The 288,358-nt window shown below is 44.2% G+C and overlaps 2 protein-coding genes and 2 long non-coding RNA genes across 14 annotated transcripts; all 4 read left to right on the forward strand.

Annotated features, from left to right (window-relative positions):
- Positions 1–14,864: 14,864 nt before the first annotated feature.
- Positions 14,865–73,989, forward strand: LOC133480018 (cytochrome b5 reductase 4). Of its 5 annotated transcripts, none has more exons than XR_009789147.1 (16): positions 14,865–15,328; positions 15,434–15,587; positions 16,060–16,160; positions 16,342–16,426; positions 24,827–24,905; positions 25,030–25,087; positions 26,270–26,363; positions 27,701–27,733; positions 34,521–34,643; positions 39,149–39,289; positions 43,164–43,307; positions 46,269–46,419; positions 51,668–51,754; positions 57,505–57,666; positions 63,149–63,273; positions 73,876–73,989. XR_009789147.1 is itself a non-coding variant. In XM_061777647.1 (15 exons), the coding sequence occupies exons 1-15, from the start codon at positions 15,245–15,247 to the stop codon at positions 63,201–63,203; spliced, it is 1,551 nt and encodes a 516-aa protein (XP_061633631.1). In that variant the 5' UTR covers positions 14,865–15,244; the 3' UTR covers positions 63,204–66,072. The 5 variants fall into 5 exon arrangements, 2 of the variants coding, with proteins under 2 accessions (XP_061633631.1, XP_061633632.1); XR_009789146.1 differs by lacking the exon at positions 73,876–73,989 and adding an exon at positions 57,761–57,893 and having other exon boundaries at positions 63,149–66,072; XR_009789148.1 differs by lacking the exons at positions 63,149–63,273; positions 73,876–73,989 and adding an exon at positions 50,035–50,179 and having other exon boundaries at positions 57,505–57,641.
- On the forward strand, positions 16,796–20,512 carry LOC133480019 (uncharacterized). Its single transcript, XR_009789149.1, has 4 exons — positions 16,796–17,035; positions 17,159–17,224; positions 17,307–17,349; positions 20,152–20,512. It is a non-coding gene; the product is annotated as an uncharacterized LOC133480019 (long non-coding RNA).
- Positions 73,886–146,169, forward strand: ano10a (anoctamin 10a). Of its 7 annotated transcripts, none has more exons than XM_061777641.1 (15): positions 73,886–74,035; positions 84,357–84,503; positions 87,176–87,373; positions 100,437–100,571; positions 104,509–104,628; positions 112,207–112,391; positions 112,590–112,974; positions 122,776–122,831; positions 122,904–122,978; positions 129,297–129,452; positions 129,542–129,733; positions 130,711–130,839; positions 132,650–132,745; positions 138,397–138,513; positions 145,777–146,169. In XM_061777641.1, exons 2-15 carry the CDS (start codon positions 84,374–84,376, stop codon positions 145,822–145,824), a joined length of 2,022 nt encoding a protein of 673 aa, XP_061633625.1. In that variant the 5' UTR covers positions 73,886–74,035; positions 84,357–84,373; the 3' UTR covers positions 145,825–146,169. The 7 variants fall into 7 exon arrangements, 6 of the variants coding, with proteins under 6 accessions (XP_061633625.1, XP_061633624.1, XP_061633626.1 ...); XM_061777640.1 differs by lacking the exon at positions 73,886–74,035 and adding an exon at positions 74,435–74,592; XR_009789145.1 differs by lacking the exons at positions 73,886–74,035; positions 132,650–132,745; positions 145,777–146,169 and adding exons at positions 74,435–74,592; positions 131,048–131,223.
- An 8,665-nt stretch (positions 146,170–154,834) lies between these two features.
- Positions 154,835–180,846, forward strand: LOC133479481 (uncharacterized). Its single transcript, XR_009788963.1, has 3 exons — positions 154,835–154,975; positions 180,492–180,623; positions 180,724–180,846. It is a non-coding gene; the product is annotated as an uncharacterized LOC133479481 (long non-coding RNA).
- The last annotated feature ends 107,512 nt before the right edge of the window (positions 180,847–288,358 follow it).

Consider the following 288,358-nt stretch of genomic DNA (forward strand, 5'->3'; position numbering starts at 1 on the left):
GAGTCATTTGAAGTGAGCACCAGCCATTTCCCGTCGAATTTTCTCTTCCCTGTTTGTAAACTAATACAAGTTGAATGATAAGAGTACGTAGTTTGTCACCGCTGTGTTTCAGGCCATGGACACTGCAGGGCTGTGCAACCAATTGCTCTACAAACAAGGATCAGGTTGCAAGTAAAAGGGGGGGGTGGGAGTTCAGCATCGACGGCAGAGGTGTGTGACGCTCGGAAATGGACCATACTTTGGACACATTCAATGGTGGAATGGTCAAATTAGATCACTCTAAATCAAGATTTGAAGTTCTTTGGCCTTCATTTGGCTCACGTCTCGAACAAATGCAAAAACAGCCCCTCTCTGAAGTTCAAGGAGTGCAGGCTACGATCTAATGCTCTTTTTATGGACCCTTTAATCTCTTTGTTCACAATTCCATGCACAGCTTGATCCTCGGTGTTATATTCACAAGCCTCCACTGCTAACTCCAGTGAATCCTGAAACAGAACACCCTCTTCTCCTTCCTGCTGCTTGTGCATGTTTTTTGTTTTTTTTTAAATCAGAAAGGAAGAGAAAAGCAATAAGATGCATCTCACAGACTTGAAATGCTGCACTAGCTCCTGAAGTATTTTTACATGGGAGATGAGGTGATGAATCCAGAGTGACTACATTTCATTGTTATGAACATAGCAACAACTCAGCATCTGATTCATTGCATTTGTGCATGTGCAAAGCAATTTCAACATTGGAGGCAAAGTCCAGGGCATCCTAAGACGTCCTGTTTGTTGTGGAAATCTCTGTTTGACCATGTGAGATGAAGAAATAAAGTTTCTGATTTCGACAAGTCTAAAAAGAAATCTGTATTATCTGTAGTACCTTTCACATTTTAACCAGTACGGTATCAATTCCCAGTACTGGGGAATCGATACCGATACTCAACGGGACCAATTTTCCGAGTGGATCGCCACGCTAAAGAAGACGTCGATTGGAACGGGGACAGAGCCATTGGATAAGGTTGACCGCGACTGTTGGTTGAAGTTGCCACAGTTTGGTAGTGAACCGCAGCTTGTTGTTGTTGAACATGCATAATGTGACACTATCATCATCATATGATCATATTCATCCAGGCTGCCTGTTGAAGTTTCGAAGCCACTCCAATCTGTGCAGTCTAAACAGTCTTGAAGTTCCATCATTGATCCACTTCTTCACTGTTTTCACCACAGGCTTCGCATATTTAAGTTTGGGCCTGTATGTTGGTAGTCAGTGAATGAAACAGTGATCAGACGAACCCAAAGTTGCACAGGTACAATGCTTTGTTTCAATTTCCAAATAGGCGCTTACATTGAGCATCTGGACCAAACCCATGTACATGCCAAGAACCATCTCTTTGACATTTTTTTTACTGATCTTTCTCCTTTCTGTGCACTGAACAGGTTCCTCTTATATGCAACCAGCTGTGTCATTTCATCAGTACCGGAACAAACTGTTTGAAATACTGTACATGTAAGGTGTAAACTCAGATCTTTCTTCAATTGCTTTATCAGTGCTCTCAAAAAATGGAACATCTTGGAGGGTCAAATTTGATTTGATCTTTCTCCACCTGTACACCTCCCTTTTTACTTTTTTCTTTGCAGATTTCTTTGTTCTTTTGGCCTGTGTCACTTTTGGACCTCCTTCTTCATGTTGCACCAAGAAAGAAAAAAGATAATGACGATTAAGGGATTGACCACTAAATATACTGCTCTAAATTGAACTCACATTTTCTGCATTATTTTACTACATACTAAAATGCAAAATATATATATATATATAAGTAATTATAACTTGCTTTAAAAGAGTAAGTGTTCATGTTGAAATACTGCTAAAATATAAAAGAAAATCTCACAGCAAAATATTTTCTTTGAGTTGGGAACTACTGATGCAGGCCATCTTGGATTGTCACGTGTACTTTGCCCCAAATGTTGTTGTGAAAAAGTGAATCACCAGGGGTGAGAAGACAAGTATCAGATTGTACACAAGAAAGCTTTGCGTAAGATTTTTACCATATGTTGATGCAATTGGTCTTTGAAATGCTTGTAGCAAATTTGACACATATGGCATTATTTAAGAAACACGTTTTAGGAATGTGGGAGGAAGCCAGAGTACCCGGGGTAAATCCGCAGCCTCAGAACTGTGGCAGATGTGCTAAGCACTATCCCATAATGCCGCCTGAATCATGTTCAAACTGTGCATCATGTATCAGTAGCTCCCAATAATATTAAATGCACTTTTGAAGAATGAACCCTTTGTTTCATTCTTGATGAACCTTTTGGCCGAATGTATTTTAATGTCTGGATGGTGGTATTTTGAGAGCTACATATTTTTGTTAGGTGGTACTAAATCGAAATAAGAAATCTAAATTAAGCACTTGGGCCTGCAGTGTAAATCAAGCTATAGATATGGGATATACTGTAGATGTCCTGCCTCCCTACCCCCAAGCAGAGGTGGAACCAAGTCATTGCTTTGCAAGTCGTAAGTAAGTCTCAGGTCTTCGCCCTCAAGGGCCAAGTTAAGTCCCAAGTCGAGACAGACAAGTCCCGAGACAAATTCAAAGTCTAGGTGCAAGTCCGAGACTTTGAACTTGACTTCGAATTGACTCTTGACTTGCCTGTCTTGACTTGGGACCTGACTCGGGACTTGCCTGACTCAACTTGGGACTTGAGGGCAAAGACTTGAGACTGACTTGTGACTTGATTCCACCTCTGCCCCCAAGTATCATTTTTTTGAATAATCGTTGTATTGTGATGTAATTGTTGGCAAAATCTTGTGATATCTCCACACCTGATTATATGAATACCCGAACACACACACACACACACACGGCGAGACAGGCCACCAGCATTGAGCTCTTCACGTCATCGTGTCTGTCGTCACATTCAAAAACTGGATCCCGTGAAGCTGCTCATATCTGGGAACTACTACCAGGACTGGTGGAGGCCATTGTGCAACATCACAATGTGCCGGTTTGATGGGGTGTCCATCACTCAATGTTTGACCAACAAGGTGGTCCACGTGTACGGCGACGCCACCATGCACCGTGGTACACATACCTCGTCACTGTGCTTCCAGGTGAGGGCTTCCATCTCATAGCGTTGTGGCGGTTTGGCTCAGCTGGTGGCCTGCTCTGTGCTGAAGTCAATCCAGATTTTTGTGTAAAAATAAATAAAGAAAGAAATCAAGTAAAACAATACAAACTCTAAAATGTACAAATACAAGAAGTAAAAAAAAAAAAAAAGACAAATAATTTTCATCAATTACTGTGTGTACCTTTGTTGTTTTTGTTAGTTTGGGAAATTTCTGTTTCTCCGTGTGAGATGAAGTAACTCATTTAGAGAAATCGAGTCAACAGAGTGCAATAAAGCCCAATATCTCACATGGCATAGCAGTCTATTGAAAGTTGCAGTCCATTGCAGTTGACTGAGACATTCGGAATCTGAATATTCAAGGCCAATACTGATAAGAAAACCCTCTACGCATCTTGCTATCTTGATACAAAGAAAATGTTTGCACAGCAACCTCTTGCAGTTGCTACCTTTTCACTGCATGCCCATTAGACATTTGATTGAGACAGTTTATTGCGGCTTTGACTTTCACCACAGAAGGAAGCAAGCCGGAGTGTAGGTCAAGCTACATAAGAGAGGATTCCGAAGGCCGCTCCCGTCGATTCACCTTGCACTCACTTATTGCGACAAATAACTCATGAATATGCGAATTGCTTTGGTATCCCCTCACTCACACTCTCGTCCGATAGACTTATAATTTACATAGTCACTCCCACCACACTTCATTTGTACAGCCGGGTTCACGACCCTTGTCCTGCATGCTTCTCCTGTCCTTCCATCATTGGGTGTTGCACTACGGCCCCATACAACACTCATATTTAATGTTTCATTGTTCTAGATATATAAGGATTTACTTCTCTCATCTTGTTTACAGTTAGTGCTTTTTCTTTTGTCTTCCTTTCTCACTCCCCTCATGAAACTTTGTTCTGTTCTGTTCCCGGGGGATCCCGAGGCGTTCAAAAAGCCATCCGGGAGACATACGTAGTCCCTCCGGCGTGTCCCCGGGGTCTTCTCCTGGTGGGACGTGCCTGGAAAATCTCCCCAGCGAGACATCCAGTGGGCATCCTAACCAGTTGCCAGAGCCACCTCATCTGGCTCCTCTCGATGCGGAGGAGCAGAGGCTCTACTTTGAGCCCCTCCCGGATGACCGAGCTTCTCACCCTCATTAAAAATACAATTTCAGTACAATCACATTATTGTATTTTCAAGTTAAGGGACTTACATTTAACCCACCCTGCAAAACACACAACACACCAGTCAGGATGTGCATTTCAGACCTGGTCTGTCAGTGGGGACTTCATTTACCTATTCCTGTCAACAGATATGAGCTACTCAGCTGTTTCATATTACGTCTGTCATTTGTCCGTGGATCGTGCTTCTGCACAGTAAAAAGTGGATTCAAGGTGTTAAGGGGGTCAAAATGGGGAGAGGGTAAACGCGGCGAACAGAAGTCCGCCATTAGACTGCCTGTCTGCATTACTGCGCTGACAAGGTTAAAAGCCTGTAGTCATATGGATTGACCTGCCGATATGCTGCATGTAATTACTGTGCAAATTAAATATTGCAGGATTTTTTTGTGAGGGTAACAGAAAAAGTGACGGACTTTCTAGTAGTCTTTGACTGTGTGTGTGTGTGTGTGTGTGTGTGTGTGTCTATCTGTGCAGCCTGGTAACAAATGGCCCCCGGATCATACAAACGTTTGTAAATAACTGTCATGCAAATGAGTCTTCTCCATACCCCCAAAATTTCCATCAGACGAGCAACAAGAAGGAAACTCATTTGCTTACTTGTATACTGTTTAGGCTTTGAAACTTTCCTTTCCAGACTTCCATGCACTTTGTTTCCCCAAACTACAAGAATTCAGTCTGTCAAACAAACAATTTCATCCCACGACAAACCATTGGTCATACAATTTGGAATCGGTAAGGTTGTTCTTACAGATTAAAAGACTGTACAAGATGTTCCCCCATTAAAACAACTACTTGGGCAGCAGAGAGTAATGATTAGCACGTCTGTTTCGCAGGCCCGAGGTTTCTGGATTCGAGTCTGTGCTCAGGTAGTGTTTGCATGTGTGTTTTCTCGCAACACTTCCTCCTCCATAAACATGTACCGGAGGTTAATTGAAGACTCTAACTGGTCGCTTGCCTGTATATACCTTGCGATTGACTGGCGGATCTACTAAGTTAAGACCATGGGCTCTATTTTCGTAGCAGAGCACAAAAACTGGCATATCTTGATTTTTGTGCAAGCGCAAGGCTCACTGCACGTGTTGGACAACCTCTTCATCAAACTCCGCATGATCATTTTTTTTCCTCCACCATATTATGAGGAAAAGAGTGCTTCCCTCCTTAAAAGGCAGAAGATCATGACAGAAATGTCTTCCCTGCTCTTCTCTCTGAGGCAAACCTCTATACCAGGGGCGTCAAACGAATATTTGTCGTTCTGATTTCCCACAGAAGAGTGAAATGTTTCATCACCAAATCATATTATTACGAGAACACAACAAATTGAGGGATAACTAGTTTTGAAATCAGAAGACAAGGATAATAGTTTGTTCAAGTATTGTTGAAGTTACTGTAGATGAAGGGTTTGGTAACAGAAAAATGCAATATCTCAACATTATCGTTTATCACGATGACAATTTGGGTACAGATTTGAGCAAAAATCCCGGAGGTGGACGAGCATGATTTGCTTTGGCGGGCCGCATCTGGCCCCCGGGCCTTGAGTTTGACACCGGCTCTATACACTATATACAGTCATTTCTCCACTTTAATTGAGGGTGATTCATCCTGCGGACATAGATAGACGGGGTGGCGAAAAGAGGAAAATGAAAGATTTCAATGAGTGACGGGGACCTTAGAAAATCATATTTTTCAATTTGCAGCATTTAAGTGATATTTCTTTCGCATCCCCGCAGGTGAATACTGCGTAGCTAATATGGATACGTGGAAGTGAGCAGGCCAGAATGAATTCGCCATTGTTACTGATATGACAGCCCCGCAGTCCGCACCCATTTTGGGTGGGCGCGTCCAGCCGCGGTGTAATGGGATAATCTCCGCGACAGCTCCGCTCTTTGTTCCTCTTCAAAGGATCATCAAAAAGGAAATATCAACCCGATCTTTTACGACCAAGATTAACATCCTCAGACATAACACAGAGACCAGCATCCGCATTTTATTGTCGAGACCCAACAGCCGGGTGGAGTAGCGATTCTTTTTGTTTTTTGAATTGGGCGCCCTTGGCTCATTTGGTAGAGCTGGCGGTGGTTTGAATCCCAGCTCCGATTGTACGCTGTCTAAGTGTCCTTGTGCAAGACACTGAACCCTAAATTGCCTCCGGGTCAACATTGGAAATGAGAAACTGCTTAAAGAAATGAATGACTCAATTCATAATTGATGACCACCCCCATTGTTTGATATCCTTTTCAAATCAGATTATGATTGTAACACCAAAATACATATTTTATTTTCCGAATTTTGGACGAATGAATCACCCTGACAAGAAAAGTTGATTCATGTATTAGTTTCTGTCAATAGGAACAACAAGGTCAGACGACTGCTAAATAAGAAACTTTGGCTAATCAGCGTTGTTCAAGCACATGTTAGGTGGCGCTCACAAACCCCAATTGTATTGTCAGCTCTCCCCTTGATCACTTGTTCATTCCTGCATGTGGACGCATGTAGGAATGAATAACATGTGTTATATGCATTTCCATACATAGCGGGTGAACACAATACCCCTGGACTGCCAGGCAGGAACAGACAACGTGACACTGTGAGACTCAGACTGATGCGGGAACAAGCAGAGAGCGGATTAAGCAAAAATCCTGCATCCGATTCCGATGTGTTGCTGGAACGGTGACGGCGGTAAGGCAGGTGGACGACAACAATGAGCTCTTTCAAACGTTTGGAAACTGCCATTTACATGTGTGCTTGCACTAATCTACATATATACTGTGTGTGTCTATATATGTATGTATTTATTTGATTTCAACTTCATTTATGCCCTGAAAGGCAATTGAGAAGAGAGTCTCAATTCCAATTGCAACCTGGCTGCAGACAGTACATGCCGGCGTTCCCTCGCTATATTGCGGCTCGCCGATTACGCAATCAGCGCATTGTGATTTGGATTTGTTTTTTTGTAATTCGCCATATCGCTGGATTTTGAGTGGAGGATGTCATTTTTTTGGTGTGGTAAAATAAACGCTTCCAGGCCATAAACATTAAAACAGTAAACAAAAACAAAAACAACAACAATAAAAACATTGGTATTACAAAAAATGAAATGTACATAATACTACTGTGCATTGCTGTATGTTAAGTGTTTAATGTGTTTAAGAATATAGAAAGTGTTTATAAGAGCCTGGCGAGGTTAATCCAAGTTTAAAATATGTATAGATAATCCCCCCAAATAATTTGTTCAAACCTTCAAGCGTTTCCCCTCTTCCACCGACAGATTAGGTTTGGACTATATGGTATTGCAGGAACGTGCGTTCCAGGAAGGTCTCAAAAAAGATGAAATGAAATTCTTTTCAATTTGAGTTCTTCGGTTTGTGTTTCTGATGATGATTTTGGGTGTGAATCCGCACACACACATCGCACGTCACTGTCGTCTAATATCAATTCAAGTTCGAATTTCTCAGTGCTTGTTTAGCATTTATGATTGACAAATCACTTTGCTCACTTTCATTCAAGTACTTTTTGTCACATAAAAGTATATATATCTGCCTTTAAAAAGGACTTTTTTTTTTTTTTTTTTAATCTTTAGGTTCGAAGAAAGAGTGGTGAATCTGGATGAATCTGGATTTCTTTGACTTTTCCTATTCCTGAAAAAAGCATTTCAGCTGCTGGGTGCTTTCCTTAGTTTACCGCATTGTGCCAATGATGGAAGCTTCATGATTTCATATATGTAAATATGTATACCTACTGTATATGAATTACAATATACGGCTATTGGCTGAAACGCAGGACTAAAACTGAACGATAGCACCCGTACTTTTCAATTCTATTTCAAGCAGGCAGACCACACAATTTGAGTTTGTTTCAGGGGAGGGAAAGGATTCCAAATGTTTTGACCTTCTACTCTGCAACATCGTTATTTCATGGCGGACAAAATGTGAATCCTGCCGCAGAAAAAAAAGGAAATCTGCATCCATGTCTGATTTATGGACGTCAGCTGATTCCCACATGGACCTCACAGAAAAGAAAGAAAGAAGAAACAAATGTTCAAGAGGTACACAACGGGTCTTAAATACCTATTATTATCATTATTATGATATAAATATGATATATTATTATTTTACTTTAGTTAGATGTAAAAACAAAAAAAAGTACATTTCATCTCATCACTTGCAACACGTGATATTTGTCATCAAATCATATTGATTGATTATTTTGTTTAGCCTTGAGGATTGTTGTGTATTCAAAGTTGAAGATTGTATGTATGATACATGTAATTTTTCTGACAGCAACGCTTTGAAGCAATCACTCAAGTAATTCCATTTGCTTGAGCTTAATCCAGCCATGAATGGAGAGCGGGAGCAACCACGTTTGCTCAGGGCTAAGCAAAGATTCTTGACAATTCTGTCAAATCCCAAAAAACAAAACAAATGTCCGATAGAGCCGCCTGAAGCGAGGACGGCCCAAGTGACGAAGTTGCTCATTAAGGTTGAAACAAAAAGAAATAATAAAACTCCGCTTCCACACATGAATGGTTCAAGTCTCAAACGATTGGACAAATAAGAGTCAAATTGAAAGTCTCTGGAGAGAGAGCTCTTTGTACCATTCCACTTTACATGAGCATAAAATGAATTGTATCGAAACTAATCACGATTAAGGAAGAAGACTTTAGCCCGGGAAGGGGAAAGGTTGCGGGGGGGGTGGTATGTTGGAGAGCTCAAAGAAAAAAACACTGACTTCAGCTTGTTAAGAAAGTCATGAAAATTCAGTGCTCATTTCCTCCATTGATCTCCCGCTGAGAGCGAAACCAAAATGTTTGGCTTGTTTCAGCCAATTAAGCTGTGGAAGAGCCAATTGTGAAAGAGATATTGAGCGTCTCTTTGCTGAAAGTGCTTATTGTCTCGCCGCTTGCAGAGGGATCAATGGCAGCCGCTGTGATCGGATTAGCCAGCTAATCGATTCTGCCCACTAATAAATTAACAAGGTAACGTGCTTAGGAAGAGATGGCCCTGTCGAACAAATGCAAAACTCCACCACCCTTCCCCGATAAAGGTGACACGTACCAGAGGTGTGGACTCGAGTCACGTGACTCGGACTCGGACTCGAGTCAGTCCCGAATCACGAATTTGATGACTTGAGACTCGACTTGACAATATGTTAAAAAACTTGAACAGCAACGACTCGTGACTTGAACCCATTGACTTGTAAAGTCTTTGAGATGAAGCCCCGTGAAGCATCGATACTTTCAGTCATGTACCGACACTTCAGGAGGAATCATTTACTCCGCCATCATCCCGGTCCCCAAGAAACCTGCAATCTCGGGTCTGAATGATTACAGGGCTGTCGCCTTGACATATGTGGTCATGAAGTCCTTAGAACGCCTCGTGGTGGGCCACCTCAAGAGCGTCACAGGTCCCCTGCTGGTCCCCCGGCAGTTTGCCTACTGAGCAAACAGGTCTGCGGATGATGCAGTCAACATGGGCCTGCACTTCATCCGAGAACACCTCGACAGCGCGGAGACCTATGTGAGGATCCTGTTTGTGGACTTCAGCTCTGCGTTCCACACCATCATCCCTGAACTCCTTTCCTCCAAGTTTCTCCAGCTCAGCGTCTCGCCTGCCATCTGCCAGGGAATTTACAGCTTCCTGATGGGCAGGACACAGCATGGGAGGCTGGGGGAGGCCACCTGATCCACACGCAGCATCAGCACTGGGGCGTCCCAAGGTTGCGTCCTCTCTCCGCTGCTCTTCTCTCTCGACACGAACGACTGCATCTCAACGCACCCGGCTGTCAAACTCCTGAAGTTTGCAGATGACACCGCTGTCGTCGGCCTCATCAAAGACGGTGACGAGTCTGCCTATCGACAGGAAGCGGAGCGGCCGGAGCTGCGGTGCGGCCGACGCAACCTGCAGCTGAACACGCTCAAGACTGTAGAGATATCTTTGCCTTTCACCCTTTCCAAACTGAGATGACTTCATTTCTTATTTCTTTGGATCATGGCATTTTGTTGCAGCTTTTTGAGGTTTTGGGACATTTTGTCAAATTGAACAGGTCTGGAGGTAATCAGGCTTGGGTGTGGTCAGTGAAAATTAATTCAGGATTTAACACAGTAGGGGGGCATTCTTTTTTTTTTTTTACACATGGCCAGGTAGCTTTGAATATTTGTTTCCTTAATAAATAAAATCCCCATTTAAAAACAACATTTGATGTTGACTTGAGTCGTATTTGTCTAATATTTACATTATTTTGATGATCTTAATTCTTAAAGTGGGAAAACTATGCAAAAATCTAAGAATTTGAGAAGCGGGCCAAACCTTTTTCACGGAACTGTAGACAGACGTAGCGCATGTTTCTCCCGGCAGCCAGGAAGCATACACACAATGTATTTAGCCTTTGTGTGTCAGTGCGTCTGAGGCTTATCTTTAGCCACACTCGTGCTCCATACATTTGAACGCATGAAAAGCAAAATTCTGTCAGAGATTGGTTATTCATCACAGGGTACATCTAGACTACCTACTGTAAAGTTGCTTTTTTGCAGCTTCCATAACAATAAGAGGCTTCTTACCATTCCCACCGGCCTACAATAGAGACTGATGTAAATTTGCTTTGCCTGTATTTAAATGATAACAGCTATGGAATTCGGTTGCCTGGGGTGTAACTCTATACTGATGATGCCTTAATGTTTTGAGTAAACTATTCAAGAAATGCTCTCAAATCATTTCGTATGAATAGAATAGTCTAAAGTTCTTCTTGAAGTCATGTCCTCCATTTTGCTGCCCTCCAAGGCCCTGTAAAAACGAATTCTGAGTTGATGCTCCAACTAAGAATGATCATTAAACTTACCAGACAAACTAACTTGTTACGAGACAACATGTCATGACGTCCGTCTGTCCGTGTATCCATCCATCGAACCATTTTCTTCCTCTTCTATAGGGTCAGGGTCGCGGGGGCAGCAGCTGACTTGCCCCTCCCCAGCACTTGATGGGGGATCCCAAAGCGTTCCCAAGCCTGCCGGGAGACATAGTCCCTCCAGCATCCCCGGGGCCTCCTCCCGGTAGGACGTTTGGAACAGGGAGGCATCCGGGGGCCATCCTAACCAGATGCCCGACCCACCTCATCTGGCCCCTCTCAATGCGGAGGAGCAACGGCTCCACTCTGAGCCCCTCCCGGATGGCCGACTATCTCTAAGGGAGAGCCCGGGCATCAACAATCAAGAACCGATTGGAACATTCTGGTTCTCCCGGAATCATTCAAATTTAAAAAAAAAAAAAGGCATGCTTGTGCCCAAAAAAAAGGGCAAAACGGGTTTCTTAACTTTGTTCAAATAAATGACCAGTTGCCTCAGTGCAACACTTGGGATAAGATTACATTGTGCAACGGAGGCTTTCTCAAGGTGTAGAAAAAAAACATGATTTTTTTTTGTCAGTGTGCGTATCCTCTCCTGTGTATTAAAATAATAAATTGAGGAATCAAAAAGGAGTCAAAGTTTTTGATATCCTCTTTGATATGCAGATGTGCTTCTATTTGACAAATACCACACATAGAACATTTACGCATGAAGCTTTTATGTCAGAGGGCTGAGTGTAGGTTACTGTATGAGCACATTTGTTCTGAGTCATAAAGATACATGGTATTAACCTTGTGGGGTGATCACAGTCAGCCACACGTCCTCCCATCCCCCCTGAGAGAGCAGCGACACCCATGATCGCAGCCATTCTCTCCTCGAACGGGGTGAGGCCCTCCGCGCCGGTTCTTCTGCCTTTTTTTGGCCACACTTTGGCGGTGGGCAGCCGCCGTCCTCCGCTTCACATCCACCTTCATGACTTTTTTCGTTCAGCGTGTGCGCGCTATTCTGTCTCCACAGCATCGACAGCCGCACACGCGCTGTCCCATTCGCTCCTCTTTCGCGCGTTGTTGACGCCGGAGGACAGCGTGCCAAAGAGGATTTTCTTGCGTGCCTCCACTTCATTGAGAAACTTCATATTCAGAAAACATATTTCTCTTCATTTCCTTGCTCATTTTCCTTTTTTTCCGATCATGCAGAGATCGGCATCTCAGGTGCAGGGTTCATGTGAATATGATTTGCATATTTAAATGTGGGCGTGGACAGGGAGGAGTCGGCTACTCCGACATGTGCGCTCATTTCCACGTTGATTGGGATGTACGAAGGAAATGTGCTTGGAGGAGGGCCTCTTCTTCAAGTTTCCAACGAACTAATGATTTCCAACCTTTATGGCGCCAAGGCACATATTTTACAATTGAAAAATCTCACGGCACACCAACAAACAAGAATGTCACAAAAAGTGACAGTAATACACAGTAATTGCTGCGTGTACTTCCTGCCGTCTAATAGAAGAGCATTCATTTGTTCTGTCTGTCACTATGCCTTACTGGCATAAAGAGACATTATTTCTTGTAAATAATATACATTTTTTAATAATGACGTCCATTTTTTACATTTCCCACGGCACACGTGAGGAGCGCTCACGGCACACTGCTTGAGAAACACTGGGCTAGGGCAACAGCATTGACATTGTCGTGCGTGTCCTTGAGTAAGTAGTAACACAGTAGTATCACTTCACCGTGGACTTTAATACTGTTACAAATCCTGATACTACTTTTACTCAAGAAGTTCTTTATACCACCATTTCTACTTGTACTTTTAGTACCACTACAACTGCTTGTACAACTATACTATGGTGTCTATTAATCATCTGGTATTTGGCTATCAAGCTGCTAGCTTGCATTTGTGTTTTGCTAGTAGCCAAAGCGGTTACTGAAGCGCTCATAGAATGGAAGCGCTCAACAAGATTTAATTAGGAAAAAAGAGCTCAAAACTATTCTTACCAATGTAACATTACTCCTAGTTTCCTTGACGCGATTGTACGGTGTTGTGTGCAACCGTATGCAACATAATGCGCGAGAATTCTGATTTTAGTTTTCATGCTGCCCACAAAAATGGAATGCACGGACACTTTGCCCCCACTAGCGTAGCCGCCCCCTTGGCACACAGCTCTAAGGGGCGTGAAAGGGCAATTCTAGGATCAGAGGTTTGGCGGTGCTTGGATTCATTTTAGGTGAAGCACCCGACTAACCGTACCCAAGGCAAAATGGATTGGATGTGACCGGACTAGTCTGACAAGACTATGGTTTGGAGAAATTAGAGGTGGGTAAGCAGTCTGGCCTGGGGCACAGTGGTTGTGGGTTCAAGCCTTGGGCAGGACAATGCTGGATGACCACCAACAAATAATCACACTCCAGTTTATGCTTTATGTTTCATGAATATTTAGATTTTTCCTTGATCATATTAGTTGAAATATACATACAGCTGAGTGTCTGTTATAATTTGGGGCAGCATTTAATACCGAAGTTATTGAATTACACTAGGCTCATATACCAAAGTTTGTAAACATTAGGTCATTTTCTTGCATTTGCATTTGGCCACATCAAGGAAATAAAGTTTTGTTGGCTCTACAATGTTTGCATTCCACGTTACAAATCACTCCAAATTAGTTATTAAGAGTCATAGTGTCGTTCATATTTGAGCTGAAATGAATTCCACTTGAAACATAAACGCATACGCAAGCATGGACTACGTTGTGATACGAATAATTCAGCCCTGGAGATGATTGACTTGTGACATGCGTCTATGACGTGACATCATCTTGAATTGCTGTTTCCACAAAATGACATCTGTCTCCAAATATTTGTCCCCTCGCTCCTTCGCTTGTCGACCATGGCTCGACTATGGACACAGAGGATCGAGGACCAGGGAGTTTACTGATGAAGAAATGAGATCCAGCCAAGCGGTCCAATTGAAAGGACACAAGGAGTCACGTCCGACAAAGGGAAAATTGGTGGATTGCTCGGAATATGGGAAAGGTCACGGGGGTCATTTTGGGAATTTAATAGCACGAGACAGGTTTCTTACATTTTAGGATGAGTGCCACAGTCACTTCATGGAGGAAGATATAGCACAAGCTATTTTATTCAAAGTTTTTCAGTCAGTTGCTAGAGTAGCAAAACAAGGTGGTCAAGTCTGGCACTTGAAGGGGTTCAAGGGAATGAGAGGGCTTTGGAGAAAAAGAAAGTAACTGTAGAAATGATATTAGAAAAGCAGAGGCCAAAAGTTGAATATGTTGTCAAATCAATCAACTATGGCAGGAAAGATGGGATAGAGAAGGGAAAGGGAGACATTTGTGCAAGATTAAAAAGTATATTAAAGTCGATAGCGTAAGTAGTGCGCAGAGGAGGGAGGAAACAATATTTGAACAAGGTTAAGGTTGGGTTACTGTGGTTTAAATAAAACTGTAAAGATGATAGGAAAACATAAGTCAAGGTTATGTGAGGAGTGCCAGGAAGAGGAGTCTCTGGGATACGTATAAGTTACAATACGTTACAATAAGTTACAATATTGCTCGGATTTTTAAGGGGCACGGGACTTAAAAATAAAATGATTGACTTCTATTTATATAATTTCATATCTATGGAATCCAGATCTGTCTGTTCCAAAGTTGGAACAGACAGAAGGAGGCGCTAATGCGCCATCAAGTTTGACTATCAACCGGCGTTACAAGAAAAGAAGAGGTCTCATTTCCGTCGTGGTATGATGACGTTTCACTGTTGGTGGTGTTGCAACATGAGACGAATAATGTAGTTTTACTAAAAAATGGCTAATTCACTTGGGCGTTGTGGTTAATCGGCGGATTTTGCACGTCGCTCATAACAGACTGAGCGAGCTGTAAAATGATGTTGTTGACACGTTTTATTTTGTGAATATTAGTAGCTTGTTACCTATTTCATCGTAGCTCAGTTGCATCGCGCGATAGTGTCGACAGAGATGTGTCAGAACTGAGGCAATTTTGCGAGTCACATATTTTGCTCTCGGCAAGGTTGAGCGCGTTTTGGTTCATTTGTTATTTGCCGAGGTCGAGACCTTTTCTTCGAATGTTGAGGTAACCGCGAGGCATTCGCAACATGTTGAACATTCCAACTCAGTCGTTCCCTTCGCCGAGCTCCCAGCAGCGGGTCGCCCGGCCCGGCCAGTCGGGCAGGGCCAAGGTAACAAGGACACATCTAATGAAACGTTTGGATTGTAAACGTTTGTTGGAAATAATGCATCGAGTTTACGCGTCCTCAAGTATATGCCTGTCCTTTACAATGAAGGTTGCCTTGAAACCAGGCCACAGTCTAATGGACTGGATTCGGTTCTCCAAAAGTGGAAAAGATCTCACCGGCTTGAGGGGGCGTCGGATTGAAGTTACCCAAGAGGAATTGCAGAAACACAACACCAGGAATGACTGCTGGACTTGTATACGAGGTAAGCTGCCACAGGCTGCCACGAGAGAGATGTCAACTCACTTGAGGACTCTTGGGGCTAAAATTGTGACTGAAAGGACCTTTGGTTGAATGACTTTGACTAACAGGCACTCAAAGCCGACGTGCCGTGGCATTGAGCACGGCACCCGACACGAATCGAACTTCTCCCCGTGTGCTAGAACGTTGCCCGCTGCTGTGGTGGCACACTATCAGTAACATACACATTTTCTATGTTTGGTTTAATGCTAATGCTAGTGCCAGCTTTCCCAAAACACATGCCAAAATGTGTTCATGGAAATGTAAGAGTCTCACTGCAACATCATCTGTCCGTCAAATGTTCTCGCTCTTAATCTTTTGAGCTTAACATGGTCAACTGGTAACTATGCATTCCAGGCTGACTTCGTGTGAGAGGCGGTGTACGCCCTCGACTGCCGGCAGACCGATGTGCGATAAATGAGCCTTTCTGCTTGTAGGTATGGTGTATAATGTCACTCCCTATATGGACTACCACCCTGGTGGAGAAGATGAGCTGATGAAAGCAGCAGGCATAGATGGCACTGACCTCTTCGATCAGGTGTGGATGTTTTATGCTGAGTGTTAACGTTTCTATTTAAACTGGCACTGCATTTTACATTATACACAACCAATACCTGCAAATTGTGCTTCCCATTTGTACTTGGGCCTTGACTTTGACTTAGGAGTTTTAAACTGTTGCAAATAAGTAAAGACTCAACAAAGTGACTGTTTGTCCACAGGTCCATCGGTGGGTAAACTATGAGTCCATGTTGAAAGAGTGTCTGGTGGGCAGGATGGCGACGAAGCCCACCACAGCAATTAAAGGTATTTGACTCATTCCGTCCGAAGACGTCATTCAGAATCCATCTATTCGCTCCCAGTGCCGTCTAAAGACATCAATGGCATTTTTCTTTGACGGGGATGGGCGGGGGAGGGTCTGTGCGGTTTGCGTGATCGTCAAGCCTCTGGATAACTGCAACGAGGAATGTCACCCTGTAGAGGTGAACGTCCGTTCCTCAGAGGAAGAAGAAGCAGGGGGCGGGCCGGCGGGGTGCAAGAGACAAGGAGAAGAGACAAACATATTGGCGGAAAAGAGAGAAGACAAAATAAAAGAAATCTCAAAAATAAAACAATGCTTTCGGTACTATAAAGTTACTGCGCCAAGGCAGGAAAAATATTCCTGTGACTGACGGAATCATGCGGCGAATCAATAAAGGATGACGCTCCGAGCCGATCGCTTTGTTGCAAAGCGATCGTCCAAAATGCCGGCCCATACGTACGGCGGGATGCTCTCGGCCGCTCGCCAGCTGATCGTCTGCCGACCAGGATTTGAATAAATGGGATCCAGAATCGTCAGATGAGTGAAGTCCCCTGGATAGCCTCGAAGCAGCCAAGCTTCATCCCGAGCTTCCTCCGACGAAGATGAAGACTAAGGTAACTTGTTTGCAGCTAGCGTTAGCTATATTTAGTGAGCCAAAAAAACAGAATTTAGTCCCACTAGTTCACATTACAATGTAACATCTGTCTCCAGTACTGATTAGAGTTTTCCATTCACAGCTCGTCCATCTTGCAGGAATTCAAGACCCGCGAGTCGAACTTCTTTTCGGACTGCGAGGAAGAAAAGTAATTTTTTTTTTAACCCTTGCAGAAAACGTCATCAATAAAAAGTATTCTCTAATAATCATAGATTTTTTTAAACTTCCAGGTTATGCATCCAGCAGACGTTCGACTCCCATTCCAATACGCAGGTAATTGAAAGATTTTTTTTGTGTCCACGACAGCAATTTCAACAATGTCCATCCATCCATCCATTTTTCTACCGCTTATCCGGGTCGGGACGCGGGGGAAGTAGCTTGAGCAGGGACGCCCAGACTTCCCTCTCCCCAGCCACTTCATCCAGCTCTTCCGGGCGGATCCCGAGGCGTTCCCAGGCCAGCCGGAGGACGTAGTCTCTCCAGCGTGTCCTGGGTCGTCCCCGTGGTCTCCTCCCGGTGGGACGTGCCCGGAACACCTCACCAGGGAGGCGTCCGGGAGGCATCCGAATCAGATGCCCCAGCCACCTCATCTGCCTCCTCTCAATGCGGAGGAGCGCAGCGACTCGACTCTGAGATCCTCCCGGATGACCGAGCTTCTCACCCTATCTCTAAGGGAGAGCCCGGACACCCTGCGGAGGAAACTCATTTCGGCCGATTGTATCCGGGATCTTGTTCTTTCGGTCACGACCCACAGCTCTTGACCATAGGTGAGGGTAGGAACGTAGATCGACCGGTAAATCGAGAGCTACGCCTTTCGGCTTAGCTCCTTCTTTACCACAACGGACCGATACAAAGTCCGCATCACTGCAGACGCTGCACCGATCCGCCTGTCGATCTCCCGTTCCATTCTTCCCTCACTCGTGAACAACAAGACCCCAAGATACTTGAACTGCTCCACTTGGGACAGGATCTCATCCCCGACCTGGAGAGGGCATGCCACTCTTTTCTGACTGAGGACCATGGTCTCAGATTTGGAGGTGCTAATTCTCATCCCAGCCGCTTCGCACTCGGCTGCGAACTGCTCCAGTGAGAGTTGGAGGTCACGGCTTGATGAAGCCAACAGAACCACATCATCAGCAAAAAGCAGAGATGCGTTACTGAGGCCACCAAACCGGACCCCGTCTACGCTTCGTCTGCGCCTAGAAATTCTGTCTATAAAGTTATGAAAAGAATCGGTGACAAAGGGCAGCCTTGGCGGAGTCCAACCCTCACCGGAAACGAGTCCGACTTATTGCCGGATATGCGGACCAAACTCTGACTCCGGTCGTACAGGGACCGAACAGCCCGTATCAGGGGGTTCGCTACCCCATACTCCCGAAGCACCCCCACAGGACCCCCCGAGGGACACGGTCGAACGCCTTCTCCAAGTCCACAAAACAGTCTTTCTCCATGGCCTCACCAAACTCCTCCCATACCAGAGTTTTTGCTTCAGCGACCACCAGAGCTGCATTCCGCTTGGCTAGCCGGTACCCATCAGCTGCCTCAGGAGTCCCACAGGCCGAAAAGGCCCGATAGGACTCCTTTTTCAGCTTGACGGCATCCCTCACCGTTGGTGTCCACCAACGGGTTCGGGGATTGCCGCCACGACAGGCACTGACCACCTTACGGCCACAGCTCTGTTCGGCCGCCTCAGCAATGGAGACGCGGAACAAGGTCCACTTGGACTCGATGTCCCCCGCCTCCCCCGGAACATGAGCAAAGTTCTGTCGGAGGTGGGAGTTGAAACTCCTTCTGACAGGGGATTCTGCCAGACGTTCCCAGCAGACCCTCACAATACGTTTGGGCCTGCCACGTCGGACCGGCATCTTCCCCCACCATCGGAGCCAACTCACCACCAGGTGGTGATCAGTTGACAGCTCCGCCCCTCTCTTCACCCGAGTGTCCAAGACATGCGGCCGCAAGTCCGATGACACGACCAGAAAGTCGATCATCGAACTGCGACCTAGGGTGTCCTGGTGCCAAGTGCACGTGTGGACACCCTTATGCTTGAACATGGTGTTCGTTATGGACAATCTGTGACGAGCACAGAAGTCCAATAACAGAACACCGCTCTGGTTCTGATCGGGGGGGCCGTTCCTCCCAATCACGCCCTTCCAGGTCTCACTGTCATTGCCCACATGAGCATTGAAGTCCCCCAACAGAACAATGGAGTCCCCAGCGGGAGCGCTCTCCAGCACCCCCTCCAAGGACTCCAAAAAGGGTGGGTACTCTGAATTGCTGTTTGGTGCATAGGCACAAACAACAGTCAGGACCCGTCCCCCCACCCGTAGGCGGAGGGAGGCTACCCTCTCGTCCACCGGGGTGAACCCCAACGTACAGGCGCCGAGCCGGGGGGCAATAAGTATACCCACACCTGCTCGGCGCCTCTCACCGTGGGCAACTCCTGAGTGGAAGAGAGTCCAACCCCTCTCCAGAGGACTGGTACCAGAGGCCTAGCTGTGCGTGGAGGCGAGTCCGACTATATCTAGTCGGAACTTCTCGACCTCACACACCAGCCAGAGAGGTGACATTCCACGTCCCTAGAGCCAGCTTCTGTAGCCGGGGATCGGATCGCCAAGGTCCCTGCCTTCGGCCACCGCCCAGCTCACACTGCACCTGACCCCTATGGCCCCTCCCACAGGTGGTGAGCACATGGGAAGGGGGACCCACGTTACCCTTTCGGGCTGTGCCCGGCCGGGCCCCATGGGTGCAGGCCCGGCCACCAGGCGCTCGCCTTCGAGCCCCACCACCAGGCCTGGCTCCAGTGGGGGGCCCCGGTGACCCGCGTCCGGGCAAGGGAAAACAAAGTCCATTGTTTGTCGTCATCATTAGGGGTCTTTGTGCCGTGCTTTGTCTGGTCCCTCACCTAGGACCTGTTTGTCATGGGTGACCCTGCCAGGGGCATAAAGCCCCAGACAACTTAGCTCCTAGGATCACTGGGACACACAAACCCCTCCACCAAGACAAGGTGACGGCTCAAGGAGGGGATTTCAACAATGTATTTTATAGTAATAGTTATATTTCTAAACTGCACAGGTTCTGCTTCAAGCAGAAGTAGCGACTGGTTTCAAGGAGACCACCACACAAGGAGACAACCACACAAGATCCCATTCACTGCCACCAAAGAATAAAATCGAGATGTATATAAAACCTTGCAAGATTTTATGCACAAGGTAATAAAAACCTGGACCATTGAGCAAACTGTAGAGGAGGAGAGTTTGGAGGAAAAAAGTGCAATGTGGGAGCCCCATTTGTTCATGCATTTTTGTCGAATGTAAATTCTGTTCATAGTTATACTTTTTTCTGTCAAAAGTACTTTCTCGGTGTTGGTTTATGTTCAGATGTTTGAGATTTTCACTAAAGGAAAAAAAAAATACTGGTGTCTAAGTCATTGTTCTGCTTGATGTGTCTGCTTTCACAAAAAGGCTTTTTTGTCCGTTTTTTTCCTCCAGAAACGGATTTGGCTGAAAGTAGCTTATATTTCACTGCTAATTACGAAAGAACGGTATAAACTAGAGACAAACCTTTTCTGAGGAAAGAAAAGAATCCTATTTTTCTTTTGGTGTTTACAGTGGGTACGGAATGTATTCAGACGCCCTGACGTTTTGTACTCTTTGTTATATTGCAGCCATTTGCAAAAATCATTTAAGTTCATTTTTTTTCCTCATTAATGTACACACAGCACCTCACATTGACAGAAAAAAACGGAATTGTTGAAATCTTTGCAGATTTATTAAAAAAGAAAAACTGAAATGTCACACAGCCATAAGTATTCACACCCTTTGCTGTGACACTGGTCACTGGTGCTGTCCATTTCTTCTGGTCATGCTTGAGATGGTTCTACACCTTCATTGGAGTCCAATTGTGTTTGATGATACTGATTGGACTTGATTAGGAAAGCCACGCACCTGTCTATATAAGACCTTACAGCTCACAGTGCATGTCAGAGCAAATGAGAATCATGAGGTCAAAGGAACTGCCTGAAGAGTTCAGAGACAGAATTGTGACAAGGCACAGATCTGGTCAAGGTTACAAAAAAATTCTGCTGCACTGAAGGTTTCTAAGAGCACAGTGGCCTCCATAATCCTTAAATAGAAGGCGTTTGGGAGGACCAGAACCCTTCCTAGAGCTGGCCATCCGGCCAAACTGAGCAATCGGGGGAGAAGAGCCTTAGTGAGCGAGGTAAAGAAGAATCTGGCTGAGCTCCAGAGATGCAGTCGGGAGATGGAAGAAAGTTCTAGAAAGTCAACCGTCACTGCACCCCTCCACCAGTCGGGGCTTTATGGCCTAATGAGACCAAGATAGAAATTGTTGGCATTAATTCCAAGCGGTATGTGTGGAGAAAACCAGGCACTGCTCATCACCTGTCCAATACAGTCCCAACAGTGAAGCATGGTGGTGGCAGCATCATGCTGTGGGGGTGTTTTTCAGCTGCAGGGAAAGGGAGACTGGTTGCAATCGAAGGAAAGATGAATGCTGCCAAGTACAGGGATATCCTGGACGAAAACCTTCTCCAGAGTGCTCAGAACCTCAGACTGGGCCGAAGGTTCACCTTCCAACAAGACAATGACCCTAAGCACACAGCTAAAATACTCTGTGACTGTGCTTGAATGACCCAGCCAGAGCCCTGACTTAAACCCAATTGAGCATCTCTGGAGAGACCTGAAAATGGCAGCCCACCAATGTTCACCATCCAACCTGACAGAACTGGAGAGGATCTGCAAGGAGGAATGGCAGATGACCCCCAACTCCAGGTGTGAAAAACATTTTGCATCATTCTCAAAAAGACTCATAGCAGTATTTGCTCAAAAGGGTGGTTCTACTAAATACTGAGCAAAGGGTCTGGATACTTATGGCTGTGTGTGATATTTCAGTTTTTCTTTTTTAATAAATCTGCAAAAATTTCAACAATTCTGTTTTTTTCTGTCAAAATGGGGTGCTGGAAATTCATTCCTAATCAAGTCCAATCAATACAATCAGGAGAATCTGGACTCCAATGAAGGTGTAGAACCATCTCAAGGATGATCTGAATTTATGGACAGCACCTGAGTTAAATCTATACGTGTCACAGCAAATGATTTTCGCAAATGACTGCAATATAACGAAGCGTGACAAATTTTTAGGGGGTCTGAATACTTTCTGTACCCATTGTGTATATATGCAACTTCCCCATGAGGTGAAGCAACCACAGTGTCGTTTCGGTTTCCAATTCCAATGAAGTTGGGACGCAACTTTTTATGGCTGCAACACGTTCCAAAAAAGCTGGAACAGGGTCATGTTTTCCACTGTGTTACATCACCTTTTCTTTTAACAACATTCAATAAATGTTTGGGAATCTGGAGAAATCACTGCATGTAAGCACCAAGGCCGAAACCCAACATCGAATGCCCGTGACCTTCGATCCCTCAGGCGGCACTGCATCAAAAACAGACGTCAATGTGTAAAGGATATCACCACATGGGCTCAGGAACACTTCAGAAAACCAATGTCAGTAAATACAGTTCGGCGCTACATCCGTAAGTGCAACTTGAAACTCTACTATGCAAAGCAAAAGCTATTTATCAACAACACCCAGAAACGCCGCTGGCTTCTCTGTGCCTGAGCTCATCTTAGATGGACTGATGGAAAGCGGAAAAGTGTTCTGTGGTCCGACGAGTCCACATTTCAAGTGTTTTTTGGAAATTGTGGACGTCGTGTCCTCTGGGCCAAAGAGGAAAAGAACCATCCGGACTGTTATGGACGGAAAGTTCAAAGGCCAGGATCTGTGATGTTATGGAGCTGTGTTAGTGCCAATGGCATGGGTAGCTTAGACATCTGTGAAGGCACCATTAATGCTGAAAGGTACACACAGGTTTTGGAGAAACATGCTGCCATCCAAGCAACGTCTTTTTCATGGACGCCCCTGCTTATTTCAGCAAGACAATGCCAAACCACATTCTGCACGTGTTACAACAGCGTGGCTTTGTGGTAAAAGAGTGTGGGTACTAGACTGGCCTGCCTGCAGTCCAGACCTGTCTCCCATTGAAAATGTGTGGCGCATTATGAAGCGTAAAATAATAAAACGGAGACCCCAGACTGTTGAACAGCTGAAGCTGTACATCAAGCAAGAATGGGAAAGAATTTCACCTACAAAACTTCAACAATGAGTGTCCTCAGTTCCCAAACGTTTATTGAATGTTGTTAAAAGAAAAGGTGACGTAACACAGTGGTAAACATGAGCCTGTCCCGGCTTTTTTGGAACGTGTTGCAGCCAGAAAATTCCAAGTTAATGATTATTTGCTAAAAACAATCAAGTTGATCAGTTTGAACATTAAATATCTTGTCTTTGTTGTGTATTCAATTCAATATAGGTTGAACATGATTTGCAAATCATTGTATTCTGTATTTTATTCATGTTTAGCACAACGCCCCAACTTCTTTGGAATTGTGGTTGTATATCCATGATCTTATTGGACAATTTTAAGGAAACAATCATTTGCAGTATTCTAACGGATGCTGGTTGCTTCTACCGTAATCTCGAGAATTATATCCTTTCATACATAAGTTTTCTAGTGTTTTTTTTTTTTAATTAGGGTTTGCTGATTATGACCCTATCCCAGCTGACTTTGGCCTTGATGTGGGGTACACCATGGACTGGTTCCCAGTCAAATGCAGGATGACCAACAATCATTCACACTTGTGGACAACAGTCTTCAAGTAACCTATCATTCATTTTTGGGGGAATGTGGGAGGAAGCCGGAGAACCTTGCGAAAGCCCACTCAAGCAGGGGGAGAACATGCAAACTCCACACAGAAAGGCCTTAGTAGAGAGTCCGACCCAGAAACCTCTGAACTGCGGGGTAGACATGCTAACAACCGTGCTCACCAACTATCCATTTTAAATGTATTTGAATCCCTTAACACAACATTTTAACAAATTTTGCAATTTACTTGTTTCCTGCTAAAAAGATGCCTATCCACCAAATGCAAATTCACATTAACTACGCCAGGCCAGGGTATGAATCATTTTGTCTAGTCGTGGTGGACAAGTGAAGCCTCATGAAGCACTGAGGCTTTCCTAACAATTGTGCTGAAAAAGATTCCAAGCTTCAAGGCTTCAGTGACGGTGACATCTGGTGGACAATTGAAGCCATAGCAACTTGTAAAGCGCACGATTGAAGCACTGACACTGCTTCCCATGACGGCAATAAAAGCCATTCCAGTGTTTCGTTGGTTCATACCAAATAATGATTATATCGTCATTACAATAAAATATGCAGATGCTCTCCCCCATACTCTAAAACACATTCCAGATTAAGCCAAAGAATAAATGAAATGCCATGAGCCAATGCCACACAGTGAAAGACTATGAGCCAATGAAAACCTTCGAAACATTTTGAAGGAATGACGCGCGAAGCGAAAGAGCGAAGACGTTCGAAGGTCACGGGACACTTTTGTTTTGAAAGCTCCAAAGCCTCGGTATCATTTGCCCATCACTAGTTAACTGTTCCTGCCAGAAATGTTTGTGCGTTACTAACTTTATTCATAAAAGAATGTAAATGTCTGTTAACGCTGTTTAATAGGATGTTGTCGTGTGCCTTCACAATTTCAGTGCATCAAAGTATGTGATGGATCACAAGCAATTAACATTAATGAGCAGACAACATTTTTTGATACACATTTTATTTAATTGAACAATTTTGTTCCCCCCCCCCCCCCATTTTCTCCTTAGCAATGATGCCACCACCTCTACCAGTCTTCACCACCTCTAACCAAGTGTCTCCTCTTTCCGTCAAAGACTCTCGACCTCGGTATAAAAAGACGTTTGTAATATAATTAAAACCAATAACAATGTCAATTGATTTTTCTTTTTTCTTTTCTTACATTGTTTTTCTTTCCCCCCTCTGCTGTCTCATCTGTGTGTTGTCCTTGCAGGTACGACTGGTTCCAAACTGCAACAACACTGCATCTGGTTATTTATGCCCAAAGGAAGGTATAGCACTTATCTGCTACGTATGTCCACCTCTTTCATAGGACAAAAAAGTTCAACGAACACCTACGGAGTATCTCATGATAATTAAAAAAGCTTGAATAAATAAATACAAAGAAATTAATATACTATGTAAAATAAAACATTTACAGGTCTCTACACTAACTTTTACATTGGTAGTAGCACTGGACCATGCATGATGTATGTAGTCTAATGTAATTGGCATGCCGTAGCTTTGTATACAATAATGATTGACATTGACTCAAGTTATATCTGCAAAATATTTTACTGTGAATGAGGTTTGTCTGCAACAAGCAGTGGCTGACGAAACAGGTCATTTCTTTTATATAATTTTAAAAGAATGGAAACGTGTATGTTCAGATAAAAGCAAAGCATAACAAAAGGCATGCATGTTTACATGTATTCTGTATAGTTATTTTTTTAACTTTTTATCATACAAGCCCAATTCCAATGAAGTTGGGACGTTGTGTTAAACATAAATAAAAACAGAATACAATGATTTGCAAATCATGTTCAACCTATATTGAATTGAATACACTACAAAGACAAGATATTTAATGTTCAAACTGATAAACCTTATTGTTTTTAGCTATTAATCATTAACCTAGAATTTGATGGCCGCAACACGTTCCAAAAACGCTGGGACAGGCTCATGTTTACCACTGTGTTACATCACCTTTTCTTTCAACAACATTCAATAAACGTTTGGGAACTGAGGACACTCATTGTTGAAGTTTTGTAGGTGAAATTCTTTCCCATTCTTGCTTGATGTACAGCTTCAGCTGTTCAACAGTCTGGGGTCTCCGTTTTATTATTTTACGCTTCATAATGCGCCACACATTTTCAATGGGAGACAGGTCTGGACTGCAGGCAGGCCAGTCTAGTACCCACACTCTTTTACCACAAAGCCACGCTGTTGTAACACGTGCAGAATGTGCTTTGGCATTGTCTTGCTGAAATAAGTTCTTATTAAATGTCGGGGGCAAATATGTATGTGACAAAAAGATGATGACCAAATAAAACAGAAGCATGCAATTTAGAAAGGTCTAAGCCTGGGGTGGGTTTTTTTAGGTTACTTATGGGTGTGGTTTACCTTTAAAAACACTTTTTGTATTTATTTTTAATGTTTTTTTAAATAATGCAATTTTGTCATGTAACCCTTAGATACCCAACACGGGATGTACCGTTGTTGATCTTGAGGCTGGCGTACTACGAGTAGAAGTCCTGCTTGGAAAAATGTCGTACATGGTACATTTACGTGAGTTGAAATTGTACTTTGTTTTCATGCAAAAACACATTTTGTAGTTCTGTTAGTTGGTGGTACAGGATGTTATCAATGTGACAAATGTGTAATTGTTAGAACATGTATTTCTCGGTAAAGCCGTAGAAAACAAAGTCTGGAAAGTGACAGTAAAGGGCACCATATTTTTACCCATCATGACGTAATGTCACTGCAATTGAATGCAACAGAATTGACTATTTCCAAAGTTTACCATATGTAAGGGTTATTTTACTCAGAAACCTCACTATATATATATATATATATATATATATATATATATAGATATACACACACATACACGTGTGTGTGTCTATACAAGAAATATGGCGGGGAATATTTTACCAAAGTGAACCCAGTAAAAAAAACAAAAGAAATCTTTTGACACAAAATAAATACATTTGCCATCTCTTTAAAGTAATGATGCTAGATTTTCTTTAATTCAAATTTGATTCGGCTTTACCACCCACAGGTGTCATCTTTTCTCTTTTTTTGGCTGTCCGGGGTGAGTGGAAAAGCCTACAACCACACAATCAACCATTTTTCCCCAAATTGCCACAAATCCACTTATAGAGGCAAAAAACTGTCCGAGACTAATGCAACTCAGAGCCGGGAGGAGAGACAACATGGTGTCTGTAAACCATGTGACGTGGATTTTATAAGTCCCATATTTTACCAGACCTACTTTTCTTTGCTCTATTGGCTCTCTGCTCCCCCAGTAAACGTGAAATATGAATTCAAATAGTCCACGCATTCCTGAGCTCCACGTTTTTCTGCCGAGAAGCCTGAAATCAGGTCCTTCGAATTCCTCGAGCTTATGTCACTAGTGAAGATCTCCGCCTACCTCTCCAAACCTGAGCCAGCGCTGTCAATATAACAAACAAGTGTGCTCTCACAATAGTGAGGGTTGGGTCTTCAATACAAAGGCAACCAATCAGAGGAAAGGGGGTGGTTTTAGCCCAATATGGACAAAGCAGATACAAAACTGGGTCAAACAGAAGTACCTGTCAGAGAGGGCTTTTCTGGACACTAGAATGACAAAACAAAGGTGTTTTTTTAAAATGAAATGTACACTTTTATACTAAGTTCATGTTAGAAAGTCACTCTATGGAGGTCTATAGCTAGCCAAAATATGGTATCTTTAACCACTGCGTAGCAGTGCAGTGAATTCAAAGAGTGTCCAGAATTTGTGTTCTACGGCTTTGGTTCTACGTAAAGCTTCAAATGATTTTCCTCCCAAAGCATTTACATATTTTCCAAATATGCTCATTGTCCCAGAGATTTGTTGTGAAATCTTTGTCGTTATATTGTTTTAGGTCTTTCAGAAAATGTTGATGAAGACATTGCTGGTAAGATACCTTAAGTTGCTAATATATGTGAGCTTCTCAAGCACATTTAAAAGGTTCTCACATCTAACAAATGTTTGAATATTACAGGTAATAGAAACTGCTATAATTGTGTAGTCCCCACAACGGGGTCACTGTATCAAAGTGAGGAAAATAAATTGAAAGTTTCAACTGTTGCTAGTGATTCTGTACATCTGGACAGTATTCCACACTCCTCCAAAATGTGCCATACTACTCACCGATACCACATTATCAGCCTGACTTTTTTTTGCGTGTCGGAGCCATGTTAGCTGTGTAGAGATACTTAAGGTAAACATGGATGGCAGCCCTTTTAGGCGACTGCAAATGATGCTCTGCAAAATACTGTAGGTGATTAACTCTGCTCTGGCACCAACAGCGGTGGCTGCCGTTCGGCAAGCACAGACTTTGGCAAGGCGCTGAGCCAGCGGAGCTCCCGTCACGAAGTGGCAAAGGAGGCGAGCGTGTTAGGCAATGTGCTGTGGCGTGGCATGTCAAGGCAAGAGGAATAAGCAATGGTGTGATAAAGTACTGTAGTGTCTGCTTGGACAAAGAAACCAGGATGAGGAGTAGTTGATCACCAACCTCTTAATTGCAAAAACGAACGATTACTGTTGGCTGCAAAAATCCCAACAAAACATCCAACTGGTGTTTTTCTGAACCATCAAACTCAGAATCATCTTTCTTTTCCTAGTATGTCAAAAACACACAAGGAATTTGTCTCCGGTAGTTGGAGCTGCTCTAGTACGACAACAGTCAGTCAATTGACAGAGACATACTTGACTTTTGAGACATAAAAACATAAAAACACAGTCGCTGAGCAATAAAAGGTTACCGGTACAATTATGATGATTGTTTTTGGGTTTTTTTGACAGTTGGGCAAAATGTTGCCGAGTCTTCAAGCAATTAGAGCAGTTTGAAATGACGAATAGCACAATAGTCTGGTGCAGTGACCATTGTGCAAATGGCGCAAAAACTTCAAGAGGTTTATGCAGTTTAAAGTGACGAGTAGCGTGATAATCTGGGACAGTGACAATCGTGCAAATGGTGCAGCTAATTCTCAAGCACATGAGTGGCCAGTATTGGTCAACAACAGATACGCGAGTAGTGCAGGGTGGTACGACTACTACAGTGAGTGCACGAATAATTTTTGCATGCTCTTGTTTTAGTTATGGCAGCGTGCAAGTCCTCAAGGGTGGCTGGGGGGCTACCAAAAATCTTTTCAGCAGTTTTAATTCTCCGTTGCAGTCGGAGTTTATCCTTTTTTGTAGCGGCACCAAACCAGACTGTGATGGATGAACACAGGACTGGTTCGATGACTGCTGTGTAGATCTGCCTCAACAGCTCCTGTGGCAGACCGTGCTTCCTCAGAAGCCGCAGGAACTACATCCTCTGCTGGGTCTTTTTGAGGATGGAGTTGATGTTGATCTCCCACTTCAGGTCCTGAGAGACTGTAATTCCCAGGAACTTGAAGGTCTCGACGGTTGACACAGGGCAGTTGGACAGTTTGAGCGGCAGCTGCGGCGAAGGATGCCTCCTGAAGTCCACGATCATCTCTACAGTCTTGAGCGTGTTCAGCTCCAGGTTGTGTCGGCCGCACCGCAGCTCCAGCCGCTCCGCTTCCTGCCGATACGTAGACTCGTCACCGTCTTTGATGAGGCCGATGACTGTGGTGTCGTCTGCAAACTTCAGTTTGACAGCCGGGTGCGTCGGAGTGCAGTCGTTTGTGTCGACAGAGAAGAGCAGCGGAGCGAGAACACAACCTTGGGGCGCCCCGGTGCTGGTGGTGGGGGTGGATGAGGCGGTGTCCCCCGGCCTTACCTGCTGTGTCCTGACCGTCAGGAAGCTGTAAATCCACTGGCAGATGGCAGGCGAGACGCTGAGCTGGAGAAGCTTGGAGGAGAGGAGTTTGGGGATGATGGTGTAGAACGCAGAGCTGAAGTCCATGAACAGGATCATCGCGTAGGTCCCCGCGCCGTCGTGGTGTTCTAGGATGAAGTGCAGTCCCATGTTGACTGCGTCATCCGCAGACCTATTTGCTCGGTAGGCAAACATGAGGTCCAGCGGGGGACCTGTGATGCTCTTGAGGTGGTCTAGAACAAGGCATTCAAAGTGACCACAGATGTCAGGGCGACAGGCCTGTCATCATTCAGACCCGAGATTGCAGGTTTCTTGGGGACTGGGATGATGGTAAAGCGTTTGAAACAGGATGGTACTTAACACAGTTCCAAAGAGCTATTGAAGATCTGTGTGACGACTGGAGTGAGCTGGTCCGCGTAGACTTTGAGGCAGGATGGGGTCACAAGGTCTGGGCCCGCCGCTTTTTGCGCTTGGGAGTCAGAGGTGTGATGGTGGTCGGTGGTACGGCTGGGTGGGTGTGAAAGTTTCCTTTTCAAATCTGCAGTAGGTGTTCAAGTTGTCAGCGAGTCCTTTATTGTTCTCAGCTTGGGGGGGATGGACACTTATAATTGGTTAGCGATTGTAATGCATGCAAGACTGATTTAGAGTCGTTAGCGGTAAACTGTTTATCTAACTTTACTGCATAGTTTGTCTGTGCGATGTTAATTTCTTTCGTCAGCTGGTTTCTAGCGCAATTATACCGGGCTTTATCCCCACTTTGATATGCGTCCTCTTTAGCCTGGCAAAGTTGCTTAAGTTTGGCAGTGAACCTGCGAAATAACTTTACAAGTCTTCTTCTTTTCACAGAAACTGATATAGAATGTCAAAGTGTCCGTATAGTCATCCAGGCTGCCAGTTGAATTTTCAAAGACACTCCAGTCTGTGCAGTCTAAACAGCTTTGAAGTTCTATCTTTGCTTCGTTGGTCCACTTCTTCACTGTTTTGACCGTAGGCTTCGCGCATTTAAGTTTTTGCCTGTTTGTTGTTATTAAGTGAATTAAGCAGTGATCAGTCGAACCCAGAGATGTACAGCATGGTATGCGTTATTTAGCGTAGTATAGCAGTGGTCTAAAATGTTATTTTCCCTGGTAGGACAGTCGATGTGCTGCTTGTATTTAGGGAGTTTGTGATTTAGTTGAGCTTTGTTAAAGTCCCCAAGAATAATGAGGGGTGAGTCTGGGTCCTTTTTTTCAAATGTGTTTACTTGTTCAACGAGCGTTAGCAGTCCAGCATTTGTGTTAGCTTGAGGAGGGATCGAAACACCAGCGAGAATGAAAGATGCAAACTCACGCTGTGAGTAGAATGGCTTCCAGTTCAAAAATAGCAACTCCAAGCCTGGGCTACAGTGTGCGCTGAGCTCTGTGACGTAGGTACACCATTTTCCGTTGATATACAAGCATATCCCGCCACCTTTTGTTTTCCCCGATAACTCCGTGACGCGGTCTGCCCGGTGTAGTTGGAAGCATTACGGCACCGTCAGGGACGCGTTCGCAAAGCCATGCGTCCGTAAAGCAGAGGGCGGTGGAACGGCCAAAGTCTTTACTGGTCTTTGTCAGAAGATGAAGCTCGTCTATTTTATTGTGTAGAGAGCGTAGATTCGCGAGGTGGATCGACGGGAGCGCCATTCCAAATCCTCTCTTACGGCGCTTCACTTGGATGCCGGCACGCTTCCCCATTTGTCGCCTTCGCCTCCACGGATCGTACGCCACGGTGGAGAAAAACTGAGCGGATTTGCCAAAGTTGGTGAGAGAATGTCCTGGGTAGACTCCCTAATGTTTAGCAAGTGTTCCCTTGTGTAAGTGCGTCGCGTAATGTCCCTAAAGATGAACGAAAAACACAAAAACATAGACAATACTAGAGAGCACGTACCCGAGGCGACAACACGGGTAGGCGCCATCTTGAAAAAAGCAACAAATCCTGGATATTTTTAAACCTGCGGGACTGCACCTTTTGTAGATGCAGTCAGTCGTTGCCATATTCCAATATTTCCCCCCCCCCCTCACCGTTACGTGAATGTGGCCTGCTAATTAGCACAAAAGTGCTATTAACAAGACCAGCAACAAGATGCCTCCCTTTTCCACTGAACACTAACACAAACTGCTAGAGAAGATGGTGGTCCTGGAAACGAACATTTACCGCCTTTAAGTGTACGTGGAGAGTTTAGGTAAATGGAAAGTCGGGGAATGAAAACTCTCTCCCGATGTCTCAAAATGGTGACCGGGAGCATACTAACAGACAGCCAATTAACTCCACAAAGAGGACGGATGTGGACTGCGGAAACGGTATTGGATCATCCAGCAGTTCTCCCTGGAATTTACGGGGAGCAGAGCCAAAAGATCTGGGACAGTATCCAAAAGGGATAAATTACCAAGGAATCCGGCTGTCCTGCGTTGAGTGCCTTTTCAACCCCAAGAGACCGGCTGTGGACGGTCACTACAGCGAAGGGAAAAAAAGAGGAAGCAAGTCAGCGCAAAACATTGACATCAGACTAACAAACAGATTTTAGCCACTTTTACAAGACCCTGGCAAAGAATGCTCATCCCCCACCACTGAAAGGTATGAAACTAAATCATACAAGGAAAAAAATGGCACCCCAAACCTTAATAGTTGGTGATGGAGCTATCAAGGAAGTGAAACGTTTTTGCAGGGAGAAGAACACCAAAGTAGTGTGTTTTACCAACAATATGGTGTCTGTCAGCAGGCTTAGGCAATTAAATAGGTGGCTTGAAGAAGTGTGTACGGCTCTATCCATGAGCTTCATTGACAATTTCTGCATTTTTTGGGGGGATCGCAGACGTCTTTACAAGGCAGACCGTTTCTGTCTAAATAAACAAGGGGTGACGTTTCTGACTGACAACATTTTATACGATGTACATCATTCACCAGCGCGAAAGAGCGAAAACATTGGCCTTGTCGTCGTGCCTGAAGGACAAAAGGGGCAGGAGGAGTCTTCAGCTGTACCTAAATAATCGGAACAACAAGTGCTGATATGATGAGCAGGAGGAGTAACCGACAATCGGAGGAACGAATGAGATGAGACGGCACTCTCCCATACCCCTCCCCACCCCTCCATTGGAGCAAAGTCCAGCGCAAAACTCAATCTGAACTAGCCTAAATGTCCTGTCAGGCTGAAGGCCATTGTCAAATTTGGAATCCAACGCACACCATGCCAGTATCTTCCTTCCATCCCCCCTCGCCTGAAACCAACATCTACCAAGATGAGAAGGAGCCCCCCTTCACCCATGAAAAATCGGAACTCCAAATCTGACTGTTATTTGCGGGGTCATGGCGGCCAGAATAAGTCAGACCCCTGTGGAGATCAGGCATTTTTTTTATCCCTATAATTACAAATGACAGAACATCGGTTAAGGAAATGAGGCGCAAAGAAAGTCGAGCTACTAGCTTAGCGAGTATGAAATGTTACCAAAGAAATCACGGGCTCCAGTTATCTATGCAAAGTTAGCGATATACAAGATCAGGTCACCGGGTAACAAAGCAGTGTTGATTAAGGATATCATTATGACCTATGATCTGGACTTCTCAGTCCTTAATGAAACGTGGCTGACAAAGTAGCTGCTTCATGAACAAGTGTCGAATTGGGAAAGAAGGTGCTGCTATTTTTAAATCATTATTTTACTGTCAAGAAATTAAATTTGGTGCTTTTAGCTTTTTGAAAATCTTTTTTCAGTCCAGGGTTATTCAAAGGTTACTGTTTTATTAATTTATAGACCTTCAAGATATAATTTAAAATTTATGGAGGCATTTTAGGAAATGCTGTCAAGTTATCTGTACTGACTACGACCGTTTTGTCATAACGGGAAAGTTGAACATTCATGTTGACAATAGCACGGAAACAAATTCCAAAGACGCATTTGACCTCTCTCAACATATAAAAAGTCCAACTCGCACTCAAGGTCACGGTAGACCTGGCAATCTTGAAGGATGTTGGGATTTTAACATTGGACATTCAGGACTTGGCTATTTCCAATCATTTTTATGTGTTCTTTGAATTACAGATTCTCCCAAACGTTCAGGCAACCTCTGTGCATTTACAAAAAAAAAAAAGCTACATAGATGAGAGTACCAGCGCTAAGTTTATGGAGACCAGAGCTGTGTCAAAAGGGAACGCAGAGACAGTTGATGAACCTTTGGATAAGTTCACCTGGAAAATGTCAAATGTCATGGATGCCGTTGCTCCGATTAAAACTAAGACAACCTTAAACAGACCTAAAACACCATCGAGGAGCACTATGATGGTAAAGACCTCTAAATAAAAAAAATTTAAAAAATGAAGTTACATTTTTTTTTTTTTCAATCTCCACAACTGACTTTATGTTTCTTTTTTAATAAATCTGCAAAAATAGCATTTTCTTTCTGTCAATGTGGGGTGCTGTGTGTACATTAATGAGGAAAAAAAATGAACTTAAATGATTTTTGCAAATGGCTGCAATATAACATTGAGTGAAAAATGTAAGCGGGTTTGAATACTTTCCGTACCCACTGTATTTGAGTGAAACCTAGGCAAGAGGTGGACCTTGTAGAGTAATGTGTCGGCGAGTCTGCTTGTGAGTGTCTGGGGTGAGCTGTGGCCGACAGCAGCTCCTGCCTGAGTGTGCTCAAAAGTGTTTTTGTGCTGTACCGTTCTCCCAGCTTTCAATAAATGGCTGAAAAGTGTATTTTGGACTGTGGCTTTCCTTTCTCACGTGCGTGAATTAATTACATGTCGTAAGAATACTGTATAAACCCGAAAAAAATCTGCCAAATAGAGGGGTTGCGTACAATGAATCGCAATATATCGTGGGAAGATATGGCCTTAGCTTATTTTCTGGTTTTTGTTTTTAGTCTTACACTATACTCCCATTTCTGTCAACAGTTCACACTGCAGTCTCTGTGGGAAAGATCCAAGTGACCATCCACAAGCAGGCAGAAGGAAAATGGTCGAGCTTCGGTCAGCCTTTGGAATTCCACAATACATTTTTAAGCAAAAAAGACAGAGGTGAGCCAGACGTTTAGACGTTTTATCCAATTTCTATACCACTTGTCCTCAGTAGGGTGACGAGGGAGCTGGAGCCTACCCCAGCCGAATTTAGGTCAGAAGCGAGTTACACCCTGGACTGGTCTTCATTCAATCGCATGGCACATGTAGACAAGCCATCATTCTCACCCATGGACATCTTAGTCTGCAATGACCCTATAGTAGATATAAAACATCTACCCACCCCTTCTTCAAATGCCCAGGTTTTGTCATATTAAAAAAAGACCAAGTTGAATAATTTCCACCATTAATTGGACTTATAACCTTTACATCTAAATAAAAAAATAGTTTAGATAAGAGAAGTAAAAAGAAACAACTGAGCTGAATGGTGTAGTTGGACAAGAGTCCACAACCTCTGATATGGTTGATATAAAGTCAATACACCCATGTTCAAATGACAGTTTGAAAAAATGAGACAAACTAATTTCAAAGCTTTTTCAGCCATGAGTGGGACCTAGAAACTGTAAAACTATCCATTCATTTTGTGTACCGCTTATCCTCACTAGGTCGCGGGCGTGCCAGCGCCTATCCCGGTTATCTTTGGGCGAGAGGCGGGGTACACCCTGAACCGGTCGTCAGCCAATCTCAGGGCACATACTGTATCAACATATAACCATTCACACCTACGGGCGATTTAGAGTCTTGAATTAACCTACCATGCATGTCTTTGGGATGTGGGAGGAAACCGGAGTACCCGGAGAAAACCCACGCAGGCACGGGGAGAACATGCAAACTCCACACAGGCGTGGCCGGACTTGGACCCGGGTCCTCAGAACTGTGAGGCAGATGTGCTAGACAGTCGTCCACCGTGCCGCCCCTGTCCAACTAAATTGGGGGGAAAAAAATAAAAAAACTGGCACACATCTGTCACCATTTAAAGTGCCTCTGATTTACTCCAAATGTAGTTCAGCTGTTCTTGTAGGCTTTTCCTGACATTTCTGTAGTCACAGACTGTAGTTGCCAGGTTGGCGCAAAAGACACCAACCCCCCCCCCCCCCCCCCCCCTCCCCAAATCGTTGATTTAAAAAAATAATAATAATAACTGTCTTAATTAAAATGGAAATTTCCAACTCTAAACGACATGACTTGTCAAGTCATGTAGTTCAAGTCAAAGTTAAGTCTCTTGGTTACCAAGTCTAAAGTCGAGCAAGTCGCAAGTCATAAAACTGGCAACTTGAGTCATTTGAATTGAGTCCCCCCACCTCTGCATTAAATATACCATGGAACACAGTGAAGACAGTCATCATCAAGTTGAGAAAATATGGCACAACACCGACATGACCAAGAATTGGATGTCCAGTTACAAAGAATTAGATGTCCCTCCAACATTGGTGAAGAGATGAGGAGAAAACTGGTCAGGGAGCCTGCCAAGAGGCCAACAAGCAACATTGACAAAAACCTGTCAGTTGAACATGGGTGTCAGGGCTCGAAGTTTACCGATTCCCGATTGCACGTGGTAAATCCAAAATAGTCACGAGCAAGCTAGCAAAACATACAACATTCCCGATTGGGCAAGCGTATGACTTTTTTTTTTTTTTTTTTTTTTGTCGTATGTAGGGATGTTACAATATTCGTGTTATCGCGGAGTTAAAAGTGCCTCGATATCTTGATGGTCTTGTATCGGCATAAAATGAGCCGTTCTGCTTAAAAGGTAGTTTTGTGTCGTCTATTCGAAGCCAAGCCGCTTAGCCAGGCTGTAGAGCGCCTCACTTCCTCATTTGAGTGTAAACGCACCCAATTGGATGCGTAACCGATGTGACCATGTGTGTAAGTCTAAAGGAATACACTTGATTGGCTGACTGGCCCGCATGACCCCGCAGTGTTGAGAGGCGTGCATTAGCGTTGCAACTTCTAGGGCATACTATGCCTGTCAGAGCGTCGCTTCACAATCGACTGGCCTCTCTCCCAGCAAATGGAAACTCACGGGTCGGTATCGGTTATTGTGGGCCTCTGCTTCGCGAAGCCAGCGTCCTGGCTTGGATTAATAAAAACATACCAGAGAGGCTGCTCAGATCCATTGAGATGCGACATAGGGGAAAGGTAGAGGTGGCAAAGGCCAAACAAGGACTTGGAGGTGGGACTGCATCAGGGATCAGCCCTAAGCCCCTTCCTGTTTGCAGTGGTGATGGATAGGCTGACAGAGGGGGTTAGACTGGAATCCCCGTGGACCATGATGTTTGCAGATGACATTGTGATCTGCAAACTTGGAGTCAACCGTCCAATCCTGAGTGTGGTCAGGGAGTGAAGAAACGGGTCCAAGCAAGTTGGAACGGGTGGCGGAAGGTGTCAGGTGTGTTGTGTGACAGAAGAGTCTCTGCTAGGATGAAGGGCAAAGTTTATAAAACAGTGGTGAGGCCGGCCATGATGCACGGATTAGAGACAGTGGCACTGAAGAGAAAACAGGAAGCAGAGCTGGAGGTGGCGGAAATGAAGATGTTCAGGTTCTCTCTCGGAGTGACCGGGTTGGATAGGATTAGAAATGAGCTCATCAGAGGGACAGCCGAGGTTCGATGTTTTGGAGACAAAGTTCGAGAGAGCAGACTTGGATGGTTTGGACACGTCCAGTGGGAAGAGACGGTGAGTATATTGGTAGAAGGATGATGAGGATGGAGCTGCCAGGCAAGAGAGCGAGAGGAAGAGCAAAGAGAAGGTTGCTGGATGTCGTGAGGGAAGACATGAGGGCAAGCCAAAAGGAAAAGAAGAAGAAGAAAAAGAGAGGCTGATCAGAAGAATAAATCATTTTACAATATCACTAAGCGGAGGAAAATCAACTCTGCTGGAGTCCCCAAATACATTTTTGGATTGTGACTTGGCTGTTTCTAAACCTGTGTTTCCTTTCAGACGTTCTGACTTGAATTTTTGGAATCAAGCAAACAAATCACTGTTCGTAGCCAATCATTTTTAATGTTAGCTAGAATAACAGCAATTTCTAATGTTATACATTTAACAAAATATGACAAATTCTGTTAAAATAGAGAGCAGGCAATTTCTCACTGGACAGTTTTGTAATTGTGAGCAGAGCATGATTATTACTCTAGCAACCAAAGCGTTTTGTAGGTACTGTATACGAATGGAAATATTGGATGGACGGGGATAGACGTGTACAGTAATATATAATGCGATGATGTCTTTTTCACAAAAACCTGTGGGGAAACACACACAAAGTATTAAAGCCTATTGAGAAGGACTTAACGAGCTAGAAAAAGGGAATTTTGTCGATATTCCTGCTTTCACGTCTTTGCCCCACATGTACCGCGAACCTTCCCGTGAGTTTTTCCAGAAACATTTTAAATCTAGTCATTGAAACTTGAAAGCCTGTATAATCTATAATGTTAGCCACTGGTAACATCAAAATCATCACGAGAAAAGTAAACAAGAAAGAAAAACAAATATTACAAACAATTAGAAGTGAACACTGGAAGTTATCTTATTGGAATTCGTGTGTATGCTGATGCAGACGGACGTAATAGCTGATCTCCTAGCAGGCCGCGCCCGTCAGCTGAACTTTAAAAACTGCGGCGCGTTGGTAGACATTTATGCAAACAGATGAATTTGACTTGGAGCCAGTAGCTTAGTTTAGCTCGATGCTGAGGGGAAATGTTTCCATATCGATTTTGACTCGAATTCTCCGTTATCCACTGAAAACTCACCTCATGACTGTTCTTGTGCTGAGGCCAAAGCAATAAAAGCATGGCTTGGCCGTCATCTTCCGCTGTCTTGGTACCAAGGTACTATGCCAGGGATGGGCAGCCTAAATAATAGTGGGGGCAACCATTTTTTGTTAGCGCTACCATCGGGCCACTTGAGACCGCAATTTTCCTGCCCGAGTTTTCTCTTACCGTAGCTTTTCGACATTGCATCATTACTCTCACTTCCTGCTGATTTCATCATGGCGTCATCGCTGTTGTTCTCTGAGGGAGAAGATCTAGTGCTAAATGGTGTTATTACAACGTAAAACTGCTCTGTTATGTTAGAGGAAACTTATTGATATTTCTGAAAATATGAATCTTAATATTAAGCGGCACTCAAAGTGTGGGCGCGGCCACGTTTCCTCTATCACATTTAACATTTTCAAGAATTTTTTTTCCCCTAAAATGAATCGAGGGGCCCATCCCTTTACTATGCTGAAGTGAGTTGAGGAGCTTCAGTGAGACACACGTAGATCTTTCCTTGCATCGTGTGGCATTTTGGTGCCAATGAACTGTGTTGAAGTGAGTCAAAAGGCTTCATTTAGATAAATGTAGTGGTTTGCCACCATCTTGTGGCATTCATAGTCAATGATCAACCTTTTTAGGCAATGCTTGGTCCGTGTCACCCACCAATAGCAGAGATTCACTGTTCATAGTTGAACTTGAATAGCATGTTGTAAAATGCACATCTGCAATATCATGACAAATGGAATGTGTGTTCTTATTTTTCAAATCACATCAGCTCAAGTTGGACACGAAACACCTTTTTTTTTGCAGCTCTTTTCTTTCGGGATTGTGTGTTGGTGTCGAAGACTGAGGTGAACCATAACACATACGTCTTTCAATTACAACTTCCACGTGGGACCATCATGCATGTGCCTGCTGGGAGACACCTCTACCTCAAATCCCTCGTTCAAGGTACCCCCAAAAAATGGCAAAACAATGAATACTGTATCTCATCCTTCGATGTGTACAGCTTTACTGTTGTTTACATCTCAACATATATTTTTTTATGTGATGCCGCGACAAAAGGAAAAAATGGAATCAAGGCCTTAGAACCAGAAATTGAACTTTATTCTTCTCTGTCGTAGATACTCAGAAGTGACTTTCGGCTTTTCCCTGTCAGTAATACTAAGAAAATAATAATACAACGTAAGTCACCCGTATTTACTCTTACTATGAAGCGTCTCACCTCCAAAGCACAAGCCGTACTCTGCCTCTGCACATTTATCACTCCATCCAACGACCCCAGATTGTGAAGGAGGGGGTTATTCGCGATAAACTTTTGTTGGAGGTATTTATGAGTAGGTATAGTGATTCTGCACTGGGGAAAAACAATGTTAGCCCTTCCGATCGTCTTGCGAATTGATGCTATGGTAAATGGTAAATGGACTGCACTTATATTGCGCTTTATCGACACCATCACAGTGCCCAAAGCGCTTTACAAAGCCGCACATTCACCCACTCACTCACACACACACACACACATTCATACACTAATGGGAGGCTGCTGCCAGTCCCACTGGGAGCAAATTAGGGGTCAGTGTCTTGCCCAAGGACACTTCGACATGCGGACAATCGTAGCCGGGATTTGAACGGGTGGCCCTTTGGTCACTGGACAACCCGCTCCACCGCCCCTGCTTTGACCATTTGACATTTCACCTCGGAGAAAAATGAGCAGAAATATTGGGGTATGGGAAATGAAATGGTATTTGGTATCAATAGAAAAGCATGCTAATTATTGATATTATGCAAATTATCATGACATTATGGATGACGTCACTAGAGGTCAAAAGGGCACCAATTTTGATGGCAGGTGAAAATCTGGGGTACCTGCGCACACACTTTATTTCCGGCGACATGCAAGGGGCTCGAAAAAAAAGAAATCCAAAATGTAAAGGAGATAACAAGGAAGTTTTTACAATTTATAGACTTTATGTTGTAGATTACGCCTTCACCCCTAATGACAAAATCGGGATTTTCACAGAATTGGCCAAAATTGACACATTTCATTAAAAAAAACATTCTGGGGTTTACTACATAAACAACTTGAATGGTTGTTATAATTCCTAAAATAATGACCAGAATATCACACAAGTTCCCTTGACTACTACTTTCAACTACTACAATGAGTCACGCCAATTTATTCTGGTAGCTGTAGATCACATAACGACGGGTCACCACGACAGCCACAAGCAGTTGTGCACTTTGGAATCCCTGCTGTTTTTCACTGACACCTCACTCAGCAACGCCCTTTTTTTTTTTTACATTTTCAAGATGTCTTGACATAGTTTGGCTTTTGCTCTTCGGTCATTCTGACTGCTGCAAGATTTAGCAACGTGAAAGGATTCAGCGAGGGCACATTTAACTACCTTTGCACTTTCATCGTGAGACTTCTCTCTCCCCTGAAACCCAACTTCTGTGCAATCAAATTCCTGCAAGCTCTCAATTAAAACACATTCACTGCCATTGACGGCTTTAGAAGTCAAATATACATGTTAACTGAGTAGGCTGGCAGTGAATGAGTTTGAATCTCTTTGCTCTCCAAGTACTTTTCCAAGATCCACATTTTTAGAACATATCATATCGGGTTCAGCTGTTCTTTTCCTACGGGTTCAGCTGTTCTTTTCCTACGGAAGACCTTGAGCTAGCATTTGAGTGCTGGCCTAAGCAGTTCGGCGGGTCTTTTGGTAGGGCAGGTAGGCTATGCTGAGAATCATGTATCGATCAAAGATGGTTAGGCCACTAAGTTAAGGAATGTGGCAGAGCAGGAATGCACAAACAGGGGTTTTGGCATCTTAGCGTGGTTGATGACAATTGCCTGAGTTCCTTCAAATTTAGTTTGTTTAAGAATCCCAGGGTCAAATTTGAATTTCTGTTGCTCCATGGAGGCGTAATAACAAAAGCAGGTTTGTCACAGGTTTAACTCCGGCGAAGGCTGAAAGAGCGTACGGGGACCGGTCACTGATTGGTTGGCGCGCACAACCAGTCGAATAGGGAACAGTCGACGCTTTTAATATAACTTCGTCTTCGCTCAAAATGCCTTTCAGTATCTTGGTGTCAGCAGGGATTATAATAAAATCCATAAATTTCAGTCTCAAAAAGGTGGATGTGGAGAAAATTTGACGATCTAGTCTTGCAGCGTTGCCGCCAAGTTTCGTCTGGGAAGTGTCGTTGTCTCTTGCGATGTCAGAGCATGTCTCGCGATCCCCGTTTTATTTTTACTTGTTTGAAATTGTCTTACTGAAAATGTTTAGAAAAGAAAATTGTTTGCTGCTCAATGTGAATTTATGAAATAAAAGTTGATTGTCTAAAAAAAAAAAAAAGAAAACCAATTGGTCAGTCATTATTAAGAGAAATGTATTATTTTTTCATAATTGCTCTTTAAAGCAGAAGGAAAGGGAAACATCTTTTGGACAAGAATTTGTTGTATGTGCCCTCAACGAGTCCTAGTCCTCGAAACATACCCAAGAAGACTTGAGGCTGTGATTGCTGCCAAAGGTGCTTCAACAAAATATTAAGCCAAGGGTGTGAATACTTATGTACCTATTATGTTTAAATGTTTACATTTTCAATAGAATTTGCACAACTGTCTGCAAATATGTTTTTACTTCATCATGATCGGATATTTTATGTCGATTGTTTTAAAACTATACTCAAATCAGCTTCAGAATAAGTCTGTAAAATGCAAAATGTGGAAAAGGTGAAGGGGTGTGAATACTTTCTGGTGGCACTGTATGACTGCAAACACAGCTCCGACCTCTTCATCAAGTTTGCAGACAACACAACTGATGTGGGTCTCATCAGCAAGGGGGACGAGACACACTACAGGATTGAGGGGAGCCGCCTGGCCGGGTGGTGCACGGGCAACAATCTCAACCCTGAATGTGGAGAGAACCACGGAGATTGTTGTGGACTTCAGGAGAGTGCACTCCCAGCATGCTTCCCGGAATATCAACGGCGCCGCGGTGGAGAGGGGGCGCAACACCAAGTTCCTGGGATTGCACGTCACTGAGGACGTCTCCTCGACCAGCAACATCTAATCACTGGCAGACAAAGTTCATCGGCGTCTCTACTTCCTGCGCAAGCTGAGAAGAGCCAGAACCCCGACCCCGACACCCATTACATGCTCGTTCTACAGGGGAACCGTAGAGAGCATCCTTACCAGCTGCATCACAGTGTGGTACGGAGCCTGCACCGCATCCTGCCGCAAGACTCTCCATCACTTAGTGAGGGATCCTGAGAAGATCATTGGAACCTCTCTTCCCTCCCTGCATGACATTTACAGTACCCGCTTCACCAGCCTCTTCAGTCTGATGCCATCACGGAGGAGACTGTGGAGTCTGAGGGCCAGGACCAGCCAACTGAAAGACAATTTTATTGTGAGGAATCTGAACTCTCTGTCCGCTCTTGCCCCCTACCTCCTTTGACCTCTGCCCATCTGAACTCTGAACCCCCACGCACATGTACACACACACAGGCACACCTCCCCACACTGCCTTCTAATTTGTAAACGTCTTAGTGCCTTCGTACTCAGACTTTGACTATGTTGCACGTTTCCCATTCTTTGATATTTGTCCATGGAATTTATACTTTTTATACTGTATGTACCATTGTTTTATTGAGCTTCTTTATACTGTATAACTCCAGATTTGGGCATAGAGGATCTGCGTCATCTGGAAGGGATATTGTTGATTAAAACTGCCTCACATTGTTAATATCTGCTCTTACAGAGAAGGATCAACACCTTTCTTTCTACTTTCAAAATTCAACTTGTTCTTGCTTTATTCAGACATAGAGGTGGTGCGACCATACACCCCAGTCGACCAGAGTCTTTCAGTTGGGCCCAATCCCTCAGAAAAAACAAACCTCTACCTCATGATTAAGGTTTATCCTGATGGAGTACTGACTCAACATCTCAACAGCCTATACATAGGTAAGTCTTTGCCATTTCACAAACGTAAGAGTAAGTTATAAATTTACACTTAAAAAGTGTCATTTTAATGTTTTTAATTCAACAAACTAAGCGGTATTACAATTAAAACATCTATTGAAGTGTCTCCAGTCATAACACTGACGCTGATCTTAACCAGTAAAGCAAGCCAGGGCCCTGATATCAAATTTGCTTGTGTGAGGTGGTGGGGTTGTAACATACATTCAAAGCTAACTAACAGATTCATCATCCATGTGTCCTTGCTGAGATTTTATGTGTAAAAGTTAGGGGTGTCCAATAGCGTCCAAACTGTTCGGTCCACGTGCGACTCTTTTTCTTCCTCCCTCATTTACCAATGAGGCAAAGCAGTGTGTGTGTATACACTCCAGAGCAAAGCAGTAAGGTAGCCAAGATGGCAGCATGGACACATCATCTGCGTCATGCCCTTCCAGCGAGGCAGCGGCCAATCAGAATCATCTTTATTTGCCAAGTATGTCCAAAACACACAAGGAATTTGTCTCCGGAAGTTGGAGCCGCTCTAGTACAACAATAGACAGTCAATTGACAGAACACTTTGGAGACATAACGACATTGACAAAAAGTCCTCTCGCACTTAGAGCAGTTCCAATGACTAATATCGCAATAGTCCGGTGCAATGACCATTGTGCAAAGGGCGCCGAGACTTCAAGGAGTGCATGCGGTTTAAAGTGACGAGTAGTGCGATAATCTGGGACAATGTCGATTGTGCAAATGTTGCAGATACTCCTCAATCAGTGTGCAAATGGAGCAGATGCTGCTCTGTCACGAGTGGCCAGTATTGGTCAACAACAGATATGCAAATAGTGCAGCATGGCGAGACAACTCCAGTGAGTGCACGAGTAATACATAATTGGCCCGACAGAAATGTGACAATGAACTCAAGTCAAAACATTGCCAGCTTGTTGTAATGGAATTATAAGTTAGCTGTTTAAGAAGTTGATCGCAAGAGGGAAGAAGCTGTTGGAATGTCTACTAGTTCTAGTTTGGATTGATCGGTGGCGCCTACCTGAGGGAAGGAGCCGGAAGAGCCGGTGACCGGGGTGCGGAGGGTCCGAGAGGATTTTGCACGCCCTTGTCTTAGTTCTGGCAGCGTGCAAGTCCTCAAGGGTGGGTAGGGGGGTACCGACAATCCTTTCAGCAGTTTTGATTGTCCGTTACAGTCGGAGTTTGTCCTTTTTTGTAGCAGCACCAAACCAGACTGTGATGGAAGAACACAGGACTGATTCGATGACCGCTGTGTAGAACTGTCTCCGCAGCTCCGGTGGCAGGCCGTGCTTTCTCAGAAGCCGCAGGAAGTACATCCTCTGCTGGGCCTTTTTGAGGACGGAGTTGATGTTGGTCGCCCACTTCAGGTCCTGAGAGATTGTAATTCCCAAGAACTTGAAGGTCTCGACGGTTGACACAAGGCAGCTGGACACGTCTGTCGATATGCAGACTCGTCACCGTCCTTGATGAGGCCGATGACAGTGTTGTCATCTGCAAACTTCAGGAGTTTGACAGTCGGGTTCGCTGAGGTGCAGTCGTTCGTGTAGAGAGAGAAGAGCAGCGGAGAGAGGACACAACCTTGGGGCGCCCCAGTGCTGATGCTGCGTGTGGATGAGGTGGCCTCCCCCAGCCTGACCTGCTGTGTCCTGCCCGTCAGGAAGCTGTAAATCCACTGGCAGATGGCAGGTGAGACGCTGAGCTGGAGAAGCTTGGATGAAAGGAGTTCAGGGATGATGGTGTTGAACGCTGAGCTGAAGTCCACGAACAGGATCCTCGCGTAGGTCCCTGCACTGTCGAGGTGTTCTAGGATGAAGTGCAGTCCCATGTTGACTGCATCATCCGCAGACCTGTTCGCTCGGTAGGCAAACTGCAGGGGGTCCAGCAGGGGACCTGTGACACTCTTGAGGTGGTCCAGCACGAGACGTTCAAAGGACTTCATGACCACAGATGTCAAAGCGACAGGCCTGTAGTCATTCAGACCCGAGATTGTAGGTTTCTTGGGGACTGGAATGATGGTGGAGCGTTTGAAACAGGATGGAACTTCGCACATTTCCAGAGATCTATTGAAGATCTGAGTGAAGACTGGAGCGAGCTGGTCCGCGCAGACTTTGAGGCAGGATGGGGACACGTGGTCCCGGGCCTGCCGCTTTGTTAATCTTTTGTTGTTTGAAGATGCGTCTCACATCCTGTTCGTGGATGGTCAACGCAGAGGTCAGAGGTGTGATTGTGGTCGCGGGTGCGGCCGGGTTGGTGTGTGCTGTGAAAGTGTCCTTTTCAAATCTGCAGTAGAAGGTATTCAAGTCGTTGGCACTGTGTGCTATTGTTCTCAGCTTGGGGGGATCGTCGCTTGTAATTAGTCAGCGATTGGAATGCATGCCAGACTGATTTCGAGTCGTTTGCGCTAAACTGTTTTTCCAACTTTGCTCCATAGATCCTCTTTGCAATGTTAATTTCTTTAGTCAGCTGGTTTCTAGCTCGATTATACAGGGCCCTGTCCCCGCTCTCATATGCGTCCTCCTTAGCTTTCGTGTTGAGTGACGAGTTTCTATGCCAAGTGGAATTATATTTGATCTCCGAACGCCATTACACAGGCCACCTCGTAGTTATGGTATCCCTCGGAGGGCCTTTAATAACTGTGAAATGTAAACCCATATAAATGAACGATCCCCTCATAATGTTACATATACACAAAAAAATATGGTAACTAGTTTTGAAATCAGAAAAGAAGTAATTATAAGGGGAATTGGTAACAATCAGTAAAGCCTTGAGCACACTCGCGAACTATGAAAAGAGACTTACCTATTTGAAACATGACCCCGTCAATGGTCCTTCTCATTTATTTTTGTAAACGTCATTCATTTCATTCTGTTAATTCTCGTTTTTTTTTATCCTACAGTTTTAGTGATGTTCACTGTAACTTTGTTTCCTGTCACTATTTAGGTGACCATGTATCTGTTAGTGGTCCTGAGGGTACATTCAGTCTTCGCCCCCTCCGTGATGCCGCAGTTCTCTACCTTTTAGCAGCAGGCACGGGCTTCACTCCAATGTGTCGTCTCATTCGACTGGCCCTACAGGAGATAACCACTATCAGGTCAGTAAGAAAAATGCTCATGCGTGCATCGATGCATTTATCAATTCTTTAGCCGGGTGAAATGTTGAATCAAAACAGGTTTAGGCAAGGTATTGACTGATCGAGAATAGCAGTGCTTCTCTGAAAGTTGTTCAAAACTTGCCATATTTTGAGGACGAGCATATATTATTTCTTTAGATACAAATATATATTGTTTCAACTTAAAAGTATTACACTTAACACCTAAACGTTTTCATAAACTCATCATAGGGCTGGGTGTTACGGCAAAAAAAAAAAATGAAGTCACAATTAATTGTATATACTGTTTGATCTCGAGAATCACAATTTTTTTTTACATTGCCAGGTTTAAAAGCATCTTTACTGAACTCTGGAGAAGCTCGAGAGTAGGTCAACATTTTATTAACATATGTAATAAGCAAATTAAAGAAAAATGAAAAGATGAACATGGAAAAATGTTTCAACAATTTCTACCCAACAGTACACAAAATAATGAGTAACACAGTGAACGAGTTTATAGTCTTGACTGAGTGTTTTTGCAGGTATGAAACACCCAAAATCAACAAATTGCCCCCCTCAGGGTTAATGAAGATGCTTTAAGATGTCTCTAGTCGAAACGATTAATCCATTAAATCAAATTAAACAATGATTTTTGATTAGTTGTCGATTAATCGTTGCACCTCTAGTTAACATTATTGCTACTTGCAAATGTGCATCATAATCATACCAATTACATAGATACATGTTGGAAAACAGCATAAGATACACAAAACTGTTCAGATAAAAATTAGCAGGGCTGTATACTGATCAAGTGTCTTTTACTAACAACAATACTAGTCATGGCCATTATTTAAAACACTAAAGCCATCATTACATTACCATACAATGCAAGTAAGGCAAATGAAATCAAATAAACATGGAAAAATAAATAGAAATAGAAAGAACAATTTTCACTCAAGTGTAACAAATGCCCCTCCTTGAGCCGTCACCTTATCGTGGTGGAGGGGTTTGTGTGTCCCAATGATCCTAGGAGCTAATTTGTCTGGGGCTTTATGCCCCTGGCAGGGTCACCCATGGCAAACAGGTCCTAGGTGAGGGACCAGACAAAGCACGGCTCCAAAGACCCCTATAATGTTTGAAAATACAGGAAAACATTTTCCCTTGCCCGGAACGCGGGTCACCGGGGCTCCCCTCTGGAGCCAGGCCTGGAGGTGGGGCTTGAAGACGAGCGCCTGGTGGCGATCAGAACCCGAGTGGTGTTCTCCCATTGGACTTCTGTACTCATCACGGATTGTCCATAACGAACACCATGTTCTAGCATAAGAGTGTCCACAGCCACACGTGCACTTGGCACCAGGACACCCTAGGTCACGGTTCGATGATCGACTTTGTGGTCGTGTCATCGGACTTGCGGCCGCATGTCTTGGACACTCGGGTGAAGAGAGGAGCGGAGCTGTCAACCGATCACCACCTGGTGGTGAGTTGGCTCCGATGGTGGGGGAAGATGCCGGTCCAACCTGGCAGGCCCAAATGTATTGTGAGGGTCTGCTGGGAATGTCAGAAGGAGTTTCAACTCCCACCTCCGGCAGAACTTCACCCATCTCCCCGGGGGAGGCGGGGGACATTGAGTCCGAGTGGACTATCTTCCGCGCCTCCATTGCTGGGACGGCCGACCGGAGCTTTGGCCATAAGGTGGTCGGTGCCTGTCGTGGCGGCAATCCCAGAACACGTTGGTGGACACCAACGGTGAGGGATGCCGTCAAGCTGAAAAAGGAGTCCTATCGGGCAATGTTGGCCTCTGGGACTCCTGAGGCAGCTGATGGGTACTGGCTGGCCAAGTGGAGTGCAGCTTTGGTGTTCACTGAGGCAAAAACTCGGGCATGGGAGGAGTTTGGTGAGGCCATGGAGAACGACTTCTAGACGGCTTCGAGGAAATTCTGGTCCACCACCTGGCGTCTCAGGTGGGGGAAGCAGTGCACTATCAACACTGTGTATAGTGGGGATGGGCCACTGCTGACCTCGACTCGGGACGTTGTGAGTCGGTGGGGAGAATACTTCAAAGACGTCCTCAATTCTACTGACACGCCTTCCCATGAGGATGCACAGTCTGGGGACTCTGAGGTGGGTTTTCCTATCTATGGCGTTGCGGTCACTGAGGTGGTGAAAAAGCTCCTCGGTGGCAAGGCCCCGGGGGTGGATGAGATTCGTCCGGAGTTCCTAAAGGCTCTGGATGTTGTGGGGCTGTCCTGGTTGACACACCTCTTCAACAACGCGTGGACATCGGGGACAGTGCCTATGGATTGGCAAACTTGGGTGGTGGTCGGAGGGTGTATTCCAACTACATGTCAAGAGTTTGGTCCGCATTGCTGGCAGTAAGTCGGGCTGGGTTACCGTGAGGGTTGGACTCCGCCAAGGTTGCTCTTTGTCACCAAATCTGTTAACCATAACTTTTATGGACAGAATTTCGAGGCGCACCCAAGGTGTAGAGGGGGTCCGGTTTGGTGGCCTCAGTCTTGCATCTCTGCTTTTTGAAGATGATGTGGTTCTGTTGGGTTCATCAAGCCGGGATCTGCAACTCTTACTGAAGCGGTTTCCAGTCGAGTGTGAAGCACCTGGGATGAAAATTAGCACCTCCAAATGTGAGACCATGGTCCTCAGTTGGAAAAGGGTGAAGTGTCCTCTCCAGGTGAGGGATGAGATCCTGCCCCAAGTGGAGGAGTTCAAGTATCTTCTGCACCACTCCACCTGTCAACGGGAGATTGACAGGTGGAGTGGTGCAGTGATATAAAATTGGTCCGTTGTGTTGAAGAAGGAGCTACGCTGAAAGAAAAAGCTCTCAATTTACCGGTCCACGTTCCTACCCTCACCTATGGTCATTAGCTGTGGGTCGTGACCGAAAGAACAAGATCCCGGGTACAAGCGGCCGAAATAAGTTTACCTCCGCAGGGTGTCCGGGCTCTCCCTTAGAGATAGGGTGAGAAGCTCGGTCATCCGGGAGGGGCTCAAAGTAGAGCGGCTGCTCCTCCACATTGAGGATTGGGATGCCTCCTGGACGCCTCCCTGGTGAGGTATTCCGGGCACGTCCCCCCGCGAGGAGACCCTGGGGGCAACCCAGGACCAGCTGGACAGAGTGCGTCTCCCGGCCGGCCTGGGGAGATGGAAGTTTGGGCTTCCCTGCTAAAGCTACTGCTCCCGCCACCCAACTTCGGATAAGCAGAAGAAAATGGATGGATGGATGGATGGATGGAGTGCAACAAATGTAAAAAAAATTCGAGCGGCGCACTAGTTTGAAGTCCCACGTATTCTTCGGGGTATACAAGATACAAAAATAAACAAACTGCCCCCTCGGGGATAATGATGATACTTTGGATTGTAAGTTATTTTTTTCCAGTTATGATGATTTTAAAATCTTTAATAACAATACAGAATAGCTCGTTCTGTCATCTTACAAATCACATGACGATGACATGAGGAACTGCTGCTTTGCTTGCGTGTTGTGGCCTTACCGATAGTAATGACTGAACTGCTATTGCTACGTAGCATTAGCACGTACAAAACGGCAGTTATGTATGCAGGCAGCAAGCAGTGAGTGACAAGCTGCACTGACTCCGTTTTCAGGCCAGAGTCGGTGTGGGGAGGGGCCACTGGCTCCGTTGGAGGACGGCTGAATCGTGGCTGGCATCTCGCTATGGAGCAGGCCAAGCGAGGAGGCGCGTTTTCTGTTTACTCCCAAAACTTGCAAATGGAAGCGGAGCAGAAAAAGGTCAACTCTGATTGATTGTGTAAATACGCACAGAGCTGATCACTAATTGTGATCATTTAATCACCCAGCCCTAGCTCATCATCTGAATGAATGTCATATTAATTGGGGATTGGAATCATTTAAGTTGTTCTTTTTCTAGTGTGGCAAAGTTATACAATGTACATCGTCAATGATTCTTAATGTGTTAGCTTGATGAGGCTAAGCTTTATTGTAAATGCTCATGATTGACTACAGCTCGTAGTTTGTCTTTGCATGCATAAAAACCAATTTTGGGAGGCATTTCTAGATAATCTCTTCAAATATTTATTTGGACATGTCACCAATTTGCCAAGATATGGACGCAGACCCAAAGTGCCACCTTTGGAGAGAGGAAGTTGGCTTGGATGTTCAGGGACAACCCAGGAACCACCAAGACTCAAGCCAAAGAAATCACAGTGAAATGAGTTCGACATCAGCACCTCATTCTCAACTGGAAGGCTGGGCTGATTCGTTCAATCAATGTCAAATGCAATTTACTTGCAGTCCGGACGTGGAGGCTGTGAACATCAGTTACGAAATGCTTATTGAGTTGTGCTAAAAGGACAGGTGATGTAACACAGCGGTAACCATGTCCCCCCCGTCCCAGGCATCAAATTCATCCATCCATCCATCCATCCATCCATTTTCTGTACTGCTTTATCCTTACTAGGGCCGCGGGCGTGCTGGAGCCTATCCCAGCTAACTCTGGGCCTTGCCATACAACCAACTTAAACTAAGGTTTGCAGTTCAGCCAAAAAGAGTGGTCAAAATTATGCCAGAAACGAAGCTTGACATTTAACCTCATTTGAATGGCAATATATGGCCAGTAAACCGCCAGTGTACGTACGGGATCGAGACCAGGCCCTGCTGCGAATAGTGAAAATCCACGAGAAAGTGACGTCCAGCCAAAAATGTTTGTAATTGCTAGTAGATGCAGAAAACCTTTTTCCCCTATTAGACAAGGCTATGGTCTGACTAAATGAAGCCTCTCCCCTCACTTCAACATAGTTCCTTGGTCACAAGATGGTGCGAAAGCAGTCTTTGTATATTAAACATGGCTTGGCAAACAGGTGAGTTTTTCTGCACAAAACGGAGGATCGGGTCCCCCCAAAAATGTGCGCTTTAAGAAGATCATGTTTGACCAACGTGCTCAACACTGCATAAGAGAACAAAGAACCAAAGACACAAACACAGCAAGGAACAATACATACACATAGCTACAATAGCAGAATATGATCGATGTGAAACCGATATAACACACATTAAACAATAAGACACAAATACAAATTTAAGCCAACATCCTAAACTGAGGTAAAGAGAGGATTTCAAAACCCTAAACGTCTACGGTATAGTGGCAGCTCTTTCCACAACTTTGGGGCAGCAAGTGAAAAAGGTTCAAATAAATAAGTACATTCTTGTTCATGATGAGGGTATGAAAACTGAACCCAACTGTAATGTGGACGTCTCCAGGAAAACCCAATTGCTGCTTTTTAACCGACGGGAAGAGGACATTGTGTGGCGAAGGGAGCTGGATGAACTAACTGCTAATGATGAAAGGTACTGTAATGATTGTGTTACAAGGCTTCTATTAGCCTTTCCCAGTTTTTGTCACTGTCAAAAGGTGGAAAACTCACTTGAATGGTATAAATAAAGTGTTATGGTGCTCTTTTGTAAACTTCACCAAAAGTGAGCAATTTCCAAACAATGAATATCAACTAATCAATTAGTGATTGTTATCAATTAATAACAATTACCATCCATTTTCTATAACGCTTATCCTGTTCAAGGTTGCGGAGAGCTGGGAGCTACCACAGGGGACTTCAGGCTAAAGGGAGACTATGCCCTGGGCTGGTCGCCAGTCTATCACAGGCCACATCGCATAATGAGAGGAAGTTCACATTTGCATTCACACCCTCGCTGGCATTTCAGCCTCCTCCCACATTTCGAAAACATGCGTTGTAGGTTAATTGAAGACTCTTTACGATCCTCGTTTGTGAATGTGAGCGTGAATGGGGTTTTTTTTTTTTTTTTTGTGCCCTGCGATTGACTGGCAAACAGTACAGGGAGTACCCCACCTCTCGCCCAAGGCATAGGCAAAAACACACCCACAACCCAAATAAAATGCTTAGCCTGTGGAAAAGGTCATTTCAGACTAAATGGATCCAACATTGTCATGTTTAAATCATTCTTTACATGTTTGAAAAAGAGGATAAACACGAAAAACATGAATTGCTAATGTAAAACTATATACATTAATTTTCCCAAATTGTTCAGCCCTAGTTTTAGACTTGCGCGTTGCCCTTTGAACTGAATGAGCGAGCAATAGAGATGGTCTAAAAAAACGTTTTTTTATTTATTCATAGTCAGCGATGTGTCTAATGTAGTCAACGGTATTAGGAGTATACTTTGCTCCATATATTTCATTGTTTGAGTTCCAGATTAAAGTTATATTAATTTGTCTGTAATGATTTATTAAATTGCATTTGCAATATTGTATCTGCAAAACATTGTTAAAAAATCCAAAAAGTCATGTGATCACATTGAAAGAGGCACTGTTTCGTCAGTCATTTGGAATTGGTTCAGGTTTGTACCGGCAGACAATGAGCAACCAATAGTACTGCAAAGTATGTTGAAAGACTCTCGATACCAACGTGAGTAGCCCTCCCACTAAAAAAACAGACAACCTGAGCAGAAATATTCCTATGTATTTATTAAGGACCCCATAGGCCATCACGGAGTAGATCGCACTGAATACTGTCAAAGACATGCTGCCCGTTATGTTACAAAAGCAGTCATTTTTCCACACACTGATCCGCTTCAGCTGTTGTGATAAACCACATACAACCTCTACTACAGCTTATCCAAATTTCACAGTGTATCGCTTTTTACCCGACTGCCAATATCAGTCAACTAGTCAGCATTACGTCGACAATCGAAATCATCTACAATTTCTTTGTTTTTGTTTTTTGAAGCTTTGTTTTACTGGCCATGACGCACATTCGCAGTAGTGGTCGTCCGGATTACCACGTGACAAACCCAGAAGAACTACAGCTAACCGGCGCTAGCAACGGAGCCCGAAAGTTTGTGTCACGTGTTGAATTATACTGGACCCTGGAGCAGCTGTCGGCTGAGAGGTCGTGTTGAATAGTTTATTGAAAAAAGGGGAAGGGAGATGGTCCTTGGGATGTGCTGGCGGGTTGTTGAGGCAGAGAACGTGTGGCAGGTGGTGATGAGGACAGGCGGCTGGCTTGGTGGCGTGGTAGCTGAAATATACTTGGCGAGGAACACGGAGGGAACACTGAGGACAAGGGGAAACATGGAGGTCGGAAAGAGGACGAGGAATTATATAGCTTGCTTGTAACTGGGAAGGAACTGTACCGCAGGAGAACTTCAATACACTGGCGAGGATTTCCGGGGTCAGGCGGGCTTAAATGCGGGCGGTAACGAGGGTTGATTGGTGGCAGGTGTGCGGCCGAAGAAGTGCTGTTCAGAGAGAGGGCGAGAGGGCGCAAAGTGCCACCCAAGCGCCAACAACAATTCCTGCGAGACAGAACTCGCCTTTCGTTGCAGCATGACAGTGAAAAAAGAAGTACGTCAATTTGTGACAAAGAGGAGCAGTCATCTCTGCAAGCTATTTTGCTAGTGAACTGCTTATATTAGCGTCAACGGCAGTAAGGTACTTGAATCTGAGCACACAGATTATGTGTTTGATGTAACCTTATAACCACAGATATGAATAGAAGCTAGATATGCTTCATAAGGCCGTCTTCGCGATGTGCCTACGTGCCGGCCACATCGGCACATTCAGTGTACATTGAAAATGAATGAAAACTTGCTCATAGAACGTTTGAAAGCAAAGCAAATTCTTACCGATGAAAGGTTATTCTCAATTCCCTTGTTGTGATTTTACGTTTGTGCATAGTTTTTGGTTGCATTTTAAAGTACACTTAACATTTAGTGCAAGTGCAAAATGTTAAAGACCCACGAAAATTATTTTTGTCCTCAAAACGTGCAAAGAAAGAACAATATAATACTGAATTGTGTGTCAGATGTGGTGGGATCCGGCGGCCCAGCGCCAGCCCGCCAGCAGTGAGTGGCTGCCAGCAGTCCGCTGTAACGGTTAAGGCCGTCAACCTCACGGTTGCCGACCGTGAGGAGGAAGAGAAAAACAATCCAGGGGAACCGCTGTGGCCGCGTATGGTGCGCTCTTCGGCAGCCGCGGCGGCGGCATGATGCACGGCCAGCTGAATTGGAAGGAAAACGAGGGAAAATTGCCCTGGCTGCCGGTCATTACGCCGGGGCTCAGAGGTGTGCATTGCTGGGAATTCTCCTCTCTCAGCTTTCGAAGCTAAGAAGGCACGTACTTGATTGAAAGCTGAAAGTTCCAGGTGGCATTGATCTTCCAGTCGTCCTGTCCCTGCAGCGAGAAAACCGCCCCCACAACATGATGCTGCCACTACCATGCTTCACTGTTGGGACTGTATTGGACAGGTGTTGAGCAGTGCCTGGTTTTCTCCACACATAGCGCTTAGAATTAAGTCCAAAATATTCTACCTTGTTCTCATCAGACCAGAGAATCTTATTTTTCTCCATCTTGGAGTCCTTCAGGTGTTTTTTAGCAAACTCCATGCAAGCTTTCATGTGTCTTGCACTGAGGAGAGGCTTCCGTCGGGCCACTGGCGGAGGCCTGCAGTGATGGTTGAGTTTGTAGAACTTTCCACCATCTCCCGACTGCATCTCTGGAGCTCAGCCACAGTACTTCTTTACCTCTCTCACCAAGGCTCTTCTCCCCCGATTGCTCAGGTTGGCTGGACGGCCAGCTCCAGGTAGGGTCATCCCAAACGTCTTCCATTTCAGGATTACGGAGGCCACTTAACAACAGGTTAAATATGTCTGCTACTATACATTAAGCAAGCAATTGAGTATAAGACTGTATCGGCATGTCTGTTTAAGACATGTCATGACCTGTTAGGTCTCCACTTTGGCACCATCCGGTGGACGTTTTACGGTACAGCTGTTTTACCATAACTGAGCTTGTCCCCAATCTGTAATTTGAGACATAATTCATACTATCAATTATAGTCAATTAGACATAATTCGTACTATCAATTTTACATTAGTTTTTGCCACTACTCAACACCATCTTCTTGGGGCCAGGTCCGGGAACTAAGCGTCAGGTAAAAATCCCGAAAAGGATTCTAAGGCATCAACAGCAGAATCACCATCGACAGTCATTGCGGGCGATACTGGTTGAAGGGATGGCCGGGGTAGGTTCAGGCGTAGCTTCTGGCGCAGGTTTTGGGATGGAAGCTGGTTCGTCAGAAGGGAGCCCACTTGGAGTTTGCCAAAAGGCACCTTAAGGATTCTCAGACCTGCAGAAACAAAATTCTCTGGTCTGATGGAACTAAAATAGCACTTTTTGGCCTCAACTGCAAGAGACATCTGGAGAAGAGGCACTGCTCATCATCTGGCCAACACCATCCCTACTGTGAAGCATGGCTGTTTTCTGCTGCAGGACTGGGCGAGGAGTCGGCATAGAGGGCAAGATGACAACTGCCACAGAGTGCCCCTCTGCGGCCCACCGAAGCCTGTGCATTGCTCACGTATTTGACTGAAAGCTGAAAGCTTTGCTGTTCGTGTTTTTTGCGGACACATCCGCACGGTCTAAAAGTTGAGACAATGTCATTTCTTCACCATTTTGAAGCCTCATTTCATATACTTTTTTTTTTTAATTCATTCACATTTGGGAGAATTGTGAACATTTCTCTGTGCTGTATTAAATTCATAAGACATTTTTTTCTGGAGTTGTTGGAGGTTTCTGATGAGGATCCTACATTTAGTTCTTTGTCATTACAGCAGCATGAAATGAACTTCCCACAGCGAAATAATATAGGCTAGAAATAGCTCTCTATCCCCCCCATCAGAGGGATTTCAGTGAGAACAGCCTTATTTTTACCAATGTTTATATTATTATTATTATTACTATAATTCCAAAACTCTGCAACTTACCTAGGGCCTCACTTGTCAACGCTGCCTATGCACAAAATGGGGCCTGCGCTATGTGACCGATCAAAAACAAATCTTACACAGATGCCTCACTTATCAACTGAAAGATCTGTAGACAGGTTTCTGCGAAACGTTATGTTACCTCTCCAAAAATCAAATCAAAATAACGGGGAAAGCAACCTAGGCCGCTGCCTATGCACAAAACCGGGCCCGAAAGATGTCAACGCAAAGTTTGATGTGACCTATCGAAAAACCTCGACGCGAATATTTTGGAGAATATTTGAATAGAAGCCATCGCATCGACTTTTGAAAAAAAGTATTCCTTTACAGTCCTCCTTGTTGAAGTGCGCTCACTGCAGCAGTGACCTCCTGCCACTTATTTGTTGTGGCAAGTCCAAAGCCACCGTCCTTGCCGATAAAGCATGTTGACTTCCGTCTCCGGGAAGTTTCTTTTTTACCCAATTGTTTCTCATTTATAATCCCGAGGTGATTTTGCTGCAGGATCCACGTGCGCACTGAACTGTGACTTGTGTGCGTACCGCCGGGTTACGCCACCGCACTGACAAAAAAGCCCTTCATTTTATGATGGGTACCGTTGCACATGATTCAAATTCCCCCTCTTCTCCTCAAAAATAATAAAATGATATTAAATACATTCAAAGGGCTTTTTTTCAGTATAGTAGCAGTAACACTGTCGATGGGCAGCAATTGTTTTTTTTTTTGTTTTTTTCCCCCCCCATCAGGCAAATTCTCTACAGATGTGCTTGTGGACGAAAAACGCACGATTCGAAAGGATTTGGCCGTGCACCATTTTCCCGTACGTACGTAGACTTTTCCGAAGAATCCTAGGCGCTCTTTGACAAGTGAAGCCCCTGCTATGTCGCTGGAGTGGTAGATACTCTATGGTGGATTCTGTTGACATTTTCAGGGACAAAGGGTAATTTTCTTTGGCACCTTTTATTCATTTTATGTTTCTTTGACAGTTTCATTGTTACATACAAATAAATGCCAAAGGATATATATATTTGTGTTAATTGTCCAACATTGACAATATTTCATTAAAATGTATCAAGGGTTCTGTTTAAAGGGCCACTTTCTCCAAGTTTTGAATAGTCATTCTTATTTGTTTTTTTCCTTTCATTGAAGGGGAAGACATTATTAAAATCAGGAATCAGATTTTTCGGGGAAAAAAAGGTGGGATTATATTTTCCGGCCCTATCGTACAGCTCGAACAGCAACAACTACAATTGTGCACTGATAAGAAAGGACTCTCTTTTGACATCCTCATTTGACTCCATCAGGTTCCAGGTGGAGCACATCCTCTCGGAGCCGTGTGATAACTGGACCGGCAGGAAGGGCCGTGTGGACGATGCAGTAATCGAGGATTTTGTCAGTAGGCCGGAGGGGTCAAAGTGCTATGTTTGTGTATGTGGCCCCTCTCTCTTTACAGAGCAGGCAATCAGGTATGTAATACTTTAAAGCGAACCATCACAATTCTGAACATTGACTGTGATTACAGTGCTATGAAAAACATATTTGCCCCCTGCCTGATTTCAGATTTTCAGATTGTCACGCTGAAATGTTTCAGATCATCAAAGCAATTTTAAAATCTGAAAAACAACCCAAGTAAACTATGACTTTATTTATGGAGGAGGACAAAATCCAAACCTTTCTGGAGCTATATGAAAAGGTGATTGTCCCCTGAACAGAATAACTAGTTGCTTTTATAACCCCAATTCCAATGAAGTTGGGACGTTGTGTTAAACATAAATAAAAACAGAATACAATGACTGTGATTGGCTGGCGACCGGTTCAGGGTGTACACCCCCACCCGCCCGAAGACAGCTGGGATAGGCTCCGGCAGCCTGCGACCCTAGTGAGGATAAGCGGTCAAGCAAATTGATGGATGGATGGAGAATACAATGATTTTCAAATCATGTTCAACCTATATTGAATTGAATACACTACAAAGATAATATATTGAATGTTCAAACTGATCAACTTGATTGTTTTTAGCAAATAATCATTAACGTGAAATTTTCTGGCTGCAACATGTTCCAAAAAAGCTGGGACGGGTGGCAAAAAAGACTGAGAAAGTTGAGGACTGCTCATCAAACACGCGTTTGGAACATCCCGCAGGTGAACAGGCTCATTGGGAACAGGTGGGTGCCATGATTGCGTAGAAAAGGAGCTTCCCTGAATTCGCAAATAAAGATGGGGCGAGGTTCACCTCTTTGTGAACATGTGTGTGATAAAATAGTCAAACAGTTTAAAGGACAATGTTCCTCAACGTACAATTGCAAGGAATTTAGGGATTTCATCATCTACGCTCCATAATGTCATCAAAAGGTTCAGAGAATCTGGGGAAATCACTGCATGTAAGCGGCAAGGCCGAAAACCAACACTGAATGCCCGTGACCTTCGATCCCTCGGGCGGCACTGCATCAAAAACCGACATCGACGTGTAAAGGATATCACCACACGGGCTCAGGAACACTTCAGAAAACCAACGCAAAGTTCAAAACCCAGCATGTGTTAGTGCCAATGGCATGGGTAACTTACACATCTGCGAAGGCACCAATAATGGTGAAAGGTACCCACAGGTTTTGGAGAAACATATGCTGCCATCCAAGCAACGTCTTTTTCATGGACGCCCCTGCTTATTTCAGCAAGACAATGCCAAACCACATTCTGCACGTGTTACAACAGCGTGGCTTCGTAGTAAAAGAGTGCGGGTACTAGACTGGCCTGCCTGCAGTCCAGACCTATCTCCCATCGAAAATGTGTGGCGCATTATGAAGCGTAAAAATCCGACAACGGAGACCCCGGACTGTTGAACAGCTGAAGCTGTACATCAAGCAAGAATTGGGAAAGAATTCCACCTACAAAGCTTCAACAATGAGTGTCCTCAGTTCCCAAACGTTTATTGAATGTTGTTGAAAGAAAAGGTGATGTAACACAGTGGTAAACATGAGCCTGTCCCGGCTTTTTGGGAACGTGTTGCGGCCATCAAATTCTAAAATTCTTTATCAGTTTGAACATTAAATAGCTTGTCTTTGTAGTGTATTCAAGTCAATATAGGTTGAACATGATTTGCAAATCATTGTATTCTGTTTTTATTTCATTGGAATTCACTGTAGAGGAATTTTGCCGCACTCTTATTTGTAGAATGGTTTTAACTCCTACATAGCATTTCAATTGGAATTAAGTCCGGACTTTGAATTGGCCACTTTATAACGTTGATTTTGTTTTGTTGAGCCATTGAGTGGTGGACTTGCTGCTATGTTTCAGCTTGTTCCTGCTGCATAATGCAAGCGTGCTTGAGCTTGAGGTACACACTGATGGCCGGACATTTGACGGAAGAATTTTCTGGTCGATACCAGAATTCACAGGGTCCGAAACGGTGTAGCATTGTATAGCAAATTGCTGAGATTTGTGTAGCATTTTTTTGGTAGCCGTTTTGGGCAATCATTTGAGTGTTGGGGTTTAAGGACAGTTGGCTCCCGTGCTAGTTAATGTTCTCACCCCTCGTCCTCCCCCGGTGATAACGACACGTGGCATGGTGGCAATGATTAGGGACTTATAATGCGTTGGCACCGGTCGCAAAGAGAGCTTTCGCCTCTGGGGATCGGTAGCGGGGGCATAATAAAACGGCGTGCACCAAGCATTCATCGGTGGTCGGACCCAGAAAGCAGGGAGGTTGGGCGACCGTTCAATGTGGACGCGCCGTTTTTCTGGTTTTACAATGTGGAGTTTATTCGATCAAATTCATTTCATAAACTTGCTTCGTGTTACGGCCAGCGTTCAATGATTTCCAAAACAAAATACGGACATTCCCTAACATTCGACCAATCAGCGATCGCTGGTTACCTCTGCGTGTCACGCAGTTTTCATTTCTGTTATCGGTCCACACTCTTTTCGTCGAGTCACGAGAATGAAACGGTTCGGTCTCTGTTTTGAGCGCTGCTGACCGCTCAGAAAAAAAGGTTTTGCTGACTGGAAACCTAAAAACATGCGTTGCATTTTGTAGCGATTGAAATTGAGCAGTGCATTGCCAAAGACCTGGTTTTACGTCGCATTCGGTGATGTGAGTACCACTTGGTAAACTTTGTCTCAGAATATTTCTCCCAAACTCTTTAAGTATCATCATGATGTTTCTTGACGAAGACAAGCATTTGTGTTCTTGAATGTTAGCAGTGGGTTTCGCCTTGGAAATACTGTAAATAAGAATTAGAATTTCCCATTTTCTATTTGGCATCTTGACCCAACAGTCAAGTCTCAAACAATTTGAACTCTTGAAGTTTAACAAATCTTAACGACCGAACCATTATAGTGGCTGTGTTTGTTGAAAACCTTTATTTTCTTTCATAATGCAAACCAAAATGACTCTGGTCGCCCATTTGAAGCGCCATTTGTCTTGCTTTCTCGGTCATTTTCTGTTCTTTCCCAGTCTTGAACGCCGAGTCTCTTTCTCTCTGCTCGGGCTGCGTGCAATCAGCGATTACCGCCTTAGATGCAGATTTGATTGGCTGAAGGGGGTGGCTGAACTCTCATGGGATTGGTCAGCCTGTAATGCTGCACCGCTTAAAATAGAAGCGCCCCCCCCCCTATGTCTTGAATCTGTTTTCAATTATGTCGCCACGACAATGAAAAGGTATCGAGCCCAGAAAAAAGTCTCATGTCCATTGTATTGATGGAACTGCCCTACTCTGCCTCTGATTGGCTAGCACCAAGAGAGGACTCGTACTTTTAGTGACGAATGATTCGCTGAAGCACTTCAGCAACACACACGCACACATGTAAGTAAGCGATGCTGTGCGTCTGTGCCCGCAGAGTAATTAATAATACATTTTTGTTCATGTATATCAGACGCGGGACGCACATCAAACGAGACCCCCGAACATTGACCTTCACTCAGGCTAGTGACGCCTGCGGTCATTCTTGGTTATTTTGTGACCTGTGTTGCCACAGTTACCTTGAAAATATAACTGAGTTACTTTCCTGATTACTTGAGCTTCAAGCTAACTTTGTTACTTTAGTGATGACTTCATTTGAAAAGGAACTAAGTTAGTAACGTTGTAGTTACTTTCGGCAGCTGCCAAGTGGCAGGAGTATCACTTATCCACAATACAAACAAAAAACCAGCCTAACCGTACCCATTACTTGGTAATGTGCACCACACAAGTTACAGAATGATGTCATCAACATGAACAAATAACTTGGTCCAGACTTGACATCCCAAATAGCCGCAACAAAAAATGTACAAGCGCACTCTTCTCGGTGCGCTTCTTGAGAAAGACTCTTAACTGATAGATGGCTAGATGGACAGACAGACACAGACTGTGGCAACCCTGCCGATGGTGTGGGGGTCCATGGAGGCAACTGTGTGTGTGTATGTACAACGAACCGTAATATTGTCCTCTTTGGAGAAACTCGAAGGAGTAACCGTCTTTCCAGTCGAAGTACGCCAATCCCTCGTCAGCGTCCGTTGTGTCTGCGCCGCCGTTGACGTCATCGCCCCGGACGGCTCCGTTTCTACATAGTTTGCCTTTTTTCGATATTGTTGTTAGTCGTCGTGTGCATTTTAGTTCGGGATAGTTAAGAATATAGCGTGTTTCGTCCGTTTTATTAGTCATTACTACAACAAAGGCTGAAAATTGGTCGACACTTACGACATGTTGTGGTTATTGACTTGCCAAGCACTGGAGTTTTATTCATGATAAATATCTGTTGCCTGAGCATAAGTAGCATATTTTCATATCAAACGCATATTAAGCTCTGGTTCTCGTGAACAAAAAAGTAACTATGACCAGATCAATCATAGAAACTGTAATCTGACTACTCTAATATACAAAGTAACGTGTTAGATGACTTATATGTCACAAAGACCGCATTGTTTTTTTGACTGCCGACTTGGTTTAAGCGGGACTTTTAGTGAAGTAGATAAAACGTAATGCAATGTTTCCGGTCAAAATGCCACCAAATAAATGTGTCACGGCCCCCACAACAAAAATGGTCGGAGTGGTCCGACACCTGTGGAAAAAACGAAATACAAACGTGAGCACGTGAGTCTACTGCATGGCTGATCGGGCACAGCGAGAATCATAGCAAGGTTTTCCGTCTTCATTTGAAAGCTTCATCAAGCAGCAGTGGCTGGAGGTGCTAAGAAAGTAAGAAAGAAGGAAGGGAGGGAGGAAGGGAGGGAGGGAAAAAAGGCTGCAACTGAAAACAAGTCATCTTCTATGGATGATAGTTGTGATTGTTACGACAAAATATCCGAGATTTGAGAGAAAGAAATATCAAGCAGCTAAAGCTCCAAATATCGTCTTTCATACCAACCGCATCTAATTTACTGTTTGTTTGAGTCGATGTTTCGCTTTTTGCACCGATTGAACAGTCAACTCCTTGGCTGGCACGTGCCATCTTTCAGGGAGGAAAACTACTGCTCCTTTACTATATTCATTTACAATGATTTCAAACATGATATATTGTGGGGTCAGGGGTCACCAATCTTTTTGAAACTGTGAACTACTTCTTGGGTACTGAATGGGCCATGTTGAAAAAAAAAAAGAGTTAAGCGGGCCGTATGAGGCCCAAGGGCCTTAATTTGCCCACCCCTGGAAAAGAGACGTCACAGTTTCCGACCGGTCGCCTTGTTCTTCTCCTCTCGAATGCTGTCCAACATTGAGACCGAAATCAGTTTCTTAGTTTCCGTGGCTCGACTTCAAACTTGTCGCCAGTCAGAACAACAATTGTTTCAAAAGATTGAACCCGATATGTTGCACACAACAGGTCAGATTGTTCCTTTTCTGCTAGTCATAGTTCACCCACGGAAAGCTAAGCATATCAAATATATAATATATCATCTCATTGATATTGTTTAGCAAAAGATTATTTCTCGTCCAACTAGTTCAGACTGACAGGCTTTCCATTTTGATCTCTTAGGCTGGTGAAGCACCAGGGCTTCAGTGAAGAGGAGTTCCATGCCTTCCAGGGCTGATGTGCTCTGCTGCAAAACTACAGACTGTGTGTCCCTTGGAGTGGCAACCAGACTTCATTTCTACGCGCATGTACATATGTGTGACAAGAGAACATTCTATGCACCAAGAACGTGGTGAAATCAACTCATTCGTTTTCAGAGCAACCGACTACCGTATTTTCACGACCACCGTATTGTTGGGCGCAGGCATGGTAAAACATACGCTAGCTTAAAACATACCGTAGCAGTCATGCACGCTAAAACGGTGTTTTTAAAAAGGCAGCGGGAGCAAAACTGACTTCGGTTGTACTTTATTAAAGTATTAAACAATGTACTCATGTTATTTTTGGATCAATCCTCATCCACAAATCTATCAAAGTCCTCATCTTCTGGATCCGAACTGAACAGCTGAGCAAGTTGAACACGCCAGGTCAGTCTCGTTGCCGTGCGGCTCCTGAGAAATGATGCCGGCTTTTACGAAAGCGCAAGCAGACACGTCAGCACGAGCATCCGCAATCCGTTCACAAATTGTGCCGTAACTCGCCCGGCGCTGCCTCCTAGTCTTAGTAAAGCTGTGTTGGCCATCTGTCATCCATGGCTCCCACGCCGCTCGCAACTTCACTTTGAACGCCCTGTTTACACGGATGTCCAGCGGTTCGTTCGTCAAGCCTCCCGGAATGATGGCAAGCCCCGAGTTATTGCACTCAGTCGAACGGTGACTTGAGACGCTTCTCCCGGCTGTTCTTTGCTCATTAATCCCTTGCTCGAGTAGGTCTTCCAACTCGGGCCACCTCGCCTCGTTTCCGCGGAAACTCAGCTTCGGCTTCTCGATTCCCATGTTCCTCCGCGTAACTGCTAGCTCGTAGTTTAAACTGTGCTTCGTAAGCGTGTCTGTTTTCGGGGGTCTTTATCAAAGCGATGTTTTTGCACAGTGCACAAAAAAAAGTCAAGCGGAGCGCTCATCACACAACATTTATAGATGTTGGAACTCGGTGCACACATAAGGTGCGTCGCATTATAAGGCGCCCTGCCCATTTTGGAGAAAATTTCCCACTTTGAAGTGCGCCTTATGGTCGTGAAAATACGGTACATATTGCCAGTCGTTTTAGAACATTTTGACTGATTTTACAAGACCCAAAGAGTATTGTGTTCCCTGATTTTCTAGATATCATATCTACCAAAAGAAAGAATGCTCTCGTCTTTCCCCAGGGAAGTTTGATACCACCTTTTTCTGTTTTTTAGCAATCAGCAGTAGAGCTTAGTTTGGTTTCACCAAATAGAACTATTTCTCCCAAAAAGCAGTGAAAACTAGTTTTTTTTATTTTTTATTTCTAAATACTATATAAAGCAGAACACTGACTGATGCTAAATCTCTAGCTTTAGTGTCTAACATCTGAACAGTGAATTCCTTCTGTAAAACAGCAAAAACAACATTTAGGAATGGCATTTGATCGTAAAATAATAATGTATTTCCCGATATACATCGCACCATGAGCAATGTCAGTCATGGGTAGGGATGGGTACCTTTCGCATTCAAACCGATACATTCCCGGTTCCGCGGAATCGATGCCTGTACGAATTTGCTGTACTTTTGTGTGTTGAGTGGATGGGGAAAATGTCAAATCAACATTTTTTAATCCAACCTTTACAGTGAAACCTCAATAGAACGTACTAATAGGGGCGGGGGGTTCGTCCGATATCCCCGATTGTATTTTACATTAAAGTTTTGTTTTTTTTGTTTTTTGAGGCCATATGCTTCCTATTACTGTACAGTACAAAATTGTTTTGTAGGTTTAGGTAATGAAAAGAAATATAAAACAAGCTTGAAAATGTTGTTATAGGCGAGTTGCTTTCATGAGCCGCGAGCAATTAGTGTGCTTCCTAGTTCGAAATCTGTTGCCTAAGGCGAATGGATTGACGAAAAAAATGTACAAAAACTAGCATGTTACAAACTCCAGAGTATGTAACCTGTCACAGTTTTGTATTCCTCTCTCTCTCTCTCATCAGTCCATTCTTTGCCTGCATTGCGCCACAGCAAAAGTTAACAACAGCGGGCAATTCTGGAATTAACAGACATTGTCAACGGCTGTTTAAGTGACAAATGGAAGCTATTTTTGGACACATTGCTCAGTCTCGACGGTCCGTTGTATCCGATATCCATTATATTGGGGTCCGTTTTATCGAGGTTTCACTGTATTTTTCAATATGTTCACTTTGAAAAATATAACAGAGCAACATCCTAAGTTTAAAATAAATTATCAAAAGAACATGGAATAATAAAATGAATAAAGATATAATAGTTTATAAATAAAGAATAAATGTAGCATATATATATATATATATATATATATTGTAAAATATCCAGGACGGCCATCTAAGGAAGTTAAGGAGAAACCGGTTTATTCAAATTCTCCTGATTTGCTGCTAATTTAAATTGTGATATTGTGGAATGAACAATGGACCAAATTTTGATGAAAATAATCTGGGGATCAATAAAGGCGTATATATCATTTAGTATTGGTAAAAGCGCGTGTTGGGTCGCGTCGGATTTTAAATCCGTAGGGTTTAAAGCTGTCGGCGAACACATCGAGGTTTTATTGTTGGCCAACAATAACCTCCGAGAAGGAAGCAGTTGGACAGCCAACTGCGGACAAGGTCGAACTCGGCAGAGGTACTTTGGTGTGGTGGTGCGGGTCTCCGTGACGGGTTGAGCAGACTCCCTTACATTGAGTTATTCCGTCGGGTGGAGGCGAGTCTCCCCCATCGTTGAGTCTAATCTATCGCTCCAGAGACGGGCGGTAGGTCCGCCCAGTTCGACCTGTAGAAAATTACAGAAACTTGCAAAAAAAAAAAAAACGTAAAATTAACAATATAAAAACTTTTTTTTATATCTGTTGTGTCTTTTGATTTGTTATAATGGAGTTATGTGGAGAGGAGAAAATATTAAGATTGACCTCGAGCGAATTGGAGAGGGTCAAATTACAGTAAGTAGGAGAACAAATTATGTTGATGTGTGATGTGGCCGTACTTCAAGGAAACTTTCTTCGCGCAGGAGGACCACTGATGACCTTCAATTTGAGATGAGAAACGATCATGATAGACTAGGTCATGCGATTTATCATAATACAATGTACTGTCCTGCCTGCAGTCCAGACCTGTCTCCCATTGAAAATGTGTGGCGCATTATGAAGCGTAAAATACGACAACGGAGACCCCGGACTGTTGAACAGCTGAAGCTGTACAAGCTTCAACAATTCGTGTCCTCAGTTCCCAAACGTTTATTGAATGTTGTTAAAAGAAAAGGTGACGTAACACAGTGGTAAACATGAGCCTGTCCCAGCGTTTTTGGAACCTGTTGCAGCCATCAAATTCTAAGTTAATGACTATTTGCTAAAAACAATCAAGTGTATCAGTTTGAACATTAAATATCTTGTCTTTGTAGTGTATTCAATTCAATATAGGTTGAATCATCGTATTCTGTTTTTATTGATGTTTAACACAACGTCCCAACTTCATTGGAATTGGGGTTGTACATTGTATTATGATAAGTCCCATGATCTAGTCTATCAAGATCGTTTCTCATCTCAAATTGAAGGTCATCAGTGGTCACTATTTCCAGACTATTTGTCTGGCACATCAACTGGCATTGCCTCACGTGCAGAGTGAGTGGTATGAGATGGACTCGACAGCTGTGCCACACATCACATTGGCTGTTGGAGCGAAACATCAATCTAAAGATTTGGGTCCCATGATTAAAGAGTGCGTAAAAGCCACTGATTGGGTCCAGACCACCATTCCTGATGTTGAGTTTTCATCATCTATGTCAGGGTATCGCATTTCAGCACGTTACAAATTCCTCTATTTTAGAACACCACCAAATTTCACATGATCATTGTAGAGAGGTGTAACGGATCACCCAGAGGCTGAGAGAGTTCTTGCTCAGTTGCCTGAGGCACTGTGGACTCAGGGCCCAACTGACGTAGGCTTCTGCTCCACTGTGCCTGCTATTAATTTTTCTGTCTCCTCCCCACACCCCGTGTGGCAAAACCAGTATCAATGCCGTCCGGAGGCCGAGGAGGGCATCCGGGACACCATCGCAGGTTTGAAGGAATCGGGGGGTCTTGGAGCCCTCATCGTCTTCCTGGAATACTCCAATTCTGCCTGTGGAAAAGGTGGTGCGAAAGTATCGCATGGCGCACGATCTCAGACGTATTAATTCTATTGTTACAACACCCGCTATTCCAGTTCCCAATCCTTTTACTGCTTTGAGCACAATTGTTCACCCATTCATTCTTCACAGTTATTGACTTGGCAAATGCTATCTTTTGTTTGCCATTGGCCGAGGAAGTCCGTGACATTTTTTCATTTACTCATGATGGTGAACAACTTCGTTGCACACGCATACCGCAGGGGTTTCTTTTATCCCCTGGTATTTTTAATAAAGAACTCAAAGCGCTGGTGTCCTCTCTCTCGTTGCCAGAAGGTGTCGTCCTCATCCAGTATGTAGATGACTTATTAGCATCACCTACGGATGTGGACTGTTTGAAAGCTACATGCTTGTTGCTGCAACACCTTCTTGGCTGTGGTTTTTAGGTCTCTAGGGCTAAAGTACAATGCTGCCACCTCACAGTGACTTTCCTGGGCCGTGTGGTCTCACGGGTAGGTACAGCTGTTTCAGAATCAGAATCATCTTTATTTGCCGAGCATGTCCAAAAACACAAAAGGAATTTGTCTCCGGTAGTTGGAGCCGCTCTCGTACGACAACCGACAGTCAATTTACAGAACACTTTGGAGACAGAAAGACATTGACAAGAAAAAAAACAGCCACTAAGCAGTAAAGGCCTGCTAGTTATCTGGTAATGCCGGTACATTATTTTTTTTTTTTTTTGACAATTGTGCAAAAAGATGCAGACTACTCTAGCACTTAGAGCAGTTCGAATGACTAATATTGCAATAGTCCGGTGCAATGACCATTGTGCAAAGGGCGCCGAGACTTCAAGGAGTGTATGCGGTTTAAAGTGACGAGTAGTGCGATAATCTGGGACAATGTTGATTGTGCAAATGTTTCAGATACTCCTCAGTCAGTGTGCAAATGGAGCAGATGCTACTCTGGCATGAGTGGCCAGTATATGCAAATAGTGCAGCACGGCGAGATAACTACAGTGAGTGCACGAGTAATACATAATTGGCCCCTCAGAAATGTGACAACAAACTCAAGTCAAAACATTGCCAGCATGTTGTAATGGAATTGTAGGTCAGGTGTTTAAGAAGTTGATTGCAAGAGGGAAGAAGCTGTCGGAATGTCTGCTAGTTCTAGTTTGCATTGATCGGTAGCGCCTACCTGAGGGAAGGAGCCGGAAGAGCCGGTGACCGGGGTGTGGCGGGGCCGAGAGGATTTTGCATGCTCTTGTCTTAGTTCTAGCAGCGTGCGTGCAAGTCCTCAAGGGTAGGTTGGGGGGTACCGACAATCCTTTCAGCAGTTTTGATTGTCCCCAGCTCACCGGGAGTCCATTTTGTCTCATTCAAAACCTCACACTGTGAGCGACATGCTGGTCTTGACTGGCGACAGCAGAAATTACATAGATGACTACGGGGTATTGACTGCCCCCTTGAGGGCTATGGTTGCTGTTCATGGCATGCGCAACTTGTCGGCCATTTTGTACTGGATCACTGAGGCTCAGACTGCTTTTATTGTGTTAAAACAATCACTCACCTCAGCAGCAGATTTACGCCGGCCTGATTACACTAAAGCTTTCTATTTGGACGTTTCTGAAAAGAAGGGGGATGGGGACAGACATATTTTTATGTACTTAAGTGTACAGTTGGACCAGACTGAAAAACGACATCCACCATGTACTCGATACGTGACTGTACTGGCTAAGATAGTACAAATGTCGGCAGACATTGTGATGTGACACCCGTTGACCATACTCACGACACACGGTGTAACGGCATACGTGACTTCATTGGCATTCACAATGTCATCTTTAAGACAGGCCCGCTTAGAGAACATCTTGAATGTACCACATATTACATACACGCATGATGGAATGAATATGGCAGAGACCATACAGAAGGGCGAACACCATGAATGTGCTGCAAGGACTTTGGTGCAATCTCGAATTAGGCAGGATTTGCAAGGTACGCCCGACTCTGATGTCAAGATGGTTTTGTATACGGAGAGTTGTTGTTTCAGAGATCCGGAGAAAGGCCTTCAGGCAGCATATGCAGTGGTCCAGCAAGAGGAAAACGGACAAGTTGAGGTGAAGGAAACCGAGAAGTTGGAAGGAACGCAATCGGCGCAACTGGCAGAGTTGAGAGTGGTGGTAAAGGCTTTGGAGTTAGCAGAAGGAAAAATTGTCAACATTGATACAGATTCAGCATATGTTTGTGGTGTAAAACCCCAATTCCAATGAAGTTGGGACATTGCCCATCCATTTTCTACCGCTTATCCGAGGTCGGGTCGCGGGGGCAGTAGCTTTAGCAGGGACGCCCAGACTTCCCTCTCCCCAGCCATTTCATCCACCTCTTCCAGGGGGATCCCGAGGCGTTCCCAGGCCAGACGAAGGATGTAGTCTCTCCAGCGTGTCCTGGGTCGTCCCCGTGGTCTCCTCCCGGTGGGACGTGCCCGGAACACCTCACCAGGGATGCCTCCGGGAGGCATCCGAATCAGATGCCCCAGCCACCTCATCTGGCTCCTCTCGATGGAAAGGAGCAGCGGCTCTACTCTGAGATCCTCCCGGATGACCGAGCTTCTCACCCTATCTCTAAGGGAGAGCCCAGATACCCTGCGGAGGAATAACTCATTTCGGCCGCTTGTAACCTGGATCTTGTGCTTTCGGTCACGACCCACAGCTCGTGACCATAGGTGAGGGTAGGAATGTAGATCGACCGGTAAATCGAGAGCTTCGCCTTTCGGCTTAGCTCCTTCATTACCACAACAGATCGAGACAAAGTCCGCATCACTGCAGCCGCTGCACCGATCCGCCTGTCGATCTCCTGTTCCATTCTTCCCTCACTCGTGAACAAGACCCCAAGATACTTGAACTCCTCCACTTGGGGCAGGATCTCATCCCCAACCTGGAGAGGGCACGCCACCCTTTTCCAACTGAGGACCATGGTCTCAGATTTGGAGGTGCTTATTCTCATCCTAGCCGCTTCACACTTGGCTGTGAACTGCTCCAGTGAGAGTTGGAGGTCACGGTTTGATGAAGCCAACAGAACCACATCATCTGCAAAAAGCAGAGATGCAATCCTGGGGCCACCAAACCGGACCCCCTCTACGCCTCGGCTTGGAACCCACCCTCCGGTCCTTCTTCTTAAAAAGGGGGACCACCACCCCAGTCTGCCAATCCAGAGGCACTGTCCCCGATATCCACGCGATGTTGCAGAGGCGTGTTAACCAGGACAGCCCTACAACATCCAGAGCCTTGAGGAACTCCGGGCGAATCTCATCCACCCCCGGGGCCTTGCCACCGAGGAGCTTTTTAACCACCTCGGTGACCTCAACCCCAGAGATAGGAGAGCCCGCCTCAGAGAACCCAGACTCTGCTCCCTCATGGGAAGGCGTGTCGGTGGAATTGAGAAGGTCTTCGAAGTATTCTCCCCACTGGCTCACAACGTCCCGAGTCGAGGTCAGCAGCGCCCCATCCCCACTATACACAGTGTTGGTGGTGCACTGCTTCCCCCTCCTGAGACGCCGGATGGTGGACCAGAATTTCCTCGAAGCCATCCGGAGGTCTTTCTCCATGGCCTCACCGAACTCCTCCCATGCCCGAGTTTTTGCTTCAGTGACCACCAAAGCTGCATTCCGCTTGGCCAGCTGGTACCCATCAGCTGCCTCCGGAGTCCCACAGGCCAAAAAGGCCCGATAGGTCTCCTTCTTCAGCTTGACGGCATCCCTCACCGTTGGTATCCACCAACGGGTTCGGGCATTGCCGCCACGACAGGCACCGACCACCTTACGGCCACAGCTCCAGTCAGCCGCCTCAGCAATGGAGGCGCGGAACATGGTCCACTCGGACTCGATGTCCTCCGCCTCCCCCGGAACATGAGCAAAGTTCTGTCGGAGGTGGGAGTTGAAACTCCTTCTGACAGGGGATTCCGCCAGACGTTCCCAGCAGACCCTCACAATACGTTTGGGCCTGCCACGTCGAACCGGCATCTTCCCCCACCATCGGAGCCAACTCACCACCAGGTGGTGATCAGTTGACAGCTCCGCCCCTCTCTTCACCCGAGTGTCCAAGACATGCGGCCGCAAGTCCGATGACACGACCAGAAAGTCGATCATCGAACTGCGACCCAGGGTGTCCTGGTGCCAAGTGCATGTGTGGACACCCTTATGCTTGAACATGGTGTTCGTAATGGACAATCTGTGATGAGCACAGAAGTCCAATAACAGAACACCGCTCGGGTTCTGATCAGGGAGGGGGCTGTTCCATTGCCCACGTGAGCATTGAAGTCCCCGAGCAGAACAATGGAGTCCCCAGCGGGAGTGCTCTCCAGCACCCCCTCCAAGGACTCCAAAAAGGGTGGGTACTCTGAACTGCTGTTTGGTGCATAGGCACAAACAACAGTCAGGACCCGTCCCCCCACCCGAAGGCGGAGGGAGGCTACCCTCTCGTCCACCGGGGTGAACCCCAACGTACAGGCGCCGAGCCGGGGAGCAATAAGTATACCCGCACCTGCTCAGCGCCTCTCACCGTGGGCAACACCAGAGTGTAAGAGAGTCCAACCCCTCTCGAGAGGACTGGCACCAGAGCCCAAGCTGTGCGTGGAGGCGAGTCCGACTATATCTAGTCGGAACTTCTCGACCTCACACACCAGCTCGGGCTCCTTCCCTGCCAGAGAGGTGACATTCCACATCTCAAGAGCCAGCTTCTGTAGCCGGGGATCGGATCGCCAAGGTCCCCGCCTTCGGCCACCGCCCAGCTCGCACTGCACCCGACCCCTATAGCCCCTCCCACAGGTGGTGAGCCCATGGGAAGGTGGACCTACGTTACCCTTTTGGGCCGTGCTCGGCCGGGCCCTATGGGTGCAGGTCCGGCCACCAGGCGCTCGCCTTCGAGCCCCACCTCCAGGCCTGGCTCCAGAGGGGGTCCTGGTGACCCGCATCCGGGCAAGGGAAACCTGAATCCATTAATTGTACTCGTCATCGGGGTTTTTGGAGCCGTGCTTTGTCTGGTCCCTCACCTAGGACCTGTTTGCCATGGGCATAAAGCCCCAGACAACTTAGCTCCGAGGATCATTGGGACACACAAACCCCTCCACCATGATAAGGTAATGGCTCAAGGAGGGGAAATTGGGACATTGTGTTAAATATTAAAAAAAAACAGAATACAATGATTTGCAAATCATGTTAGACTTATATTTAATTGAATACACGACAAAGACAAGATATTGAATGTTCAAACTGATAACCTTTATTGTTTTTAGCAAATAATCATAAACTTAAAATTTTATGGCTGCCACACGTTCCAAAAAAGCTTGGACAGTTGGCAAAAAAGTTGAGGAATGCTCATCAAAACACCTGTTTGGAACATCCCACAGGTGAACAGGCTCATTGGGAACAGGTGGGTGCCATGATGGGGTAGAAATTGCTCAGTCATTCACAAGCAAAGATGGGGCGAGGTTCACCTCTTTGTGAACAAGTGCGTGAGAAAATAGTCGAACAGTTTAAGGACAAGGTTCCTCAACGTACAATTGCAAGGAATTTCGGGATTTCATCATCTACGGTCCATAATATCATCCAAAGGTTTAGAGAATCTGGAGAAATCACTTCATGTAAGCGGCAAGGCCGAAAACCAACACTGAATGCCCGTGACCTTCGATCCCTCAGGCGGCACTGCATCAAAAACCGACATCAATGTGTCAAGGATATCACCACATGGGCTCAGGAACACTTCAGAACACTTCAGAAAACCAATGTCAGTAAATACAGTCCGGTTGCTAAGTGCAACTTGAAACTCTACTATACAAAGCAAAAGCCATTTATCCACAACACCCAGAAACGCCGCCGGCTTCTCTGGGCCCGAGCTCATCTAAGATGGACTGATACAAAGTGGAAAAGTGTTCTGTGGTCCGACGAGTCCACATTTCAAATAGTTTTTGGGAATTGTGGACGTCGCGTCCTCCGGGCCAAAGAGGAAAAGAACCACGCAAAGTTCATTGTCGTGTGTGTTTGGGTTCGAGGAAAGAAACTCATCACAATTTCATAAAGCGTAGCAACCTTCAGATTACGAGACTGACAAAAAGGTTTCTCGTCACTTTCCCTAAATGTTATCCACATAGCCCCTTCCTCGCTAAAACATCCTGATTTATAACGCTGTAATTTCAAATTACGCTAAACCGGAAGTAACGCAGGCGTCGCTTCCATCTTATTCTTTGCTCCTAAATGAACTACAGTTTTAGTTAACCCGTATACGCTACAAGCCTGATTTGAAAAATGAAAGCGATGAATTAATAGTTAGGTAGTAGAAATGCTTGCAACATTGTAGTAGTACTAAAAGTGGCATGTGGATTGCAAATTTGACACAGGATTTACCACACGTGCTTTGATTTGCGAGTGTCTGATCATGGCATGACCCCGACCTGGCTTTGAGCCGAGTTGGACACCTGTGGTGGAGGACAACCAGTTATTGACGGCTGGATGAAGCACAGCTGAGTGCTATGACCCCTCTTTACCATTACGCAGGAACGAGGCGATGGAGCATTATTCGGACCGATGCTTGCCATTTTCAATGGGGCCGCAACAGTCACGGGACTCGACACACGGAATCCGACATCCGCCGTGGAAACTGAAGCAAGCCCTGCAACCCGATCGGCATATACATCCGGCATCGGAGCGGAACGAGGTAATCATCAATCATCTCATCCGATGAGACTCACTGACCACATCTACGATGCTACGTCTCGCATGACCTCTTTGTCCACGGCCAGCCATCCTGTATTTCCCTGACCCGCTGTGAGTGGCGACGTTCGCCCTGCGCCGCTTGGCTCCTATGTAACGCTTTACCCTAACTTTCACAGGTTAAATATCCTTTTGGCTTTTTTAAAATGCTATGTTTTGATAGCACACGCTTTGGCGTTGACGAAAAAGTAAGCCTCATGAAAATGGGTTGAGAAATGATCAAGTTACGATTTATTTCCAATGTCCCAAGTATTGCGTTTGATGGGAAGGTTGCCCTTACCAACATGGCCGACAAATAGGCATGTCGGTTAGCCGGGCTACATATCTAGTCTTGACGTATATGCTGTTCGGTGACGGAGGCTGGCGTTTCGAAATGCAGACATGATGTTTGTAGTTTAGACCGCTTTGCGAAAGGCGTTTCGCCCCTCTTTCTTCGACTGAGCCATTTCCCCGAAGAGAACAGCACTTGCGGTAGTTGCCGGCTTAACGTAGTTGAACACGGTAAGTGCCCCCCGAAACATTTGTGAAGTGAAGAACGTGCTTCCGAGTTCTTCGACATTTCTCGGTGAAACACTTCGCAAGGCGATCCTAGTTGGAATCAGTTGACACAAGCGCGTTGAATTTCAGGACATGTCGCTCTACATGTGTGTGTGTGTGTGTCATTACAAAGAATTTGAGAACAGCATTATCGCATGCTGACGATGAATGACGATTCCAGTGATAGAAATATATCAAGAATCATAAAACATAAGAAGAAAGTCGGGGTCGACATTTGAGTCGTGACCTTTTTGTTGTTGAATCAGAGTTTCAAACTTTAGGGCCAATAAATACCACCACAAAACACACAACCAAACATTTTGGAAACGCACACACAAAGAAAATCGCTCAAACAGAATCAAATTGAAAAGATCTTTGTCACTGTCGCCGAAACGATGAGTCGCAGTTTTCGCTTCTCACAATTTGCAGCGTGGAGGTGAAACAGAAGCATGCAATTATCAAAGAGACACGCCTACAGAGCATCGTTATTTCCATATTATATTATATTATATTATGGTAGCAGTGTGGTTATTTACAGTTAGCTATTGCAGGTTTTTTTAATTTGAACAATTGAAAATATCTATATAAGAAATGTATCAAACATATGATTCATAAATACTTGAACCGATACATGAAATAGAAATAATCGAACGTTAAGAACATAAACAACACATTTAACTACAGGGTCTACATTTTAACTGGAATGCTGTGAAAAGGATATATATATATTTTTTATTTTCTTTTTTTTAGTCAACCCGATGTGTGGGGAAATCACAGGTAACGGCTCCCTGCCGATGAAATACTGCATTACATGAGTGATGAGGCGACGGCTTACCGATATGGAAAGCGAAATGTCACGCCATACTCAGAAGTGACATTATTAGCCACGCTACGTTAGCTGCGTAGCTTCTGAATGTGCCTTAGCTGTCGTAATTATTTCTAATCGTTCATCAAGCGCTGTACGTTTTAGTGAAGTGCGTTTGCTGTGAATAGTCTGACGATAGACGACTGATACGTTAGCTTGTCATAACGAGCCGTTTAACCAACAATTCCAAACATGGCTTTATATATATATATATATTAGGCTTTACACGATCAGGATTTTCGAGGCCGACCACAAAGTTTAAAAAAACGATAACCGATCCGATCACATGATGGAGGAATGTGTCTATTTAAATGACCTGTTCATTTACTGTATATCAGGATATCAAACAAACGTTTGTCGCGGGCCACACAGTCGTGACGGGTTCCCTCAGAGGGCCGTTATGACTGTGAAACCATACAAATCTTTCATCGCCTCATCAATTATTATTATATAGATTTGTTTGTCCTGTTCGGCTATAACAGCCGAATCACCTCATCATAATATTACACCCGAAATTTATAAACTGGTTTTGGAGGTACAGATTTGAACAAGAATCACACATGATTTGCCTTGGCGGGCCACATAAAATCATGTGGCGGGCCGGATCTGGCCCCCCGGGCCTTGAGTTTGACACCTGTGCTGTATATACTGCCCCAAAAAATGATATTTACAAGAAATAATGTATCATTGTTCCTCTAGTTATGCCAGTGAGGCATCGTGACTGACAGAACAAATGAATGCTCTTCTATTAGACGGCAGGAAGCACACACAGCAATTAGTGTGTATCCACTTTTTGTGACGTTTTCCTTTGTTGGTGATTTTCCAATTGTAAAATATGTGCCTTGGCGCCGTAAAGCTTGGAAATCACTGCTCTCGTCAGATCGTGGATTCTAATCCGTCAGGTCAAACCAACATTACAACGCGACAGAAATAATGGGTGCTAACTTACTGGAATTAAATGACTTCAGCCACACCGAAACTTTAGAGCATATTCGACAGAACGGCGGCTTGTTTACGTACAACCGTTCGTGATACCGCTAGCTTGCTAGGCTACATAACGTTTTGTTGCCTGCTTGCGAGTCGTATCGTGTTCAAAGTACGGGAACATACCTCAAGCAAGCCTTCACCGAACGTCCTCTCCTCTCCTGAGCACCAGTGACCACCGACACACACGTTTCCCCCCCCCCCCCCCCCCATTTTGTTCTTACAAACACACGGCGTGATCCGTTGTTGTCGCCACGGTAACGAGAGTTGACAAGATGAAGCCCGGTGATCGTAAAAAAGGGGATGCGGTAGTATCGGAATACAAGATTTGATTGCGGTATTCTGACAGTCCAATCAGGAAAGATTGTCTTGTAGTCTGATCCGGCCGGGCATCACGTGTGGTCTGACTCGGGCGTGTTGTCTGTTCCACACCGCCGTCATTTGATTCATTTTTTGAATAACTTTATTGGCCGTCAGATATTTACAGGACTACGCCGAAAGACATGCGACAAGGCTAAAAAGAAACTAGCTTTTGGATTCAAATATACTGTGCACGATGGCGACGCGGAGTCCATCTCTTTTGCGGAGATCGGCGAATTATGACATTAAAGCCGTTCAGCATAAAATGCTAATTATCGGCCGATAAAATCTGTGTGTATAAATGTGTACATATATATATATATATTGTTTTGCATACTCTTGTAGTGGTTGTATTTTTTGCTAGACATTGTTTTGCTGTTCTTTTGTGATCGCCTCCACACATGCCACAGGCCTTTCCTTGGCTTTTCTGTGTGTGAAAATGGCTCGCTCGCACTTTTATTGATGTCTTGCGTTATAGCGCACGTATTGGACCATCCTTATTCGTAGTTGTGAACGTGCTAAATGTCTTGCTTTTTCCAGTTAGATCTGTTCCTTGGCTAAGCAACTTTTCACCAACTCTCGGTGAGTTGGCGGCAAACACAACGCGGTCGCTAACCACTCTGTCACTATTTGTATAGCCACAGTCTTTAACTAGCAACTTCAAGCCGGTCGAGAATTGTTTAAATGTCTCACCACTTGTGGAATGTATTCATTGATTCATTCATTTTCCGTACCACTTATTCTCACAAGGGTCGTGGGCGTGCTGGAGTTTATCCCAGCCGACTTTGGGCGAGAGGCAGGTTTGGTTCAAGAGAGTACAAGCAGCGCCCTGAGAAGCTAATAGTCGATCGAATGTCACGCATCCCGCGAGGGAGGCGGCCGCTCTTGTTGGGACACTGCAGCATGCTGTGTGAGGAGAGGGTGAGCACCGCAGAAGTGCTGTGGGTCGCAGGAGGCGGTTGTGTTGTTGGTCTTCTTCCAGATTGCGTTCTTCTTCTCTTTGTCATAGGGTGATGGACTTGTGGAGGCCACTGTGGAACGACCTCCCATTGGCCAACACAGTTACCAGTAACTTGCCCTAAACATAGTTTTGTCCCTGTTCGCATCGAAATCTCACAGTCAACCACACATCCAGACATTTGCCAGTTTTATCTAAAAGTTCCAAATCCTTGACTAATTCTTTGTTTCTCAACCAAATTTCTTTTTTTTTTCTTTTCTTTAGTTTTACACAGGCTCCCTGTTGCTGGGAAAGCACATTCATTCATCCATACCTCCACGCATTCCACAGACCTCTCCATATTCTTCTCTCATACGATACATACCAGGTGACATGTACACCGGTACTTTTTTACAATATTCGAACGTCTTCGAAATTGTTTGGGACCTAACCCCTGATTATCGGACTGGAACCTGACACTGACTTGAAACCCTAACCGAACTGTAACCTAGACTTTAACCCGAACGTAAGGACTCGGACCCTACCAATGGAATGTGGGGAGAGCAATTACTCGTGCATTGGTCCTGGATGATCAATCACTCCCGGGGTCCCCTGGATCGGCGATCAATCCTAGGATCCCACTTCTGACACCAACTGTTTTGTCAAATCTTTTTCTGACAGAATAAGTAAGGAAGCAATCTTGTCTTTGTCAGAATCAGAATCATCTTTATCTTTATTTGCCAAGTATGTCCAAAAAACACACAAGGAATTTGTCTCCGGTAGTTGGAGCCGCTCGAGTACGACAACCGACGGTCAGTTGACACAGAACACTTTGGAGACAGAAAGACATTGAGAAAATTATTATAATTGTTTTATTATATATATATATATATATATTTTTTTTTTATTACAAAAAAAATAAAAAAAGTATTTGCAAAGAGGGGAAACGGGGAAAGTCTTACGAGTTGTCACCCCTTTCTGAAGTCCAAGCAAAACAATCGTCTCAGTTATACTTAGAAGTGAGAGAGGCTGAGAAGGAAAGCAAAACAAATATCGTTGTCCAGTTGCACTCAACTTATCTTTATCGGAAAAGGGGCTCGTAGTCACAACAAGGCTGCGAAGAACCAGGATGCACAAAACGGCTGGAAAACAGCCAGCAGTCACAACATGTGAAGGTTGAGTAAAACTAATAGAAGTCATATTTGGTTTATATAAAACATACATTTTCCAACTCATGTGTTAGCGTCTTTTTCTCTTCATCCTGGCAGCTTCTTTCTTTATCTGAATTCTCTGGTTGTTTTCTATTCTTTGCTCTGGTTGTTTCTCTGTTCATGTTTAACGTTTTAGTGTTCCCACCTTATGAGTTTGAACACGAGTTTTTCAAGCTGGCTTGAGGGAGCTCACAATTCATGCATGTATGTCGCCCATTCACCCAACTGCAAGTCCCTATTTGTTGTGAATTATTATTATTATTAGTCGTAGTAGTAGTTGTAGTATTATGTAAAACATTAACATTTCAATTCTATATTCACATTTTGGAAAACTTTATTTACTGTAGAAAACTTTAGGGAGCTGTTTATTTGATAGTTTTCTGTCATGAACGGAACAGAGGATAGGACCCAAAAATGCACGACTCCAAAACAAATGGACAGTTTCCAAAAAGAGAGGTTTAATAGACGGGCAGAGGTCGGTACACAGGCAGGCGATCCAAGAAAGGCAACGGTATCCAAAAACACGAGGCAAAGAGGCGAGGTCGATCATCGGAACAGGGTCGAGTCTTACTGGGAGTCTGTGACGTGGAAACAAGGAATGCTGGAACGCGACGACGACGTACAACGAACTGGCGACCAGAGAGAGAATGAGACACGAGGTTAAATGCCAGGGGTAATTAGGGTGAGCGAGGCACAGGTGGTGAAGATGCTCTCAGGAGCAACAAAAAAACTTGCAAATTTGAAAAGCTATTTAATAAATGTGCTCAAACGCATTTAAATGAAGTCAAGTGTTAAGAGTTTTTATTTCAAATTTTGACACCAATATATTCCTTTTTTTCCGCAAAACTAATATCGGCTCCAATTATGTTAACGGCCTCCTTGACTACTAATAATCGGTATTGGTATCGGCCCTGAAAAACCATATCGGTCTATCAGTAGCAAAAATACCACAGTGTCACGGTATTTCAATTACAGCTCTAAAATGTATAATTTCGAAAAATGTAGGTAAATCGAAATGTATATTCCCATTGAACACAATCTATTTTTAAACAAAATATAGAGTATTTGGTACATTATTAAGTTTAAATAAATAAATAACACTTTGTAAATTTACAATTTCAGTGAGCTATTTTCGAACTGACCCGCGGGCTACTCATGTGGTCCTTGGGGGCTACCTGGTACTTGCGGGCACCAAGTTGGTAATCCCTGCTTTTACATAGTGCTACAAAAAAATCCATCCATCCATTAATTTTCCGTCCCGCTTATCCTGACTCGGTTCTTGGGTGTGCTGGCCCTTATCGCATCTGACTTCGGACGTAAGACTGAGAACACTCGGAACTGGTCGCCAGACAATCGCAGGGCACATAATGCTAAGCAATCATTCACACTCACATTCACAGCTATTTTAGTCTTCAATTAACCTACCATGCATGTTTTGGGAATGTGGGAGGAAAGCAGAGTACCTGGAGGAAGCCCGCGCTAGGCATGTTCTCCCTATCTCCACACTGGGAGGCCGGGTTTGAACCAGAATCCTCAGAACTGTGTGGCAGATTTGCTTACCAGTCTGGCTCCGTGCCGTCCGCTACAAAAAATAAAATACAAAAACAAATATAGGTATTTCCAATGAAGCTTTTAACTATTTTAGGCCTCTTTTTTCTCCAAAACAAGTTTAAAGTGAAAAAACAGAATCACTACAAAACACAAAAGAAAAAAAAAATAGTATCCAGATAACTGGCATTGAGATACACCAAATGCCTCAAGCATTAAGGAGCTGATCTGGTTTCTTCTGTCTGTCTGGAAAATATCTGCCCTGTTTTGGAGAATATTCCCTCAGAAGGGACTGAAGTTGCTGCACTGCATAGTCATTGCATGAGCAACAAGTTAGGACTGGACTGTGATGTCGACATTGAAGACAACAGGGGTGGATGATCACAAGACTGATTTGATGACCGCTGTGTAGAACTGCCTCAACAGCTCCTGTGCCAGACCATGGTTCCTCAGAAGCCGCAGGAAGTACATCCTCTGCTGGGCCTTTTTGGGGATGGAGTTGATGTTAGTCTCCTACTTCAGGTCCTGAGAGACTGCAATTCCCAGGAACTTGAAGGTCTCGACGGTTGACACAGGGCAGTTGAACAGCGTGAGGGGCAGCTCTGGCGAAGGATGTTTCCTGAAGTTCACGATCATCTCTACACAGTCTTGAGCGTATTCAGCTCCAGGTTGTGTCGGCCGCACTACAGCTCCAGCTGCTCCACTTCCTGTTGATATGCAGACTCGTCAAAGTCTTTTCTTCATCTGTGTCACGTATATTGGTTTGGATAAAAGCGTGATTAATTTGGAAAGGGGATCGGAGAGTAAACGCCTGCGTTTCCCTCCGAGGTTATTCAAGCGAACGTTAGAATGCTACAATCAAAGCTACCTTTGTTTCATATAGGGCATCATGTCTCTATAGTTTTTAGGGAACGTGACGAAAAACCTCTGTCAATCTCTGTTCTCTAAAAGGCTCGCTACATTCACTTGGATGATAGTTCTCAATTTCAGTGGTCAAATGTTGTAGTCAGACAGTACACAAGAGGAGGTTTAATTTCAAGAAAATGGAGTGAAAACTGCAGGACAATTCAGGGAACAGATGCAGAGGGACTTGACGACGAAAATCACAAGTAAACACTTAAAGAACAAGATATAGGCTGAACTCGTGACGTGAAATTAATTTATGCGTGTTGAGCGATGATAAAGCTGGGAATCTGTGATCGTGAGTTTAATCCTGAATTGTTGTGCACTAATTTGTACTGGGTGAACCGTAAGGTGTATTCACGTTGGGCATATCAAGCTAGTCAAGCGGGTTTTCCAATGTCTCGGCAGGATGGCGACAGGTTGATTTGAGGAAAAAGATGAAAAAAAACGAAAAACACCAGGGGACTATAACACAAAAAGAAACTCGCTTCCCACGCGCTCAGAGGGTAAATTGCGCATGAAAATCCTTCCTGCCTGGGCAAAGTCGCTGGCAGCTCAAACTCTTATGCTAGGAGAAGTGTAGTTGAGGAGTTTTGCAGCGTAATCTCTTTGGCTTGGTGAGTGTTGAATCGGCTGGGAAGTTATTTTGCCGGGCCGAACCCATGTGGCTCGGGCGGTTGGGGGGGGGCGGGGGCTAAAGGGGAGGTTTTGGCCATAGACACGGTTTTGGAGCTTAGCAGGAAACGAGTGAGATGAGGAGAAGGGTTGCGGCTTTTGTACTTTTTATGGAGGGGCAAAAGTACAGAGCGGGAGAATAGACCACACCTCTACTATTGAATTTCAGTTTTATCTGTGGGCTAAAACCCAGTACATCTTAAAATACAAATAATTCCCAGCTTTTGCATTGTCTCACACATAATGGTTAACCTATGGAATGATTGTTTCAACCTTTGTTTGGTGGAGAAGACCACTTAATATCAATTATGTAACCTTTCGTATCGTCTGGGATAAAACACAATCATATCGTTCTTTTCAAACAGACTTGGCAGCAGACCTGAATAAGAATCAGCCATTTATGACATTGATATCACGATATACACTTAGAACATTCACGCAGGGTTTGTGTGTTTGAAAGTAGGAATTTAAACACACTAATTTTGCAGTCACTGGGATTCAGCTTACATGGCCCCTTCAGCACCACCAGGCTTTGCTCATGTTCCACTAATGATACCAGATAGTCCGATGACTTACAGATGCCCTATTGGAGGTTAAAATGTCGACACAGGGCCTCTTCTAATTCTCCGCCGAGTTTATGGAGAGGCCAGTTTAACTAATAAATCCATTGTCATCAGTTATTAGGTCATGAGGCCCTCAGATTTCCGGTCACTTAGGTTTCCACACTGCAAGGTCTTTGTTACTGAAAAGTCCCAGGATGGCAGTAAAGGGGTCTATATCTAATTTTAAGGAGGGTCCTCCTCTGATACAACCCCAATTCCAATGAAGTTGGAACGTTGTGTTAAACAAATAAAAACAGAATACAATGATTTGCAAATCATCTTCAACCTATATTGAATTGAATACACTAAAAAGACAAGATATTTCATGTTCAAACTGATAAACTTTCTTGTTTTTTGCAAATAATCATTCACTTAGAATTTTATGGCTGTAACACGTTCCCCAAAAGTTGGGAGAGGTGGCAAAAAAGACTGAGAAAGTTGAGGAATGCTCATCCATTTTGTGTACCACAAATCTCACGGCACACCAACAAACAAAAATGTCACAGAAAAAGTAGCGATACAGTAATTGCTGTATATACTTCCTGACATCTAATAGAAGAGCATTTATGTATTCTGTCTGTCACGATGCCTCACTGGCATAATAAATAGAGGAACAAAGATACGTTATTTCTTGTAAATGAATATTTTTTTGAGCAGTGAAGTAAAATAGTATAATTTCCCACAGGACACCTGAAGATTGCTCATGGCAGACTAATGTGCCACGGCACACGGGTTGGGAATCACTGGACGAGAGAAGATACTCACTATACAGTACGCGGCTATATACAGTCAATGAAAAAGTCATTGAAATAGACATCGCTCCGTCTTGTGATCGGTTCTAATTTTTTTGTGGTCGCTGATCGGCCCCAAAAATCATGATTGTGTTAAGCCTTATGTGTGTGTGTATGTGTGTGTATATATATATATATATATATATATATATATATACACGTGTGTCTATATATATGTATATGTATATATAGATACACACATATATACATATCTACACATATACCGCCGTTGAGGTGTTCTTGGATGAAGTGCAGTCCCATGTTGACTGCGTCGTCCACAGACCTTTTTGCTCGGGAGGCGGACTAGGGTCCAGTGTCCGAGTGAAGCGGGCTCCAAGTGAATCGTCTCAACATTTATTGTCATTGATGAGAACATTTATCAATAATATAGTTTGCCTTTTCAACCCCATTTATACTTTATACTGATGAAAATCGTCACTTGATTCACTCTCTACTGTCACATTTTGTATTTTTCGGTGTCAAGTCTAAAAAGAATATTATTGAGGGAGTTTCCACCCTACGACTCTTGTTGACAGACAGTAGCCTGCCTCTGCTAGGCATCCTACCTTTTGCATTCCAAAAGAAAGATGCCATCTGTGGTTTTGGAGTGTGCCGCCAACTTGGAGCATAGTTTTTCCACACCAACTCAGGCTAGTCTGTCCTCATTAAGCCTTGTTGCATGAACTCATGAAGCCTGCTCGGGTGAGAGGCAAAATGTCTTCAAAGACAACCAGAACAGTCCAGTTGTGATTGATTCAATGCCCTGAGAACAAGACAGCCAAGGTTTTGTAAAACTTTTTTTCGACTCACCTGCTTAACATATTGCTTGATTTATTTCTATGACTTTTACAGGGTGAAAGTATATTAGGATGGAGGTTTTAGGCACCCGATGTGACTCTGGGATTTTACCACTCGTGGTGTTGGTCCTCTCCCCAGACACTAAGGAGGAAACTGTTGCATGGCTTCTGAGAAGGATAAGAGAGAAACAGCAGAATGGAGGTATGGAAGTTGTCTGAAGTCGGCATGCTATGTTACCTATATTCCACGAGAAAAAATCCTTTTTTCATCAATTTTGAAGAAGAACAATCATTTATGATAATAATACTTTTAGGATGCAGTCCCACTGTATCTTTCTGTCCACCCATCTATCATGTGCAATGTAAAAAAAAAATAAAAAAAAATAAATAAAATAGAACAACAAATCAGTCCATTGAGCCTGATCCTAATTTAACCACTTAACAGAAAAGGTAGGCTGTGAGAAAAATTCGCACGTCAACGGCACTCACTCGATACACTTTCAAATAGGAACAGAGTCATGCAATGATTACCATGTCAGAATTTGATGCGAGCAAAAAACTGTAGCAAAAACTTTGCAGCAGCTGAAACCGTCAACGAGCTGTCTCGACTCAATAGCATCTGACTTTTTCAAAGCTGATTTGCAGCAAATAATCCATTGCTCACTTCAGTCAGGTGAGTTACCTAAAGCTCTTAAAGTAGATGCCATTCAGCCTCTGCTTAATTACTAAAACTGCCCTGTACCATCTCAAGAACATATCCAGAGTGAAGGCTTGCATGTGTCAAGCAGACCAGGAGAAGCTCAGGAGAAGTAAACTTGACTATTGTCATGGTCTTCTGACTGGACTCCTTAAAAAGAGCATTAAACAGCTGCAGCTCATTGAGAACGCTGCAGCTCGGGTTCTGACCAGAACAAAGAGGTCAGAGCATATTACTCCAATTCTAAAGTCTTTACACTGGCTTCCAGTCAGCTTTAGAATAGATTTTAAAGTTCTGCTACTGGTCTATAAATCACTAAACGGTTTAGGTCCTGAATACATGAATGAAATGCTAATGGGATATAAACCCAGTAGGGCTCTGAGATTGACAGATTCAGGTCAAATAGTGGAGCACAGAGTCCAAAGCAAACATGGTGAAGCAGCATTTCGCTATTATGCTGCAGACAAATGGAAGAAGTGACGTCAGCCTCAAGTGTGCGTGTTTTGAAGTCCAGGTTCAAAACTCTTTCCAGCGTTTCCACTATTAAATGATATTTCTTGTACTGTATGCTGTTTTCATTGTATTTTTATTCTTTCTCTCTGTTTTAAATGTTTATAAACTGTTTACTTTTCTGTGTTTTATTTTTTTAAAGTCTTTTAATCATGTAAAGCACATTGTACACACCTTGTGTATGAAGTGCGCTATATAAATACATTTGCTTTGCTTTGCTTGGCTTCATTAAGCGCAGACAAATTTCCCAAAATCCGGACGATGGCACATGTTGTTTGGCTCTACGCGTGTGTGTGTAAACCGACTTTTAGTGTGATGAACACCAACAAAACATCCTACAGATCCCAGCTGAGTGATGAACACCTCACATGTGTTCTGAGAATTGCCACAACCAAACTAACAGCAGACTTTGATGCACTGGCAAAAAAAAAGGTGATCAAAAAGACAACACTGTTCCCATTAAAAGTATGAACACTACAATGCCTTTTTTGGGTTTGTTTATTTTGTATATGTAAGCGTCTGGTTCTGGCTTGGCCCGGCTGTCTAATTTTAAAAGTCAACGTGGCAACTGAGCCAAAAAGTTTGCCCACTCCTGGTCTAAACCACCAGGCAGCATCAGGTGTTTTAGAGACCACATATATCGTCATAAATGCTGTTACTGACAAAAATGTCATATTTTTTGCTAAATATTCATTCAATAATAAAATCATTGAATGTATTATTTCTTTTCAGTACTGTTGTCTGTACAATTGCCTATATAACAAGCCAACAGACACCGCAAAGACTTTCTGCACGGCGTGTTATAAAGCTACTCAAGCGAGGGGCGCACGATATATAGGAATACTGCATACTATGTAAAAGCTTGTGCCGTGTCACTGAAACGTATATGAATATATAATGCGTATAGTCGTGCGAAAACATTTCCAGCCATGACTGTATAATAAGACATGCTTTTGACATACCGTCACATCGACCCAGTGGCCACTCTTTCTCTATTGTGCAGCTGCTGCTTGGCTCCATCTTTGGCCTGACCTCGAAGCAACTTCGCCAGGCTAAAGAGGTGGTGGGGATAGAGCCCTGGATAATTGCACTAGTAACCAGCTGACTAAAGAAATTAACATCACAAAGAGAAATTATGCAGTAATTTTTACCGCTAATGACTCTAAAGCAGTCTGTAATGCATTACAATCACTCACCAATTAAACGCGACCATCGCCCCAAGCCGAAATCAATAAAGGACTGGCCGACGACCTGAACGCCTTCTATTGCAGATTTGAAAAGGACATCTCCCCGCACACCCAGCTGCACGAACAACCACCGTCACACCTCTGACTCCCCCTCCTTCGTTCACCATCCGCAAACAGGAGATGAGACGCATCTTCAAACTACCAAAAATCAACAAAGCAGCAAGGCCAGACCTTGTCTCCCCATCCTGCCTCAAAGTCTGCATGGACCAGCTACCTCCAATCTTCCTGGATTCTTCGAGGACTTCCTGTAGTCGAATATTCTGTCTGTCTCCTGTGCAACCGTTTAAAAATCAAAACTGTTCAAACTTTCAACTGATGTTGGTTCACTGTTTGAACAGGTTGAGATATCCCTTGTATTTATTTCCCCTCAGTGTAATCTATGAATATTCTGTTGTTGTTTTTTGTTTGTTGCTGCATTAGGTGCTGAACTGCTTGTGGATCAGCTGTGCTCTGAAGTTGTGGATGAAGAGAAAGAGAACCCCAACATTTTTCTTGTGGCAGCTTCCTGGCAGAGACTACTGTCCGGTGCTGAAGATTTGGGTCTCTTCAAGGAGTTCAATGACGGATCAATGAGGAGTTTTACGTGCATCAACAGCCACAGCTTTAAAGAATTTCATGGTAACATACAGGATGATTGCGTAAATGGGGATTTCTTTATTTTTTCTTGTGATCCATTACCCCAAGGAGGTTTTTAATGTTATTGGTTTTAAGTTTTTTTTTTTTTTTCTTTCTCAAAAGTAAGCTATTGAAAAGAGATTTCAAATAGATTGAAGGTGAATATGACTTCATATTTAGAAAATCCTTTGCCTGCAATAGCATCACCAAATGCATAATCAGTCATAATCATAAATCTGATGATTGACCTGGCTCGTCTAAAACCCACTTCGCCAGATACAGGTACGTCCTTGCCTATACCGTGTCGGAAGCCTCACGAGTACATGGCATTCGTGTACTGTATGTGCCACTGATCAGAAGCCAAATGCTGTTAGCTCGCGCTAATCTGTGCATCCCAAAAAGACTTGGTGCACCTCTTAGTGTTTCAGGCAGTCTCATCTGGCTGTGGCCTGTCGCCGCTCAGTGCTCATTGTCCCTTGGTAATTGCACGGCTGGTGGCTGCATCGCTCAGTGCTTCATTGTGTGCCTTTCTGGTCTTTTCGCTTTTATATGGTGCTTGCTCCATATGGGTCCAACAAAAGCAACGGACAAGCGTGGCAAGAGAGAGGGAATCACTGTGGACTTAAAAAAAGTATTTGGGAGGAACGAACAGGGCTCTACACTAACTTTTGTACTAGTAGCACTGGTGTGACCAACCTTTTCAGTACGTCGCACCATCACATTATTTGGTTGCACCGTTTTTTTGAGGAGGTAAAGCGTTACCATGGCATACCATACAGTGCTGTGAAAAAGTATTGGCCCGCTTCTCAAATTCCATCAAACAAATGTAAATATAAGACAAATATAACCCAAGTTAACTTAAAATGTTTTTAAATGATGATTTCATTTATTAAGTAGTTCCCTGGCCCTGTGTGGAAAAATGAAGAGCCCCCGAAGCTTACTGAAATCAAATGTTTTCTAGAACAGGCAATGAGTCTTTCACATCTCTTTGGCGATATTTTGGCCCAGTCTTCCCTGCAGAATTATTTTAATTCAGCAAAAATGGAGTGTTTTCGAGCATGAACGACCTTTTTATGGTCATGCCACTGCATTTCAATTGGATTCAAGACCGGACTTTACTCCAAAACCTTCATTTAGTTTTTTTCAAGCCATTTAAAATTTGACTTGCTGACTTGTGTTTTCGCTCATTATACTGCTGCAGAACCCAAAGTACGCTTCAGCTTGAGGTCACGAACTTGTAGCAGACATGCCACGCAAAAGATGCCACCCGACACCCCAGCCTCGCACTACCGCCGCTCCCCGCCGAGGTAGACGTTAACTCCAGAGTCACACGTAAACTCTAAACGGATCAACACCATAAACTATCTTCAACAAGACACAGACATTTGCTTTGCCATGCCGACGCTAAGTGAATCACGGCTGCCTGGCCCTTCAAAGCGGAGGCTCAAGGATGCCGAGTTCGCCCCCGGACGCTAAGTTAATTAACTCCCCGCAAGTCGAAGGATTGCACCCACAAAGCCGCCTCCAACCTGTTGACAACTGGCACTTGGGAGTTGGAACAGGCAACAGCGACACCCACGGGCGACGGAACGACACGACAGACATGGGTTCATAAGACCGTCTGTGACTCGACTGGGAGTTAATATTTTAAGAACTTTACATGAACGCCACTCGTGACTGTATTGCTGCAAACTTGAATGTCTAACGTCGAATATGTTGTTAACTGAACCAGATGTAATGTTCTCCACACCACACAACATTTGAAACAGTCATTACAGGTATAAGAGAGGATGAGCGTGGAACAATGCAGGCTGAGGGAATGGTCTCGTTATCTTAAATCCAATAATTAATATTTTATTCCACTGGTTTTAAACCACAAAATAATCCTAAAATGGAAAATAACGCAAAAAGGCAGTCCAGCCCCTCGGTGTTCGCGAAGGTGGTAGAAAAGGAGGGAGGTAGACCCCCCCCGCCCCTTTTTGACCCGCTCCGGCCGTAAAAGGGGCCGGAGCTGGGATCAGGAAAAAAAAAAAAAAGCTTTTGGGAGTTTTGGTGGAGAAGTCTTCCTTTGGTCTCACCCCGACCAACTCGCCGACGACCGGGCCAGGCAGGACGCCCACGTCACCCGAGGTGGAAGGACACATCGGACGATCCCCGGCTGCAGCGCTTCCTGCAAGCGCTCCGAGCCACCCTGCTTGGGGGCCCGAACTCAGTCTGAGGGAACGGAGGCGGACACAACGCACCCGCTCCGAACGTCTGGCAAACAGAGACACCCGAGAGACGTCCTGCCTGGGAACTCGTTGGCCTCCTGCTTTTCCTCCTTTTTTCCTTCCTCCCTTCCATCGAATCCACCTGTTCCCGATGCGGACCGGACCGACCGAACACTCGGGAGCCTGACTCGCCTGCCCCAAACGTGTTCCAGACACGTAAGTCCATCATTGCGGTCTACTAAAAGTACGGATTAGTGCATATTTGGTTTATATTAACGATACCAGGAGTCCTCAACTGTATGCATTCACTGCAAGTCCATTCTGCTCATCTCACGTCACAAATCCCTTCCTTTGCTAATGTTCGTCTGTACCTTGTTTGTTTTGTGTTTGTCTGTGTTTAATCCTGTAGAAACCCCTTTTTATGATTACATTTTGCTCTAAAATTCACCGCTTGCATTGATTATGTGTGTGTTTGGGTTCGGAACGAAACCTCTAGAAAGTCTAGAACTCCAACTTTCTAAAATGTAGCCACCTTCCGATAAGAGTGATTAAAAAAGGTTTGTCGTCATTTCGCCTCAAGTTAAACTTGTAAAAATATAACGTGGTGCCCCTGATATATATCAAATATCTTGATTTATAACGCTGTAATTTAAAAGTACGACGCAGGTGTCGCTTCCAACGCATCGTTTCCTTCTAAATTAAGGACAATTCTTACCACAAACTGATGGCTGAACATTCTCCTTCAGAATTTTCTATGAAAGAGCAGAAGTCATGGTTCCATTAATCACAGCAAGTTGTCCAGGTCTTGAAGGAGCAAGGCAGCCCAAGACCGCCACACTACCACCGCCATGTTTCACTGTTGGGAGGATGTTCTTTTTCTGAAATGCTATGCTCCGTTTACGCCAGATTTAACGAAACACACACCTTCCAAAAAGCCCAACTTTCATCTCGCCATATAATATTCTCCCAAAAGTCATTCAGATGTTTTTTTTTTTTTTTTTTTTTGCAAAAGTAAAACAAGCTTTTATGTTCTTTTTGGTCAGCAGTGGTTTTAGCCTCGGAACTCTGCCATGGAGGCCATTTTTGCCAATTTGACTCTTCCTTACTGTTGTGTTATGAACACTGACCTTAACTAAGGCAAGGGAGGCCTGCAGTTCTTTAGAAGTTGTCCTGAGTTCCTTCATGGCCTCCTGGATGGTCACTGCTGTTACCTCAAGTTAATCTTTGTCGGCCGGCCACTCCTGGGAAGGTCACCACTGTTCCATATTTTCTCCATGTGAGGATAATGGCTCTCCCTATGGTTCGCTGGAATCCTAAAGCTTTAGTAATGGCTTTGTAACCCTCTCCAGACTGATAAATGTCAATTACTTTATTTCTTGACTGCTCTTTGAATTTGGATCGTGTCATTTTGTTGCATCTTTTTTAGATCTTTTGTCCGACTTGATTTTGTCAGAAAATTTCTGTGTAAGTGATTTCTTGATTGAACATGTCTGGAGGTAATCAGGCTTGGGTGTGATCAGTGAAAATTCACCAAAAGTTGTGATTAGCTACAATTAATTCATGATTTAACAAGGGGGGGTGATTACTTTTTCACACAGGGCCAGGTAACTGAATGTTGTTTTTTCCTTAATGAATGAAATTGGAATTTAAAAAGAGCATTTAAGTTAACTTGGTTGTATTGGTCTGACATTTGCTGTACATTTTGAGTCAAGTCTCACTTACCCCAGGCTCCCCTGCTCCTTGGAACTAAGGGAGTCCTGACCGGCTCTCCGTTTAAAGGGTTAGAGCTCCTCATTGTCCCTGCGTATTACACAGTGGACATAAAACCAGTCCAAAGTGTGAAAATCCAAAGTATAATAAAAATGAAAATACAATTCAATTCAAATGAAAAAAGTAATATTCGATTGATCAGGTCGAACATCCCTCAAACCTTGTAATTTGAGTTGAGAATAGGCGTGGGATCAGAAGAAAGAGATCGGGGGCTCAGTCCCTGTCGTCCTTGATAAATTGTCTCTTCTTAAGCTACCTCGCTAATCATCCTGCATCTTAAAGATATCAGATTAAGCTATTGACCTCGGTAGCTAAGCGATGGGAGAGCAAGAGCACAAAAATTGTCAGTTTTTAACTTACAGCGGCTGAAATAGGTATTTAATACGTGACCATTTTTCTCACTAAATATATTTCCAAAGGTGCTATTGACAGGAAAATCTCACCAGATGTTGGGAACAACCCAAGTAATCCATACATGCAAAGGAGGTAGAACAAATAAGATCAGAAATTAAGTTATGTGGAATAATGTGAAATGACACAGGGGGAAAAAGGATTGAACACAACAACTGATATTTAGTACTTTGTACAAAAGCCTTTGTTTGCAATGACCGGTTCAAGATGCCTCCTGGATGGAGAAACTAGTCTCATGTATTGCTCTGGTCTGATTTTGGCCCATTCCTTCACACAAATCTTGAAGGTTCCGTGGGCTTCTTTTACGGACGTTGAGTTTCAGTTCTTTCCATGATTGGCTGGGCCATTCTAGCAGCTTCATTTTTTTCCCCTTTGAAACCAATTGAGAGTTTCCTTGGCAGTATGCTTTGGATCATTATCCTGCTGAAATGTCCGCCCTTGTTTCATTTTCATCGTTCTCATAGATGGCAGCAGATTTTTGTCAAGAATGTCTCGGTACATTTGCCCATTCATCCTTCCTTCAATAATGTGAAGTTTACCAGTACCATTTTTTTTGCAAAGCAGCCCCACACCATCATGTTGCCCCACACCATCATGTTGCCACCTCCGAGTTTCACCGTTGGTAACAGTTCAATCATCTGACCAGACAATATTCTCCCAGTATTTAATTGGCTTGTCCAAATGTTGTTCAGCAAACTTTCAATGAGCTTTGACATGTTTTTTTCAGCAATGGGGTCTTGCGTGGTGAGCGTGCATACAGGCTATGGCGGCGGAGTACGTTACTCACTGTTTACATTTTGACAGCAGTACCTGCTAATTCCAGGTCTTTGAGAAGCTCTCTACAGGTGGTCCTTGGCTCTTGGACAACTCTCCTGATGATTCTTTGCACTCCTCTGTCACAAATCTTGCGTGGGGCACCTGATTGAGGCAAATTTATGGTAGTATGATTGGCTTTCCATTGACCTATTATGGCCCCAACTGTGCTAACTGGAATGTTCAGAGCTTACCAATGCCATTGTGATATTTTGCAACCATCAATTTGCGATGTTCTTGTGACAGCTCTCTGCTCTTCCCCATCATGAGATGTGTCTGGACTCACACCTTGGCAATGAGACCTTTTTGTAGGCCATCAATTAGGACTGAACCAGCTGATATTCATTTGCACTCACAAGGGGCTGGGTTGCTGTTTGATTACACTGGGGAACAATTTGAAAAAAAGATTCTGTTGCGTTAGAGTTTTATGCTGATTAAAAGTAAAATTGGCATGCTGATTGTAGTCAGTTTTTTCTAGTAGGAATTAAGAGCATTTGTACCTTTTGTAAAACATAATAGTGTTAAATAAACATTGCGGTCATGCCTGTTTCTTTGATATTTTGTTTGGTTGTCAATATTTGAAAAGTTTTATAAAACAAGCACGTATCTGTTAAGTCCAGTATTTTTCAAATATTTTTTTTAAGAAAACTGGGATCTATTGTTTAAAAACTTGACGTGATGGAGAAAAACCGAGATCAGTTTTGGATTCCGCACCCAAAAATTTGTTCAAAACAGCTGTCGGACCTAACTCAACAAAAAATGTGTTCCCCGGTGTTATTGATAGATTTTCGGTGTTGTCTTGGGTTTCCATGCCTTTTTTCTCCTTCCTTCATTTGTTCAATACGTTTTCCCTGTGTCATTTCACATTTTTACACACTACTTAATTTCTGAGCTTATTTGTTTGAATTTCTTTTTTATTTATGGATTACTTGAGTTGTTCCCAACATCTGGTGAAATTTTCAGGTCAATAGCACTTTTGGAAGTATATTTAGTGAGAAAAATGGTGACGTGTTAAGTACCTATTTCAGCCGCTGTATATACTAGAGGTGGGCCTTGCGTCACCCTGATCTGGCTTTTAGGCCAATGAGAGCCCTTTGGAGTCATCTGAGAATGATTCTCTATAAGTTCATTATTAGTTGCGTGCCCTTTGGCCGAGAGACAAATCATATGATAGTAATTTCCCCGAGTGGATTTAAACTTCTCATACACGACCCCTTCTTCCAGTTAAAGCTTACTTTGTGTTGCTAGAGACAAATGTACTTCCTCTAATGACTGCCTCTAATAGTCATTACATTATACACGGTCTTTGTCAAGAGAATGTTCACACCCGATCAATCGTGCAACAGTACATGTGTACACAAATGATTCCTTAACACATCATCAAACGTCATTAAAATTACATATTTCATCAAGTAACTAACATTCCATTGTAACTCCCACTTTTACAATGAAAGGTCCTCAACACTTCATCAACAGTATCTCACATATCACAGCGTGGGCATCGATTGTGGGCTTCTAACACTTAGTTACCAAAAATATATGTAATAAGCTGTTACAGGTTATACTCTAATTTATAGTGTATTTTTATCCCCCAAAAATTGTCAAAAGTCAACAGTACGCATTATACATAGGTATAGGGGAAAATGAAAGAAACTTTCACATTTCTATAAATGTATGTCACCATCTAGAAGTTATGAAAAAGCTGTACACTTTCATTCCAATATGCCACCGCCACCTAGAGGTTATGAAAAAGGTGTAGCCTACACTTTCATTCCAATATGACGTGTACATATAACTGCATATATGTACAGTTGTGCTCATAAATTTACATACCATGGCAGAATTTGTGAAATATTTTTTTTATTTTTATTTTTTTATATACGACTGAGTCTGATACGTCTCATCATTGAACAACATGTTCGAAGAAGACTGAGAGAAGAAATATAGAGGCCATGGAAACCACTCATCAGCAAAAAGAATCAGGAGGCCAGATTGGATTTTGCAAAGAGGGACAGAGATGAACCACAAAGGTTTTGGAACAAAGTTTTCTGGACTGATGAGACCGAGATTAACCTCTACCAAAGTGATGGAAAGGCCAAAGTATGGAGAAAGAAAGGATCTGCTTATGATCCATAACACACAAGCTCATCTGTGGTAAGGGTTATGCCACCAATTTAAGTTATTCAATTTAAGTTAATTTAATAATGTCTGTTCCAATGCTTTTGCTCACTTGAAAAGTGGATGACTTCAAACAAAAGCTGCTCTGTCCTGAGTTTTTAACACATCTAGATGTAAATACCATGAAATGAAAGCTGGAATTCTGAACTTTTAATCTGAAACCCAGAGGTCTTCAGTATACAAGAAAAACAAATGAATTGACCTTGCCATTCCAATACTTTTGGACGGGATCACATTATGTCATGAATCTATGGGGCCCGTACAGGTTCTGACAGGGCCACAGGACAACAATTTCCCCGCCTTCGCTCCTTGATCATAATAGGCCCGTTTCAACCATAAAAGATTTTTGGCTACCGTATGTTCACGACCATAAGGCGCACCATAACGAATGGTGCAGTCTCAGTTACGGGGTCTATTTCTGTATTTAACATAAGGCGCACCGTATTGTTGGGCGCAGGCATGGTAAAACATACGCTAGCTTAAAACATGCAGTAGCATGCATGCACGCTAAAACAATGTTTTTAAAAAGGCAGCGGGAGCAAAACTGAGCTCGGTTGTACTTTATTGGAGTATTTAACAATGTACTCACGTTATTTTTTTTATCAATCCTCATCCACAAATCCATCAAGGTCCTCATCTTCTGTATCCAAAATGAACAGCTGGGCAACTTCTCAATCAAACACGCCAGGTTCCCACTCGTCATTGTCAAGAGTCAGTCTCATTGCCGTGCGGCTCCTCAGAAATGATGCCGGCTTTTACGAAAGCTCGAACAACAGTGTAAGCAGACACGTTAGCCCAAGCATCCGCAATCCATTCACAAATTGTGGTGTAAATCGCCCGGCGCTGCCTCCTAGTCTTAGTAAAGCTGTGTTCGCCATCTGTCATTCATGGCTCCCATGCCGCTCACAACTTCACTTTGAACGCCCTGTTTACACGGATGTCCAGCGGTTCGTCAAGGCTCCCGGAATGATGGCAATCAAGATCTTTTTCTTGAGCAGGATGATAATTTGCATTAAGGTTAATTTCTAATTCCTTAATTTGTTTTTCTAACTTGTCCATGACTGGTATTCAATTCAAAATAGTTATCGATCTTATCACCTACATAATTAACAAATTCCGAATTTTGCAGCCAAATCACCAGAAGACGCCAGTTCGGTGGATTATGAAAAAAAAATATCAATGTGCATAATTAGTGAGATAGCAGCATGATCTCTAAACACAATACTATCATACCAGCAATCTTTAATGTTGGATAAAAGTCCCCGGGATACAAGAAAGTAATCAATGCGAGAGCGAGCGTTAAATGCGCCTGGATGACATGAATATTCTTTCTTTCTTGGATTTCGTTCCCTCCATATCTTAACCATGTTTAAATCGGTTATGTACTGTTTGATTAATTTCCTAGTCTGAGTTGTAATGGTGTCAAGGCCTGTGGAACAATACATTCTTGGGTCCAATGTACAGTTAAAGTCTCCCTCGACAATACAACTTCTGTTCAATGTTGACAAAGTCAGGAAAAATTCAAAGAATTTAGGGTTGTCCTCGTTAGATCCATATGAGCTTGCTAAATTCAATTTAAGTGAAAGTATATTACCTTGCAGCCCTATGGGGGCACAAGCCAGTGCAAACTGTTGGCCGGTCCCAAGCCCGGATAAATGCGTCAGGAAGGGCATCCGGCTTAAAACTTTGCCAAACAAATATGAGCGTTCATCCAGAGGCCCGGGTTAACAACGTTCGCCACCGGCGCCGTCAACCTGCAGGGCGCCGGTGGAAATTCAGGTGGAAAGCGGGTTCTTCGGCAGAAAGAGAAGAGGAAAAAAACAGAGCCTAGAACTGAATGTGGGGACTTTGAATGTTGGGCCTATGACAGGAAAATCTCGGGAGTTGGTTGACATGATGATTAGGAGAAAGGTTGATATATTGTGTCCAGGAAAGCAGGTGGAAAGGCAGTAAGGCTAGAAGTTTAGGGGCAGGGTTTAAATTATTTTACCATGGTGTAGATGGGAAAAGGAATTGAGTCGGGGTTATTTTAAAAGAAGAGTTGGATAAGAATTTCTTGGAGGTGACAAGAGTATCAGATCGAGTCATGAGATTGAAACTTGAACCTGAGGGTGTTATGTGTAATGTGATTAGTGGCTATGCCCCACAGGTAGGATGTGACCTAGAGGTGAAAGAAATTCTGGAAGGAGCTAGACGAAGTAGTTCTGAGCATCCCAGACACAGAGAGAGTCGTGATTTGTGCAGATTGTAATGGATATGTTGGTGAAGGAAACAGGGGTGATGAAGAAATGATGGGATGGCTGTAGTGAACACTTTTTTCCAGAAGAGGCATGAACATAGGGTGACCTACAAGAGCGGAGGTAAAAGGACGCAGGTGGATTACATCTTGTGCAGACGATGTAATCTGACGGAGGTTACCAACTGTAAGGTAGTGGTAGGGGAGAGTGTGGCTAGACAGCATAGGGTGGTGGTGTGTAAGATGACTCTGGTGGAGAGCCCGCCTCAGAGACCCCAGACTCTGCTTCCTTATGGGAAGGCATGTCGGTGGAATTGAGGCCAAGTACTCTCCCCACCAACTCACAACATCCCGAGTCAAGGTCAGCACCGCCCCGTCCCCACTATACACAGTGTTGATGGTGCACTGCTTCCCCCTCCTGAGACGCTGGATGGTGGACCAGAATTACCTCGAAGCCGTCCGGAACTCGTTCTCCATGGCCTCACCGAACTCCTCCCATGCCCGAGTTTGCCTCAGCGACCACCAAAGCTGAATTCGCTTGGCCAGCCGGTACCCATCAGCTGCCTCAGGAGTCCCACAGGCCAAAAAGGCCCAATAGGAGTCCCTTCCTCAGCTTGACGGCATCCCTCACTGCTGGTGTCCACCAACGGGTTTAGGGATTGCCGCCAAGACAGGCACCGACTACCTTATGGCCACAGCTCCGGTTGGCCGCCTCGGCAATAGAGGCCGTGAAACAGCACTTGTAAACTTTTTCAAATTATACAATTATGTATCATATTTAAATTATGTATCTATCAGAACAAATCCACTTTGCTGCACCTCTTATACTAAACTGTCTCTCACCGCGATGTTATAATTAAGCAGAACAAGCGTTCTCATAATGGAAATCCTCTGTTGCTTTCGGCTACGAGAATAGGTAAATCTTCCCTTTGTGGAGGACACTCATCTTGCAGGGGTTGTATGTGAACCCACGGATTGTCTCGATGAACACTTTTCTTGTTTTTGAACCCATACCGTTGTCTCATGGTTTCCGCAAAGAGGTCCTCTGTGAAAAAGTCTGTCACTGTCGTGAGTGATGTCACATCGTTTGGCTGAGCGAAAAACCAGCTCCCAGTCTTGATACTGCAAGAATCGAATGATGATCGACCTGTTCTGACCTGGTCAAGGGGGAGCCAGGTTCCGGTGGGCCCTATCAAGTGTGAACACTTGGTTACCATCTAGCTTTAGCCGGCCCGGCAGCATCTCCTGAACATATTCCAGCAATGAACGGTTTCCCTCTGCACCCTCTCAAAGTCCAAACAGTCATAAATTATTCTGCCTACTGCAATTTTTCCAGGTCGTCTGTCTTCGATTCAAGAAAAGCAATGCGTTTCATAACTTCAGAAAGGTCAGTCTTACTTTATTCCAACTGTTCTTCCACCGACACAATCCGTTTTTCAGCTTCTTCCATCCACGTAGCATTAGCGGCAACATTCTTCTTAACTTGCGACACATTACTTTCCAAAGTGGCTACCGAGCTGGCCATTTTCTCCAGACAGATGGTCATTAATATTATCAAGCTTAGATCCAAATCCTCCAAATTCAACATGGACTTCGCTCCGAAGAGACTTAAGCTCCGCTAGCATGGCCGCTAGTTCCCTCATGTTGGCGTCACCCTCGTCGTTCTGTTCGCTCGAAGAGGTACTGACTTTTGGTTTCTGGAGACCGCATTTTCTGGTGAAAATATTGCAATCTTTGACTGGGTTTGTTTTGGATATATTTCGCTGTCGGTGGAAATGTATATATTGGGTTATAGCATCGTTTTCGTGCAGGGTTGTTCAGAGAGACAAAACTAGACAGCCATCTTGAATCACGGCGCCACAGCGCCCCGGACATCCCCTTCTTAAGCAGTAGGGTTTAATAGGATATTGGTCCACATTTTACAGCTATAACAGCTTTCAAGTCTTTCGAAAAGGCTTTCCACAAGCTTCAGGAGTGTGTGTTGGGAATTTCTGACCATTCCTCCAGAAGGGCATTTATGAGGTCACACAGTGATGTTGGACGAGAAGGCCTTGCTCTCAGTCTGCACACTAATTCATCCCAAAGGTGTTCTGTCAAGTTGGTGTCAGGACTCTGTGCAGGCCAGTCAAGTTCATCTACACCAAACTCTCGCATCCATGTCTTTATGGACCTTGCTTTGTACATTGACGCACACTCATATTGGAACAGGAAGGGGCCATCCATGCTCCCAACTTTGTGGGAACAATTCTTCCATTTCTAACATGGCTGTGCACCAGTGCCCAAAGCAAGGTCCATAAAGACAGGAATGAGAGAGTTTGGTGTGACTTGTGACTTGACTGGCCAGCACAGAGTCCTGACCTAAACCCAATACAACACCTTTGGGATGAATTAGAGCAGAGACTGAGAGCAAGGCTTTCTCGACCAACATCAGTGCGTGACTTCACAAAAGTGTTTCTGGAAAAGTGGTCAAAAATTCCCATAAACACACTCCTAAACCTTGTGGACAGCCTTCCGAGAAGAGTTGAAGCAAATCTCGAAATGTGACTCATCACTGTTACATGCAAGCACTTAAGAGGTCTTTAGAACACAAATGAGACAAATGACAGCTTTAAAATTGTGAGACTTGGTAACTTTATGTGCAGTAACATTCTGCTTCTCATCTTGCCAGTGGTTTACAATTTTTCTGGCATATCCCTTAATTTGAAGTATACCTCTGTAACATCTTTATTAGGCTATCTGGCCCTTCCCCTCACAGCTACGTATTAACATCCAACAGTTTGGACAGCTATGTATGTTCAACTGTATGCATGTACAAAAAGGAGGGGAAGACCTAAGGTTTCGGTCGATTTGGGATTGGGCCGTATGATGGTTAATTGCTGATTGATGCAATGATTTTCCTGCTTTAAGTAGAAGTGTTAATATAAAAAAACGTATCCACCAATGCTGATTAAACTGGTGAACAACAAATTAATGTGTAACATTTGTTTTAGCTGATTTTGGATAATTTTTATGAGCTGAATCCAAATATCACATTGGCTTTGCTCAATCAGGTCAACTTTTTGAACTATGGCCATGTTTTTGTTTACATATACAGGTATTTTCACTTTAGAGGTTCAAATAAACGGCGGTTCATTCCCTGAAATTTGAACAAGGATGACGTAACATCCAATTTACAGGTACTAACTTTTAATAAGTCTACTCTTCAATTTATAGTAAGCAATTTTTACAAAATATTTTTTGATAAACTTAACAACTTGGCATAACAATCTAACCTGAACAAAAGAAATTGATACAATTTTTGGATTCAGCGATGCAAAATTGCCTGAAATAGGACAACTTTCAATTTTTTTTAATCAAGTGTTACATTTACAGCATTTTATAAATTTTTTCCCCTGCATCTTTGTCGTGAATTTCATGATCTTCCCTCTGACCACTGCTGTATTTCTAGGGGATGGTGATGGCTTCCTCAGCATGGCGGAGTGCCAGTACATAATTAAACATGAGTTGGAGACCTTACGAGCTCAAGACGAGACTCATGTTCCAGGATACACACAAGCTAAGCTGTACCCAGGGAAATCTATCAGTAAGTCTGTTGGCCTGCCTACTTGCCTGTCTGTCTGTCTCCCTATGTACCTACCTACCAATCTACCCTTTGATTAACCTTTGGCACTCATTTTCAGTTCACTTAACCTTTGGTTCTCTTTTTCAATTTTGGCTAAATGAAATCGCTCCCTTTCTAGACAATTTTACAATAGATAAGTCTCCCACATTTGGGACCCCTCGGTTTAATGGAAATGATTTGGTCTACGGCCCTGACAGGCCCCACTAATCCGGTCCACCTCGGGTGTTTCCTTACAATCTCCACAGCTCTGCATGTCAATCCTGAGTTCCGAGGAAAAGCCGCTCACTCAATCAGCGATGCTCTCAAAGATGCCACTTGGGATATTGAGGATTTCACTGGGTACAACCTGCCGTCCGGCAGTTACGACAGCCACATTGTGATTTCTAACTTTTTCAAACAGCACAATTTTGGATCTGACCACTAAAGACTTGAACAAATTAAATTTGACTGAACTCGGGCAATTGACATGATCCAATGCTCAGACGCCAGAGCCCCTTTTTGCACCTTCCTGCTCTGCTACAGACCTTAACTTAGTGGCCCTAACAATCTTCGACCACTACATGATTTTCAGCATAGGCTCCCTGCTCGACCAGAAGACCCAGGAGCTGCAGCACTGCTCAGAACAGCACTCCAATGCTCGCCTGGGGTCTTCCGGTGGGAAGGAATGGCTGTGCTCGAAAATGACCCAGCTCAAACCGTGCATGACCAAACTGTTTCCTGGAACTCCTCGCGTCCTCTTTTACTTAGGCTAATTTTCTTTCCTTTGTCCAGACTAGAACCCCTGTCTTTCACCTCTTCTTTTGGGTTGCTACTTGAATAGGTTTCACACCTAATAGTACAATTCCCTCTGTTTCGCGAGGAAGGAGCTGTGCTGAATTGTTTTTTTTCCCTTTTCCCTTTTTCCTTCTCCCTTTTTTTGTTCCAGTATGTTCTTGAGAGCATACTGGGAGCTAATGGAGATTCTGTCAATTCTAAAATTTGCCACCAAGCCGTTAAGGTGGATGCGATTATTGGATTCTTGAAACATTTATGGCGTTTAAGACTAGTAGAAATAAATGGGAGTTTTGGTAGTCTGATGTTGTTGCAGTCTGTTTGTTCCAATTCTAGCCAAGAATCACACTCCTCATTGTGGTGCAACCATTTGATGAGGTATTGTAATTGGTTAGCTCAATAATAGTGTTTAAAATTGGGCGCATTTAGGCCTCTCTCTTGTTTACTTTTCTGAAGAGTGGATAGACTGATTAAATTTTTCTTATTTTTTGAATACAAATGTATTTCAGCAGAATCTAAGGTTTGAAACCATTTAAATGTGGTCTTAAATGGAATCATTGAAAATAATTTATTTTAGGTAAGGTTTTCATTTTTATTGTAGCTATTCTTCCCAGTAGTGATCTAGGCAAGTTATTCCAGCATCTTAAATCATCTGAGATTTTTTCCAGAAGTGGTGTGTAATTTAGATTGGTTAGCTCTGTGAGTTTTGACAAAATATTACCTAAATATTTCATGTTTCCTATAGGAAAATCTGGGATTTGATCTGCAGGAGTCCATGAGTTTGCTGTTATTGGGAGTATTGTTGATTTTGTCCAGTTAATAGAGTACTCTGATTTTTCTGAAAATGTTTTAATGAGATTGAAGACTGCCTGAAGAGAATACTTAGGTTCCTGTAAGTAAAGAAGAATATCATCAGCATATAGATTGATTTTGTGTTCTGTCACTCGTGAGCAGACACCTTTAATATTAGCATTCTGACGTATAGCGGCTGCAAGAGGTTCGATGAATATTGCAAATAGCATTGGTGACAGTGGACATCCTTGTCTGGTTCCTCTTTTTAATGTCAAACATTGTGAAGTGATCCTATTTGTGGTGACTGTCGCTTTCGGCGAATTGTATAATGTTGCTATCCAATGTATAATTCAATCTCCAAAGTCAAATTTGCGAAGTACTGCAAAGAGGAAAGCCAAGTTTACATTATTGAAAGCTTTCTTTGCGTCAAGTGACATGATGATTGCGTTGAGATTTTTACGTGGTGACATGCTTATTAAATTCAACAGACGTCTGACATTATTTGTGGAACTTCTACCTTTAATGAAGCCTGTCTGGTCATAGTGGATTATCGATGGAAGTACCTTTTCAAGTCTCGCTGCGAGGGCTTTCGAGAAAATCTTGATATCTATATTAATCAGTGATGAGGGCTGATAAATCGCCGGGAGAGTGGGGTCTTTACCTGGCTTTAGTAATAACTTTATTGAAGCTGTGTTCATGTGGCTACTAATTCTAGCTTTATCGTTTATCTCATTTACTGTTCTGAAAAATAGATGCGCTAGTATTGGCCAAAAAGTTTTAATGTATTCAACAGGGATTCCATCCGTGCCAGGCCCCCGTCCCGGTTGCATATTTTTTAATGCATTATGTAATTCTGTGATGGTTAAAGGACCATCAAGGCTGTCTTTAATTTGTGTATTTAATTGAGGGATGTTTAGATCCTTAATAAATGTTTCAATTTCTTTTTGATCAGGGTTGTTCCAAGATGCGTGTAAGCTGCTATAAAAATTGTAAAAAATGTCATTTATTTCTGGCAGTGACGGTACAGTTGCCGTTTGAATCTTGAATGGCTGTAATTAATGATTTTTCTTTATTTCGCTGAAGTTGGTTCGCAAGGAATTTTCCCGATTTATTATTGTACTCAAAGTTAGTATATCTTAACTGTTGTTGTAGAAAATCTTGTTCTTTTTATAACGTCTAATAGATGTTTTGCCTTTTGAAGTTGGTTTCTAAGCGCATCTATCGTATTAATTGCATATTGTTTTGTGAGGAGTTTAATTTTTTCCTCAATTCCATTTTCCAATTTTTGTTCCTGTTTTCTGATATGAAGAATATGATATGATTCGACTTCTCAAAACAGCTTTCCCGGTTTCCCACAACAGAGATGGGGATAACGAGTTAAAACAGGTCCCAAAATGCCCACCAAATGATAGGCATTACGTAAGTGAAGATGTTTTGTGAATATAGTTGCTTGTTTCAGAGTTTCAAAGGAGGGGCTAATCAGCAGCAGCAGCTGACTATTTTAAATTGTGTTTCGTCCCTTAAAGTCAATGATATGGCCTAACCATCTTGTCTTTTTTTTGTCACGAAAAATAATCCTGCCTAAGAGGGCATTGAGCCACTGATGTATTTTTCCATGGCCTCCCTCTCGGGGTGTGAAAGATTATACTAGCTACATGGGCTGATCCTCCAGAACCTGGGGTGTTTCATTTGTTGTCATCACAGGGTTGATGAGTTGTCTGGTCTTTGTTCCACAAGGGATGGAAGGGCCAGCAGGTCTATGTGATCAAAATCTTTCTATTAGGTGGTTGTCTATCCTGATAGCTAAGCTAATAAGCTGGTCAAGCAAATGAGGTTTGTCTCAAGTGGAGAGTTGATCTTGGAGATCCTCTGATAGCCCGGCCACAAAAACAGTCTTAAGACTAGCCTCATTCCAACCACTCTCAGAAGATAAGATTGTGGCGTAGTAGGAGACGAATTGCTGTGGTTCAGCTGTGAGCGAGGAGACCAATATCAATACCGGGAATGTAATGAGAAGTTCTCTCGAGGCGTGGAAGACATACCAGAGGTTAAATACTGAAGGTGATGAGTAATGAGAGACAGCTACACTAGCAGCTCAGCACACCTGACTATGCCCAGCCCTGTAATAAAACAAATACAGAGCCAACACATGAAACAGTATGGCAGTGATTTCAAAATAAAACCGAACCTAAACTGACTCACAACACTTGGTCCTCCATACCTGTAAGCTAGATAGAGTATTCATTAAAAAGGAGGATGGCAACAAAGCTGTTGATGTTTAGAATATGGCAATCGAAAAATTAGATGAATCATTTTTTTTCTCTTCTCATTTCAGTTCGTAGACTGCTATCCAAAAGAATACTGATCCAAATGTTTCCCCTGCATGACAAAGAGGAACTCAAGAGACTTTCTTTTAAGTGGTACAAAAAGGTCAAGACATCCCTTCAGCCTCTTGGTAAGTAAGAGAAGGAAATAAAAACAAATATGATGGACTTTGACACTGCAAACAATAACATTACTGCAATTGTACCTTGATGGTCTTCTTGTTCACTTAAAGGTTACATGTTATGGAAAATTTACTTTTCGGTGATTGTATACAGCGGCACGGTGAACCACTGGTTAGAGCGTCTGCCTCACAGTTCTGAGGACCGGGGTTCAATCCCCCGGCCCCGCCTGTGTGGGGTTTGCATGTTCTCCCCGTGCCTGCGTGGCTTTTCTCCGGGCACTCCGGTTTCCTCCCACATCCCCAAAACATGCATGGTAGATTAATTGACAACTCTAAATTGCCCGTAGGTGTGAATGTGAGTGCGAATGGTTGTTTATTTGTTTCTATGTGCCCTGCGATTGGCTGGCAACCAGTTCAGGGTGTACCCCGCCTCCTGCCCGATGATAGCTGGGATAGGCTCCAGCACGCCCGCGACCCTAGTGAGGAGAAGCGGCTCAGAAAATGGATGGATGGATGGATGGATGATTATATACAAATGGTTGAGTCTCGGGAGTGTGCAATGTAAAGTAAATCTGCCTATTTGTGAAAATATGTCTGTCAGCGAGCCGTGTCCCCACAAATGACATGATTAGCTAAGAGGGATGACGTTCAAGAGCAGGGGCGCCTAACGTTTTTCAACCCAAGATCTACTTTCCAAGTAGGCAACCTCCCGAGATCTACCATTTCAGTGTCAACATCGCAAACCCACACATCTTTTGCAGCCTGCAGTAACTAACACAACACAACACGACACAACACAACACTTCTTCTTATCATACAACCATGATACATCAGCTTGCTCCTCCAAGCTGTGTCACACCTTTACCTTGATGTTGTAATTCTGCTTGCATGTGAGGGAAGTTGTGCAGGTTGCCACGCTGCGGCCTGCTTGACATCAGCTGTAGCTTGCTTTTCACGTTTTCACTGAACTCATCATGTTGATCACATTTTTACCCTTACCCTGCAGCTCTAAATTCAAGTCATTGAGCTCGCCAGTGAGATCAGTAAGAAAAGATAAAAAACTGCCACTGGTGGTCCTCTAGCATTGTATGGTAATCCACGTTTTGAAAGCTTGAGGAAGCCCTTGATTTCAGACAACAGCTCTACAAATCTTGCCCAAAAATGACCTCTGCTTAGTCACCTAACATCCATGTGAAGCAGCACGTCTGTGTGCTCACCATCATCCTCCATCCAAGTAAGTAGAGAAAAGTCTCCTCCGCAGACTCCTGACGCAAAATGAACACTTCATCGCAAAATCCATCACTTCTTTCATATTTAAAATCTTTCCATACAATGCTTGCTGGTGAATTATACAATGATAACTCAGAATATCTGGGAAATATTCCCTTTCTTTGCACAGTGCAATGAAGCCACTGGTTCGGCCTATCCGAGCAGGCGCCCCATCAGTTGTGATGGAGATCAGCTTGAAGAGTGGCAGTTTGGTCTCTGATGAGCTGTAAGCTGTGGAGTGGCAGCCCCCTTTTTCTCTGGGGTCTTCCAGCTGGTCAGGAGTGTAGCCTCTTACATCACACACTCAGTACTTTATTACTCACACTGGACATATTTCACACATTGGGCACATTCAAGCGGCCTATCACCCTTCGAGATAGGATGAGAAGCTCGGTCGTCTGGGACGGGCTCAGATTCGAGCCACTGCTCCTCCGCATTGAGAGGAGCCAGATGAGGTGGCTCGGGCATCTGGTCAGGATGCCTCCTGGACGCCTACCTTTTGAGGTATTCCCGGCAAGTCCCACCGGGAGGAGGCCCCAGGGACAACCCAGGATCCACCCAGAAGAGCTGGACTAAGTGGCTGGGGAGAGGGAAACCTGGGCTTCCCTGCTTAAGCTGTTCCCCCCGCGATCCAACCTCGGATAAGTAGAGGAAAATGGATCGATGGATATTTTTTGTAGCACTCTGTAAGAGCAAAGATCACCAGCATGGTGTCCGCAGGCAGGGGCATGTAGCCCCCAAGGAACATGATTGGCGCACGGGTCTGTTCTAAGAATAGCTCACCACTGATGGGAAATTGTGATTTACCACAGTGGGTACAGAAAGTATTCAGACCCCCTTACACTTTTCACTCTTCGATATATTTCCAGCCATTTGCAAAAATAATTTGTCATTGTTTTCCTCATTAATGTACACACAGCACCCCATATTGACAGAAAAAAATGGAATAGTTGAAATTTTTGCAGATTTATTATAAAAGAAAAACTGAAATATCACACAGCCATAACTATTCAGACCCTCTGTTCACTATGTAGTAGAAGCACCCTTTTTGGCTCATACAGCCTTGAGTCTTTTTGGGAATGATGCAACGAGCTTTTCACACCTGGATATGGGGATCCTCTGCCATTCCTCCTTGCAGATCCTCTCCAGTTTTGTCAGGTTGGATGGTGAACGTTGATGGACAGCCATTTTCCGGTCTCTCCACAGATGCTCAATTGGGTTTAAGTCAGGGCTCTGTCTGGGCCATTCAAAAACAGTCACGGAGTTGTTCTGATGCCACTCATTCGTTATTTTAGCTGTGTGCTTTGGGCCATTGTCTTGTTGGAAGGTGAACCTTCGGCCCAGTCTAAAGTACTGAGCACTCTGGAGGAGGTTTTTGTCCAGGATATCCCTGTACTTGACCGCATTCATCTTTCCTTCGATTGCAACCAGTCGTCCTGTCCCTGCAGCCGAAAAAGACCCCCACAGTATGATGCTGCCACCACCATGCTTCACCTGTTGGGACTGTATTGGACAGGTGATGAGCAGTGCCTGGTTTTCTCCACACATACCACTTAGAATTAAGGCCAAAAAGTCCTATATTGGTCTCATCAGACCAGAGAGTCTTATTTCTCATCATCTTGGAGTCCTTCAGGTGTTTTTTTTAGCAAACTCCATGGGGGCTTTCATGTGTCTTGCACTGAGGAGAGGCTTTCGTCGGGCCACTCTGCCATAAAGCCCCGACTGGTGATGGTTGACTTTGTAGAACTTTCTTCCATCTCCCAACTGCATCTGTGGATGACGGATTTTATGTCGGTATCATGTTGAAATTGAAACTGGCATTTTCTATAACCCACAATACAAACTCGTGGCCCGGGGGTCAGAGTCGGCCTGCCACGTCATTTTATCTGGCCCGCGAAAGCAAATCAGGTGCCATCGACCTTATGTTTCTTGCTAAAACACCCAAATTGCAAATTGTCTTCACTTTTAATAACGTTGAGAGCATTTTTTGTTCCCAATCCCCCTTTCAAAATGAACTGAAAAATAGTTGAACTTTTTGCTGGCTTCTGATTTTAAAAGTACTTCCCCATTGCATTTTCGTATATATATGTAATTTTATGAGGCAATCATACATTTATATGGGTTCACAGTCATAGCGGCCCTCCGAAGGAAACCATAACTTCGATGTAGCCTGTGACAAAAATGATGATGCTCAATTAGACGGAATTTGACTGTGTTTGTACAAAGTACAAGTACTGAGACAGTGAAATGTTGTTTAGCATGTACACAGAAGTGCAAAATGTGTGGATATGAATGGAAGTATAAGATAAAAGAGATACCTACTGTGTATGCTAGGGAAGTCCCAATCACATTTTTTTGTGTCCGAGTCTTTGATTTGAAGTATCTGCCGTTACAGTCCCGATCTCATACCTACTGTGTACATACACGGTGGAACCTCAGGCTACAAGCGACCCGGTTCACGAACAATTTGGGTTACTTCCAGAATTTCCGTAGAAGCATTACCTCTAGTTGCGTATTATTTTTGCTGTGCGAACGGTCTTGGTATGGGCGAACAAAAGGATCTATGTTGTCCTTCTCCTCGCGCTGCGTGACTATCATTGTCTCCATGCATAACGCATTGATGTAAGCTAAAAAGTCGTTGTCTGTTCCGTGGCATAAGGCGGAAGTCTGTTACGCTTGCCTTGTAGGCGGAGGTTCCTGCCTCTGCATCCTCGTTCATCCAGTTACAAATCTAATAGCATTTGTGATTGACGTGGTAGAAGTCTGGAAATCATTTTATTTTCATTGAAAAAATACTATTTACAGTGTGTTTATTGATTTAATTGTAACATCTCTTTAATTAAGACGAATGGTTCATGTCGGTGTAATCACGTAAAAATAACTCTCCACGCAGGGGTTCACGAGGCAGAAGTTCCGCCCACGCACATTCAGCCAATCACAGATGCGACCACAGATGGTCGCTGCGTTCACTTTATGAAAGAGCGCAGAAGTAGGAGAGAGATGTCGTGCAGAACCTTTACTGGAAAAGTCAACAAAAGGCTTCATACTCAGAAATTAGAATATCAAATGTTGACATGGAAAAAGAATAATTCTGGTCTCCTGATTTATGGTCAGATTAAACAAAAAAAGATTTGTTTGGCTACAGTCATGTGTCCTTTATTTTGTGTTTTAAAAAAAAAAAAAAATAAAAAAAAAAAAGCACACCTTCAACCCGAAAAACAAATAGTGGTGGGAACCTAATGCTTTGGATGTTTTTTTAGCCAATGGACTAGGGAATCTAATCACAGAAAGCGGCAGCATGAAAAAGGAGCAATACATGAAGATTCTCAACAACATCATCAGCCAGTCTGCAGAGAAACTTGGCGCTGCACAACAGTTGACATTTCAGAACAACAACAACCCAAAACACACTGCAAAATTGGTGAAGAAATGGTTAGCGTAAAAAATTCCAATGAAGTTGGGACGTTGTGTTAAACATAAATAAAAACAGAATACAATGATTTGCAAATCATGTTCAACCTATATTGAATTGAATACACTACAAAGACAAGATATTTAATGTTCAAACTGATAAAATTGATTGTTTTTAGCAAATAATCATAAACTTCGAATTTTATGGCAGTTCGCAGAAAAGAAATTTGAGGAATGCTCATCAAGCACCCGTTTGGAACATCGCACAGGTGAACAGGCTAACAGGAACAGGTGGGTGCACTGATTGGATATAAAGGGAGCTTCCCTGAATTGCTCAGTCATTCACAAGCGAAGAATGAGCGAGGTTCACCTCTTTGTGAACAAATGCGTGAGAAAATAGTCGAACAGTTTAAGGACAATGTTCCTAAATGTACAATTGCGAGGAATTTAGGGATTTCATCATCTACGGTCCATAATATCATCAACAGGTTCAGAGAATCTGGGCAAGGCCGAAAACCAACATTGAATGCCCGTGACCTTTGATCCCTCAGGCGGCACTGCATCAAAAACCGACATCAACGTGTAAAGGATATCACCACATGGGCTCAGGAACACTTCAGAAAACCGATGTCAGTAAATATGGTTCGGCCCTACATTCATAAGTGCAACTTGAAACTCTACTATACAAAGCAAAAGCCTTTTATCAACAACACCCAGAAACGCCGCTGGCTTCTCTGGGCCCGAGCTCATGTAAGATGGACTGAAGCAAAGTGGAAAAGTGTTCTGAGTCCACATTTCAAATAGTTTTGGGGAAATTGTGGACGTCGTGTCCTCCGGGCCAAAGAGGAAAAGAACCATCCGGACTGTTATGGACGCAAAGTTCAAAAGCCAGCATCTGTGGTGGTATGGGGCTGTGTTAGTGCCAATGGCATGGGTAACTTACACATCGGTGAAGGCACCATTAATGCTGAAAGGTACATACAGGTTTTGGAGAAACATATGCTGCCATCCAAGCAACGTCTTTTTCATGGACGCCCCTGCTTATTTCAGCAAGACAATGCCAAACCACATTCTGCACATTGGAGCTTCGTGGCTTCGTAGTAAAAGAGTGTGGGTACTAGACTGGCCTGCCTGCAGTCCAGACCTGTCTCCCATTGAAAATTTGTGGCGCATTATGAAGCATGAAATACGACAACGGAGACCCCGGGCTGTAAGTCAAAATTTGCCAGGGGTTTGAATGATTTCGGGCTTAATTGTTGAGGTTCTCTCTTGGAGTGACCAGGTTGGATAAAATTAGAAATGAACTCATCAGATGGAGGGCCAAGGTTAGATGTTTTGGAGACAAAGGTAGAGAGAGCAGACTTCGATGGTTTGGACACATCCAGTGGAAAGAGACAGTGAGTATATTGGTAGAAGGATGATGAGGATGGAGCTGCCAGGCAAGAGAGCTAAAGGGAGACGAAAGAGAAGGTTGATGTAGTGAGAGAAGACATGAGGGCAGTTGCTGTTCGAGAGGAGGATGCAGGAGATAGGCTTACATGGAAAAGGATGACGCACTGTGGCGACCCCTAAAGGGACAAGCCCAAAGGAAAAGACGAAGACTGTATATGATGTTATAAGTCAAAGGGCGCGTGGAAAGGATGCTGGTGCTGTATGTTTGCTGCTTTACCCACAATTTGATTTTATTTGATTTTATCGTTTTATGCCCTTTTATTTATTTATTTATTTAGTAGTCAAAGTCCCAATTTTTTTCTGGACCCCATATCCTATAATATCTACCGGCCGGGGACCTTAATCGTTACCTGCTATGGGCAACCCCCAGCAACTACCGGCGCCCTAGAGCCAACCATCAAATCATCTTGAATTGCCAACATTTGTCTGTCTGCTTCTGTTTTTGGGACCCCTGCCAAGACTTGCTGGCAACACTTGCCCACAAATGTTCGTTTGGCTAGCGGTTAGTGAGGCTAGGATACATCCTTCCTCCTTGGTATGCATAACAGTCATCTATTCCATCCAGCATCTTCGCTGTCTAAACTCAGCAATTAATCCTGGACCTAACCTCCCCATCCTCAAGGACCAGGGACTTCTTCATCGCCCATGTTAGGTAAACTGAAATACTCGGGAATAGGTTGTCTATCACCAGCAGCCTGACTAGTGCATCCCATCCATGTGGACTTCCATCACACAACGTACGCGTCATTAGAGTACTGCTGTCCCTGGGCTATTTCACACCAAGCTGAACGGAAGACGTGGAGTGAATCACAGCCTACTCTGGCCTTTAGAAAGAGTCACAACCACCAACTATTCACCAACAGTCAAAATTTGACTTTTAAGGCACAAGGTGTGCCGGTGGAGTTAAGGAGGTCTTTGAAGTATTTGGCCCACCAATTCACAGCATCCCAAGTTGAGGTCAGCAGCGCCCCATCCCCACTATACACGGTGTTGATGGTGCACTGCTTCCCCGCCCTGAGACGCTGGATGGTGGACCAAAATTTCCTCGAAGCCGTCCGGAAATTGCTCTCCATGGCCACACCGAACTCCTCCCACACCCGGGATTTTGCCTCAGCAACCACCAAAGCTCCTGAGACGCCACATTCCTGACCAGAATTTCCTCGAAGCCATCCAGAAGTTGTTCTCCATGGCCTCACAAGACTCAATCAAGGCATGATAAAACAACAGGATTAACTTCTGCTCAACACCAAAGACCCTCAGTCTATGCAAAAAAATATAGTCTCTGTTGCAATCTAGAGCAGAAACTGTCCACATGGGCCCTCCACCTAAGTGCATTAGGGGTGCATCAGGGTGGACTCTTTTACAGTCGTTTGTATACACTGTGAAAAGCACTCTTTATAGGGGTGTGAAGACTTATATCCAGTTTGATCAATCTAATTCCTGTCTTTCTTTCAGATGACATCAGACACTACTTTGGAGAGGGTCTGGCTCTCTACTTTGCCTTCCTGGAGTACTTCACGATGGCCCTGGTGCCCCTGGCCCTTATCGGGATGCTCTACTGTCAGTTTGACTGGGAGAATTATGACAAATATGTTTTCTTTGCTGTTTTCAATCTTATCTGGTGCACTGTTATCCTTGAGGTAGGAAAGCATTTTCAACTTGCCTGTCTATAGTTGAGATATATTACATTTGGATTAAGTTGAATTAACTACTGTGAGTTAGTGTGCATAATTCAAATGACAAATAAGTGTAATGTGAAAGCATATACTATTACATGATCATGTGATGATGATAATGATAGAATTACTGAATGATTATTTGAACCTTCCCTCTCCTAGTTATGGAAGCGATGCAGTGCCTCTCTAGCCTATCACTGGGGCACACTGAGCAGAAAGAAGGTATTTGAAGAACCACGGCCTGGTTTCCATGGCATTCTTGGGTTTAACCCAGTGACAGGGCGAGAAGAGCCTCTGTACCCCAAGGCCAAGCGGCAGCTCCGGATCTACCTTGTGTCCCTCCCCTTTGTCCTGCTCTGTCTCTACCTTTCCCTCTATGTCATGATGATCTACTTTCAGATGGAAGGATGGGCTCTGATGCTCCATGATAGGGACCCGACTTTCTGGACCAAAATACTATTGTTCATTCCTGGGATTATCTATGCTGTGGTCATAGAGGTTATGAATCTCATCTACAGATATGTTGCAGAATTCCTCACAGAGTGGGGTAAGTTATTATTGGCAAATTATTCATGCATTATAAAGACCATTTGTATTTTCAATGATAGAAAGTTTATAGAGATGCTATTGCATGCCATTTAAACAAGAATTTGTTGACACAAAATCTATACTAACTTAACAGTGGAACTAGTAGAATGCAGCCGTTTCTAATTTCCAATTTAAATCATGCCATATTCCTTCCACAGTTGGCATTTGTGTTTTTACATTTTAGTGCGAAACTTAAAATGTTTCTTTAAAAGTTCCTCTGAGGTTTATAAAAGTTTTAATTAGGGATGTCCCGATCCGATCACGAGATCGAAAATCAGGGTCGTTCGTGTGATTTTCAACTGATTGATATCGGGTGAAAAAGATCGGTTTTGTCCATTTTCTGAAATTTTGAAGGTTACAAAGATCTTGGCAAATGGAACAGTAATAGCTTTGTTTTATATTTCAACCCCAATTCCAATGAAGTTGGGACGTTGTGTTAAACATGAATAAAAACAGAATACAATGACTTGCAAATCATGTTCAACCTATATTGAATTGAATACACTACAAAGACAAGATATTTAATGTTCAAACTGATAAACTTGTTCATTTTTAGCAAATCATCATTAATTTAGAATTTTATGGCTGCAAAAAAGATGGCACAGGTGGGAAAAAAGACAGAGAAATTTGAGGAATGCTCATCAAACACGTGTTTGGAACATCCCACAGGTGAACAGGCTACTTGGGAACAGGTGGGTGCACTGATTGGGTATAAAGGGAGCTTCCCTGAATTGCTCATCCATTCACAAGCAAAGAATGGGCGAGGTTCACCTCTTTGTGAACAAGTGCGTGAGAAAATAGTCGAAGACTTTAAGGATAATGTTCCTCAGCATACAATTGCGAGGAATTTAGGGATTTCATCATCTACGGTCCATAATATAATCAACAGGTTCAGAGAATCTGGGCAAGGCCGAAAACCAACATTGAATGCCCGTGACCTTTGATCGCTCAGGTGGCACTGCATCAAAAACCGACATCAATGTGTAAAGGATATCACCGCATGGGCTCAGGAACACTTCAGAAAACCAATGTCAGTAAATATAGTTCGGCGCTACATCCGTAACTGCAACTTGAAACTACTATGCAAAGCAAAAGCCATTTATCAACGCCGCCGGCTTCTCTGGGCCCGAGCTCATCTAAGATGGACTGAAGCAAAGTGGAAAAGTGTTCTGTGGTCCGACGAGTCCACATTTCAAATTGTTTATGGAAATCGTGGACGTCGTGTCCTCCGGGCCAAAGAGGAAAAGAACCATCCGGACTGTTATGGACGCAAAGTTCAAAAGCCAGCATCTGTGATGGTATGGGGCTGTGTTAGTGCCAATGGCATGAGTAACTTACACATCTGTGAAGGCATCATTAATGCTGAAAAGTACATACAGCTTTTGGAGAAGCATATGCTGCCATCCAAGCAACGTCTTTTTCACCAAGCAACGTCTTTTTCATGGACGCCCCTGTTTATTTCAGCAAGACAATGCCAAACCACATTCTGCACGTGTTACAACAGCGTGGCTTCGTAGTAAAAGAGTGCGGGTACTAGACTGGCATCCCATGGAAAATGTGTGACGCATGATGAAGTATAAAATACGACAACGCAGACCCCGGACTGTTGAACAGCTGAAGCTGTACATCAAGCAAGAATTGGGAAAGAATTCCACCTACAAAGCTTCAACAATTAGTGTCCTCAGTTCCCAAACGTTTATTGAATGTTGTTAAAAGAAAAGGTGATGTAACACAGTGGTAAACATGACCCTGTCCCAGCGTTTTTGGAATGTGTTGCGGCCATAAAATTCAAAGTTAATGATTATTTGCTAAAAACAATAAAGTTTATCAGTTTGAAAATTAAATATCTTGTCTTTATAGTTTATGCAATTAAATATAGGTCGAACATGATTTGCAAATCATTGTATTCTGTTCTTATTTATGTTTAACGCAACGTCCCAACTTCATTGGAATTGGGGCTTGTACACAATGTAAATTTTTTGTTTGTTTTGGTACCAGTATTTGCTGTAATTACTAACATACTGTAATTACTTCCCATGGGCTCACCACCTGTGGGAGGGGCCATAGGGGTCGGGTGCAGTGCGAGCTGGGCGGTGGCCGAAGGCGGGGACCTTGGCGATCCGATCCCCGGCTACAGAAGCTGACTCTAGGGACGTGGAATGTCACCTCTCTGGCAGGGAAGGAGCCCGAGCTGGTGTGTGAGTTCAAGAAGTTCTGACTAGATATAGTCGGGCTCGCCTCCACACACAGCTTGGGCTCTGGTACCAGTCCGCTCAAGAGGGGTTGGACTCTCTTCCACTCTGGAGTTGCCCACGGTGAGAGGCACCGAGCAGGTGTGGGTATACTTATTGCCCCCCGACTCGGCGCCTGTAAGTTGGGGTTCACCCCGGTGGACGAGAGGTTAGCCTCCCTCCGCCTTCGGGTGTGGGGACGGGTCCTGACTGTTGTTTGTGCCTATGCACCAAACAGCAGTTCAGAGTACCCACCTTTTTTGTAGTCCTTGGAAGGGGTGCAAGAGAGCACTCCCGCTGTGGACTCCATCGTTCTGCTGGGGGACTTCAATGGTCACGTGGGCAATGACAGTGAGACCTGGAATGGCGTGATTGGGAGGAACGGCCGCCCCGATCAGAACCCAACCGGTGTTCTGTTATTGGACTTCTGTGCTCATCACCGATTGTCCATAACGAACACCATGTTCAAGCATAAGGGTGTCCACACGTGCACTTGGCACCAGGACACCCTAGGAAGATGCCGGTCCGACCTGGCAGGCCCAAACGTATTGTGAGGCTCTGCTGGGAACGTCTGGCAGAATCCCCTGTCAGAAGGAGTTTCAACTCCCACCTCCGGCAGAACTTCACCCATGTCTCGGGGGACATTGAGTCCGAGTGGACCATGTTCCGCGCCTCTTTTGCCGAGGCGGCTGACCGGAGCTGTGGCCATAAAATAGTCGGTGCCTGTCGTGGCGGCAATCCCCGAACCCGTTGGTGGACACCAACGGTGAGGGATGCCGTCAAGCTGAAGAACTATCGGGCCTTTTTGGCCTGTGGGACTCCTGAGGCAGCTGATGGGTACCGGCTGGCCAAGCGGAATGCAGCTTTGGTGGTCGCTGAAGCAAAAACCCGGGCATGGGTTCGATGAGGCCATGGAAAAAGACTTTCGGAGGGCTTCGAAGAAATTCTGGTCCAGCATTCAGCGTCTCAGGAGGGGAAAGCAGTGTACCACCAACACTGTGTATAGTGGAGATGGGGCGCTGCTGACCTCGACTCGGGACGTTGTGAGTCGGTGGGGAGAATACTTCGAAGACCTCCTCAACTCCACCGACACGCCTTCCCATGATGAAGCAGATTCTGGGATCTCTGAGGCGGGGGTGGATGAGATTCGCCTGGAGTTCCTAAAGGCTCTGGATGTTTTGTGGCTGTCCTGGTTGACACGCCTCTGCAACATCGCGTGGACTGTAGAGAGGTTCAAAAAGACCCAAAATTACTGTTGAAGTACTGTTGGCACAAGGAAAACAGTGAGTAATGTACTCTGCCGCCATGGCCTGTATGCAAGACCCCATTGCTGGGAAAAAAAAAAAAAGCATGTCAGACCTGTTTAAAGTTTGCTGAACAACATTTGGACAAGCCAGTTAAATACTGGGAGAATATAGTTTGGTCGGATGATTGAACTGTTTGGATGCCATAATGCACACCACGTTTGGAGGAGAAATGGCACTGCACATCACCCTAAAAACACCATACCAACAGTGAAGTTCGGAGGTGGAAACATCATGGTGTGTGGGGCTGCTTTTCAGCAAACGGCACTGGTAAACTTCACATTATTGAAGGATGAATGGGCAAATGTCCCGAGACATTCTTGACAAAAATCTGCTGCCATCGATGAAGATGATGAAAATGAAACAAGGGTGGACATTTCAGCAGGATAATGATCCAAAACATACTGCCAAGAAAACTCTCAATTGGTTTCAAAGAAAAAACAATAAAGCAGCTAGAATGGCCCAGCTCATCACTTGACTTGAATCCAATTGAAAATCTGGAAAGAACTGAAACTCAAGGTCCATAAAAGAAGCCCACGGAACCTTCAAGATTTGAAGACTGCTTGTGTGGAGGAATGGGCCAAAATCACCCCAGAGCAATGCATGCGACTATTTTCTCCATACAGGAGGTGTCTTGAAGCGGTCATTGCAATCAAAGGCTTTTATACAAAGTATGAAATAAATACCAGTTGGCATGTTCAATATCCATCCATTTTCTGAGCCGACTCTCCTCACTAGGGTCGCGGGTGTGCTGGAGCCTATCCCAGCTGTCATCGGACAGGAGGCGGGGTACACCCTGAACTGGTTGGCAGCCAATCGCAGGGCACATACAGACAAACAACCATTCACACTCACATTCACACCTACAGGCAATTTAGAGTTGTCAATTAACCTACCATGCATGTTTTGGGGATGTGGGAGGAAACCGGAGTGCCCGGAGAAAACCCACGCAGGCACGGGGAGAACATGCAAACTCCACACAGGCGGGGCCGGGGATTGAACCCGGGTCCTAAGAACTGTGAAGCTGATGATCTCACCAGTCGCCACCGTGCCACCAGATCTCACCAGAGAGATGCTTGTAATTTTCATCATAGGTATACGTCACCTATGAGTGAAAAAAATGAGAAGAAAAAAACATCCAGAAAATCACATTGTCTGATTTTTAATGAATTTGTAAATTCCTTGGGGAAATAAGTACAAACAGGCAAGATTTCTGGCTCTCACAGCCTGAATCTTCTTTAAGAGCCTTCTTTGTCCTCCACTCATCACCTGTATTAATGGCACCTGTTTGAACTCTTTATCAGTATCAAAGACACCTGTCCACAACCTCAGTCACATTCCAAACTCCACTATGCCCAAGACCAAAGAGCTGTCAAAGGACACCAGAATCAAAATTGTAGACCTGCACCAGGCTGGGAAGGCTTAATCTGCAATAGGTAAGCAGCTTGGTGTGAAGAAATCAACTGTGGGAAGACACACAAGACCACTGATAATCTTCCTCGATCTGAGGCTCCACGCAAGATTTCACCTCGTGGGGTAATGATCACAACGGTGAGCAGAAAACCCAGAACCACACGGGGGACCAAGTGAATGACCGGCAGAGAGCTGGGACCAAAGTAACAAAAGCTACCATCAGTAACACACTACGCTGCCAGGGACTCAAATCCTGCAGCGTCAGACGTGTCCCCCTGCTTAAGCCAGTACATGTCCAGGCCCATCTGAAGTTTGCTAGAGAGCATTGGGATGATCCAGAAGAGGATTGGGAGAATGTCATATAGTCAGATGAAACCAAAACCAGTTTTTGGTAAAAACTCAACTTGTGGTCTTTGGAGGAGAAAGAATGCTGAGTTGCATCCAAACAACACCATACCTACTGTGAAGCATGGGGGTGTAAACATCATGCTTTGGGGCTGTTATTCTGCAAAGGGACCAGGACAACTGATCCATGTAAAGGAAAGAATGAATGGGGCCATGTATCGTGAGATTTTGAGTGAAAACCTCCTTCAATCAGCAAGGGCATTGAAAATGAAACGTGGCTGGGTCTTTCAGGATGACGGTGATCCCAAACACACCACCTGGGCAACGTAGGAGTGGCTTCGTAAGAAACATTTCAAGGTCCTGGAGTGGACTAGCCAGTCTCAATATCTCAACCCGACAGAAAATCTCTGGAGGGAGTTGAAAGTCTGTGTTGCCCAGCATCAGCCCCAAAACGTCATTACTCTTGAGGAGAGCTATATGGCGGAATGGGTCAAAATACCAGCAACAGTGTGTGAAAACCTTGTGAAGACATAGAGAAAACGTTTGACCTCTGTCATTGCCAACAAAGGGTATATAACAAAGTACTGAGATGAACTTTTGTTATTGACCAAATACTTATTTTCCACCATAATTTGCTAATAAATTCTTCAAAAATCAGATGAGATTTTTTGGGGATTTTATTTATTTTTCTCTCATTTTGTCTCATAGTTGAGGTATACCTATGATGAAAATTACAGGCCTCTTTCATCTTTTTAAGTGGAAGAACTTGCACAATTGGTGGCTGACTAAATATATCTTTGTATGTATGTATATACCCCACCTTGAGCCGTCACCATATCGTGGTGGAGGGGTTTGTGTGTCCCAATGATCCTAGGAGCTAAGTTGTCTGGGGCTTCACGCCCCTGGCAGGGTCACCCATGGCAAACAGGTCCTAGGTGAGGGACCAGACAAAGCACGGCTCCAAAGACCCCAATGATGAGAAAAATGATTGGATTAAGTTTTCCCTTGCCCGGACGCGGGTCACCGGGGCCCCACTCTGGAGCCAGGCCTGGAGGTGGGGCTCGAAGGCGAGGTGGGGTTCGAAGGCGAGCGCCTGGTGGCCGGGCCTGCACCCATGGGGCCCGGCTGGGCACAGCCCGAAAGGGTAACGTGGGTGCCCCTTCCCATGGGCTCACCACCTGTGGGAGGGGCCATAGGGGTCGGGTGCAATGCGAGCTGGGCGGCAGCCGAAGGCGGGGACCTTGGCGATCCGATCCCCGGCTACAGAAGCTGACTCTAGGGACGTGGAATGTCACCTCTCTGGCAGGGAAAGAGCCCGAGCTGGTGTGTGAGGTCGAGAAGTTCCGACGAGATATAGTCGGACTCTCCTCCACGCACAGCTTGGGCTCTGGTACCAGTCCTCTCGAGAGGGGTTGGACTCTTTTCCACTCTGGAGTTGCCCACGGTGAGAGGCGCCGAGGAGGTGTGGGTATACTTAGTGCTCCCCGGCTCGGCGCCTGTACGTTAGGGTTCACCCCGGTGGACGAGAGGGTAGCCTCCCTCCGCCTTTGGGTGGGGGGGACGGGTCCTGACTGTTGTTTGTGCCTATGCACCAAACACCAGTTAAGAGTACCCACCCTTTTTAGAGTCCTTGGAGGGGGTGCTGGAGAGCGCTCCCGCTGGGGACTCCATCGTTCTGCTGGGGGACTTCAATGCTCACGTGGGCAATGACAGTGAGACCTGGAAGGGCGTGATTGGGAGGAACGGGCCCCCCGATCAGAACCCGAGCGGTGTTCTGTTATTGGACTTCTGTGCTCGTCACGGATTGTCCATAACGAACACGATGTTCAAGCATAAGGGTGTCCACACGTGCACTTGGCACCAGGACACCCTAGGTCGCAGTTCGATGATCGACTTTGTGGTCGTGTCATCGGACTTGCGGCCGCATGTCTTGGACACTCGGGTAAAGAGAGTGGCGGAGCTGTCAACTGATCACCACCTGGTGGTGAGTTGGCTCCGATGGTGGGGGAAGATGCCGGTCCGACGTGGCAGGCCCAAACGTATTGTGAGGGTCTGCTGGGAACGTCTGGCGGAATCCCCTGTCAGAAGGAGTTTCAACTCCCACCTCCGACAGAACTTTGCTCATGTTCCGGGGGAGGCGGGGGACATCGAGTCCGAGTAGACCATGTTCCGCGCCTCCATTGCTGAGGCGGCCGACCGGAGTTGTGGCCGTATGGTGGTCGGTGCCTGTCGTGGCGGCAATCCCCGAACCCGTTGGTGGACACCAATGGTGAGGGATGCCGTCAAGCTGAACAAGGAGTCCTATCGGGCCTTTTTGGCCTGTGGGACTCCTGAGGCAGCTGATGGGTACCGGCTGGCCAAGCGGAATGCAGCTTTGGTGGTCACTGAAGCAAAAACTTGGTCATGGGAGGAGTTCGGTGAGGCCATGGAGAAAGACTTCCGGACGGCTTCGAGGAATTTCTGGTCCACCATCCGACGTCTCAAGAGGGGAAAGCAGTGCATCAACACTGTGTATAGTGGGGATGGGGCACTGCTGACCTCGACTCGGGACGTTGTGAGCCGGTGGGGAGAATACTTCGAAGACCTCCTCAATTCCACCGACACGCGTTCCCATGAGGGAGCAGAGTCTGGGTTCTCTGAGGTGGGCTCTCCTGTCTCTGGGGTTGAGGTCACCGAGGTGGTTAAAAAGCTCCTCGGTGGCAGGGCCCCGGGGGTGGATGAGATTCGCCTGGAGTTCCTCAAGGCTCTGGATGTTGTAGGGCTGTCCTGGTTGACACGCCTCTGCAACATCGTGTGGACATCGGGGACAGTGCCTCTGGATTGGCAGACTGGGGTGGTGGCCCCCCTTTTTAAAAAGGGGGACCGGAGGTTGTGTTCCAACTGCAGGAGGGTCACACACCTCAGTCTCCCTGGTAAGGTCTATTCAGGGGTGCTGGAGAGGAGGGTCCGTCGGGAAGTTGAATCCCAGATTCAGGAGGAGCAGTGTGGTTTTCGTCCTGGCCGTGGAACAGTGGACCAGCTCTACACCCTTGGCTGGGTCCTCGAGGGTGCATGGGAGTTCGCCCAACCAGTCTTCATGTGTTTTGTGGACTTGGAGAAGGCGTTCGACCGTGTCCCTCGGGTGGTCCTGTGGGGGGTGGTTCGGTACCCCAGTTGAGGAGGTAGAAGAAATCAATTTGACCAATGTTCCTTACGAGTATCAAGACCTACGTGCGATTTTTTTATTTTTTTTTAAGCAAAGACAAAGCAGAATCTCTTCCTCAGCACCGCTCGTATGACTACGCCATTGATCTTGTGCCAATTTCACACTAGCTAATTCTAGACTATCATGTTTCCCAGCCTGAGCAAGAGATCCTTAAAAAATACATTTCATCCTCACTCGCTGCTGGTCTCATGAGACAGTCTTCATCCCCGGTCGCCGCGAGGTTTTTGTCCTCTCATTGACTATAGGACGCTCAATGAAATGATAAGTTAAGAGCAAGTGCTAGCTTCCGCTTATGGATTCCGCCTTTACTTCCTTAAAGACTGCTACCATTTTTTTCCAAGATCAATTTACGCTCAATGTACATTCGTATCAGGGAAGGGAATGAGTAGAAGATGGCTTTTAGATTTACACCTCCCATTCCCAAAAGTGGCCAAACGAAAGATGGAAGCAAGACAAATGGGAGGCGAATACTGTTCACGAAAGTAAAGGACAGATCTGTTTGCCTTGAGTGCGGAGCCAACGTGGCTGTAATGAAATAAAATATAAAATAAGAAGACACAGAAATGAAACTCCATGACAAGTACAAGGGCCTGGACATAAAGCAGAAGCTCCAGAAGGTAGAGCAGATATTTGGTTCCAGGGCAGACTATGTTAACAAAGACAATATCAACAAGTGAGGCTGCCGCTAAGGCTAGTTTTATTGTGGTAGCAGTGATTGCAAAACCACCCCGTCACTTTGAGGAAGCGTTTGTCAAAAAGTGCACGGTCAAAGTTTGTGACCTCGTGTGCCAAAGCATTTTTAAATGTGAGCCTGAGTAGAAACATCTTTCTCATGTGTCTACAGTATTCAAGTTGGCTTGTTCCAGATTGTGTGTTTTTGCAAAATCGTTTTGTTTTCATGTGAAAAGGTTCAATATTACATGTCTGGAGAGAAGGGAAAACTTGCACAATTGCTGTCAATTTGTCAATAAATATTGAGTTTGACCCGTTTGGCCCACTGTGAATTTGAGTTTGACAGCCCTGATCTAAAGTGTTTTTAATGTCACATGTATTATGCTGATAACATCTCAGATATGACATGTCTAAACACTGAGTGTACTCTTGATGTGATATTAGGGAATGCTACAAGGTACTGTATGTCACACTGGAAATACTCACGTTACGGTAAATAAATCAATTGATATACCCTCTGAATGTGATTGGAACAGGAGGAAGTGATACGTTTGTCAGTTTGAGTTATTGAAGTCTCTTTGTGTTTTTAGAAAACCACAGGCTTGAGTCTTCATATCAGAATCACTTGGTCCTCAAAGTATTAGTTGTACGTATAAAATAACTTCATGACATTGTTACGTACATTTAAAATTCTAAATGAACTCTTCTGTTTTCTTAGTTCAACTTCTTAAACTGTTTTGCCTCGCTGTTTTACATTGCCTTCGTTCTGCAAGACCTGGTGCTGCTCAGACAGGTTGGTCCGTTTTTATTCAACACAGAGACCTCCACGCACAAATGTACAGTATATCTGGATAGTATTTATCGTTTCACTTTTTCCACATTTTGTTGGGCAACAGCCATATTCCAAAATGGAATCCACATTGATAGTTTGGCTCCATTGTTTTAACTGTGCTCGCGGTGATTTTCCATTCACCCCTCCACTCTTCCATAGTGATGGGCACGGCAGTTCTTTTGAGTGTACTGAATCACTAGAATCAGTTCATCAAAAAGATTTGTTCACTGAATCGTTCAGTTCTTTTTTTTTTTTTTTTTTTTTTTTTTTTTTTTTTTTTTTTTTTACAGACTCATGTGCGTGCTTCCTCATTCAGTTCATGATTCAGCCCAGAGGTTTCCGTTCACTCAACACATTTACCAAAGGACTCTGTGTTGTTTTTGTCATGTATTTTAAACAAGGAAATGCGGGTAGATAAAAAAAAAAAAAAAAAAGTTAGTATAGTATGCTCTATTTCTGATATTATACTATATAGTAACCACAACAAGACATCTTCAGGGCTCTGGTCGTACTTAAGAGACCATGCAGGTTGCAGTGAGATAGGCTCGGTTTATAAATGGTTTATTTTTCATATACCGACCGAAACAGTTCTGGGGACCGGGGTTCAAATCCCGGCCACGCCTGTGTGGAGTTTGCATGTTCTCCCCGTGCCTGCGTGGGTTTTACTCCATTTTCCTCCTACATCCCAAAAACATGCGTAGTACGTTGATTGAAGACTCTAAATTGCCCGTAGGTGTGAATGTGAGTGCGAATGGTTGTTTGTTTACAGTGGGTACGGAAAGTATTCAGTCCCTTAAATTTTTCTCTCTTTATGTTGCAGCCATTGGTAAAATCATTTTTTTTCCCTCACTAATGTACACACAGCACCCCATATTTACAGAAAAAAAACGGAATTGTTGAATTTTTTTTCAAATTTATTAAAAAAGAAAAACTGAAATATCACAAAGCCATAAGTATTCAGCATTGGAGGCCAACTGTGTTTGCAGCTGTGTCCAATGAAGGTGTAGAATCATCTCAAAGATGATCAAAAGAAATGGAGAGCACCCCAGTTAAATATATGAGTGTCATAGCCAAGGGTCTGAATACTTATGGCTGTGTGATATTTCAGTTTTTCTTTTTCAATCTGCAAAAAAATTCAACAATTCTGTTTTTTTTTCTGTCAATATGGGGTGTTGTGTGTACAATAATGAGGGAAAAAATGAACTTAAATGATTTTAGCAAATGGCTGCAATATAACAAAGAGGGGAAAATCTAAGGGGGTCTGAATACTTTCCGTACCCATTGTAGCGAATGCTAGTTTTCAACCCTTGTCCCTTGTTGGGCTTGCACATACAGATAATAGTCAGCACAAAAAAAATACCTAAAATCAATGGGCTAACAGTACATTACACAGTAATGCAATACATACAGCGTAGTAGAATATAAAAGTGCATTACAAGATGTAAAAAATATGCTAAGTCTACATTATATTACATTGTAATAAAATGCACAAAATCAACATAGTAATCAACTACACTAAACAGTACATTAAAATACACACCAAAAAAACGGTACTGTCTATTAAAATATATCTAATCAAATATCAGGCCACTTAGAGTTAATTGGTATAGCTTTGTTTTTTGTTTGGCAAACACTTAAACTTTGATGTCAACACTTTTCTATTGTTTTACGGTTTGATTGAAATTAATTTGATTTCATTTGGCAATGTGTTCCAAAGTCGACATCTCTTAATAGAAAAAGCAGACTGTCCAAATGTAGTTCTATGGGAGGCTATTTTACAGTTACCAGTCATTACGCTACTCCAGGGCAAGACTTGAGACATTTTTACAATGTATTTAAGAACAAACAAATGTGTGACTTTCTCAGAATTAAGTAAATTGTACCTTTCTATTATCTGACAGTGATGCCAACAAATGGACTTTTTATCCATTTTCACGGCCTGGTTATGCACCGTGTGCAGAATTATTAGGCAAGTCTCATTTTTGAGAATTATTTGTATTAATCACCAACCGTAATGCTTTAGGTTAATTCAAAATGTTAATAAACCTCAAACAAGAATGTTTACCAAAGTAAAAGTGAGGTTTAGGCTATGTTAGGAGAATATCAATATGTGGACAATTGCCGGGCCCCATGGGTGCAAGCCCGGCCACCAGGCGCTCGCCTTCGAGCCCCACCACCAGGCCTGGCTCCAGTGGGGGGCCCCGGTGACCCGCGTCCGGGCAAGGGAAAAGGAAGTCCATTGTTTGTCGTCATCATTAGGGTCTTTGAGCCGTGCTTTGTCTGGTCCCTCACCTAGGACCTGTTTGTCATGGGTGACCCTGCCAGGGGCATAACGCCCCAGACAACTTAGCTCCTAGGATCACTGGGACACACAAACCCCTCCACCACGACAAGGGGACGGCTCAAGGAGGGGGCTACTGGTCTATAAATCACTAAATGGTTTAAGGTCCTGAATACATGAAATAAAGGCTAATGGAATATAAACCCAGTCGGGTCTGAGATCGACAGACTCAGGTCAAATAGTGGACCACAGGGTCCAAAGCAAACATGGTGAAGCAGCATTTCGCTATTTTGCTGCACACAAATGGAATAAGTTGCCAACAGAAGCCCCAAGTGTGACTGTTTTTAAATCCAGGTTAAAAAGTCTTCTTTTTTCTCATGCTTTTTAGAGTATTTCCATTTTTAAATGATATTTCTTGCACTGTACGCTCTTTTAATTGTACTTTTATTTTATTTATTTTCTGAGTTTTAAATGTTTATAAGCTGTTTTTTTTTCTTTGTTTTTAAATACTTTAAATCATGTAAAGCACATTCAGTTACCTTGTGTATAAAATGCGCTATATAAATAAATTTGCTTTGCTGTGCAGAATTATTATGCAATTAACTCATTCACTGCCAGCCTTCCCAGTTAACATGGATATTTGACTTCTAAAGCCGTCAATGGCAGTGAATGTGTGAAATTTTTTTGATTTTCATTTTTGTAAGTGAGAATTATAAACAACTCAAAACTTTCTGGTAGAAATTGATAGAAACTGATGTATGGATATAAAGTGACCAATATAGCCTCACTTCTTTTCAATAACGGTGATAATCGTTCCATCCATGGATTCTATTAGTTTCTTGATTTGTAGTCAATCATGTTTTTGTGCAGCAGAAACGAAAGCCTCCCAGACATTGTTCCGAGAGGTGTACTCTTTTCCTGAACTATTTATCTCCCGTTTAAGAACTGCCCACAAGTTGTCAGCTGGGTTCAGGTCAGGTGAGGAAGGGGGCCATGTCATCAGTTTTTTGTCTTTAAAGCCTTAACTGGCCAGCCATGCAGAGGAGCACTTGAATGCATTTGATGGACCTTTGTCCTGCACAAAAATCCTTTTCATTTTGAAAGATGCAGAGTTCTTCCAGTACCAATACCTGAAGAAAGTGTCTTCTAAAAACAGACTAAATGTTTTGGAGTTCATTTTGAGCCGATGTTCAACCTCAAAAGGTCCAACCAGCTCATCTTCAATAATACCAAGCCCATACCAGTATCCCACCTCCACTTTGCTGGTGTCCGAGGTGAAGTGGAGTTCTGTACCATGCACCATGTTTCACTGTATTTGTATGTAAAAATCGCTGAACGACTTTTTTACATTGCCATTACGTGGTGGTGTGTGTCAACATTTGGAGATTAAAATTAATCCATTTGGAAATAAGTCACAATAACAGAAGATGGAAAAAGTGAATTACAGTTAATACTTTCCAGAGACATTAAGGTACTTCTTCCACATCACAAACTAAAAAAAAAAATAAAAAAATCTTTTCATATCCTGTGTTTGTGTCACCAAACCTTTTATACAAAATATTTTTACTATGCACGTGCACAAAATTGTTGCTACCTCTCTGTTAATGAAGGAAAAGCACAGAAATAACTTGAATCTGAAAATATTCACAATAAAAGTTTATGAAAACCTACCAATGAAAATCAAACATTGCTTTTGAAATGTGGTTCAACAGAATCATTTTTAAAAAAACAACCTCATGAAACAACCCCGGACAAAAATTACTGTATGCCTAGAAAAGTGAAAATAATTTGACCATAGGGACATGTTCAAACATGGTGTGTCCTCGAATCAGAATCATCTTTGTTTGCCAAGTATGTCCAAAACACACAAGGAATTTGTCTCCGGTAGTTGGAGCCGCTCTCGTACGACAACAGACGGTCAATTGACAGAGAACACTTTGGAGACACAAAGACATTGACAAAAAACAATTGTGCAAAAAGATGCAGAGTCCTCTAGCACTTAGAGCAGTTCGAATGACTAATATTGCAATAGTCCGGTGCAATGACCGTTGTGCAAAAGGCGCCGAGACTTCAAGGAGTGTATGCGGTTTAAAGTGACGAGTAGTGCGATAATCTGGGACAATGTCGGTTGTGCAAATGTTACAGATACTCCTCAATCAGTGTGCAAATGGAGCAGATGCTACTCTGGCATGAGTGGCCAGTATATGCAAATAGTGCAGCACGGCGAGACAACTCCAGTGAGTGCACGAGTAATGTATAATTGGCCCCACAGAAATGTGACAACGAACTCAAGTCAAAAAAATTGCCAGCTTGTTGTAATGGAATTGTAGGTTAGCTGTTTAAGAAGTTGATCGCAAGAGGGAAGAAGCTGTTGGAATGTCTACTAGTTCTAGTTTGCATTGATCGGTAGCGCCTACCTGAGGGAAGGAGCCGGAAGAGCCGGTGACCGGGGTGCGGAGGGTCCGAGAGGATTTTGCACGCCCTTGTCTTAGTTCTGGCAGCGTGCAAGTCCTCAATGGTGGGTAGGGGGGTACCGACAATCCTTTCAGCAGTTTTGATTGTCCGAGCAGTCGGAGTTTGTCCTTTTTTGTAGCAGCACCAAACCAGACTGTGATGGAAGAACACAGGACTGATTCGACACTTGTAATTAGCATCACAAGTGTCTTCAAACTTGTAATCAGTCAATTGCCCTATTTAAAAGGTGGCAAGTAATCACTGTACTGTTTGGAGACATGGTGTGTACCAACCTAAATATGGACCAGAGGAAGTGAAGGAGAGAGTTGTCTCAGGAGATTAAAAAATATTATAGACATGTTAAAGGTAAAGGCTGTACGACCATCTCCAAGAAGCTTGATGTTCCTGTGACTACAGTTGCACATATTATTCCGAAATTTAATATCGATGGGACAGTAGCCAAACTACCCGGGCGTGGCTGCAGGAGAACATTGATGACAAAACTGAAGAGACTGATAATATGAATGGTAACAAAAGAGCCCAGAACAGCCTCCCAAGAAATGAAAGATAAAAGCCAAGGTCAAGGTCCATCAGTGTCAGATTGCACCATTCTTCGTTGTTTGAGCCAAAGTGGACTTCATGGAAGACGACCAAGGAGGGCACCACTGTTGAAAATAAATCCCAAAAAAGCTTCCGCTGGAATTTGCCAAACTGGATGTTGACAAGCCACACAGCTTGTGGGAGAATGTCCTTTGGTCAGACGAGACAAAATTGGAACTTTTTGGCAAGACACATCAGCTCATGTTCACGGATGCAAAAATGAAGAACACCAAGACAAGAACATTGTCCCTACTGAGAAACATGAAGGAGACTCTGCTATATTTTGGGCTGCTTTGTTACATCAGGAACAGGGTGTCTTGAGTCTGTACAATGAAATCTCAAGACTATCAAAGTATTTTCAGAAAGCTTGGTCTCTATCGTAGGCCATGGGTATCTCCACAGGATAATGACCCAAAGCACCCAGGAATGGCTAAGAGCAAAACAGTGGACTATTATGAAGTCGAATTCTATGAGCCCCAATCCAAATCCTATTGAACACCTGTGGAAGGAGCTGAAACATGCTTTCTGGAGAAAGCACCCGTCAAACCTGAGACAACTGGAGCAGTTTGCACATGAAGAGTCAGCCAAAATACCTGCTGAGATGCAGAAGTCTCATTGAAAGTTACAAAAAGAATTTGTTTCCAGTGATTGCCTCAAAAGTTTGCGAGAGAAAATATTAAGGGTAGCATCATTTTTGTTCAGTCCTGTTTCACGAGTTTTTTTTCTTTGAAATCATAATTTCAATAATAAAAGCAATGCCTGATTTTCATTGGTTCGTTTTCATTACATTTTGCTTTCTTCTGACCTTTGTCAGATTGAAGTTATTTCTGTGACCACTGTGGGGTTCTTGTTTCATTAATAGAGGGGTACCAACAATTTTGTCCACTCGTGTCAATAGTTTTTTTCTCGTCTTCCCTGATCTTTGTGCTCTTGTCTCTTTTAAGAATTTGGCAACCTTGTTGATCACTAGTCAAATCCTAAATCAGTTCATGGAAGCTTTCCTGCCCTACTGGCTTCAGAGGGGACGCAATAAGAGGATGATGATGGAGCTCCCTTTGAACGAGCAGGTGCGACTGGAAACTGACATGAACACTTACCTGGTAAGTATTCTTTTTCCAGCTTCCACTAACACTTCCGATCAAAGAGAATATACAGATGTAACGATCAATATCTGCCAACTTCCTCACAGGGTACATTTGACGACTACCTGGAGTTGTTCCTTCTGTTCGGCTACGTCAGCTTGTTCTCATCGGTTTATCCTCTGGCTGCCGTCTTTGTGGTTTTGAACAACGTCACAGAGATTTACTCTGACGCTTTCAAAATGTGCAACGTGTTTAAACGGCCCTTTTCTGACCCGGCTGCAAACATAGGGATCTGGCAGGTGAATTTCTTCTTCCATATTGCTTATCCCATCAAATCCAATTTTTTCAAATGCATTTCTCAATTTTCAGAACGTTGTTGATTAGACTTGAATTTTGATTTTTACAATGATTGAGGAATTATTGCCGATTAGACTCTTGAATTTTGTACTTTTTTTTTTCATTTGAATATTTAGCTTTACTAGGCTTTCATTTGTGTGTAATCATTTTTACAAAATGAAATGTTTGAGTAAAATAAAATGTCTATTTTTTCAAGTGCTTTTAACAATCATGAATGAAAAAGTTATGAGATGTCGAATTGTATTTTTTTTTTCTTTTTGTAGCTTGTAATGACTGGTAACAAATTCACAATATCATCAAAGCTAGGGCTGGGCGATAATTCAGTCAATATATATTGCGATAGACATGATCAATAATCAAAAAATCCATTTCCATCCAATTCAAGAATATCGCCCAGCCCTAATCCTAGCAAGTACTGATATTTTATATGCATTAAATGAGCATAAGCCGTAGACTAATAGATGATTAAATCACCTGGTTTAACGTAAATGTATTGTGTTTAACAAAATGAAACTTATTGTTCTTTTTTTAACATGCATTGGAATGGAATTTAAAATGTTCTTGATTACTTCTGTTGTATATCAAATTAGTTAAAATATGTTCATGCTGTCAAATAATTGACCATACTACAAATGACAAATGAGAAAGCGCTGATCGCTAAAAGGGGAAAGTGTAATGAGGTGTCCAAAAAAACAAAACTGTGGCTAAGATGGGAAAAATGTAATAAGGTGTTAAAAAAAAAATTTTAAAAAAATAAAAATACTATGGCTAAGATGGTAAAATGTCTTAGGTTGTTGTCACAAAGCAAATATTTACAAGTACTGAAGCGTATTACATTATGTCAACAATTAAACACGAAAGCCAAATCTTTCCAAACGCAATAACCAAATAGTGATTGTTGCTCTTTCCCTTTCTTTAGCTTGCCTTTGAAGCTATGAGCGTCATCGCTATTGTGACCAACTGCACACTCATTAGCATGTCTCCCCACGTCCGAGCTTACTTCCCCGACTCGGAGATGCATCTCATGCTGTGGACGGTGGCTATTGAGGTAATGCATCGTATAGGAAAGAACCTGAGTGGCTTTAAATAATTGACTTGACAAGAAAATATCAAGGCATCAATGGGTGGTGGTAAGGGCCAACAAGGACATGACATTATTTTATTTTCCCGAATTGATTCCCTTCATTTGTCCAGTAAATATATGTGGCTGTTGGAGGTTTTGTCCAAAATATTGATTTGTTGTTTTTGTTATTAAGTTATTAGCTCAAGATTCTGAACTGCACCCAACGATACTCACTACTGCTGTTCAAATACCAGGTTTTGTGATCTTAGAAAGTGACACCAAGATACAGTAAATCCTTTCAAAACATTTTCCACCATTCGTTTGTGACCTATGACCTGTACAGCCTTCGTTGAAAGGAACATTTTAGAGGTAAGTACAAATAAATGTGGTTGCACAAGGATGCACACCCAATTGTAACAGGCAGTGTGGCTGTGTTCAGAATGAACCACTCACATTGAAATTCATGTTAAATGGGAATCAGCAAGCACCTCCCACCATAAAGATTAAACCCAACTCAAGTTCAGATGTTCTAGTCGGCTTTTTCTGATGTTTCTAGAGCACAAGCCATGGTGTGCGGTCAGCTTCTAGACTCTAGGTGTTTAAAATCACCTATTACTTTCGAGGTTCCATGCGTGTTCGTTTTCGTGGAAGAACTACAACTATAATGATGCGTTACGAGTCACAACCAATTTATTCCTGACAGAGGAGTCTATACATTTTGCAGAGCTCTGGGTTCGTAACTATGCCTATCTTATCCTTAGCATTATAGAGTAGTCGAACAAAACTATCTGATTCTACCCCAGACTTATACAATGTTTCAAAAAGTGAACGTATGGAATCGCTGTCGTCTGATTGGTCCATGGTCTGATCCGACCTCATCGTTGCTCTGCAGAATGATGACCATTTGCCGCTGGCTCCAGACGCCGAATGTTTATAGTGGCTCCCCGCAGTCCTTTTCTTCCTTGACATCTGTTCTTTATTGTCTCCAGATACACCCTGATGGGGGGGGCTTTCCTGCAATAAACTCCTACCCCCTTATCTGATTATACTGCAATACACATCCTTGCTTACCTTCCAAACTAGTTACACCATGCAACTCTATATTATATTATATTACCTATAGAATTACATATTAGAATATAAAGTATTCTATATTACCTTCAAAAGGAATGGTCGAAAATGAAAACATTGAGTCAATGAGTCCTGATCTCAATCCAATTGAAAATCTTTGGGGGGGGGGGGGAGTTGAAATCTGCCATTGGGCAAAAGAACGCTGCAAATGTTCCAGAGCTTGAACAAATTGCAAAGAAAGAGTAGGAGAAACTATCACCTGAGAAGTACAAAAAGGTTATAGTTGGATACGAGAAAGGTTTGCAGGCTGTCATCGCTGCCAAAGGCTGTGCAACCAAACTTTGAGGGGTGCCAATATTACTGCACATGCTGTTTTCAATGTTCTTTGAAATTAATTCAAAGATCCTGATGATATAAATGTGTGCATTTCCATTTATTTTTGAAGATATTATACAGGTTATGCATGGTGGTGGCAGCATCATGAACAGGGGCTGTTTTTCTTCTGCTGGAACTAGCTGATTATGAACAGCTCAAAACAGCAGTCACTGTTAGCACAAAACAGTCATGCTTCTGCTAGAAAGCTAAAAAAAAAAGCAACAGCAGGAAAATCATACTCAAACATCTGAACTTATTTGGTGCTTTAAATGTTGGCAGTTGTGTTCTGACTCCCATTTAACATGAGTTTTAATGTCTATCCATTTTCTGTACCGCTTGTCCTCACTAGGGTCGCGGGTGTGCTGGAGCCTATCCCAGCTGTCTAGAGGCGAGAGGCGAGGCACACCCTGAACTGGTCGCCAGCCAATCGCAGGGCATATATTCGGTGGGTACGGAAAGTATCCAGACCCCCTTAAAATGTTCACTCTTTGTTATATTGCAGCCATTTGCTAAAATCATTGAAGTTCTTTTTTCCCCTCAGTAATGTACGCGCAGCACCCCATATTGACAGAAAAAAAGCAGAATTGTTGAATTATTTGCAGATTTATTAAAAAAGAAAAACTGAAATATCATTCAGACCCTTTGCTGTGACACTCATATATTGAACTCGGGTGCTGTCCCATTTCTTCTGGTCATCCTTGAGATGGTTCTACACCTTCATTGGAGCCCAGCTGTGTATCAGTATTATACTGATTGGACTTGATTAGGAAAGCAGCCACGCACCTGTCTATAGAAGACCTTACAGCTCACAGTGCGTGTCAGAGCAAATGAGAATCATGAGGTCAAAGGAACTGCCTGAAGAGCTCAGAGAGAATTGTGGCCAGGCACAGATTTGGCCAAGGTTACAAAGACAAATTCTGCTGCAATTAAGGTTCCTAAGAGGAATTGAGATTCTGTGGTCTGATGAGAGCAAGATAGAACTTTTTGGCCTTAATTCAAAGTGGCATGTGTGGAGAAAACCAGGTACTGCTCATCACCTGTCCAATACAGTCCCAACAGAACAGTGAAGCATGGTGGTGGCAGCGTCATACTGTGGGGGTCTTTTTCGGCGGCAGGGACAGGACGACTGGTTGCAATCGAAGGAAAGATGAATGCGGCCAAGTACAGGGATATCCTGTACTCGGCATCGAAACTGGGAACCGAAAAATTGTAAATTGGAACTGTTCCGGGAGAGCCGGATCTTTAGTCCCAGCTCCAATCGGTTCTCGATTCTCGATGCCCAACCCTCCTCTCGGGGAAAAGAACTTGGATTTTAAACATGATGATTCTGGAGGTATGATGCTACGTGCTCTGATCTACACTAAATGTATTGCAATAACAAATCGCCCAGCCCTTAAATTAGCATTCAATATTTGCTTTGAATGACAGTGAAGATGTATTGGAAAAAACGAACAGGCGTGAAACAGCATCCCTCAAACAACACACACTGTAAGTCAGAAGTTAGTCAGCATCCCAAAGTGCAGATTCTGCAGAAGATGCTAGTCAGCATTCCCATCAACAGTGATGATAGGGATAATCATAGTGTTAAACATCTGGTTACTCTAGTGGTTAAAATGTTAAAACAAGTCAGTTCATACCAAGTTGTTTTTCTGTGAGGAATTGAATGGTTCTTTCAGCCACTCCCCTCATAGTTTTCCACCTCCTCCAGTGACCCAAAAGGAAACTAAATGCCATCGGGTACTTCAGGTGAACTCTCATCGACCTTCCTTCCAGGAGTCAAGTTTACCATGGCAGTCAACTGTGTTAGCTGATGCTTTATTTGTTCCGTCAGTGCAAGCATGTGAAATTCAGCAGCTGAGAAAGAGAGAAGAGTACCAAATTGTTGTCTTTAGGGTTACACATTACATGCCAGTCAGTGATTAAAAAGAAAGAATCATGAGAAACAAGTGTTTGCAGGTTAGTTGTTTATGGTCCCATACAAACAACATTAAAGAGGAATGCTAGATCTGCAACTGACAGAAGTAATGATCAATACAAAAACATTGAAGCCGAAAGTTCAGTCGTGGGTAACTTACGAGAGCAAGGCGATGCAGCTGTAGACACTGGGCGTGATGATGAGGACTCCGTCGACCGGCGTGAGGGTGGAATTTGCCATCCATGAAACGGATTTAAAGAAACGAGAAATATGAGGAACTGCTGAATTCCAAGAACAATCAACAAAAATGTCAAATTTTCGACTTTTTTGTGACAATAAAACTATGCACAACCAATAATCATGTTTTATTTTCCTTGGAGAATATGTCCAAGGGGATAATCGTGTCGGTATTATTGATGGAACTGACTCCTGTGACCAGTAAGGAGATGACACAGGTGGCGGAAGTGACGGTTAGGACTCAGGAAGTGATGATCGGTAAGGAGTTGGTACTGCTGGCGCAGAGCATGACTGGGACTGCTGAGTTTTGGTTGAAGTCAAATTGGATTTTGATGGCAGTGATCTGGCCTGGTTGTCTTGAGGAACACCTTCCTCATCGCTTTCAACATCTGTGTCGCCCAAGTGGTGGCTATTAGTACAAAGGATGTATGCATCACTGCCAAAGAAAGTGTCACTTTTTAACATTAAAATCCGATTATTTGGATTTACATAGGTTTAGGTTTCCTTTTAAACCGTTGCGTTGCCGGCTCCTCGTCACTATCAGTCAAGCTCTGATGTCTGGCCGTTCAAAGATTTCATCTTCCGCAACCATGACATAATCACCTAAAATAAACATTTTTATTTTAGGTGATTATATTGGAAATGGAAAATAGGAAAATATTTACCGCACGTCTTTAACACTGGCACCACGTTTGGTCCAGTGTTTACTTGGTTTCTCGACTAATTTTTTGTTTTTTTTTTGTTTCTCTGTATTTTTTTAATTTCAATTTTTCCAGTTTGATACAGTGGTCAATATGTTGAGGCATTGCTGTACCAAGACTGTAGCACTACCAACACACACTGCTTCGCATCCAAAACCTGAACCACAACAAGTATCCTGTAAAGGAAGCAAATCAACAGTACACACAAAAGCCAAGCAAAAATGTATATTGCTCATGTCCTACACAAGGTAACTCAATGTGCTTTACATGACAAACATTTAAAAAAATATATATATATATATTTTAAAAAGCGATGAAATAAAAACAAATTTAAATGCTTATTTGCTCTTCCAAATCCCACAGCGGAGCCTGCTCCGGATAGAGGGTTACACGAATACAATGAGCGCTAGTTTGTAAGAATCAGATACGGATCAAGGATTTTTCTCCCACTTTTCTTTATCTGCCCCAGAAATCAATGGAAATTCCTAGGAAACCTCTTACCGAAACCTTGACTCTTTAGTAGACATTTCTTATGAGTTGATATGGAAATGCCACATTTAAACACGGCGGCGTCCGCTCGAGCCTTCTGTGCTTCTCACTTTGATGCTAAACTGAGAGCGCCACGACTTCAAACTTCACAGAAAGCATGAATGATAATCGACAATCATGTTTATGTAGTTTTCTATACGCTCCGATTCCTGTGAACGTATGATTTTCGATGCCGAAATCATGTGACATTTTCATCTTTGTCAGAAGGAAAATCTCAACCTAATTTAAAAATTCGAAAACTCGGTAGTAAAGGGATTTCCCGACTACAAAAATATTACATTCCACGAAACATTTAGAAAACGTGATTTTGGTGGACCTACGCTGTATTCACGTACTCATTTCTGCGTTCAAGAGACAGCATTAATGGTCCCTTCACAGATGTGTAAGTTACCCCACGCCATTGGCACTAACACAGCCCCATACCATCACAGATCCTGGCTTTTGAACTTTGCGTCCATAACAGTCCGGATGGTTCTTTTCCTCTTTGGTCCGGAGGACACGACATCCACAATTTCCAAAAACTATTTGAAATGTGGACTCGTCAGACCACAGAACACTTTTCCACTTTGCATCAGTCCCTCTTAGATGAGCTGGGGCCCGGAGAAGCCGGCGGCGTTTCTGAGTGTTGTTGATAAATGGCTTTTGCTTTGCATAGTAGAGTTTCAAGTTGCATTTGCGGATGTAGCGCCGAACTGTATTTACTGACATTGGTTTTCTGAAGTGTTCCTGAGCCCATGTGGTGATATCCTTTACACATTGACGTCTGTTTTTGATGCAGTGCCGCCTGAGGGATCGAAGGTCACGGGCATTCGATGTTGGTTTTCGGCCTTGCCGCTTACATGCAGTGATTTCTCCAGATTTTCTGAACCTTTTGATGATATTATGGACCGTAGATGATGAAGTCCCTAAATTCCTTACAATTGTACGTTGAGGAACATTGCCCTTAAACTGTTCGACCATTTTCTCACGCACTTGTTCACAAAGAGCTGAACCTCGCCCCATCTTTGCTTGTGAATGACTGAGAAATTCAGGGAAGCTCCTTTTATAGCTCTGGCTGGGGCATTCAAGAACAGTCACAGAGTTGTTCTGAAGCCACTCCTTGGTTATTTTAGCTGTGTGCTTAGGGACATTGTCTTGTTGGAAGGTGACCTTCGGCCCAGTCTGAGATCCTGAGCACTCTGGAGGATATCCCTGTACTTGGCAGCATTCATCTTTCCTTCGATTGCAACCAGTCTCTCTGTCCCTGCAGCTGAAAACCACCCCCACAGCATGATACTGCCACCGCCATGCTTTACTGTTGGGACTGTATTGGACAGGTGATGAGCAGTGCCTGGTTTTCTCCACACATATCGCTTAGAATTAAGGCCAAAAAGTTCTATCTTGGTCTCATCAGACCTGCGAGTCTTATTTCTCACCATCGTGGAGTTTTAGCAAACTCCATGCGGGCTTTCATGCGTCTTGCACTGAGGAGAGGCTTCCTTCCGTCGGGCCACTCTGCCATAAAGCCCCGACTGGTGGAGGGCTGCAGTGATGGTTGACTTTCGAGAAATTTCTCCCATCTCCCGACTGCATCTCTGGAGCTCAGCCACAGTGATCTTTGGGTTCTTCATTACCTCTCTAACCAAGGCTCTTCTCCCCTGATTGCTCATTTTGCCCGGACGGCCAGCTCTCGGAAGTGTTCTGGTCGTCCCAAACGTCTTCCATTTAAGGATTATGGAGGTCACTGTGCTCTTAGGAACCTTAAGTGTAGCAGAATTTTTTTTTTTGTAACCTTGGCCAGTTCTGTGCCTTGCCCACAATTCTGTCTCTGAGCTCTTCAGGCAGTTCCTTTGACCTCATGATTCTCATTTGCTCTGACATGCACTGTGAGCTGTAAGGTCTTCTATAGACAGGTGTGTGGCTTTCCTAATCAAGTCCAATCAGTATAATACTGATACACAGCTGGGCTCCAATGAAGGTGTCCTAACCATCTCAAGGATGATCAGAAGAAATGGACAGCACCTGAGTTAAATATGAGTGTCACAGCAAAGGGTCTGAATACGCTATGTTTCAGTTTTTCTTTTTTAATCTGCAAAAATTTGGGGGTGCTGTGTGTACATTAATGAGGAAAAAATGAACTTGAATGATTTTAGCAAATGGCTGCAATATAACAAAGAGGGAAACATTTTAGGGGGACTGAATACTTTCCGTACCCACTGTATGTATAATATTGATGATTACATCTTACAGCAAATGAAAATGCATAATTCACTGTCCAGAAACTACAATATTGTGTAACAAACAATCAAAAAATGACAATGTTTCAAATGTAAAGGTTTAACAGTTTTAATGTAGAAATTAGGCAGGAATTACCCCTCTGAAGAGTATTTTTCCAAGTGTTTAATGAATCTCTATAATGTATGAGTGTTGAAATAAATAGAATTTTCGAGCATATTCAAATTTCTTGAGATGAGATTAGATGACCTGTATATCAAGCAAGTCTTAAAACAGAGCTTTCAGAAATGGAAACCATTTTATGACAACTGCCTTTTCTGTTTTTACAGCTGCCCCCAGAAGTACACTCTGCCATGACATTTTGTTATTCAGTATTTTTATAATTATTTTGTCATAGTGATCCCTTCTTCCAAGTCTTCCAAGTGACATAAGATGAAATGGCCATGTAAAATATATATCCTATGTTAACTGCAATTTCAGCACGGACTGCTGGCCTTCAAGTTTGTCCTGGCCTTCCTGGTTCCAGATGTTCCCAAACATATTGCGATCAAACTGGCTCGTCAGGATTTTGAATCAATGGAGGCACTCAAAAAAAAGGTAAAACTACTACTCTTTTATAACTCGGGTTTCTACGGTTGCTAAATTCAGGCCATAAGTTTTGTTTGAATTGTTTTTTTGTTTTTATTTTTAGGTCATTTCAAGGTATTTTACTATTCTTTGTTTGCTTTCATGGATCATTTTGATTCATAAGATGTTTTTTTTTGTTTTTGTTTTTCTTTTTGGCTCCATTTTTCCAACTCATGTTTCCTGTTGGTTGAGTATAACTGTTAGCTTGTCAGACTTCTCTCTGCCTGCCTGAATTGCTTTGGCACATCCGTGTCGTTTGAATGGAGCAAGTGCCGAGAAGCTTCAGCGAAGCTTATCGCCCACAGACTCTCTCAGGAAACGGAGAGGCAGAAAAAGGGTGTGGCACTCTTAGTTGGAGTTGCATGCAGTAGTCAAGGAAAGCTTTCATCTGTTCTCATTCTCCGTCCCATCAGTGGCAGTCAAACCATCTCGTTTGGCAGGAATCTCTCTTTCCTTCCGCTTTACGATCATAGGGTCGCTATTTTATTCTTCAATTCTCCACCCAAGGCTCAAAATGTTTTCTTTTTTTCCTTTGAGGAGCAGTTCTGCTAATCAATGACTTCATTTGAGTAACAACTTTCTAATTTTGAGGAGCAATTTTTATTGCAGGTTATTCCCACAGGGACCTGAAGCAGCGGTTTTATTAAACAATAAAAATATGCCATTATAACAGCGGAGTTGAATGCAGGGCTGCAGGCTATCGAATATTTAGTTCTCCAGTATCCTACAGAAAATTGCGTCGAATAATCAAGTATTCACATAAACTACATTTTTGCTTGTTTAAGGAGCAATTATGAATATAAAAGAAAAAAAGTAAAACATGTCACTTCATAATGACCGACCAAACTGTTACCTTTTTGATATAATCAACAGTTTTTGTGCATTAACTCCCATTGTGCATTTTATTGTCTCGAAACAGTTTCAGTGGGACAATTTCAAACACAAGCATAAATCAATTTCAGTTTAAACCTAGCATTTCTTTAACTTAATTAAATTAAATTAAATTAATTAGCATTAGGCGGCACGGTGGACGACTGGTTACAGCGTCTGCCTCACAGTTCTGAGGACCGGGGTTCAATCCTCGGCCCCGCCTGTGTGGAGTTTCCTATGTTCTCCCCGTGCCTGCGTGGGTTTTCTCCGGGCACTCCGGTTTCCTCCCACATTCCAAAAACATGCATGCTAGGTTAATTGACAACTCTAAATTGTCAATCCCGGATGACCAAGCTTCTCACCCTATCGCTAAGGGAGAGCCCGGACACCCTGAGGAGGAAACTCATTTCGGCCGCTTGTATCCCCAATCTTGTTCTTTCGGTCACGACCCACAGCTCGTGACCATAGGTGAGGGTAGGAACATAGATCGACCGGTAAATTGAGCTTCACCTTGATGCTTAGCTCCTTCTTCGCCACAACGGACCGGTACAACGTCCGCATCACTGCAGATACTGCACTGATCCGCCTGTTGCGCTCCCGTTTTATTCTTCTCTCATCGGTGAACAAGACCCCAAGATACTTGAACCCCTTAACTTGAGGAAGGATCTTATTCCCGACCTAGAGAGGGGAGGACACCTTTTTCCGACTGAGGACCATGGTCTCAGATTTGGAGGTGCTGATTTTCATCCCAGTCGCTTCACACACAGCTGCAAACCATTCCAGCGAGAGTTTGGGATCATGGCTTGATGAAGCCATCAGAACGACATCATCTGCAAAAAGCAGTAACGTGCTACTGATGTCACCTAAACTGGACCCCCTAAACACTCCGTCTCTGCCTAGATATTCTCTCCATAAAGGTAATCAACAGAATGGGTGACAAAGGGCAGCCTTGGTGGAGTCCAACGCTCACCGAAAACGAATCCGACTTACTGCCGGCAATGTGGACCAAACTCTGCCACCGGTCGTACAGGGAGTCCGGTACCCCATACTCCCGGAGCACCCCCCACAGGACTCCCCAAGGTACACGGTCAAATGCCTTCTTCATGCCCACACAGCACACATAGACTGTTTGGGCAAACTCCAATGCAACTTTGAGGATCTTGATGAGTTTGTAGAGCTGTTCCACGGCCAGGAAGAAAACCACACTGCTCATCCTGAATCTGAGGTTCAATTTCCAGACAGACCTTCCTCTCCAGAACACCTGAATAGACCTTACCAGGAAGGCTGAGGAGGTGTAACACACCATCCGGTTCCCCTTCAGGGTCATTGTCCCCAAAGTCCACGCGATGTTGCAGAGGTTTATCAGCCAAGACAGCCCCACAACATCCAGAGCCTTTAGGAACTCTGGGTGAATCTTATCCAACCCTGGGGCCCTGCCACCAAGGAGCTTTTTAACCACCCCAGTAAATTCAACCACAGAGATGGGAGAACCCACCTCAGAGTAGCCAGACTCTGCTTCCTCATAGGAAGGTGTGTCGGTGGAATTGAGGAGGTCTTCTAAGTATTTGGCCCACCGATTCACAATGTCCCAAGTTTCCACTACTTCCTCAGCTGGGACACCAGATGGTGGACCAGATTTTCCTTAAAGCCGCCCGGAAGTCGTTCTCCATGGCTTCACCGACACCCAAAGTTGCAATCCAGCCGGTATCCATCAGCTGCCTCCAGAGTCCCACTGACCAGAAAAGTTTGATAATACTCCTTCTTCAGCTTGACGGCATCCCTTACCGCTGGTGCATCCACGACAGGCACTGACCACCTTACAGCCTCAGTTGTGGCCTCCTCAACAATGAAGGCACGGCACATGGTCCACTGGGACTCAATGTCTCCTGCCTCCCTCGGGACGTGTTCGAATTTCTGTGGGAGGTGGGAGTTGAAACTCTATCTGACAGGGGACTCTGCCAGACATTCCCAGCAGACCCTCACAATACTTTTGGGTCTGCCAGGTCGGGCCAGCATCTTCCCCACCATCGGAGCCAACTAACCACCAGGTTGGAATCAGGAAGTCCAATGACACAGCCACAAAGTCAATCATCGAACTGCGGCCTACGGTGTCCTTGTGCCAAGTGCATGTATGGACACCTTTATGTTTTAACACTGGTGTTTGTTATGGACAGTCCTTGACGAGCACAGAAGTCCAATAACAAAACACAGCTTGGGTTCTGATCGGGAGAGGCCGTTCTTCCCAATCACGCCCTTCCAGGTCTCACTCTCATTACCCACGTGAGCGTTGAAATCAATCGATCAGTATGCCCAGACCTGCTTGGCGCCACTCACCATGCGCAACTCCAGAGTGGAAGAGAGTCCAACCCCTCTCAAGTAGACTGGTACCGGAGCCCAAGCCGTGTGTCGACGCGAGCCCAACTATGTCTCGCCGGAATTTCTCGACCTCACAAAAAAGCTCAGGGTCTTTGCCTGCCAGAGAGGTGACATTCCATGTCACTAGAGCTAGCGTCTGAAGCCGAGGATCGGATCGTCAAGGTCCCCACCTTCTGCTTACGCCCAGCTTTCTTCGCACCCAACGCCCTTGGCCACTCCCATAGGTGATGAGCCGATGGGAAGGAGGACCCACGTTGGCGCTTTGGGCTGTCCCTAGCCGGGCCCCATGGGTGCAGGCCCAGTCACCAGACGCCGACCGTCACTGTCTGACAGTTGGGTTTGCACAGTGTGGCATTATCAAGAATCTGTCAGATCACGGCATTGTATTCGTTCCACATGACGTCACGTGTCTTCTTCTTCTTCTTGATTTCCGGCAGACTGAGCATGTTTAAGTGCGTGGTTGCCAGAGCCAAACCCTAAGAAATACATTCAAATAACTAATATTGAAGCTATAATTTATTCACGAATACAGTTATAGAGTAATGATTATGTTGTGCAATTGAACAATATGCAGAATTATTTTCATCCTTTTACATAATATACTGCAATAACTGTGATGTTTGTGAGATAGTTTACAAAATATGGAAATTCAGACAAATTGTTATGGACATGAATTTCTATAGGTTGACAGCTCTGGAGTCATAGCCATAAGTGCAATTTTACTAATAATTGGCAGACTAATTTCTTCCAGTGTTTGGGTTTTTGGCCTTGGGTTTCTCATTTAAATTGTTTTGGTCTTGGTCAAGAATTTTCATGTCGGTGCAACACTCATTTTGAGATAACTATATTTTGAAATACCTGGAAGGAAAAGGAGCTTATTTCTTTGTGATGCTAATAATTGTTAAATAAACCTTCAGATTTATAATGTAAAGCAATTTAGTCTGGTCCAGTTTTATACATTTATAAACTTAAATATTATAAATATGGAGTCATTGAATATTGACATTGGGGAGGGAAAAAGATCACCCAGCACTATTAGCATGGATAAAGAATTCACTACTGGGATTTCATCGACCTAATAAAAGCTTTTGATACTGTAAATTATTATATTTTCTTTCCTGCTTATCCTCACTAGGGTCGCGGGCTCCTGGAGCCTATCCCAGCTATCTTCGGGCGGGAGGCGGGTTACACCCTGAACCGGTCGCCAGCCAATCGCAGGGCACATAGAAACAAACAACCATTGGCACTCACATTCACACCTACGGGCAATTTAGAGTCTTCAATCAACCTACCACGCATGTTTTTGGGATGTGGGAGGAAACCAGAGTTTGGGATTTGAACCCCGGTCCCCAGAACTGCGAGGCAGATGTGCTAAACAGCCGCTCACCGTCCCGGCACATTATAAAATATTAATGAATAAATTAGCGATATGGCTTTAGAGGTGGCGATATGGAGTAACGTCTACAAAAGTCTGTTTTCAAGCTACCAAAAAGCAATACGATTGATCTTTTTTTCTTGTTTTAATAATAATTAAAAAAACTGTTTTTTAACCCGTCCTGTTCGGCTGTTAGGTCAAGCAGATTGGAGACTTTTATGCTGGAACAGTTTTACTGTGCAATCGTGGAGTTTTATATATATATATATACACTGCCACTGTAGTCTTTGTATTGTGGAAATGGATGGACGGATGGATGGACTAAATCAGTGTGGCATGCATTACAATCGCTAACCAATTACAAACGACCATCCCCCCCCAAGCTGAGAACAATAAAGGACAAGCCGACGACTTCTGATTGCAGACTTTAAAAGGACACTTTCACACCCCAAACCCACCCAGCAGCACCACTGACCATCATCACACCTCTGACTCCCCCTCCTGCGTTGACCATTCACAAACAGGAGGTGAGATGCATCTTCAAACTACAAAAGATCAACAAAGCGGCAGGCCAAGACCTTGTGTCCCCATCCTGCCTCAAAGTCTGCGCAGACCAGCTCGGTCCAGTCTTATATCTTCTATACATCTCTGGAACTGTGTGACGTACCATCCCGTTTCAAACGCTCCACCATCATCCCAGTCCCCAAGAAACCTGCAATCTTGGGTCTGAATGACTACAGGCCTGTCGCCCTGATATCTGTGGTTATGAAGTCCTTTGAACGCCTCGTGCTGGACCACCTCAAACACATCACAGGTCCCCTGCTGGACCCCCTGCAGTTTGCCTTCCGAACAAACAGGTCTGCGGATGACGCAGTCCACATGGGACTGCACTTCATCCTAGAACACCTTGACAGCACTGGGACCGATGCGAGGATCCTGTTCATGGACTTCATCTCTGCTTTCAACACCATTATCCCAGAAATCCTCTCCTCCAACTTTCTCCAGCTCAGCGTCTCGCCTGCCATCTGCCAGTGGCTTTATAGCTTTCTGACGGCCAAGACACAGCAGGTGAGGCTGGGGGACACCACCTCATCTACACGCACCACCAGCACTGGAGCGCCCCAAGGTTGTGTCCTCTCTCCGCTGCTCTTCTCTCTCTACACGAACGATTGCACCTCAACGCACCCAGCTGTCAAACTCCTGAAGTTTGCAGACGACACCACAGTCATTGGCCTCATCAAAGACGGTGACGACAGGAAGTGGAGCGGCTGGAGCTGTGGTGCGGCCGACACAACTTGGAGCTGAACACGCTCAAGACTGTAGAGATGATCGTGGACTTCAGGAGGCATCCTTGGCCACAGCCGCCCCTCATGCTGTCCAACTGCCCTGCGTCAACAGTCGAGACCTTCAAGTTCCTGGGAAATACAGTCTCTTAGGACCTGAAGTGGGAGATCAACATCAATTCCATCCTCAAAAAGGCCCAGCAGAGGATGTACTTCCTGTGGCTGCAGCAGTGGTCGCATCAGTCCTCTATTCATCCATCACAGTCTGCTTTGGTGCTGCTACAAAAAAGGACAAACTCCGACTGCAATGGAAATTCAAAACTGCTGAAAAGATTGTTGGTACGCCCCTACCCACCCTTGAGGATTTGCACACTGCCAGAACTAAGACAAGAGCATCCAAAATCCTCTTGGACCCTCCTCATCCACATCTTCCAGCTCCTTCCCTCGGGAAAACTAAAACAAGCAGACATTCCAAGAGCGTCTTCCCTTTCGCCATTAACTTCTTAAACAGTTAACTTACAATTCCATTTAACATGCTGCCAATTTTGTCTTGAGATTGTTGTTACATCTCTGTCGGGCCAATTATATATTCCTCGTGCACTTACTGTAGTAGTCTGGCCACCCTGCACCACTTGCATATCTGTTGTTGACCAATACTGGCTACTCGTGCTTGAGAAGTATCTGCACCATTTGCACAATTGACAATGTCCCAGATTATTCCACTACTAGTCACTTTAAACTGCACAAATTTCTTGAAGCCTCTGTGCCAATTTCACAATGGTCACTGCACCAGACTGTTGCTATTACTCATTTCAAACTGCTCTAATTGCTTGAGTACACAGCATCATTTTGCACAATTGACCCAGAAAAAGAATAATAATAAAAAATTGAACCGGTATTACTACATTACTGGTAATCCTTTATTGCTCAGTGACTGTGTTTTTATGTTTTTATGTCTGAAAAGTATTCTTTGTCAATTGACTGTCTGTCGTACTAGAGCAGCGCCAACTACCGGAAACAAATTCCTTGTGTTTTTGACATACTTGGCAAATGAAGGTGATTCTGATTCTGAACCTAGGTTTTGTCTTTGTCTTGGAGATGCTAAGATATCCAGAGTCATCTAGACCAGGGAGCTTTTCATGCTGTAAAGAATGTAGACCAACTTTCAAACCTATTAAGACCGATTAAGAAAGCAAGGAGGATGTCGGATCGCCATCGCTTTTCTGCTGATTATTTTAAGTTTTTAAAACCGCATACAAACGACTCAATGCACAAACAGGGCAAAAAATATATATTTTGAGTTTAACTGCTGTTTGTCCTGTGTTTCAGAAAATGCTTCAAGTCCCATTGCTAAGACCTGCAAGTGAAGAGGAGTGAAGAACAAACACACAATGATGACCTCAAAAGACAGCATTTATGTCTTGAATTCAGATGACATGAAAAATGTATAAATGATAACATGCTGCTGTATAAAGGAAATTGCTGTAATAAAGGCTGAATATATATATATACATATGAATATAGGTATTGAATATTGAATATATGTTGGGAAAATGAAACTCAAAACAAATTGCATTTTTATCTCGTGAGCTTACTTTTGATGAATCTTTGAAAAAAGAAAAAAATCCTCGTGCATGGACATTTTATTGTAATCATTGCTCAAAACACAGCCTTTCATATTCATGTTAGTGGAAATATTAAAAATGATTTGGTTGAATCAAATGCTTTGAAGTCACTGTATTTTGAGCTACATCGCTGTATGTTGTGTTTGTTTTAGGGACATCTAATTGGCAAATGTGCTACAGTTAGTTCGTAGGAGGTGTAGATAGTTAAGAGCAAAAGTAACTTTTGAAACCCAATCGGCCAGAAAATATGTTTAAGAGGATATTCTCAGGGTCCTGAATTGATCGCAACTGGACTGTTCTGTTTGTCTCAGAAGATGTTGAATTGTCTTCTAAGACCTCTCCTCCTGGGGGCCTGGCTGGGCACAGCCCGAAAAGGTAACAGTGATTCCCCCTTCCCATGGGCTCACCACCTGTGGGAGGGGCCATAAGGGTTGGGTGCAGTGTGAGCTGGGCGGTGGCCGAAGGCGGGGACCATGTCAATCCAATCCCAGGCTACAGAAGCTGGCTCTAGGGACGAATGTCACCTCTCTGGCAGGGAAGTAGCCCGGGCTGGTGTGTGAGGTTGAGAAGTTCTGACTAGATATAGTCGGGCTCGCTTCCACATACGGCTTGGGCTCAGGTACCAGTCCTCTTTAGGGGGGTTAGACTCTCTTCCACTCCGGAATTGCCCACGGTGAGAGGCGCCCAGCAGGTGTGCCGTCAAGCTGAAGGAGTCCTATCGGGCCTTTTTGGCCTCTGGGACTCCTGAAGCAGCTGATGGGTACTGGTTGGCCAAGTGGAATGCAGCTTTGGTGGTCGCTGATGCAAAAACTTGGACATGGGAGGAGTTTAGTGAGGCCATGGAGAACAACCGCCGGACGGCTTCGAGGAAATTCTTGTCCACCATCCGGAGTCTCAGGAAGGGGAAGCAGTGCACCATCAACACTGTGTATAGTGAGGCTGGGGGACTGCTGACCTCGACTGGGGACGTTGTGAGTCGGTGGGGAGAATACTTCGAAGACCTCCTCAATTCCACTTACACGCCTTCCCATGAGGAAGCAGAGTCTGGGTTCTCTGAGGCGGGCTCTCCCATCTCTGGGGTTGAGGTCACCAAGGTGGTTAAAAAGCTCCTCAGTGGCAAGGCCCTGGGGGTAGATGTGATTCGTCCGGAGTTCCTAAATGCTCTGGATGTTGTGGGGCTGTCCTGATTGACACACCTCTGCAACATTGTGTGGACATTCGGGACAGTGCCTCTGGATTGGCAGACTGGGGTGATGGTCCCCCGGGTACTACAGGGGTATCACACTCTTCAGCCTCCCTGGTAAGGTCTATTTAGGGGTGCTGGAGAGAATCTCAGATTCACGAGGAGCAGTGTTGTTTTCGTCCTGGCCATGGAACAGTTGACCAGCTCTACACCATTGGCAGAGTCCTCGAGGGTGCATGGGAGTTCGCCCAACCAGTCTACATGTGTTTTGTGGACTTGGAGAAGGCGTTTGACCGTGTCCCTCAGGGAGTCCTGTGGGGGGTGCTTTGGGAGTATGGGGTACGCCTGATACGAGCTGTTCGGTCTCTGTACAACCAGTGTCAGAGTTTGGTCCGCGCTGCGGGCAGTAAGTCTGACTCGTTTCCGGTGAGTGTTGGACTCCGCCAAGGCTACCCTGTGTCACCGATTCTGTTCATAACTTTTCTGGACAGAATTTCTAGGCACAGTCGAGACGTAGAGGGGTTCCGGTTCGGTGGCCTCCGTAGTCCCGTAAACCGGCCACCCGGAGGAGGCCGCAGGGACACAATGCCACCCCCACTGCCCCTCGCACCCAACCATCAACGCTCCCCACCCCACCCCTAGGAGAGCAAGACGCCCCCCCAACCAGCAGGGCCCCACAATGCAGCCAATCCCAGCCCAAGGGCGAGACCGTGTCCCTTGTTTGGTGGAAAACAGGGCAGATAGGGGTGTCCGACAAGGGAATTATAAGGAGGGTGGGGGAATCCAGAGTGCAGCCGCAGGTCATGAGAGGGGAGCCCCCACGCCAAGCAGCCATCCAGCCCGAGGGGCCTGGCCTCAGGGGCACCGCCATGAGGCTATTGAAAACCCAGCTCCCCCCCCCCCCCCCCCCCCCCCCGTTATTTTGCCTGCCAGGTCCCCGATTGGCAGTCATTGGCCCTACTCTGTTGTATCAGTGCCCCCCGAGTCGTGTGGTGCATTAAAATCTGTAAAGGCCAGTGAGCCTGGTTTGGGTGGGGGCAGGGTTGCCAGGTACTGCTGCCGAACAGCCAAACCCCACCCACCTAAAACCCGCCTCCCCCCCAGAGATGGGTGTATGTGGTGCATTAAAAGGACGGGGATGAGTGTGTGTAATGCATAAAAATCTGGGGGGGGGGCAGAGAGTGCGGAGGGGCAGGGCGCCTGGACCAGGAAACAGCACTGACTTACTCGGTCGTACCCGGTCTGACAACCCAACCCCGACCCCACGTCAGCTCCCCAAGAAACCCTGAATATGTGTATGTGCCCGGATGTGACAAGTGAAAAAAAGAAACAAATATTTCCAGTGAATGGTGAAAGAGTTTGTTCAGTGAGTGATTAAGAGGCATGGCTCCTGGAGGTCGGGCCCGTCAGGCACGACAAGCACAGACAGAGAGGGCCGCCCCACCGCGCAGCACCGACCCCAAGGCGCAGCAGTCAAAACATGCCAGCGTACTCTCATCGGTTCAATATAGTTTTCAAAAAAATTCAATCATTATAAAAAGAATAGTTTCATGAAAATTCAGCGTGAGGGTGTGTGTGATGAGGAACCGCTAAGGTTAGCCTCTTCTCCTGTTTGTCACTTCTTGTCGCACATTCCCTTGCCGTCAGACAGTCTGTTCAATGCGAGAATACGACTGCTATGCTCTGTTTTCAAGTGATCTAATGTAGGTCACACAGACAGTGAACTAGGGGACAGCTACTGCAGCAGCCTTGACATTTAAATCCAAGCTTTTGTCCTCGTCAAAAGAAGGAAAGTGTAGAAATTCGACAAATAATCACTAGGAATGAGATGGAGACTATCATTGAAACAAGAAATAGAAACGTGGAAATAATGGGGATTGCCTCATATTCTGTTGACCAATGAACAGCTGATGGATTTTTCGTTTGCTCATGATGAAGCATCAAAAGACACTTGTTTCCTGAGAAATACACGGCAGCCATGATCCCTGTCATGTGTATAATTTTACTCGAAGGCTTTGGCAATGCTCTATTTATTCCACTTGGTGCCAGTGTCGAGCCACGGAGCAGACATGTTTTCCAAGAGGCAATGGGAAAGCGCAAGACATCTGAAGTAATCTCATACACTGTCTGCTTCCTCCCTCTCTTTCTCTCTTTTAGAGGTCAGGGAGGTTCCGTATGAATTCTGTTTTGAACTGTCTCACTATATCGTTACGTCCTACATAATGTTCCAGACTCTACCTAACATTTGGTCAAGGGTACATGCGAAAAGTAGGCAAGTAGCTTCTTTTTGGTTAAAACAACAGGAGACATTATACTTGCTACATATCGTATAATGCAAAGCGCCAAATTATGATCTTGTACAATCATCCCAATGGATACATACATGTTTATAATGTTGCCTGTTTTGTTATGACTTCATGATGAATCTTGGTTTCCTCCCAAAATTGTTTGAAATGCCTCGTGGTAATGAACATGACTGGTCTTTCAACACAAAAGCTTGATTATTCAGGCAATTATATACATTATTTATGGATCATAATTGGTCCAAGAAGTCTCTTTTTTAATAACCATGAAGATTAATTTCATAGAGTACATGGAAAATGTGGCCAGCGCATTCCCATTTTCATGGTGCAGCTCAGATTGAAGTGTGTACCTACTGCTAACTCTCCTCTAATGGAAGCTCGGTCGTCTTCTGTCACATTGACATTGGGAGCGTTGTCGCTCCTGTAAAAACTGGACAGTTACCTTAATCCTACCACACATCGGCTTCTTGTTCTGATTTATATTCATAAGAGACACCTGTTATGGAAAAGTAGCTTATGGGGATGCGCTTATAATTATCAAATATAATTGGAGTGACCTTCACTGAGACAGCTGTACTTTTTGTAGCTTCTAACCTTAAGTTGTTGATTTAGCGTATGATAATCCATAGTGGGTGATGTATGTTCTAAACCTTCCATTGCAGTGTGGTAGATTACATGCTGCTCCTCAGACAGCTTGACAGTTTTTGATTAATAACATCTTATTAAATACTTAACTTGGTCTTCTAGAGGCACTATGCCTGAGACAGAGACAAGCAAGCCTCTATTCTCCCTTTAATTCTGATCTTACTGAAACAGGGAGAGCAAAGTGATTGCACAGATACATACAAGGCGCTAACACATTGCAGTACCATGCAATGTTGATAGATTGTGTGTCCAGGAGATCAGGTGGAAGGGCAGTAAGGCGAGAGGTTTACGGACAGGGTTGAAGTTATTTTACCATGGTGCAGATGGGAAGAGAAATGGAGTCAGGCGTTATTTGAAAAGAAGAGTTGGCTAAGAATGTCTTGGAGGTGAAAAGAGTATCAGATCGAGTGATGAGGCTGAAACCTGTAATTGAGGGTGTTATGTATAATGTGCCCGCGACCCTAGTGAGGAGAAGCGGCTCAGAAAATGGATGGATGGATGTATAATGTGATTAGTGGCTATGCCCCACAGGTAGGATGTTACCTAGAGGCGAAAGAGAAATTCTGGCAGGAGCTAGATTAAGTAGTTTTGAGCATCCCGGACAGAGAGAGAGTCTTGATTGCTTCAGATTGTAATGGACATGTTGGTAAAGGAAACAGAGGTGATGAAGAAGTGATGGGTATATTTAGCATCCAGGAAAGGAACTTGGAGCGACAGATGGTGGTAGACTTTGGCAAAAGGATGGAAATGGCTGTTGCGAACACTTTTTTTTCCAGAAGAGCCAGGAACATAAAGTGAGCTACAAGAGCGGAGGTTGAAGCATGCAGGTGGATTACATCTTGTGCAGACAGTGTCATCTGAAGGAGGTTACTGACTGTAAGGTAGTGGGAGGGGAGAGTGTGGCGAGACAGCATAGGATGGTGGTGTGTAAAATGACTCTGGTGATGGGGAGGAAGATTAAGAAGACAAAGACAGAGCAGACAACCATGTGGTGGAAGCTGAGAAAGGAAGAGTGTTGTGCGGCGTTTCGGGAAGAGGTGAGACAGGCTCTCGGTGGACAGGAGGAACTTCCACAATACAGCCAAGGGGGAGGCAGGAACCACGGGCCTCTGTTGTAGGCGGGCCTGCAAACAGTGGTGGGGAGGGGTGCATGAGAGGTGGCGGATCTGCTGCCGTTGCAAGGGGCATGAACATTGAAGGTAGAAGAGGGAAGGTAAACCCCTTCAGACTGGGATCAACGGAAGTGGCAGAGGGTCCTCCTGCTGGGACCTTCACGGCTGGACCAGGAGGCGCATGTAGTATTATTCTCAGGGCCAATGGCTTTGGCTCCTGAGGGCCTCCCTCCTTGGCAGGGGCTCCCCCCGGAAGTGGGCTCATGTCTTTTGAGAGTCCTCCATTTGGCTCGAGCCCTGCTCAGGTGCAGGAAGAAAAAGATCACCTAGCACATATATATACTTTGTATATATGCTTTATGCTCTAGTGACTAATGACCGACCAGCGTATTATTAGCAGGGCAGCCAGAACAAGAGCTATTTTTACAAACAGCACTCTGTCCCACTTGTTATGGCAACCAGAGCGCGCACTATAGTCGATGGTGGGAAACTGTCAAATAAGTCGCTGTTGAGTAGGTTGGGGACTGTGGCCTGGCACGCCTGTATCTTCTGCTCCTGTCGCATTTGCTTCCACTGGGTCGGGACCTGGAGTGTCTGCTCCAGCTGCATTGGAGCACCCACTCCTGTTCCCTCTGCAGAGATGCTAGGAGATGCATCCCCTGTTTCTCCCATGGGGGTGGAATTCTTTCCCATTCTTGCTTGATGTACAGCTTCAGCTGTTCAACAGTCCGGGGTCTCCGTCGTCATATTTTGCGCTTCATAATGCGACACACATTTTCAATAGGAGACAGGTCTGGACTGAAGGCAGGCCAGTCTAGTACCCTCACTCTTTTACTACGAAGCCACGCTGTTGTAACACGTGCAGAATGTGGTTTGGCATTGTCTTGCTCAAATAAGCAGGGGCGTCCATGAAAAAGACGTTGCTTGGATGGCAGCATATGTTTCTCCAAAACTTGTATGTACCTTTCAGCATTAATGGTGCCTTCACCGATGTGTAAGTTACCCATGCCATTGGCACTAACACAGCCCTACCATCACAGATGCTGGCTTTTGAACTTTGCGCCCATAACAGTCCGCATGGTTCTTTTCCTCTTTGTCCTGGAGGACACGACGTCTACAATTTCCAAAAACAATTTGACATGCGGACTCGTCGGACGACAGAACACTTTTCCACTTTGCGTCAGTCCATCTTAGATGAGCTCGGGCCCAGAGAAGCCGGCGGCGTTTCTGTGTGTTGTTGATAAATGGCTTTTGCTTTTCATTGTAGAGTTTCAAGTTGCACTTACGGGTGTAGCGCCGAACTGTATTTACTGACATTGGTTTTCCTGAGCCCATGTGGTGATATCCTTTACACATTGATGCTGGTTTTTGATGCAGTGTTGCCTGAGGGATCAAAGGTCACAGGCATTCAATGTTGGTTTTCGGCCTTGCTGCTTACATGCAGTGATTTCTCCAGATTCTCTGAACCTTTTGACGATATTATGGACCGTAGATGATGAAATCCCTAAATTCCTTGCAATTGTACGTTGAGGAACATTGTCCTTAAACTGTCCGACTATTTTCTCACGCACTTGTTCACAAAGAGGTGAACCTCGCCCCATCTTTGCTTGTGAATGACTGGGTATAAAAGGAGCTTCCCTGAATTGCTCAATCATAGCACCCACCTGCTTCCAATTCGCCTGTTCACCTGTGGGATGTTCCAAACAGGTGTTTGATGAGCATTCCTCAACTTTCTCAGTCTTGTATGCCACCGGTCCCAGCGTTTTTAAAATTCTAAGTTAATGATTATTCGCTAAAAAGAATAAAGTTCATCAGTTTAACATTAAATATCTTTTCTTTGTAGTGTATTCAATTAAATTTAGGTTGAACATTAATTCGCAAATCATTGTATTGTGTTTTTATTTGTTTAACACAACATCCCAAATTCATTGGAATTGGGGTTGTAATACAACAGTATAGCAGCTTATTTAAAATTTTACTTTGCTGAAACATGCATACTACCATACAAGCACAAACAAATACTGCAATGCAATTTTACATACACTTTATACACAGCTGTTAGCACCTCGCCCGACGCCTATACAGAGCTATTTTTAGCGCCTCGCCCGACGCTTTACACAGAACTGTTAGCGCCTGTCACTCTTGACAGGAATTTTATGCGCGCAAAAGCTCAACTCGACCTGTAGTGCTCTTCCTTCAGTCACTTCAGTCTAAGCAGTCTAAGAACAAAACACCATCGGTGGACTTCCTTCAGCCACATAGGCAAATAAAGAGATCTTCCTTTCGTCACTTTAAAAATAATAGGTTACATAAAGAGCAATTTTCAGTCATTCACACTTAAGTTAAGCAATCGATTTTACGTGTTACAAACATGCAGTTGGGATCAGCTCTGCTCAGTCCCTTATGTTTGCTAAACATTTTAGAATTCTTGTCAATTTTCCTAAATCTCGGCTGTTTTAGAGGTTAGGCCGATTTTGGCAGAAAACCCCAATCCGGGCGAGATCTCACGAGCACTAAGACACCATAAAACTATGCAGAAGGAAAAGGTCTGCTTACCTTGAGAATTTCGTGGCATGAGTTTGGGGTCTGAGTACACGCTGATCACCTCCCGGTTGGGACCTCCGCCAGTCCTGATCACTCTCCGAAGCTTGGCTCGCCAATAAAAGTGTCTGGACTTTTCGCCTCTGTATCGGGAGGTACCCCTTGGTGGGCCGTAGTCTTGGCCTCTGCTCACTTCAGCGCCCTGGACAGTTCTCTCAAACAGATGGCAGGCAGATGTGGGCTAAATTTGGATTTAAACTCTGAAAGTTTTCAGGAAGCACAAAATGAGTCTCAGACTTGAATGGCCAAATGACAAAAGCTGGAGCTGTTTATTCAAACCTTTGAACAAACTGAGCAATTTGCCAAGATGACAAAGACCTGAGTGAGTACAATGGAAACCTCTCCTTAAATACACTCTTCTGGGACTCACCCACCATTTTCTGAGTCCACATCTTTGTCCTGGTTGGCTAGACTCAAGATTTCCCAAGATGGCATGGTTTTTACTTGGGTGACGGCAAGGCTAGGTATCGTGTGTTACCTGAACTGTTGGTTTATACAGCATCCCTTATTAGCTCATTATATCTTAAAATAACTCGGTCATGCAATGTGTATTTGTATGAAATATATGTGTTTTAGTTTTTAATGGTCTATGAAATTTTCTAATATAACTCGGTACTAGGTTTTAATGGTGTCTGAAGTCATGAGGTAGTTCTGGCATTCTTTTCCCTCCTGGGGGCGCCATTGGTTCATTCTGACTAAAGCCCTGCTGGCGGATGTCAGTGGACAGCTTCCAGTTGGCAGTCGTAAAATCCTTTTCGTCGGCTACTTTCAGCTTTTGCAGTTGTTCCTTGACCTTCTACAATGTCACCTAAGCCGGCAGGACTGTCACCAAATAAGGAGGTGTTTTTGACTTCCCAATAATAGCCTGCGAGAGGCCAGCATGTTTCACTATTCAGTTAGAAGATGATTTCTCATGAAGCATAAAGCATCATATGAATGATTTACAATGCTGATTTTCCACATCATCTGGCGTCTCAGGAGGGGGAAGCGGTGCACCATCAACACTGTGTACAGCGGAGACGGACTGCTGCTGACGTCAACTCGGGACTTCGTGAGTCGGTGGGCCGAACACTTATCCTTATCCTACTCTCCTATCTCTGGGCTCGAGGTCACAGCGGTGATTAAAGAGCTCCTCGGTAGCAGGGCCGCGGGGTATATGAGATATGTCGTGGAGCCGTCCAGCCTGACGCGCCTTTGCAAGATCGCATGGACATTCGGGGCTTGGAGAAGACGTTTGAAGAAGAATACAACAAATTGACTGATAACTCATTTTGAAAGCAGAAGTCAATTATAACATTTTGTTCAGCTGTGAATGTAAAAATGGGTTTGGTGACAAAGAATTGCTCGAGTGACAGCTCAACATTTTCCCTACATATGATAACCTGGATGTTTTGATATACATTTTAGCAAGAATCATGGAAGTTGACACAATTTGCTGTCACCCGTGATTTACAGTTACTAAAATCGTGTTTGTGTGTGCGTGCATGTGTGCGAATCGTGTCATCACACAGTGCATGGCCTCCTCCCTCGTCTGCTACCCAGAGATGTACTCGGCCAGGGTCAGCAATAGCCGTGCTCTCCTCGTGGGAACTCTGAACAACAAAGGATATAAATGGACCCGACAGTGCCTCTTCGAAAATGGGAAATAGGACCCTATTGATGTTTATAGCTTTTATCAAAGCTCGTTGTTGCTAAATAAGTGACGAATAATCAAGCAAATGTAACGTACATACTGATTACTTTCTAAATATAATGCTGCAAGTTAGTTTGCCACTTACATTCAGTATGATAACATCTGGTTCTTGACTTACCAGTGAACAGGATAGATTGGCAGTGTTGCGGCTGCTGATGACCACAGAATGTCTTACACAAACCAGGACGTGGTTTGGACGCCAACGAGAGACGAGGCTTTGGCCAGAGACTCGGGGGTAGGGAGCAGTGAAGTGAAGATACATTCTAAACTTGCTAGCGTTTTGAAGATTGCATAGTTATACCTTGAACTGGTTCAGCTCGTAGCTTGCTGACAGCACACATTTGATTCATCTGCTCTGTCCTCGGTCCAATTAGTTTCTTAATCTACATCATCCCTCTTGGCCATATGTTTCAAAAATATAACATTCATTCGGTGTGTCCCCCTCCTGCTTGACAGTCTGCGCGGACCATCGCAATCCGGTTTTCACACAAAATCTTCACTAGATCTTTGGCACTGTATAAAGTCCCATCCTGCCTCAAATGCTCCACCATCATCCCAGTCCCCAAGAACCCTGCAATTTCAGGACGGAATGACTATAGACCTGTCACCCTGACATCTGTGGTCATGAAGTCCTTTGAATGCCTGGTGCTGGACCACCTCAAGAGCGTCGCAGGACTTCTGTTGGGCCCCCTGCAGTTTTCCTATCAATTAAACAGGTCTGTGGATGACACAGTCAACATGGGACTCCACTACTTCGTCCTGGAACACCTCGGCAGCAAGGATGCTGTTCATGGACTTCAGCTCTGAGTTCAACACCCTCTTCCCTGAACTCCTCTCGTCCAAGCTTCTCCAGCTCAATGTCTCGCTTGCCATCTGCCAGTGGATTTACAGCTTCCTGACAGGCAGGACACAGCAGGTGAGGCTGGGGGACACCACCTCATCCACATACACCATCAGCATCGGGGCCCAGCAAGGATGTGTCCTCTCTCCGTTGCTCTTCTCTCTCAACACGAACTACTGCACCTCAACGCACCCGGTTGTCAAACTCCTTAAGTTTGCAGACAATACCACAGTCATCGACCTCAGAGGAAAAGGTGACGAGTCTGTGTTTGGACAGGAAGCATCCTTCACCACAGCTGCCCCTCATGCTGTCCAACTGCCCTGTGACAACCGTTGAGACCCTCAAGTTCCTGGGAATTCCAGTCTCTCATGACCTGAAATGGGAGACCAACATCGACTCCATGCTAAAAAAAAAAACCAACAGAGAATGTACTTCCTACAGCTTCTGAGGAAGCACAGCCTGCCAAATGAGCTGTTGAGACAGGTTAGGGTTAGGGTTAGGGTTTGGTGCTGCCACAAAGAAAGAAAAATCAGACTGCAACGGACAGTCAAGTCTGCCCCAAAAAATTCTCGGTACCTACCTATCCACTCTTGAGGGCTTGCACGTTGCCAGGACTAAAACAAGGGCACGAAAAAAATTCTCTTGGACCCTCCACATCCTGGTCATCACCTATTCCAGCTCCTTCCCTCAGGTAGGCGCTATCGAACAATGCAAACTAAAGCCAGCAGCTTCTTACCTCTTCTCATTAACTTCTTAAATAGTTAACTTACAAATTCACTGCAACATGCTGCCAATTTTGCACACTTCTACATTATTCGTACACTCACTATTTTATCGTGCTGCACAATTTGCATTCTGTTGTTGATTAATACTGGCCACTCGTGTTTGCGAACTCTCGCCACGATTTGCACAATTATCACTGTACCAGATCATTGCACTATGAGTAACTTTGAAGTGCTCTTCATTGCTTCAGGACTTCATCATTTGCACAATTGCCATTATATTAGTATCACCAAACTAGTGGTACACTTTCATTGCTCAATGACTCTCCACAATGTATATTACATCATAGTGGCCATTTGTTGTTATACTGCAGTGGCTCAAACTACTGGAGAAAAACTCCTTGGGTGTCTTGTAACATACCTGGCCAATAGATTGATTCATTTACACTGTTACGCGGATGACACACAGGTCTACCTGTCCACCCATCCTACCTCCATCCTACGACCCAGTTTTGTTCACAGAATGTTGAGGAAAAAAAGCTGATCCTGGCTTGCCATTAACTTTCTCAAACTTAACAGTAAAAAAAAAAAAAAAAAAACATTGGCACCAAATCGACCCTCTCAAAAACCCCCTCTAGGTTAAGACTGGTCTGGACTGCAGGCAGGCCAGTCTAGTACCCGCACTCTTTTACTACGGAGCCACGCTGTTGTAACATGTGCAGAATGTGGTTTGGCATTGTCTTACTGAAATAAGCAGGGGCGTCCATGAAAAAGATGTTGCTTGGATGGCAGCATATGCTTCTCCAAAACCTGTATCTACCTGTCAGCATTAATGGTGCCTTCAGATGTGTAAGTTACCCATGCCATTGGCACTAACACAGCCTCATACCATCACAGATGCTGGCTTTTGAACTTTGCGTCCATAATCGTCCGGATGGTTCTTTTCCTCTTTGGCCCGGAGGACACGACGTCCGCAAATTCCCCAAAACTATTTGAAATGTGGACTCGTCGGACCACAGAACACTTTTCCACTTTGCATCAGTCCATCTTAGATGAGTTTGGGCCCAGAGAAGCGGGCGGCGTTTCAAGGTGTTGTTATTGCGATATCTTAAATCGGTGGCCGTTAAACTGTCTCGGATATTTCTCCTGTTGCTTAATAGGCCTGTTGTTTTGGGTTATTTTACAAACGATCCTCATTACAATATGCTGTTGCAATACACCAGAGGGATTTGGGAGCTGAAGTGCCCGGATGAGGCAGCCATTTTGCATTCACACATGAATTTGTGAAAGTCAGAGCTATTGCATGTCTTTCCCGTTATTATGATTGTAGAAAGAGTGTCATGGGTTTGATGAGTAGCTCGGATCATTTCTCCACTTTAGCGTTAGAAAAAACAAATGTATGTCAGGGGGCCACAAGCATTTGCTCTGTCAATAAGGACTGGCAAATATTTGAAATCATCAAAAGAGGACTTGAGGTGTGCCCTTCTAAGAGCATCAAAAAAATGCGTGTTCTCACCCTTCGTGATCAAATGACCGTATATGGAAATGACCCGTGCGTCAAGTTCTGTTCGGTTTGTGTCTCGCCTGCTCCTGATTGTGCTTTCCCACACCTGTGTCTTCTCACCCCCCATGACCTTGTTTGTTTCATCCCTGTGGAATTCCGTCATCGTTCTCCAGCACTCTTTCGCTTAGCCCCCTCTCTCTTCACATACGAGTTGACCCCGTTTGTTTTGATTAGATTTTCGCCGCCTTGTCCGATTGCCGACCTTTGGGCTGAATCCCGCCTGTTACGAAACAGCGGCTTCTTGCATTTGGATCCTATCTCGTCTTGCCGAGTCCACGACAAAATAAAACGCCCTGACAAAGAGCGTAGAGTCTCAAAGTCTCAGAGACTCCTCACTCATTTTGGATGGCAAAAGCTTAAGCACAGTAAATCCTCTTCAGAATTCTCCCCTTGGGTAAACCACGTGACTGCTCATGGGCAGACAAAACATTCTGGTTAAGAACACGTGTTATGTGCTGCCTGCTCTACCTTTGGGCTAAATGTTTGATTTGACAGTTTATTACATACTGTCATTTATTAGCTATTATGTGCTCTGCCGCTAGTCTACAATTTGAAGTTTGACATCTTCCCGATGCTGTTGGTTTGTCCACACTTATGCTTCTGACCAATCTTTATTCTCGTCAAATTACAAACTTTCAACTTTTACAGCCGGATGAACGGTTGTAGTGGACCGCTAACACTTTTACTTCGTTTTTAGAGCAAGTTTGGTAGTTTTGATTTTTCAAATGTGCTTCGTTTTAGTTTAGTCTTTGTTAGTTTCAGTATTGGTTTTTGTATATTTTTTGTATTCAGTGTATTTGGCAAGTGTGAGATTATAAAACATCAATACATATAAGTATTGTGTCATACAAACTCGACAAAATATACCATTTCAAAACATTTCTTAACTTTCTAACAGATGACCAACCGCCATGTGTTGTGTAACAGGCCACCCAATTGGAAATGCAATAAGTGCACTGTATAATACCGCTTCCGAGGTCAGATTAGATGCATCATAATCATTCATGAGACACATGCTGTGGGATGGCCTTTTTCAAAATGTGTTTAACTTCCACTGATGCTAAATTCACACTTCTGAAGTGGATTTTCAGATTTGTGACTCTTCCACAGACACATAGAAAGTCAACTTTCTTTTCCCTGCTGTGTCTCCAGCCAAAGGGTTTTGGTTGTTGTTGCGACAAAGCTTTTTCAAGTTTTCCTGCTGTTGGCGAAGTCGTGCTGTGAAAATGTCCTGTTGTTCCAGTAGTTAAATCGCCCGCCGTGTCAGCGAGACAAACACCTCGTCTACTTTCACATCTGCCTTCCGTAACGGGAAACAGTCGGCGGTGGCTCGTTTCTCACAGGTTGCCCCAGAAGACCAATAAGGAGGGAAACTCTTAACATCACATTCACTCCGCTTTGTGGTGTACACTGTGCACACTGATCGACATCCACCTTATTCTGGACCTTCAGACCACACTGGAATTGTTACTGTATACAGTATACACTGTATAGGAATTGTGTATATGATACATTTACCAAGCTTCATATCTTGAATATTAGTAGTCGGCTTTGTTATTTACCGTGTGGACATGACTGGAACTGTTCATTTCCTTGGTGAATGAAGGAATGATCTATCTATTTATAGCTAGCTACTAGGATTTAAAAAAAACAAAATAAGAGTTTGTACTGCAGTGCGGGATTCGGGAGTGAATTACTGCGCTTACTACACTAACTTTACTGGGAAAGTGAAGCATTGCTGCCAAATAACATCAGAATGGATTCTTGTTCAACAGTTGTGATTTAAAAATGACAACGTGAACCGCTGAAATTGTTCTTTCGGTGTTGACGTAATTAGAACATCGGTTACACATACGTACTCGCATACGATGAGTACTGTCGCCATGACAGTCGGTGTACAACGTGAACCTTTCAAACGTGTTCTTGCTTTTTTTCAAATATATTAATTTAGAGTAACTTTGTAGTGTACTGGGTGTTTTCGGCCACGGAAAAATAAACAAACATACAAAACAATCATTTTGTACGGTACAGTAACATGGGTGCATATGGCATTCAAAAAAAAAGAAAAAAGTGCCTCCACTTTATCAGAAGACCCCCGGCCCCTGCAAATCCATTCTATCGAGGTTCCGCTGTACATAAATGTGCTCATAAAATTGTGTAGTTTGCACATGCTTGGCTTGATAAAACATATCCAATCACTTTGCATATTATCACAGTGCTCATATGCATTCTATTTGACATCTTTATTGCCAAGGGAGTGTCCGGGGGTGGGTCGTGTGTGTGTGTGTGTGTGTGTGTGCGTGTGCGTGTGGGTTGGGGGGTGCTAAGCGGATGATTAAGCAAAGCAAATGTATTCATATAGCGCATTTCATACACAAGGTAACTCCATGGGCTTTACATGATCAAAAGCATTTAAAAACAAAGAAAAAAAACAGCTTATCAAATGTAAAACAAAGAGGGAAAAAAATGAAACACAAATACAATTAAAACAGAATACAGTGCAAGAAATACCATTAGCCGATCGGGCGAGATGTGAGCTACACAGCATATGAAAAGAAAATCCGTTTCATTGCCAAAGTGTGCCAGAACAAAGCAAATTTGCTCGAGACTGCGCAATTCTCCGAAATATTGTGCCATAAAGGATGAGCGCAATCATTTGGACGATCGATATATTGACAGCCACGTTTAACCCAAGTAGGAATTCAAACCGTCTCTGAGTGTTGGATTCCAATCCCCAGCGCCAATGATTATATCGTAGCGGCAGTTATTATCTGCGATTAATTCAATATACAAAGTCCTTTTGTTTTTCCATTAACTTTATGCAGGAAAACGAATGAAGCTGTAGATGATCAAAGATGAATTTCTGATTGCGGAAAGTGTCGATTGTGACCGAGGCCAATTACGGTTCTGACCCTAATCCCTCGCAGGAGAACACGATCCTGAGCGGCATCGGTTTACGGTAAAGCGGATGGCTACTTCTTGTATGGCTGTGTGTGTTCCAACTATAATGAGCTCCACGAATGCATAATGTACTGTGTATGTCATATTTAAGATGAGATATAATCCAATTTATTAGTCCCACAATGGGGAAATTTACAGTATTTTCCTAGTCATATGGAAGGTTGTGTGTGTGTTGGGGGGCTTTGGCAATTTGAGAACAGTATGTCCCACTTAGTTATGGATTTATATCAAATATGAATTCCAATTAAATACAAAATGACGCTATCAAATATTAACCAAGAGTGTAAATATTTCATGTGAGCCCTTTACCATATGCCTGCGAGCCATTACCATGCAACGCTGTCATTTCCCCCGGACACGGTTTGTGGGTTTGCCCCGTCCCCAGAAACCGCAGCAGGGGTCGCTGTTGTTCTACATCTCTTTCAGTGTAAATAGGAATAATGAAAATAGATTTGGAAGAAGGGGGGAAAGTCAAATATACATTTGGAAATAGACATTAAAAGGGTGACTATATAGGTTTTTAAATTACAGCTACTATACCATGAAAATTTTGCCCCAGTTTGTAAATAATACTAACGAGAATTTGCCACTTCATCAAATCTATCCGGATTTTGGTCAGTAGAAAGCAGTCTGAATTGTTTGCAAGCGCTGAAGTCGTCCAGTCGTTATTTCCGTGTAAAAGCTTGTCCGCTCACTTTCACCTGGCCATCCGTATGCTTGCCACGTCCCAGTCAACGGAAAGTTCCATTTAAACCCTTTCAGTACACAGTCAAAATATGGATCTGTAATGTCCTTCATGTCCACTGCATCAGTTACTAAAGCTCCCAAATTTGAAGGCTGCTTGGTGAACGTGAACAAATTCAACCTTCAAAGAGATAGTTGATCCCCGAAGAAGAGACACATTTCCAAAAATACAGAAAAAGCGACAAGTTTAAGAAATGAAGCTTTATAGCGTGCTGGCGTAGGATTCGAGGTGCATGGGCAATGCGACACCTCTGGGGCAAGGCTGGGAGGAACATTCATCATTGGGAGACGTTTGTTCATTCTGCCGCTTTACAATTCCCAACCTCCTCAAACCATCCGCTTATAAACCACAGTAAAAAAAAAAAAGCCTGGAAAAATCAGAGCCAACCTCTAAAGAGACCCCCTCAATTAGATGCTTGGTTTTTTTATCTTCATTTGAGGCCATCAAATATGGACACTGAGAGGGAAAAGGTGCAGGATGCAAAACAGTGCGACTCTTGAGGTAAACAACCATGCATGTTATTAGCTGACACTCGGAAACAAAGTAAATCAAATATGGAAAACGAAATGCCGAGCTTTTATCTAGTACATGTCGCACAACACTGGTAGAGCAAATGCACTCAAGAAACATACAGTATTAAGTTTCCGCCTTTTAAACAATTGTTATGGTTGTGCGAAGTGGCTGTAATTTAATAAGTCAACAGATGACAACTATTTGAATATCATCTGTTGAAACTGGTAATTCCAAATGGTATTCTTGAACCAAATAGGAAATTGAAAATATTCGACATCTATAGATATATGGGAAGACACGCCTACTGGCAGCGGCGGTTTATTTTTTTGGTTTTTATTGAACCTTTATTTATCCAGGGAAGGCCATTGAGAACACATTCTCATCTGCATGTTTTGGGGCTCATGTTGACAACCTCCCCTGGTGGTGAGTTGGCTCCGACGGTGGGGGAAGATGCCGGTCCGACGTGGCAGGCCCAAACGGATTGTGCGGGTCTGCTCGGACCGTCTGGCGGAATCCCCTGTCAGAAGGAGTTTCAACTCCCACCTCCGACAGAACTTTGCTCTTGTTTCGGAGGAGGCGGGGGACATCGATTCCGAGTGGACCATGTCGCGCGCCTCCATGTTCCAAGTGCCTCTGGATTGGCCGACCGGTGCTGTGGCTGTAAGGTGGTCGGTGCCTGTCGTGGCGGCAATCCCCGAACCCGTTGGTGAACACCAATGGTGAGGGATGCCGTCGAGCTGAAGAAGGAGTCCTATCGGGCCTTTTTGCCCTGTGGGACTCCTGAGGCTGGCCAAGCGGAATGCGGCTTTGGTGGTCGCTGAGGCAAAAAAAAAAAGGAGTTCGGTGAGGCCATGGAGAAAGACTTCCGGACGCTTTCGAGGAAATTCTGGTCCACCATCCGGCGTCTCAGGAGGGAGAAGCAGTGCACCACCAACACTGTGTATAGTGGGGATGGGGCGCTGCTGACCTCGACTCGGGACGTTGTGAGCCGGTGGGGAGAATACTTCGAAGACCTCCTTCATTCCACCGACACGCTTTCCCATGAGGGAGCAGAGTCTGGGTTCTCTGAGGCGGGCTCTCCTATCTCTGGGTTTGAGGTCACCGAGGTGGTTAAAAAGCTCCTCGGTGGCAGGGCCACCCGGAGCTCCTCAAGGGTCTGGATTTTGTGGTACTGTCCTGGTTAACACGCCTGTGCAACATCGCGTGGACATCGGGGACAGTGCCTCTGGATTGGCAGACTGGGGTGGTGGTCCCCCTTCTTAAGAAGGGGGACAGGAGGGTGTTTTCCAACTACAGGGGGATCACACTCCTCAGCCTCCCTGGTAAGGTCTATTCAGGGGTGCTGGCCGGGGTTTTCGTCCTGGCCGTGCAACAGTGGACCAGCTCTACACCCTCGGCAGAGTCCTCGAGGTAGTTTCGGGCACGTCCCACCGGGAGGAAACCCAGGGGATGACCCAGGACACGCTGGAGAGACTACATCCCTTGGCTGGCCTGGGAACGCCTCGGGATCCCCTCGGAAGAGCTGGATGAAGTGGCTGGGGAGAGGGAAGTCTGGGCATCCCCACTAAAGCTACTGCCCCCGCAACCCGACCTTGGATAAGCGGAAGAAAATGGATGGATGGATGGATGGATGGGAGTCGACACACCTGCCACCATTTAAATTTTTAACTGCCCAAAAATGCCTTGGGCCCTACACAAACATTATTGACTTTATTCACTTAAATGAATTCATGAAGAAGCTGTTTGCTGACCAGACTTAGTGATTGTGCGTATGCAACATCATTGGATGGGGCTAATGTTGCCATATCCACTGCCAAAACAACAATATAAACATCTTACCGCAAGGTGTTTTCTCAAATTATATCTAAGTTTGGGTCGTCACAATTTCAGAGCTTCATGACAAAACTGTTTTTGGCGTCTGTAAAGTAAACACACTCTATTTTTCCCCCCAAAATGAGTAAAAATGGGCCCGCGAAGGCTATGTGCGCGGTCATGTGACTGCCATGTCATCTGATTGGTGAATTGGAGTCAAATGACGTGTGATCACGTTGAAATGGTGCAATGGGTGCCCGATGCGGAAGTCGAAGATGGAGTCCAAAAATAGACTCACACGCAAGAATGGATAAATAAAAGTAGCAAACAGCATCAGGATCAGAATCAGAATCATCTTTATTTGCCAAGTATGTCCAAAAAACAAACAAGGAATTTGTCTCCGGTAGTTGGAGCCGATCTAGTCGGACAACAGACAGTCAATTGACAGAGAACACTTTGGAGACATAAAGACATTGAGAAAAACAGTCAGTGAGCAATAAAGAGTTGCTAGTTATCTGGTAATGCCTGTACTTTTTTTTTTTTGTGACAATTGTGCAAAAAGATGCAGAGTCCTCTAGCACTTAGAGCAGTTCGAATGACAATTTATTGCAATAGTCCGGTGCAATGACCATTGTGCAAAGGCCGGCGAAACTTCAAGCGAATAGTACGATAATCTGGGACAATGTTGATTGTGCAAATGTTGCAGATACTCCTCAGTCAGTGTGCAAATGGAGCAGATGCGACTCTGGCATGAGTGGCCAGTATTGGTCAACAACAGATATGCAAATAGTGCAGCGTAGCGAGACTACTACAGTAAGTGCACGAGTAATATATAATTGGCACGACAGAAATGTGACAACGAACTCAAGACAAAAAGAAAAATAATTGCCAGCATGTTGCAATGGAATTGTGGGTTCGGTGTTTAAGAAGTTGATTGCAAGAGGGAAGAAGCTGTTGGAATGTCTGCTAGTTCTAGTTTGCATTGATCGGTAGCGCCGACCTGAGGGAAGGAGCCGGAAGAGCTGGTGACCGGGATGTGGAGGGTCCGAGAGGATTTTGCACGCTCTTGTCTTAGTTCTGGCAGCGTGCAAGTCCTCAAGGGTGGGTAGGGGTGTACCGACAATGCTTTCAGCAGTTTTGATTGTCCGTTGCAGTTGTAGTTTGTCCTTTTTTGTAGCAGCACCAAACCAGACTGTGATGGAAGAACACAGGACTGATTCAATGACCGCTGTGTAGAACTGCCTCAGCAGCTCCTGTGGCAGGCCGTGCTTTCTCAGAAGCCACAGGAAGTACATCCTCTGCTGGGCCTTTTTGAGGACAGAGTTGATGTTGGTCGCCCACTTCAGGTCCTGAGAGGCTGTAATTCCCAGGAACTTGAAGGTCTCGACGGTTGACACAAGGCAGCTGGACAACGTGAGGGGCAGCTGTGGCGAAGGATGCCTCCTGAAGTCCACGATCATCTCTACAGTCTTGAGCGTGTTCAGCTCCAGGTTGTGTCGGCCGCATCACAGCTTCAGCCGCTCCATTTCCTGTCGATATGCAGACTCGTCACCGTCCTTGATGAGGCCGATGACAGTGGTGTTATCTGCAAACTTCAGGAGTTTGACAGCCGGGTGCGTTGAGGTGCAGTCGTTCGTGAAGAGAGAGAAGAGCAGCGTAGCGAGGACACAATCTTAGGGCGTGCCAGTGCTGATGCTGCGTGTGGATGAGGTGGCCTCCCCCAGCTTCACCTGCTGTGTCCTGCCTGTCAGGAAGCTGTAAATGGCAGATGGCAGGTGGTCTTGAGGTGGCAGGTGGTCTTGAGGTGGTCCGGCATGAGACGTTCAAAGGACTTCATGACCACAGATGTCAAGGCGACAGGCCTGTAGTCATTTAGACCCGAGATTGCAGGTTTCTTGGGGACTGGAATGATGGTGGAGCATTTGAAACAGGATGGTATTTCACACAGTTCCAGAGATCTATTGAAGATCATTTCGATCATTGTAACCGAGTAAAAGTATCGATCTTTCTTCACATAAATACTCAAGTAAAAGTAAAAGGTACGGTGCATTTAAAGTACTCTGACAAGTACAGTTTATTGAAAATGTTACTTGAGTAAATGTAGCGCATTACTCCACACTTCTGGTGTATGGCATAAACTGTACAGAATTTGAGACAACAAAATTATCCTTTGCTAAACAGTTAGTATTGGTGAAAAAATGCTAACTACCATTCAGCTCAATTGTACATGTTATATCTACATTACACATCTAATATTGTCTTAAAAATCAATTACAGACGCTCCTCTGTCATTTCTGCCCCCCCCCCTCCCTTCTTCACACACACATGCAACTGCACTTCACCGCAAACCCCTCTTCCTGACTTGTGTGGATTCTTTTTTTTTAATTCACTTAATTCCACTTTATTTGTCTGTCTGTGAAAAGAGACACAAGATCTTTTCAAGGCAAAGAAATATTCTTCAATGGCATTGTCAAAGTCAGTCACCTGACTTCAACCCAGTTTTAAATTTCTGAAGACAAAATTGAAAGCAGCAAGACACATCAAAACTCAGCAAAGTTTTCATGCAATTACATTTCGTATAGTTGACAAAAGGGATTTGCAGAATGTCACTTGCAAATGTCCATAAAACTCAATGCCGACGTCAGTCTTGCAGATGCACTGCATATACATAATTCCGGCGGGTGATACTATGTCTGTCTGGAAGATTAGCTGTGCATTAACTATGTCATTTATGTATGAGGGCACATTTTATGACCCGAGCCTCTTTCCACAGATTGCCGTGCCACATCCCATTTATCGTGAATGGCTGGTTGAGTCCCCCCAGAGCAACTCTTCCGCAGGCCAAGAAAACAAGAGTTCAAACACAAATGATTGCTCCTCTCATCCAAATAAAGCCGTAATGAGGAGTGTTAGGCTGAAATGATAATGCTGCAGTGACAATATGGACATTTTCTCTTCGAAATTCAATATTTGTAGAGAACAGGGAAACATTCGGAAAAATTGCATTTGAAGAACAGTTTGTCGTTTCAACATGGATGCTGTGTCATTGAGAATATAATCTGCCAATCAAGGTTTTCTTTTGAAAATGTACTGTATCTCATATCATCATACAGTATACCTTATCTACAGCTCCATTGGAGGAAATCAATAACAAAATCGATCAAGAAGCCGGCGGCGGAGATGGTATGTAGGAACAAGGGGTATGTAGGACCGCCTCCATTGCTGAGGCGGTCGACCAGAGCTGTGGCCGTAAGGTAATTGGTGCCTTGTTGTGGTGGCAACCCCTGAACCTTTTGATGGACATCCGCCGTGAGGGATGCCGTCAAGCTGAAGAAGGGGTCCTATCGGGCATTTTAGCCCGCGGGACTCCCTGAGGCAGCTGATGGGTACCGGCTGGCCAAGCGGAACGCAGCTTTTCTGGTCACTGAGGCAAAAACCCAGGCGTGGGAGGAGTTTGGTGAGGTCATAGAGAAAGACTTCCCGACGGCTTCGAGGAAATCCACCATCCAGCGTCTCAGGAGGGGGAAGCAGTGTACCATCAACACTATATATAGTGGCGATGGGGTGCTGCTGACCTCGACTCGGGACATTGTGAGTTGATGGGGAGAATACTTTGAAGACCTCCTCAAGTCCACTGACACGCCTTCCCATAAGGAAGCAGGGTCTGGAATCTTGGAGGCAGGCTCTCCTATCTCTGGGGTTGAGGTAGTTAAAAAGCTCCTCGGTGGCAAGGCCCCGGGGGTGGATGAGATTTGCCCGGAGTTGCTAAAGGCTCTGGATGTCGTGGGGCTGTCCTGGTTGACACGCCTCTGCAACATCGCATGTACATCAGGGACAGTGCCTCTGGATTGGCAGACTGGTGGCCCCCCTTTTTAGGAAGGCAGACCGGAGGGAGGTGTTCCAACAACAGGGGGATCACACACCTCAGCCTCCGTTGTAAGGTCTATTCAGGGGTGCTGGAGAGGAGGGTCCGTCGGGAAGACGTATCTCAGATTCAGGAGGAGCAGTGTGGTTTTCGTCCTGGGCGTGGAACAGTGCACTAGCTCTCCACCCTCAGCAGGGTCCTTGAGGGTGTATGGGAGTTCGCGCAACCAGTCCACCTGTGTTTTGTGGACTTGGAGAAGGCCTTCAACCATGTCCCTCGGGGAGTCCTGTGGGGGTTACTTCGGGAGTATGGGGTACCAAACCCCCTGATACGGGCTGCTCGCTCCCTGTGTGACCATTGTCAGAGTTTGGTCTGCATTGCCGGTAGTAAGTCGGATTCCTTTCCGGTGAGGGTTGGACTTCGCCAAGGCTGCATTTTGTTACCGATTCTGTTCATAACTTTTATGGATAGAATTTCTAGGCGCAGCTAAGGTGTAGGGCGGCTCCGGTTTGGAGGCCTAAGTATTGCATCTCTGCTTTTTGCTTTTGGTTCTGTTGGCTTCATCAAGCCGTGATCTCTCTCACTGGAGCGGTTCGCAGCCGAGTGTGAAACGGTTGGGTTGAAAATCAGCACCACCAAATCTGAGACCATGGTCTTCAGTTGGAAAGGGGTGGTGTGCCCTCTCCTGGTCGGGAATGAGATCCTGCCTCAAGTGGAGGAGTTCAAGTATCTTGGGGTCTTGTTCACGAGTGAAGGAAGAATTGAACGGGAGATCAACAGGCGGATTGGTGCAGCGTCTGCAGTGATACGGAATTTGTGTTGGTCCGTTTTGGTGAAGAAGGAGCTCAGCCGAAAGCTACCAGTCGATCTACGTTCCTACCCTCACCTGTGGTCACGAGCTGTGGGTCGAAGGAACTAAGCCGAAAGGCGAAGCTCTCAATTTAATTTCTATATTCCTACTCTCACCTATGGTCACGAGCTGTGGGCCGTGGCCGAAAGAACAAGATCCCGGATCCAAGCGGCCGAAATGAGTTTCCTCCGCAGTGTGTCCGGGGTCTCCCTTAGAGATAGGGTGAGAAGCTCGGTCAGCCGGGAGGGGCTCAGAGTAGAGCCGCTGCTCCTCCGCATTGAGAGGAGCCAGATGAGTTAGGTCGGGCATCTGTTTAGGATGCTTCCAGGACGCCTCCCTAGTGAGGTGTTCCGGGCACGTCCCAGCGGGAGGAGACCTCGGGGGCGACCCAGGATATGCTGGAGAGACTACGTTTCTCGGCTTGCCTGGGAACGTCTCGGGATTCCCTCAGAAGAGCTGGAGGAAGTGGCTGGGGAGAGGGAAGTCTGGGGTTCCCTGCTAAAGCTACTGCCCCCGTGACCCGACCTCTAATAAGCGGAAGAAAATGGATGGATGGATGGATTCATACAGTCAATGAGTTGGTATTGACCCAACGCTGCCTGCTCCAAGTCAGGTGAATTTACCACTCCACCATCAGTGACTGGTCAATTTAATTAATCGAATGAATCAGTCGACATGTTTACGATTTTTTTAGCATTGCCATTGTAGATTGTTTTTATTGGAAGTACCTGTGTACTTTTTTATCAGGGAGTAATGGAGAAGTTACTGGCTGGAGGGAAGCCAGGCCTGTCTTTTTTGATTCTATCGATAAAAGCAATGCGTAGAAATGAGAGCAGGAGCTGATTGAACCAAGCAGGTCCAAACTATAAAACCCCAAATGAAGACTAATGGGCAAATAATTGGCTAGGAGGGGACACAAATGAGAGACCTGTGCTGGTGAACATCGACTAATGAAAATTCCATTCCACAATAAGGCCATGCACCCACTGAGAAGATCACTGGCCTTTTGGTCAACGTGGATATTATAAAAACACATGCTATAGCATGGAAAAAAATAAATATAATTTCTGTTACAACATACATTTTGACAGCAAATATCAGTGACCAAACGAAACACACAGCATAGATTGCATGGCAACACAAAGAAAATCTATACTGAACACAATTACACACAGTGTATTGTTGTGTCGCACCGTACAGGCTACGATGCAGTCTGTCACTGCTGACATCCAAGTATTTTAATAGCCTTATGTCTGAAAGGCAGGTTGTGATTCCTAACAGTAGAGCTGAGCAGAGATAGCTGACGCTCTTTTTGCAAACTGCTTCATTCAGTGTTTCACAGCACTCTCAGTCAAAAACTGCCAACTGAATGTCAAACCTTGTAATGCTCTCAGATTTATTGAACAGGCTTTTCCAAGCATTCTTTGTTCTGATAGAAGTGTTGTGGCCTCAGTAATGGCAATGCCATTTTCATGCTGCTTTCTGTGGGAAATAAAATAGCTGGAAGTGGCCCAGTGGTTGGCATTCCACTCTTAGATTTCTTCTTTACATGCATCAAGGGTAGGGAACATTACTGTGACACGCTCAAAAATAGGTGGTCATATTTATTTTGGAGATTGGAGCACATTTTGTGTTCAGAATTTATTTTCATATGAAATATAAAGGTATGTGGACATATATCTAATTCTTTGTAATAAATGTGAACGGGAAACAAAAGAGTGGAACCATTGTGTTCAGGTGTTGTTGTCCCCATCTTCCCTGTTAGGTGTAGGTACTCAATCCCCCCTCAGAGGAAGTGGACTCCATGCACGCACAGTTCCGCGTTCAGTGTAAGGTGGCATGTTAACATCCGGTCGGCATGTTAGATAGTGAAAATATGGCTAATATGTTTCAACTCAAACCCAAGTCGGCAATGACCTTAGCAGCACATCACAGTTATGGCTGGAGGAGCTATCTCCTCGTTTTTGAAAAGTAAAAACTTGTGATGCCTTTTCGCCTTTGAAAAGTACCAGGACCGAACTATTGAATGTACATACCTATTACACAAACCCAGGATTTCACACATTTACAGACAGAGGTTACTTTTCAGTCAGATGGAGTCCCAGTACCTTAGAACATATTGAAGTTAATCTTTTTGAAAAAGAGAATATATTGATCAAATGTAAAGCATGTAAATCGACAAGATTATGGGACGTGGCTAAATTCCATCTTCAGTCCCTTGACAAGTGGCTAGTCCTTTGACAACTCCAACCCCAATTCCAATGAAGTTGGGACGTTGTGTTAAACATAAATAAAAACAGAATGCAATGATTTGCAAATCATTGTATTCTGACCTATATTTAATGGAATACACGACAAAGACAAGATATTGAATGTTCAAACTGATAAACGTTAATGTTTTTAGCAAATAATCATTAACTTAGAATTTTCTTGCTGCAACATGTTCCAAAAAAGCTGGGACAGGGTGGCAAAAAAGACTGAGAAAGTTGAAGAATGCTCATCAAACACCTGTTTGGAACATCCCACAGGTGAACAGGCTAATCTGAAACAGGTGGGTGCCATGATTGGGTAGAAAAGGAGCTTCCCTGAATTGCTCAGTCATTCACAAGCAAAGATGGGGCGAGGTTCACCTCTTTGTGAACAAGTGCGTGAGAAAATAGTCAAACAGTTTAAGGGCAATGTTCCTCAACGTACAATTGCAAGGAATTTAGGGATTTCATCATCTACGGTCCATAATATCATCAAAAGGTTCAGAGAATATGGAGAAATCACTGCATTTAAGCGGCAAGGCCGAAAACCAACATTGAATACCCGTGACCTTCGATCCCTCAGGCGGCACTGCATCAAAAACCGACATCAATGTGTAAAGGATATCACCACATGGGCTCAGGAACACGTCAGCAAACCAATATCAGTAAATACAGTTCGGCGCTACATCCGTAAGTGCAACTTGAAACTCTACTATTTATCAACAACACCCAGAAACGCCGCCGGCTTCTCTGGGCCGGAGCTCATCTAAGATGGACTGATGCAAAGTGGAAAAGTGTTATGTGGTCCAACGAGTCCACATTTGACATTTTTTGGGGAAATTGTGAACGTCATGTCCTCCGGGCCAAAGAGGAAAAGAACCATCCGGACTGTTATGGATGCAAAGTTCAAAAGCCAGCATCTGTGATGGTATGGGGCTGTGTTAGTTCCAATAGCATGGGTAACTTACACATCTGTGAAGGCACCATTAATGCTGAAAGGCACATACAGGTTTTGGAGAAACATATGCTGCCATCCAAGCAATGTCTTTTTCATGGACGCCCCTGCTTATTTCAGCAAGACAATGCCAAACTACATTCTGCATGTGTTACAACAGCGTGGCTTCCTAGTAGACTGGCCTGCCTGCAGTCCAGACCTGTCTCCCATTGAAAATGTGTGGCGCATTATGAAGCGTAAAATATGACAATGGAGACCCCGGACTGTTGAACAGTACATCAAGCAAGAATTCCACCGACAAAGCTTCAACAATGAGTGTCCTCAGTTCCCAAACGTTTATTGAATGTTGTTAAAAGAAAAAGTGATGTAACACAGTGGTAAACATGAACCTGTCCCAGCGTGTTTGGAACGTGTTGCAGCCATAAAATTCAAAGTTAATGATTATTTGCTAAAAACAATCAAGTTTATCAGTTTGAACATTAAATATCTTGTCTTTGTAGTGTATTCAATGAAATATAGGTTGAACATGATTTGCAAATCGATTGGCTGGCGACCAGTTCAGGGTGTACCCCGCCTCCTGCCAGATGATAGCTGGGATAGGCTCCAGCACTCCCGCGACCCTAGTGAGGAGAAGCGGCTCAGAAAATGGATGGATGGATGGATGGATGATTTACAAATCATTATATTCTGTTTTTATTTATGTTTAACACAACGTCACAACTTCATTGGAATTGGGTTTGTACATAAATTGATGCTTTACTTTACAATATGTTGTAAAATACATGATAACATAAAGATGTGAGATTGTCCCTATTAATTCACTTCACAAGATGATTTGCTCAAGAATTGAAGCATGTTTTGTCAAAATGATTTGAATAATGACTGGTATGCTTGTTTTATTTGGTGATTTGAAGTAATCCCTGGGTATGCCAATTCCAAATGATTTACATGTGTAAATCCGAGATGTAACAACCCTGTCTTCTATCATGGAACTGCGGATGCAATAAAAGCTCATCCAGAAGATTTTGTTTTGTCTGGCCCTCAGTGCAATTCAAAAGCAGATTTCATTTTGCTGCATATACCATAAAATAGGAATATCGTCTCCAGTTGTTTCCACAGTGTTTTGAGGACAGGCTACTTACTGTATATCTCTTTTATTAGGCACCTGTCCTCTGCAATAGGTCAGATGGGAATGCATGCTGCGGGTTTTTATTACTCTGCAGTGTTCGGATTGGGTTGGGCCCAGTGCATACTATCCACAGTACTATCAGCTGTCAGGCACAAGACATGAATGTGCCATTCTGTGGGGAGCAAATCAGATCCAGACTCATTGTAACAGCAACATGTTTGTTATTCAACCAGTCATCTGTAATATTAATCCATCCTATATTGCCATCACTGTTGTGATTTTGTTCCTTGGATAATATTACATTCATATAATCCGTAACTGTCCTCGTCAGGCAAAAGTGAAGCACAAGAGGACACAGCCACTGGCAATTGCCATTCTGGCATGTCTTGATGTCAATAGTTGTACCAGTTTCCCCATAAAGAGACTGGTTTATCAGTACATTGTTACAATAGTAGATATTCGTAGAAATAAAATAAATGTTTATGTTTTATATATACCAAATATTACTTCTATTAGTTTTATACAACCTTCACATGCTTTATTGTTCCATGTTGTGACTGCTGGCCGTTATCCGGCCGTTTTGTGCGTCCTGGTTGTTCCCGGCCATGTTGTGACTACTAGCTGTTTTTTGGTAATAAAAACCCACAAAGACAAGATTGCTTCCTCACTTATTCAGTTGGTGTCAGAAGTGGGATCCTAGGATTGATCGCCGATTCAGGGGACCCCAGGAGTGATTGGTCATTCAGGAGCAACGCACGGGTTCTGCCTCCACCCACAGAATTGAGGACGGGGGGGTTGCCGGGGCTCTGGATGTCGGCTATCACCTCAGGACCTGTTGTTCTCCAAACAAAACATTACGGAAAAGAAAATTTTAATTCCTCGAAAATCAGAACATTTCATATGGTGTACTGTCTTTGAAACAATCTTGGCTTTGTAATAATAGGTATTAGTCATTGCTTTCCCCACATTCCATTGGTAGGGTCCGAGTCCTTATGTACGAGTCAAAGTCTAGGAACCCTATAATGTTAAAGAGTCGAGTTCAAGCTCTCCCGGTTGGGGTTCGGAGATAAGGGTTTAGGTCCCAACAATTTCGAAGAAAAAAGACAAGCGCTTCTAACGGGTATTGGAAAATGGAAAATGGGAAGAGCAAAAAAGAGAGTACGGCCGAATTACCAGTGTACACGTAACCTATTATGTCGCATATGAGAGAAGACTATGGAGAGAAGTCTATATATTATTATTATTATTATTATTATGATATACAATTTTTTAAAAGGATTGTTATATGTTGCAACCTGCAGTCATGACTTATGCGCAGCTGTGTGTGTTTTTATGAATGTTGTGTTGTCTGTGTGTTTATGCGGGGCTGTGACTTATGGGCATATTTCTCTGGCGAAGCAAACTTCAGCGCGATGACAACAATGTAAGCCTTTTGCTTATCTGTTGGTGCACAACTCATTTTTTTAAAGGTTTTTTGTTTAACTGTCAAAGAACACATATTTTTCACAACACACATACGTGCTTTGCATTGCGTCTTTATGACAAATTGAACATCATGCGCAATGTTTTTTTCCGCTTCCTTGACATTTCCCAAGTCCCAAGTCAAATCCCACCCTTTGGGCTACCATCAAATATAGGGTTAATTCGTAACTATCCAGCGATTCAATTGAACCTAAACTGCCCACCCGCCAACACTGCCAGCATCCTCATCGCGCGGATGCGCTTGATGATATTTGTCCAATATTGGAGTCGATCCCCATTGGGCCAAATTCCGTGAGCATGGGTGGGATGATGTGTCACTTTATCAAAAGTGGGGTGGGGGGTGATGTCTGACGTTTTCTTCTCTTCATTTTGTTTTGTTGGTTTCTTTTTGTTTTTGTCTCGTTTTGTGCTCTGGGGTACAAAGGCAATGGATTGTTTTATTTTTGTGCTTAGCGGCACAAGTCACATCACATTTGACAGATAATTGATTGCCACAAAATCTGAATTTCCAAAGGCTGCAAACACAGCGCTGATATTAGCATTATTACAGTGATACATGATGATTGTTCTACAAACATTTCTTCTTCTTCTTTTCCTTTGGGCTTGTCGCTTTAGGGGTCGCCACAGCGCGTCATCCTTTTCCCTGAGAGCCTATCTCCTGCATCCTCCTCTCGAACACCAACTGCCATCATGTCGTCCCTCACGACATCCATCAACCTTCTCTTGGGTCTTCCTCTCGCTCTCTTGCCTGGCAGCTCCATCCTCGTCATCCTTCTACCAATATACTGACTCTCTCTCCTCTGGACGTGTCCGAACCATCCAAGTCTGCTCTCTCGAACTTTGTCCCCAAAACATCGAACCTCGGCTGTCCCTCTGATGAGCTCATTTCTAATTTGATCCAACCCGGTCACTCCGAGAGCGAACCTCAACATCTTCATTTCTGCTTCCTGTTGTCTCTTCAGTGCCACTGTCTCTAATCCGTGCATCATGGCCGGCCTCACCACTGTTTCATAAACTTTGCCCTTCATCCTAGCAGAGACTCTTCTGTCACACAACACACCTGACACCTTCCTCCACCCATTCCAACCTGCTTGGACCCGTTTCTTCACTTCCTTACCACACTCACCATTGCTCCGGACGGTTGACCCCAAGTATTTAAAGTCCTCCACCCTTGCTATCTCTTCTCCATGTAGCCTCACTCTTCCCCCACCACCCCTCTCAATCATGCACATATATTCTGTCTTACTTCGACCAATCTTCATTTCTCTGCTTTCCAGTGCATGCCTCCATCTTTCGAACTGTTCCTCCACCTCCTCCCTGCTTTCACTGCAGATCTCAATGTTCTACAAACATTTGATGTCTATAATTTTGAACTCATTATGGAACATTCACCTATTTGGGTTGACATAAGAAGACGAAATTGTGCACATTTGTCATTAGGTCAACATGGTATGATATCGTGGCTTTCCACATGCGGTATACATTACAAACTACAGATTACACAAATTACAAGACTTGTCCACTCTAGGTTGAAAAAGGAACACACGGGCCTTACGGAAATTCTTAGCTGATACAGGCATACAGTCATCAAAGATAAATTTTAACTGTGGTCTGAAAAACTATCCATCCATCCATTTTCCACCGCTCATCCGAGGTCGGGTTGCGGGGGCAGTAGCTTTAGCAGGGACGCCCAGACTTTCCCTCTCCCCGGCCACTTCATCCAGCTCTTCCGGGGGGAACCCGAGGCGTTCCCAGGCCAGCCGAAAGACATAGTCTCTGCAGCGTGTCCTGGGTCGTCCCCGAGGTCTCCTCCTGGTGGGACGTGCCCAGAACACCTCACTAGGGAGGCGTCTGGGAGGCATCCGAATCAGATGCCCCAGCCACCTCATCTGGCTCCTCGCAATGTGGAGGAGCAGCGGCTCTACTTTGAGATCCTCCCGGATGACCGAACTTCTCACTCTACCTCTAAGGGAGAACCCGGACACCCTGCTGAGGAAACTCATTTTGGCCGCTTGGATCCGGGATCTTGTTCTTTCGGCCACGACCCACAGCTCGTGACCATAGGTGAGAGTAGGAATATAGAAATTAAATTGAGAGCTTCGCCTTTTGGCTTAGTTCCTTCTTTACCAAAACGGACCGATATAAAGTTTGCATCACTTCAGACGCTGCACCGATCCGCCTGTCGATCTCGCGTTCCATTCTTCCCTCACTCGTGAACAACACCCCAAGATACTTGAACTCCTCCACTTGGGATAGGATCTCATCCCCGACCTGGAGAGGGCACGCCACCCTTTTCCGACTGAGGACCAAGGTCTCAGATTTGGAGGTGCTGATGCTCATCCCAGCCACTTCACATTCAGCTGCGAACTGCTCGAGTGAGAGTTGGAGATCACGGCTTGATGAAGCCAACAGAACCACATCATCTGCAAAAAGGAGATATTCAATACTGAGGCCACCAAACCGGACCCCCTCTACGCCACGGCTGCACCTAGAAATACTGTCCATAAAAGTTATGAACAGAATCGGTGACAAAGGGTAGCCTTGGCGGAGTCCAACCATCACCGGAAACGAGTCCGACTTACTGCCGGATATGCGGATCAAACTCTGACTCCGGTCATACATACAGGGACCGAACAGCCCATATCAGGGGCCCGAAGCACACCCCCATCCCCCCCACAGGACTCCCCGAGGGACACGGTCGAATGCCTTCTCCAAGTCCACAAAACACATGTAGACTGCTTGGGCGAACACCCATGCACCCTCGAGGACCCTGCCGAGGGTGTAGAGCTGGTCCATTGTTCCACAGCCAGGACGAAAACCACATTGCTCCTCCTGAATCTGAGATTCGACTTCCCGATGGACCCTTCTCTCCAGCACCCCTGAATAGACCATACCAGGGAGGCTGGGGAGTGTGATCCCCTGTAGTTGGAACACACCCTCCAGTCCCCCTTCTTAAAAACAGCCCCACAACATCCAGAGCCTTTAGGAACTCCGGGCGAATCTCATCCACTCCCGGGGCCTTGCTAACGAGGAGCTTTTTAACCACCTTGGAACCCAGACTCTGCTTCCTCATGGGAAGTCGTGTCGGTGGAATTGAAGAGCTCTTCGAAGTATTCTACCCACCAACTCACGTCCCAAGTCGAGGTCAGCAGCACCCCATCGTCACTTTATATAGTGTTGCCAGTACCCATCATCTGCCTCAGGAGTCCCACAGGCTTTAATGGAGTCATTGTAACTAATATTAATATCATTCAACAAATGATTTTATAATTAGGGGACACTTTTATTTGATGTACACTAAAAAATTATAATGTATATATATGATGATGATTATAATAATATATTTTATTCGATTTTAACTAGGACGGCACGGTGGCCGACTGGTTAGAGCGTCAGCCTTCTGAGGACCGGGGTTCAATCCCTCTAAATTGCCCGTAGGTGTGACTGTGAGTGCGAATGGTTGTTTGTTTGTATGTGCCCTGCGATTGGCTGGCAACCAGTTCAGGGTGTACCCCGCCTCCACGTGCAATTTAGCCTGCGCCAAAATCGGCCCGGCCTTGGGAAAATGTTTTGGAACACATTTAGTTGTGTTGACTGTATTCTACAGTAGTTAATCAATAAATCAAGAAAAACATGAAGTAAAATAAACTGCATGAATTACAAATATGACAATGAATCAATCCCACCCGCTGTTTCTCCACAACCAGGCAGATGTGGGGAGAAGTCATGAGTCAGACAATCAGTGAGTTGCGATCAACTGTGGGGGATGAATGTGCAGCTGTGCAACGCGACTGCAGCACAGGTCCACTTCCTGTTAACTCGAGCGGAATGGAGGCAAGGCAATATTTTCACGTTCACCTTCAACGCATCACCGGGTGCAACATCGCACAATTACATTGACTCTATATGTGATCATCTGGCGGGAACGGGTCAATGTCAGGTGTTGCGCTTAACTGCCCGATTCACATCGCGTCACACACTTCTTTCCTGTCGCCTGGTGCCATTTCGCACCGACTCGCGGGTTTGCATTGACTTTACATGAAGTCACGCTGCGTGTGACGCCCGACGCGCATTCGGTGAGAAGGCAGTATTAGTCAGTCTGGCGTGGATTAAAATCGCTAACCAACTACAAGCGACCATCCCCCCAAGCAAAGAACAAAGGAGGACTATCTGACTACTTGGACACTTTCTACTGCAGATTTTCATAGAACACTTTCACACCCCCCATCCACCCAGCCATACCACCGACCACTATGGCACCTCTGACTTCTGCGTTGACCATTCATGTACAGGATGTGAGACGCCAGCTCGCTCCAGTCTTCACACAGATCTTCAATAGATCTCTGGAACTGTGTGAAGTTCCATCCTGTTTTAAAAGCTCCACCATCATCCCAGTCCCCAAGAAACCTGCAATATCGGGTCTGAATGACTACAGACCTGTCGCCCTGACATCTGTGGTCATGAAGTCATTTGAACGCATCGTGCTGGACCACCTCAAAAGCATCACAGGACCCCTGCTAGACTCCCTTTTGCTTACCAAACAAACAGGTTTGTGGATGAGGCAGTCAACATGGGACTGCAATTCACCTTTGAACACCTCAACGGCGCGGGGACCTACGCAAGGGTCCTGTTTGTGTACTTCGGCTCTGCGCTCAACACCATCATCACTCCTCTTCTCCAAGATTTTTAAGCTCAGCGTTTCGCCTGCCACCTGCAAATGGATTTACAGCTTCCTGAAGGGCAGGACACAGCAGTTGAGGCTGGGGGACACCACCTCATCCACACGCACCAACAGCACCGCGGCGCCCCAAGGATGTGTCTTCTCTCGGCTGCTTTTTTCTCTCTCTACACGAACACGAACGACTGCACCTCAACGCACTCCTGAAGCTTGCAGACGAAACCACAGTCATCTGCCTCATCAAAGATGGGGAGGAGTCTGCGTATCGACAGGAAGTGGAGCGGCTGGAGCTTTGCTGCGGCCGACACAACCTGGAGCTGAACACGCTCAAGACTGTAGAGATGATCGTGGACTTCAGGAAGTATCCTTCACCATAGTTAAATTCAAACTCATGTTAAATTCTGTATTCTTTTTCACACTGGCTTTCTTTGCTAAATGAGTAGGATTTTTGGAGAGCAGAAGACTTCATTGATGTCATGAAATTTCTCAATATGTCCACCCTATGTGTGTCTTCAGAAAAAAAGATCCACATGCGTGCAGATACTACCCATTCTTGAAAAGTTCGAGGCACATCTGACTGCGAAACAGGAAGACACAGTGTTTGTATCCAACCTAAAAGAACAGGTTTGGGAAAACGTAAGCTACCAGGTAAGTGACTGAGGCAAGTCGATGGAAAGAAATTATTTGGAATAGAAATATCTTGAGTCCTGTGGCTTGAGCAAACATTTTAAGAATATATGCTTTGCAGAATGATGAGATCAGGGACTTTCTCCAAGTGGCCACTGCGTTGGATCCGCATTATAAACAGATGGATAATAGTGTCTGGGACCAGAGATGTCCAGAATGTTCATGCATACTGCTTCAAAAGGAAAATGTAATCCTTTATCTCGAAAAAAAAAAAAAAAATTGTTCTTGAGCTCATACTGTACCTGCTGCTAATCTGGACTGGGTTGCACAAGTTGTTCTGCTTAGTTATTTACACACCAGGTTAGCCCATCAGTGTGACCTTAATAACATGCTTTAAGTACCTGCAGCATCAGACACTTCGGTGGAAATCTATTTTGGTGAAGTTGATAAAACTAAAGCGATCTTGTGAAAAAGTTCGTAGGTTTGATATTGATATACTGGATAAAAATAGCCCTGTGATATATTCATAGTAAAGTAAAAGTAAAAAGTTCATAGACTTAAATTCATAGAGTTCAGACAATTTCATCCAAAAATGACTGGTCGGTGGGGAGTATACTTCGAAGACCACCTCAATTCCACCGACACGCCTTCCCATGAGGAAGCAGAGTGTGGGTTCTCTGAGGCGGGCTCGCCTATCTCTGGGTTTGAGGTCACAGAGGTAGTTAAAAAGCTCCTCAATGGCAGGGCCCCGGGGGTGGATGAGATTCGCCCGGAGTTCCTAAAGGCTCCGGGTCTTGTGGGGCTGTCCTGGTTGACACGCCTCTGCAACATCGCGTGGACATCGGGGACAGTGGCTCTGGATTTGCAGACTGGGGTGGTGGTCCCCCTTTTTAAGAAGGGGGACCGGAGGGTGTGTTCCAACTACAGGGGGATCACACTCCTCAGCCTCCCTGGTAAGGTCTATTCAGTCGTGCTGGAGAGGAGGGTCTATCAGGAAGTCCAATCTCAGATTCAGGAGGAGCAGTGTGGTTTTTGTCCTGGCCGTGGAACAGTGGACCAGCTCTACACCCTCGGCAGGGTCCTCGAGGGTGCATGGGAGTTCGCCCAACCAGTCTACATGTGTTTTGTGGACTTGGAAAAGGCGTTCGACCATGTCCCTCGGGGAGTCCTGTGGAGGGTGCTTCGGGAGTATGGGGTACCGAACCCCCTGATACGGGCTGTTTGGTCCCTGTACGACCGGAGTCAGAGTTTGGTCCGCATATCCGGAAGTAAGTCGGACTCGTTCTCGGTGAGGGTTGGACTCCGCCAAGGCTGCCCTTTGTCACCGATTCTGTTCATAACTTTTATGGACAGAATTTCTAGGTGCAGCCGAGGTGTAGAGGGGATCCGGTTTGGTGGCCTCAGTATTGCATCTCTGCTTTTTGCAGATGATGTGGTTCTGTTGGCTTCATTAAGCCGTGACCTCCAACACTCACTGGAGCAGTTCGCAGCCAAGTGTGAAGCGGCTGGGATGAGAATCAGCACCTCCACATCTGAGACCATAGTCCTACGAGTGAGGGAAGAATGGAACGGGAGATCGACAGGCGGATCGGACTTTGTATTGGTCCATTGTGGTAAAGAAGGAGCTAAGCCGAAAGGCGAAGCTCTCAATTTACCAATCGATCTACGTTCCTACCCTCACCTATGGTCACGAGCTGTGGGTCGTGACCAAAAGAACAAGATCCCGGATACAAGCGGCCGAAATGAGTTTCCTCTGCAGGGTGTCCGGGCTCTCCCTTAGAGATGAGAAGCTCGGTCCTTCGGGAGGATCTCAGAGTAGAGTCGCTGCTCCTCCACATCGAAAGAAGCCAGATGAGGTGGCTGGGGCATCTGATTCGGATGCCTCCCAGACGCCTCCCTGGTGAGGTGTTCCAGGCACGTCCCACCGGGAGGAGACCCCGGGGACGACCCAGGACTCGCTGGAGAGACTACGTCCTTCGGCTGGCCTGGGAACGCCTCGGGATCCCCCCGGAAGAGCTGGATGAAGTGGCTGGGGAGAGGGAAGTCTGGGCGCCCCTGCTAAAGCTACTGCCCCCGCGACCCGACCCGGATAAGCGGTAGAAAATGGATGGATGGATGGAGGATGGGTTAAGGTTAGGATTATGGTGGTTAAGGCTGGCGCACACCGAGCACCGCCACCGCACCAGACTGAACTATGGCGCAGTGTGTGTGGTTTGGCAACTGTTTCCATGAGTGGCCGATCGGTTGGCCACTGGTTTTGATGCGAACATGCAAACTCCACACAGGCGGGGCTGGGACCCAGTTGTAAAAGTGTCTCTGTTTTTGTTCATTCCTGAAATGTAGAAGTGTTTTGGCTCTTGTTCATTTGTTTTCTGAAAAGTAAAAGTGTGTAAGTGTAAATGTTATATTGTTTCGTACTTCCAGGCCACCGTATACAATAGTTCAACTATACACATGAAAATGTCCTCTTTTTGACGGTCTTTTGTGTTTGTATTTTACACAGGGACGGAGCTACACTGGGGCTAGGGAGTGCTATAGCACCGTCAGAAATCTGTGTAGTCCCAGTTAGGCCCCTACAGCATTATTTTATGATTTGAAATATGTTTCATTTATTTCTTTAAGTTTAGGGGCACGGTGACCGACTGGTTAGCAACATCTGCCTCACAGTTCTGAGGACCGGGGGTCGATTCCCGGCCCCGCCTGCGTGGAGTTTGCATGTTCTCCCCGTGCCTGCGTGGGTTTTCTCCGGGCACTCCGGTTTCTCCCACATCGTAAAAACATGCATGGTCAGTTAATTGAATAATCTAACTTGCCCGTAGGTGTGAATGTGCGCGCAAATAGTTGTTTGTTTATATGTGCCCTGCGATTGGCTTGCGACCAGTTCAGGGTGTACCCTGCCTCTCGCCCGATGATAGCTGGGATAGGCTCCAGCACGCCCTCGTGAGGATAAAGCGTTACAGGAAATGGATGGATGGATTTGAGCTTAAGAATAACATAAAAAGTTCACAAGTTGCCATTCTGTTCCAATCCAATCCACGCTTATGTGTTTGTGCTGTGTGTGTGTGCGCGTGTGTGTGTGAGGGATGGGAGGCACGGGATGGGAGGGTGGAGTCTTTCATTTATTCTTGTGTTAGGTAAGGGCTAGTAATAGATTGTTTCGTGATAAAAAAAATAAAAAAAAACCCACTTAAAAAAGGCATGTAGAAAATGAAAATGAAAACCCAGTCAGTCTCCCAGGTGGACAAAAAAGAAGAGGGAGAGCTGAAAAATGAGCCAGGTCCTGTAATGAATGCACAGCAAGGGATGCCATGTATTTTGGTTTGCAGTAGAGATAATAACCAAGATTGTGAGGAGCCTGTTCCTTTTACGCTCTTTTCGTGTGTGCCCAGTTGGTACATGGTGTTTGCATTTCTCGCTGTGGATTTGTATATTATTGACCTAATGATGTTGTGATCTGAATCATTAGTGTGTGGACTACAACCTACTGTACATGTAATTATTCATTTCATTTCTGAAGTTCTGATGTTTTGACGCAAATCATTAAGACACAAGCTGTTTGCAGTTCTTGTGGCAATGAGGCTGCACTTTGTAGCCTACAGTATATTATTCATTTCACTATTATTAATTGCTTACCACCGGCACAGTGGAAGACTGGTTAGCACATCTGCCTCACAGTTCTGAGGACCGGGGTTCGATTCCCGACCCCGCCTGAGTGAAGTTTGCATGTTCTCCCCGTGCCTGCGTGGGTTTTTTTCCGGACACTCCGGTTTCCTCCCACATTCTAAAAACCTGTGTGGTCGGTTGATTGAAGACTCTAAATTGCCAGTAGGTGTGAATGTGAGTGCGAATGGTTGTTTGTTTATATGTGCCCTGCGATTGGCTGGCGACCGGTTAACGGTGTACCCCGCCGCCTCCCGCCCGAAGATAGCTGGGATAGGCTCCAGCAGCCCGGGACCCTAGTGAGGATAAGCGGTAAAGAAAATGGATGGATGGATAATTGCTTACCTTGTTATGTTGTGATCCAAAACAATATTCCCAATGCATAGTGGTGAGTTGTCATTAATTTTTGTGCATATGCAATAAACACACTATTGCCTGGTTATTGGCATGGGTCCCATCTGGTGCTGTCACCTTTGCATGTGAAACATTTTTGCCATTGTCTTGTGGTCACTTGTATGACACTTAACTATTTTGTTGAATATTCTTTGGCCAAACTCAGTTTACCTGCTCACCTGCTGTGTATCATAGCACCTTTTCTTTAAAAAAAAAAAAAAAAAAAAACACACAAAGAGACGGGGGTCACCGGGGCCCCCCTCTGGAGCCAGGCCTGGAGGTGGAGCTCGAAGGCAAGCGCCTGGTGGCCGGGCATGCACCGATGGGGCCCGGCTGGGCACAGCTCGAAAGGATAACGTGGGTCCCCCATCCCATGTGCTCACCACCTGTGGGAGGGGCCATAGGGGTCGGGTGCAGTGTGAGCTGGGCGATCCCCGGCTACAGAAACTGGCTATAGCGACGTGGAATGTCACCACTCTGGCAGGGAAGGAGCCCGAGCTGGTGAGTAAGGTTGAGAAGTTCCGACTAGATATAGTCGGGCTCGCCTCCATCACACGGCTTGGGCTCTGGTACCAGTCCTCTTGAGAGGGGTTGGACTCTTTTCCACTCTGGAGTTGCCCACGGTGAGAGGCGTCGAGCAGGTGTGGATATACTTATTGCCCCCCGGCTCGGCACCTGTACGTTGCGGTTCACACCGGTGGGAAGGAGGGTAGCCTACCTCCGCTTTTGGGTGGGGGAACGGGTCCTGACTGTTGTTTGTGCCTATGCACCAAACAGCAGTTCAGAGTACCCACCCTTTTTGGAGTCCTTAGAAGGGGTGCTGGAGAGCGCTCCCGCTGGGGACTCCATTGTTCTGCTGGGGGACTTCAATGCTCACGTGCGCAATGAGAGTGAGACCTCGAAGGGCGTAATTGGGAGGAACGCCCCCCCCCCCCCCCCGACCCCCCCCCCCCCCCCCCCCCCCCCCCCCACCCACCCCGCACCGCATGATCAGAACCCGAGTGGTGTTCTGTTATTGGACTGGACTCACCACTGATTGTCCATAACGAACACCATGTTCAAGCATAAGGGTGTCCACACGTCTACTTGGCACCAGGACACCCTAGGTCACCGTTCGACGTTCGATGATCGACTTTGTGGTCATGTCATCGGACATTTTGTGGCAGCATGTCTTGGAAACTCTGGTGAAGAGAGGGGCGGAGCTGTCAACTGATCACCACCTGGTGGTGAGTTGGCTCCGATGGTGGTGGAAGATGCCAGTCTGACCTGGCAGGCCCAAACGTATTGTGAGGGTCTGCTGGGAAAATCTGGCAGAATCCCGCCAGAAGGACTTTCAACTCCCACCTACGGCAGAACTTCATCCATGTCTCGGGGGAAGCAGGGGACATCTCTGGAGTTGAGGTCACCGAGGTGGTTAAAAAAGCTCCTCGGTGGCAAGGCCCCGGGAGTAGATCAGATTCTCCCGGAGTTCCTAAAAGCTCTGGATGTTGGAGGGCTGTTCTGGTTGACACGCCCCTGCAACATCGCATGGACATCGGGGACAGTGGCTCTGGATGGGCAGACTAGTTTGGTGGCCCCCCTTTTTAAGAAGGGGGGCCGGAAGGTGTGTTCCAACTACAGGGGGATCACACTCCTCAGCCTCCCTGGTAAGGTCTATTCAGGGGTGCTGGAGAGAAGGGTCTGTCCGGAAGTCGAATCTCAGATTCAGGAGGAGCACTGTGGTTTTCGTCTTTGCCGTGGAACAGTGGACCAGCTCTTCACCCTTGGCAGGCTCCTCGAGGGTGCATGGGCGTTCGCCCAACCAGTCTACATGTGTTTTGTGGACTTGGAGAAGCCGTGTCCCTCGGGAAGTCCTGTGGGGGGTGCTTCGGGTGTTTAGGGTACCGAACCCTCTGATATGGTCTGTTCGGTCCCTGTACGACCGGTGTCAGTTTGGTCCGGATTGCCGGCAGTAAGTCGGGCTCGTTTGCGGTGAGGGCTGGACTCCGCCAAGGCTGCCTTTTGTCACCGATTCTGTTCATAACTTTTATGGCGTAGAGGGGGTCCAGTTCGGTGGCCTCAGTATTGCATCTCTGCTTTTTGCAGATGATGTGGTTCTGTTGGCTTCATCAGGCCATGATGTCCAACTCTCACTAGAGCGGTTCGCAGCCGAGTGTGAAGCAGCAAGGATGAGAATCAGCACCTCCAAATCTGAGACCACGGTCCTCAGTCGGAAAAGGGTGGAGTGCCCTCTCCAGGTCGGGGATGAGATCCTTTCCCAAGTGGAGGAGTTCAAATATCTTGGGATATTGTTCACGAGTGAGGGAAGAATGGAACAGGAGATTCGACAGGCGGATCGGTGCAGCGTCTGCAGTAATACGGACTTTGTATCGGTCCGTTATGGTGAAGAAGGAGCTAAGCCAAAAGGCGAAGCTCTGTATTTAGCGGTCGATCTACGTTCCTACCCTCAGCTATGGCCACGAGCTGTGGGTCGTGACCGAAAGAACAAGATCCCGGATACAAGCGGCCGAAATGAGTTTCCTCCGCATGGTGTCCGGGATCTCCCTTAGAGATAGGGTGATTGCCTGGGAACGCCTTGGGATCCCCCCGGAAGAGCTGGAGGAAGTGGATGGGGAGAGGGACGTCTGGGCTTCCCTGCTAAAGCTACTGCCCCCGTGACCCGACCTCGGATAAGCGGTGGGAAATGGATGGATGAAAACAAAATGAGAACATCCTTATAAAGTAACTGAAGTTTTCCCTGAATGTGTGAGCTTCATGTCTGGCGATCAAGAGGCTGCAACGATATGAAGCTTCCATTGTTTTGGCTACATTTGTACTACAACAAGACGTAATAGTTTCAATTCATCATGTTTTCGTAAAGAAAATGTGCTGGTTTGTCTACAAGTGCTCTTTGTTTTGTTGCAGGGATGGCATTTGATTGCAATGGTTTCATGAATTCATGACTGCATTTGGCCACAAACCACACACTGGGGCTCTTCATCTCTCCGGCTTTCAATAAAATCACCTTTTTGATAGTTGGAGTTGTATTTTCTCATAGGCTTTTGCTGTTTGTTGATGCTGGGGGGGCTTCATCGACATTACCACAGTAGCCATCGTCAGCACCGGTGCTTGGCTCACTCTCGTCCACTTCTCTTTATTGTGCCTATATCACTCTCTTAATTTTTCTTTGCAGGCTGAGGCCAAGATAATCGTTTTATGAGCTCTTCATTGCTCCGTTTTTGCATTTAAACCTCTTGCCTGCTTAACCTACGATGTATCTAACTTTTCGACATGTGACGGGCAGCGGCTTGGACGAAGGAACCGGGACGAGCAGCGGGCTATCGATAACCTCTTTATTTCGAATCAAATGATTCCTGCCGGCCGCAATCACGCCAAAATAACCTAGCACTGGTAGAAATGAGGAGATGGGAAAACATGTACACCAGCTGCATTTCGTGTATTGTTCTTCAGAATGAAACTAATATGCATTGCAACAGATTACATTTGGGGGACCGGGAGGAGTGGACAGTGATGGCTACTCTGGAAAGACAAACTTAAGGTGTAGACCACAATGTGTGGTATTTTAACTAATGCACTACAATATAAAAATATGAATAAATAATATGTTAAAATAGGTGTTTAAAATAACAGATTGATTTTTAAAAAATTATATAGCGTTAGGAATGCGGTAATGACAATACAGTATAACTGGGAATGAAAATAAATTCTTTCAACGTCATGTCTGGGCTGTTACCTACTCAATACTACAATGCATTTACAGTCAATACTGGTAAACTTCACACAAATGACTCAGGATACGTTTTTGCATAATTCTTTTCTTCTGAAACTATTATAAGCTACACAAACAACATAATAAGTGGGAAAAACAGAAATGTTTTCACGTCATGAATATGCTATCCAGAATTTTTTCCCATCGCAATATATATCGGGCTCAAAAAAAATCAACTGTAAAGTCATTTTTTTTCCAATATCATGCAGCCCTACACTGTACTGTATTTTCCAAAACCGTCAGCCTCTGTGTTTCCAATGTACAGTCCACAAACTATCTCCCCGCCCCTTGACTCCAATCACGAAGCACACTCAGTCACCTTCATGATCTCCCATACAATCAGAAATTACAGAACTCGTGATGAATCTGCTCAGCACAACTGCAGGTTTTCTGACATCCACCCATCCATGTTCCGTACAGCGGGTGTGCTGGCGCCGATTTCAGCTGAGTCTGGACGAGAGACGGGGTACACCCTGAAATGGTCGCCAGCCAATCGCAGGGCACATATAGACAAACAATCATTCACACTTGCATGCACACCTATTATGCCAATTTAGAGTCGTTAACCGACCATGCATGTTTCTGGAATGTGGGAGGAAACCGGAGTACCTGGAGAAAACCCACACAGGCATGGGGAGAACATGTAAACGTCAATATGGCAATATTCAAAAAATACCACCGGTGGTACATCTCCTACACTTGAAGAATAACTGCATTAGAGAAAATGGATGGAGGGAATATGAGAAGTCTCAGCAGCTTTCAAACCAGGAAAATGATCAAACTTGGTTGGAGAATTGTGTGTTTTAAGTCTGAAAAGAAGTCTTCACAACTTGCAACAGCAGAGAAAAGAATGCTTTGAACCAATGGGTTCTATGGGCTAAAACTTCAAGAGCATTTGTTTCTGGTAGAGAACATAATGTACTATCAATCCCACCTACACTTTCCCACGTCTCAGAAAACATTTGATTTAATTCGCTGGTGCTCTCTCAGCTGATTAAAATGCACTCTCAAGCAGACAGCGCTTCATTGCCTCTGTTAACTTCCTCTTCCAGTGTCTCATCCATTTCCAATTCTCCAATTGTACTCTTTTCTTTCCTCTTGTTGGTCACTCATACAGTATCTTTACTATGAGTTCTCGTCTTTTCCTCCCACTCACTAACACCCCATTTCAATTGTCATGTAAATTCTCTCAATGCTGAAGTAACATCAGGCAAATTTGCTACATCTGTGTGCAAAGCCTTCATTGTAGTACATGTAGTAGTGATGGGAATCTCGTCTTCTTTTCAAAACGCGGTACTTGAGGCTCTGCTTTCTAAAAAAGAGCCGATTCTTTTGGCTCAGAAGTGGCTCCTCAATTTTTGGGTGTTTAAATGAATTACTCATTTTAAAAATGCATTATATGAATATGCATTTTTTGGATAGATAGATAGATAGATAGATAGATAGATAGATAGATAGAATTGTTTATTTCAAACATCTGAGTAGGTGACAGATTTGAAAAAAAAAAAAAAAAAAAGTTGAATTATATACATTTGAAAAGGAGCATGCAAAATCCTCTTGGACCCTCCACATCCTGGTCACCAGCTCTTCCAGCTCCTTCCCTCGGGTAGGCGCTACCGAACAATGCAAACTCAAACTAGAAGACATTCCAACGGCTTCTTCCCTCTTGCCATTAACGTCTTAAAAAGTTAACTTACAATTCCATTGCAACATGCTGCCAATTTTTTGTCTTGAGTTTGTTGTCACATTTCTGTCAGGCAAATTATACATTACTCGTGCAAATACTGGCCACTCAGTGCCTGAGTAGCATCTGCACCATTTGCACAATCGACGGAGTAGTATCTGCAACATTTGCACAATCGACATTGTCCCAGATTATCGCACAACTCGTCACATTAAACTTCCGACATTTCTTCAGTCTCGCCGCCCTCTGCACAATGGTCATTGCCTTGGACTATTGCTCTATTAGTCATTCAAACTGCTCTCATTGCTAGAGAACGCTGCATCTTTTTGCACAATTGTCAAAAAAAAAAAAAAAAAGAGAATTGTACCGGCATTATCAGATTACTAGCAACCATTTGTTGCTCAGTAACTATTTTTCTCAATGTCTTTATGTCTCAAAAGTATTCTCTGTCAATTGAGTGTCTGTTGTCGTACTGGAGCGTCTCCAACTACCGGAGACAAATTCCTTGTGTTTTTGACATACTTGGCAAACTAAAGATAATTCTGATTCTGAAATAATAGACAGCAGTTCTGAAAAATCCTCCATAAATTTTCGATTGTATCTTGGAGGTCTATAAATTGGTACAGTAAACCCTTGTTCATTGCGGGGAAAACCCCCGCAATAAATAAAATCTGCTAAGTAGCAACGAATTATTCATTTTATTCTTATATTTCCACGTTTCATATGCAGTGTTTATTGGGGACATCAAATTTGAGCATAATTTAGAAGAAAACAATGAGTTGGAAGAGGCGCCTGCGTCACTTCCGGGTTATCGTAATTTGAAATTACAGCGTTATAAATCAAGATCTTTGATAGATATGAGGGGCACCACGTCATATTTTTACACATTTTTAACTTGAGGCGAAATGACGACAAACATTTAACTCAGTCTCTTAACGGAAGGTGGCTACATTTTAGGAATTTTGAGTTCAAGACTTTCTAGAGGTTTCGTTCCGAACCCAATCACGGTCCACCGGGCTGCTCTCGGGTGTACTCCTGGGCCCGACCCCGCCTCTCGATTTGAGTGGGTGGGTTCCTCAGCCTCGGTGGTGCAGGCAGAGCATTTACAGGACACTTCTGTCAGTCATTGTGCATGCGAAATGGTGACACACACGTCTGGGACTTATTTGCTAGGTGTGGGGCCACTCACTCATTGCAACAAAATTTCAACAAATAACTGCAAATCGGGTTTGACGGAAGCAGGCAGTGGCGTACGTGACACAATGCGCTCACGTCACCGATACGTGGACGAGGAAAGCGTTCGACTGAGGAGCAGGACAACAGCGGTTCCAAATTGCGATGCCGAATGTGCCGAAAGAGTGTGATAGCATTTCATAGTGAAATGCAATGTGAGCTCCCTTTCGTTCCAACAAGGTCCACCTCCCACACTCGGGGGCGGGTAGAGGGTGCTGGCGGTAATGTGGGAGTGGGGGGTCCCGGGGTCGGTGCTGTGGGTCTGGGTGGGGCAGCCCTCTTCGTCGGTGGTTGTCTGGCCTCATGGCCTTGTCCTTAATCACTCACTTAGCACACACCACTCACTGTATATATTTTTCTCATTAATTACATCTGGGTACATATACATATCAAAGGGTTCCTGGGGTACTGGTATGGGATCGGAAGGGTGTGGGTGTCGGACCGGGTTTCAGCACGCCTGTGCTGTTTCCCGGTCCGTGCACCCTGCCCCTCCGCCCTGCCTGCCCCCCTGGATTTTAAATGCATGACATTCATGACGCGCTGTGGCGACCCCTAACGGGACAAGCCGAAAGGAAAAGAAGAAGAAGACATTCACTCGTGTGGGGCGGTGGGGGTAGGGGGTGGGGTTGTCTGGGGTGCTGGCATTGGGTCCCTGGCGCCCTGACAACTGGCGACCCGGTGGGGCCGGCAGACCGCTCTGGGTCCCTCGGTGTGGGACGTGTCCTGTCCACCGGGCTGCTCTCAGATGGAGCGCTGGGCCCGATCCCACCCCTCGATTGATTGGGTGGGGTCCTCAGCCTCCGCGGTGCGGGCACAGCAATTACAGGACACTTCTGTCAGTCTCTGTGCATGTAAAACGGTGTCAATTCACTTGCATGTGTCCGCAGGTACACACCCCTGGGACTCTTTGACTGGGTGTGGGCCACTCACTTATTGCGACAAATAACTCATGACCATGCGACTTGCTCGGGTATCCCCTCACTCACACTCTGGTCCTATAGACGTTTATAATTTACATAGCCACTCCCACCACACTTCAGTTGTACAGCCGGGTACACGACCCTTGTCCTGCATGTTTCCCCTCTTGTCCTTGTCCTGCCCTCTCTTGTCCTGTCCTTCTCTCACAGGGTGTAGCACTACTGCCGCATATAACACCCATATCTAATGTATCATTGTTCTAGGTACAGTACATAATGATTTACTTTCCTCATCTTGTTTAAAGTTAGTGCTTTGTCTTTGGTTGTCTTCTTTTCTCACTCTCCTCTAGAAACCTTGTTCCGTTTGACTGATCGACTCTGATTCTCAATAAATATACATTCAAATATTAAGAAACCACATCTTAAAAACTCCATTGTGGCACACTAAAACAGTTCCGGCATAAAAGGGAAATAAAAGAAATAAAATACAAAAAGGCAAAACCATGTATTGTGTATGTATATTAGTTGGATGTTTGATATTGAAAAATAGATGCTGAAAGAGAAAAATACTCAAGAGCTCAATAATGTTTTTCTGGGGGAAAAAAACACCCAAATAAATTCTCCTCACAAACACGTTCCACTGGAGTCCAAATATATAGTCAAATATATTTGTGTGAAGACAGCCTCTTAACACCTTGTCCCTCAGCAAACAAATGGAATTGGCAAGAGGCCACATAGAGACATTGCGCTTAGTGCTGTTAACGTTGGATAAACACACTGCAATATATTTGCCACAACTGGGTAGAGTTATGCCCTTAATATACATTTCTAATCAATTTTGTGTTGGACATGGGATTTCATCTATTTAATTGTAATTTGGGGGACTAAAGCATCGTTCACTTGCCACAGGTTTGTCAAAATGGTTCAACCACAGTTATGGAAACAAAAACTAATACTGTATAGTATTATGTATAGGATAGTTAAGTTATTGTTGCGTTTAGCACAAGTTCCAGATTTAAATGGTCTGAGAAATGGATGGCATTTATGTATGTGGGTCGATTGTTGTTACTGTAGTAAAGAGTGTTTGGAGCAGCAGCATAATTGAGGATGCAATCGCAGACCAGTACATCCTGCAGAGAAGTACAGGAGGAGATAAGAGAACAGACTAGCAATGTTGGGTTTGTATTTAAAATTTAATTGGATTTTAAATCAGTTTCAGCAAAAGCACAGCTCAGCTCAGGAATAAACTGTGCTCGCAGCAATGTAGTCACTTGGCTGTTGAATTTGGCAAAACTATCATTTATTCTTGATTGCCAGTCTTGGCAGCCTTTAGTCCTCTCAAGTCATGTGCAGTAACTAAAGAAATGAATAAAAGCATACATGAGATGACAACACTTAGCATCTTTTGACCTACTTGTGTTAAACTCACAACTGAACAAATATCCTAACTATTATAGTATTGTATTATGAATATGGGTTATTTTCCTATCATTTGATCAGTAATGATCAAGACACGTGGGAAAATGAATTCAAATTGCGCATTTTTTTTATGCAGCTTTGGTTTATATGGGTACATGTCTCCCATGCTGAAACAGCCACACTTAAAGTTCTACATATTTTCAAAAAGTTATGATTTAAAATTTGAGGAATTCATAGTAAAGGCAGAGCAAATGGTGGTGGCCCATTGAAATGCACTGCTTTTTATAATGGTAAAGACATAAACAGCTTCATAAAAATTGTGTGAGTTGCACAATTTACAGGTGTTGCCCTCCAAACTCTGTGAATACAAGTGCATAAGTGAACCAATAACAGTCTTTATACAATACAATAACGGTAATGACATGCATTAATTCTGACACGTTCACCAATTCTTAATGGCTGCCTCATGCTGGCACTTCAGCTCACAGATCCCTCTGGTCTATTGCAGCAACATAATGAGGTTCTCTCCAGTGGCATTAACAGTAAAGACAGCTTGAGTGACAAAGAAGGACCATTTGTCAAAGAACCAACAAACTAAAGAACTCTGGAGACACTAAGATGCATTTGTGTTAGCTTTCATGAAAAGGGCCTATTAGGCAATAGGAGATAAATCCTATATATCCAAAAATGTAATTAGCATCTTCAAAAAACATGCTGCCCGAAATGCCCGAGCAAATGCTGCAGGTCAGAATTCCATCCAGATCACTGGAAGACTCCACACCTCAGCTATACATGTGCCTATTGAGATAATGTGCATGTGTGGTCACGAGACTTTACACCGATCTGATCGGCTTGATCGGTATCGTCCGATAATTAGCATGTTAAACAGATCGGCTTTAATGTCATAATTCGCCGATCCGATCAATGATGACATTGATCAGCTCCACAAGACTACGAGACAAATTAGGTCTTTCACGATTGCACTGGGTATTGTCAGACTACTGCAATAAAATCTTGTATTCTGATACCACTGCATCCCATCTTTTACGATCACTGGGCTTTATCTTGTCAACTAAAATGCGACCAGATACACTCATTACTATGGCGACGACAATAACAATGGATCGTGTCGTGTGTATTATAATAACAAAATGGGGAAAAATGTGTGCTGGTGATCACCGGTGCTCAGTAGAGGACTTTAATTCAAGGATTGCTTGAGGTATATTCACATACCTTTCATACAATACGCCTCGCAAGCAGGCAACAAAACGTTATGTAGCCTAGCAAGCTAGTGCTAGCACTATCCATCGATCCATTTTCTTTACCGCTTATCACTAGGGTCGTGGGCGTGCTGCAGCCTATCCCAGCTATTTTCGGGCGAGAGGCGGGACACACCCTGAAGTGGTCGCTGGCCAATCGCAGGGCCTAGGTGCTCCACGGTCGCCATTGTTTTTGCTTTGTTCCTTGTTCCGGAAAGGAAAGGAAAAACAGCTACCGGAAATGGCCAAAAAATGCAGCGAGAACTCCACGCTGTGGTGTCCAAGCCAATACCAGCCGTAGCGATACCCCCAGCTTGGAGGAGAACTGCAGTACATTTTCAAAACTGCGCGCATGGGTTGTGCTCGACTATAAAGGCAAACCGCGTGCGGGATAGCCGGTGACGTCAGCGCGGTAGCCGCCCGCGTGAGTCGTACGTAAACATGCCAGTGTTCTGTCGAATCATGCGCTAAGGTTTCGGTCTGTGTGAAGTAATTTAATTACAATAATTTAATTACAGTAAGTTAGCACCCATTATTTCTGTCATGTTGTTATGTTGGTTTGACCTGACTGATTAGAATAGATTACCTGAATAGAAAATACTTTGAAGATACTCAGTATACAGTATAAAAATATATACAGTAAATGAAAAACTAATTTAAATAGACACATTGCTCCATCTTGTGATCGGATTGGTGATCGTTTTTTTAAACTTGCCGATCGGTCCCAAAGATCCTGATCGTGTAAAGCCTACTGGTCACCAACATCCAATATGAATGACTTTTACACCCTGGCCACCATGCTGACCAAGCTGCTGCTTCGATTGAGACCAAATAGCACTGACCTCCGGGAGGGATGTGGTTCAATGTCCAGACAGCACTCGTGGACTGATTGGGTATGCTCCCAGGGTCCAGTGTTCCACAACAACCTCTTGTAATTTAATTTCAAAAGTTTGATTAACAGCTGGTCTGATATCTCCAGGACACTGGTACAGTAAACCCATGTTATGTTGCAGAAAACCTCCGCAATAAATAAAATCTGCTAAGTAGTGACAAAATTATTCATTTTATTTTTAAATTTACAGGTTTCTTATATCCAATTCAATGCCAATGTGATGGTTTAGAGAGGTGCATGTATTTAATTTGTCCACTTGAGGTCACCATCCACAAACTCTACACAAGCATATGCCTATTAAGGGTCAGGTGTGCTCCGCTTGAATGACATGAACAACAGCAAATGTGAAAATAGTGTGAAAAGGCTAAAGCATTTCCTGGCTAAAGCATTGGCCCCATTGCTCACACTGACGATCCTGGCAATATAGTCAGCTAAAAGCATTATGGGAACCACAAATTCATTGCTGTAATGTTTTAAACTACACTAGTTGTAGAAAACCAAGCTAAATGTTGCTCTTGCATTTGTTCCTTTCGATATTGTTATGAGTGTGTGAATTAGTTATTCGTTGGGCGAAGATTGGTATTTGGGAATTTATTTCATAAAGCTCTGTGGCATGTTCTTTCTACCTTCAAGCAATTTGGTGATTTACCAAATGTATAAGTTTTAAGATTATTCTGTAAGGTTTTATTTTCTCTTAAGAATAAGATGCCTATTGACCTTGCATGAGTCATTGCTGTCACATTAAAATCATCTAGTCAAAAAAGATAACTGTATTAGAGATTTGCAGGTGGAAAACTGCACTACACTGACCTATACAATAAACAAAATCTGTGATGCACTGAATCCGCAATAGGTGAACCGTGATAGTGAGGGATTACTCTTCACAGACATGCAAACAGCAGAGGCATGAAAAAGGTGACCAAAAAAAAAACATTGAAAGGGGCGTCTGGGGGCATCCATATATGTGAGAGTACAAAGTTGTGAGTGTTATAGATGAATATTATTTTAAAAACCCATTTACTCAAATTTACTCAAGATTCAGGCTGGTGGCTGGGAGTCTGATTCGGATGCCTCCCTGACGCCTCCCTGGTGAGGTGTTCCGGGCACGTCCCACCAGGAGGAGACCCCGGGGACGACCCAGGACACACTGGAGAGACTACGTCCTTCGGCTGGCCTGGGAACGCCTCGGTATCCTCCCGTAAGAGCTGGATGATGAAGAAGAAGAAGAAGAAGAAGTGGCTGGGGAGATGGAAGTCTGGGCGTTCCTGCTAAAGCTACTGCCCCCGCGACCCGACCTCGGATAAGCGATAGAAAATGGATGGATGGATGGATGATTTGAATATTCTGGAATTCACTTAAATCCTGTGTAGTAAAGATTTTTGACATTGGATGGATGCAAATGAGCTTATGGCACATTTTTACAATTCCATCTAAAATCTAAATGTAATGTATTTTCATGTTGAGTGTTGGCTTAATTGCACCCATATTGTCCTTTTCCTACGGCTGCTTGACTTGTTTCATTATGCCTAAGTGTCCAAAACAACCCTGGAGCAATCCTAATCCTGTAGTCTGTGAAAGTCTCTACTCCAAAGAAAAATCCATTGCTGTGCTTTCAAAGCCTACATTTCAGCATTGAAAGCATGTAGCTGCAGGCAGGTAGCACACACAGCATCTATTACAGTGGCGCAATAGTGCAGTTGTATCAAAAGCAAGTATGTTTACTTTGGATCTGCAGGAGCTTACACCAGAGGAAGGTCTTAACCTTGGCGCAATTGACACTTTCACATATCTGTGTACTTTGGATTATTCTACCATGAAAGAAATCGCCAAATGTTTTGTAATTGTAAATTCCTCAGGCATCTTCTCACATGCTAGAATTCTAGTGAACAAGCCGGTCAAAAACTCCACAGCCACCTCTCCTAGATGCTTCCATACCTCCCCAGGAATGTCATCAGGACTAACTGCCTTTCCATTTTTCATCCTCTGTAATGCCTTTCTAACTTTCCCCTTACTAATCATTGCCACTTCCTGGTCCACCACACTTGCCTCTTCTACTCTCCCTTCTCTATCATTTTCCTCATTCATCAACTCATCGAAGTATTCTTTCCATCTATCTAGCACACCTCTGGCACCAAGCAACATATTTCCATCTCAATCCTTAATCATCGTAACCTGGTGCACATCCTTCCCCTCTCTATCCCTATGTCTGTCCAACCTGTATCGATCCTTTTCTCCTTCTTTAGTGTCCAACCTGGCATGCATATCATCATATGCCTCTTGTATGGCCTTTGCCACCTCTACCTTTGCCCTGTGTCGCATCTCATTGTATTCCTTTCGCCTCTCATCGGTCCGCTCAGTGTCCCACTTCTTCTTCTTTTTCCTTGTATGATTTCCTGTACTGTGAGGTTCCACCACCAAGTCTCCTTCTCTCCTTTCCTGCCAGAAGATACACCAAGTACTCTCCTGCCTGCCTCTCTGATCACCTTGGCTGTAGTGGTCCAGTCTTCTGGAAGCTCCTCCTGTTAACTGAGAGCCTGTCTCACCTCTTCCCGAAAAGCTGCACAACACTTGTCCTGTCTCAGCTTCCACCACATGGTTATCTGCTCTGCCTTTGTCTTCCTAATCTTCCTCCTGACCACCAGAGTCATCTTACACACCACCATCCTATGCTGTCGAGCCACACTCTCCCCGACCACTACCTTGCAGTCGGTAAACTCCTTCAGATTACATCGTCTGCACAAAATGTAATCCAACTGCGTGCTTCTACCTCCGCTCTTGTAGGTCACCCTATGTTCCTGCCTTTTCTGGAAAAAAGTGTTCACTGCAGCCTTATGCATCCTTTTTGCAAAGTCTATCACCATCGGTCCCTCCAATTCCTTTCCTGGATGCTGTACTTACCCATCACTTCTTGATCACCCCTATTTCCTTCACCAACCTGTCCTTTACAATCAGCAGCAATCACGACTCTCTCTCTGTCTGGGATGCTCAGAACTACTTCGTCTAGCTCCTTCCAGAATTTCTCTTTCACCTCTAGGTCACATCCTACCTGTGGGGCATAGCCACTCATCACATTATACATAAGACCCTCAATTTCAAGTTTCAGCCTCATCACTTGATCTGATTCTCTTTTCACCTCCAAGACATTCTTTGCCAACTCTTCTTTTAAAATAACACCGACTCCATTTCTCTTCCCATTTACACCTGTCATGAATGGAACAGAGGGCAGGACCCAAAAAGCAAGACTCCAATACAAATGGACAGTTTCACAAAAGAGAGGTTAAATAAACGGGCAGAGGTCGGTACACAGGCAGGCAATCTGAAAAGGTAACAGAGGCAAGGTCAATAATCGGAACAGGGTCTAGTCTTACTATGAGTTGGTGACTTGGAAACAAGGGATGCTGGAACGTGACAACAAGGTACAACGAACTGGCGACCAGAAAGAATGAGACACGAGGTTAAATCCAAGGGGTAATTAGGGTAAATGAGGCACAGGTGGGGAAGATGCTCAAAGGAGCAGGTGTGTACGAGACAGGGAGAAGACAACAACCAGAACACACAACCATGACAGTACCCCCCCCCCCCCCCCCCCCCCCTTAACGGCCGGCCCCGGAGCCCCAGGATGTGCAACGTGGAAGTCCAGAATGACTGAGTCATCCTCGATAATCCCAGACGGCACCCACAAACGTTCCTCAGGCCCGTAGCCCTCCCAGTCCACCAGATATTGAAACCCCCTCCCCCTCCGATGAGATGACAACAGCCGCCTCACCGTGAAGACAGGGCCCCCATCCACGAAACGGGGGGAGGAGGAGGCCTGGAATGCGAGACAAGAGGGGACTCCCGCGTGGGCTTGAGCAGGCTGACCTGAAATGCAGGGTAGACCCGAATCGACCTTGGGAGCCTAAGCTTCATGGTGACAGGGTTGAAGACCTTTGTGATGGGGAAGGGCCAAACGAACCTGGGAGCGAGCTTCCTGGACTCCACCCAGAGTGGAATATGTTTGGTGGAGAGCCAAACCCGCTGACCCACTTTGTCATTCGGGGCCGGTGTCCTCCTACAGTCAGCTGCGATTTTGTGGGACCATCCTTGGCGTAGCAGCATCTGGCGGGCTCACTCCCAGGTCCTCCTGCAGCGTCTCACCAAGGTCAATGCAGCTGGAACCGTGGACTCTGGGTCTATGGCAGGACACAGAGATGGTTGGAAACCATGCACAATGTGAAAAGGCGATAGACCAGCGGATGCAGAGGGGAGAGAATTATGATTGAACTCGACCCAAACCAGTTTCTGAGACCAGGATTGTGGCTCCTGTGAAGCGAGACATCGGAGCCCAGTCTCCAGGTCCTGGTTCAGCCTTTCGGTTTGTCCGTTGGTTTCAGGATGTAACCCAGATTACAGACTGACGGGAGCACCTATTAGACTGCAAAACTCCTTCCAAAATCGTGAAATTAATTGGGGGCCCCTATCAGATACCTCATTCTTGGGGAAACCATGAAACATGAATACCTGGTGTAGCATCAACTCGGCAGTGTCTTTAGCTGAGTTTCAGAAGTGCAATGAAGTGTGCCCTCTTAGAGAACCTGTCAACAACTGTGAGAATTGTGGTATTTCCTTTAGAGGCCGTTAATCCCGTCACAAAGTCTATGGAGATGTCTGACCAAGGACGTTGTGGTATTGGCAGGGGTTGCAACTCCCCAGAAGAACGTTTATGAGAAGGCTTGTTAGCAGCACATACCTGGCAAACATTGACATAATTGATAACATCCCTTCTAACATTGGGCCACCAAAAGCGCCGTTCGACCACAGATTGCGTTTTGGCAATGCCTGGGTGACATACTGTCCGAAAATCATGTTCGTGTAAAGCTTACTTCAGAGCATGATTTGAGAGAAAACGCCATATTTACGTACAATTGTGCTAGTACTAGCCGGCTAGCTACGTAACGTTACGTTGCTGGCTGCTTTTGAGCCGTATTATTAAGTACGTGAACATACCTCAAACTCTCCTTGGATGGACATCCCAACAAGTCCTCTCCCAAGCACCCGGTGACGACCCCACGTTTCTTCTTCTTTTTGTTCTTTTTTTCCCCCCCAACATAATACATCGGCGTGATCCTTGTTGTTGTTGTCGACATGGTAACGGTTGTAGCAGAACGTCGCTAATATTTCGTTGAATGATCTGCTCTCTTTTTTTGTTAGTTAGGCTGCCTGTATTATTTTAAATGGAGGCTTAACACAGGAATGACATATGCTGCATGTCAGGTTATTCTGTCCTTCATTTTTGCAACTTTAATAAGAGCGCAAATTTGCAGCGCGCATTTATAATAATATAATAAAGTCCGCTTATGGTCCGGACCGAACAAGCGGACCAAAGTTCTTTCCTGGTGTGAATACACCCTAAGAGAGAATAACAACAACAAAAAAAGCAGAACTAGGAAAGCACACATACTGTAACATATGATCAGTATGTACACTCTACAAAGCAAATCTTTGTTTAGTGTGACACTGAAAGGCATTCCAGCGTATTCCATCAAAACGATAAGTCAGCAACATTCAAGCAGCAAACAGAACACTTTTGATCATACTTTGAAACTCAAACTGGTGGTAGACTCTAACTTGACCTTATAGCAGCGCAGCAGTTTCAATCACATAAATTAGACTCCTCAGATGATAACACATCATGTATACAATACATATTTAGGGCACTTAAATTAACATCCATTTTCTGCACCGCTTATCCTCACTAGGGTCACGGGTATGCTGGAGTCTATATTACCTTAAACAATAAATGACTTTGTTGCCAAATCTACAGTCTCACTGCAAGACAGCTGACACACAGCAAGAAGCGCAGCAAACTTGAAACGTGCTCGATAGTGCAGATTTGATTTGAGGTGGCACAGAATTTACCTCAGGGAGCCGTGATCCCTCTCGCCCCAGCGTATTGCCGGCCCCAATCACATCCTGTTGCCACCAACATCAAAATAACACCATCCCAAAATCATGTTTGACCACCAATTTAATATGCAAAAAAATGAATAGATCTCTAATTTATTACGCTGTCTTTGATTAAAATGGTAGAAAATGATGCTAGCTCACCGGCATTCCCAGCTCATAGTTACGCGAGTGCCCGGTAGGCTTGCACCAACCAGCGGACTCCTTTTCAAAGGCAGTTTAGAAGGCAAAAATGAATTTCCACACTTCCTATCGATGTATTTTTAACCAACCTGGTTTATTCAAATCTAAGGCAACGAGCTACCTTAATTGTGACCTCACTTCCTCCCCGGCCCCATCCCGGCTGAGTGGCCGCGCCCTCAGGGCCGTGCTCCCCGGCCTGAGTGCTCTGGGTTGAATGGCCAAGGCAGCTAGCTGTTAGCCACTAGCCACTAATGCTGGAAGGAAGGACTAATACACGTCACATTCTCGCAACTTTGCACACATAATAACATAAAAATGGCGACCCCTGTAAGGCAGGTAGATGCGGTGTTTTAATGTGTTTTAAAATGTTTTTTTTTAGAATCAGTACGTAGTAGATTAAAGTAAACTGCATCAGATAAAGAAGATACGCACATTTTAAAATATTACAAAGTTTTGACCGCTAGGATTTACAGTAGTTCCTCTTAAGTCTCGAACAGTGTGCCGGCATGCATGTGTTTGTACCGCTTTCTGGTCAGTTAGTACTGTACATAACAAAAGTCCCATAATGCACTGAAAAAGTGGGTGTGTTGTTACATAGCTATTCCACTTTCATTGTTAAAATATTAAATGAGACAATGTTATGTGATACTAGCCCCTTTGATTTGAGCTCAGGTGCTGGGCTGAGGTCCGATACTAACAAGCTCACCTCCAAAACACGTTTAAATTTAAAGTGTACCTTAGCTTTGGAGGAGAAAGCAAACACTACACTTCGATGAGGGACTACCGAACATCGTATTACATTTCTTTGCCTGGTTTGCAGAAATCCATAAATGGATGGAATATCTGGTTGGCACACTCAAATGCAGGGATGCAGAAACAATAGTGCACTTTCTATAGTATTACATGTTGAAATAAACGTTGATAATTGTAGTGTGTGTCGTGAAGTTGGTACGAGCACTGCACACAACTCTGTAAAGTAATGCAGTGGTTCACAGATTTTTTACAAGTAGGACTACCACCTCGAAAATTAATAGCTCTTCAAGTAACTCCATAATCGTCAACCTTAAAATAGTCAGACAAAAAAAAATACAAAGGCTGAGGTTTTAGTCCCAAGAAGCACATTTGCTTTGTACTTAATTTAAATTGAACTGAACTGTACTTGAAAAATGTAAAGTGCTTGAGAAGTAAAAAAATGACTGTACATTAAAACTTTAAAAAAGTACCAGATTTTAAAAAAATTAAACTGTTGCTTGAATATTAAAACTTGAATAGTTACCCACTTCATTCTAACGTTTGATTGTATTGTTGTACCGTAATTTCTCGTGTATAAGGCGCATTTCCCCCCCCCCCCCCCAAAAAAAATTGTCAAGTCAATAGTGCGCATTATACATAGGTATAGGGGCAAATGGAAAAAAACATTCATATTTTATAAATGTATGCCGCCATCTAGAGGTTATGAAAAAGCTGTACACTTTCATTCTAATATGCCACCGCCACCTAGTGGTTATAAAAAAGGTGTAGCCTACACTATCATTCCAATATGACAGGGGTACGTATGACTCCATATATGTACAGTTGTGCTCATAAGTTTGCATACCCTGACAGAATTTGTGAAATATTGTTTTTTTTTAAATATGACTGATGACTGAACAACAACCATCATTAATTTCTTTATGGTTCTGTTTGGTTTAATGATAGTGCTTTTCTGAAATGCTTGGCCGTTTAATTTGAATCCCATTAAAATAAAATTAAATGTGTTTCGACTGGTCCTTCATGTTTTCTTTAAAGAATTGTGCCTATCTTACAAATTCTGCCCAGGTAATCAAAAATATGAGCACAACTGTATGTTTTCTACTCTACTAAATAAAATTAGGGCTGTGAATTTCAAAATAAGAGCAAGTAAATAAAAGTATTACGTGTTCAAATAAAGTGCTTAACTTCAGAATAATTATTTGAAAAAAAACCCTAAAAAATACACATACTTCATGTTTTGATCATATGGGTAGAAGCACAATCATGTATTGTAAAAATGCATTATACATAGGTGGAATGGTTTTCCAGAATTTTGAGGTGCGTATTATACATTGGTGCGCATTATACACGAGAAATTATGGTAAATTATATCATAATATACAGTTTTATTTATAATTCAATATGGCACCAGCATTAGCCACCAGTTTCTCAAGCCTCCTGGGAACCGCATTAGCTGATTTCAGAGGGATGGTGGAATGTTTTTTGGTTTGGTTGGAAAATTTTGTTTGGAATTTTAAACAAAATAATCGATCTGAAAAGAAAACAAGTCCCATACATCATGGAACATACACAAAAAAATTGAGAAAAATATTAAAACATGAATAAATTCTAAGTATTTTTCAATTACACTGTATATAATAAATTCAATTATATTTAACTCAGTGATTCACGTACCACTAGAAAGAGCCTGCGTTCCACTAGTGGTACTCATACAACACTTTGAGAACCACGGAAGTAATACATCTCTAGCTCTTCCACAACATGCAGTGTTAGGACATAGTCCAAACACACTACTCAGTGCAGCATTATTGGGACTTCTTCAATATGAGCAGTGTGCCATCTCTACTACTCATACAAGCTTTCCACAGTTGGTAGCTATTTGTACATGTGCCCGCCCACATTACAAACTGGACACCATCTCGACATGCGCAGTGTTTAATCTCGAATGAGAACGGGCAAGGGATTTGCAAAAACTACATAATCTAACATTGTTTTAGCAACATTCCACATGGACTGAAAAATTATTACTTGTCATTGACAATTATCTGCTGAGGTACTGTAACTTGAAAGATATGCAGGAGAGTGGAAGCTATTTTATCCTAAAGTGTTATATTCTGCCTGACTCAACCCAGAGATGACTCAAATCTCACACTTGGATTAGAGGCATACTGTACATAAATCGTACATGATGAATGATGAACTGACTAGAGACTCCTCCTTGTTTTAACGTGACTGACATGCCTGGTCTGTCATTTCAGGTTAATATTAGAGAATAAACTAAGAAAAATAGTGTTTCAGAAATGTGGTAGCTCATAAACATGGGAGAGCAAGTAAGATTAAGTGACACACAAGAGACTTGGAGTTTACTGCCTAATGCATACTTCTCTGCTGAAGGTAGGCTTAGAGGACATTATCTCGGCTTGATAATGACAACAGAATAATGCAGAAATCAATGGACCTGTTGATACTACTGCAGCTTAACTAATCAAATGAATTTTGCTCGAGAGCTTTTTAAATCAAGGCGCTTTGACAGCTTCAACGCAAAATCATATTGTTATACAAATTATGAAGAGAAGGAAAAAACGAGGGAGGAAAAAAACCAGGACTCACAAGATGAGTTCCTCGGTCTTGAATTTAGCTGGTCACATTGATTAGGATGCGAGCTTCTACACTCCAAGCAGTTCACATTCAGCTCAGGGGCCTTATCTGAAATTAAAAAAAATCCTCTTCTCCGAAGCTTTGAAGTTTCTCTAAGCCACTCAAATAGTGCAATTTGAAAAGTGTGGAAGCTAAAGAAGGCTTTGATTTTGCAGTCAGCTTTGTCTGTCACTTTATTTTACATGCTGACGGCTCGAAAGGCTAAAACAGAGTGACTCTGTCACACTCTCAGCTTTTCCCGTTTGCCATTAGAACAGCATTCTGGCATTAATGACTGCTACACAGAATACAATTTTGGCAAACAGAGTAAGTCTAGTTTGAAATGACAAAGTACTAAAGCAGGATGTCGGTTTTGTTTCTTAACTGTCACATAGGATACATGGATTTATAATTAGTGTTTATCTTTTGTTCCCCAAATAAAATAAAAGACAAAGGTTCACTTTTGCCCTTTTAAACCACAATGCTGTTTTTGTTTTGTAGCATATTATTTATTGCGTAGATCCGAAGCATGTCATTAATTGTGTAGTTCAGGGATGCACAACTTTGATGACTGCGAGGGCTATAAATGTTCTATACATGCCCACACATTGAGTGATAAACCTTTCATTCAGAACAGTCCCATAACATATTTTGACAAACCACTTTCAATAACACCATTCACGTCAAATGAACTGTCAATAGCTCTTGTCGCTAGCTTTCTTATCTTGTTTATACAGGAAGTCCTCGAGTTACGACATACTCGACCTACGACGTTTCGACTTTTACGACGCCGGTGCCTCGTCCGCCATTTTGTCCCGAGGACCATAGTGTTTCTGCTTAGCTAGTGCATAGTGCTTGTCTGTGTTTGTCCGGTGGGAGTATCTTTGCCTTTTTCTCCCTCCTTTTTTCACACTCTCACCAGTAATGGTAAGTAGAGCATCTTATTTTTTTTATTTTCGTGAATTTTAGTTTCTTTATACGAAGTGTTAACCTTTCCTGCCACGGTTACCTGACCGTGGTTGGGAGACGCAGGGGTTAACTCCCTTCTCTCGTTGCACAGCTGAGCTGGGTGGCGGCAACGATGAAGGCACCAAGCACCGATTTGCTGCTTTAATGGCTTTAGTAGCTCCTCTGTACATTCAACGTCAACGGGTCCTCCGCTAATCGCTAGTCTTCCCGGTCGCCGTCACTACACTTGCTACTGTACACAATTGCACCGGCGCGCACTCCTTCCTCCTTCACAGTTCCGCCGGATGACACCTGCGCAGTCCCGTCTCACTCACACATCGACGCACACGCCCACACACACTGAGCTTGCGGTCACAATCACGTGGGACAATACCCGTAACAGAAATATTTCGCCGTAAATTTCGACTTGAACGGTGAAATCCGACTTACACGGAAATTCGTGTTACGTCCCCAGCGAAGGAACGGAACCCGTTCGTAAATCGAGGACTTCCTGTATTAGACTTAAAATTTTACATTTGAGTTTACAGTGGTCAGTTAGAATTTTTGGGCATGTGCCCTGAGCCACCACTGTGCAGCACCACCATGTCTGACTTGTGCACAGCTGACACACAGTGTGCACGGCTATCGCTCAAAACTGTATTCTCGTCCAGCAGCCTTGGGTGGCGCCTGCTGAGGTAGTCCAATTCTCCTGCTCTCGGTGATTTGAAACAGGACATGCTGCAGCAATTTGTCTGTTGAGGTAACAATTTCTTTTTCTCACTCATGAACAAGACCAGGCAATTCACCTTCTCCACCTCAACCAGGGGTTGTTGCCTCTGTGACCCAGTCTCCTCCTGGGACATGGATGATCACGGCTATTTCTCTCGCCTAACTTTTACTCGAGGTAGATAAATTCTGTCTAGATATCTCACTCACCTCATCCCATCGTGGATAAGATGGAACCTATCCCAGCTAACTTTAGGCAAGAGAGACTAAATCACATGGCATATATAAACAAACAATCATTTACACTCATATTCACACCTAAGGATAATTGAACCTAATATGCATCCATCCATCCATTTTCAACACCGCTTATCCTAGTTAGGGTCGCTGAAGCCTATCCCAGCTGACTTCGGGCGAAAGGCGGACTACACCCTGAACTAGTCGCCAGTCAGTCGCAGGGCACATATAGACATGGACAACCATTCACACTCACATTCACACCGTCACTGAGTGGGAACTGAACCCACGTTGCCCGCACCAAAGTCAGGCGAGTGTACCACTACACCATCAGTGACCCTAATATGCATGTTTCTGGAATTGAGAGGAAGCCGGAGTACCAGAGAAAACCAAGGCAAGCACAGGGAGAACATGCAAACTCTATACAGGAAGGCTGGAGTTCTGATTCAAACCCCCAAATTTAGAACTGTGAGGCACCCTGAACTGATCGCCAGTCATTCATACACATATTGAGAGACAACCATTCACACTCATATTTGCACTAAGGGGAAATATATGAGGTGTGTAAGAAAAGTTCAAGGACTGGTGTCACAAAAGATTTCAAATCCAAACTACAAACTCTTTGTAGTCAAGTCTCAAGTCACCAGGACCCCCACCCTCGAGCCAGCCATGAAGGTGGGACTCCATGGTAAGTGCCTGGTGGCTTGGCCTGCATCCATGGGGGTAAAGCCCAAAGAGGCAATGTGGCTCCTTCTTCCCATGGGCTCAACACCTGTGGGAGGGGGAACGAGGTCAGGGTTAGCTGTGTGAGTTGGTGACCATAAATCTAGACATTGTGGGTCAGAAGAGAGAAAACTTTGTAGGCCTCTGTAGCAGCTTTGCTATCTTTGTGGGTTCACTCAGCACAGACACCTGGATGAGTTGTATGCAGACGAGGCTTTTATTTTACTTCACAGTGAAAGACAGACTGCCCGTAAGAAAATTGGTGTGGGCCGAGTGGGAGCATGCTGTGACAACACGAGAGACAAAAAACATGGCAACGCCACTTGCATAGTCAGCTACGACAAGATAAGTCTTTTTCATTGGCGGATGGTCGCTTCGTTCTTTTCTCTTTTCCTTCGCCAGCTCTGCGAGTCGCGGTAACATGTAGAAAGCCACTTGCCAGCCACGCAGCTACGTCAACGCCGCTCGTCTGTCATGGACGTTCCGAGCCATCACGTTGAGCTGCCGCTGAAGAGAAAAAAAAGCTGATTCTTCCACTTCAACTGAGGATTTACTTGATTCGACAGAGATACAGACAATTGTCAATTGCACTTGATTTGCTTTGCCAGGACATCGCCGAACTCAGAAAGAGCTTGGAATTCACACAACAACAAGTGAACGAGCTAAGATTAGATAAAACTGCGCTTCGATCAAACGATGATGATGTCAACGTCAGCAGAACTACAAACTCTTAGACTGGAATCTAAACTCATGAAAGAAACTATGTTGGACATTCAATCAAGAAGCATGCCCGACAATCTCATTTTCTCCGGCACAATCAAAAGGTCGGGAGCTCAAAGGGACTTCTTTTGGAATCAACAACCAGTACCCTTAGGAAATCAACGAGAGGCATAAAATCTTGTACCCCTTGATGAAGACACTCCATGAGAAAGGCAAACGAGCGTGGCTAGTTGTCAATAAGCTATATGTCAACGGCCAACTGTTACGTGATGCCAACGTCACGCCCTGGCTCTCCTTGATAAGTATTTATTTTGATCTGTTGTCCTTATGAATTGTCCAAAATTGTTTTAATTCTTTCCACTTTTGCTTAGACAAACAAAAAAAACGGATTCACGCATGCCACCAGTATGAATCCTCACTCCTATCACTCTGCTTTTCTGCTCTTCTTGTTTTCACACACACTAAACACACAAGTCGCTCAAATCTCTTCTTGCGCACTACAAACAACCACCACACACCATATTAGCCCCTTGTCACCGTTTTTTTTTCAGTGTTCAGTGTTTGTTAGTAACCCTTCTATGTACCCTGGCTTTGCAGTACTCTATATATATATATAGCATCTCTAGCAGCCTCTCTAAATAACATTTGTCAACACAATACCAAAAAATCTCCCGTAATCTGTCAAAAAAAAACAACAACAAAGAATGCATAGTACCAAATCTATTTAAAAATATGATGCACGCACCAATTATATGTCATACTTAACACTAAACTTTTGTGTCATGGAATGTCAATGGCATTCGATCGCAGGCAAGGAGAATTAAGATTATGGATTATACCACTAAATTTAAAACAGACCTCCTCCCATTACAAGAAACACACCTTACTGAGTCAGAAGAAAAATGCTTCATTGACTCTAATGTCACTCGGGTTATCTCGGCCTTTTATAATGTGGTAGACAAAGAGGAGTCTCAATTCAAGTCCATAAAAGACTACTTTTTACAATAAATAGTACAGTAGCAGACCCAGAAGTTTGATATATAATTATACAGGCTACAATATTTAACAAGCTTTACAGAATCGTCAATGTATACGCTCCAAATAAAGACGATCCAGCCTTTTTTCACATGCTCTTTTCACACTTGTTAAACTTGTCAGCCAATTCTACAATGATCATGGGAGGTGAATTTAACCTAACGCTCAATCCCCTAATTGATCGCTCAAATCTCAAAAATAGCAATCAACCCCAATATACTAGAGCAGTATATGGACGACTTTGATCTTGTTGACACATGGAGGCTGAAAAAACGTACAAAAAGAGAATACACATTTTTCTCGTCGTTTCACCGCTCTTTCTCAAGAATAGATTTTTTTCTTTCAAACAATTCGGCGGCTCAAAGAATTACCCCCCAAAATACATCCAATCATCATTAGCGACCATGCACCAATTTCTCTCAATCTAAAACTTGAATCAAGTTTGGGACCCCCACCAACATGGCGCTTCAACACGTCCTTACTGAAGGACCTGGATTTTGATCCTTTCGTGAGGAAGGAATGGGATGAGTTTTTGAAATTCAACGACTCCCCAACCATATCCCCATCTCTGTTGTGGGAAACCGGGAAAGCTGTATTGAGAGGTCGAATCATATTATACTCTGCGTACAAAAAAAACCAAAAACAAAAATTGGAAAATGGAATTGAGGAAAAAATTAAACGCTTCACAGAAGAATATGCAACTAAACTACAAAAGGCAAAACTTCAATTAGAACAGATTATCAAAAAGAACAGATTTTCCACAACAACAGTTAAGATACACTAACTTTGAGGACAATAATAAATCAGGAAAATTCCTTACGAACCAACTTCAACGCAATAAAGAAAAGTCATTAATTACAGCCATTCAAGATTCAAACGGCAACTGTTCAGTCACTGCTAGAAATAAATGAATTTTTTTTACAGTTATGATAGCATCTTATATGCATCTTCGAACAACCCAGACCAAAAATAAATTGAAACTATTATATTATTATATTATTAAGGACCTAAACATTCCTAGATTAAATACACAAATTAAAAACAGACTCGATGTTCCTTTAACCAGCACAGAATTACATAACGCATTAAAAAATATGCAATTGGGACGAGGGCCTGGCCTGGATGAAATCCCTGTTGAATTCATTCATTTCTGGCCAATACTAGCGCCTCTATTTCTCAGAACAGTCAAGGAGATAAACGATTAAGGTCAAATTAGTAGCCATATGAACACAGCTTCAATTAGGTTATTACTAAAGTCAAGTAAAGACACCACTCTCCCGGCTAATTATCGGCCCTTATCAGTGAATAATGTAGATATCAAGATGATCTCGAAAGCCCTCGCAGCGAGACTTGAAAAGGTACTTCCGTCGATAATCCACTATGACCAGACAGGCTTCATTAAAGGTAGAAGTTCCAGAATTAATGTCAGATGTCTATTAAATTTAATAAGCATGTCACAGCGTAAAAAACTAAACGCAATCATCTTGTCACTTGACGCAGCGAAAGCTTTCGCTAAAGTTAACTGGGCTTTCCTGTTTGCAGTACTTCGCAAATTTGGCTTTGGAGACTCACTTATACATTGGATAGCAACATTATACAATTTGCCGAAAGCGACAGTCACCACAAATAGGTTTACTTCACAAAGTTTGACATTACAAAGAGGAACCAGACAAGGATGTCCACTCACACCAATGCTATTTGCAATATTCATTGAACCTCTTGCTGCCGCTATACGTCAGAATGCTAATATTAAAGGTGTCTGCTCACGAGTGACAGAACACAAAATCAATCTATATGCTGATGATATTCTTCTTTACTTACAGGAACCCAAGTCTTCTCTTCAGGCAGTCTTCAATCTCATTAAAACATTTTCACAAATATCAGACTACTCTATCAACTGGACAAAATCAACAATACTCCCAATAACAGCCAACTCATTGACTCCTGCAGATCAAATCCCAGATTTTCCTATAGGAAACATGAAATATTTAGGTATTAATATTTCATCAAAACTCACAGAGTTCCATCCATCCATCCATCCATTTTCTACCGCTTATCTGAGGTCGGGTTGGGGGGGCAGTACCTTTAGCAGGGACGCCCAGACTTCCCTCTCCCCAGCCACTTCATCCATCTCTTCCAGGGGGATCCCGAGGCGTTCTCAGGCCAGCCGAAGGATGTAGTCTCTCCAACGTGTCCTGGGATGTCCCCGGGCTCTCCTCCCGGTGGACATCCCGCCTGTCGATCTCCCGTTCCATTCTTCCTTCACTCGTGAACAACTTGAACTCCTCCACTTGGGGCAGATCTCATCCCCGACCCGTAGAGGGCACGCCACCCTTTTATGACTGAGGACCATGGTCTCAGATTTGGAGGTGATGATTCTCATCCCATCCGCTTCACATTCAGCTGCGTGCTGCTCCAGTGAGAGTTGGAGGTCACGGCTTGATGAAGCCAACAGAACCACATCATCTGCAAAAAGCAGAGATGCAATACTGAGGCCACCAAACCGGAACCCCTCTATGCCTCGGCTGCGCCTAGAAATTCTGTCCATAAAAGTTATGAACAACAATAGCTGACGAAAGCGCCCCCACACTACCAAAGTCGGTACTTCACCCACAAATGCCCTCTGGTAGAAACTCCATTCATTTAAATGCGGATAAGACACTTGGATCGTTCGTAATGGCCAGCACGGAGCGCTGACCAGCAAGGATGTCTGACAAAAAGCATGGAGCTCTGACCAACACAGATCTCTGACTTCAGCACGGAGCTCTGCCGAGCACAGAGTTCTGACTTCCAGCATGAAACGCTGACTTCCAGCATGGATCTCTTCACATGGACCTCTGACCAACACGGATCTCTGCCTTCCAGCACGGAGCTCTGACATCCAGCACGGAGCTCTGACTTCCAGCACAGAGCTCTGAACAACACGGATCTCTGACCTTCAGCATGGATCTCTGACTTCCAGCACAGAGCTTTGACCAACACGGATCTCAGACTTCCAGCATGGAGCTCTTACTTCCAGCATGGAGCTCTGACATCAAGCATGGAGCTCTGACCAACACGTCTCTCTGACTTGCAGCACGGGGCTCTGACCAAGACAGATCTCTGACTTCCAGCACAGAGCTCTGACTTCCAGCATGGACGGGACCTCTGACCAGCACGGATCTCTGCCTTCCAGCATGGCACTCTGACTTCCCGCATGGACCTCTGACTTCCCGCATGGACGGGACCTCTGACCAACACGGATCTCTGCCTTCCAGTACGGAGCTCTGACATCCAGCACGGAGCTCTGACTTCCAGCACGGAGCTCTGACCAACACGGATCTCTGCACTGGAAAGCAGAGGAATGAAGATTAGCCGAAGTAAGACAGAATATATGTGCATGAATGAAAGGGGTGGTGGGGGAAGAGTGAGGAAGTGAAGAAACTGGTCCAAGCATGTTGGAACGGGTGGAGGAAGGTGTCTGGTGTGTTATGTGACAGAAGAGTCTCTGCTAGGATGAAGGGCAAAGTTTATAAAACAGTGGTGAGGCCAGCCATGATGTACGGATTAGAGACAGTGGCACTGAATAGACAACAGGAAGCAGAGCTGGAGGTGGCGGAAATGAAGATGTTGAGGTTCGCTCTCGGAGTGACCGGGTTGGATACAATTAGAAATGAGCTCATCAGAGGGACAGCCAAGGTTCGATGTTTTGGAGACAAATTTAGAGAGAGCAGACTTTGATGGTTTGGACATGTCCAGGAGAAATAGTGAATATATTGGTAGAAAAATGATGAGGATGGAGCAGGCAGGCAAGAGAGCTAAAGGAAAGACCAAAGAGAAGGTTTATGGATGTCGTGAGGGAAGACATGAGGGCAGTTGGTGTTCAAGAGGAGGATCTGCATCCTAGATAGGCTTACATGGAAAAGGATGACGCGCTGTGGTGACCCGTAAAGGGACAAGCCGAAAGGAAAATAAGTCCTTCAATAGTATAATAAAGAATTAAAGAAATGTATTTTTGCCAAACTGAAAATGTCTCCAGTGAAAGACATGTCATTGTCAGTGCAAATGTCTTTGGACCAAAAGCAAAATAATGCATTATTTCCAGACAACAAGCCATTCACATTCACATTCATGCCTATGGACAATTTAGAGTCTTCAATTAACCTACCGTGCATGCCATATTCGTACAGAGGTGCTTGTCTTTTTGGATGAAGTCATTATCTTCGCTTCAACTCTGGAAGAACATGAGAATCGTCTCCTCAGTGTTCTAACCCATCCATCCATCCATTCCCATCCGGTTCAGGGTCGTGGGGCGCTGGAGCCGATCCCAGCTGACTTTGGGCAAAAGGCGGACTACACCCTGAACTCGTCACCAATCAGTTGCAGGGAACATATAGACATTTACACTCACATTCACACCATCACTGAGTGGCAACTGAACCCATGCTGCCCACACCAAAGTCAGGCGAGTATACCACTACACTATCAGTGACGTGTTCCATGCCGTTTGAAAGAATTTGTACTAAAACTCTCACCAATTTGGACTAAAACTCACCAGAGAATACTTTTGAGACATAATAAAAGTTTTACAGTAATGTGGTAATGTCGGTACAATTATTATTTTTTTGACAATTGCGCAAAGAAATGCAGACTCCTCTAGCAATTAGAGCAGTTTGAAATGACTAATAGAACAATTAGTCCGGTGCAATGACCATTGTGCCCTTCGCACAATGGTCATTGCAGAGACTTCAATGGTCATTGCAGAGACTTCAAGAAATGTATCCAGTTTAAAGTGACGAAGAGTGTGATAATCTGGGACAATATTGATTGTGCAAATGTTGCAGATGCTACTCAGGCACATGAGTGGCCAGTATTGGTCAACAACAGATATGCAAATAGTCCAGCGTGGCGAGACTACGACAGTGAGTGCACGAGTAATGTATAATTGGCCCGACAGATGTGATAACAAAGTCAAGACAAAATTGGCAGCATGTTGCAATGGAATTGTAAATTAACTGTTTAAGATGTTAATGGCAAGAGGGAAGAAGTTGTTGGAATGTCTGGTTGTTTTAGTTTGCATTGTTCGGTAGCGCCTACCTGAGGGAAGGAGCTGGAAGAGGTGGTGACCAGGATGTGGAGCGTCCAAGAGGATTTTGGATGCTCTTGTCTTAGTTCTGGCAGCGTGCAAGTCCTCAAGGGTGGTAGGGGGGTGCCGACAATCTTTTCAGCAGTTGTGATTGTCCGTTTAGTCAGACTTTGTCCTTTTTTGTAGCAGCACCAAACCAGATGTGTGTGAACACAGGACTGATTCGATGACTGCTGTGTAGAACTGTCTCAACAGCTCCTGTGGCACACCGTGCTTCCTCAGAAGCCACAGGAAGTACATCCTCAGTTGGGCCTTTTTGAGGATGGAGTTGATGTTGATCTCCCACTTCAAGTCCTGAGAGACTGTAATTCCCAGGAACTTGAAGGTCTCGACGGTTGACACGGGGCAGTTGGATAGCGTGAGAGGCAGCTGTGGCGAACGATGCCTCCTGAAGTCCACGATCATCTGTACAGTCTTGAACGTGTTCAGCTCCAGGTTGTGTCAGCCGCACCACAGCTCCAGGCGCTCCACTTCCTGTCAAGCTTTCTTGGGGACTGGCATGATGGTGGAGCATTTGAAACAGGATGGTACTTCATGAAGATCTGTGTGAAGACTTGAGCGAACTGGTCCGCGCAGACTTTGAGGCAGGTTGGGGACACAAAGTCTGGGCCTGCTGCTTTGTTGATCTTTTGTTGTTTGAAGATCCGTCTCACATCCTGTACGTGGATGATCAACGCAGAAGTCAGAGGTGTGATAGTGGTCGGTGGTGCGGCTGGTTCGGTGTGGGGTGTGAAAGTGTCCTTTTCAAATCTGCAGTAGAAGGTGTTAAAGTCGTCGGCTAGTATTTTATTGTTCTCAGCTTGGGGGGTTGGTTGCTTGAAATTGGTTAGTGATTGTTGGTTGATGAAAATCATTGGTTGATGAAATCTGGATGCTGATGTTCTTTCCAGGCGTTTGCATGGAGATGCGCCAAAGGACTTAACCTACAAGGAGTTGGATGGGGTTGACCACCTGGCAAAGCAGCTTGGTGAGCCTGGTGAAGTTGTAGAGATTTCCCCTGAAATTGTGGAAGCAATTTGTGAAAGCTGTCTAATTCAAACATACAACCAGTCAGCCTCTAGTCAAGCTAGTCAGCTTCTGTCAAGGACGCTTCTGTCAGCTCCATGCCTGACACCGACAGTATATGAATGACGAATTTCACTGCTTACCAATGATGACATCCCTATCTCTCTCTGAGCTTAAAGAGAAACATAGAGCTGACTCCACCATTCATGAGGTCATTCACCAGCTCAAGACTGGCGAAAAGGTACACCCCACAGCTCAAGATGTACTACCCAACATTCCTCTGTTGTTAAGAAAATGGAACAGACTGGAGATGGAGGATGGAGTGCTTTATCGGAGGAAACAGGAGGAGGACAAACTTATTCTGCAGTTGGTCCTGCCGTCAGATGTACGTCCCACTGTTCTAAAGAGCCTCCACCACATGGGACACATAGGCATCGAGAGAACCCACAATCTGGTCCGCCAACGCTTCTTTTGCGCTAAGATGACCGTCGATGTAGAGAGTACCATCAAGACCTTTGCCAGATGTGTGAGGCATAAAGCACTGGTAGAGACAGCCGCTACACTCGTAAAGATCACGACCAGTCGCCCAGCTGAACTGCTGTGTATGGACTTACTCACACTTGAACCTGACAGTAGCAACACCAAGGATATTTTAGTGCTCACAGATCTCTTTACAAAATTTGCTGTTGTCATCCCGACTGCAAACCAAAAGGCCAAGACTGTGGCCAAGTGCCTCTGGAATGACTTCATCGTGCACCATGGAATTCCAGACTGCATCCACTCGGACTAATGTTGGAATTTTTAATCCACACTTATTTAGGAAGCTTTGTGAAGTTGTGGGGATCAAGAAGAGCTGAACCACTCCGTACCACCCACGGGGGGATCCAGTCAAGGGCTTCAATCACACTCTTCTCAACATGCTCGGAACGCTTGAAAGCAAGCAGAAATCAAAGTGGCGGGAACACGTGTTGAGGCAAATCTTTATCTGACCGAATAAGTAAGGAAGCAATTTTGTCTTTGTGGGTTTTATTACAAAAACGAAAGAAAAGTCTTTGCAAAGAGAGGAAAATGTACAAGTCTTACGAGTTGTCACCCCTTACTGAAGCCCAGACAGAAAACCCCTTCGTTATATCGAAGTGAGAGAGACAGAGAAGGAAAGCAAAACAATTATCTTTGTCCAGCTGCACTCAATTTATCTTTATCGAAAAAATGCTAGTAGTCGCAACATGGCTGGGAACAATTAGAACGCACACAGAGCTAGTAGTCTCAATGTAACAATAAAGCATGTGGAGGTTGTATAAAACTAATAGAAGTCATATTTGGTATATATAAAGCGTACATTTTCCAACTCACACATCAAGCCTCTAGTACAGGGGTGCTCAATGCGTCTATCGCGATCGACCAGTCGACCGCGAAGGTAGTATTGGTAGATTGCATGACATCGCGTGACATAAAAAAAAAAGACATCAGCCTATCATCCATCCCGTTGCTTGATTGATATACATATACAATCAATAATATCTGAATTTTTCTGACACGTGCGCAAACAACGCTGCTAAAAGGTAGCTGCAGATGCGCAAACAATGGCGCCAAGTGTGTTAAAACTAACAAACTAGTCAGTGAGTTACCTCCAATTTTTATCTCTCTGTGTTTTCTCTTAAACTTAAGAAAGGGTATAAAAATGAGTGGGGGAGCTGGACCAAGTAAGAAGACAAAAACTTACCACTTTCATACGGAATGGGACGAGGAGTATTTTTTTCACGATGACATTTTCGAAATGCGTATGCCTCATCTGCCAGTCTGCCATCGCATTAGCAAAGTTCGGAAATGTGGAGCGGCATTTTAGGACTTTGCATGGAAAACATGACACTGACTACGCATCCCTGGCTGATTCACTTCAGTGCAAGTCATCGGAGTAAACTCAGGTAATGACAAAGGAAATGACATTGTTAATTATGTTGTGTTGTGCAAGATTGGCTCATGCGGTGATGCAAGGTACATCAGCATACATTGGTGCTGAGCTGTGTCGGTGGCCCAGAATTTTAGCTCACTGGTAGCGCTCTGCGCTCTCAAACTGAAGACATGGTCGTGGCCCCCACCCCTCCAAAAAAAGGTAGATCGCGGGAGGTTGTCTGCTTGAAAAGTAGAGCTTGGGGCAATAAAGTTTGGGCACCCCTGCTCTAGTACATATGTACAACTGTACAAAAAACAAGGTCAAAGGGTTCACGCCATAGCAACTCCTGTTTGGCCGATGGCCATGCCTGCCAGTCGACCTCGCCTTAAATTTATCAGTCCAAAAGACTCTATCTGTCTCTCATTCTCAATATGTGAAGAACCTATGTTCAAGTCTTGAGGAAAGTTAAAAACTTGCCTCTGAGAATGAGCTCAAGTCGGCTGTAAAGCACAAGAACTAGTTTGACCAGCAAATAATGCCTGCCTGTCTGGAGATATGAGACCATGTTCTTGTCCGCACCATCCCGTTGTATTGGAAACATAAACTGGAGGATAAATGGGAGCAAGGAGTTTATAGTGTAATTAAGCAAGCTGGAGAATTGCCAGTTTACACCGTGCAACCTGAACCTCAAGACGGTCCAACTCGTACGTTGCATCAAGACCTATTACTCCCTTGTGGTTCCCAGCCAGCCTGCTCTACTGAGGACCTTTCTACTGCTTCACCTCTCCGACATTTGAAAACCTGCAGCCAGACTGGCAACCAATCTGACCTGGTGGAAGATCTAGAAGAAGAGGATGCTGATTTAGCTTCCCCAGAAACCCCTGTCCAGTATCAGCCAAATTCACTGTTAAGAGAGTGGAAGAACCTGAGCCACTTCCTAAGACCACTAACACTGAGGGGGTGATAGCATCACCAACCTCCAGTGTTCCAGAAGCTTCCAACATATATAATATAGTGTTATACGTATTAATGTAGAAATTTTATTGGTGAAAAAGTTTACATTTTTTTGGGTGAAAAATGTGAAATATTTGATATATCCAATGGGAGCGATGTTAAACTTTTTGACAGGGCACCCCATTCATTTTTAATGGGACATTTTTTGTACAGTAGTTTTTGGGGGAATTGTGTGGTCATGGTAACCCAGAATTATGAAAAACCAAAACAAAAAAAAACAGAAGAAAAGAAAACTCCAATGTGAGTCCGACCTAGACAAATGTTTTGGTACCTCATTTGCGCAGATAGTTAAACGTTGCATGCAAAATTCTGAATAAGAAAAGGTTGGTTTAATAAGTATGAGCAACAGTAATATGGGCTGCTTGCTCCTCAGTGGTAGTGCTTGGCTTCGCAGCATGGCGATAAGAATAATTCATTTCATTTATAGGTGCCTTTCAAGCCACTCAAGGTCACAATACAAAGATACTGTAGGTAAAATAAATCATCCAGCAGTACAATGAAAATAACAGAACATAAAACATCAGCTAAAATAGGAAAATGTTTCAGTGACTAATATACTGTATGTCGATTCACCTGCCTCTTAATTAATCAGACACAGCACCACCCCGGGGCCACAACACTGCTGTAACTGGTACAGCACCTCACAGTGACCGGGAGGAAACCAACCACCGGTCATACATGCACACACATGCATGTTACTGTTACAAGCAGAATATAGGCTCAGACTTGCAGCCTATTTGAATTAAAACTAACTAGAACGCGATTGCTCTAATCTGAAGCCGTGTCTCGCTGAGATTAAACAGTGGATGTCTTCTAACTTTTTGCTCCTGAACCCTGAGAAAACCGAGCTGTTGAATATTGGCCCTGCTAAACAGAGCCATTTGTTTAAGGACACCACTCTGAGTTTTGCCAAAAACACTATTACCTGAAGTGAGTCAGCAAAAAAATAAGCACTATATTTGACTCAACTCTCTCTTTTCAAAAGCACATTAAAAATATTTCCAAAACTGCATTTCTTTGCATCTTCGCAATGGCCCTTACAATCTACTAGTGACACAAAGATCATAGTCCACACATTTGTTACGTCTCACCTCGACTATTGTAATGTGCTGATTTCTGGTCTTCCCATGTCTAGTATTAAAAGCCTGCAGTCAGTAGAAAACGCTGCACCAAGACTTTTGATGAGGACGAGAAAGTTCCATCATATTACCCCCATTCTGGTCAACTTGCATAGGCTCCTGGTCTACGTGGTGACTCCTAGAGCCAGAAAGACACGCGGATATTGGAGCTGCTACCTCAGTAGAATTGTGTAAAATCAAACTGAAGACTAATTTCTACTCTTTGGCATTTAGTTAAAATACATGCAGGCCTGTTTTACTGCTGATTGTCCTAGCTCCAAGCTTTCTTGAATCTTGGATCAGCAAAGTTGTTTCATCTGTAATTGATTAAGGACAACTTTCTAAACTTTGTTTTTATTTAGTGGTTGTTTAGATCAAGATTATTCCTAATTATTTGACCTCTACATGCTGACTAAATCAATACTGTGTTCCATTTCTTAGTTTCACTCATAGGTTTTCCTGACAACAGTTAAAAAGATCAAGCCTGTCACTCTCCCGTTCCATTCTTCACTCACTCGTGAAGAAGTGAATATATCTGCACATCAGAGACACATGAACAATTAGCACTGATGAACAGTTAATGCACGGCAACATTTGATTTCAACAATGTAAAAGAGGCAAGGAGTCAGAATTCACTTGTTAACCAGCGTATTTAATGAATCACTAATATTTGTGATGAGACCTATTAATTGATCAAGGCGATCATTTATGCCGCCTATTGCCCTCGCAATCTCTTCTTGTGACTCCAGCACATGCATTGAAAAAAAGAGTCCTTTGAATTTACTTAATTTGAACATGTACATTGGTTGCCATCCATCAATCTATCCATTTTCTTCCGCTTATGAGAGGTCGGATCGCGGGGGCAGTAGCTTTAGCAGGGAAGCCCAGACTTTCCGCTCCCCAGCCACTTCCTCGAGCTCTTCCGAGGGGATCCTGAGTTGTTCCCAGGCCAGCCGGGAGACATTGTCCCTCCAGCGTGTCCTGCGTTGTACCCGGGGTCTCCTCCTGGTGGGACCTGCCCGGAAAACCTCACACAGAGGCATCCTAAACATCTCATCTGGCTCTACTCTGAGCCTCTCCCGGATAACCAAGCTTCTTACCCTATCTCTAAGGGAGAGCCCAGACACCCTGCGGAGGAAACTCATTTCGGCCGCTTGTATCCGGGATCTTGTTCTTTCGGTCACGACCCACAGCTTGTGGCCATAGGTGAGGGTAGGAACATAGCTCGACCGGTAAATTGAGAGCTTCGCCTTTTGGCTTTCCTGCTTCTTCACCACAACGGACCGATACAAAGTCTGCATCACTGCAGACGCTGTACCTTTCTGCCTGTCGATCTCCTGTTCCATTCTTCCCTCACTCGTGAACAAGACCCCAAGATACCTGAACTCCTCCACTTGGGGCACGCCACCCTTTTCCGATTGGTAATCACTCCGAGACACGTCTATACATTTTGCAGAGCTCTGGGTTCGTAACTATCCCTATCTTATCCTTAGCAGATAGAGTAGTCGAACCAAACTGTCTGATTTTACCCCAGACTTATACAATGTTTCAAACGTGAAAGTATGGAATTGCTGTCGTCTGATTGGTCCATGGTCTGATCTGACGTCATCGTTGCTCTGCAGAATGATGACCATTTGCCGCTGGCTCCAGATGCCGTCTCCAGGCGCCGTCCCACATTCCTGAATTCAATGCCTATAGTGGCTCCCCGCAGTCCTTTTCTTCCTTGACATCTGTTCTTTATTGTCTCCAGATACACCCTGATGGGGGGGCTTTCCTGCAATAAACTCCTACCCCCTTATCTGATTATACTGCAATACACAACCTTGCTTACCATCCAAACCAGTTACCCATGAAACTCTATATTATATTATATTGCATATAGAATTAAATATTTGAATATAAAGTATTCTATATTACCTTCAGTATCTATAAAATAACAGAAAACACGGCCCTCATTCCCCGGAGGCCAAAGAGCCTCTGCCTATGGCTATATATATAGGCTATCCATCCATTTTCTTTACCGCTTATCCTCTCTAGGGTTGCGGGCGTGCTGGAGCCTATCCCAGCTATCTTCGGGCAAGAGGCGGGGCACACCCCGAAGTGGTCGCCAGCCAATCGCAGGGCACATATAAACAAACAGCCATTGACATTCACACCTATGGACCATTTAGAGTCTTCAATTAACCTACCATGCATGCAATATTCGTCCATAGGTGCTTGTCTTTTTGGAAGACATCATTACCTTCGCTGCAACTCTGGAAGAACATGAGAATCCTCCTCTGTGTTCTAACCCATCCATCCAGCGATTCTCATCCTGTTCAGGGTCGCGGGGCACTGGAGCTGATCCCAGCTGACTTAGTGCGAAAGGCTGTCTACACCCTGAACTGCGTCGCCAGTCGCAGGGCACATATAGACACGGACAACCATTTACACTCACATTCACACCATAACTGAGTGGCAACTGAACCCACGCTGCCCGCACCAAAGTCAGGCGAGTGTACCACTACAACATCAGTGACGTGTCCTAAGCCGTTTGCAAGAAATTGGACTAAAATGCTCACCAGGAAAGTGCAATTTTTTCCCATCTTCTGTTAACTATTTGGGACATGTATCCTAGAAGGGCGTCGAAACCCATACAGAAAACCTGAAAGACTTTTATGGGCTTTGCATTTGCACTCACATTCACACCTAAGGGCACTTTAGAGTATTCAATGAACCTACCACGCATGTTTTTGGGATGTGAGAATATACAGGGTGAATGAAAAATAACTCCCTATTTTAAAATACTTATAATTTATTCACATGATGTAATATTTTTCTCAATTTTTGTGTGTATGTTCCATGATGACCCTCCTGGAAACCGTCACCTTGTCGTGGTGGAGGGGTTTGTGTGTCCCATTGATCCAAGGAGCTAAGTTGTCAGGGGCTTCACTTCCGTGGTAGGGTCATCCATGGAAAACAGGTCCAGGTGTGGGACCAGACAAAGCACGGCTAAAAGACTCCTATGATGAAATATATAAATGGACTGAGGTTTCCCTTGCCCGGACACGGGTCACCGGGGCCCCCCTCTGGAGCCAGGCCTGGAGGTGGGGCTCGAGGGTGAGCGCCTGGTGGCCTTGTCTGCACCCATGGGGCCCGACATGGCACAGCCCGAAAGGGTAATGTGGGTCTCCCTTCCCATGGACTCACCACCTGTGGGAGGGGCCATAAGGGTCGGGTGCAGTGCGAGCTGGGCGGTGGGCGAAGGCAGGTACATTGGCAATCTGATCCCTGGCTACAGAAGCTGGTTCTAGGGACGTGGACTGTCACCTCTCTGGCAGGGAAGGAGCCCGAGCTGGTGTGTGAGGTCGAGAAGTTCCGACTAGATATAGATGGACTCACCACCACATGCAGCTTGGGCTCTGGTACCAGTCCTCTCGAGAGGGGTTGGACTATCTTCTACTCTGGAGTTGCCCATGGTGAGAGGCGCCAAGCAGATGTGGGTATATTTATTGCCCCCCCCCCCCCCCCCCCCCCCGATCAGAACCCAAGCGGTTTTCTGTTATTGGACTTCTGTGCTCATCACGCATTGTCCATAACAATCACTATGTTCAAGCATAAGGGTGTCCACACGTGCACTTGGTACCAGGACACCCTAGGTCACAATTCGATGATCGACTTTGTGGTCGTGTCATCGGACTTGCGGCCGCATGTCTTGGACACTCAGGTGAAGAGATGAAGAGAGGAGCGGAGCTGTCAACTGATCACCACCTGGTGGTGAGTTGGCTCCGATGGTGGGGGAAGATGCCGGTCCGACGTGGCAGCTCCAAACATATTGTGAGGGTCTGCTGGGAACGTCTGGCAGAATCCCCTGTCAGAAGGAGTTTCAACTCCCACCTCCGACAGAACTTTGCTCATGTTGGGGGACATCTAGTCTGAGTGGACCATGTTCCGTGCCCCCATTGATGAGACGGCCGACCGGAGCTGTTGCTGTAAGGTGGTTGGTGCCTGTCGTGGCGGCAATCCCCGAACCCGTTGGTGGACACCAACGATGAGGGATGCTGTCAAGCTGAAGAAGGAGTCCTATCGGGCCTTTTTGGCCTGTGGGACTCCTGAGGCAGCTGATGGGTACCGGCTGGCAAAGCGGAATGCAGCTTTGGTGGTCGCTGAAGCAAAAACTCGGGCATGGGAGGAGTTCGGTGAGGCCATGGAGAAAGACTTCCGGACGGCTTCGAGGAAATTCTGGTCCACCAACCGACGTCTCAGCAGTGGACCATCAACACTGTGTATAGTGGGGATGGGGCGCCACTGACCTCGACTCGGGACGTTGTGAGTCGTGAGTCTCCTCCTCAATTCCACCGACACGCTTTCCCATGAGGAAGCAGAGTCTGGATTCTCTGAGGCGGGCTCTCCTATCTCTGGGTTTGAGGTCACCGAGGTGGTTAAAAAGCTCCTCAGTTGCAAGGCCCCAGGGGTGGATGAGATTCGCCCAGAGTTCCTAAAGGCTCTGGATGTTGTGGGGCAGTCCTGTTTGACACGCCTCTGCAACATCGCGTGGACATTGGGGACAGTGCTTCTGGACTGGGGTGGTGGTCCCCCTTTTTAAGGCACTCTTTCTTCTCATGTTCATATATTTTAAGAATTATAGTTCTTAAAAGTACTTAAAAATAGGGAGTTACTTTTCAATCACTCTGTATATACAACCCCAATTCCAATGAAGTTGGGACATTGTGTTAAACATAAATAAAAACAGAATACAATGATTTGCAAATCATGTTCAACCTATATTTAATTGAATACACTACAAAGACAAGATATTTAATGTTCAAACTGATAAACCTAATTGTTTTTAGCAAATAATCATTAACTTTGGATTTTATGGCTGCAACACGTTCCAAAAAAGCTGGGACAGGCTCATGTTTACCACTGTGTTACATCACCTTTTCTTTTAATCAGAATCAGAATCAGAATCATCTTTATTTGCCAAGTATATCCAAAAAACACACACGGAATTTGTCTCCGGTAGTTGGAGCCGCTCTAGTACGACAACAGACAGTCAATTGACAGAGAACACTTTGGAGACAGAAAGACATTGACAAAAAACAGTCACTGAGCAATAAAGGGTTGCTAGTTATCTGGTAATGCCGGTACATTTTTTATTTTTATTTTTTTGACAGTTGTGCAAAAAGATGCAGACTACTCTAGCACTTAGAGCTTTTCGAAAGACTAATATTGCAGTAGTCTGGTGCAATGACTATTGAGCAAAGGGCGCCGAGACTTCAAGCGAGTAGTGCGATAATCTGGGACAATGTTGATTGTGCAAATGTTGCAGATACTCCTCAATCAGTGAGCAAATGGAGGAGATGCTACTCTGGCATGAGTGGCCAGTATTGGTCAACAACAGATATGCAAATAGTGCAGCGTGGCGAGACTACTACAGTGAGTGCACGAGTAATACATAATTGGCCCCACAGAAATGTGACAACAAACTCAAGTCAAAAAATTGCCAGCTTGTTGTAATGGAATTGTAGGTTAGGTGTTTAAGAAGTTGATTGCAAGTGGGAAGAAGCTGTTGGAATGTCTGCTAGTTCTAGTAACAACAACAACAACAAAAACAACAACAACATTCAATAAACGTTTGGGAACTGAGGACACTAATTGTTGAAGCTTTGTCGGTGGAATTCTTTCCCATTCTTGCTTGATGTACAGCTTCAGCGGTTCAACAGTCCGGGGTCTCCGTTGTCGTATTTTACGCTTCATAATGCGTAACACCTTTTCAATGGGAGACAGGTCTGGACTGCAGGCAGGCCAGTTCAGTACCCGCACTCTTTTACTACGAAGTCACACTGTTGTAACACGTGCAGAATGTGGTTTGTCATTGTCTTGCTGAAATAAGCAGGGGCGTCCATGAAAAAGACGTTGCTTGGATGGCAGCATATGTTTCTCCAAAACCTGTATGTACCTTTCAGCATTAATGGTGCCTTCACAGATGTGTAAGTTACCCATGACATTGGCACTAACACAGCCCCATACCATCACAGATGCTGGCTTTTGAACTTTGCGTCCATAACAGTCCGGATGGTTCTTTTCCTCTTTGGCCCGGAGGACACGATGTCCACAACTTCCCAAAAAATGTTGAAATGTGGACTTTTCGGACCACAGAACACTTTTCCACTTTGCATCAGTCCATCTTAGATGAGCTCGGGCCCAGAGAAGCCGGCGGCGTTTCTGGATGTTGTTGATAAATGGCTTTTGGTTTGCATAGTAGAGTTTCAAGTTGCACTTACGGATGTAGCGCCGAACTGTATTTACGGACATTGGTTTTCTGAAGTGTTCCTGAGCCCATGTGGTGATATCCTCCACAGATTGATGTCGGTTTTTGATGCAGTGCCGCCTGAGGGATCGAAGGTCACGGGCATTCAATGTTGGTTTTCGGCCTTGCCGCTTACATGCAGTGATTTCTCCAGATTTCCTGAACCTTTTGATGATATTATTATTATTATATTTGATGTGAATGACTGAGCAATTTAGGGAAGCTCCTTTTATACCCAATCATGGCACCGACCTGTTCCCAATTCGCCTGTTCACCTGTTGGCTGTTCCAAACACGTGTTTCATGAGCATTATTCAACTTTCTCAGTCTTTTTTGCCACCTGTCCCGGCTTTTTTGGAAGGTGTTGCAGCCATCAAATTCTAAGTTAATGATTATTTGCTAAAAACAATCAAGTTTATCAGTTTGAACATTAAATATTTTGTCTAACCTACCATGCATGTTTTTGGGATGTGGGAGGAGACCGGAGTACCCGGAGAAAATCCATGCAGGTGCGCGGAGAACATGCAAAGTCCACACAGGCGAGGCCAGATTTGAACCCGGGTCGTCAAAACTGTGAGGCAGATGTGCTAACCAGTCATTGGCCACTATATACACACACACACACACACACACACACATATATATTATGCCTATGCTAATATTGCTTTCTTGCAATACACTACACGTACACAATATTAGTCGACAATGAGATTTTTTTGACAAACCTAAATTTGTTTTTTTGGGTTTTCTCCAATCTTTGTCTCATGGACAACAAACTCTTCATTGCACGTTCTTTTCGCCGGTGCTGTCGGAGCCCTTTACAACATGTTGCTCTCATGATGTGTAAAGATGACATTTATATTTTCTGCAGAAATTATCAGCCAATTCACACATGGGACACTGCAGATCCTGAAAAATTTGGCTCATATGTGACGGACAGATGCCAGGGCTAATTAGATCCAACCGATTAAGGTGGGTTCCGCTGTCTGCCTGAAATAAACCTCTGCAGTTCTCAGATGTCATCCATGAAATGAGACAGACACTTCAAATGAGTGAACAGCTCAGGCTAATATCCCATCACAAATGCTGTTTACTCCGGGTGTCTGGATTAAGCTCAGATCTCTGTGACCGTGCCTGGCTGGATTATCAGAGAGAGGAAACACTGCCAAAAAGAAATCTCTTGAAAAATAAGGAGTGGTTCCCAATACTCCAGGGAGAATGCTTCATATTTCATTCAGCCAATTCAGTGTCATTTATGTCGGAATTCTTTCTGCAAGCACAGTTTGGGAGGCAGTCACTGCACAAAGTGCCAACGGGCCACAGCATTGCAACATTGCAACCGACAAAACAACATACAGTATCACATTATTTAGGGAAATCACTACATTTCTATACTTCTAGTCTTCTTATTGTACGTATACTGTCAGGATCTGTGTTTTTGATGACTTTGGTCAGATTTTCTGTGTGCCATGTTCATGTTTTCATTTCCACCTGTTTTTTGTCTTGTGACAACCAATCATCTCCTTCCAGGCACTCACGTCTTGTCCATGTGTGTCTCCTTGTGTCGTCAGCTTGCTTATATTCAGTTCCCATGTTTCCTTCACTCTGTGTCAGTTCATTGTTTGTGTTTCATCATCGGTCATGTTTCCCTCGTCCTGTCATGTTTTGTTTCCCGTTGTGGTGAGTCTATTCCACGTTTTTCTTTGTTACTTTGAACCTTGTTTTTTGGACTTAGTAAATTCAGTGTATGGATTTTACAACATATTTTGCTTGCCTTTTTTTGAGAATAAATACTTTTTTTGTGGGGAATACGCCTGCTCTCCTGCCTCTCTTCTTCTGCTTCTCTGCATTTGGATCCACCCTTTGCCACATCAACACCACAAAAATCTTCAAACCTGACATTAATACTCGATTTCATTTCCAGTTCAAAATCTATACAACCTCCAAACTGCAGCTCTGATGTCCAAAAGGGTATGATCTTGAGTCAATTACTATTCATGATCACCAGGCTGAATCAATGAGCGTGAAGGGGGACAGCAACCATGTTCAGCAACAGCAATATATGTGCAGTAGGTAGGGATGTCATAATATTCCCGATATCGCCAAATTAAAAGTGCCTCAATATCATCGTGGTCTTGCCTCGGTATCAAATAATTAACCGTTGTACTTAAAATTTTAAAAAGCATAGTTCTAACAGTATCACTCGTTCGTAGTGTGCTTGTGAGTGTTTATCTCAAGTCGAAAATCGTGGGTGGATGAACATCACACAGAGAGAGAAGAATGATTCTGACTCCCGTGACAACATAACCGTCCGCCAATCCATCCCATTAGTCCCCCCAAAAAATGAAACAAGAAAATAGGTCCACTCTGTAGAAATCAGAAGCAGAATCAGCTTTATAATTATTACAAGTCACACAAGGAATTTGTCTCCGGTAATTGGAGCCACTCTAGTATGATAACAAACAGCCACTATGATTAAATATACATTTGGGACATAAAAGCACAAGTGTGCAGAGTCATTGAGTCATGAAAGTGTACCACTAGTGTGGGGATGCTGATATAGTGGCAATGGTACAAATGATGCATTCCTCAAGCAATTTAGAGCAATTTAAAGCAACTAATAGTGCAATGATCTCGTACAGTGATGATTGTGCAAATGGTGCAGAGGGTTCTCAAGCACATAGTGGCCAGTAGTAATCAACAACAGTATGCAAATAGTGCAGTGAGAACAGTGAGTGTACGACTAATGTAAATGTGTCCCAACAGAGATGTGCAAAATTGGCAGTTTGTTGCAATGAAATTGTAAGTTAACGGTTTAAGAAGTTAATGGTAAGAAGGAAGAAGCTGTTGGAATGTCTTCTGGTTTTAGTTTGCATTGTTCGATAGCGCCCACCTGAGGGAAGGAGCTGCAATAGGTGGTGACCAGGATGTGGAGGGTCCAGGTGTCATGGGTGTGTGTTCTGGTTGTTGCCTTCGCCCTGTCTCGTACACACCTGCTACTGAGAGCATCTTCCCCACCTGTGCCTCGTTGACCCGAATTACCCCATGCATTTAACCTCGTGTCTCATGGTTGCCAGTTCGTTGTACCTTGTTGTCACGTTCCAGCATCCCTTGTTTCCACGTCACCGACTCATAGTAAGACGAGACCCCGTTTTTTTGGATATTGTTGCCTTTTCAGATTGCCTGCCTGTGTACCGACTTCTGCTCGTTTATTAAACCTCTCTTTTGTGAAACTGTCCATTTGTATTGGAGTCGTGCATTTTGGGTCCTGTCCTCTGTTCCTTTCATGACACCAGGAGGATTTTGCGAGCCCTTGTTTTAGTCCTGGCAGTGTGCAAGTCCTCAAGAGTGGGTAAGTGGTACCGATAAATATTTCAGCAGCCCAGACTGTCTGTTGCAGTCTGATTTTGTCCTTCTTTGTGGCACGACCTAACCAGACTGTGATGGATGAACAAAGAACCAATTCAATGACTGCTCTGTAGAACTGCCTCAACAGCTCCTGTGGCAAATGCAACAACCAACCTCAATGCAAAAATAAATCATCGAGCATACCTCCCTCTCTTCAAATGAAATATCCACATTTCAAATGAAAACGTGAATTAGGCTGCTCAAATTTGCTACAGCAATAATAGCATTTTGGAGCTACAGGATACAAAAGTAAACATTGGATGGATGGGGACAGAAGTGCACGGTAAAATGATTTGAAGATGTCTTTTTCCCAAAAACCGTGGGAAAACGCACACATATTACTGAAGTCTATCCAGAAGGACTCCGCCAGCAAGAAAAAGAGTGGTTTTTCAATTGAGCTGTGTTCGCCTCTTGGCTCCACCCATACCGTGAACCTTCCTGCCATACCGTGAGTCTTGCAATTCCGTGAGCTTTCCCACGATATCGCAATAATTATTGTACTGTGAGATTAATACTGTGATAAAACCGAAACGTGATGCATAGATGTCGTTACATCGCTAGCAGTAGGTGTCAGTGAATTGGATAGTTTGGTTCCATGGTATTTCTTCTTGGATGAGGGTTCAAACTGTTTTATTACGGTCTGGAGATGAAGAGGATAGGAGCAGGAGTGATTCTGGAAAAAGACTATGCAAATAATTTTTCGAGAAGGAACGAGAGTCGACAGGATGTCATGTCTCTGTGTGTGCCCTGCCCCTCCCCCTGCCCCCTGTCTTGTGCTTATCTGCCCCTGATTGTGCTTTCCCACACCTATGTGTCGATGTCTAACCTGATTACATGTGTGTGTGTATATATGTGTGAATATATATATATATATATATATATATATATATATATATCTTCCATCCTTGAGCTGTCACCTTGTCATGGTGAGGTGGTTGTGTGTCCCATTGATCCTAGGACCTAAGTTGTCAGGGGCTTTGGTCACCCATGGCGAACAGGTCCTAGGTGAGGGACCAGACAAAGACCCCCTGTGATGAGTACATTTATGGAATCACGTTTTCCCTTGCCCGGACGCAGGTCACTGGGGCCCCCCTCTGCAGTCAAGCCTGGAGGTGAGGATTGAAGGCAAGCGCCTGGTGGCCGGGTCTGCACCCATGGGGCCTAGCCGGTCACAGCCCAAAAGGGTAGCGTGGGTCCCCCTTCCCATGGGCTCACCACCTGTGGGAGGGGCCATAGGGGTTGGGTGCAGTGTGAACTGGGCCGTGCCGAAGGCAGGGATCTTGGCCGTCTGATCCCAGGCTACAGAAGCTGACTCCAGGGACGTGGAACGTCACCTCTCTGGCAGGGAAGGAGCCCGAGCTGATGTGTGAGGTCGAGACGTTCATACGAGACATAGTCGGGCTCTCCTCCACAGTGAGCTTGGGCTCTGGTACCAGTCCTCTTGATAGGGGTTGGACTCTCTTCCACTCTGGAGTTGCCCACGCCGAGCACATATGAGTATACGGGGGGTGCTTCGGGAGTATGGGGTAATGAACCCCCGTCTACCAGCTGTTTGGTCCCTGTATGACCGGTGGTTCGCATTGCTTGCAGTAAACCGGATTCCTTTCCGGTGAGGGTTGGATTCCGCCAAGGCGGCCCTTAATCACTGATTGTGTTCGTAACTTTTATGGACAGAATTTCTAGGCGCAGCCAAGGTGCAGTGTGGGTTTGGTTTGGTGGCCTTAGTATTGCATCTCTGCTTTTTGCAGATGATGTGGTTCTGTTGGCTACATTGGGCCGTGATCTCCAAATCTCACTGGGGCGGTTCACAGTCGAGTGGGAAGCAGTTCAAAATCAGCACCTCCAAATTTGAGACCATGGTCCTGAGTCGGAATAGGGTGGAGTGCCCTGGGTGGATGAGATCCTGCCCCAAGTGGAGGAGTGCAAGTATATTGGTATCTTGTTCACGAATGAGGGGAAAATGGAACGGCGTTCCTAGCATGCCCCACCAGGAGGAGACCCCGGGCACGACCCAGGACACACTGGAGAGACTATGTCTCCCAGCTGGCCTGGGAAAGCTTCAGGGACTCCCCAGAAGAGCTGGATGAAGTAGCTGGGGAGAGGGAAGTCTGGGGATCCCTGCTAAAGCTACTGCCCCTGCGACCCGACTTAGGATAAGCAGAAGAAAGAGAATCTCTCTCTCTCTCTCTCTCTCTCTCTCTCTCTCACTCTCACTATATATATATATATATATACACACACACACACACACACAGACAAATGCACGTACGCACGCACACACATACATTTTACCTCAAGCAGCAGCAAGCAGCTTGTCTCATTTCATCTTGATGAAATACTACAATATAACGAGTACTGTTGCCTTTTTCATTTGCAAAGACATCTTATAGCAGAGGGTAAACATTTCACATCTTGACGCTACTGAATTGTATTATACATTTGCCAGTGTCACGACCCATATCGAAGCCTGTGATCGGAGATGCACATCGTTACAATCCCTTTTGTCCAGAACAAAGAAAAAAACAACAACAACTGTGCTTATGCTTTGGTTCATGTTTTTATCATCAGACCATATATTTCTCATTAAAAATCATATACAAAAAGTCGCAACCTCATTGGACAAGGTTTGAGACGTATTACATATTTGTTATTCCAGTTTGTTATTTTATACGTATGAGTCACTGATGGTGTATTGGTACATTCGCCTGACTTTGGTGCAGGCAGCGTGTTTTTTTTTTTCCCATTCATTGATGGTGTGAATGTGAGTGCGAATGATTGTCTGTCTCGACATGTGACCTGCAACTGATTGGTGACAAGTCGAAGCTGCAGTCCGCCTTTTGCCCAAAGTCTGCTGGGATCGGCTCCTACACACCTGTGACCCTGAACGGAAGAGGTGGTATACTGGAAAAGATGGATGGAGTGATGCGTTATTTCATATGTTGCTATTTTTATGAGCAGGGATGTCACAGAAGGGTTCTAAAATGTACAAAAATGCAGCACACCCACACATTCTCACAGATTTATCCCATGAGCTTTTGCTCATGTGTCACTTCAATACTTCTCAGTGTCTTTGGTCTTTGCACTGTTAACATTTCACAACTGAAGTCAACCAAACTGCACTGGAGTTGACTTGTAAAATGAATGAGATTGAGGTGGGTCTTGGTCCATGAGACTGTGGACTTGCTGGGTTATTGGATGTGCACCAGGGTTTGAATGAGAGCATCTGCACTTGACCAAATGAACATCGCATGAGCTGCAGAGTTCATTTCAACCACGGCAGTCAGCTTGGATAGCCTCCAGCCAGCTGATGATTATGCAAAGAATAAGTGGTGTTGAAAAGGAAAAAACAGCGCAGCTTGATTATACATGGCTAACATTTTTATTTTCATCACAACAGGACCTAGAATTGCCTATGTATCTATTTCACGTCAAGCCAAGACTATTTGAACTCACCAATTATATTGTGGCAGAGACCAAAAACAAAAAAACCACACACACACACACACACACACACACACACATATATATATATATATATATATATATATATACATATATATATATATATATATATACATATATATATATATGCTGAGTGGTGATCCCTGATGCAGTCCCAGGTCCACCTTAAATTCGTCTGTCAAATATACAGCACACCTCACCACTGTTCTGCTGCCATCATACATGTCCTGTATTATTCTATTATGTATTATAGACTTCTCTGCCACTCCAGACCTCCGCATGCAGTACCACAGTTCCTCTCTAGGTACTCTGTCATTGGCTTTCTCTAGCGCTATAAAGACACAATGTAGCTCCTTCTGACCTTCTCTGACCATCAACACCCTCAAGGCAAAACATGCATCTGTGGTACTCTTTCTAGGCTAAAAAACATACTGTTGCTCGCAAATACTCACTTCTGTCCTGAGTCTAGCCTCCACTACTCTTTCCCATAACTTCATTGTGTGGCTCCTCAACTTTATTCCTCTATCGTTCCCACAGCTCTGCACATCAGCCTTGTTCTTAAAAATGGCCACCAGCACACTTTTTCTCCATTCCTTAGGCATCTTCTCACTCACTAGAATTCTGTTGAACAAGCTATATATATATATATATATATATATATATATATATATATATAGACATATAGACACACACACATATATATGGTGGTCGACTGGTTAGCACATCTGCCTCGCAGTTCTGAGGAATCAGAATCAGAATCATTTTTATTTGCCAAGTATGTCCAAAAACACACAAGGAATTTGTCTCCGGTAGTTGGAGCCGCTCTAGTACGACAACAGACAGTCAATTGACAGTGAACACTTTTGAGACATAAAGACATTGACAAAAAAATATAAACAGTCACTGAGCAATAAAGGGTTGCTCGTTGTCTGGTAAGGCTGGTACATTTTATTATTATTATTTTTTGAAAATTGTGCAAAAGATGCAGAGTGCTCTAGCACTTAGAGCAGTTCGAATGACTAATATTGCAATAGTTCGGCGCAACGACCATTGTGCAAGGGGCGCCGAGACTTCAAGGAGTGTATGCAGTTTAAAGTGACAAGTAGCGCGATAATCTGGGACAATGTTGATTGTGCAAATGTTGCAGATACTCCTCAGTCAGTGTGCAAATGGAGCAGATGCTACTCTGGCATGAGTGGCCAGTATTGGTCAACAACAGATATGCAAATACTGCAGCGTGGTGAGACTACGACAGTGAGTGCACCAGTAATATATAATTAGCCCCACAGAAATGTGACAACGAACTCAAGTCAAAAAATTGCCAGCATGTTGTAATGGAATTGTAGGTTAGGTGTTTAAGAAATTGATCGCAAGAGGGAAGAAGCTGTTGGAATGTCTGCTAGTTCTAGTTTGCATTGATCGGTAGCGCCTACCTGAGGGAAGGAGCTGGAAGAGCCCGTGAATGGGATGTGGAGGGTCTGAGAGGATTTTGCAAGCTCTTGTCTTAGTTCTGGTAGCGTGCAAGTCCTCAAGGGTGGGTAGGGGGGTACCGACAATCCTTTCAGCAATTTTGATTGTCCGTTGCAGTCGGAGTTTGTCCTTTTTTGTAGCAGCACCAAACCAGACTGTGATGGAAGAACACAGTAATGATTCGATGACCGCTGTGTAGAACTGCCTCAGCAGCTCCTGTAGCAGGCCGTGCTTTCTCAGAAGCCGCAGGAAGTACATCCTCTGCTGGGCCTTTTTGAGGACGGAGTTGATGTTGGTCGCCCACTTCAGGTCCTGAGAGACTGTAATTCCCAGGAGCTTGAAGGTCTCGACGGTTGACACAAGGCAGCTGGACAACGTGAGGGGCAGCTGTGATGAAGGATGCCTCAAGTCCACGATCATCTCTACAGTCTTGAACGTGTTCAGCTCCAGGTTGTGTCAGGCGCACCACAGCTCCAGCTGCTCCACTTCCTGTCGATATGCAGACTCGTCACTGTCCTTGATGAGGCCGATGACATCTGCAAACTTCAGGGGTTCAAATCCCAGCCTCGCTTGTGTGGATTTTGCATGTTCTCCCCGTGCCTGCGTGGGCTTTCTCTGGGCACTCCGGTTTCCTCCGACATGCCAAAAACATACGTGGTAGGTTGATTGAAGACTCTAAATTGCCCCAAGGGGCGAATGTTAGTGCGGATGGTTGTTTGTTTATATGTGCCCTGTGATTGGCTGGCGACCAGTTCAGGGTGTACCCCGCCTCTCACCCGAAGATAGCTGGGATAGGCCCCAGCACGCTCATGACCCTAGTAAGGATAAGCGGTACAGAAAATGGATGGATGGAGAGAGAGCGAGAGAGAGAGAGAGAGAGAGAGAAATTTTTAGCGCCCACAGACTAGTCCCTTCACTTTAAGAAAGTACTCCTAATCTAAACTTGCTAGCTGTCTGGAAGACACTTATCTCAACTTGTTACCTGTATAAAGATACCTGTCCACAGAATCAGTCAATCAGACAACAACTTCTTCATCGTGGGCAAGACCAAAGAACTTTGTAACTACATCAGAGACAAGATTGTAGAACTGCACAAGGCTGGAATGGGCTACAAGAACGGTGGCAAGAGGTTGGGTGAGAAGGAGACAACTGTTGGTTCAATAATTAGAGAATGGAATCAACATAAAATGACTGTCAATCTCCCTTGGTCTGGGGCTCCTCGCAAGATTTCACCTTGTACCATTAATCATGAGAAAGTTTAGGCCTCAGCCCAGAACAGAACTACATGGGAGGAGAGTGTTTATGATCTCAAGGGGGCCACGACCACAGTCAGCAAACTACGCCATAGTGGATTAAAATCTTGCAGCGCCTGCTGAAGAAGGCACATATATGTACAGGCCCATCCGAAGTTTGCCAGTGAACAACTGAATGATTCAGAGAACGATTGGGAGAAGGTGATGTGGTCAGTTGAGAGAAAAATCTAACCATTTGGAATAAATTTGAAAAAACAATTGTGTTTGCAAGAAGAGGAATTCAGACTATGACCCCAAGAATACCATCCCCACCGTCAAGCATGGAGCTGGAAGCATAATGCTTTGGGGGTGTTTTTCTGCAAAGCGGTCAGGTCAACTACACCGCATCAAGGGAATTATGGATGGAGCCTTGTACCGTGAAATCCTGGGTGACAACCTCCTTCTCTCAGCCAGAAAACCTAAGATGGGTCGTGGATGGGGCTTCCAGCACAACGATGACTGACCCAAAGGAAACAGCCAAGGAAATGAAAGAGTGGCAAAAGAAGAAGAAAAGGCAACCTCTTGAGTGCCAGCCGATTTAGAGCATTTTGACTCATCTTTAAAGGCTCACAGATTATTGCTTTTGACTTTCTTCTGTCATTAGAAAAAAATCGAACTTATTCCGTGTCTTAGTAATCAGCTGTAGAAAATAGGTAGGTTTCACACAAATTGCCTTATTTGGAAGAAAAATCGAAAAATACAAGCTTTGACATTCATATTTTGGTTTCAGTGACAACTCAAATATCTCAACCGAGCTTTCCTTCTTTAAAACACCACCAACAACAATGAAAAAGTGATTTGATGGCAAAATAACATTTCCAATCAACTGTGTAACATTTATACACAAACTATTGGCACGCTATTTACAGTTACATGCTCCTCCAGGTGTTTGCGCGTGTAAACAATGTATTTACAATTCGTCAATGTAGCATTTTCACATTTGACTTGACTTCGTGAGGCTCTGGCCTTCTTTCTTGTGGGTGTCATCTAAGCAAGAGTGCGTTTTTCCATCTGTCATTCTGGGACTTGGGTTTCGATGCATTCTTTTCTGCTATTTGACAGACTGTCATGCTGTACATGGAAAATCTGACAAGCATAAATGTTTTGTCTTATCCACGATGTGCTTGAGCAGCTCGTCTTTCTTCACGCAAACCTCCCCACCACCTGTAAATAGAAATGCAAACAATTACCATCATAAAATATAAACAAAATAATTATTTTAATCATTGCAGCAGTGTGAAATGAATCCTTTTTTTTAACCATTCTTCCTTTACGCCCTGCTGAATGTGTGATCTGTAAATTATAAAAAATATACAATTACCTTCAAAATACATGCTGTATTACTGTTGTGGTGTGTGGATACTTTTTTTTTTTTTAACCTTTCTTCATTGCCCCAGCAGCAGGAGTGGGAGTTTCTGTATATTACAGAAATATATACAATTACTGAAATACATACAATTAACATCATTTTTTGAATTGCTGCCGCGTATTGTAAATACTTTTCCCCTTCCCTTTGTTTGCACTGCACGCATCAGTGGGAGGGCGATTTGTGCAAGATGCACAAACTGTGGATTGTACATTGACATTAGTACTGGCAACGTACATTAATGTATATTTATACATACAGATATAAGCACATTTACAGAAGTACTTAGCAAAACGTTATAGGTTAGCAAGTTAGCTCTTACCTTTGCGTTGTTCCGGAGCATCCTGGAATGAGTATCTGCTGCTAGTGGTTGATTTTGAGGGCTACACTCTTCAGAGAAATCCGGGACTGTGGACGGGCTCGCTGAATAATTCTTTGACAAGATGACGAGCCATCTGTCAAAATGTGGCGTGAGCTTGGTCCGGGGCGCTGCTCATTGAAGTCGCTTTTCGACGAGGCGACCCGAGGCCGGTGTATCTTTCGCATCATCTCTTCTTGCTCTGAGTCAGGATGATCTCTGTCATCTTTCCTCTCTCTCGCAACACTTTTAGTAGTAGATCTCCCGTGACAAATACTTGGTTTAAGCATGAGTTGCTTGTAAACATCCGTATTGACCCGCGTCGCTATCTTCTCTCATCTACTCCATAGATATCTGTATGGTTGGTCTTCTCCAGCTTCCTGTGATTCATGTTGATCTCATCCAGAAGAGACCCATCGCTACCATCTGGCGATAGTTCATCATTTCAGTATTTCCCATCTTACTGTTCATGGGAGAGCTGGCCAAGACCCTCCCCCACTCAACCCCATTAAAAAAGAAAATGTAGTTTACGGAAAAAGACGTCACTGGCACTCCATGATTGGATTTCCATTGACGACATCTTGCGTCACTGGCACTGAAAGAGTTAAGGTCATGAAGTCTCCAGACCTAAATGCCATAGAAAATCTGTGGAGGGAGCGCAAGCTTTGAGTTGCTACCTTAAGGATTTAAATAGGAGTGGTCCAAAATTCCTCCCGAGATGTGTGCAAACCTGGTGATAAACTATAAGAAAAGTCTGACCTCTGTACTGGCCAACAAGGGGTTCTCCACAAAGTACAATTATAATGCCTCCAGAAAGTATTTACAACCCTTCACTTTTTCCACATTTTGCTGTTACAGACTTCTTCAAAAGCGGCGTATAGTTTTCTTTCTTTTTTTTTAAATCGACATAAAATATCCCATAATGACAAAGTAAAAATATATTTTCAGACAGCTGTGCAAATTTATTGAAAATGTAAACATTGAAACATAACAGTTTCAATAAGTAGTCACACCTTTGGCAGCAATCACAGGCTGTTTTGGGGCATTTTCGCCCATTCTTCTCTGCAGATCCTCTCAACGTCATTCAGGTTGGATGGGCAGCGTCGGTGGACATCTATTTTAGGTCTTTCCAGAGATGTTCAATTGGATTAAAGCCTGGGCTCTGGCTGGGCCACTCAAGGACATTCACAGGCTGCTCCTGAAGCCACTCCTTTGTTATCTTGGCTGGCCGCTTTTTGTTTCATTGTCATGTTGGACAATGACCCTAGGCTGTGTTCCAAAGCACTCTGGAGCAAGCACCCAGTTCCTGCAGCAGAAAAACTGCCCCACAGCATGATGCTCCCACCACCATGCTTCACAGTAGGGATGGTGTTAGCCAGGTGATGAGCAGTGCCTCTTCTTCTATATATGAGACTTGCAATTCAGCCCAAAAAGTTCTATTTTGGTTTCATCAGACCAGAGAATTTCGTTTCCGCAGGTCTGAAAATCCTTAAGGTGCCCTTCGGCAAACTCCAAGCAGGCTGCCGTGTGCCTTTTAGTGAGAAGTGGCTTCCGTCTGGCCACTCTACCAAAAAGGCCTGATTGGTAGAGTGCGTTAGCAATGGTTGACCTTCTGGATGGTTCTCCTATCACTGCAAAGAAACACTGGAGCTCTGCCTTAGTGACCATAGGGCTCTTATTCGCCTCTCTGACCAAGGTCCTTCTTCCCAGGTTACTCAGCTTGGTCGTACATCCAGATCTGGGAAGGGTCCTGGTGGATCCAAACCTCTTCCATTTCCGAATAATCGAGACCATGGTGCTTTTGGGGAACCTTCAATGCTGCTGAAATTCTTTTGTATCCTTCCCCAGATTTGTGCCTTCACACAATCTGGTCTCGGAAATCTGCAGACACTTCCTGAGACCTCATTGCTTGGTTTCTGCTCTGATATGCACTGCCAACTATGAGATCTTCTATAGACAGGTGTGTGCTATTCCAAATGATGTTCAATCAAGTGAATTTACCATAGGTGGACTCCATTCAAGTTGTAGTAGCATCTCAAGGATGATCAGAGGAAATCAGATGCACCTGAGCTTCAGTTTGAGTGTCATAGCAAAGGGTGTGAATATTATGTTTGAATGTTTACATAATTTACACGTCTAAAAATATGTTTTTAGTTTGTCATCATGGGATATTTTATGTAGACAAAAATAAAATAAAAAACTATCCTTAAATCAGCTTTAGAATAAGTCTGTAATGTAGCAAAATATGGAAAATGTGAAGGGGTGTGAATACTTTCTGGTGGCACTAATGTTTAGATAGTAGTCAAATATTTATTTCCCTCTATGAATTACAAAATCTTTTAAAAATCTTTTCATCATTTGTTTTATGTGATTTTCTAGATTTTCTTTTTGATATTCTGTCTCTCCCTGTTTATATATATATATATATTTTTTTTTTTTTTTTTTTGGGGGGAGGGCAAAATTACACATTTTGCACATTTTGTTTTCATATTTCCTCTCCCCTCCACATAGTTTCTGTGATCCATTCTAACTGCTTCTGCTGGGAAAATCAACCTTAATCATCCTTCCCCACGGCAGCCAGCGAGACAACTCAATTGACGCAAAATTATGCTAATCTTATTCCTTAGATGAATAAGCCTTGGAGATAACATTGATCTTCCACGATCATGGAAAAACATAGACCCTCAGTCAAAAAGACCGATGGTATGGGCGTTTCGGGGAGTAGGGGAGGTGGCGGCTTCATTTCAGATCAAAGTGCAGGCGCAATAGACGAGTAAAGACGAAAACGTTTGCTCTAAATTCTTATTAATCACATCTCTAACTTGGATCATTTTCATTTCCAAATCATTTGAGAAACTGACAAGGTATTTAAAGCATTATTGCGTGTCGGTGGACTCATGTTGCTCAAGGTCCAACAGTGGTGTCATTGTTTACGTGTGTGCTATTTTTTTAGACTGATGGAGCATCCAGACAAGCACATGGAACTTGAAATAATTCATTCATTTGTGCTAAACCCAATAACACATTTTACTGTTTCATTGAGTTATTAAAGGGGAACTTTGCAGTGTTAAAACTGCTAGCAAGATTTGAATGTAGCCTCACTTCACTAATTTCTCCCTCTCTTCGAGTCTCTGACCACAGCCACAGCTTTCACGAAAGTGCACGAGACGTGCACTGTACATAATATGCACTGTAAACAAGACGTTAGCCAGGGCTACAACATTGGTAGCATGACTCGAATCAGTCCTGTGTTCTTCCATCAGAGTCTGGTTTGGTGCTGCTACAAAAAAGGACAAACGTCGACTGCAACGGAAAATCAAAACTGCTGAAAAGATTGTCGGTACCCGTCTACCTACCCTTGAGGACACTGCCAGAACTAAGACAAGAGCGTGCAAGATCCTCTTCGACACCAGCTCTTCCAGCTCCTTCCCTCAGGTAGGCGCTACTGATAAATGCAAACTAGAACTAGCAGACATTCCAACAGCTTCTTCCCTCTTGCAATCAACTTCTTAAACAGTCTTCCATCACAGTCTGGTTTGGTGCTGCTACAAAAAAGGACAAACTACAACTGCAACGGACAATCAAAACTGCTGAAAGCATTGTCGGTACACCCCTACCCACCCTTGAGGACTTGCACGCTGCCAGAACTAAGACAAGAGCGTGCAAAATCCTCTCGGACCCTCCACATCCCGGTCACCAGCTCTTCCGGCTCCTTCCCTCAGGTCGGCGCTACCGATCAATGCAAACTAGAACTAGCAGACATTCCAACAGCTTCTTCCCTCTTGCAATCAACTTCTTAAACACCGAACCCACAATTCCATTGCAACATGCTGCCAATTTTTTGTCTTGAGTTTGTTCTCACATTTCTGTCGGCCAATTATACATTACTAGTGCACTCACTGTAGTAGTCTCGCCACGCTGCACTATTTGCAAATCTGTTGTTGACCAATACTGGCCACTCATGCCAGAGTAGCATCTGCACTTGCACACTGAGTGATGAGTATCTGCAACATTTGCACACTCAACATTGTCCCAGATTATCGCGCTACTAGTCACTTTAAACTGCATACACTCCTTGAAGTCTCGGCTCCCTTTGCACAATGGTCATTGCACCGGACTATTGCTAGATTAGTCATTCAAACTGCTCTAAGTGCTAGAGGACTCTGCATCTTTTTGCACAATTGTCCAAAAAAATAAATAAATGTACCGCCATTACCAGATAACTAGCAACCCGTTATTGCTCAGTGACTGTTTTTCTCAATGTCTTTCTGTCTCCAAAGTGTTCTCTGTCCATTGACTGTCTGTTGTCATACTAGAGCGGCTCCAATTACCGGAGACAAATTCCTTGTGTGTTTTTTTTGGACATACTTGGCAAATAGTTCTGATTCTAATTCTGATTGTGGGCATAAACACAGCTGACGTCAATCCTTTCCAATTCAAGTGGCTCATGTCCTTCCCTTTAAATGTGGCACATGAGTGGCACATGAGTGGCACACTGACATTCTTTGTCATGGAGAAAGAAACTGATTTGCTCCAGTCTGGAAAGTCTGGGTGTTCCATGAATTGATTTCTACCATGATTCAGAGGCTTTGAGGGCTGCTGTTCACACAGACCTATTTATTAATGGTATAGCTCTGACATATCCACCAAATGTCCACCGAGCTTGCTTATCTGTCTGCCTATGTGGAACGATCAAATTTTGCCAAAAATGCATAAGATCAGCGGTCCACCTTACACCAAAATTTAGCCGTTGTCTGAGCAGACAACTTTAGACCGACTCTCAGCCACCAAATTGTTTCATGTGCTGCTGAATGTTTAAAGGACTTCACCTCATTGCGGCGGTATGCCCAGCTTCTCGCAGACTGTTCTACCTTGCACTTGCATGAAAATCAAGATCCTCCAGTTTTTGCGCTCTGGCGCAGTTGCACAGTCAACAAAAATAGAGCCCAAAATGTTATTTATTCAAGTTTTAATTTTTGGAATCTCTAATCAATTCAGAATCAGAATCAGAATCATCTTTATTTGCCAAGTATGTCCAAAACATACAAGGAATTTGTCTCCGGTAGGGGAGAGTGTGACAAGACAGCATGGGATGGTGGTGTGTCAGGTGACTCTGGTGGTGGAGAGGAAGACTAAGAAGACAAAAGCAGAGCAGAGAACCATGTGGTGAAACTGAGAAAGGAAGAGTGTTGTGCGGCTTTTTGGGAAGAGGTGCGACAGGCTCTCTGTGGACAGGAGGAGCTTCCAGAAGACTGGACCACTAAAACCAGGGTGATGAGAGAGACATGCAATACTTGGTGTATCTTCTGGCAGGAAAGGGGAGAAGGAGACTTGGTGGTGGAACCTCAAAGTACAGAAAATCATACAAGGAAAGAGGTTAGTTCAGAAGAAGTGGGACACTGAGAGGACCGAGAAGAGGAGAAAGGAATACATTGAGATGTGACGTAAGGCAAAGGTAGAGGTGGAAAAAGGCCAAACAAGGGGCATTGATAACATGTATGCCAGGTTGGACACTAAAGAAGGAGAAAATTATCTATTCAGGTTGGTTAGACAGAGGGATAGAGAAGGATGTGCAGCAGGTTAGGGGGATGAAGAATAGAGATAGAAATGTGTTCACTGGTGCCAGTCGTGTGCTGGATAGATAGAAAGTATACTTTGAGGAGTTGATGAATGAGGAAAATGAGAGTGAAAGGAGAGTAGAAGAGGCAAGTGTGGTGGACCAGGAAGTGGCAATGATTAGTAAGGGGGAAGTTAGAAAGGCATTCAAGAGGATGAAAAATGGAAAGGCAGTTGGCCCTGATGACATTCCTGTGGAGGTATGGAAGCACCGAGGAGAGGTGGCTGTGGAGTTTTTGACCAGCTTGTTCAACAGAATTCTAGCGGGTGAGAAGATGCCTGAGGAATGGAGGAAAAGTGTGCCGGTGCCCATTTTTAAGAACAAGGGTGATGTGCAGAGCTGTGGGAACTATAGAGGAATAAAGTTAATGAGCCACACAATGAAGTTATGGGTAGAGGAGGCTAGACTCAGGACAGATGTATTTGCAAGCAACAGTATGGTTTCATGCTTAGAAAGAGTACCACAGATGCATTATTTGCCTTGAGGATGTTGATGGACAAGTACAGAGAAGGTCAGAAGGAGCTACACTGTGTCTTTGCAGATCTAGAGCAAGCCAATGATAAGAGTACCCGGAGAGGAACTGCGGTACTGCATGTGGAAGTCTGAAGTGGCAGAGAAGTATGTTAGAATAGTACAGGACATGTACGAGGGCAGCAGAACAGCGGTGAGGTGTGCTGTAGGTGTGACAGATGAATTTAAGCTGGAGGTGGGACTGCATCAGGGATCAGCCCTGAGTCCCTTGCTGTTTGCAGTGGTGATGGATAGGCTGACAGAGGAGGTCAGACTGGAGCATGATGTTCGCAGATGACATTGTGATCTGCAGTGTAAGCAGGGAGCAGGCGGAGGAACAGTTAGAAAGGTGGAGGCATGCACTGGAAAGGAGAGGAATGAAGATTAGTTGAAGTAAGACAATAAATGCGCATGAATGAGAGGACTGGAGGATACTTGGGGTCAACAGTCCAGAGCAATGGTGAGTGTGGTAAGGAAGTGATTAAATGGGTCCAAGCAGGTTGGAGCGGGTGGAGGAAGGTGTCAGGTGTGTTATGTGACAGAAGAGTCTCTGCTTGGATGAAAGGCAAGGTTTCTAAGACAGTGGTGATGCCAGCCATGATGCACGGATTAGAGACAGTGGCACTGAAGAGAAAAAAGGAAGCAGGAGGTGGAGGAAATTAAGATGTTGAGGTTCTCCCTAGGACCAGGTTGAATCAAATTAAAAATGAGCTCATCAGAGGGACAGCCGAGGTTCGATGTTTTGGAGACAAAGTTAGAGAGAGCAGACTTGGATGGTTTGGACACGTCCAGAGGAGAGAGAGTCAGTATATTGGTAGAAGGATGATGAGGATGGAGCTGCCAGGCAAGAGAGCTAGAGGAAGATCAAAGAGAAGGTTGATGGATGTCGTGAGGGAAGACATGAGGGCAGTTGGTGTTCGAGAGGAGGATGCAGGAGGTAGGCTCTCATGGGAAAGGATGACGCGCTCTGGCGACACCTAACGGGACAAGCCGAAAGGAAAAGAAGAAGTGACCTGAAGAACTAATGATAAAGCGTTTCCATTCATCTGTCACACTGTGTTGGATTACGAAGGAAGCCAGAGAAACGTACATGCCAGACAGGCGGCATAGTGTTCAAGTGGTTAGCACATCTGCCCCAACAGTTCTGAGGTTGGTGTGTCAATTGTGGAGTTTTCATGTTCTCCCCGTGCTAGTGTGGGATTTCTCCGGATACGCCAGCGTCCTTCCACATTCCAAAAAAAATTCTTTGGTTAATTGAAGACTCAAAAATATTTTCTGCAGGCGGGAATGTCAGTGTGAATGGTTGTCTATATGTGCCCTGCGAATGGCTGGGGACCAGCTTTCGGTGTGCCCCACCTCCAGCTCAAAGGCAGCTGGGGTAGGCTCATTACAGTGATGGGCATGGCAGTTCTTTTGAGTGTACTGAATCATTAGAATCAGTTATTTAAAAAGATTCATTCAAAAGATTCATTCAACGAATAATCTATCCATCCATCCATTTTCTGAGCCGCTTATCCTCACAAGGATCGCGGGCGTGCTGGAGCCTATCCCAGCTATCATCGGGCAGGAGGTGGGGTACACGCTGAACTGGTTTCCAGCCAATTGCAGGGCACACATAAACAAACAATCAGTCGCACTCACATTCACACCTACGGGCAATTTAGAGTCTTCAATTAACTACCATGCATGTTTTTGGGTTGTGGGAGGAAACCGGAGTGTCCGGAGAAAACACACACAGGCACGGGGAGAACATGCAAACTCCACACAGTTTGAACGGGGATTGAACTCCGCTCCTCATAACTGTGAGGCAGACGCTCTAACCAGTCGATCACCGTGCCGCTCTTTTAAACATAAACCCATCCACCATACCGTTCAACGAATCACCGTTCTTTATCACAAAATCCTTCAAGTGCCTCCTCATTCAGTTCATGATCCATCCCTGAGGTTCACTTCGCTCAATACGTTCGAAGGGCTATGCGTGTTGTTGTCACGTATTGTAAACTTGGAAAGGTGGGGAGATTTAGAAAAAAAAAAAATACATTTAAGCTAAATTATCACCTCACAGCAAGCTCTCAGACACCCGGCTGCAGTTGCGTGCTGCGAGCTCAGCTACCGAACAGCCTTCCGCGTCCCCTTACGTCCAGCTCGGCTCTCGCCGACCGGTGTGACTTTTCTGCATTCCACCGTGGTGGACGGCATCGCTGACTCCAGCACCCGCCGCCCAGGTTTCCTGCTCATTCACCTTACTGTTATTGTCATCTGATTAGTGGAAAGCGTCTTTGAGTGTCTTGAGAAGCGCTATATTAGTTTAATGTATAATTATTGTTATTTTATTATTATTATTATTATTATTATTAAATAAAAAGCTTCAATAATCGCATTAGAGACACAGAGGGAATGGTATGTATGTGTACACATTTATTCATTCATTCATCTTCCATTCCGCTTCTCCTCACTAGGGTGGCGGGCGTGCTGGAGCCTATCCCAGCTTTCTTCGGGCGAGAGGCGGGGTACACCCCGAACCGGACGCCAGCCAATCGCAGGGCACATAGAAACAAACAACCATTCATACTCACATTCTGTCATGGTCTGTGTTTTGGTTCCATGTTTTCCTGTGTTCCGTGTTTGTCGTGTGCTCATTAGGTTGTCGCGTCCACCTGTTCTCGTCTGCTTTGTGTCGACCAATCAGCTCTCTCCAGCCACTCGTGTCTTGTCCAGGTGTTCCTCGTTGTCTCGTCAATTTGTTTGTATTTAGTTCCCTGGTTTCTTTCAGTTCTGGTCGGTTCTTTGTCGTTGTCACATGTCTTTGCCATGTCATAGTCGCCAGTTGTCGTTGTCGTTGTCAGGTGTCATTGTCCCTATCTAGTCCACGTCTTACTCACAGGTCATAGCTTGTTTCCAGTTTTAGATATTCAAGTGATTCTTTGTTACTTTGGTTTGGTTGTTATCTGTTGTGGGACTTCGTTCAGTTTTGCTTTATCCAATATCCTTGTTTTCCATTTTTGAAGATTAAATATTATTATTTTGAGACTCCCGCACTCCTGCCTTGCCTCCCTGCTTCCCTGCAATTGGGTCCACCATGTTCTTGCCTTGCGTTCCTCGCCTTCGCCCTAACCACGTACGTGACACATTCACACCTAATGGCAATTTCGAATCTTCAATCAACCTACCATGCATGTTTTTGGGATGTGGGAGGAAACTGGAGTACCCGGAGAAAAACCACACAGGCACGGGGAGAACATGCAACCTCCGCACAGGTGGGGCCGGGACTTGAACCCCGGTCCTCAGAACTGTGAGCCGGATGTGCTAACCAGTCGTTCGCAGTGGCGCTGTGTATACATTTATTATTAATTTACATTTATTTTAAATATGTGTGCTTGTTTTCTCGTGCTTGACTGACTCAACATTAGCCGTTAGCTTGAAGAAACGGCTGCTAATGAGTCCCTGTGAGAACGTCGGGATTTGCGGTTTAAATCACTCGTGAGTAGGTTCCCTGCGTAGTACGACGCTCCTTGCACAAACGAATCACTCATCGTTCCTTAGCGGATCACAAACGAAGAAGTTCAACGAAGGAATCACTCGTGTCGAACGGACCGTGAATGAAGATCAACGGATGAATCACTCTTCGGTTCTTCAGTACATTCAGTTCACTTCAGTCCCTCCCACAAACAAATCCCTCTTCAGTTCTTCAGTACACTCAGTTCAATTAAGTCCCTCCCCCGCCCGCACGGCGCTGCCTGACGCTGGCTGCTCATTGGTCATTCACCGAAGTGAGTGACAGCGCTTGCGAATCGCAACTCACATGGCATTATGTTTAACGAAGTCCCGCCCTTGCCTGCACGCTAACTGCTCATTGGTCATTCGCCAAAGATTCTGAAGTGAGTGACAGAACTCCGACTCGCCTCGCGGCGGCCTCGTGGCCGAGCTCAAAGAACAAATCGGTTCATAAACTCATTCAGTTCAGTTTGTTCACTCAAAAGATTCGTTCTTCTGAGCGGAACACTAAGGCTCAAGCTATCCCACAAACCGAGTGAAAATAAGCGATATAGGATAGCGATGCATACATTTCAACCAGTGGTCAGCAAGACAAGCTCCAAAACAAAAGGAACTTCATGTGTTTGAAAAAAGAAATATCTATCCATTTTCTACCACTTAGTGTTGCACAAAGCTGCAGCCTATTGACTGTGGGCAAAAAGGTAGAGCATCACTGAGTGGGAACTGCACCCTTACTGCCTGCATTAACGTCATCCAAGTGAACAGACTTTTAAACACAACATCAATTACCTTTGAATTGTGACAAATCACAGTCAGCTTGCTGGAAAATGTTCATAATTGATGACGCTACGCCGCTGTTTCGTTATGTATGAATGCACACGGCAGTGCTCGTCATACATCTTTTATCAACACAACTCCTTTTGTCTCGTTTTTCCCTTAACCAGGTTCTCCCTTTGGCAAATTAGCAATGATTTATACAGTTATTATATCGTGATTGTATGCAATTACGATGAGACACAGAATGATTTCCTCATGGACCGTGAGAGAGCCAAGCGAGGCTCGCGTTAATTAAGCTGTGGAAGTGCAATAAATCACTTGTACAGTGAGTAAACTAAACAGAGAGAGCGACTGCAGCTTTGATAATGATGCAGCATTCTTTTGGGCAAATGTGTGGGGAGTTGCAAAATCTAGGTCTCCATTTGGGTGTCTAATAGAATCTCTGAATCTCTTACATATTGTAATATGCGAAGTTGTACAGATTTACGACCGTAATCAGATTTCAAATGTGTAGGTACTTTGCATGTATGGTTTTATAAATACAAATATCCACGTACACGTGGAGAAATCTGTTAACACACGCTGCAGATAGTATAGGCTCGAACATATTTCATATCCACAACGCTGAACTTGCATTGCTTACGAATGAATGTGGTTTGATGTTTGATGTTTGGCGGCGGTCAGAGAGTCATAGGTGCAGCCTGGCACCCACGCTTCTGTCCGACTGCCAGGGCAGCTGCGGCTACACAAGTCGCTTGCCGCTGGTGTGTGACTGAAGCCTCAATGAATCATGCGGGAAATTGTAAAGCGTCTTTGGGTGCCGAGAAAAGCGATGTATAAGTGGAATGCATTATTATTATTATTATTATTATTATTATTATTTCACAAATAAGTGTGCCGTACAAATCCATCTGTGAAAGAGAAAATGTCAAACGACAGAAAAGACAAAAATGGAAGCTTTGTGCGGAGGTTCATTGTTGATGTAGAGTGAAGTCGCAAAGGCTTTATTGACCTTGGCCGTAAGCTCAGATGCTTACGTGTTCAATTTGTATCCATGACTCATTGTGTTCGCCTTCCACCCCGCAGCAAAACCTAAAATGTCACTTAACAGGACAAAGAAAACACAATCAAATCAATAAATCAGGAAAAAAAAAGAAAAAAGAAGTAGCAACAGCTGATTAGACTTGAATGGCACACCCTATCTTTTAGATTAGAAATGAACCGTGTGATTTGAAACCAGAAACCTTTGGACACCTTAATAATATCCCTGCACTTTGTAAAGTCACTCTTTCGAACAGACAAGCGAAACATATAGGAACATACTGATACACAAATACGCACGATGTAGTATTTCATTGCACAATGTAGAATTACGTAGGACACTCTACAATGAAAATACAGTTTTCATATTACAGTTTATTAGATCCTATCCTCTCCTGACGACCGACTTAAATTTTGCAGATTATGATTATATTTTCTTTTTTTAAACACATGGCAGAAGCAAGGGCGACTGGTTAGCACATCAAATCCGGCCTCCCATGTGTGCAGTTTGCCTGCGTGTACTCCGGTTTCCTCCCACATCTCAAAAACATGCGTGGTAAGTCAATGAAAGACTCTAAATTGCCCGTAGGTGTGAATGTGAGTGTTTGTTTCTATGTGCCCTGCGTTTGGCTGGCGACCAGTTCAGGGTGTACCCCGCCTCTCGCCCGAAGATAGCTGGGATGGGCTCCAGCGCGCCCGCGACTCTCGTGAGGATAGGCGGTACAGAAAATGGATGGATGAAGTCAAACCAGCGGACAAAGTACTAAGCTTTATCACTTTTGCATGACCCCCAGGTTGATGGCCACACTATCACAAGATGGCAGTGTGTCTCAAGCCAGAACTGGAGCACAAGCATTCCTTTTTCAAGCATCTTGCTCCTCCTCCTCCTCTCGCAGCCCTCGTCCCCTCTGCTTGGAAGGTGCTACCAGTCTCTTTAATGGAATGTCAAGAAAAGGCAGCACTGCGCCTGGCTTTTTCAAAATACACAGTGAGTTTAAACAATCCACTTCACATTCGTTAAAAAGCCGCAGTGCTCTTGCAATTTGGTGGCTTTTCTCCACGAGAGTCTGATAAACACCGTGCCCTTGTTTTTCACAGAGACAGAATCTTGCAACATTTCCACTACTCTCTAAAGGGTTGCCAGGCCGACTGGAAGGACTTTGTATTGTTACATTTAAAGTAGGTGAATTTGGTAAACAAGGCAGGGGGCCTTTTGCGCACAAAGCGACCATGCACTGAAAAGAAATTGTTGCTCACACAATTTCAGGATGCTCACAAAATAGATCTTGGCGTCACTTGCTATTTTGCATCTCGTTCATCACAGTTCATCTCAATGTCCTTGCCTGAGAGGACCGCGCTTTCTGTGTGATCGCATATGACTGAACATAATTGTACCAGATATTCACCCACGCTGCTGACAAATATATTCATGTAGTATATAAATATTTCGCCATTGGCAATAATCCGCAGGTGAAACAGTCGCTTTTGGTCGGAATTGGAATTTGCATCCACGAGAAAGATTGAACTGCGCAATCGGCACAAAATATTTTCCTGAAATCAGATAATAGATGGGGGAGGAATTTACTGCTCCATTAGTTTTTGATAATTACAAGATTGATCTTTTTAAACAACCCGGTCCTGCGCACTGAATAAGAACACAGTAAATTGCATTGTATAACAACTTGAAGTATTACTAGATTTGTGTTGATTTCATTTGATCCAAAAAATATGACCCTTTTTTGGAACGTGCCTTAATGTCACCATGTTGTATGCTATCATATGAGGGCACCACTTAGCTTCAGGGTGACTGAGAGACTGAGAGACAAGTCTGCACCAGACTTGGAGTCGCTCTTGCTGCGTCAGCGAATGTCCATTTCCTTCAACTGCAACGTACAGTAAGCCATCATTTTTACACGAATGCGGCACCATTCGGAAAATACCGTACCTTAGAGGGGGAAAAAGAAATTGAAACAAATGTCAACCATTTATAATTGAACTCGACCAGATGTACGTGGCGGCACGGTTCCCGACTGGTTAACACATCTGCCTCACAGTTCTGAGGACCGGGGTTCAGATCCCGGCCCCGCCTGTGTGGAGTTTGCATGTTCTCCCCCGTGCCTGTGTGGGTTTTCTCCAGGTAGTCCGCTTTCCTCCCACATCCCAAAAACATGCATGAATCGGAGACTCTAAATTGCCCGTAGGTGTGAATGTGAGTGCAGATGGTTGTTTGTTTGTTTCTATGTGCCCTGCGATTGGCTGGCAACCAGTTGAGGGTGTACCCCGCCTCCTGCCCGATGACAGCTGGGATAGGCCACCCTCGTGAGGAGAAGCGGCTCAGAAAATGGATGGATGGATGGATCGACGTACGTTTTCAATTTGATTTTTAGTCTTATCTCTTAAAACTATTGCAATTTGTATTCTAACCTTTTTTTCGAATGCTATATAAGCAGCAATTTTGTGTGGAATGTGTATTATTATTATACCAATGCAGTTTCACTGCTATGTCATTCTCACGAGTGTATCAGTAAATATATAAATGTATCGTTTTTTTTTAAATGCTACAAATAATAAGTATAGTGTATCTATTCAAAATTCATCCTAAACAGGTTAATTGATCAAATGTGATGCACGAGACACTTTTTTTTAAGACTGACTACAAGTAAAAGTACTTTGGATTTTGATGACTCGCTGATACCGACAACCAGTACCGATTACGTCTTGCATATGTAAAAATGTGTGTTATTGCAATCAAATATTGTTAAAAAACACAAACACTTTTTAGAGGAACAACTTATTATTGTTGACATTTTTCCGACCGTTTTGCCCTACCATCCATTTTCTACAGCGCGTATCCTCATTTTGGTAGTGGTTGAGCTCAAGTCTCCTCCGAGAGGAGGGGTGCACCCTGGACTGGTCGCCAGCCGTTTGCAGGGCACATATAAAGAAACAACCATACACACTGACACTCAAACCTAAGGTCAACTTAAGAGTCTTAAACAAACCTAATATGCATGTTTTTGGAATGTGGCGGGAAGCTGGAGTATCCATAGAAAACCCACGCAAGCATGGGAGAAAACAAGCTCAGTCCACACAGAAAGGCCAGACCCCGGATTCAAACCTGCAGCCTCAGAACTATGAAACGGCTGTGCTAACCACTGGGCTGGGTATTTTTAAGAACCTCAAGCTTCAGCTACGATTCTTTACATTGCGATTTCATTCGGTTTTTTTAGGTTGTGATTCGCAAAGTGGAAAAGTGTTCTGTGGTCCGAAGAGTCCACATTTCAAATTGTTTTTGGAAATTGTGGACGTCGTGTCCTCCGGGCCAGAGGAAAAGAACCATCCGGACTGTTATGGACGCAAAGTTCAAAAGCCAGCATCTGTGATGGTATGGGCCTGTGTTAGTGCCAATGGCATGGGTAACTTACACATCTGTGAAGGCACCATTAATGCTGAAAGGTACATATAGGTTTTGGAGAAACATACGCTGCCATCCAAGCAACGTCTTTTTCATGGACGCCCCTGCTTATTTCAGCAAGACTATGCCAAAGCACATTCTGCACGTGTTACAACAGCGTGGCTTCATAGTAAAAGAGTGCGGGTACTAGACGAGCCTGCCTGCAGTCCAGACCTGTCTCCCATTGAAAATGTGTGGCGCATTATGAAGCGTAAAATACGACAACGGAGACCCCGGACTGTTGAACAGCTGAAGCTGTACATCGAGCAAGAATGGGAAAGAATTCCACCTTCAAAGCTTCAACAATTAGTGTCCTCAGCTCCCAAACGTTTATTGAATGTTGCTAAAAGAAAAGATGATGTAACACAGTGGTAAACATGAGCCTGTCCCAGCTTTTTTGGAACGTGCTGCAGCCATCAAATTCTAAGTTAATGATAATTTGCTAAAAACAATAAAGTGTATCAGTTTGAACATTAAATATCTTGTCTTTGTAGTGTATTGAATTAAATATAGGTCGAACATGATTTGCAAATCATTGTATTCTGTTTTTATTTATGTTTAACACAACGTCCCAACTTCATTGGAATTGGGGTTGTAATTGTTTTCTTAGCGGCAGCTAACGCAACAAATAGTGATTGTGTATATTCATTTGGGGGGTCGATTATGCTAAAATCACCAATTATGCACAATCTTGGGGACAGTTGAATCCTGCAGTTCAAAATATAGGAGATTTTCTGCGTAACAGAAGTCCAAAAGCTTTGAATTGGTGTGTATTCCCATACAGCGTGTAAATAGTTGTCTGGGGTATTTTTAGTCAATCGTGTGCATATATTAGATGAAGAGAGGCCCATTTTATGCATAGTGTATTGAGTAAAGTGTGTTCTATGGAGCAATTTATATGGTATATGCTGTAATTTATTATTTTTTGTCATCCTATTATTATCCATATTATTACATAACTGTATCCAGTAATTGGGGTGAGCAGACATAGAAAGGTCTTCTTCCCATTTAGTGATTGGTAAATGCATTGATTTCGTGCATGAGATGAATTTATAAATTTTTGAGATAATTTTTTTTTCTTTTGTGGGAGATGCTTCACAATTTGCTTAACATACTGAGAGCGAATTGAGATTCTGGAGCTTCGAGACTTTTTCACCAAGCCGTTAAGGTTTGCTGTTATTGGGAGTAATGTTGATTTTGTCCAGTTGCTAAAGTAATCTGATAATTGCGAAAATGTTTTGAGATTGAAGTCACCTTGATGAGAAGACTTGGGTTTCTGTAAAAAAAGAAGAATATCATCCGCATCCAAATTGATTTTGTGTTCCATCACTGGCAAGCAGATACCGTTAATATTAACACTGATGTATTGCGGTAGAAAGTGGTTTGATGAATATTGCAAATAGTGGACACACTTGTCTGGTTCCTCTTTGTAAAACTTTGTGATGTGATCCCGTTCGTGGCGACTGTCGCTTTTGGCGAGTTGTATAATGCTGCTATCCAATGTATAAATGAGTCCTCAAGGCCAAATTTGTGAAGTAATGCAAATAGGAAGGACCAGTCACAACTTTATCGAAAGCTTTGACACGATGATTGCTTTTTGTGACATGCTTATTGAATTTAATAGACATCTGACATTATTTGGAGAACTTCTACCTTTAATGAAACCTGTCTGGTCATCGTGGATTAGCGACCTGGGGAACCTTTTCAAGTATCGCTGCAAAAGCTTTTGAGATAATCTTGATTTCCACATTGATCAGTGATAAGGGCCGATAATTAGCCAGGAGAGTGGGGTCTTTGTCTGATTTGAATCGTAATTTGATTGCAGCTGTGTTCATGTGGCTACTAATTTGACCTTTATCTTGTATCTCTTTGACATTTCTGTCGGGCCAATTATGTATTACTCGTGCACTCACTGTCGTAGTCTCGCCACGCTGCACTATTTGCATATCTGTTGTTGACCAATACTGGCCACTCGTGCCAGAGTAGCATCTGCTCCATTTGCACACTGACTGAGGAGTATCTGCAACATTTGCACAATCGACATTGTCCCAGATTATCGCACTACTCGCTTGAAGTCTCGGCGCCTTTTGCACAATGGTCATTGCACCGGACTATTGCAATATTAGTCATTCGAACTGCTCTAAGTTGGAGAGCGGCTCCAATTACCAGAGACAAATTCCTTGTGTGTTTTTTGGACATACTTGGCAAATAAAGATGATTCTGATTCTGATTCTAAGATTGGCCAGAAGTGTTTAATAAATTTGACCGAAATTCCGTCCAGGCCAGCCGGTCTTCCTGATTGCATATTTTTGAATGCATGATGTAATTCTCAATATTTAGTCAAGTACCTCCACCACATGGCGCGTTAACATGTTCCTATTGAAAGACCAGGACTTTAAGTCATTTGTGAGGAAGGAATGGGGCGATCTTTCAAAATTCAGTGACTCCCCAACCACATCCCCATGTGTGCTGTGGAAAACCAGGAAATTTTGCAATGAGAGTTTGAATCACATCATTGTCTTTGTACAAGAAAAAAACAAGAAATACAATTTAAAAATGACATTTAGGAAAAAAAATAAACATCTCACAGAAGAATATGCAATTAATCCAACAGATGCAAATGCAGTTAAGATACACTAACTTTGAGTATAATAATAAATCCGACACATTTTTCAGAAACCAACTTCAACGCAGTCCTCAGAACTGTGAAGCAGATGTGCTAACCCGTCGTGCTGTCACTTGTACTTATCTCAAGTAATATTGATCAAGAAAACGGTGAGCTTTCAACGTTCGGACTGCTTTGGCGAAGCTAGCAAGCGGTAGCCACTTTTCTATTTTTCGCCTCCCATGTAGATAAGAAACTATAGAACTTGACCAATATGCAGGGTTGCTACAGTATCTATCTATCTATCTATCTATCTATCTATCTATCTATCTATCTATCTATCTATCTGGTGCACGGTAAACAAGTGGTTCGTACGTCTGCCTTAAAGGTCCACCAAAACTGTGCATATTAAACATTAATGGTACCAGACAAATGTATCGAAATATATGAACTTGTGTATATATATATATATATATATTGTCTTTATTGGCATATTTTGTATTGGAGCGATGCAAAATGTATTGAAAGTAAGTTACATTACTTTTTATTCACAGGTAACTTACATTTTGAAAATAACCTTCCCAACCCTGTTTTGTCCGAGTCTGTGGAAAAGTCGACTTGAGAGTGGTGTGCCTACGTCCATGTTTAAGTACTTATTTGGCAGGTCAAGTCTCCACGAAGCGAATGTTACTTAAGCTAAGTTAATTGAATGTAGCTTCAAGCTACACACAAATATCGAAGGCATTGGTTCATATTGCCGTCATTCTGTCACTTGCGTGGCGTTTATTACCAAGTGACGCGTAGGGTTACGCTAATGCTCTTTTCATATTACTGTGTGATATTACTGCCACTTCGCAGCTGCTGAACGTAACTAAAAAGGTTACTTGTACTCGAACTTAGTTACTGCACTTTGAAATCAAGTGGTTTTTCAAGGTCACTGTGGCAGCACTGCACCTGCTCGCCTGACCATGACGGGGTCTCAAGCGTTTCGCCGCTTTGACCCCCGCCTCTGGAACTCGATATGCCGACATCCGCGATAACGACGATCTGCTCACCTTCAAACCTCGCCTCTAAACTCGCCTGTTTCAACTGTCTTACACGATTTCATTTGATTCAACACTTTTGGAATCGATTTTTTCTCCTGAATGTGTTTATTGTCATGATCTGTGTTTTGGATTGGATTGTGTCGGGTTTTGTTTCATGTTTTTCACGTCTCATTTAGTTATTGCGTCCACCTGTTCTCGTCCACCTCCTACCTTGTGTCGACCAATCAGCTCGCTGCGGCCACTGGTGTCTTTTCCAGGTGTTGCTCGTTGTCTCGTCAATTTCTTTGCATTTAGTTCTTGTCAGTTCATTCCGATATGTCGTACTGTATGTCGAAGTCGTCAGTTGTTTCACTCAGTTATATCTCTGTTTTTTTGTTTTTGTACATTGCTCATTAGTTTTGTGACTTTTCCATGTACCGTGTTTGCCATCTTTGTTTTCGGAGTTCAATGAAATATTCATTCAATATGATTTGTGAGACTCCCGCCTTCCTCCGCTTCCTTTCGCCCAAGTTTTAACTCCAACCTGCATTCAACATGACATTTATCCTCTGCACTTATTCTGTTACTGTTGCTTCTTTGTTTTTATTTGCTTTGTAAGGTGGCCTCGGGTGCTCAGAAAGGCACCTATAAATAAATTGTATCATTATTATTATGATCATCATTACATACTGTACAAACTAAGAATACAGATGCCATGTTTCCTTTGTGTGTTAGCTCCGAAATAAAGTGAGTAGAAATCAACACAGGACTCCCTCACAATACAAACTTCAACACACCACGACTTCTCTTTCCTCGTTGCACCACGCTGCAAGGGCTTTGCGAAGGGAGCGCGGCCGGTGCGCGGTAGCGGTATTGAGAAACTCTGTCCTTCCCGGACGGCCCGCTGCCACCGCGAGCGGAATTCGGTTGCCTAATAAATTTGCTCATTCAACACAGTTTGAGTGCTGGTACGGATGCGGTGTTGGGAAGATGACTTTGGAAATGCAGTTGGTTCCGATTACAAGCTACCCCGTTGAAAATGAAGTAGTAGCGCTAGTGTAACAATTGCAATTGCTTTCTCATAGTAATATAATGAATTACATTTGGTTACATTTTGGGCGGCACGGTGGGCGACTGGTTAGCACATCTGCCTCACAGTTCTGAGAACCGGGATTCAAATCCCGGTTCTGCCTGTGTGGAGGTTGCATGTTCTCCCCGTGCCTGCGTGGGTTTTCCTCCCACATCCCAAAAACATGCGTGCTAGGTTGATTGAAGACTCTAAGTGAGCGCGAATGGTTGTTTGTTTCTATGTGCCCTGCCATTGGCTGGCGACCAGTTCGGGGTGTGCCCCGCCTCCTGCCCGAAGATAGTTGGGATAGGCTCCAGCACGACCCTCGTGAGGATGAGCGGAAGGGAAGATTTCCTCCCAGTAATGTCATGGATTACAATGACATAGATTTTGTAATTCAATCACAAACTCGAGTTACGTGTAATTAGTTACAACACAAATTACAGATGTACAGTATTCGCCGATGTCAACAACAAATCAAGTGCATTGTTTTTATTGCAAAGATTTTCAAACGGATGCTTGGTATCCAATTACCGGAAGCGCTTGGATTTCTCGCCATCATTGCTTGTAAGTGAGTGATGAAAATCTTGAACTCAGTCATCCACGAAATGCCCTTAGGGCTGACACTATCACCGTGCCAAGTCGAGGCGGGAGGGAGGCTTAGTCCTCGGCTCCTTGCGAGATCGATCGGCGCTCGCCTTTGTGTCTCCCTCGCCTTATCGAGTTGCCAATGCGCCGGGTTGCAGGGTCTATTGTCTCTCGGAGTACAGACGCTCGCTGTGCACTTGAACTCGCTGCATACTGCAAGTTATTTGCGTGGGCTTTCTGCACATGGAAATCTTTCGGAAAGGTGGCACTGTGAAGACCCTTCACTTGGGATCGGAAAGGAAATGGACATCGATGCGTTTGAACTGTTATTGATGACATTACATTCTTACATTTTATCCAGATCCAGATTTTCTTTTCTGGATCCAGGAAAACAAAATGAAGTAGATCCACAGTCCTCAACAAATTACAACTTCATTTTGGATTGTGAGCCTTTCCATATTTTCAATTTCAAAGATAATAATAATAATAATAATAATTCTTAATGACATCATCCAAAATTTCATTGAATGAGAATACAATGCACACGTATTTTTTTTGATCCCATGGAAAATGGTGGCCAGTAAAAAAGAAATACATAAATAAAAAGGGGAACAAATATGCACGCTTATATCAATGGCAATGTAATCAAGTCATAAATAAATCAAAGTAAAATAATGAAAGTAATAACTCACAGACATCGGTTATTGACAACTTGCAGAAGGCTACCGCTTTCCAAAATCTCCTCATTCTGGGGGATGAAGGAAATAAAACACATTCAAATGCACACGAGGACATTGAAAAGCCCGAAAGCCGCGAACATGAAGAATTCTCGTGCTAAGAGCTGCTAGTTGGCCTACACATTGTTCAAGGCAATGGGTGACAATGAATGAGTGAAACATTGTGGTTTATATTGATTTTAGTCGAACGAAACAAGGCGGCACGGTGGCCGACTGCTTCGGGCGTCTGCCTCGGGGTTCGATCCCCGGCCCCGCGCGGCTGTGTGGAGTTTGCACGTTGTCCCCGTGCCTGCGTGGCTTTTCTCCGGGCAACATGTACATTTTCTTTTGATGTAAATTGTGCAACTCACACAATTTGTATGAAGCTGTTTGTGTCTTTACAAATTACACACGTTTGTCTTTTCTGTTGTAGAAACAAGTGCATTTCAATGGGCCACCACTATTGGCGGCGTCAACAACGGTTGCCTTTACGATGAAAGCCTAAAATTTGAATTCATCAATAACTTTTTGAAAACAGGACTTCAAGCGTAGCTGTTTCCATCGGAGACACACTTGCCCATATAAAACCAGGGCGGCATAAAAAATGCCATATTGGAATATTTTGTGTCTTCAAATGATATGAAAATGACCTTGAAACTGAGTATTAGTACACTATGTGTATGCAAATCACTGAGAGAAAGACATCTTTCAGCGGACGGGTATTCCACTCAAATCCATCCATCCATCCCTTTTCTGATCCGCTTCTGCTCACAAGGGTCGCCGGCATGCCGCCGCCGATGTCAGCTGACTCTGGGCCAGAGAAGTCTTTGTCATAACACGATCACAAATGGGGTCACTTCCTCTGCAGTGGCCATTCGAGGTCGCAACAATGTATTGACCATACCGTTTCTGCCGCGGATTAAATACAGCGACGCCCCAGGTCCTCGCGGCGGTTGGCAGTTGCTCGTGCTGCAAAAAAAAAAAGGTTTGCACACGAGTGCAGCGAAGAGAGCTCTGAGCACAAGGGATCATTCAAGATGTACAGTACATGCGTCCACGTGATCTCACCTGGTGCGAACAGACTTGCTGCGCTGCGGTGATAAACTAAACGTTGAAGCAGCCTGAATCGCCTCCGACTGTGAGCGGAAGCTTCCTTGCTATGTACGATGCGGCCGTTAGATACGTGTCCCCGGCCCCCAAAGGCATAAAGCTCGGGCTATAAAACCTTCAAGAAAGGAGACTGAAATGATTTTCCAACTACTTAATGAAATGATTTATGTTCCTTAAATTGCAACACAGGGAACATCTTCACAATATCCACCTTGACAATGAAGGACAGCTGTTTATTCTTGACCGGGAGAATATGCCCTTGGTAGTGCGTTTCATTTATTTTCTGGAGACGTGCGCTTGTCTTGCGTACATAATATCTTTGTTAGAGATGAATACTCACGCCGCCTTATCCCGCCATCAAGGGAGGAATTTATGCATGATGTAAATGCTTCATAGTAACAGAACTGTCTGTGTAATAACATTAAAGCTCTAATTAACATTTGCTTCAAAAGAGGTTTACATAACCATTTTGGTCTTGAAATACCAAGGTGGCATGGTAAACGACCGGTTAGCACATCTGCCTCACAGTTCTGAGGACCCGGGTTCAATCCCCGGCCTCGCCTGTGTGGAGTTTGCATGTTCTCCCCGTGCCGCTTTCCTCCCACATCCCAAAAACGTGCACGGTAAGTTGATTGAAGACTCTAAATGTGAGTGTGAGTGGTTGTTTGTTTATATGTACCCTGCGATTGGCCGGCGACCAGTTCAGGGTGTATCCCGCGTCTTGCTTAGAGTCTGCCGGGATAGGCTCCAGCATGCCCGCGACCCGAGTGAGGATAAGCGGTGGCTGGATGTTTGATACTACCGATTTCCTTTCTGATCCGATACTGAGTAAAATTCAAGCTGGAATTGGCGATATTGAGCAAAAACAACCTAATGTGTCTGGTAAATCTAAAAACAAAAAAAGATCATTGTCGGGCTCCTACATGGCCAGCGACGTGTGGACAAAGCATTGGAACAATAAAAGCACTTTGCGACGACAATGAAAGACGTTTCTGTGTGGACTCGAATGGAATCAGAGCTCCATGTCGTGAACAAATGGCGCGATGATGTCATTCTGCATGACTCTTGACACTTGACAGGCTGTGTTGTTTTCAGCCGATACAATGTGCAAATACACCCGATGTGTCGAGTACATCGAAACAAAAAGCGATGTATTTAAAATCCTAACCTTCATGAAGAATGGAAGTCATGTTCTTAGTTGGAGCATCGTGAGGTGGCAGTCAAACACTTGTGATTTGATAATACTGGGTGACTCAAATTGAAATTGCCGGTAAATATTTCATTAAATAAATAAATTCCACTTTGCAAAAAGTCTGTCTCTACCTGCATTCTAAAAGATTTGTTTCGTGAAAGCAAATTAGGTTGATAGTAAATAATAATTGCACATGTTTTTTTTCGAGTATATCATTTTCTAAGGTCACCATGTCTGTTTCATCTCAGTCGCTCCGTAGAATTCGATAACATCAAGTCTATCTAATCCACTTTATGTGATTCATTCTTGAAGAAACCTTACCTGAATAAACCAATGCTGTTTTGCCGATGTGAGATTATTTTAGCGATTGACATGTTAGCCCAAGATGAACGAACGCAGCTATTTTTTGAAGCTTGTATTTATTTCGTTAGCGTCCATCTATGTATCTGTACCTGGATAGTGCCTGCCTGCGGTGTCGAAATGAGGCCACTTTGCTCTCCTCTTCGGTCCACGACCACGCCTTATCTAAATGCCTTATATTCCGTGTTGTTGATAAACCTGAGGCGTTTCACGAGGTTTGTTATGTTGGACACAACTCAACCGCCTAGCATGCTACCAAGTGGACAGAGCTCTTGAGATAAGACCCGCAGCGGCGGGCTCTGTGTTTACATCAACGTTGCCTGGTGCAGGGACGCTGTCTTGGTCAGTCAATACTGCTCACCACTACTGGAGTCAATGGTTCCGAAGTGCCGGGCATTTTATTTACCGAGGGAATTTACTGATATACTGCTTGTGGCTGTTTATATCCCTCTCAGATCCAATATCATCAACAGGAGTGAGGCGCTGAGTGAACAATACCATCACGTCAGTAAGCAGCTGACGGCCTACCCAGATGCTTTCCTCATCCTGGCTGGGGATCTCAACCATACTGACGCCAAGACTGTGTTTCCAAAACTCTACTCAAGCAGTGACTTTCCAACACGGGGAAATAACACTCTGGACAAGGTTTTACCCTCCTGAGACGAGCCTATAAGACCCTTCCCCTCCCACACCCCGGTGCCCCAGACCACCTTACTGTAATGCTAATGCAAGCCTACCAACCACTGGTTAAAGTAACAAAAACAGTTAGAAAACAGGTACAAGTGTGGCCAGAAGGGTCCCTAGAGGCACTTCAAGACTGGTTTGCCACCACAGACTGGACCATGTTCAAACAGGGTGCCACCTACAACTCCATCACTGACCTTCAGGAGTACACAGAGACTCTTATCAGCTACATTAGCAAGTGCATGGATGATGTCACCACCACTAAGTCCATTACTGTTCATGCTAATCAGAAGCCATGGCTGACGACGGAGGTCTACAGACTACTGAAGGTACACAACGCTCTTTTTAGATCTGGGGATGAGGAGGGCCTGAGGACAGCTAAGGCAAATCTGTCATATGGCATCACGGAAGCCAAGAGGGAGTACTCCAGGAGGATCGCCCACCGCTTCAGTAACAGCAGTGACACCAGGAGTCTGTGGGAAGGTATTCAGACCATTACGGACTACAAATCCTCACCACAGACCTGTGACAGCTCCACCTCCCCGTTGAATGAGCTAAACATCTTCTTTGCTCGCTTTGAGGCACACAACAGCACACCTGCACACAAGTCTTCAGTGTGAGAAGATCCCTCGGCAGGATCAACGCACGTAAAGCCTCAGGCCCAGATAACATACCTGGTCATGTTCTGAGGGACTGTGCAGCTGAACTCAAAAATGTCTTCACGGAAATCTTTAACACCTCCTTGAGTCTGGCTGTTGTCCCTACGTGCTTCAAATCCACCACCATAATCCCGTTCCTGAATAAGTCGTCTCCTTCCTGCTTCAATGACTACCGTCCGGTATGGCTCACTCCCATTCTGATGAACTGGGTTAGGGTTAGACAGCTCCAAGTTCTTCATCAAGTTTGCAGACGACACAATTGTGGTGGGTCTCATCAGCAACAGGGACGAGACAGACTACAGGAGTGAGGTGAGCCACCTGGCTGGGTGGTGCACGTAAAACAATCTTTCCCTGAACGTGGAGAAAAACCGAGGAGATTTTTGTGGACTTCAGGAGAGTGCACTCCCAGCATGCTCCCCTCAACATCAACGGTGCTGCGGTGGAGAGGGTGGGCCCAATTTCCTGGGAGTGGACATCACTGAGGACCTCTCCTGGACCAGCAACATCTCATCACCGGCCAAGGAAGCTCACCAGCATCTTTACTTCCTGCGCAAGCTGAGAAGAGTCAGAGCCCCGACCCCCGTCATGTGCTCGTTCTACAGAGGGACCATAGAAAGCATCCTGACCAGCTACATCATTGTGTGGTACGGAGCCTGCACCGCATCCTGCCGCAAGACTCCCCATCGCATAATGAGGGCAGCTGAGAAGTTCATTGGAACCTCTCTAAACCTGCCTGCAGGACATTTACAGCACCCGCCTCACTCGCAAAGCCCTCCACATAGCGGCGGATGTCACCCATCCATCTCACGCGTAGGGAGGAGACTGTGGAGTCTGCGGGCCAGGACCAGCCAACTTCAAGACAGTTTTATTCATCAGGCTGTCAGGAACCTGAACTCTCTGCCCGCTCTTCCCCTTTACCTCTCTTGTCCTCTGTCCACCTGAACTCTGAACCTCCATGTCCCCACAGTGCCTTGTAATTTGTAAATGTCTTTATGTGCCTTGGTTTTCAGACTTTGACTATGTTGCACGTTTCCTATTTTTTTTTTTCACATTTATTTTATACTTTTTATGCTGTATATACCATAGTTTTATTTTTCTTCTTTAGCCATCCATCCATTATCTGAGCCGCTTCTCCTCACAAGGGTCACGGCAGTGCTGGAGCCTATCCCAGCTATCTACGGGCGAGAGGCGGGGTACACCCAGAACTGGTTGCCAGCCAATCGCAGGGCACATATAAACAAACCACCATTCGCACACGCATTCACACCTACGGGTAATTTAGAGTCTTCAATGAACCTAGCACGCATGTTTTTGGGATGTGGGAGGAAAGCGGAGTGCCCGGAGAAAACCCACGCAGGCACGGGGAGAACGTGCAAACTCCACACAGGCGGGGCCGGGGATTGAACCCCGTGTCAATATGTGCCCTGCGGCTGACTGGCAACCAGTTCAGGGTGTTGTCCGCCTTTCGCCCGAAGTCAGCTGGGATAGGCTGCAGCGTTGAAATGTTGGATGAATGGGTGTTGAAAATGGATGAATGGATGGATAGATGGATTGGTGTTTAAACGGCAAAGCTGTTCATTTGAATGCCGATGAATCGGTCAGGCCCTATCGTAGATTGCTGCAAAGAAATGAACTGTGAAAATTCGGTGGTTGTTCTAACAATTGGATGGCTGTGTGTTTTGTTGATATCTGGTTATCACCTTACTGGGCATTATTTTCCATGTCTGTCTTTATATGCTTTATGTCCCATGACATTAATTGGATCTAAATTCCGAGGAGGCTTTTCTGTTTGAAACCTTTAAGTGATGTAAATTTGTATTAATGTTGCTGTGTTCTTGCCTGCAGGCATGATTCCACGTTTGTCTGTGCATGTAATGCATGTGTGTGCATGTGAAATGGAGCAGAATGGCTTCAGGCCCTCGAGCTACAGTCTACAATCCAAATGAGATCTGAGGCACTGGATGTCAAGACAGCTATTCATCAAACAATACAGCATTGAGAAGCAAGATTGAATGGTGCCGATAGCATCGTCAATCATTCGGTGTGGTAGCCCAGTTTGAGGGTTTCATCTCCACAATACTGTACATGACTTACAGGACTGTCAAGTGAATATGATCATGCGTGAATAGATCTTCTGGCGAATGACTATGGGGTGGGTGATGGGGCAATAGTTGTGTGTGACCCTCTCACAGTGAGTCGAAAAGTCATACCTGTTTTTACCTTTTTCTTTCTATGTTGTTTAAATGTTGCATATTTACAGTGCTGAACCATTTTATGAGACCTCCACCCTCAAAAGCTGCCCTGAATTCACTGCGTTAGTATTAACCGATATCAGAATCAGAATCAGAATCTTCTTTATTTGCCAAGTATGTCCCAAAAGCACACACAAGGCATTTGTCTCCGGTAGTTGGAGCCGTTCGAGTACGACAGCAGACGGTCAATTGACGGAGAACACTTTGGAGACAGAAAGACAATTGTGCAAAAAGATGCAGAGTCCTCGAGCACTTAGAGCAGTTCCAATGACTAATATTGCAATAGTCCGGTGCAATGACCATTGTGCAAAGGGCGCGGTGGGTACGGAAAGGATTCAGACCCCCTTAAATGTTTCACTCTCTTTTTATATTGCAGCCGTTCGCTAAAATCATTGAAGTTCATTTTTTCCCCACATTAATGTACACACAGCACCCCATATTGACAGAAAAAAACTGAATTGCTGCCATTTTTGCAGATTTATTAAAAAAGAAAAACTGAAATATCACATAGCCATAAGCATTCAGACCCTTTGCTCAGTATTTAGTAGAAGCCCCCCTTTTGAGCGAATTCATACAGCCGTGAGTCTTTTTGGGAACGATGCAACGAGTTTTTCACACCAGGATTTGGACACACCTGGACTCCAATGAAGGTGTAGAACCATTTTAAGGATGATCAGAAGAAACGGACACCGTACTTATGGCTGTGTGACATTTCAGTTTTTCTTTTTTAATACATCATTTTTTTTCTGTCACTATGGGGTGGTGGTGTGTGTACATTAATGAGGAAAAAAATGAACTTTCATTTTAACAAATGGCTGCAATATAACAAAGAGTGAAAAATTGAAGGGAGTCTGAAAACTTTCCGTACCCACTGTATTACCATTATTTTTTTAAATGTGTCCTTATTGGTTAATAATACACCAATATGTAGAAGCTTCCAATCGTATTTGACTGTAGGAATATCATAATCACTGTTATCCATGAACTTTCAAAACGTTTGACAATAAAAGCAAATACATAGGGATCTTGTTCGAGGCGCCCGTACTGTTTGCTCACATTATGTACTTACTGTACAGCGTTGCAGCCATTGAACGTGTTGACAAAACAGCGTTTAAAGAAAGGCTGCAAACTCAAGAATCCAAACAGGTTGCTTTGATCTTCATGTGTTGTTATTAATGTTGCGACTTGGCACTTTTTCTTCACCACCTGGAAACTTGATTGGCAGTATATTGCATGTTAAAGCATTAATGACTGTTTATACGTCTGTGCTAAATGTTTAGTATTTGTTTAAGTGCAATTTCTGTGAGCCTGAGTCTGTTTTATTCATATTTTGTAATCTAAGAGATTTGATTTATTGCTTTACATTACAATGTCAATGTTCATTATTCTAAGAAATATAATTAAAAGTGAATTGTTCTTAAAAAAGATGTACTTGGATTATTATGATCTAATAACATTATATCAGTGGCATAAAACGTAGGTTGTCCGAAAACAAATAGCTATCGTGACAGGCCTAAACACATATAATATATTGAGAGCGAGCAAGAGCAATGGATGCCACATAAATATTGTAGAAACAGTATAAAAAATACATTAACAACTGTAATAAAAATCTGCAATATGGAAGGAGAAAAGGATCTATACAGGCTGGCCAGACAGAGGGATGGAGATGGGAAGGATGTGCAGCAGGTTAGGGTGATTAAGGATAGAGATGGAAATATGTTGACTGGTGCCAGTAGTGTGCTAGCTAGATGGAAAGAATACTTCGAGGAGTTGATGAATGAGGAAAATGAGATCGAAGGGAGAGTAGAAGAGGCTAGTCTGGTGGACCAGGAAGTGGCAATGATTAGTAAGGGGGAAGTTAGAAAGGCATTCAAGAGGATGAAAAATGGAAAGGCAGTTGGTCCTGATGACATTCCTGTGGAGGTATGGAAGCATCTAGGAGAGGTGGCTTTGGAGTTGTTCAATAGAATTCTAGCGCGTGAGAAGATGCCTGAGGAATGGAGGAAAAGTGTGCTGGTGCCCATTTTTAAGAACAAGGGTGATGTGCAGAGCTGTGGGAACCATAGAGGAATAAAGTTGATGAGCCACACAATGAAGTTGTGGGAAAGAGTAGTGGAGGCTGGACTCAGGACAGAAGTGAGTATTTGCGAGCAACAGTATGGTTTCATGCCTAGAAAGAGTACCACAGATGCATTATTTGCCTTGAGGATGTTGATGGAAAAGTACAGAGACAGTGGCACTGAAGAGACAACAGGAAGCAGAGCTGGAGGTGTTGAGGTTCGCTCTCGTAGTGACCAGGTTGGATAAAATTAAAAATGAGCTCATCAGAGGGACAGCCGAGGTTCGATGTTTTGGAGACAAAGTTAAAGAGCGTAGACTTTGATGGTTTGGACACGTCCAGAGGAGAGAGAGACTGAGTATATTGGTAGAAGGATGATGAGGACTGAGCTGCCAGGCAAGAGAGCGAGAGGAAGACCCAAGAGAAGGTTGATGGATGTCGTGAGGGACGACATGATGGCAGTTGGTGTTGGAGAGGAGGATGCAGGAGATAGGCTTACATGGAAAAGGATGACGCGACCCCTAAAGGGACAAGCCCAAAGGAAAAGAAGAAGTTTGTTTCTCTCTGAATTTTGCACACGGTGGTTTAAACGCTCCATATTGCATATTCATTAAGGCAAACGTACAAAATAAACAGTACGTATTATCCTGAATATCTGAATGATGCAAAAACAGTGTGCCACGTTCGATCAGCTTGCACATTTTATGCGGGTGATGTCAAGTTTGCGCACGTCTTTCCACATTCAGACCTTGAGTAAATCAGCCCTAAGAGTAAAATAACGAACCCACTACTAAAACACAAGATAGTATTCATCTGAAACATTTCTGTATACAGTACCTTTGGATTTTTTGGCCTCATTCTGGGACAATTTCATCTTCTTCCCTTTTCCGAAGGAAATCAAAGTAAAACAATCCAAATAGTTATGTATCTGACCAACTGAAGTATGAGTAGCTGAAGAGAATTACATTTAGTCAGATTCAAGCAATCCTCCGTTTCTAAAAATCAACATTTTAGGACTGTCCACACCCCTATTTGCAAACGAGCATGTCAGTTTTGTCTGTTTAGGTAACTTTGAGCCATTTCCATTGATTGTCGTGTTGACACCATTAATCTATGGGCATTTATGGCATTTCTTTTTAAAGATACAGAACCAAAAGCTGCAAATTGCCTTGGGTTTTTTTCTTTTTGTCGGGTTACTTTACAAAAGTCCTTATCACGGCAGACATCTCTGGTAGGAAAGTCTGTGAAATAACACATTTGCATATGTTTTCATACCTTTCACACAGTAGTTTTTAAAGTACCTTTGGAAGCAACTCCAGTCTGGATTCTTCTTGGGTAAGAAGCTACAGGCTCAACTCACCATCAACATCTGAATCAGAATCAGGATCAGAATCATCTTTATTTGCCAAGTATGTCCAAAAACACACAAGGAATTTGTCTCCTGTAGTAGGAACCGCTCTGGTACGACAACAGACTGTCAATTGACAGAGAACACATTTGAGACATAAAGACATTGACAAAAAAAAAAAACAGTCACTGAGCAATAAAGGGTTGCTAGTTGTCTGATAATGTCTGATAATTAATTTAATAAATTGTGCAAAAGATGCAGAGTCCTCTAGCACTTAGAGCAGTTTGAATGACTAATATTACAATAGTCACAATATTGCAACATCACACTCATGTACTTCATAACTGATTTTTTTTTTTTCCTTCAACAGTGTACTGAGGTCCCTTCCTTGAGCCGTCACCTTATCGTGCTGGAGGGGTTTGTGTGTCCCAATGATCCTAGGAGCTAAGTTGTCTGGAGCTTTATGCCCCTGGCAGGGTCACCCGTGGCAAACAGGTCCTAGGTGAGGGACCAGACAAAGCACGGCTCCAAAAACCCCAATGACGAATACAATTAATGGATTCAGGTTTCCCTTGCCCGGACGCGGGTCACCGGGGCCCCCCCTGGAGCCAGGCCTGGAGGTGGGGCTAGAAGGCGAGTGCCTGGTGGCCGGGCCTGCACCCATGGGGCCCGGCCGGGCACAGCCCGAAAGTGTAGCGTGGGTCCCCCTTCCCATGGGCTCACCACCTGTGGGAGGGGCCATAGGGGTCGGGTGCAGTGCGAGCTGGGCAGTGGCCCGAAGTCGGGGACCTTGGCGATCCGATCCCCGGCTACAGAAGCTGGCTCTAGGAACGTGGAATGTCACCTCTCTGGCAGGGAAGGAGTCCGAGCTGGTGTGTGAGGTCGAGAAGTTCCAACTAGATATAGTCGGACTCCCCTCCACGCACAGTTTGGGCTCTGGTACCAGTCCTCTCGAGAGGGGTTGGACTCTCTTGATGGAGTCCTGTCCCCTGTAGAAGCTGGTAGAGGGACACTGCGGCTTTGCAAATAGGAAAGGGTTGTCCCTATGCACGTTACATACATCTCTTTTGTCTACTAGAAGCGTTGCTACATTGACAACCTCAGGGTTTAACAAAAGAGCAACTTTTCTGCCTCTTTTTCCCATAATCTCTACCCTGCTGAAGTGCTTGGCCAACCTTTGCTCAAACGGTGAGAGGCCAACTGCTATGTCCTCATGAATGTCCCCTTTCTCAAAACACTCTAGTGTCATTTTAGAGACCTCTCCGGCACAACGTCTGTTAAAGATAATGATCTGAGCAAGTGTCACTAGCAACTTCAGCATAAGTCTGGGGTGACGCAGGGTTTTCAGGTTTTCAATAGCCTCAGCTGACTTCTTATTCAAGTACTGATGGAAAATCTGCACATCATGTGTGAAGGCTATGGTAGAGGCTTTGAAGAATTTTGATTTGTTCAATGTAGCGAGGGCAATGTGGGAGATGAGCTCTGTCCATTCATTTGCGCATAACTTGGTGAATCGCTCTGATGCTTTTATCATCACTTCATCTTCTGCTGCAATGGCCCTGCAGAGAATAATGTCACCAATCTTCTTCAGTGAATGCCCCAATTTCAGAGCAAGACTCGGTGTGCAATAAAAGTGCTTCTCTTCATTGTAACCACCAACATCCTTGACAGCCTCAATGACTTTGTAGAAGAGGTTTGGTTTGGAAGCCTCTTCAAAACTAAATATAGAATATTTTTTCCTCAGGCTCAACAAGAGTCTGGCCATTTCCCGCATTTTCTGTCTGATGTATTCAAATTTTGTTGGATCATCTCCATGCTTGTTATAGAGAGACTGTCCAAGTTGCAGTATCACGAAATTATTTCGAGCTACAGATGCTACCTCATCTTGCTTCATATATCCAAGCAGCTTCCAGACACCAGGGCTAATTGCTTGAGAGAATGTTGACTCTGCAACATCAGCCAGAGCTAAGACTTTGGCTCTACCGGTAGCTTCTGTATCTGTCATGGCATTTGAAGGGCATCGACGCAAGTGGCGCCACAGTTCCTTGCGAACAAACATGCCTTTACAATATACACAATGCACATTTGTTTTGGTATTAATTAAGACATTTGATCTTCTTGGTCTTCTATTCAGTTTTATTGGCCCGTTCTCATTTTTCATAACCTCTTGGTTATGTTCGTAATTACCCTTGTTCCTGAGTTTCTCAAGTAAACGTTTTCTCTCTTTAGAATGTTTACGGAGGAAGAATGCTTCTGCAATATCAGGCTCTTCTTTTTCATGCATTTTCATTTTGGATTGAGGTTTCTTGCAAACATAACAGTCATTTATGTGGGTGGAAGAAGAATCAGAGTTTAGTGCCGTCTCCACGATGGCCGCTTTATCCGAAAAATGAGACTCCATTACAGTTTCTTCCTGAAAAGTTGGAGGCTTCTGAGGATTGCTTGTGGTGGGATCATGATCAGAACAGGGTGCATTATCACGTACGAGGTCTTCATCAATGCCAAGTTTGTCAGTGTTGAAAACTGCCTCGTCCTCCCGGCAGTTTGTGTGTTTTAGCAGATCCCTTTTCCTCTTCTTAGAAGACTCTGAGGTAGATGGTGCCATCTTATGGTGTGCTGGCTTTAGACCATTGATGGTTGAAAGGCTGTCATCACAATCAATATTTGCAGTCTGAGGTGTACACTCTTCATCAGAGCTGAATCCACCACTACTTGAAGTGTCAGGAACATAGTTTTGATCACAGATGGAACGATCAGCACGGGAAGATTGAATGTCCTTTGGCAAAAAAAATTTAAAAAAAATGGACACATACATAACATAATATACATACACATCCATGGAATCAAACATACCGTTGATACCAACTTCCTGAATGTGCTGCACTGACAAATTATCTGCTGTCCTTGCATTACAAATTGTAACCACATAGATGCAACTTGCCTTTTTCTTGTCAGTCAGGTCTGGTGCAGCTTTCTGAGTCTCAGAGATGGACGGTTCCTTGCAGGGTTTCTTTACTTTTAGACTTTTAGACAAATATTGGTATGACGAAGGACAGGCAGAGGATAAGACAAGAAACAGACAGGAGCACCATGCTCATGTCCTCATAGAGTAAGTATGTATTCAGATGAAATGTCCTCATAACCCAGTGGTACAAACGCGTGCACACGCCCACACACGCACACACACACACTGTGTATATTTTGTGGATCATAGCGGGTAAAATGAGTAGGAGTCATTTTGGTACATAAATCAGGCGATAAAATGGACCTAAGAAATTATCGGCCAATAAGCCTGCTCTCAACAATTTATAAAGTCTTCGCAAAGATATTGGACAAACGAATTGGAATCAAACTCAGGTTTTAATATTATGGACCACATACAGACAGTTCAACAAATAATCGAATGACACAACGAGTACGAAATGCCTCTGTGTGTAGCCTTCATTGACTATGAAAAAGCGTTTCGCTCAGTCACCACCACTTCGATACTGCAGGCGCTAGTAAAGCAAGGGATAGAGCCGATCTATATCAACATTCTGCAATCAATATACGATTCTTCTGGTTCAATACGAATTGATGATGAAAGAGTGTGAAAGAGTAAATCTAGGAAAAGTGGTCAAGTAAGGCGACACACTGTCTCCGAAGCTATTTACAGCGTGCCTTGAAGAAATATTTAAAAAGCTCAATTGGGAAAAAGAAGGACTAAAAATTATCCATCCATTTTCTGAGCAGCTTATCCTCATAAGCATTCGTGAAAAGAAACGATGCATTTGGATAAGACAGCAGACGCGAGTTACCGATGTTTTAGTAGGAAATCCACGCAAGTCTTTGTACATGAGGCCCCAAGTGACTTACTTTAAGTGAACGAACTAGTCTTTTTTTAATTTTTTTTTTTTATTGAGTCTGAACAAATGAGTGAATCATTACCTTTGCGGGTGAGGCAATGCTACTGTGAACTGCTCGTAGCATGAGGGGAATGGGGGAGTAGAGTTTAAACAAGAAACCAAAGCTTAAAGAGTTTGAATTTGATTTAAAAAAAAAAAAATACAGACACATTTGGGAAATTAACAACTCACAAAAGTTTTACTTGGCTGTGTAAGTTCATACTTGCAGACAGACAGACACACCACAGATCCAAGTATTTGTAGGCCTATAAAGTGGGTACGGAAAGTTTTCCGACCCCCTTAAATTTTTCAGTTTGTTATATTGCAGCCATTTGTTAAAATCATTTAAGTTAATTTTCCCTCATTAATGTACACACAGCACCCCATATTGACAGAAAAAAAAAACGAAATTGTTGAAATTTTCGCTGATTTATTTAAAAAGAAAAACTGAAATATCACACAGCCATAAGTATTCAGACCCTTTGCTGTGACACTCATATTTAACTCGGGTGCTGTCCATTTCTTCTGATCATCCTTAAAATGGTTCTACACCTTCATTGGAGTCCAGCTGTGTTTGATGATACTGATTGGACTTGATTAGGAAAGCCACACACCTGTCTACATAAGACCTTACAGCTCACAGTGCATGTCAGAGCAAATGAGAATCATGAGGTCAAAGGAACTGCCTGAAGAGCTCAGAGAGAATTGTGGCAAGGCACAGATCTGCCCAAGGTTACAAAAATATTTCTGCTTCCTAAGAGCACCGCGGCCTCCATAATCCTGAAATGGAAGACTTTTGGGACGATCAGGACCCTTCCGAGAGCTGGTCATCCGGCCAAACTGAGCAATTGGGGGAGAAGAGCCTTGGTGAGAGAGGTAAAGAATAACCCAAAGATCACTGTGGCTGAGCTCCAGATATGCAGTCGGGAGATGGGAGAAAGTTCTAGAAATTCAACCATCACTGTAGCCCTCCACCGGTCGGGGCTTTATGGCAGAGTGGTCCGACGGAAGCCTCTCCTCAGTGCAAGACACATGAAAGCCCGCATGGAGTTTGCTAAAAAAAAAAAAAAAACACCTGAAGGACTCCAAGATGGTGAGAAATAAGATTCTCTGGTCTGATGAGACCAAGATAGAAATTGTTGGCCTTAATTCTAAGTGGCAAATGTGGAGAAAACCAGGTACTGCTCATCACCTGTCCAATACAGTCCCAACAGAACAGTGAAGCATGGTGGTGGCAGCATCACGCTGTGGGGGTGTTTTTCAGCTGCGGGGACAGGGAGACTGGTTGCAATCGAAGAAAAGATGAATGCGGCCAAGTACAGGGATATCCTGGGCGAAAACCTTCTCCAGAGTGCTCAGAACCTCAGACTGGGCCTACAGTTCACCTTCCAACAAGACAATGACCCTAAGCACACAGCTAAAATACCAAAGGAGTGGCTTCAGAACAACTCCGTGACTGTTTTTGAATGGCCCAGCCAGAGCCCTGACTTAAACCCAATTGAGCATCTCTGGAAAGACCTGAAAATGGCTGCCCACCAACGTTCACCATCCAACCTGACAGAACTGGAGAGGATCTGCAAGGAGGAATGGCAGAGGATCCCCAAATCCAGATGTGAAAAACTTGTTGCATCATTCCCATAAGGACTCATGGCTGTATTAGCTCAAAAGGGGGCTTCTACTAAATACTGAGCAAAGGGTCTGAATACTTACGGCTATGGGATATTTCAGTTTTTCTTTTTTTAATACATTTGCAAAAATTTCAACAATTGTGTTTTTGTCTGTCAATATGGGGTGCTGTGTGTACATTATTGTGGGGAAAAAAATGAACTTAAATGACTTTAGTAAACGGCTGCAATATAAAAAAGAGTGAAAAGTTGAAGGGGGTCTGAATACTTTCCGTACCCACTGTATAGCTATAAAAGCAATTTGAAAAGCACATTTGCCATAATATGTCCCCTTTAATACAGATAAGGAATTTTGCTCCTCTTGGAGCAGTTGGCTTTAGCGGGAGGTAGAGCTGAGAATCCTCAGCATACAAGCGGTATGACATACAACATCATGATTGCAAATGATCAGACCAAGTGGTAGAATGTAGATGGGAAATTGCAATCTACTATGAATTAAGCCTTGGGTGACAACAAAACTGAACTGAGCTGTTTCAGATGTTCAGCAGCCTCATGGTATTTATTACAGTCATGGTGAAGTTCATTAATAAACTATGTTCCTAGTTTGTCAAGTTAATTGAAGTTACTCGTCTGCTGTGAATGGCTGTTAGTCTACTGTATACTGTATGTCAGCCCTGCGATTGACTGGTGGTCTGTCCAGGGTGTACCCGGATTCATGCCTTTTAAGACAAGTCCAGCCCTCTGGACCCTGCACAGGGTAAGCGATATCTAAAATATATTTTGTTTAACATTAATTGGCTTCGTAAAGTAGCACATTTGCTATGAATTCCCAACATGCCATTTGCTTGCTTTACTTATTTTCTTTTTTGTGCATTTTTTTGGGGGGGGGGGACTAAGGGCACGGTCATAGCAGAGCAACCTGCCACAGTGAACGTCTAATGAAGAATTTAATTACCGCTGCAATTCATAGAACTCTAACTCTAGAGTAGTACTGTTTGACGCTGTACTGAATGTGAGGGTCGTTGTCTGTTAATTTCCAAATATAACTGTTAAGTGGGGTCCCTTATGAGTCCTTCTGCACATAACTAAGGAGATGTGTAATTAAACTGATACATTGGCTGAGTCAACTGTCAGAATCATTCAACTCGATGGCCTCAGCTTTATTCGCTGGTCCTCCTCCATAGCACAATTTATACCCCTGAAATGATTGTCAAGCCAGTAAGCGACATACCTGGAATGACATTCACCACTGGGTATTTAATTTAATAACATTTTCTGGTTAGCACATCTGCCTCACAGTTCTGAGGACCGGAGTTCAAATCCCAGCCCCGTCCATGTGGAGTTTGGATGTTCTCCCCGTCCGTGCGTGCGTGGGTTTTCTCCGGGTACTCCGGTTTCCTCCCACATCCCAAAAACATGCAAGGTAGGTTAATTGGCGACTCTAAATTGCCCGTAGGTGTGAATGTGAGTGTGAATGGTTGCTTGTTTATATGTGCCCTACAATTGGCTGGCAACCAGTTCAGGGTGTACCCCGCCTCTCGCCCGAAGATAGCTGGGATAGGCTCCAACATGTCCGCGACCCTAGTGAGGATAAGCAGTACAGAAAATGGATCGATGGGATGAACATTTCCTCATTGCTTTAAACTTAGCAGTGTAACTTTGATTCAATGATTGCCCACATAGCTAAAATACAGTAAATGTACTTTGCATTGTTTTGTTTTCAGTGATAACTCTTTTTTTCCCCCAGAGAGTTGAGAATCCCTCCCCCCGTGCAATTATGGTATTCCTGTTCTGCCCTACCCTCTATATGACATCTTCTGCCAGCTGCATCATATAAGAAGACAAGGCCATTAGTTTTCTCATAATGCAGTATGTTGTGGCATGGCATATGTCAGCAGCAGCTGAAGAACTAGTAAAATGCCAGTCATGCCATCATTCTCCAAGGCCATGCAGCTGCACAGGACAGGTTAAAAAATAAATAAATAAATGAAGTAAACTTGACTAGAATTGCATGCATTATTCATTCACTCCACAGTCACACCCTAGTGTAGCCACAGCTGCCCAGGAGCAGTCTGATGGAAGCATGGCTGCCATTACGACAGCAGTCTCGCATATCACAACACCATGAGGAAGATTTTCAAAGTCATTTTGCAAAGTAAAGCTCTACATGTCAGAGCAAGAGCAACTAGCATGAAGAAATTCAGCAACTTTTACTTGAAAACAAAGATGTGGTACTCAGTTGTGGAGATACAGCCTTAATCCTTTTCTTTTAACCATTTCAGTTTTCCTGATTTTATGGGTTGGTGACTAAAGCAACAACCAATGATGCACTTGGGCGTCTGGCATGAGTCGCCAGCCTGTCCATCCATCCATCCATTTTCTTCTGGGTCGCAGGGGCAGCAGCTTAAGCAACGAAGACCAGACCTCCCTCTACCCAGCTCTTCTGGGGGGTTCCCTATGCATTCCCAAACTGTTAAACCTTTCCTATAACTATTTATAATGTGCGCTATCGAAAACAGAAGATTTTGGGGGTGGGGGGGGGGGGGGGGGGGGGGGAGATTGTGCATTATACTCGAAAATTACGGTAAACTCCTCCACTTGGGGCAGGATTTCTTCCTTGACCCGGAGAGGGCACTTCAACCGTTTCCGACTGTGGACCATTGCCTAAGATTTGGAGATGCTGATTTCCAGCTGCTTCACGCTCGGCTGTGAACCGTTCTAGCGAGAGTTGAAGATTGCAGCTTGATGAAGTCAACGGAACCACAACATCTGCAAAAAGCAGAGACGCAATGTTGAGGTCACAAAACCGGACCCCGTCAACCCCTTGGCTGCACCTAGAAATTCTCTCCTTAAAGATAATGAACAGAATTGGTGACAAAGGCCAGCCTTGGCGGAGTCCAACTCTAAGGGGCGGTATGGGCAGCTGCCCAGGGAGGCATTCTCTGGGGGGCGGCAGTGTACCATTAGATAAGTAAATACACAGTATATGACAACAGGACAACCACACAAATACCTGTGCAGGGTACAAGTATGCCAAATGATTGCCAATTTCTAGAGTTGTTCACAATTTTACACCAGCGAAAGGCAGGACATGGTCACCACAGAATGTTGACTATTTTATTCAATTTACCGTTCAGTATTTACATCTATTTGTGACATACTCCCCTTGTTGCGTTTAGGTGCATAAACACGGTACTGCTTATGAAAGAAGCGGTGGACTCATCATCAGCAATGGAGTGATGATTAACTTCTGTATCCGCTATGGAGGTTGATTTCACATTTGGTGTGTTACATGTTTACAGGGGTACATTGACTGCATAATATGTACAGTTGTGCTCATAAGTTTACATACCCTGGCAGAATTTGTGAAATATTGTTTTTTAAAATACGACTGATGACTGAACAACAAGCATCATTAATTTCTTTGTTTATGTTTTGTTTGATGATAATGCTTTTCTGAAATGCTTGAAAGTTTAATTTGAATCCCCTTAAAATAAAACTAAATATGTTTCGCCTGGCCCTTCATGTTTTCTTTCAAGAATTGTACCAATCTTACAAATTCTGCCCAGGTAATCAAATACATGAGCACAACTGTGTGTTTTCTCATTTACTAAATAAAAGTAGGGCTGTGACTTTCAAAATAAGAGCAAGTGAATAAAAAGAAAGTATTACGTGTTCAAATAAAGTGCTTAACTTGAGAATAATGATTGGAAAAACTAACAAAATACTGATAATACTTCATGTTTTGATCATATGGGTAGCAGCAAAATCATTGTAAAAACGCATTGTAAAAATACATTATACATAGGTAGAAGGGTTTTCCAGAATTTTGAGGTCAACTTTGGGGGTGTGTATTATACATGGGTGCGCATTATACACGAGAAATTACGGCAATTTGGAAAATAAATACATGGGAAGGTAAACGTCCATGTTTACTTCCAGTTTACTTTGACGTACGTTTAACGTTACAATCAAACTATCTTTGTCTGGTATAGGGCACCACATCTCTTTTTATATTCATAAAACTGAGGAAAAGTGACGAAAAACCTTGATCAATCTCAGTACTTAGAAGGCTCGCTACATTAATAAAGAAAATGAATAGTTCTCGATTACAGCGGTTTTTACTATTTCACTCAAACACACACAAAACTTAACAGGAAGTGTGGGGAGCAATGCGAGAGCTGGGAATTTCTGTGACCGTTAGTATAACCCAATTATGCACCATCTTGTACTTAGGAAATGGCACGCTGTACTCACGTTGCGTGGAACAGAAATTAGGCAGGCTTGTCGACCCTCCCGGAGGATGGGCAGGGGCGCCAAACAGCTGGATTTTACGAGAAATTTTAGGAGAAAAAAAAGGAAAAACGGAGAAAAAGAGAGGGTAGGGTGGCTGAAGCGCTTTGGTGACGTTGTTCGTCACGTACTCAGAGAAAACTTTCGCCACAATTCCTTCTGACCGGATCTTTCTCCGTGGTGCTGCCATACACACAAAAGTGTAGTTTTGGGAAGCGGGCAGAATAATTCTGCGGTCCGTGCTTGTTGACGTGGCAAGGAAGGCTCAGTATGTCGTGGTGACAGGTGGGGCTCCCTGGCTGTGCGCCAGCGTCTTTGGCGAGAATACCAAGAAGAGCCAAAAAAGGTCTGGCCTTTTGTATCAAGGAAAAAAAAGACATTCCCAAGGACCAAGAGCGGGAAGACAGGCCACGCCTATAGAATTTTCATCCTAGAATTATTTGTGGTTTTAAAACCAGTGGAATAAGGAATGAACTGATTCCTACCTTTTGCATTGTCACACACCGTGGTTAATCGATGCAATGAGTGTTTATGTGGTGGCTAATAAAACAACGTCCGTTTGTGTAACATTTCTGTGTTTGTTCTGAGATAAACACAAGCATATTCGGTTAAGCTGCTCCTCAGGCTGAGCTGCCGCGGGTACTCTCTCCCATGAATATAGTATTTCGCTTCGGTGGAGGACTTCGGCCTTGGCCAGCCCCACTCCATCCACCGAGGCTCCTGCCGGAAACCTTTTAATTCTGCTGCGCTGGATGGCGTCCCGTCTCTCTGTTCTGACTGAGGCATCTACACGCTCACCCCCTATAACTCTTATTGTTTCTGTTTTGTATGTAATGGAAGGTGTCATTGAGTATCCAGAAAATGTAATTTAGTAATTTCGTAATTTAGTTTTACCGTAATTATTATTGCCGTTATTGTCATTATTATTGTGTTCTCACGAATGAGTGAAAGTTGGCTTGTAATCTTCAGTTTTGAAAGTGAGCCTCCTAATATGATATAATCATTTTCATCCAATGGTGCATGTATACACTGCTATCTACAGTAGTGGTATTTGCCACAGTTAACAGTTGGTTGGGGCATTGTTTCAGTGCATTCAGCGGACAGGGCACAGACGAATCCGGCTTGATTTTGCACGATTTTGAAACCTCCTTCTGTATACAAACGTACGCGAAGATTTTTTTAATCATTCAAATTTGGCAGGGTTTTTCACGCCAAAATTCCTCTGAGGTGTGTTTTGCTTTACGGGTCTTTAAACTGTATAACGATGACCATTACCGAGTCTGCCTGGTTGACAGATGTGCAGCATGCTATCTTTTCAATCTTTGTCCTCGGGGTTGCGGCTAAATTGGAGCATATTTCAACTGTGAGGCAGATGACTAGAGGCTAACCATGACTAGACTACTGTGCGATCCCACAGTTGGCTTAATATTAAACATGAATATGACAGTAATAGCTTTAACATGACACATTGCATATGTATACAACAACGAGGTTTTTAATTTAAGATAGTGTTATACTTGTTACTATTGAAACAAAATGAATTGCAACCAAGACTGGACATCGAATATTCGTGCAAAGGACAGAAATGTAAGACATTCCAGAGCACCAATGGAGCTTTTTGGTGAATTAATTTTAAATGCCACAGCAGTGTCCAGATTTCTGAGTATGATTAGCCTCTAAAGTAACACCACATTTGTGAGGTTTTAATGCAACATTTGTGCTCCATACTTTTGTGGGAGTGCCTGTGTAGATAGAGCTTCTACAGCTGCACACAGCGATATGAAGTTAATTAAACTGCCAATCCAAGCGAGGAACATGACAGCAAGAGAAGACCTGTGGCTGTATTAGAAAAGAGATGAGGGGGGTAGAATTAAAGCAATCTGCAGTATGTCATTAATTCTCAGAAGCCAAAAACACACAATGCATGAATGTCTAATAATGTTTAGTGCTATTAAGCTTTCTGTGGAAATGTGACTCAGATTCATTATTGGAACAGTATTGATAAGGAAATCATTTCACACTGTAGAAAAGGTGGATTAATTTTCGATCAGACTTTCCAGCACAGGAAAAAAAAACTGTAGTTTTGATATCTTTGACTGAGCCCAACAAAGGTCACCCATCCAGGCTGTTTATTTTGTCGGTTTTATGATAGAAATGCATTAAATGAGATGTACACATTCCCTTTGCACTCCTGTTTCACACAAAAGAAGTACTAATTCCATGTTATGATGACTATGTGGCAAGATGAAATATGTTTTAAACTGGTTTAATTTCGACACGAAAGTGACAAATGACTCATAGCTACCGGTAGTTTTACAATCCCAAAACACACTAAACACTCAAATCGAACCTGATGAAAGAAATCTATCTGTGTATTCTATCTCACAACACAAGTCTATCAAAATGTAATGACAGAAATGACTGTCACTGTATGTACTTGGAAATGCATTTTTTTGCGTGGTGATTAATGCATCATTGTGCAGCAAAGATATGATCTGGGGTTCTCCAGTGACAACTTCAGTAACTACTCTATTTGTTTCTGCTAGAAGCTCTGTCAGCAGAGCAGTCCCCAGACGATGGAGACGAAATATACGAGGGCAGAGTTAAACAGTAAATCTTGCAGAAATAATATCTGCTTTTGTTGTTGCATGAATGAATCAGACTGATCGCTGTATTTGGAATCATACTGTACAGTATATTTTCTAAATTAGTTTCACAGTTGGAACACATTCATTCTATTCACATACATGTGGGAGATGGAACTGCTTGACTTCTTTTTTGAGGATTGTCTTTGTAAATGAAAGTTTTCCACAATAGAAACTGCGAGAAACACCCCTCCTTTGTTTGTTATAGAGGAGACCCAATTTATACCATGTTTGTAAGTAGTTGTATGTAGATCCAACTGAAATTACAATTCCACTGTGAGACCTCCACAAACTACAGCATGATACTTAAAGACACCTTTCCAAAAAATGTGAACATCATGGAAAGGTTTATTTATTTCCATAATTCCATTCAAAAAGTGAAACTTTCATAGATTATAGATTCAGGGCCCACAATTTAAATAACTTCAAGCATTTATTTGTTTTGTTTTTTTTACACAGTTTGGGCTTACAGCTAATAAAACCAACAAAATCAGAAATTCAAAAACATTTAATAATGTGAAGAAATCACCATTTACTTCTCAGATGTAGTTGAGAGAAATTAGGGTCACATTAAATCAATCAAAATGTGGTACTTTCAAAACAATATGGTAATCTTCAATACTTGGTTGGGAATTCCTTTGCTTTAATCACTGCCTCAACGCCACGGCGCATCGCACCGACTTAGGCCAATGTAATGCAATGCTCCATAATTCACAGGTAGCAGTGACCAATGGTCAAATGTCATTGTTTCCTTAATTTCCAATTCACAGAGAGCAGGCTGGGAAGAGGGAAGTCTGGGCCTCCCTGTTAAAGCTACTGCCCCTGCGACCCGACCTTGGATAAGTGGGTGGGTGGATGGATGGATCATTTAATGACCTATGGTCGGGCCAGAATTCACGTGAGGAAAACACCATCTCAGGGAGCCGTCTGCACCAAGAGGATAAATCTGGCAGGACACTGGCACGGAGCCCCAGTGTAGTGTTGTAAGAAGAGCCGCATCTGGCAACTGAGGACCACATGAGGCAGGACTACGGCCACAGTCCATTGCAGCTCCCAGTGCAGAGAGCTCCCTCTCTTAAATAGGGGGGTGTAGCTGACTGTGACTGACAAAAAATAGGATTTGTTGGCTTGGCTGTCATGGCAGACATGGTAGGACTGTGACAATACTATATATGGAAACAGCTACTGTATCTATGGACATATATTTACTGTATGCCTATTGCATATGACAAACAGATGGCAAAAAGTATAATTCAATTAGTGCCTAAGCTGCCTTAATTACTTAGTACGTTGAATGTGGAGGAAGCCTCCACAATCCCTTTGTCTTCAACCAAGGACCAACATAGTCTATAGTCTATATTCAAGTGCTTCTCCAACGGGAGAGATGGGTAGACCTCCTTTGATGAGAACGGACCACAGTTTCCCGCACCTGGACGGGGTTCACTGGGAACCAGGCCTGGAGGTGGGGCTCAATGGTGAGCGCCTGGTTGCTGGGCCTGTACCAATGGGGCCCAGCCGAGCACAGCCCCAACAGGCATAATGGGTCCTCCTTCCCATGGGCTCACCACCTGTGGGAGGAGCCAAGGGGGTTAGTAGCAGTGTGAGCTAGGCAATGGCCTAAGGCGGGCACCGATCACGGGCTATTCAAGCTGTCTCTAGGGACTTGGAACGTCACCTCTCTGCCAGGGAAAGAGCTGAGCTGGTGTGCGATGTTGAGAAATTCCAACGAGAAATAGTTGGGCTCACATCAACACACAGCTTTGGCTCTGATTCTAGTCATCTTGATCGGGATTGGACTCCCTTCCAAGCTGGAGTTGCTCACGGTAAGCATCACCGAACAGGTTTGGGCATACTGATAGCTCCACAGCTCGGTGGCTCCCTCCGTCTTCAGGTGGGGGAGGCGCGTGCTGACTGTTGTTTGTATCTATGCAACAAACAGCAGCTCAGAGTATCCACCCTTCTTGAGTCCTTGGAGGGACTGCCGGAGCGTGTCCCTAATGGGGGCTCCCTCGTTCTTCTGGGGTACTTCAACAGTCATGTGGGCAATGACAGTGAGACCGGAAAGGGTGTGATTCCGAAGATCAGCCTACCTATCAGAACCTGAGGGGTGTTCTATTATTCTGTGCTCGTCATGGATTGTCCATAATGCACACTCTTCTTTTCCTTTTTGGTTGTGTCAGACTGGCACCTGCATGTCTTGTACATGTGGATGAAGAGCGGGGCGGAGCTGTCAACTGATCCACCCGGTGGTATGTTGTCTCCTATGGTGGGGGAAGATGCCCGTCTGACCTGGCAGACCCAAACCTAATGTGAGGGTCTGCTGGGAACACCTGTCAGAGTCCCCTGTCAGAAGAAGTTCCAATTCCCAACTCCGGCAGAACTTCAACCACATGCTGGGGAGGCAGGGGACATGTTCCGCGCCTCTATTGTTGAGGCGGCCGGTGGAAGCTGTGGCTGTAAGGTGGTTGGTTCCTGTCATGGCGGCAATCATTGAACCCGTTGGTGGACATTGGCGGTGAGGGATGCCTTCAAGATAAAGGAGTCCTATTGAGCCTTTCTGGCATGTGGGACTCCTGAGGCAGCTGATGGATACTGGGAGACAACTTCAAATACAGCTTTGGTGGTCCTTTTTTTGGTCAGGCGTTCATTGAGGCCTTGGAGAAAAAATTCCAGACGGTTTCAAGGAAATTCTGGTCCATCATCTGCCATCTCAGGGGGAAGCAGTGCGCTATCAACAAAGTGTATAGTTGGGATTGGGGCGGTGCTTACCTCAACTCGGGACGTTGTGGGTAAGTGAGTCGAATACTTCCAAGACCTCATCAATTCCATCAACTCGTCTATATCATGCTGCTGAAATTTTCAGTCGTACCAATGTTGAGGTAAGAGGGCTTTTTCTGTTCTGCTTAAGATAAATTATGTACAACAGGTCTTTGTTATATCGGACTTTCCGCCAACTGCTTAGGAATTGCTAAAAAAAAGAAAAGAACAGAAACTTCAGGTCGCTGATGCAAAAGCAACAGACCATTACTTGGCGTGGAGAATTAAAGTATGGAAACATACTCTCAGACAGGACAAAGAGACCAGTAGTTGAAATGGACTTCATATACATGGAAAGGTGATGTTGCAATTGGTAAAGATGTTCCACATCTGCTCTTCAACAGTGTCTTACATCGTGAAATAAAGCACTACCCTTGGGTGCAATAAGTGGTTACATTTCCAGTGTGCTGGTGTGGACGGGGACTGGACCTCCAAATTTCTTTTTGGCACCTTTGAAGTGGAAGAATATCATATTCACATCAAGTTGACATTTGTTGTAGTTGTGTTTCCACATTAATAATTAATTAATGCCCATTTGTTTTCATGTTATTGTAATTATTAAAAAGGGTTATTTGAACAGTTTTAAAAAAAAAAAAAAAAACTGGGGATTATGTAGCTTGTCAAAAGACATGTAACACTGGTCTAATTTTGGTCATACTTTCAAAAGCGATAACATGCTGGAAAAGGTAAAAGCAGAAGAAATTCTGACTGACGAGGAAATAAAGCTAATATGTAATGCATGATCTCCTGTGAGCTGGGTTGCATTTTCTCAAGCAAAGGCATTTAAGCAACTCCATATTCTCCCAAAACTTTATCAATCCCCAAAATTCAGTATGTATTGTATTACAGGATTTTTTTTCAAAATCCAGAGTGGCGACATCCTATAAAATAGGGGACTTGATCCTGCGCTCAGAAAATGTTACAGTCGTCATGTTACTATATTTGATGATGTGAAGATACAGTATATACACACTGGCCTTTTCTCATTTTTGTAAAAACAACTCCTGCTCTTAGCATGATTGAAAAAAAACAAAAACATTGTGTTTTTTTCCCTTTTTAAATATGGGGAAAAGGACTCGTAGACAGGGAAACTGTGTTCTTACCAGTTGAAAAAGAGCTCTTATTTCAGATGACCTAAACCATTTTCCGATGTCCCATTTTGCTTGTTAGCCCAGCTTGAAGACATTGCGCAAAGACTGTTGTCGATTTCCGGACCGGTTGCTGATAAGCAGCTCTACCTCCCCGAGGTAGTCATGCCTGAGGTGAGCTAAAGAGGAACGCATTTACAGCAATGAAATTAATGTTGTCACATGGCTACAAATACAGATTGTCGCTATGGCGCCCAATCTGACATCTCAAGCTGCCGTTGGAAGTGCGGTGGCTGCTTGCCGCTGCCACAAATTATACAGTATACTGCCCATTTCCTTCTGCATTGAAAACACATTGTGGTGTAGCGTATATAAAGGTTTCTTATCATTATTCATATATTTGTTGGGAAAAAACAATCCTATGTACATTTGAAAGGTTGTCACATCATTTCCTTATCTTGTTGATTTTGATTCATCGGCTGCAAAGACTCGGCTGAATATATTCTTCAGACGACATCTTTGAAGGACAACAAAAGGTAAAGGTGACACTTTGTACACAAAATGAATGCATTGTGCCAGTTTTGGCTCAGTCATTGTTGAGTTTAAGTTAACATCAGTATATTTTTCCCCCAACAGACCTGGAGAAGTCACAAGCAGGTGAATGGGAAAGCATGCATGAGGTGAGATTCTCTATCCAGAAAACCGTCACAATGTACCCGCAGCTCCAATGTGCCCTGAGTTTCTCCGGAGCAGGGATTCTCAACCGTGAGTGAGCCGGGAGCGCTCTTCGGGTGTGCCGTGGGAAATTATAACATTTCAATGAATTGCTCAAAAAAAGTAATGAATCTTTATTCATCTGTTTATGCCCGCGAGGCAGGGTGACAGACAGAACAAATACATTCCCTTCGATTCGATGGCAGGAGGTACATACAGTCATTCACATATCCATTTTTGGTTGTTGGCGTGCCGTGAGATTTTTCAATTGTAAAATATGCGACTTGGCGCCATCAAGGTTAGAAATCACTGCTCTCGAGAATCTAAAGCACATGTGTCAAACTGGAAGCCCGGGGACCCCATCTGGCCCGCCACACTGTTTTATGTGGCCCGTGAAAAAAAATGTTTTGAATCAACTTCTATGATTCTTGCTGAAATCTGTACCAACATTTCAAATTGTTTTATGTCATAATAATGTTGAGATGTTACAGATATATTACAAGATTTTTTTTGTTTACTGTTACTGTTTACAGTAACTTGATCAGTAGTTGAACAAACAATTATCCCTGACTTCTGTTTTGAAATTGAATTATCCATCAATTTGTTGTGTGGACCGGGCCAGACCCTCAACTGCTGTTTGGTGCATTGGCACAAATCACAGTCAGGACCCGTCCCCCCACCCGAAGGCGGAGGGAGGCTACCCTCTCGTCCAATGGGGTGAACCCCAACTTACAGGCGCCGAGCCGGGAGCAATAAGTATACCCACACCTGCTCGCGCCTCTCACCGTGGGCAACTCCAGAGTGGAAAAGAGTCCAACCCCTCTCAAGAGGACTGGTACCAGAGCCCAAGCCGTGTGTGGAGGCGAGCCCGACTATATCTAGTCTGAACTTCTCGACCTCACACGCCGGCTCGGGCTCCTTCCCTGCCAGAGAGGAGACATTCCACGTCCCTAGAGCCACTTCCTGTAGTGGCTGGGGAGCGGGAAGTCTGGGCTTCCCTGCTGAAGCTACTGCCCCCGCGACCCGACCTCGCATAAGCGGAAGACAATGGATGGATGGATAGTTACATCATTTTCATTTATATAACATTTATTCATCCAGGTAAGGCAATTGAGGACAGATTCTCATTTGAAATACCAACCTGGCTGCAGACAGCAGAGTCAATACATTTTCCCAATTATTAACAGTAAATTAAATTGTGACATGCAAATATCGATGTTCAATGAGTCTTTTTCCACAACTTGATCTTGTTTACTGCAGGAGAATGTTTTAGTGAGAGACAGCAAGGCTGAAACCAAGAAGCCCAAAACCAAAATACTGCACAGCACAGGGTATTATAATCTGAACGATATGCTTTTATTCCAATTTGAAAAAAGAGGACTTTGAACATTTCTTAAAAAGTACGAGGGACATAAAAGGACTAAAAGTCTCTGCCGAATTTGGCAAATAAAGTCATTAAAAACTTTCATCTGAGAGTCATGATTATATTTAAATGAATGACAAACTTTTTCAGTAAATATGTTCAGTGACGGCGGCACGGTGAAGGACCGGTTAGCACATCTGCCTCACAGTTCTGAGGACCGGGGGTTCAAATCCCGGCCCCGCCTCCGTGGAGTTTGCGTGTCAGTGGTGAGCCGGCGCTGTGAGCCACGGCTGAAGAAGTTCCATATTTCATGCTGCGATGAGGTGCCAATGAAAGGAGCATGAAAAGGAGAAAATATGCCTGATTTGACTTGAAGCATTGATTAAGATTAGGATGATTGCACATACACATATTAATATACAGCACTGTGTATTGACCACTACTTAAAAAAAAAGCCATTATTAGACATCGGATCCCCGCCACTGGCTCTCGGCATAATAAGGAATACACCGTGTCTAATAAACAAATACTTACATCATCTTAATCAGTAACAATTCCTAAATGAACTATATTTAACTATTAACTAAAATAACAATAACCTCAAAGGCTATGTTGAGAAAATGATCATGTTGCCACATAGAAAACGTATTTAAAAATGAAATTGATCTTAAACTCTGCGTGGCCAAAGAGACTTTAAATCCAATCAATAAAAAGAAAACAATTCTAACATCCCAACACATAGAGTAAAAAAATATATTGGATGATTGTAGTTGAACGTACATGTAGTGTATATTGAGCATTAGAAAAAACAACAATCCATTTCTAAGCACATACGATGAGCAGCAGGTCATATGGAGATGCAACATGTCTCAAGGTCAAGAAGAAATTCCGCAGCATGTGCCTCAACATGAGCATGTGAGCCACATTTCATGCTGCGATGAGAGGAGCGTGAAAAGGAGAAAAAAAAAAAAAAAATTTGACTGAAGCATTTCTTAAGATGTGGATGATTGCACTTACACCTATTAATATACAGCACTGTGTATTGACCACTATTTAAAAAAAAAAAAAGTCATTATTAGACATCGGATGCCCAAGCTGCTCCGAGTCACCGGTGGCTCTCGGCATAATGAGGAATACACACGAATAAACAAATACTTACATCATGTCGTCTTAATCAGTAACAATTCCTCTGCACACGAAATGAATAATAATCTCCAAGGGCTTTGTCGAGAAAATGATCACGTTGCCACATGCAAAACGTATTTAAAAATGACATTTATCTTCAACTCTTCATGGCCAAAGAGACTTCATACACAATCAATACCTCCAAGGTAAAAATAAAAACTTCAATTCTAACATTCAAACATATAGAATAAAAAGTAAGATCATCATATGGGCCAACAGCAGGTATTTGGGATCATTGTAGTTATACAAATACTGTTTATTGAGCATTACGAAAAACAACACGCCGTTTCTAAGCACATACGATGTCAAGTCAAATGGAGACGCAACATCTCTCGAGTTCAGGAAATTCCCCAGCACGTGCCTCGGTATGAGCATATGAGCCACGGCTGAAGAAGAAGTGTCGTATGTATGATGATGAAATGAGTTTCCTGTGTGAGAAGCTCGGTCATCCGGGAGGGGCTCAGAATAGAGCCACTGATCCTCCGGATGAGGTGGCTCGGGCATCTGTTTAGGATGCCTCCTGGATGTCTCCCCGATGAGGTGTTCCGGGCACGTCCCACCGGGAGGAGACCCCAGGGACGACCCGGGACACGCCGGAGAGACGATGTCTCTCGGCTGGCCCGGGGACGCCTCGGGATCCCCTC

Source organism: Phyllopteryx taeniolatus, chromosome 6, assembly GCF_024500385.1.
Source record: "Phyllopteryx taeniolatus isolate TA_2022b chromosome 6, UOR_Ptae_1.2, whole genome shotgun sequence".
Classification (NCBI taxonomy): Eukaryota; Metazoa; Chordata; class Actinopteri; order Syngnathiformes; family Syngnathidae; genus Phyllopteryx; species Phyllopteryx taeniolatus.

Coding starts and splice junctions, on each gene's coding strand:
- ano10a (XM_061777641.1), top strand. CDS start 84,374: ATGGAGGTTTTAGGCACCCGATGTGACTCTGGGATTTTACCACTCGTG. Junction 129,453..129,541: donor CTGACATGAACACTTACCTG/GTAAGTATTCTT, acceptor ACTTCCTCACAG/GGTACATTTGACGACTACCT. Junction 138,514..145,776: donor TGGAGGCACTCAAAAAAAAG/GTAAAACTACTA, acceptor CCTGTGTTTCAG/AAAATGCTTCAAGTCCCATT.
- LOC133480018 (XM_061777647.1), top strand. CDS start 15,245: ATGTTGAACATTCCAACTCAGTCGTTCCCTTCGCCGAGCTCCCAGCAG. Junction 16,427..24,826: donor GCCCACCACAGCAATTAAAG/GTATTTGACTCA, acceptor TTTTCTCCTTAG/CAATGATGCCACCACCTCTA. Junction 24,906..25,029: donor GTCAAAGACTCTCGACCTCG/GTATAAAAAGAC, acceptor TTGTCCTTGCAG/GTACGACTGGTTCCAAACTG.